This window comes from Grampus griseus (assembly GCF_964374135.1).
Source record: "Grampus griseus genome assembly, chromosome: 19".
Taxonomy (NCBI): Eukaryota; Metazoa; Chordata; class Mammalia; order Artiodactyla; family Delphinidae; genus Grampus; species Grampus griseus.
In genome coordinates this window covers 46,410,981-46,642,534 of record NC_139013.1, presented here as the reverse complement: position 1 = coordinate 46,642,534, position 231,554 = coordinate 46,410,981, and the positions used below count along the sequence as shown (strand labels likewise).

The 231,554-nt window shown below is 43.4% G+C and overlaps 5 protein-coding genes and 1 pseudogene across 8 annotated transcripts; 5 read left to right on the top strand and 1 right to left on the bottom strand.

Annotated features, from left to right (window-relative positions):
• Positions 1 to 6,184: 6,184 nt before the first annotated feature.
• Positions 6,185 to 26,477, top strand: TMEM231 (transmembrane protein 231; the record flags this gene model as incomplete). Its single annotated transcript, XM_082676661.1, is given in 7 exon segments — positions 6,185 to 6,323; positions 6,424 to 6,593; positions 20,502 to 20,630; positions 20,951 to 21,094; positions 24,033 to 24,114; positions 25,831 to 25,946; positions 26,310 to 26,477. Coding segments are annotated over 7 exon segments (948 nt in total).
• On the top strand, positions 9,324 to 12,241 carry LOC309836612 (putative coiled-coil-helix-coiled-coil-helix domain-containing protein CHCHD2P9, mitochondrial; annotated as a pseudogene). The gene is made up of 2 exons: positions 9,324 to 9,345; positions 11,756 to 12,241. The product of its transcript is annotated as a putative coiled-coil-helix-coiled-coil-helix domain-containing protein CHCHD2P9, mitochondrial (transcript).
• Positions 26,478 to 43,800: 17,323 nt separating the features above from the next.
• On the top strand, positions 43,801 to 45,894 carry CHST6 (carbohydrate sulfotransferase 6; the record flags this gene model as incomplete). Its single annotated transcript, XM_082677067.1, has 2 exons — positions 43,801 to 43,868; positions 44,691 to 45,894. The coding sequence occupies exon 2, from the start codon at positions 44,707 to 44,709 to the stop codon at positions 45,892 to 45,894; it is 1,188 nt and encodes a 395-aa protein (XP_082533193.1). The 5' UTR covers positions 43,801 to 43,868; positions 44,691 to 44,706.
• Positions 45,895 to 55,268: 9,374 nt separating this feature from the next.
• TMEM170A (transmembrane protein 170A) lies at positions 55,269 to 72,486 on the top strand. 2 transcript variants are annotated; one of them, XM_082676958.1, is made up of 3 exons: positions 55,269 to 55,513; positions 66,628 to 66,798; positions 69,220 to 72,486. In XM_082676958.1, exons 1-3 carry the CDS (start codon positions 55,381 to 55,383, stop codon positions 69,348 to 69,350), a joined length of 435 nt encoding a protein of 144 aa, XP_082533084.1. In that variant the 5' UTR covers positions 55,269 to 55,380; the 3' UTR covers positions 69,351 to 72,486. The 2 variants fall into 2 exon arrangements, with proteins under 2 accessions (XP_082533084.1, XP_082533085.1); XM_082676959.1 differs by having other exon boundaries at positions 66,628 to 66,729; positions 69,220 to 72,485.
• Positions 72,487 to 76,729: 4,243 nt separating this feature from the next.
• LOC309837371 (tigger transposable element-derived protein 1) lies at positions 76,730 to 78,403 on the bottom strand (the record flags this gene model as incomplete). Its single annotated transcript, XM_082677832.1, has 1 exon — positions 76,730 to 78,403. One exon carries the CDS (start codon positions 78,401 to 78,403, stop codon positions 76,730 to 76,732), a length of 1,674 nt encoding a protein of 557 aa, XP_082533958.1.
• A 598-nt stretch (positions 78,404 to 79,001) lies between these two features.
• Positions 79,002 to 215,738, top strand: CFDP1 (craniofacial development protein 1). 2 transcript variants are annotated; one of them, XM_082676183.1, is made up of 7 exons: positions 79,002 to 79,188; positions 87,039 to 87,156; positions 88,882 to 89,101; positions 89,420 to 89,547; positions 106,614 to 106,733; positions 203,117 to 203,275; positions 214,754 to 215,738. In XM_082676183.1, the coding sequence occupies exons 1-7, from the start codon at positions 79,125 to 79,127 to the stop codon at positions 214,842 to 214,844; spliced, it is 900 nt and encodes a 299-aa protein (XP_082532309.1). In that variant the 5' UTR covers positions 79,002 to 79,124; the 3' UTR covers positions 214,845 to 215,738. The 2 variants fall into 2 exon arrangements, with proteins under 2 accessions (XP_082532309.1, XP_082532310.1); XM_082676184.1 differs by lacking the exon at positions 203,117 to 203,275.
• The last annotated feature ends 15,816 nt before the right edge of the window (positions 215,739 to 231,554 follow it).

Sequence of the window (231,554 nt, the reverse complement as noted above, 5' to 3'; positions counted from 1 at the left end):
GACTATTCATTAGGGAAACCTGCCTGGGGCGTTGGTGACAACAGGGGGATTTTGTAGGTATGGATGACAGAAGAGGGTTCTCTGGTGGTTGGTGATGGCAGGGGGTCTATTTAGGGCATTGGCACTTTGGGGAGTATTGTTTGGAGTGGTTACAGATTCGGGGCTCAATCTGGAGGCTGTGACTAGTTTGAGGGGACTGTGTGGGGTGGGGTACTGATGACAACCCGGTGGTTCAGTATTGGGGACAGCCATAATAGGTTGCATTGGACCTAGAAATTGAATTTAAACAAATCCCATTTCCTTCCCTTATTCACGAATAAATGTTTGAATAAGCATTTAAGAAAAGCTATCATAACTGCGCATTTGAGGAGTGTAACATCACCCTTATCACAAAGAGTCCCCTTCGCCTTAACTGGCAGAAGAGTTAGAGGTGACTGCCTGGCTCAGAGAATTCCCCTGATAGCTGGTCATGAGACGGGTTTCTTTGCCATTCAGCATGGGGTTCAGCAATCACAGCCTAGGCTGTGTGTGTGTGTGTGTGCCATCTGCCTGAGCACAGGCCTTCAGGGTCTCCAGTGATGTCATTCCTTTCTTCCTCCAAGAGTCATCAGGGCAGTCTGCTCTGGTTCATCATCTGTTTATGAGCTGGTGAATACAGAACAAGATACTCACTTAATTGGGACACATGATCCTTGCCACGTGCTTGTGATTCTGATGCATCTGACAGGCCTGTTTGTTTGAACATTGTCATTCATCATTTCCTCAGTTGAAACTCCTGATGGATGTTGTGGAATCTAGCTTTATTCTGAAATTATTTTTGATATTTTAAGACTGTGTGTCTGAGCAGCTAAAATCCGTGTTTGTTTCTTGCCTGTTTTAAATGAAATGAAAAATCCTTTGAATTTCATACCTAGAAATTATTGTTGTTGCATATAGGAGCACTGTTCTAAGTGTTGGGGGTAAGCAGTGAACAGAGCAGACAACACTTGCACTCTTACGGAGTTTGCATTCTAGTGGGACAAAACAAAAAAAAATATGTTGGGTAATGATAGGTGCTGTTTAGAAAAATAAAGCATGGTGCTTGACTAGAGAGTGATGTGTGGGATCAAATGCATATTAGATAAAGTGGTTTGGCATATTCTAGGAACAGGAAGGAACCCCTTGTGGCTGGAGCTGAATAAATAAGAGGGTGTGTGTTAGGAGGTGAGATCAAAGGGATCTAGAACAAAAGTGAGTTGAGCTTTGAATTCCATTTGAAGAACTTTGGATTTTATTTAGAATGAAATGAGAAGTCAGTGGAGGGTTTTTGTTTTTGTTTTTGTTTGTTAGTATTTATTTATTTGGCTGCGCCGGGTCTTAGTTGCAGCATGTAGGATCTTTAGTTGTGGCATGTGGGATCTAGTTCCCGGACCAGGGATTGAACCCAGGCCCCCTGCATTGGGAGCGTGGAGTTTTAGCCACTGGACCACCAGGGAAGTCCCAGTGGAGGGTTTTAAGAAGTGTGACAGGCGTGAAGAACCTAGGGGCAAGACGGGAATAAAGACGCAGACCTACTAGAGAATGGACTTGAGGACATGCGGAGGGGGACGGGTAAGCTAGGACAAAGTGAGAGAGTGGTAGTGTATATATGGACATATATACACTACCAAATGTAAAATAGAGAGCTAGTGGGAAGCAGTCACATAGCACAGGGAGATCAGCTCGGTGCTTTGTGACCACCTAGAAGGGTGGGATAGGGAGGGTGGGAGGGAGGGAGACGCAAGAGGGAAGAGATATGGGAATATATGTATATATATAACTGATTCACTCTGTTATAAAGCAGAAACTAACACACCACTGTAAAGCAATTATACTCCAATAAAAATGTTAAAAAAACAAAGTGTTATGATATGACTTTCCTTTTTAAGTGATCAGGCTAGCTTCTGTGTAGACAATAGACTATAGGGGGTTGAGGATGGAAGCAAGGGAAGAGTTAAGAGGCTATTGTGATAATCCAGGTATATGATTTTGTTGGTTTAGACCAAGAAGTTATCTGTGGAGGTGGTGGGAAGCAGCTGTGTTCTAGATATATTTTGAAGGTAGATCCAACAAAATTTGCTGGTCAATTGAATGTGAGATGAGAGATGAGTCTAAGTCACGGTTTTGGAAGAATGGAGTTGCCATGTACTGATGTACTGGAATAGGGTGGAGCCAGCGGGGCGGGGGGCAAAGCAAGGCTTTGGTTTTGGTTATATTAAGATGCCCAAGAGACACATCCAAGTAAAGATGTAGAGTAGGTAGATGGATCTATGAGTCTCAAATTCAGAAGAGAAGTATTTAAACTATCGAACTAGAGATCCGCTAGAGAGTGAGTATAAAAATGAAAATACCTATTTTGCGAATAGAGCTAAACACTGAGGAATGAAGATGGTTATTCACCATCTGATAATGAATCAGTGAAGGAGATAGAAATTGGACCGAAGACCCCCTGCTTCTCTTTACAGAGCTGGCCATTGAGTCCTAGTTCAAAGCATGTGTACACCAGCTTGCACCCGGAAGAACTCAGTACACTTCTCAGGGGAGAGATCCGCTGCTCACCAGCTTACAGGCATGTATGTCATCTGATGGTCTCAATGATGTGCAGTGTCTGTCTTCTATCTTTACCTACCTTCTTGATGTCCTTTTCCAGTTCACCATTCTAACTGGTGTCTCTGATCTGCCTTGATGATATGCATCACCTTCTTTACCTATTGGGTCATTATATTTAGCTTACTGAATGTTCTAAGGACACTGGATCTCTTCCTTGAGAGGGTTGTCAGTTGATGAGGTGAGTCAGAAGGAGAAATAGGATAATACATATATGCAATTACACGTTCACCAACTTGTGAAACATGGAGAGTAAATTTCAAAGGTATGTGAACATGGATACTGAGGGATGGCTAGGACAATGGGGGCTGACACAAAGCCAAGTGTGGCTTATCAAGAAGGACTTCACAGAGGGACTTCCCTGGTGGTCCAGTGGATAAGACTCCACGTTGCCAATGTAGGGGGCCTGGGTTCAATCCTCAGTCGGGGAACTAGATCCACATGCATGCTGCAACTAAGGAGTCTGCATGCCGCAACTATGAGCCCACATGCTGCAGCTAAAGATCCCACGTGCTGCAACTAAGACCCAATGCAGCCTAAATAAATAAATAAAAATTTTAAAAAAGACTTCACAGAGAATGTGAATTTTATGTTTCAGAAAGAAGGGTGCATTTTCCAAACTGTAAACTTTCCTTAACAGATAGAAACAAAGCCTGGAGTTGGAAGAGGGAACTGGGAAGTCAAAGGTTTGGTGATATAAATGCCAAGGTGAAAGAAATGTTGGAAAATGTTGAAGCAAACATTCAGGAGTTCTAACCTGATTCAAGAGACCCTGAATGGGCGCTTATAGAAAGGAGTAGAATACGATTTTTTTAAATTTAATTTTATTTATTTATTTTTGGTTGCATTGGGTCTTCGTTGCTGTGCGCGGGCTTTCTCTAGTTGCAGCGAGCGGGGGCTACTCTTGGTTGCTGTGCGCGGGCTTGTCATTGCCGTGGCTTCTCTTGCAGAGTACAGGCTCTAGAGTACAGGCTCAGTAGTTGTGGCGCAGGGGCTTTTTTTCTCTGTGGCGTGTGGGATCTTCCCGGACCAGGACTCGAACCGGTATCCCCTGCATTGGCAGACAGATTCTTAACCACTGCGCCACCAGGGAAGCCGTAAAATATGATTAAAATGCATAGTTTTCAGAGAACGACTTTCTTTGTCCTTGGAGGTAAATTGCATAAAACACAAGAAAATTATGGAAATGGAAACTGAGACGTCAGTTCTTAGTCAAGAATGTGTGAAAATGACACAATATAGACAAATCTTTAGCATTTAAAAAAAATTTAATATTCTGTCAAGAATTGAAATAAAACCACAAAAAGTAGTTGCCTCAAATCAGGGGAACAAAGAGTAAATATTAGTATCTGTTATTATTAAACACTTTTGCAAAGCTCATGGCATCTCAGAGGAGGCTGAAGCACTTCATACACCCAAATTCTTAGTAGTTACCTCCGTTTCAGCAGTGACTAAGCTGACACCAGCTACAGCATGTGTTTCCTTCTGAAAGAAGGAGCTTTGGAGGCAAACACCTCCTTCCTCACAGCAGAGCCACCCTCAGGAAGCAACATCAGAACCATCTATTCTAAATTTTATTTTAATGAGTTTTTTTTAATATTTATTTTTTTATCTTGGCTGCACTGGGTCTTAGTTGCGGCACTCGGGAGCTTCCTTGTAGCATCTTTAGTTGCGGCATGCAGGATCATTAGTTGCGGCATGTGGACTTCTTGGTTGCGGTGTGTGGGCTTCTTAGTTGCGGCATGTGAACTCTTAGTTGCAGCATGCACACGGGATCTAGTCCCCCGACCAAGGATTGAACCCCAGCCACCGATCTAGTTCCCCGACCAGGGATTGAACCCCAGTCACCAGCATTGGGAGTGCAGTCTTAACCTCTGGACTACTAGGGAAGTCTCCTGGTTATTTAAATAAATGAAAGACATTCACTTAAAGCATAAGTACAGTATAATGGCAGAATCATAACATAGATTTAAGCCTAACAGTTGTTGTATTTAAGAGCTGTGTTGCCACCCCAGAAAAGCTTTAAAGCAAAAATGAGTGGTAATGGACCAGATATGTCAAAAAAATGACATGGCTGATTACATTGTCACCTTGGACTGTGGTAAGGGCCCTGGATAGTTTCCCCTTATGGGACATCTTGACCTCTTTCTGTGTTGTTAGGATCTCGGCTGTTCTCTTCATCTGAAACCCACTTCTAGGTTATGGTGACTAAACTTATCATGGTGATCATTTTGAAATGTATAGAAATATTGAAACACTACGTTGTGTAACAGGAACTTACATAGTGTTGTAGGTCAATTATACTTCAAAAACAAACTCATAAAAAAGAGATCAGATTTGTGGTTATCAGAGGCAAGGTGGAGGGAGGGGGGAATTGGATGAAGGAAGTCAAAAGGTACAAACTTACAGTTATAAGATAAATAAGTACTAGGGATGTAATGTACAACATGATAAATATAATTAGCACTGCTCTATGTTATATATGAAAGAGTAAATCCTAGGAGTTCTTATCAGAAGGAAAAAATTTTTTTCTATTTAATTTTTAATCTATATGAGATAAGCAATATTCACTAAGCTTATTGTGGTAACCATTTCATGATGTAACTCAAATCATTATGCTGTACACCATAAACTTATACAGTGCTGTATGTCAATTAAACCTCAATAAAACTAGAAGGAAAAAAATCCTTCTAGGTTGCCTTCAAAATAGGAGCATCTACTACTGGACTCCATTCTGAGCACAAACCTCACATTATCTCTTGGAACTGCAATGTGATCCTTTTGATGAAGAACTTGGCTATTGACCATGTTAAAAAAAATTCCTTCTGCCATGTTCGAAATACTAGGGGGCGGGTGGAGTGGGGGGAAAGCATTCAATTAAGTGATACTCCAACATTATCTTTGGAGAGGAGCATAGCTTCCCCTAAAACAGGTAGCCAAGCTTGTGCCCAATTAAGGTAACAAAGTATAGCAGAGCTATATAGTAATTATCCTTTCTCTCTCTCGAAGAGCAGGGAGATTTGTGTCCTGTTTCTGTCCGGCTATGGAGTATAATGAAAGCGATAGAAAGTTTGGAGACAAAGAGACATGGTTTGGTCTTGGCGCAGGATCAGGTCCAGGACCACGGCCACATTTATGTTCTCTGTGTTTTCCTCCAATGTAGGGTGTGCTGTGACTGGTTGGACTTAAGTACACAATGAACCATATTGGGGATTAACAAATGACACATATGCAAGTATTTACTTTAAGTCAACATTTATGAAAATCTTATTTTACAAAAATGTTAACACAGGCGATGGCTACGACTTTGGTACACAGAAACAGTCCGCCTTTGGGAAAGCGCAAGTAATGCGTAAAGCGACGACTACACTTCAGTTGCGGACGCCGCCCCGTTAGCCCCACCCCTACCGAAGCCCGTCTCCTTGCTATTGGTTCCTTTCCCTGCCCCGTCGGTTGCCGTGGAGACCAAGGCTATGGCAACCAGGAGAAGCCAAAGTTTGTCGAATCTCTGGAACCGCCGAGGAATCCCGAGCTCTTGGCCCGACTCACCGCTGCCCTCATGGCGCTCTACGAGCTCTTCTCTCACCCAGTGGAGCGGGGCTACCGCGCGGGGCTCTGCTCTAAGGCCGCGCTGTTCCTGATGCTGTCCGCCGCGCTCACGTACATCCCGCCGCTGCTGGTGGCCTTCCGGAGCCACGGTGAGCCTGCCCCCCGGCCGGTGCGCGACGCGGCTCTCCGCGGCGACCGCGCCGGCTTCCCTGACCTCGGCCCCTCCGCCTCCCGCCCTTTTTACCTCAGGGTTTTGGCTGAAACGGAGCAGCTATGAGGAGCAGCCGACCGTGCGCTTCCAGCACCAGGTGCTGCTCGTGGCCTTGCTAGGACCCGAGCACGGTGGTTTCCTAGCCTGGAGCACGTTTCCCGCCTTCAACCGGCTGCAGGGGGATCACCTGCGCGTCCCGCTCGTTTCGGTGCGTGGTTCCCGCCTGGGCCCAGCCGCCCGCCGGTACTGGGCTGCGGTGGGGATGGGGGAAGGGATGGGAGGGCGCGCCGCGGCCGGAGCCCCGGCCCCTGTGTCCGGGGGAGCCCGGCTTGGGTCTGAGGGAGTCACGAACCCACGGGAAGTTCTGTGCACAAGTTCACTGACCCGAGCTTATGTTTAATTTCCTGGGGAGCAAATTTGTTGTTTCATTCGACTTCTCCAAGCCGTCCACCACCCCAATAAAGTTAGCTACAGCTGTCAGCGTCTGTGACCTATACAGAGGCTAGAAACCTGGGGGGCAACCTGTGTCCGACCCCGTCATTTCCGTGGGCCTGCCCCTTCCTAATGGAAGGGTGGTCGCGAAAGTTGCCTTATAAGTCGTGAAGGCCGAGTGGTGGTCTAGTTAATTACCCCGTCGTGCAGCTGCAGTAGTGCATCAGCACTCGGTAGGAACGGAAAGGTCAGGCATTTTTAGGCAGACTGACAGGCGGAAGCCAACGTGCTGGTTGGTTAAGCAACCTCCGCAGAATGTGCTGCTGGCCCAGGCCCGCCTCCCTGGGCTCGCCTCCTTAGATGCCGCTCCATCCTGCCGCTGTCTGGGATGAAAATGAAGCATTTTACTGTCTGTAATCTTGTATCTGGCTCAAGATAAGTGAGGGCTTCCTATACAATCACCCCCTTTACACTCATTTTCTGAAAACATTTTCCTTTAGAAGTAGGAAAAATCTGGATTTCCTTCTTCCAAAGTTGAATCTCTTTAGACATCTCTGAGATGATTGGTCTACAGTCAAATTTGTGCAGCGGAAAAAAAAAATTGACTTTTTGCCCAGCAACTAAACAAAATGACAAAAATTTTAAAATCTGATTGGTCGTATGAATAACCGCAAACAAAATATGATTCCGATTATTTTTATGATTACTTTAAATTTCCCTTTTTTTCCTGACTATAAAAATGCATGCTCATTGTAAAATATTAAAGAGTTACAGGTACGTATAATGACATAAAATTAAAGGCTCAGTTTGGTACATGTGTCAATACTTGTTAATTAACCTTCGTTTTAAGGTCTGCAAAGTATTTCATGATATGGAAAACTGCAGTGGATTTAACAGTTGCCTGTTGGTGGATTTTTGATTTGCTTTTACTTTTTCACTAGTAGAATACTGCAGTGAACAAGATTTTGAATAAGTCATACACCTTTAGACATCAAATTGTGAGGAATTGGAATAGAAGCTGTTTGTTGAAATTGTATAAATACATAGAAAACTAAGCAAGCAAATAAAATAATTATTAACTCCAGAAAAATAAAAGTAAGGAAAAGCAATCAGAGTTATGAATAGGATTTACATATCATAATTTGGTGAACACTGAATGTTAACTAACCAGAATAAGACTTTAACGCTACTGGGGGGATGGGAAGGCGGCAGTGCTGGCTGGAAGGGAGGGGGAAAGAAAACTAAATCATCCCTCCTTGTGGGAAGACAATAGAGGATGCCTGAAATGGAAGTTGAGAAGTGCCAACAATGCCAAGGTTGTGTAAAGACATGGAGATACATTTCTAAATAATAAGGTAAATGAGGCAAAATTAGTTGCTCTGTGGGTGGAAGCCTGCAGGTTTTTGTAACAAACATTGTTGAACACTGATTCTCTAAATGATCAGGTCTTTTAAATTTATTTAAAAATAGAAGTGGAGTAGAGACAAATTTATTTTCTCAGCTCCTCCCTAATCGTGACATATTGCCCATTTTTATTATCTCAAATCTCATTTGCGATTATAATGCCTCTGGGGAAGGGTGACTGTGGGTGAGAGTCCAGCATCGAGGTACGTTTCCTTTTCCCTGTAAACCCACTGTACTTCTGTTCCACCTGTGTTTCCTTTCCAAAAGTGGAAACAAAGGTTGTTGTTCTTGTTTGTATTACAAACACACAAAAAATTAACTTGTTAGTTGTACTTTAGGTTAGCATTCCTTATCTTTTAAATTTTTGGTAGAAATTTTTTCTTTACCTTTGTTTATTCCTATCTGTCATACTTTCTGGTTACTTGAGTCTAAGAAATAATCATGAAAACTTAAAATAATCATGAAAACAAGGATACAGCATTAGGTTTCATTCATGTGTTCTTTTCACTTGTTCATCCACCATGACCTGGGTTGGCTTCCCAGTTGGATTGCTAGTTAGCCTCTTATCTCTGTAACCAGAAACTACTCCCTTGAGAGCACTGCCCACCAACCCCCTACTTCTGGTGTGTGTGTGTTGCGATTTTGTGAAGCCAAGACTACCTCTTGTTTTTATGGTGTCCAGAGCTATGAATCCTCTTTAATACTGGGCAGTTTTACACTGTAAAACATAAAGCCAAAGCTCCTTTTTCTTTTTTTTTTTTTCTCTCCATTCTAAGCCTCTATAAGTAATTTATGACCTTGTCTACAGTCTTTCTCAGTAAATTATTTGCTTCCTTGCTGGCTGAGCTCTTGGTTTGAGAATAGTTTGAAATCATGAGATACAAATAAATAGTTAGAAGATATAAAGGAAATACAGAAAAAAAGTAAGCAAAAATTCTAGGAGAAAAAGGATAATATCAATACAAGGGAAAGAGGTCTACCAGATATTAAACTATACCTTAAAGCTCTAATAAGTAAAGTAGTGTGGTTTGGGGAATTATATAAAAAGTATGGAAATGGACCCTAATATGACAAAGGTGGCATTTCAAATCAGTGCGTAAAGATGGAGCTAGTCCTCAGAGACTGTACAGCAGAATTAAAGTCCAGATAGATCAAAATTAAATTTAAAAATCATAAAAGTACTGAAACAAATGAGTGAAAGCTTTTTTGTTTGTTTGTTTGTTTTGCGGTACGCGGGCCTCTCACTGTTGTGGCCTCTCCCGTTGCGGAGCACAGGCTCCAGACGCGCAGGCTCAGCGGCCATGGCTCACGGGCCCAGCCGCTCTGCGGCATGTGGAATCTTCCCGGACCGGGGCACAAACCCGTGTCCCCTGCATCGGTAGGCGGACTCTCAACCACTGCCCCACCAGGGAAGCCCCCAAGAGTGAAAGCTTTTAAATCTCTAAGTATGACGTAAAATTTAGAAGGCATAAAAGAAACTTTTTTGATAAATACAAGTATATAATTTAAAAAATCATCGGCCTGGTGAAAACCATAAGCAAAGCCAAAACACAAATGACAACAAGGAAAAAAGTTTTACTATTTGTATCACTTGTAAAGGGCTAATTTTCCTAACATAAAGTGCCTACAGATCTATAATTAAAAGACCAACTACCTAGTAAAAAAATGGACAAAATATGAACAGTTTATAGAAGACAAAACACACTGTGAACTAAAAAAACATATGCACAGCCTAAAAGTTGAGAGTTATGTTTTATTAGGCAGACATACTGAGGACTTCAAGCCTAGGAGGCAGCATCTCTAGTAACCCCGAGAAAACTGCTCCAAGGAGGTGAGGTAGGATATACAGGAGTTTTGCAACAAAGGGCAGGTAGTAGGAACAAAAGATTACTGTTAGTAAAAGAAAACTAGATCTCAAGTTAAGGAATTTAGCGCTTTGCTATGTATGGGAAGATGCTAGAGTTTGGGCTCACTGAAATCATTCCTTTGATATGCACCTCAGCTGTCTGGGGCCAGTATCCTGTGTTTTCACATCCTGAATTTCCTCAGGGTGCACCATGGGGAGTGGCTGCAGTCTGATGGCTGCTAGATGGCAGGTATTTTTGTTTCTGTCCTGAGTTCCCTCAGGGCTCGCCAGCTCACCATCAGCGTGGGTGTAATCGCTAATGACCGTGACATCCTTTGTTTACTGATGTGGCAGGCAGTATTGTATTTCTCAACACATAACTCTTAAACATATGAAATCGTGCTCGTAATTAGATGCAAATTAAGAATAATTGAGATATCATTTTTATCTATCAAATAGGCAAAAATTGAAGTTTCGTAGCACGGTGAGCAAGATGTAGGGAATTGTGCATACACTCCTGTATATCTCTGGTGGGAGTATAGATTGATAAAACCCTTTTAAGGACCATATTTGTTTGTCCATATATGTCAAAATTACCAATTCATGTGCCTGCTTCTACTTCTAGTAAGGTATCCTAAGGTTTGTGGACACATGTGAAATGACATATGTAAAAAGTTGCTCATTGCAGCATTGTCTGTAGCATCAAAAGATGGTAAACAGGGCTCCCCTGGTGGTGCAGTGGTTAAGCATCTGCCTGCCAATGAAGGGGACACGGGTTCAAGCCCTGGTCTGGGAAGATCCCACATGCCGCGGAGCAACTAAGCCCGTGCGCCACAACTACTGAGCCTGCTCTCTAGAGCCTGCGAGCCACAACTACTGAGCCCGAGTGCCACAGCTACGGAAGCCCACACGCCCAGAGCCTGTGCTCTGCAACAAGAGAAGCCACTGCAATAAGAAGCCCAAGCACCACAGCAAAGAGTAACCCCCGCTCGCCACACCTAGAGAAACACCCACGCGCAGCAACGAAGACCCAGCGCAGCGAAAAATAAATAAATAAAATAAATAAATTTTAAAAAATGGTAAACAACCTATGTAGCAATAGAAGACTCATTTAAAAAGTTGTTACATCTACCTAGTGGAATGTTACATAGCTTTTTTTTTAATGAAGTTGGATTTATATCTATTGATGTGGAATTACCTCCAAGAGAAATTGATGTGTAAAAAACAAAAATTGTATATACTATGCTTCCATTTGTATAAAAATAGAAAAAAACCCCAAAATATACGAATGTGTGTATTTCCATACACACACATGCATGCTTCAGCTATCTCTGGAAGAATTCAAAAGAAACTGACAACATTGATTGCTCTGGGGAAGGAACTAGGTGGCTGAGGTTAAGGTGGGAGAGAAATTTTTCACTACATAGCCTTTTGTACCATTATAATTTTGTAACATGGGAATGTAATACATATTCAAAATTTTAAAATTACAATGACAACAATTTTTAAAGGAAAAATTTAGAAAGCGCCGTGTAAAACAAAAGCAAACCAAAAAACCAGTAACATTTTAAAAGCAGGTAAGTATATAAAATGCCACAGTTACTTTGGAAAATAGTTGGCAGTCCCTCAAAAAGTTAAGCATAGAGTTATCCTCGCTCTTCTAGTCCCCGCTTCGCCGCGCATTTAAGATTCCTCTGGAAGCCGAAGCCGCGCTTTCGGCGTGGCCCCTCCAGCCAGCCGGGCCCCTCAGATGAGAACCGTGCCCAGGCCAGCGCCCGCAGCTCAGCCACCAGCAGCGGCTCCACCGTCTGCTGTTGGCTCCCCTGCTGCTGCTCCCCGGCAGCCAGGTCTGATGGCCCAGATGGCAACCACTGCAGCCAGCGTCCGCCACACTCTGGGTCATGCCCTCCCTGGTGGCTTCAGTAGAGGAAGTAATACTGAGCCCTCAAGGCCTGACGTCACTTACCGGGAGCCTCAGGGAACCCAGCCGGCACAGCAGCAGCAGAATGGCCCATGCTTTTTTCAGGTGAAATAGTTTTTGGAGTGTGCACTGAACCAGGGTGACCTTAAGCTTTGTGAAGGTTTCAGTGAGGTGCTGAAAGAGTGCAAATTGGCGAACAGGTTAGCTTCATCAAGAAGTTCCAACTGAAGACATGAAAAATCATCTCTCATGACCATGTTGATTTAGCATTAAAAATATAATTGATAGTGAAGATATAAAGTGTGAAGCCACCAGTTAAGCCTCTCCTCGATCATTAATAGCTTTTGTGCTTCACAATTGCAGTGGAAGAGGGTATTCTCACCATGTAGAAGCTCATGAGATGGTATTGAGTTTGGGGCTGGGTGGATGTTTGGCCTCTTAAACAAGCTTTTGTTTGTGAATTAATTAGAATAAAGTGATTTTCTTTCCAAAATAAAGAAAAAAACGTAGAGTTATCCTGTGTCCCAGCATCCCTACTCCTAGGCATATGTGTACCCCCCAAAATTGAGGACACATGTGTACACAGAAACTTGTGCACAAATGTTCATAGCAGCCTCATTCATAAGAGCAATAACAATTCAAAAAAAAAAGTCCAAACAACCCAAACGTCCATCAGTGAGTGAATGGATAACAAAATATGTTATATCCGTACAATAGAATATTACTCAACCACAAAAAGGAATGGAGTCATGATGTGTGCTACAACATGGATGAACCTTTTTGCTAAGTAAAAGAATTCAACCACAAAACAGCACATGTTGTATGATTCCATTTAGATGACATGTCCAGAATAGACAAATCTGTAGAGACAGAAGGTAGATTAGGGATTCCAGGAACTTGGGGAATTAATTGGTGGAGAGGAGAGATGGGTAGTGACTGCTAGTGAGGATGGGTATGTGGTTTCTTTGGGGGCTGATGAAAATGTTTTGAAATTGGAATCAGTGGTGATAGAACTTTGTGAATATACTAAAATCTACTGAATTGTAGCAAAAGGGTGAATTTTATGGTATGTGAATTATGTCTAAATTTTTTTAAAAGCAGGTTGGTGATATCCTGGTGATATGCTTACAAGCCATAGTAATAAAAATTGCTATTGGGAATTTCCAGGTTAGGACTTCGCGCTTTCATTGACTAGATCCCTGGTCTGGGAACTAAGATTCCACAAGCCCCACAGCACGGCCAAATAAATGAATAAAATTGAAATTGCTATTGATTTACCGTGCCTCTGGCATATGCTAAGCATTTCATCATTAGATAATACATTTAAATTCCTGTATGTGATACTTGGCCTTTAACAATCACTTAGTAAAGTGTTAGCCATTGATATTTTACATATATTATCTCTTTAAGCCTCACAGTAACCTTGTGAGGTAGAGGTTACACCCCCATTTTACAGATGAAGAGAACGAGACTCAGAGCTAAGTGACAGTTTCTAGCTCTCAGCTGAGCAGTCAGGACTACAGCTCAAGGGTTTCTTGGGGTTTTTTTAAGATTTATTTTTATTTATTTAGGCTGCTCTGGGTCTTAGTTGTGACACACAGGATCTTTTTTTTTTAGTTGAGGCATTTGTGCAGGATCAAGTTCTCCCACCAGGGATCAAACCCTGGCCCCCTGCATTGGGAGCGCAGAGTCTTACCCACTGGACCACCAGGGAAGTCCCCAAGGTTTCTTCTTTTGTGTCTTATACTCTTAACCCTAGTGCAGCAAAATACTCTTCTAACTCTGAACATAAAGCTAGACTGACTACGACCTGTCCAAGAAACTGCCCAGAGAGCCAAGGAAGCAGTGGTTTTAGGTCAAAGTTTGACCAAATGAGGGCCTCGCTGGTGGCACAGTGGTTGGGAGTCTGCCTGCCGATGCAGGGGACACGGGTTCGTGCTCTGGTCCGGGAGGATCCCACATGCCGCGGAGCGGCTGGGCCCGTGAGCCATGGCCGCTGAGCCTGCGCGTCCGGAGCCTGTGCTCCGCAACGGGAGAGGCCACAACAGTGAGAGGCCTGCGTACCGCAAAAAAAAAAACAAAAAAAGTTTGACCAAATGCTTGGAGGTGGCTTTGCGGGTGCTAATTTGGGAAAATGCCTTAGAAGTCAGAAACGGCCTTGTTTCTGCTTTAGTCAGCTCACTTTGGCCAGCGTCTCTAAAGTCCCTATGCTTCTAATGCTTTAAAAGTCAAGTTTCTTGTTTCTAATGAAAGAAGAAAAAAAGCACAGAGTGACCTTTTTCCTCAATGAGCCTGACTTGGTTCTTTAAGCATGTGTGACCCGGAGAATATGGGGGCTGAAGACTACAAGAGGATGCAAGAAGATGAGTGGAGAGTATTGTGTGTCTGAGACATGTTTTTTCTCCTCTCCGAAATCAGAATGTGTCTGCCTGTCAGTGGTATCTTTTTTGTTTTGTTTTGTTTTGTTTTGTTTTGTTTTACGCGGGCCTCTCACTGCTGTGGCCTCTCCCGCTGCGGAGCACAGGCTCCGGACACACAGGCTCAGCGGCCATGGCTCACGGGCCCAGCCGCTCAGCGGCACGTGGGATCCTCCCGGACCGGGGCACAAACCCATGTCCCCTGCACTGGCAGGCGGACTCCCAACCACTGCACCACTAGGGAAGCCCTGTCAGTGGTATCTTACAATAGCTGTTGTCCAGAAGACAGGCTTGGCTAGTCCTCATTGACTACATATGAAAACTCAAAAGTACCAGCACCAAAACTTGCAGAAGGGACATCAGCAACTTGAAAGAAAACCCCAGAGACAATAATAAAACATTTTAACCCTAAGAACCAAGTGATAAGCAGGTAAGGGAAGGTTCAAGAGGCACTTAATAGTAGGATAACTCCACAGAATTTTAAAGCCTGCTTATGAACCCAGACCAGTGAGTTTTAGTTCCCTTAGTGAATGTTTTTTTTTTTTTTTTTTTTTTTGCACTACGTGGGCCTCTCACTGTTGTGGCCTCTCCCATTGCAGAGCATAGGCTCAGCGAGCCGGCTCCGCGGCATGTGGGATCTTCCCGGACCGGGGCACGAACCCGTGTCCCCTGCATCGGCAGGCAGACTCTCAACCACTGCGCCACCAGGGAAGCCCGTGAATGTTTTTTAAATGCTGTAAAAAAGCACCAGTGTGCTTCATGGCACAAAGGACAAACTTGCATAGAAAAGTATGGATAATACTGAGTCAAAAAATGATTCAAAGAATCATGATGTAAAGAAGTTTTAAGAATCCCTGGATCAATTTATTTTGCATATATTTTTCTATGTGCATAAATAGGATATCTGATATTAATATGCCTAACTCTAAAAGCTCTTTCAATAAGTATAACATAAATACCCTTAGTGATTAGAAAGCATTGTGTCATAGTTTAATTGGAAATATTTTTGCTTTCTTACTGGTATATAAAATATTGGTACATTTTATAATTAATGGTATCTTAGGTTAATTGAAATACAGGTAGCAAGGATTTTATGTGTCTAGGAGACATGGAGTAGTAGTTCCTACTTTGCTGGAGACCCAAAGACTGGTGTCAAAGAGTACTATCAGCTTAAAAAGAAAAAATGGAAAACCCCAATGATGACAAGTATATGGTAAAGTGGACACTGGTATAAACTAGGAAATTAACCTTCAGTAAAAGAATATGACTCTAGGGAATTCCCTGGTGGTCCAGTGGTTAGGACTCTGTGCTTTCACTGCCAGGAGCTGGGTTTGATTCCTGGTCAGGGAACTAATACCCTGCAAGCCACGTGGCACAGCAAAAAAAAAAAAAAGAGTATGACTCTAGAGAATAAAAGATATGAATACAAACAGGAACCAAATAAAATTCCAGCAAACTATCAAATACTGTAGAATCCCTGATGAGAAAAATGTTGCAAGTCAAGGCACTGTGGAAACAATGGCACTAGTTAAATATACAGCTACTCTTAGTGTCAGATGCTGTGCTGGTTATTAGGTCTTGTCTCAGCTCCAAACCTACCCTCCTATACTCTCCTTTGTGATGCTCATGCTGAGATACTGAAAACCACATTTTCCTCTGCCTACTGGCTCCCTGTTAGATTCTGCCAGTAGGAGGCATGGTGAGCCTTGTTCTGGGAGTGGCAGAAAACCAGAAATTGCAACCAGGGTGAAGAACCATTGCTGGGGTGATGCAAACAGCAAGGAGTACATCTTTCCTCCTGCCTTATTGACTCCCTCATGGGTTCTTCATCCTAGCTCCAAAGGTACCAGTACCAGCTGACAGCACTCCCTTTTTGAGGTCTGAGTCCTAGCTCCTTGAGGTAACGCCAGCCTCTTCCTTTTCTTCTCCGGCCCTAGGTAGTTATCCTGCAAAAAGTGTTCCCTGTTTGCTTTTTTAGTCCACTAATGCCTGTGTTATTAGTTATCCCCTATACTACATTCCCCTGTTAAAATAACTGTTTATTTTCATTTCTTCCTTCCTGATTGGACCCTGATTGATACAGGTGGACTGATGGGCATTGACTAAATCCAACGATGCCTGTATTTATCCTATCTAGTATGTTAGTATTGATTTCACACATATCTGTAAAGGATTACCTGTTTTAACTCCAGAAATCTTTGAAATTAGGGTTCTTATGGGCTATTATAGAATCAGGAGTCAGTAAACTTAAGTTCTAACCCCAGTTCTGTCATTGGGTTCCATACCCTCTCTTGGCCTCAAAGTAATTATATAAAGAGGATGACAGTACCTACCTCTCTAACTATTGCTAATTATTACTAGTAATAATACTTCTCTCCTGGGGTATGCAGAGGGATGAGACAGGATGAACCGTGGATATAAAAATTGCTCCAAATTGCACATATACCTTATAGAAATAAGGTGATGGTGTGATTTATGAATTCTCTTAGCCAGACACACCCATTGGATTTTAGTCACTAATCCTAAACTTGTGTTAAAGAAGTATTAGCTCATTGAGGGGACTTCCCTGGTGGCGCAGTGGTTAAGAATCCACCTGCCAATGCAGGGGAAATGGGTTCAAGCATGGGTCCGGGAACATCCCACAGGCCTCGGAGCAACTAAGCCTGTGCGCCACAACTACTGAAGCCTGCACGCCTAGAGCCCGTATTCCGCAATGAGAAGCCCACAGACCACAACAAAGAGTAGCCCCTGCTCGCCGCAACTATGTGCAGCAACAAAGACCCAACACAGCCAAAAATAAATAAATAAATATTTAAAAAATGTTAAAAAAAAATTAGCTCATTGAACACCTGCCTTTGTAGCTGTTGCATTTTGTGTTAAGCTTGGTTTGAAGTAAATGGAATTAGCTAATTGATTCCATCAGTGGTCCAAGTGATAGCACAGTGCTGTAACTCACCTTGCCAGCCCCAAGGGAGCGAGAGTCTTACTTGGTGACAGGTCCTCTGTGGGAGATGCACCATTTGCACCATCACTCATCCCCATGAGCCTGTCTGGGCCCTCATCTTCCACTGTCTCCAGCTCATGCACTCTGCTCAGCTGCACTGGCCTCATCTCACTCCGTTAAACACTGACCCGCTTTCACCCAGAGTATGTGTGCTTTATTAGCTTGGATCACTCTTCCCCAAGACATTTATATGTCTTATCACCTCACTTCACCTGACTTCTCGGACAGTCAGGTATTCCTGAATACTTTGTATAAAAATTTTTGTTCTGTCCTGGTCATTCTCTAATTTTAGTTTGCTTCATTTTTCTTTGTGACACTTAGCACTACCTGTTAGCACATATCTGTTTGTTGATTTACTTTCTGCCTCCCTGGCTGGGAATGTAAGCTCCATTAGGGTGGGGACTTTGTCCATTTTGTTTGCCATTATATTTCCAGAACCTGAAGCAATGCCTGGCACATAGTAGGCCCTCAGAAAATATTTGACAGGTTGGGACTTCCCTGGTGGTCCAGTGGTTAAGACTCCACGTTCCCAGTGCAGGGGGCCTGGGTTCGATCCCTGGACAGTGAACTAGATCCCGTGTGCCGCAAGTAAAAAAAGATCTCACATGCCATAACTAAGACCCAGCACAGCCAAATAAATAAATGTTAAAAAAAAAAAAAAGGAAAAGAAAATATTTGACAGGTTAATGAATGGATTTAACAAGTAGACACCAATTATGGTGCTGTGCTGGATCTCTGTCCTCTGTGAACATGGTGTAAAAGTGTGCTGGCTTCTTGCAAAAAGATCTTTCTTAACCAACATCTTCTCCTTGAGTTTAAGTCTGGACATTTTAGTCCTGGAAAGAGGATCAGATTTGAAGTCAAAGATGTGGTTTCATATCCTGTCTTTACCAATAGTAGCCATACTCCATAAATCCCTTAATCTCTCTGAGCCTTGGTTTTCTCATATATACAATGGGGATAGTACTTGCTCTGCTTACCTTCGCCTTATTGTAAAGGTCAAATGAAACGTGTTTCTCTCTCTCTCAGACTGTGTTAGAGTCTGGATTCTTCTGGCATTTCCCTCCTGGTCACTCTCCTCTCTTGCAAGTTGTTGATCTTTGTCTTCCTATCCAACCCTAAAGATCCAGAAAAGCCATGGATCCACTACAGAGAGTTAACCTGATTTGTTTTCCAAATCTTCCCAGATACCAACTGAAAAAAATTCACAGGAAGACAAGCCTGTGAATTCACAGACTCTTTTCCATCCTACTCATAATTGCTAATACATAATTGCCTCGGTAACCTGATCGTCAGCCATGGTAACAGATATCCCTCGCCTACACCGGCAAAGCTGATGTAACAGGACAGAGAAAATAGTATCCAACAGAACAGAGAGGGTAGGTTTCTCTATAACAAGGCCTAGGATAAGGACATTATTGTCTAGAAGGAAAGAAATGATTGAAAGGTTCTGAAAACTGAGATATCTCCATCTCAAACGACCTTACTAGCCTGGAAAAGAACAAAGAATCTCTTCCCCCACATAAAGATGTGGTGGAAAACCAAATGAATCAGTACATGGGGAATTCAGATGGGAATGCTGATACCCCATAGCAGAATCCTTCTGGGAACCTACAGTGGAAAAGGATCAGTTGTAGTAACAAGATCCCGAGTTGTGGCAAGGAATCATGTCACCAGTGATCACATTTCAGTGAGTCTTTCCTGCTAGTCATTTTAGGGTCATTTTAGGGTCACTATGAGGTGAGACTGGATTCTGATGTTTTTTAAGGATCTGTGATTTGTGTTTTTCCCTCCTTGGATCTCTGTTTTCCCTACTTTTTTTTTTTTAGTATTTATTTATTTATTTTTGGCTGCGTCGGGTCCTAGTTGCGGCACTGGGGCTTCTCTCTAGTTGTGGTGTGCGGGCTCAGGAGTTGCGGCCCGAGGACTTAGTTGCCCCGTGGCATGTGGGATCTTAGATTCCCAACCAGGGATCAAACCCACGTCCCCTGCATTGGAAGGCGGATTCTTAACCACTGGACCACCAGGGAGGTCCCTTCCCTACTTTCATGGCCATAATTTATAAAGTACCTGTGTAATTTTAATGCCTCACTGATTTTACTTAGCTTTCTTTTTCATTGTATTCATTGGTACTAAAAGATGCACTAGGCTATAAAGCCCTGACATCAGTCCAACACTGAGAATCTGAATCAAAGCACTGTGGTTAAAGAATATATAAATAGAGCTTGGTGTTTTTCTGCTGAGTCTGTTTGGGGAATGCATAATGATTAGGATTCTTTCTTTTCTGTTTTAAAAAGTTGACTTCTAGAGAAGTAGAAGTCTGTTTTGATATGCTATTTAAATGTTCCATACAAACTCAGGCATGTTTCTAAAAAGGAAAGAAAACACCAGCAATAAAACCAAAAAAGCAAATGAGGCAACTGAAAAAGAACAATGCATCCAGATGTTTACACTGTCGTTACTGCCACTTCCAGGTCTTCTTCAGTTTGGCCCTAGAACATTTGAGAAGCCCAAGTATGCAGTTTAGGGGCCATGCATATGTGTCTCTTTCACCACGATTGATCCACTTATACCTATGTATTTTTCTCTTTTCTTTCTTTTTTTTAAAAAAATAAATTTATTTATTTATTGGCTGCGTTGGGTCTTCATTGCTGTGTGCGGGCTTTCTCTAGTTGCGGCGAGCGGGGGCTACTCTTTGTTGTGGTGTGCGGGCTTCTCATTGCGGTGGCTCCTCTTTGTTGCGGAGCACAGGCTCTAGGCACGCGGGCTGCAGTAGTTGCGGCACACGGGCTCAGTAGTTGTGGCTCACGAGCTCAAGAACGCAGTCTCAGTAGTTGCGGTGCACGGGCTTAGTTGCTCTGCGGCATGTGGGATCTTCCCGGTCCAGGGCTCAAACCCATGTCCCCTGCATTGACAGGTGGATTTTTAACCACTGTGCCACCAGGGAAGTCCCTTTTTCTCTTTTCTTCCGGTGAGGAAGATAATGCCTCTGTGTGGCAGAACTATGAGTCACTGTGTACGTCCAACAGTGAGATGCATTCCTCCCAGACTTATTAAGGAGCGAGGTCACTGGCCTCTTTTGGCTTTCCTAGATTAGAGAAGAAGACAGGAACCAGGATGGGAAAATGGACATGTTACATTTTAAACTGGAGCTTCCCCTGCAGTCCACGGAGCACGTTCTTGGTGTGCAGCTCATCTTGACTTTCTCCTACCAACTGCACGTGAGTCCTCTCCCTTTTGTCTTTCAATAGAACAGAGCCCCCTTTCTGATTTCTGGGAAAACCCACACTGCAGAAGACTTTTCAGAGGTGTCGTTTGGGATTTCACTGCAGAAGTTAAATTTGAATGCTTTTCATTGAGGTCACATTAATTTACATGAGCTATTAATAGGTCAGAGGGTTCTGGGCAGAGTGCTTCCTGCATGGCTGAGTGAGGCATAGGAGGGATGGCTAGGCTTCAACTACAGACAGGTGACACTTAGAACCCAGAGCCCCTTGGATCTGGCCGAAATTGATACTGTCTCTCCTTCTAATGACTTCAGAGGATGTCGACATTCGTGATGCAGAGCATGGCGTTCTTCCAATCCTCTTTCGCTGTTCCGGGGTCCCAGTTATATGTGAACGGAGACCTGAGGCTGCAGCAGAAGCAGCCCCTAAGCCATCGTGGCCTAGATGTTCGGTACAACGTAAGGATATTGCTTACTGTCCATGTCTTTTCTTTCTGTATGTTACTGTTGTGTGTGTGTGTGTGTGTGTGTGTGTGTTGGGGTTTTTTTTTTTGGCTGCACCACGCGACATGTGGGATTTTAGTTCCTGGACCAGGGATCGAGCCCGTGCCCCGTGCATTGGAAGCGTGGCGTCTTAACCACTGGACTGCCAGGGAAGTCCTTGTATGTTACTGTTTGTCAAGTTCTTTGAAGAGGGAGAAAGGAACGTTGGAAATAGCATGTCTTTGTGGGTAGCATAGAAAAGGATTTCTGAGGAATTCTTACCACGAGTTATTTTAAAATATGGAGACAGATACCCCTGTATTTACATGTAAAAAGAGAGGAAAAGAATATGTCTTTGTTTTTAAGAATTGAATTGCTTATAGTTTTTGGGTGCGCGCACACGTGGGCACACACACACGGTGTATTTATTTCAGTTGATCTTTTTCAGTTCATGTAAAATATTTGAAAAAGAATACTGGGACTTCCCTGGTGGGGCAGTGGTTGAGAGTCCGCCTGCCAATGCAGGGGACACGGGTTCGAGCCCTGGTCCAGGAAGATCCCACATGCCGCAAAGCAACTAAGCCCGTGCACCACAACTACTGAGCCTGTGCCCTAGAGCCCACGAGCCACAACTATTGAGCCTGAGTGCCACAGCTACTGAAGCCTGCGCTCCACAACAAGAGAAGCCAGCACAATGAGATGCCTGCACACAGCAACGAAGAGTAGCCCCTGCCCCTGGCAACTAGAGAAAGCCCGCGCGCAACAACAAAGACCCAATGCAGCCTAAATAAATAAATAAATAAATTTATTTTAAAAAAAGAAGAAGAAAAGAAAAAGAATACTAACCACGATTTGTTAAGCATATAACATGCCAGTCTGAATTAAGAGGTTTAAATGTGTTATCTCATTTAATCATTACAGCAACCTCATGAGATGCCTTCTCTTGCAACTTCCCTGCTCTCCAGCCGCTGGTCCTGTCATTGTCCCCCTATGCTCCTTTCTAGGTTGCTTATCCTATTGCCCCATTCTGGTCCCTGTTCAAAGCTCCTGAGCACAGTCCTTCCCTGGTACTCCTTCTAAAGAACATTTACCTGTCCCTCCATCATTCCTCACCCAGGTTTACTCCCCTTACCTCCACCCGAAATATGAAAGAGAGATTTTCAGTTTGTTCATTTGCCATCTCCCTCAGTGGTAAAAGCGCTGCCGTCTTCTGTCTTCTCTCACCCCAGCGCTTGAAACAGTGCCTGCTGCATTGTAAGCACTCAGAGTTGATGTGAGAATGAACTCTCATCTCACACATGAGGAAACTGGAGCTTACAGGGATTGATTAATTTTCCCAAAGTCCCACAGCTTGAAAGTAATGGAGCCATGAATTGTCTCTCTGAGGCCAAAACTCATGCATCTGATCACTTTTTACTAACCTTTACATTATCACAGGGAGGCCCGTATAAGTTGGGCTGGGCTACTTTTTTTTTTTTTTTTTTTTTAGTATTTATTTATTTGGCTGCACTGGGTCTTAGTTGCAGCACAAGGGATCTTTGTTGCCACATGTGGGATCTTTGGTGTGGTATGCGGGATCTTTTTTTTAGTTGCAGCATGCGGGATCTAGTTCCCTGACCTGAACCCAGGTCCCCTGTGTTGGGAGCACGGAGTCTTAACCACTGGACCACCAGGGAAGTCTCTGGCTGGGCTACTTTAGAAAATGAATATGAGATGTTATCATTTGTTATCGGCATAAGCCAGGACTGTTCCAGATAAACTGGGATTCGTGGTCACCTAGCTATAATCAACATACATTTTGTTTTGTTTTAATTAATTTATTTTTGGCTGCTTTGGGTCTTTGTTGCTGCACGCGGGCTTTCTCTAGTTGCGATGAGTGGGGGCTACTCTTCGTTGCGGTACGCAGGCTTCTCATTGCTGTGGCTTCTCTTGTTGTGGAGCACGGGCTCTAGGCACGCGGGCTTCAGTAGTTGTGGCTCGCGGGCTCTAGAGTGCAGGCTCAGTAGTTGTGGCACACAGGCTTAGTTGCTCCACGGTGTGTGGGATCTTCCTGAACCAGGGCTCGAACCTATGTCCCCTGCATTGGCAGGTGGATTCTTAACCACTGCGCCACCAAGGAAGTCCCAACATGCGTATTTTAAAAAGGAGGAGACTATCAGATATATACTTAATGTAGCACTTTTTATTTGAAGGTTTGTATATTACATTATGTCAACAGGAATATGATATTAGAGGGCAGATCTTTCTTTTCTTCAAAAGATTATGTGCTTACTGTTTGCGCTTTATCCTATTTCCATCTCTGTATTTCAAAGAGATCAATTAGAGGATCCAGGCAAGAGCAAGAAAAAGACAAAGGAGTTGAAAATGTGGTCTCTTAAAAAAAATTAATCATTTCTCCCATTGGAATAGAAAGGGGTATTTTATAAATAGCTTTTAACGTGTAGAAGGTGTAAAAGGTGGATATCGACCCCTTGTTTCCATCCCTGCAAAAAGAAAGACTGAGAGTAAATGACTTAAATTGTTGCAAAGGAGTTCATTCATCCTTGAAGAAAAGATTATCAATACTGGAATGGGCCACCAAGCAAAAGAGGGTTGTCTCTGAGGTCAGCCTGGGTGGGCAGGAGGGTAGAAAAACAAGAGGGGAGGGCTTCCCTGGTGGCGCAGTGGTTGAGAGTCCGCCTGCTGATGCAGGGGACACGGGTTCGTGCCCCTGTCCGGGAAGATCCCACATGCCGCGGAGCAGCTGGGCCCGTGAGCCATGGCCGCTGAGCCTGCGCGTCCGGAGCCTGTGCTCCGCAACGGGAGAGGCCACAACAGTGAGAGGCCCGCGTACTGAAAAAAAAAAAAAAAAACACCAGGAAAAACCAGAGGGGAAGCCGCTTGAGTGCTCACATCACATCCTCCTGTCTCCCAGGTATCTGTAATCAACGGGACCAGCCCTTTTGCCCGTGACTACGACCTCACACACATTGTTGCTGCCTATCAGGAGAGGAACGGTGAGTCATGGGGAGAGTTCATTCAGCTGCTTCTCAAGGACTTTGCAGGTTAATGGCGTTATTGGAGAGAAACAGAATTAGAGCCCACGTCATATGAAAGTATCAAAACCAGTGAATGCTTGGGACTTCCCTGGTGACGCAGTGGTTAAGGATCCTCCTGCAAATGCAGGGGACACGGGTTTGAGCCCTGATCCGGGAAGATCCCACATGAGGCGGAGCAACTAAGCCCGTGCACCACAACTACTGAGCCTGCACTCTAGAGCCTGCAAGCCACAACTACTGAGCCTGCGTGCCACAACTACTGAAGCTCTCGCACCTAGAGCCCATGCTCCGCAACAAGAGAAGCCACCACAATGAGAAGCCCACACACCACAACGGAGAATATCCCCTGCTCGCTGCAACTAGAGAGAGCCCTTGCACAGCAATGAAGACCCAATACAGCCATAAATAAATAAATACATTTATTTATTAAAAACAAAACAGTGAATCCTCAGTTATGGAAGGTGAACAGGTTGCTCAGGGTTTGTCCTTTTTCGCCTGATCTAAAGACCCACACGCTAACCATCCCCTCCACTGCTCCTATGGTCTGGCAGGTTAGTGCCAGTTAACTGCCATATGTATCCCACCGCTGACTTGATGGGTTTATATGTATAGATATGTGAGTTCCTCCCCACACTATACCTGTAAAAGAAGCCAAAGACAAGTTGCTGTCCATAGTTTTCAGATGGAAATAGGGACTGTGCATGACTCACCCCACGTCAGCAGCTGCAGTAGGAGAAAGCACCCAAGGTTCTAGCTGGAAGGCCGAGGGTATCCATCCCTTTCAAGAGGTGGGCTCTCAGGCTGTCCCTGAGTGTGTGCTTGACTCAGCACATCTGGCTGCTTGGTGGTCTGAGGTTTTCTCTAAAGGCATCTAAAGCATTACTTGGCAACCAGACATCATAGATACTATACAGAGACATTTAACAAGTGAGGGAACTGCAATTCCAGTATTTCTTTCTGATTTTATGTAATACCCTAGCAGCATTATTCCAAAAATAAAGAATTTTAGAACACAAAAACGTTTATCTACAAATCAACTTTTCTTTCTTAATTCCTTCCAGTCTTTGTACATGTGTAGATTTTTTTATACAGCTTCTATCATAGTTTATTATTTATTTATTTTGGCTGCACCGGGTCTTAGTTGCTGCATGCAGGATCTTTTTTTTTTTTTTTAGTTGCAGCATGCGGACTTCTTAGTTGCGGCATGCGTGTGGGATCTAGTTCCCCGACCAGGGATCTAACCCAGGCCCCCTGCATTGGGAGCACGGAGTCCTCCCCACTGGACCACACGGGAAGTCCCAGCTCCTATCATAGTTTAGAGACACTTTATGATCTGTCTTCTCTTTTGTACTTTGTAATATAAATATTTTCCCACACTGCTACAAAGTTCTAATTGGTTTTCTTTTCAGAGGTAGCATAGTATTCTTTTGCTTAGCCGTTCAACAATTGTAGAACACATAGACTGTTTCCAAGTTTTTAACTTATTTTAACAAGTATTTTAACAAATAATATGTGAGCAACTTTGAACATTCAGTTTCTCTTTCCTTTTGAATTATTTCTTTGCTATGAGTTCTGAAGTGCAGAATTTGCCTGAGAGGTCAGAGTATTTTTATAGCCCTCAATATTTTATTGCCGAAGAGAGTGTTCATGGATTAACTCCCCATTGTGTTGCAGTAACCACCATCCTGACTGACCCCAACCCCATCTGGCTGGTGGGAAGGGCTGCAGAAGCTCCATTTGTCATTAATGCTGTCATCCGATACCCCATGGAAGTCATCTCATATCCTTTCTGTTAAAGGGCCAACAGTAGCTGGGTTTCAAAAAAGGAAAGGATTCCTCAGTTGTCCCAGGAAGGAACAGATGTGGGAAGCCTCAGACTGGAAATTGCTGCATTTGTAGCCCCCACGCAAATGACTGTCTGTCTGCAGTTCATACAGGAAAAAATATTCATTTCCTGTTCATATTTCTTCTTGAGTAATTCTTCTAGATCAGAATCATCCATATTTATATCTTAATAATCTTTTATTATCTCTTTTATCTTAAGGGTATTTGAAACATTTTTGCCATTTTCTGTCTAAACTAACCCTTTGGTTTAACATTTCCTTAGAAATGTCATCTGTGATTCCTTAACTGTTTGTACTTATCTACCAGGATTCTGGGAAATGATAAAGTTTGCTTGGATCCAGTATGTCAGTATCCTACTTATCTTCCTCTGGGTATTTGAAAGAATCAAAAGATTTGTGTTTCAAAATCAGGTGGTGACCACAATCCCTGTAACAGCAGTGCCCCAGGGAGAACTGTATAAGGAGCATTTATCTTAAGAAGACCCTGTCTGAAAACTCTAAGCTACCTCACTGTTGTCTTCTGAGGACTGTCATCTTACGAAATTTCTGAAAAGAGCCTATGGACACTTGCCCAACTTGCCCACGTGTGTGCTTTTCCTATCAGAGACAAAGAACATTCCTTTCTAATTTCCCTCTACACAAATTCTATATTTTCCACGCGCCTACAAAAATAATCACGGACTAGTTTGTGGAAATGTTTCTGAGGGTTCCTGAAGGCTATAATTTGCTTTTGTTTTTTGTCTCTGACTTGAATTTCAGGAGAAAACTACAGTCAGTTCAGAGAGCTTGGAAAGAGTCCCATCTCTGGTCAAGCAAAGACTTTTCCTCTCTTGAACTGAGAAACATGCTATGTATTTCTTCCCCCTATTGTAAACCACGTTTTACTCTTTTCAGGGCTCTCTGGTGATAGATATGCAAATCATCAGCACTTTCCACTCCTGGGCATCTAAATTTCCCATTCAGAGCTGATTTCCAGCACTGAGAGGCCTTTAACTGGAGATCTGGAGAGTGAGAAAGGGAGCGCTCCAGAGCACATGTGTGCACGTGCGGGAGGGTGGGCGACTTGAGGACACTAGGACCATCCATCCACCTGCCCCGAGTCTAACAGACAGTCATCTGTCGGTGGCTCAGCTGAACAGCCCTTTATCCCTGCCCTGCTGTGGCTGGCTCTTTGCCCTCTGTCTGGGCCCCTGGAATAGCAGGCTGCAGTCAGAAGTGCTGTTCCTTTCACAAGCCCCTCAGCAACAGTGGGGGAAGTAAGGAGTGTAACAACAGGTTCTTTCTCTTTGGCCCTCACCCAACACCCTGGACGCTTGCCACTCCTTCTCCTTGACAGCCCTCCCCCTTCTTGAAAAGGACATGGGTGACAGAGGAGCTGTTGTTGGTATTGGCTCCCACTGCCTGACAACCACAGAGTTTACTTGGAGGGCTAGCGGGAAGCCCAGCTACTTGTGTTTCCCTCGACTAAGGAACAGGGTGCCCATCAGAGTGGGCCGCTTTGGAGAGGACACACAAGGAGCAGGGAGGGGATAAAGAGGATGCTAGCCCAGGCAGCCCAATCGGGGCCTGGCCTTTAGCAGAATGACACGCAGTCCAGCCAGATTACCCTCATGACTAAGTGAGTGTCTGCCGAAGAGACCGCTGGAATGGGCCTCTGTTGCAGAGAATTCTCCATTCTCGCCCTAAGGACACCTGGACCTGCTTTATGATACCGAGATATCACTGGCACTGGAAGGACATGCCCTCTGTGATCCACGCTTCACTCCCATCCACACACACACTCCTGAGTGCATGCCTCAGTTTACCCTGGAGACTCAGTTTTTATTTCCAAAGCACCTTTTCATTCAGGCTGACCAAAATAAGAGTTTTGGAAACAAACCTGTTTTGAAGTATCCAAGCACAAAAATATCCTAATATCGACCCCTCTGCTTTTTCTTTTAATATTTTGGGCTGTTTATATGCCTAAAGTTTTTTTCTTGAGATTTAAATTAAAAATGGTTTCTGGTTTGAATCACCAAAAGGTGATGAGTATGGAAAGATAGCTGAAGATGTGTATAAACATGGCTTTGCATTTTATTACATTATTTTCATGCAAAATGTGTATAGAGAACCATGATGTTTTGTAACTTTATAATTAAAATGTTCAAACTGGAAGGTTGCATGTGGCTCTTTAGAGGGAGAGTATTTGGAAAGGGGAGGATGGGGAGGGCAGAGGTTGTGCACACTTCTTGGGGTTACTCACCAGCAGCCTTGCTTTGCCAGGGCTCTGCCCAAAAACCTTGGAGCTTTTGTTAGCTCTTCGCAAAACTCTTGTGGCCCTGCCCCAAGTAAATGCGAATTTTTGGTGAACTCCACATGGCGTGTGGAAACCACAGGCTGGAAAATTACAACTGCGTCTGGTGAACATTAGATTATTTACAGATCAGATGTTGGTAGTTTCTGAACCTGAATCACACCTTATAGCTGAAAGAGGGGAAAAATGGAAATATACAGGATATTATTAATTGGACTGTAACCCATCACTACATCATGGTTTGAGACAATTAATATTTGGCAGGGGGGAATCCCTTATTTTGCCAAATGATTTTCCAGTTTCTGTTTGAATCAGGTGAGGTCCCATCATGTAAGATTGATAAAACAATTAATAAAGCTTTCTTCCTTTCTCTTCATGTTCATGCTTTGTAAAAGAAGTTTTGGTTCTTTGTGACCACATAAGTTCTAAATGCCTATTGGGGGAAATGTGTAATTACAGAAACCTAAAGAAAATAAGTTGTCTGTAAATTGCTCCCTAGAAGTTATCACTGTTGGCTTTCTGATACACATCTTTTTAATCTTTTGTTTCTAACATTTTTTGCTATCATAAACAACACGTCTATGAACCTTGCTTATAAATCCTTTTTGCTAGTTTATTTTCTTTAGATCCTAGAAAGAAATTATGAATTCAAAAGCTTATGATGTTCTCAAGGATTTTTTTTTAATATATTTACTTTATGTATTTATTTTTGGCTGCGTTAGGTCTTTGTTGCTATGCGGGTCTCCTTGTGGTGAGCGGGGGCTACTCTTCGTTGCAGTGCTCGGGCTTCTCATTGCGGTGGCTTCTCTTGTTGCGGAGCACGGGCTCTAGGTGCGCGGACTTCAGTAGTTGTGGCTTGCCGGCTCTAGAGTACAGGCTCAGTAGTTGTGGCCCAGGGGCTTAGTTGCTCCGCAGCATGTGGGCTCTTCCCTGACCAGGGCTCGAACTCATGTCCCCTGCATTGGCAGGCAGATTCTTAACCACTGCACCACCAGGGAAGCCCGTTCATAAGGATTTTAATTCATCTTGCCAAACCGCATCCTGGAAAGAATGCACTAATTTATACTTCCAGCGGCAGAGATTTCTTTTAGATCCCACAGCGGATTACAAGAGGTCAGAATTCTCTTTCTTTTTCAGGTGCTTGGACTCTGCTCCGTTATTTGTAGGAGGAAATAGCATCTTTATTTATTGAAACATACCCTGTATTTATCGGGACCTGCTATCAAGTTGAGGCTAGAGCAGGGAGGGGACAGAAAGAGGGGGCACAGCCAGCTGCAGGCCTAGCTCCTGAGGGCCACCTGGTGTCCCGGCCCCCAGCTCGGCTACTACCCGGGGAGGCCGCGCGGATCCGCCTGGCATCAAGGTGCCTGGGGCTTGGTTTAGGGCTGAGGCTGGGGGCTTGGGAAGCGGTTTGGATTCCAAGTCCTTTCGCTGTGAGGATGCCACCGAGAAGGAGGAGGGGCAAAATTAAGATTCGATTTCCTTCACAAGGGCCTTTTGTGTTCCCAGTAGCCTCCCTTCTCTGGGGATTGGAGGGGGAAGACAACTTTTTGGTCAATTAGTGGGATGAGAGCTGACTCTGCGAGCGCCCTCTGACATCCTTGGCCAAGCCGGGCGCCCCCGGCAGCCCCCCGGGCCCACCTGTGCCCTCCTTCCCCGGGGCTCGCCCGCCCCCGCCGCTGGACGGCCGCCCCTCCCCCGAGGCGTGGCCCCTCCGCCCGAGGTGGGCAGGGTAGCCGGAGCCGGGGGCCAACCGGCTTGTTCCTTCCTTCCCTCCCGCTCCGGCTCCCGCCCGCCGGCTCCGGGACCGCAGCCACGTCTGAAAGCGCCTCATTGTGCGCGCTCCGCTCGGGCCGGCAGCGCAGAGCAGCGCCGCGGGCCTCCGGCGGCCGCCCAGGTAGCGCGGGGCGCGGGGCCGGGCACCCAGGGGGCTCCGGGGCAGGAGGGCCCGAGTCTGTTTCTTGTCCTTGCCCCGGGTCTGCTCCGCCAACATCGCATTCTTACGACACCTCTCTTTTTTCAGGGGGAATCCTGCCCTGTTTGCTGGTTCCCGCCGCCTTGGGTCTCCAGGTGCCTCCAATATCTTAGTATCCGCTTCTCAAGTCCATGCCTCCTGGAGCCCTCTCCCCGGTGTCACTGGGTACCCCTTCATAGCCTTGGGACCCTGCGGAACAAATCAGCCGCAGCGGACTCCCCCGGCGAGGAGACAGAGCGGCTGTGGAGAGGAGCTTGGAAAAGACGTCCAGGAGCCTTTGCTGAGACTGGGGCCAGAGGCGTCTGCCTCCCGCCGCGCCAGTCGGGCTGGGACGCCTCGCTTGGGGTACGTTGGTTCGTCCTCTCTCCGCTCGGGATGCCCACACCCTGCGCGGCCTGGGCCTAAGCCAGTGTGGCACAACTGGGAAGGCCCTGATCTTGCGGCCGGGTCGGCTGTGCGAGTTGGAGCTGAGGGTGGTGGTTGTGGTTTTATCAGAACGTGAAAAGAGCATCCCCGCCCCGAGTGCGGGTTGGAAAGTGTCTTCCTGGGGCTTCAGCTGCCCAGGAGATCACTGCTTGGGGATCCCTTGTCTCTTGAAATTTGAGTTTCAAAGGGTATGGCTTTAATCTAGAAAATTCTCCGAGGGCTTTTTCCAGGGAACTCTGGAGGAAAAGCAGCTCGGTGAGTGAATTTGGAACCAGATCCAACTGAATGTGAGTCTGGCGGCCCCTGCTTCTCGCTGCTGGGTCTTGGGCAGCAATAGAGACCTCTCTCGGCCTCAGCGTAGGTGCCCAGCAAATGTTAACTCTCTTTCCTCTTCCCTCTTGTACTGGAGGCATGAGGATGGGAAAACTGAGGCCTCAAGAGCAGAAAGGACTTGGCTGAGGTGAAGCCATGAGCGAGTGAGCCAAGTACCAGAGCATAAGAGCTTGCTGCTCAGGGAGCGTTGGCTATGCTAAGGGTTGGATTGTTCCATTTACTCCTCCCGGACCCGTGTGGTAGGCGCTGTTAGAGCCTCGTTTACAACGGAGCCAACTGAAGCACAGAGAGGTTAGGAGTGACCTGCTCAAAGTCACACACCTCACTGGTGGTAGAGCGAGATTTTAACCCAATCTGGCTTCAGGAGCCAGGCTTTTAGCCATTATTCACTGTCTTCTGTTTTGTATGTAATGCCCCTGCCTAGGCTTGCCACTTTCTGCGGCTAGGGTGCTAGGGTCACTTGGACCTGGTTAGGCTATTGTCCTTGAGCTTTGCTTATGAAAAGGCTTTCCCTTGGATTCACAGAATATAGTTGTGACCCAGGATTTGGGAGATTCCTGAACAAATACTTATAAGTGTACTATGTGCCAGACATTGTTCTGAGTGCTTTATAAATATTAATTCATTTACTCTTCAAATCAAGCCCATGAGTTAGGTTATATTATTTCCCCTATTTATAGATTTTTCTTAAAAAGGCACAGAGAGGTTAAGTCACTTGCCCAAGATCACACAGTAAGTGATCAAGTGGAGTTCACACTCTTAGCACCTGTGCTGCTCCTACGCCCTCTAATGAGATAGGGTCCCACTTCTAGTCTAGTAAGGGGAGTTAGGTACAAAAATGCATGAACAAGAGTATTCTGGGTGGTGATAGTAGCATTAACAATGATTTCCCCATATCACCTAATACTCAGTCCACATTAAAATTTCTCTGATTACCTCACAGATATCTTCTTGCACTGGGTTTGTTCGAATCAGAATCCAAACAAGGTCCACATGTTGTCTTTGGCTGTTTTGTGTTTTGAGTTGTTTTCTTCTAAAACAGTCCCTTCCTTTTTTCATTTTATGTCATTGACTTGTAAGAATGATCTACTTTTTAAAAATAAATGAATCAAAATAAGAGATTAAAAAATAAACCAGAGGACACTCCAGACTATCCCTGTATATATAAGAGAGCTCAGTCCACACCTGGGGGAACACAAAGGAATGTGCAAAACATGCACCCTCTACACCCATTCCCTGTGTGTGTTACTGCAGAGAAGAGGTGGGTGCCCCAGACTTTAGGGTACTTCAGCCATCAGGTGCTGTGATTTAGACCAACTTAGGTGCTGTGTAAGGTGTGCTTTGAGAATCCCCAAAGCTCAGAGCCAGGGAAAAGGGATTTATGCGTTGATATCTGCTCATCTGCTCTGAAATGCCCCCGGGGTGGCTCTGAGCCAAGGAGGCTTGAGGCTCCCTTCCCAGACTAATTTGATTTCATTTCCCAATAGATTCTTGCAGGCAGATCTGTTTTCTCCAGCAGCATCCGGGTGTGCAACTGTAGCCTCCCTGCCTCTGGCTGATGCCACACAGCTGCTCCTCGGGGCAGGCGCAGAGACGGCAGATGTGGCCAGGGCTTAGGGCCAGGCACGTCTCCTGCCACAGCCTGGCCCAGCCCACAGCCCTGAGGCTGAGTGTGGGCTGGGGGCCCTTGACCAGCCCCTCAGGTAGTTCCTTCCCATGCCCCTCTCCTCTGGCCACCTGGGTACTCAGGTCTGGTGGGAGATGGTTTGCAGGCACCTCTCTCCCTGCAATGAAAGCTGAAGTAGGCAAACTCCACCCATGCCTCCTTGAACCAGTGAAATAGAACTGATAATTTATGATTGACAAAGTAATAAAAGTCTCTTGGAGACCACCTGGAAAATGCAGCAAAGCAATAACGAGAAAAAAAATTACCTGTAATCTGGCCATAAAAAGATAGCCACTGATATTCAGCATGCATCCTTCTGGATTTCTTTCTATACATAGTCATGACTTTTGTTTTTTAATGACAGCTTTATTGAGATATAATTCACATAATTTAAAGTTCACCCTTTTAAAGTTTCCAATTCACTGGTTTACAGTAGATTCAGTGTTGTGCGTTAATCACCTCAAGGTTCATCCATGTTGTAGCACGTATCAGTATTCATTTTATTGCCAGATAATATTCAATTATATGGGTACACCCCATTTTGTTTATCCATTCGTTGATTGATGGACACGTAGGATGTTTCCACTTTGGGGCTATTATGATTAATGCTGCTGTGAAAGTTCATGAAGAAGTTTTTGTGTGGATATATGTTTTCAGTTCTCTTGGATTTATGGGATTGTAGAGTGGAATCACTGGATCACATGGTAGCTCTATGATTATCTGAGGGACTACCTGTTTTCCACAGCAACTGCATCATTTTACATTCCCACCAGCAGCATATGAGGGCTCCAGTTCTACCATGTTCTCAGTAACACTTGCTATTATTCGTCTTTTCTCTTATAGTCAACCTAGTGGATGGGTATCTCATTGTAGTTTTTTTTTTTTTTTTTTTTGTGCGGAACGCGGGCCTCTCACTGTTGTGGCCTCTCCCGTTGCAGAGCACAGGCTCCGGACGCGCAGGCTCAGCGGTCATGGCTCACGGGCCCAGCCGCTCCATGGCATGTGGGATCTTCCCGGACCGGGGCACAAACCCATGTCCTCTGCGTAGGCAGGCGGACTCTCAAGCACTGCGCCACCAGGGAAGCCCATCCTTTCAGTTTCTTGATGGTGTTCTTTGATGTTCATGTATTTTTAACACAATTGGATGTTTTGTTGTGTTTTTTTCCACTTGATATTATATAGTGAAGTGCTCTAAAGTTAGACAGTTGGGGTTCATATTCTGACTTTGCTGCTGTGTGGGTCCTTTAGGCAAGTTCATAAATCTTTCTAAGCCTCAGTTTCCTCTTCTGTAAAATAGGGATGAGCATCAGATGCACTTCATAGGGTTGTTGTGGGGTAATCCTGATTTCATAATCAGAAGATGGGTGGGAAAGGCTTGGCATATAGGAAGCCCTCAACAGGTAGTATTAACTGGTGTTCCATGTTTCCCACTCCACTGTAGACACCCATCTTTCTCCTCCTCTCTCTCCCCTTTTCTCCCTTACTGCTTTTCCCTTGTCTCTTGTTTTTCTTTTCTCTTTCCCTCTTCGTCTCTCCTCCTCTTTCTTGCCCTCCTTGTCAGCCTTCTCCGTAACAGATGCCTTGGCCTCCACTAGAGCTGGTTTGCCTACAGGGATAGCCCTTGATGCCTAGAGTCCACGCATCCCTCATCCGGAATCTCTTTTCTTTAGCCTTTGGGATTCCTGAACAGGGATGGCCTCCAGCTGATGCCAAAATGAGATAGATCTGAGCCAGGGATTTGTACCTAGTATTACCTTTCACTCCCTTAGATTCTGTGCCAGGGCTGGGAGAGGCTGGTGACCAGAGGAGCTGCTGAGTCAAGGGCCGGCAGAGCAGAGCTACAAGTGAGTGCTGCCCGGAGAGCTGGATCCCTGGGCTCCCGCTCGGGCCCTGCTGTGGCAAAGCCTCCCCTGTCCTGTAGCTCAGTGTTCCCATCTGCACATCAGGTAGGACAATAGCACCTTCCTGTGTCTCTCAGGACAAGAATTAGTCAGGGATGGTTAGAAGCTATCAAAACTTTAAGATGCTCAGCAGAAAGAAATACGGGACAAGTGGGGAGTTACTCCCTTTGGATTTGGATAACAGAGGACCTGATATCAATTCAGCAAATATTTATTTTTATTTTGTTTATTTATTTATTTATTTTTGGCTGCGTTGGGTCTTCGTTGCTGCGCATGAGCTTTCTCTAGTTGCGGGGAGCGGGGGCTACTCTTCCGCTGTGGTGCGCGGGCTTCTCATTGTGGTGGCTTCTCTTGTGACGGAGCACAGGCTCTAGGTGTGCGGGCTCAGTAGTTGTGGCTTGTGGGCTGTAGAGTGCAGACTCAGCAGTTGTGACACACGGGCTTAGTTGCTCCAAGGCATGTGGGATCTTCCTGGACCAGGGCTCAAACCCATGTCCCCTGCGTTGGCAGGCGGATTCTTAACCATTGCGCCACCAGGGAAGCCCCAGCAAATACTTATTAATATCATCGACTCACTCACGCTTTGGGACAATCCCTGACATGACACTTAACTATCTTACCAGATTCTTTTTTTTTTGTTTTTTTTTTCCGGTACGCAGGCCTCTCACTGTTGTGGCCTCTCCCGTTGTGGAGCACAGGCTCCGAACGTGCAGGCTCAGTGGCCATGGCTCACGGGCCCAGCCGCTCCATGGCATGTGGGATCTTCCCGGACCGGGACACAAACCCGTGTCCCCTGCATCAGCAGGTGGACTCTCAACCACCGCTCCACCAGGGAAGCCCCGTCAGGCAGGATTCTTAACTTTTTTTGTAAAGCAATCCAGTGATTTTAGTGTTAGGTTGTTTTTTGTTTGGAAAAAATAAGAGGTTACTTCACAGTCTGCTTCCTGAAATGTGGCGTCAGGGTTAAATAGCTGGGTCATTTTTTTTTTAATTTTTTTTTTTATTTTTGTGGCTACGGTGGGTCTTCATTGCTGCACACAGGCTTTTCTCTAGTTGCGGTGAGCAGGGGCTACTCTTCGTTGCGGTGCGCGGGCTTCTCATTGTGGTGGCTTCTCTTGTTGCGGAGCACAGGCTCTAGGCACGTGGGCTTCAGTAGTTGTGGCGCATGGGTTCAGTTGCTCCGCGGCATGTGGAATCTTCCCGGACCAGGGCTCGAACCCATGTCCCCTGCATTGGCAGACAGATTCTTAACCACTGCGCCACCAGGGAAGCCCCTGGATCATTTTTTTTTTAATTGATCCCATTCTTTGAAAGCCTTATAGTTTGTAGGCACTGAATTTATGACTATACAGCTAGTGTTTCTGAAAGGACAGGAATTAAAAAGCTGCAGTGACCTCCCACCAGTGCAGGACCAGTTCCATATTCTCCCATGTGCCAATGGGCAACGTGTCTTAGTGGCCTGAATACACAGGATCCCAGCTCTCTACTATGGGAGACCTAATCTTGCTGGTCTTGGATACAAAACAAGGTCTCCAGGCCTTTTGATAAAATTAATTAGCATTTCTCTCTGCCTTATCTTGTTAATTGAGATTTTACAGGCTATCATATTGGCCATTATTATAGAAAGCAGGACAGAGCGCTTTTCCTTCCTCTCAGTCCCTTTTCCTTCCCTCCAAATTACTGTATTTATGGAAACAATATGCTTCAGTAAGTAGGACACTTTCCTCTTTTTTTTTTTTGGCTGCGTGACTTGTGGAATCTTAGTTCCATGACCAGGGGTTGAACCCGGAACCCGGGCCCTCGGTAATGAAAGCACCCAGTCCTAACCACTTCCCTAACCAGGGAAGTCCCGACACTTTCCTCTTCACATACTTCTTACTGAACCAAATCTGTTTCACATTCCTTGAGGCAGATATTGTTTCTCTAATTATAATTTTACATAAATGATGTTCTATGTATAGTGAGGGCAAGGGAATAAAAGAGGTTTGGGGAAATTCAAGGAGCAGTTCTGGGTAGATTGTATAGAATAGGGCAAGTACAAGTTGAAAATCCTCGGCTGTGGCCCTGTCATCAGTGTCTAGCTGTGTGAGATCCAGGAAAGCATGTATCACTAGGTTTTGCTTTCTTTAACAGAAAATCTGCAATGAATGGGACTGGGTTCAATGGGATGATTTCTTTCTTTTCTTTTTCTTGAGACACTGTACGTACAGCCCGTTCGGCCTTCCTTCAGATCCTTGAACATGAAATGCTTCTTCTCAGAGCCTTTAGAGATGCTGCTTCATCTGACTACTCCCAAACCCTTCTCTCTGCCCGTTCCTCACACAGCCCTTCCCATGGTTAATCCCTACTCATCCATCAGCAGGTGCTTCCTAAGGAGAGATTTCCCTACTCGCCCTTAGCTATGGGCTCCCATAGCACTGTCCTTCCCCTCCATTACACTTATTATGCTTGTGGTTAAATGATCACTTGTTTCATGGTGACCTTCTCAGCTAGAAATTAAGCTGAAGGCAGTGGCCACATGTCGATATTTAGTTTCATACTTTGCACATAATAGTCGTGTAATAAATGTTTACAGAATGAAGTAGTATATGTAAATACACTAAAGAATTTCATATAAAATTTCAGGACATTTACAGATTTTCCAGTATCTATATACTTTACTTTTTCTTTTAGGTCCTATATATATATTTTTTTCCTTTTTTTTTTAAATTTTGGCCATGCCGGGTCTTAGTTACAGCACGTGGGCTCTTAGTTGCAGCATGCAGACTCTTGGTCGCAGCATGCATGCAGGATCTAGTTCCCCAACCAGGGATCGAACCTGGGCCCCTTGCATTGGGAGCACAGAGTCTTACCTACTGGACCACCAGGGAAGTCCCGTAGGTCCCATGTACTTTAAATTTATTTATTTATTTATTTATTTATTTTTATTAAAGTACAGTTGATTTACAATGTTTCAGGTATACAGCAAAGTGATTCAAGTATATATATATTATATATATTCAGTTATATATATATATAGTAGGTTATTATAAGATATTCCCCGTGCTATACAGTAGGTCCTTGTTATTTATCTATTTTATATATAGTTGTGTATATCTGTTAATCCCAAATTCCTAATTTATCCCCCCCCTTCCCCCTGGTAACTGTAAGTTTATTTTCTATGTCTGTGAGTCTATTTCTGTTTTGTAAATAAGTTCATTTGTATCATTTTTTTAGATTCCACATATAAGTGATATCATATGGTATTTGTCTTTCTCTGTCTGACTTACTTAGTATGATAATCTCTAGGCCCATCCATGTTGCTGCAAATAGCATTATTTTATTCTTTTTTATAGCTGGGTAATAGTCCATTGCATATATGTACCACATCTTCTGTATCCATTCATCTGTTGATGAGCATTTAGGTTGCTTCCATGTCTTGGCTAATGTAAATTATGCTGCTGTGAACACTGGGGTGGATGTATCTTTTTGAATTAGAGTTGTTGTCTTTTCGGATATATGCTCAGGAGTGGGACTGCTGGATCATATGGTAGCTCTATATTTAGTTTTTTGAGAAACCTCCATACTGTTCTCCATAGTGGCTGTACCAATTTACATTCCCACCAACAGTGTAGAAGCTTCCGAAAAGGAGAAAACTCCACACCCTCTCCAGCATTTATTATTTGTAGACTTTTTGATGATGGCCATTTTGACTGGTGTAAGGTGATACCTCACTGTAGTTTTGAGCTGCATTTCTCTAATAATTAGTAACGTTGAGCATCTTTTCACGGGCCTGTTGGCAATCTGTATGTCTTCTTTGGAGAAATGTCTATTTTAGGTCTTCTGCCCATTTTTTGATTGGGTTGTTTTTTGTTTTGATATTGAGCTGTTTATACATTTTGGAAATTAATCCCTTGTCAATTGCATTGTTTGCAAATATTTTCTCCCATTCTGTAGGTTGTCTTTTCGTTTGTTTTTTTTTTAACATCTTTATTGGAGTGTAATTGCTTTACAATGGTGTGTTAGTTTCTGCTTTATAACAAAGTGAATAAGCTATACATATACATATATCCCCATATCTCCTCCCTCTTGCGTCTCCCTCCTGTCTTTTTGTTTTATGATTTCCTTTGCTGAGCAAAAGCTTTTAAATTCAATTAGGTCCCATTTGTTTATTTTTGCTTTTGCTTGCAATACTCTAGGAGACAGATAAAAAAAATTGCTGCAGTTTACATCAGAGTGTTCTGCATATGTTTTTTTCTAGGAGTTTTTTTTTTATAATTTATTTTTTGGCTGCATTGGGTCTTTGTTGCTGCGCACAGGCTTTCTCTAGTTGCAGCGGGCAGGGGCTACTCTCCGTTGTGGTGGGCAGGGTTCTCATTGCAATGGCTTTCTTGTGGTGGAGCACGGGCTCTGGGCACGCAGGCTTCAGTAGTTGTGGCTCGTGGCCTCCAGAGTGCAGGCTCAGTAGTTGTGGCGCACGGACTTAGTTGCTCCGCGGCATGTGGGATCTTCCCGAACCAGGTATCAAACCCGTGTCCCCTGCATTGGCAGGAGGATTCTTAACCACTGTGCCACCAGGGAAGTCCTTTTCTAGGAGTTTTATAGTATTCAGTGTGACATTTAGGTCTTTAAAACATTTTGAGTTGATTTTTGTATATGGTGTTAGAGGTTTCTTAACTTTTTATTGAAATATACATGCAGATAAGAGCACAGTTCACATAAAAGTGACTTTTCACAAGTTGAACATGCTCATGTACTTAGTACCTCCATCAAGAAACAGGGCATAACCAGCCCCTAGAAGCTCTCTCTGCCCATGCTCCCTTACAGTTCTACCCTCAACCCATCCCACCAAGGGGATCCACTATCTAATCAGAACTCTTGGTTGTAAGTGACAGAAACTCAACTCATGCTGGCTTAAGCAAAAATGGAGTATTTACCCCAACTGAAAAGTACATGGGTGAATCTTGGCACTGCTGGATCTGGTGCCGTCAGCTTGCTCATGGGCTCCCAGTCTTTCTTTTCTCTGCTCATTTCTCTCCTATATTGGCTTTATACCTAGGCAATTTCCCTCTTCCCTTCAGATCTGCAAAAATCCTGGGATTAGACTTGGGGCTGATGTCCGTTCCTAAGCCAGTCGCTGTGGCAGGGAGATAGTGTGTGGAATATACAGATGAACCAGGCTTGAGACACAGGACTCCCTAAGAACCAGGGGGTGGTGGGTCAGCCCTACCCAAACCACACATGCTTTATGTGGGTGAGGGGTGGTTCCTCAAAGAAAAATCTAGAGGCTGTTACCAAAAGAAAGGGAAATGGGTTCTGAATGAACACAGACAGCCCTGTCCAATGCACCTGTGCAGTACCAAGCCCACACTAGGTACCTGAGAACAGATGCTCCCTTGCAAAAACCCACCATCCCAACTCTCAAGGTGCTCACAGGCAAGAAGGAGAGGCAAAGTGTCACACAGGGCAGAACGGTGTGTGCCTGGAGAGAGGCAGGGATGAGGTGTCTTCAGAGATGCTGAGATGACTTCTGGTGGGACTCAGGGCTGGATACTCACAGTGGAGGGGTAGGAGAGCATGGAGCTTGCTGGAGGAACAGTAGTGATTCCAGATTATCTGAAATATAAGATGCTGGCTAGGAATAATGGGAAGTAAAGTTGGATAGCTGAAGGTTGCTGAGTAGGAGAATGGCATGATCAAATGTGGGGACTTCCCTGGCGGTCCAGTGGTTAAGACCCCACGCTTCCACTGCAAGGGGCATGGGTTCGATCCCGGGTTGGGGAACTAACTGCATGCCAAGCGGCTGGCTGAAAAAAAAAAAAAAAAGGGATTTATTGTGAAATATCTTTTCCCAGCTATTTCACTCCCCTCCCAGGGGAAGCTAATATGGTCACTGTCTTGTATAAACTTCCAGGGATACCTAATGCTTATTCAAGCTCTGTGTATTATTTTGACAAAAGTAAATTTTTAAAATGCTTTATGACAAAAAATCTTCAGTGACTTGAGAAAGGCAACTCTGTAAGGTGGTCCTGGTTATCAGGGTAGGAAGAGGAATTTTATATTCCTTCAGTGGCCTCTTGCACTTTACTCCTACCCGTCTCCCTTGAAATATATAATTAATTTAAACATCATCATCATCACCGTCAAAGACTTTGCGGAAATTGGAGACAGGGCTGCCTCTGAGGTGGGCTTGGGGGGAGGCAAAGGGGACAGAGAACATCACTTCCTGTTGACTGAATGGCCCTTTGCTCTCTGATGTGGGGCTGTGTCTGCCGGAGGATGGGGCCCCTTTTCTAATTTTGACAAATAAAACCTGAGCCCACGACTCCCTCGCCTGTACCTTTCAAATTTTATGCCACCTCTTTGTATCACCTTTTCCAAAAATTAGACATATAATTAATATAGACCCACAAAAAATTAAAAAGAAAAGAATTCATATCAGAGGCAGATGGCCCTTCCAGGATGGGGGACTTCATTGAGCAAAGGCTTAGGAGAGGGGCCACCCAGAGTCCCACGCCTGGGGGTCTGGCACTTGGATTTAAACCCCTGCCCTGCCCATTACCAGCTGTGTATTCATGTCTCTGAGCCCCACTACCTCAATTAAAACAGACAGGGATAGTTTCTACCTCCTAGGGATTTGGGGAGAAGAAAATTCAATCATGAAGATGAAGTACCCATCACAGTGCCTGCCTGACATGTTCTTTGTAACTTGAACCCTGGGGCAGTTGGTGGGTGCGCTGAATATAAGGCATGTTCTCAGAAAACTCCCAGCTGAGACCTGGACTTCTCTGGACACTCTGCGTGGGTAGGATGTTTCCATCCCTTTTCTAGTTCTTGAGTTCCAATCACAGGATCAGATAACAGTTCCCGTATTGTGTGAGTCACTTAAGAAGACCCCTGGCATCCCTGGAGTGCATGTAACAAGCACCTTGGCCTGGGATCAAGATCCTCCTTACCCAGGGGAGGGCAGGGCTGGCTTGGGCAGCTGTGTTTGGGCCCAGGAATCAGGGTCCTGTGTTCTGCAGGGATCTCCCAGGGATGGGAGAGGCCAGCAGTCTATGACAGAAAGTGCCAGGAACTTAGAAGTCCTGGGTTGGGGTCCCAGCTTCCCTGCTGTCTCTCCAAGCCTTGGGCCCTTCGTCTAAAAAACTGAGATCATGATGCCCACCTCAGGGGCCGTTGAGTTAAATCACCTAGCACTTGAGGTAATTTATATCAGCAAATATGTGTTCGAGTTTCCTCCCTCTCCTGCACCCTGTTCTCAGGAAGCACACCCTCGAGGAGAGGAGGTGACGTGTGCAGAGCAGGTGGGTGGCTGCTGTCCTCGTCTTCAATGTGATCCAGGAGTGGGCGAGGTATCCAGGAGGCAGTTCTGGACTCAGCAGGTGACAGAGCTGTTGGGCATCCTCCACCCGATCCTGCAGCCTCCTGATAAGGGGAAGAGGTAGATATGGGCTCTGCTCACGGTTTAGATGCCAGCTTCCCTCAGTGGTGAGGTGGACAGTGAAGGTGGCTTGGTGGGGAGCAAAAGGAAAGAGGAAAGAAACTTCCAGGTCCTTTCCTTCCAGATTGGCTCATCCTTGCGATCATTGCAGGAGCAGCAGTGCAAAGAAGAGAAAACTCTGGGGCCTCGGGGTGTGGGGGCTGGGCTCAGTGTTCCTTTCACTCTGTAGGACACTCTGAGGGACACTTTTTTTAATTATTATTTATTTTAACATCTTTATTAGAGTATAATTGCTTTATAATGGCGTGTCAGTTTCTGCTTTATAACAAAGTGAATCAGTTATACATATATCCCCGTATCTCTTCCCTCTTGTGTCTCCCTCACACCCTCCCTATCCCACCCCTCTAGGTGGTCACAAACCACCTAGCTGATTCCCTGTGCTATGCGGCTGCTTCCCACTAGCTATCTATTTTACGTTTGGTAGTGTATATATGTCCGTGCCACTCTCTCACTTCATCCCAGCTTACCTTCCCCCTCCCCGTGTCCTCAAGTCCATTCTCTCATCTGCGTCTTTATTCCTGTCATGCCCCTAGGTTCTTCTGACCATTTTCTTTTTTTTAGATTCCATATATATGTGTTAGCATATGGTATTTGTTTTTCTCTTTCTAACTTATTTCACTCTGTATGACAGTCTCTAGGTCCTTCCACCTCACTACAAATAACTCAGTTTCGTTCCACACTTTGTTTTTAAATTAATTTTTATTGGAGTATAGTTGGTTTACAATGTTGTGTTAGTTTCTGCTGTACAGCAAAGTGAATCAGTTATACGTATACATATATCCACTCTTTTTTAGATTCGATTTCCATATAGGTCACTACAGAATATTGAGTAGAGTTCCCTGTGCTATACAGTAGGTCCTTGTTAGTTATCTACTTTTTTTTTTTTTTTTTTGCGATACGCGGGCCTCTCACTGTCGTGGTCTCTCCCGTTGCAAAGCACAGGCTCCGGACTCGCAGGCTCAGCGGCCATGGCTCACGGGCCCAGCCGCTCCGTGGCATGTGGGATCTTCCCAGATCGGGGCACGAACCCACGTCCCCTGCATCGGCAGGCGGACTCTCAACCACTGCGCCACCAGGGAAGCCCTAGTTATCTACTTTATGTATAGTGTGTATACGTCAATCCCAATCTCCCAGTTTATCCCTCCCCCCCCTCAGGAGGGTGACATTCTTAAGATCCACTGAAGGACTCAGGGGTGGTTGGGGGCTACAGGGGGCCTGGGAGAAGCTGGGATTCCAAGCGTAGGTGACCTCAGGGGTCTTATCTGGGTGGGGACTTCCCATGGTTCCTCCTCTCCAGACACAGCTGAACGCTACAACAGTAACACGGGGCGTGCATGGCACTTTACCAAGCCCTTTCCTCGTATGTCTTTGTAGCAGCATCTCTCACAAGAACCCTAAGGTCAAATGTTATCATCCCCGTTTTACAGAGGAAGATATTGAGTCTTGGAGTAGTTAAGTCATTTGCCCCAGGGTTCACAGCTTCTGAGTGGCATCAGAGGAACTCAAACCCAGCAGGAAAGACAGTTATTTCACTCCCATCTGGAAAAATGTATCCAGCTGCCTGCTGGTCTGGGCCCAGCTCCAGCCAGAGGCAGGACAGCTACACTCCCACCCGTGGGGAACTTTCTGTCAGTCTGGGAAAGCAGAGCCCTCCCAGTGTGCAGGGCCATCTCCTCCTGTGGGACTCTGACCCAGCTTCCCTCCTGCTTTCCCAGGCCCTGAAAAACCTCCAGGCATCTCCCATGGATCTGTGACCGAGGTGGGCAGCTCTCCCAGCAGCCCTGGACAGCAGTGAGTAACCTCAGCATGGAAAGGGGTCTGACTCTGCCCTCATCTCTCCCTTTCTCTGTCTCCATCCTACCTCTCCCTTAACTCGTTTCTTCTGCAAAATTACACGAATCCAGAAGGATATCCTCCCTTGGGAATCCTGCAGCACTTCACTCTCCATGGGTGAGAGCAACAGTTGCCGTTCTTTGTCTATATGTTTATTTTTAATAACAAAAGTTGTATCTGCTTGTTTAAAAAGTCAATGCAGAAGCACACTACGTAGAAAGTGCAAGTTTTCAGTTATGAGAAATGCCCTGCCCCTCCATGCTCATCCCAATACTCCAGAACCAGAATTAATCCCCTTTTTACAGAGGGATAAACTGAGTCACAGAGAGATGAAGCGTTTGGTCCAAGATCATAGGCTAGGAAGTGGCGGAGCCAGGGAGGGTTCTGCCAAATCACCCATCAAGCTATTTAGCTAAACTACCTACAACTTTTCCCCTAAAAGGAATTTTAAGTGAAAAGCAGGAATTCTGTTTTAAATATATTTCCCCCTCTGGATAGAAAGAAAAGGGGGCGTGGGGAGAGAAAGAGAGAAAAGGGAAAAAACACTGCCCCATAGTATTGTGCAACTGGCCTTTAGCTCTGTAAAGGCTGGATCATGGCTCATGTCTTAAAGTCACATTCCCGGAAGGGCGCCCAACTGAGACGGCCGTGGCCTTGGGAGGCCTCCACAGGTGGGGTGGTCAAGTCCCGGGGCTGCTCCCTGGCAGCACCAGACAGGAGTTGGGGTGTGGGATGGGTGAGCGGGTCGCGGTCCCTGACGGCTGCACTCTCCCTCCGCAGGCCCCCGGCCGGCGGCATGTGGCTGCGGCGCATCTCCAGCACCGCGGTGACCGCGCTCCTGCTGGCGCAGACTGGCCTCCTGCTCTTCCTAGTCTCCCGGCCCAGGCCGCCGTCCCCGGTGGGTGGCGAGGAGAGGGTGCACGTGCTGGTGCTGTCCTCGTGGCGCTCGGGCTCGTCCTTCGTGGGCCAGCTCTTCAGCCAGCACCCCAATGTCTTCTATCTGATGGAGCCTGCGTGGCACGTGTGGGCCGCTTTGTCGCAGGGCAGCGCGGTGGCGCTACACATGGCGGTGCGCGATCTGGTGCGCTCTGTCTTCCTGTGCGACATGGATGTGTTCGACGCCTACCTGCCGTGGCGGCGCAACCTGTCGGACCTCTTCCAGTGGGCGGAGAGCCGCGCGCTGTGCTCGCCGCCCGCCTGCAGCGCCTTCCCGCGCGGCGCCATCAGCAGCGAGGCAGTGTGCAAGCCGCTGTGCGCGCGACGGCCCTTCGGCCTGGCCCAGGAGGCCTGCCGTACCTACAGCCACGTGGTGCTCAAGGAGGTGCGCTTCTTCAACCTGCAGGTGCTCTACCCGCTGCTTAGCGACCCGGCGCTCAACCTGCGCATCGTGCACCTGGTGCGCGACCCGCGGGCTGTGCTGCGCTCGCGCGAGCAGACGGCCAAGGCACTGGCCCGTGACAACGGCATCGTGTTGGGCACCAACGGCAAGTGGGTGGAGGCCGACCCGGACCTGCGTGTGGTGCGCGAGGTGTGCCGCAGCCACGTGCGCATCGCCGAGGCCGCCATGCGCAAGCCACCGCCCTCCCTGCGCGGCCGCTACCGCCTGGTGCGCTTCGAGGACCTGGCACGGGCGCCTCTGCCCGAGATCCGCGCGCTCTACGCCTTCGCAGGCCTGAGCCTCACGCCGCAGCTCGAGGCCTGGATCCACAACATCACCCACGGGGTCGGGCCAGGCGCCCGCCGTGAGGCCTTCAAGACTACGTCCAGGGATGCGCTCAACGTCTCGCAGGCCTGGCGCCACACGCTGCCCTTTGCCAAGATCCGCCGCGTGCAGGAGCTGTGTGCGGGTGCACTGCAGCTGCTGGGCTACCGGCCAGTGTTCTCTGAGGACGAGCAGCGCGACCTCGCCCTGGACCTCATGCTGCCGCGCGGCCCGAGCAGCTTTAGCTGGGCATCGTCCACTGCCGAGCACTCCGGGCCGTAGCAGAGGCCCCCAGCTGTGGCTGGCGGTTGCCAGGAGACTCACGCGTGGTGGGGAAGGAGCTGGGGCGCACGAGGCCGGGAGTTTGGGAGGTCCCCCACGTAGGAGGAAAGGACCGAGTCCGCAGACTATGTTTCTTTCTCCCCACTTCTTGTTTTTCCTTTGAATCCTCTTTAGGAGCTAGATTCCCGCCACACACACTCTTCATGGAAAGCAGACTCGTGCCCCCACTTCCTCTGGGCGCAGGGAATAAGTTCAGATGACTTGGCTCCTACTCCAGCACTATCTTTCCCCTTAAGTCTCTGTTGGGATGCCTCATCCTGCAGCTGAGAAGGCTGTCCCGGCCCTGCCTGGGAGTGGAGGGACACTGTGGTGAGCTGGTCCCTGAAGTCGGTACATCTCCCCCTACGCACACCCCGTGCCTCTGGCACCACACACCACCAAAGCCAGTGCTTTTATATTCACCTGTATCTTCAGTAAGAAATCAGCCAAGGTGCCTCTATCTTGTGGTCTCCCCTTAGTCTCTCTCTACCCCAATCTCCTGGGAGCCCCCATGCCCCCATCACAGAAATAAACATACCCACAGAAATAAACATAATTCACCTGTATGATACAGATTAGAGTTTACAGCCTGTAAAGTTTGACAAGCAAAACGCAAAAGCAAAGGGACTTGTCCAAGGCCACACGATGAGAAGGAGGACGAAGGGAGGAGGGGGGATTTGCTTCGGGCCCGCAGTGGGGAGGAGAGGGTGAGTCAGGCTTGCAGAGGCCTGTCTCCTGGACGAAGAAGGGTCAGGTGTTCCCATCTTATTTGCTCAAGGGATCAGCCAGCAGCCATGGCTAGGGCCGCAGCTGCGAGGTGAGATGTGGGAAGTGGTGAGCTCTGGGTCCAGGGTGCAGAATCTAGGGAGCCTCCTAGATAAGCCTGGAGGGAGGCAGTGAGGGGGAAAAGTGGAGAGAGAGAAGGCTGGGCAGGCCAGGGCAGCAAGCCAGGCAGAGTGTGTGGCAGAGCAAAAGGTTGGCAGCAAGATCAGTGCCTGGAGGGCAAGTCACGGGGTGAATGTAACTAGATAAAGCTTGCCAGGAGCTTGGAAGAAAAAAGGCTCTGGAGTGGTTGTCTTCCTGTGGTCCTTATGTGCCAGGCCCTGGAGAAGAGCAAAGTATGATTCCTAGCTGCGAGCCACAACACCTGGCTCTAGTGGCAAAGCGTCTTATTAAATGGATGCTGGATTTAAAAAAAGGAGGGGTGGGTAGGGGGATGCCGGATGTGTAGAGGGCTAGTCCTGAGCTCAGGAAATGAAAGCCAGCCATGCTTAAAAAATGTTTAAAAGAAAGGTGGAAGAAAGGTCACAGCACCTCTAGGAAGGACAGGGAAGCAGATTTGAGTCCACACAAATAGAATACCCCAAATCACACTGGGATACAGAGTTGGTCTGGGGACTGACAGTTGCCACCAGAACTCCTGTGCCCATTACCTCTGGAAGTGAGGGAGCTGCCCTCATCATTGCCATCAGTCACTGGAAGGGATCCTGGAGGTCTGGCTTCTGATTCTCAGCCTGGATGTGGCCTTGGATTGGTGAGACCTGGATCGTAGACCCACATCCTCGCTGCAAAGCAGCAGGTCGAGGGCAATCTGGCACTTTTCATTTCTTTTCTTGCAGGGAGCAGAGGTATACTGACCTTGAAGCTGAAGCTTCAGGATGCCTCAGTTGGGGATCCGTCAAGCTGTAGAAACTTCAGGCCCCATAAAGCCCCCATCTGCCCCTGCTCACAGTAGCATGGAGAAGGTATTTAAAACCCAGAATTTATTAATGGAGACTTTGGCTTAGAAAAACTAAGGTCACATAGCTTAATATATGGGCTGGAACTCAAACTCATATCTTTGACTTCAATACTTATGGTTCTAACAAGGAAACTGAACTGGGGATGCAGCGGAGGACTCCATCACAGGCTTGGAAAGCCAGATCATTACCCAGAGACGTGTGTCTCTGGGTCAGGGAGTGGTCCTGGCATTTTGTTTGTTTCCAGTTTTATTGAGAAAGAATTAACATACATCACTGTATAAGTTTAAGGTGTACAACGTGATGGTTTGATTTACATGTATTGTGAAATGATTACAACACTAGGTTTAGTTAACATCAGTCATCTCATTTAGATACAATAAAAAGAAAAGAAAAACAGAATTAAAAAATTTTTAGGGCTTCCCTGGTGGCACAGTGGTTGAGAGTCCGCCTGCCGATGCAGGGGACGCGGGTTCGTGCCCTGGTCCGGGAGGATCCCACGTGCTGCGGAGCGGCTGGGCCTGTAAGCCATGGCCACTGAGCCTACGCATCCGGAGCCTGTGCTCCGCAAACGGGAGAGGCCACAACAGTGAGAGGCCCGCATCTGGCAAAAAAAAAAAAAATTTAAGTTTATGACTGTTATAAGAGATGAAGATTTAATACCTCCATCTCACCTCACCTTCTCTCCAAACTTTTATTATACTTTTAATTATATAATTGACCTACAGTACTGCATTAGTTCCAGGTGCACAATATAGTTACTTGATGTTTCTATATGTTACAAAATGATCACCACCATCCTGGCATTTGTCTGCAGACATCTCAAGGACCAGAATGATGAATGGTGGGCAGTTGGCTGGGACAGTGGGGCCACTGGGGATAAAAGCAGCCTGCTGGCCCTGCCTGGAAGGAACGCATTGTTAAGTGGAGGAGTCGGCTAGGAAGTCTCCAGCAATGTGGTATGTTCAGGCAGAGAAGGTTGAGCAAGAGGTTCATGGAGCCAGAGGTTAAGAACAGGGAGACACTGATCCCTAGTGGGGTTCAGGAAGGCATTTGGGGTGGGGCTTAGAGGCCAGCCTGATAGTAGCATCCCACAAGTTTCATTTGCCCCTGCTTGGGTCACCGATGACACAATTAACGGCCTTTGTTATGTGACTCATCCGTTCTCACCTGTCTCCCAAGGTTCCATAATAGCGATGACTGGCTCTTGGATGTGGCTCCCTGCATATGGGGCCCTCTGGGCAAGCCTCTGCATGAGCTACAGGGCGCAGCAGGTTCCGAGCAAGCCTCTAGGTGAATCCACATCAGGTTTCAGGACAAAGATAGGCAGTGCCAGTCCAGTGTTTCAATGAGTCAGTCCAGGGCTAAGCCCTGGGGACATAGTCACAGCCCTTGCTCTTGTGGGGAGTGCAGATGTTAAATAAATAGTCCTACAGATAGATATGCATAAGTGTCGCTTGTGCTCTAAGAATAAATAAGAATGGGTAGAGGGTGACCTACTTTAGTATGGAGAGTCAGGAAAACATTTTCGAAAAGGAAACGTTTGGTTTGAATAGATAGGGACTTCCCTGGTGGTCCAGTGGGTAAGACTCCGTGCTCCCAATGCAGGGTGTCCGGGTTCAATCCCTGGTGGGGTAACTAGATCCCACGTGCATGCCGTAACTAAGAAGTCCGCATGCCACAATTAAAGATCCTGTGTGCCACAACTAAGACCCGGCACAGCCTAAATAAATAAATAAATATTTTAAAAAATAGGTAGGAGTTAATTGAGCATAGGATGAAGAGGCAGAGAGAGACTGAGGGATTGGTCTCTTTGGAATCAAGGTTCCTTGGCAAAATAAAAGAATCAGTCCTGGGAATCCAAGCTCATGGGATGGGAGAGGCCCCAGGACGTGACTGAGTTTGTGTGTCTATGGTAAAGAGGACTAGAAGTAGAACTGATGGATCAAAGAGCATCCACATTTTAAATATGGAATTGCCAAATGGAGTACTGACTTACGTTCTCTGGAATGGTGTCAGGAAGGCCCTTGTCACCCTTTTCTATTGACCCCCTCCCCATCATCTGTACAGGGTAAATCATTTTCATTTTTACCTACCTGATGGAATATTATGCAGCAGTAAAATGAAATGAACTATCAAACCATGAAAAGACATTCAGGAGGGAACCTGAGTGAAAGAAGCCAATCTGAAGAAGCTACATTTAGTATGATTCCAACTATATGACATTGTGGAAAAGGCAAAACTATTCAGACAGTAAAAAGATTAGTGGTTGTGAGAAATGGAATATTTCCTGCCATATCAGTAAACAAAGGATGTCACAGCCACCAGCGATTGCAACAGAGCTGGTGAGCCCTGAGGGAACTCAGGAAGGAAAGAATACCTGCCATCTAGCAGCCATCAGACTGCAGCCACTCCCCATGGTGCACCGTGAGGAAACCCAGGATGTGAAAATACAGGATACTGGCCCCAGATAGCTGAGGTGCATATCAAAGGAATGATTTCAGTGAGCCCAGGCTCTTGCATCTTCCCATACATAGAAAAGCTCTAAATTCCTTAACTTGACATATCTGGTTTCCCAATTAACAGTAATCTTTTGATGCTCCCGACTACCTGCCCCTTGTTGCAAAACTCCTATGTATTCTAGCTCCACTCACCTCCTCGGAGCAGTTTCTCAGAGCTATCTGAAATGCTGTCTCCTGGGTTGCAGTCCTCATTTTGCCCCAAATAAAACTTAACTTGCAGCTCTCACGTTGTGCTTTTTTTTTTTTTTTTTTTGAGGTACGCGGGCCCCTCACTGTTGTGGCCTCTCTCGTTGCGGAGCACAGGCTCCGGACGCGCAGGCCCAGCGGCCATGGCTCACGGGCCCAGCCACTCCGTGGCACATGGGAGCCTCCTGGACCGAGGCACGAACCCGCGTCCCCTGCATCGGCAGGCGGACTCTCAACCACTGAGCCACCAGGGAAGCCCTGTGCATTTTTTTTAAGTCAACAGTTGCCAGGGGTTGTGGGTGGAGGGGAGGGATAAATAGATGGAGCATAGAGGATTTTTAGGGCAGTGAAAATGCGCTGTATGGTGCTCTAATGATGGGTATATGCCGTGGATGACATGTACATAGAATGATGGATATACATTTGTCCAAACCCATGGAATGTGCAACACCAAAACTGAACTCTAAGGTAAACTATGGACTTTGGCCGATTATGATGTGTCATTGTAGGTTCATCCTTGGTAACAAATGTACCATTCTGGCGGGAGATGTTAATGGAGGACGCTGTGAACTGTGTGAGTGCAGAAGGTATATGAGAAATCTCTGTAGTTCCCTCTCGATTTTGTTGTAAACCCAAAGCTTCTCTAAAAAATAAAGTCTTTAAAAAACAAAACAAAACTAGAGCAAAAGCCTTAGTAGCCTCAGGAGGGTATAGGAATGCTGCTGAAATGGGAGGAGTTGGCCAAGAGCACAGAGCCCACCACAGCCCGGACTTTGAATTTTCCCAGGGTGGCAAGGCCTTAGAGCCAGCTGAGTATTTTCTCTCTTGGGGTTAAATCTGGAGAACCTGGTTGGCCATGCAAATCTGGTGCTGTCCTGATCCCAGTCTTCAGATCCTCCACATCTCCATTCATTCATTCAACACACATTATGGATTGAGCCCCAGCCAGTTTTTTTTTTTTTTTTTACTTTTTTTTTTTTTTGCGGTACGCGGGTCTCTCACTGTTGTGACCTCTCCTGTTGCAGAGCACAGGCTCCGGACGCGCAGGCCTAGCGGCCATGGCTCATGGGCCCAGCCGCTCCACGGCACGTGGGATCCTCCCGGACCGGGGCACGAACCTGTGTCCCCTGCATCGGCAGGCAGACTCTCAACCACTGCGCCACCAGGAAAGCCCCAACCAGTTTTAAAGGGAAGGATCATGGGGATTAGGAATGTCTGCGTGCAGGGGTGTGAGTTGCAATTTTTAATGGCGTGATCAGTGTAGGTCTCATTGTGAAAGTGACATTTGAGCAAAGTCTTGAAGGAGGTAAAGCAGTTAATTTAGGGATAACTATGGGTAAATTGTACTGTAGAAAGAAATAGGTAATACAAAAATCCTAAGGAGGGAACACATCTGGAATATTGGAAGAACAGCAAGGGGCTACTGAGTCTGGTGTGGTAGGCCAGAGGAAGAATTCTAGGAGATGGGGAGAGAGGGGGTCAGATTATGTACGACCTTGCAGGCCTTGTGAGGACTTTGGCCTTTATTTGGAGTGAGATGAAGGGTGTCCAAAGCCACTTTTGTTCTATGGCCCTCCTTAGTTGAATAAATAAATATAAATATAATGTTATATATATGTGACATAATACATAATATTTATAATGTCATAGATATTAAAAAAAATAGAACAAGTACCCAAAATATTTCATTATCATTTTACTGCCTTTGTTAATATCCTGAATTAGTATATTGTTAGTTTTGCAAGTTTTTGAACTGGATTTAAATTGAATCACAGTGTGGGCTTCTTTTTTCTGCAACTTAGATTTTCCCCTCAAGTTTACATTCCTGGGATTCATCATGTTGTTGCTTGCAGCTTTACGTCATTTCTTTCCACTACTCGATAGTATTTTATTGAAAATAATACAATTTTATTTATCCATCTCAATGAATGCTTGGCTTGTTTTTAGTTATGTACTGTTACAGTGCTACTAGGAACAATCTTGTCTGTATCTCCTCGTATGAATGCTATAGGATATTTACCTGGGAGTGAAATTGCCAGATCATGAACATCTTCATTCAACATTATTCCAGATGGTTATATCTGTTTACACCTCCAGAGTTCCAGCTGCCGTGCAACCTCAGTAACAATCGGATTCTCAGACTTTTAAATATTTGGCTGTTGCGTGGTTGACAAATGATACCTCATTGTGATTCATTTTGTGTTTCACTGATTAATGAGGTTAAGCATGTTTTCCTGGGTTTTTTTGGCCATTTGTATTTCTCTTTGATGAAGTACCTCTTCAGGTCTTTTGTCTCTTCATCATTTGCTTATTGATTTTTAGGAGTGCTAAATGTTATTCCTATGTCAGTTATACGTATTGCAAATATCTTCTTCCAGTTTGTGGCTTGTCTTTATACTTTCTTTGTGGTAACTCTTGAATAATACAAGGTCTTAATTTAAAGTAATTAAATTTATCCATCCTTTCCTTTATGGTCTTTGCTTTTTGTATCTAGTTTAAGAACTCTTTCACCATCATGAGACATAAGGATATTCAACATTGCCGTCTAAAAGTTTTATAGTTCTGCATCTCACTATAAGTGAAACAAGGAGGGTGTGGATGTCTAAAAAACAAACAAAAACACCTAGTTTTTGTTTGCTTTATATTTGCTTCATAATTTTCTTGCAGGTTTGTGTCTTTCCTGGAGTTTGTATTGTTTTTCAGTGTTTTCCCATTGAGAGAAGAAACAGGTACCTTCTTCACCGTGTCCCTAAAATTTTGATATTAATGATTTTGTCTATAGCTGAAATCAGTTCCATTATTTTTCCTGAGGATACTCTTTCTTCTGTTCTAATCTGGTTAGGTGGCTGCTAAGACTTGCACAGAAATCAATCTAACATTCCTGGTTAAATCCACCATTCCTTATACTGCCCATCTTTTTCTTTCTTAGTCATCACTCTTTTACTTCGCTGGAGTACATACTCAGCTTCCTTAGAAAGGGCACATGTGGGACTTCCCTGGTGGCGCAGTGGATAAGACTCCACGTTCCCAATGCAGGAGGCCCGGGTTTGATCCCTGGTCAGAGAACTAGATCCCACATGCACACCGCAACTAAGAGTTCACATGCCGCAACTAAGGAGCCAGCAAGCTGCAATTAAGGAGCCCACATGCTGCAACTAAGATTCAGCACAACCGAATAAATAAATAAATATATATTTAAAAAAAAAAAAGGGCACATGAAACATACATTCTCTGAGTCCTGCAAGTCTAAATGGCTTTTCAGAAATTTCTCAATTCACAATCGGACTGAGAATAGAATTCTAAATTAAAAATAATGTTTCCTAATGTGATACATTATTGATGGTTATATAAGCTTAAAATAATTGGTTTTTCCACTTCTTATACACTCTGCTAGTCTGGGAAATGTACCAAAAGACAGCATTGTTAAATATTTCATGACTTTTTGAAATACTTACTATTTTTGTTTTAGAAAAGTTTCTTGGTTGATGCAAAATCCCAATTGTAGGGTTAGAGAACTGGCATTAGAAAGCTTCCAAAACAAAGGCTTTCAAAAGGGAACTCTAATAAACAATGTTGTTAATGTTCTTGAATTAAAAGGAAATATTACATATTTTGTGCACGATGCTTTTTTTAAAAAAATAAATTTATTTATTTATTTATTTTTGGCCGTATTGGGTCTTCGTTGCTGCGTGGGGGGCTTTCTCTAGTTGCAGCGAGCGGGGGCTACTCCTGCGGTGCATGGACTTCTCATTAAGGTGGTTTCTCTTGTTGCAGAGCACGGGCTATAGGTGTGAGGGCTTCAGTAGTTGACACGCGGGCTTAGTAGTTGTGGCTTGCGGGCTCTAGAGTGCAGGCTCAGTAGTTGTGGCACACAGGCTTAGTTGCTCTGCGGCATGTGGGATCTTCCCGGACCAGGGCACGAACCTGTGTCCCCTGCACTGGCAGGCAGATTCTTAACCACTGCACCACCAGGGAAGTCCCAGGATGCTTTTTTTTTTTGCGGTACGCGGGCCTCTCACTGTTGTGGCGTCTCCCGTTGCGGAGCACAGGCTCCGGACACGCAGGCTCAGTGGCCATGGCTCACGGGCCCAGCCGCTCCGCGGCATGTGGGATCTTCCCGGACCGGGGCACGAACCCGCGTCCCCTGCATCGTCAGGCGGACTCGCAACCACTGCGCCACCAGGGAAGCCCCCACGATGCTTTTTAATTAATTATTTTTTAATTGAAACATAGTTGACCTACAATATTATGTCAGTTTCAGGTGTACTACATAGTTATTTGACATTTGCTTACGTTACAAAATGATCACCACTGTAAGTCTAGTAACCATCTGTCCCCAGTTATTACAATATTATTGACCATATTCCTTACGTCGTATACAATGTTTTTAAATTTAAAGTGAAGTTTTCCCCCAAAATCATTTCCTTCCAAATATTGAAGGTATTGCTGCATTGTCTTCCAGCTTCTTTCACCTGACTGCTGAACCATCTGATTCTCATTACCAGATGCATATGTATGTACGTATTTATCTTCCTACCTACTACCTACCTACCTGTCTACTTGCATACCTACCGCTGTCTACCTATTTACCCACCCACCCACTCACCCACCCGTCTATCTCTTCCTCCCTATCTATACCTAATTTCCTTTACTTTCCTATAGGTGGCGCTGCAGAGGAGGGCAGAGCAGAGCGCGCCGCACTGTAGCGGGAGAGACTTCCCCAGTAGGAGGCGTAGGCCATAGGCGCTGGATCTCGGAAAGCCGTACGCAACGTCAGGGGCGGGAACAACTCTCGCCCCGCCCCTGCCATCTGAGGCGCCCTATGATTGGAGGGAGGAGCCATCACTTGGCAGTGCCGTTGGGGTGGAGGAAGAGGGCTTCGGCCGAAGGTGACGCTGAGGCGACGGACGTGCGGAGAGCAGAGTGGGCCGTGAGTGAGAGTGAGCCACGGCAGCACTTCAGGCGCTCTCCCCCACCTCTCTGCGGTGAATGGCGGCGGGATGGAGCACGAGGGGAGCGGCGACAGCGGGGGGTCGGCTGGGCTCCTGCAGCAGATCCTCAGCCTGAAGCTCGTGCCGCGCGTGGGCAACGGGACCTTGTGCCCTAACTCCACTTCTCTCTGCTCCTTCCCAGGTACCGGCCCCGCCCTGCGCCTGCGCACTGCGTGCCACGCCGCGGCCCCCCGGCTGTGCGGCGGCGCCCCTTCCGTAGCGAGCCGACTGGCACCCCACCGTCCCGCCCGCTGGGGGCTGTTTTCCTCTTGGAAGAAGGTTCCCTCTCCCACGGCCGAGAGCTGGGGGCCTTAACCCCTCCCCCCGTCGCTTCCTTGCCGGCTCCTCGGGCCAGGCCACCCCGAGCCCGCGCTGGGGACCCGTCAGTGAAGGGAGCTCAGTCACCGCCCGAACTGATCTTGCTCTTAGGAGTTTCCAGACGCCCCAGGTTCAGACATGAACTCGGCGGCAGAGCCCTGTAGGCGGCCGTCCCTTGTTTGGGGCACTGGAGGCGGTCATCCCCGCCCAGCCCCTTTCGTCCGCGCGGGCCTCTCGGCTTTCCCAGCTCGGACAGCGCATGGTCCCGGCCGGGCTGAGGGCCGTCAGTCAGAACTCACACACCCTTTGTTTCTAGCGTAGCCCAACCCCTTTACGCGGGGAGGTGGTCTGCCGATCGCTACCGCCCAAGTTCAAATCCACCCCCTCCACCAGCGTCTCTTTCTAGGAATCATTTTCTGAGACCTGTTGCCGAGCCTCCCGCTCATGCGTTCGAGGTCTTTGATGCAGCTTCTTTCTGACTCTTACCCACACTGGCGATTCTGCTGGGCCTGAGAGCAGAGTTTTTAAAAATTAGAAATCGAGATAGAAAGCTGTCGTGCTCAGAAAACTGAGAGGAGGAGAAAGTACTTGGGAAGGCCGGAAATAAAGCCTTTGACGGGAGAGCACGGTTGTGTGTTGGCCCTTTAAAGGCAAGAAGGCTGAGATAGGGGTGATTGAAGGGTGAGGTTGGGCTCTCCCGCAAAGCTGGCAGATACTTTGACTCAGTAAACAATGAGAGAACCGGCCTGAGACCTGCAAAGGAAGGAGGGTTGGATTACTGACTGCAGTTGTAAACAAGGCACCTGTGATTTCTCTTTCGCTGGGCAGCGACTGCCAGGCGCCATTCAGCAGACACCAGGGACTTGATATGTATTACCTTCCTAGTATTTTCCTGGACAGGTTTGTGAAATAGTTAATAAGATAACCGTGTTGGGGCAGATGCAGATGTTAGCTTGAAATCATGCCTAAAACGATAATCTGGCAAAAGGTATCAAAAGTTACTAAGATCACATTTGACAGTGACAACAGAAATATATGGCATTCTGGAGACTGTCCAAAAAATGAAATGTTCATGCAGTCTGGAGGCAGTACTGAACTGGATCAGTCTGTTTTCATTGTTTCCTTACTTTTCCCACAATTCTTTATTAGGAAAATTTTCAAACCTACTGAAAAATTGAAATGATAGTATAACCAATATCTATATGCCCTTTACTTAGATTCATTATTAATATTTTGATTCTTTCGCTTCCTCTCTAAATATATATATGCATACACATAACATTTTTACTTTCTGCGAGCCTTTTGAAAGGAAGTTACAAAAGTGACGATGCTTGACGCCTAATATTTCAGCACGTATCATTTAAAATGAAGACATTTTCTGCCACAACAAAAAAAAACACATCACACCCAAGAAATTTAACATTGATAGAATATTATCTAATGTATTGGCCTTATTTAGATTTTCCCAGTTTTCCCAGTTGTTCAAATAATGCCATTTTTAGCTTTTTTCCTTTATTTATTTATTTATTTATTAATTTTGGTTGCGCCGGATCTTCATTGCAGTATGTGGGACTTCTTAGTTGCGGCATACAAACTCTTAGTTGCGGCATGCATGTGGGATCTAGTTCCCTGACCAGGGATCAAACCTGGGCCCTCTGCATTAAGAGCATGGAGTCTTACTCACTGGACCACCAGAGAAGTCCCTCCTTTGTTTTTTTAAAAATTCCAGGATCTAATCAAGGGTCCCACATTGCATTAAGTTGTCATGTCCCTTTAATCTTGTTGAATCTAGAACAGTTCCTCCATCCTTGTTTCAGTTTCTTGAGACAGACATTTTTTTTTAAGTCCAGGCTAATTGTTTCATAGAATGTTCCATAATCTAAATTATCTCATTTTTTCTTCATGATTAGATTCAGATCAAACATTTTTGTTCAGAACGCTGCCTACACAGGTGATGTTGCCCACTTCCCAGGGCACCTCATCAGGAGACATTTAGTGTCAGTTTGTACCTTTATTGATAACACTAGGTTTAATCATTTGGTGAAGATGGTGTTTATCAGATCTGTCCACTGTAAGGGTACCTTAATCCTTTTGTAATAAATCATGTGAGGTGATACTTTGAAACTGAGTATTCTGTTCAATATGTTTTGCTTTTAGTTGCCTTTTCCTTCTCTAAGAAAAGATTGAGATAAATGGATTTGGAACAATAGTTTTAACATGTCATAGTAGAGAATCTGTAGCTAAGTGAATTGTTTTGCTTTCAGCAATTGTTCTGAAATATTCAACTGCAGTATGTATTTGAGTTTATGGGAACTCTTTGAATATATAACTTGGGGGTGGTGATCACCGGGGATCATTCATTTAGCAGGTATACGTTGGCCAAGTGCAGGCTCTGGGCTGGGGGTATAAACATGCATGAGATAAAGCCCTTGACCGCAGCAAGCTGATCAGAATGGGATGGGTAAACACAGTGGGTAAACACACAACCTCCCTGCTGTATCTCTTCTTTAGCTGGAATGGACAGTAAGTACATGAACTGTAATCCCTTTGGAGGCACCAAAGCCTGCTGACAGTGAATGTCGTTCACTGTCCTGATTCTGGAATTGTTTCTATTTTGGCCCCACAGAAAAGGTTCCTTGCATTTTATGCCAACTCGATATGGCAGAATCATTGCTCTGAAATAGTCTGTGGTTTATCACTGTCAGGAAGCTTTGAATTGATTTTTTTTTAAACCTGCATTTGCAATTTAGCTATTTAGGTTTCTGCCTAACCCTCCTTATTGCAAGTTGTTCAGATTTCTTTTGTTGTTGTTGTCATTTTTAACAAATCTGAGTGCTATGAAAGGCAGAATTTTTTTTTTCCTGTATCAGGAATAACATTTACTTTCTGAAGGTATGAATTTCATTATACCTTCAGTGTCAAAGTGTATCTTCTGATAAACTAAAACCCACTAATGTTTTGGTTGTGCCGTTGCTGGAATCAAGAATAGGTCACACTTGGATCAGTCATTTACTCATTCAGTCAACAAGTATTTACTCAGTGTCTATTGTGTGTTTGTTGTTTTCTAGGCACCAAGTAAAGGTGTGTTAGTAAACAAAAGAACTTTCATTCTAAAGGGGAGAGAGAAAACAAAATTTAAAAGTATGGAAAAGACTAACATAACATTGTGAAGCAACTATACTCCAATAAATTTTTTTTTTTTAAAGTATGGAAAGGAACAGATGGTGGTGAGTGTAAGACAGGGTAGGGGGATACTAAGTGGCAGGTGTTGTGTGTCAAGTGGAATGCTGTTTTACTTAAGGTCACAAGGAAGCCCTCTATGATGGTGCCATTGGAGAAGAAATCTGAAGGGAATGAGGAACAAGCCATGCAGCTGTTGGGAGAAGAGCCTCGTGGGTGAGGGGCAGCAGGTTCAGAGGCCCTGGGACCAGAGCTTATTAAGCAACATGAAGGAGGCCAGTGCAGTGGGTGGAATGGGGTGGGCAAGGCAGGGAGAGGAAGTGAGGTCAGATCCCAGAAAGCCATATTAGAGGGTTTTGAGCAGAGGAAGGATGATCTGACTTACTTTTTTTTTTTTTTAAGTATACAATTTAATGAATTTTTGCAGTTTGCAACCATCACAAAAAGCAACTTTAGAATATTTTCATCACCCCAACAAGAAACCTTGTTCCCATTAGCACTGACTTTCTGGCTTTGTGTCGAGAATAGGTAGAAGGCCAGATCAGGACAGATAAGATCTAGCCAGGCTAGGCCCAAGAGACCATTGGGATTGAGACAGGCCAGAGGGGCACACAGAAACAAGGGATGAGTGGGCAGTTAGGCAGTGGCCTCAGGAGAGAGGTGGCAGCCCACTGCTGGTAGTCCTGGTGGGCAAGTTATCATTGTTAGGAGAGGAAGGGTGTCTAGGAAAAACTCGCTGTTTTCCTTTACTCTTACACTGCTGCTACACTCACAGCACTTCTGGCGCCAGATGTGTGGTTTTTCTGTGCATCAAGCAATTCTGGGACACCAGTTGGGTGTCCTACAATTCAACTCAGTTCTGACACTGTCTGCCTGGAGTTAGCATCCAATCCCACAGGTTAAAGGCTCAGTTCCACAAGCCTGCCCCAACCCCCAACTTCAGATGCCAGTCAGAAGTCCAGGTTGTCACATGTGCTTCTGACCAACTGAGCTTCCCGTGTCCTCCTCATTCAGTTATTTTGCTAGAGCAGCTCATAGAATTCAGGCTCCGGACACGCAGGCTCAGCAGCCACGGCTCACGGGCCCAGCCGCTACGTGCGGGCTTTCTCTAGTTGCTACGTGCGGGCTTTCTCTAGTTGCGGCAAGGGGGGACTTCTTTTCATTGCGGTGCGTGGGCTTCTCATCGCGGTGGCTTCTCTTGTGCGCTCTAGGTGCATGGGCTCAGTAGTTGTGGCACACGAGCTTAGTTGCTCCGTGGCATGTGTGATCTTCCCAGACCAGGGCTGGAACCTGTGTCCCCTGCATTGGCAGGCAGATTCTTTTTTTTTTTGCTGTATGCGGGCCTTTCACTGTTGTGGCCTCTGCCGTTGCGGAGCACAGGCTCCGGACGCGCAGGCTCAGCAGCCACGGCTCACGGGCCCAGCCGCTCCGCGGCATGTGGGATCTTCCCAGACCCAGGCACGAACCCGTGTCCCCTGCATCGGCAGGCGAACTCTCAACCACTGCGCCACTAGGGAAGTCGCTCTCCTTATAATCTTTTATTTCAGATTAATAACCTGATTTATTCTTCAGCATAGGGAAATGATGTGACTTTAGCTGCCAGAGTAAACAAAGCTGAAGATAATGCACTTTATTTGAAACAGTGAACAAGGAAATACTGTAAGATATGTAGACAAAGATTTTTGACCGTGTGTTGACCCAGGGGAATGAAAAGTACTATATGATAATCAATAAATAGCTATTAAATAGATGGCAAATTAAGGCCCAGTAGATTAAAGGGAAATCACTTAGTTTTTTTAAAATGTTTTATTAATTGAGGTTTGCCTTAGCTGTTACAGTCCTGTAATAATCCCATCCATCTGAAAAGTGTTTTATAAATTGTACTACTCATCTAATGTAATACAGCCTTTTTTTCCTACTTTGAGTGACTTAAGTGATGCGATATAACATATGTAGGCACCGCGCTAGCTGGTGGATGTAGCTCAGGGTTATAGGAAGGTGCATACTGCTTCTCCTTCTCAGAGACTCAGGGAGGCGCTGGCCTGCTCTGCCAGATCTTGTTTGCAAACAGATTCCTTTCAGCTTTCAGGAAAATCGAGATGTGAGTTGATAGCCCAGCAGGCCTCCTTGGGCAGGTGCTGTGCTCCAGAGAAGTGGGAACAAGTGAGCGTTGATATCTGCTAGGGCGGCTAGAACAAAATACCACAGACTGAGCAGCTTAAACAACAGAAGTGTATTTTCTCACAGTTCTGGAGACTGGAAGTCCAAGATGAGGGTGCCGGCATGGTCAGGTTGTGGTGAGGGCCCTCTTGGGCCACCTTCTTGACATGTCCTCACATGGTGGGGAGAGAAAGAGAACAAGAGAGAGAGAGACATCTTTCTTCCTCTTATAAGGCCACAGTCCTGTCGGATTAGGGCTGCCGCACATGAATTCAGTCCATAGCAGTTGAGTAGGACACCCGAGTGTCCAGACCTACATTTACTGAAGTTACCAACTTAGTGTGTCTCTGGCAGATCAAGGCCTCACCTGCCAGTTCACTGCCCCAATGGTTCTGTGGCAGCCAGTAAGAAGCCAAGCTCCAGCAGTGCCTTGAGTTGCTGTGGAAAGCAGTGCTTGTCTCTTAAATTTGGGGCGCTCCAGCAGAAGCTCCGTGACGGCAAGGCCCAGGAGTGGTCTCATGTCATTGGTGGCAGACAGCAGCCAGGACGGCAGCTGCTCTGGGGTCTTGGAGGCAGGTTTGTATCCCGTTTGTCCACCCCTGGGTAGTGGCATTCCTGGTGTTCTTATAGAGTTCTGTGCACAGTGGGTGGTGTAATGGAGTTCAGAGTCTCTTAAGTGATTTGGGGAGGAGCTGGGAAGGACTGTGGGATTGAAGATGGGGTTACTGCTTTAGCAGGGAACTGCATGACGCTGTCCTGTGGCTTGGGGATGAGCTGGCAGTGGGTGGTACACAAGGGGGCCTTGGGCGGGGGAGGCCAGGGTTCAACAGCAGTGGCCCAGGCAGGAGGGATTTATCAGGGAGGGGCAGTACCTGAACACCAGACTCTGCAACCTCTGGAGCTGCTGCCAAGAAGAGAGGGCAAGTCTCCTGGGCCATGGAAGCAAGAAGGGCTGGTGCCCGAGGCTGGAAAGGAGCCTGCAGTGGTATCTGGTAGAGTAAGTCCCTTACGTACGAACGAGTTCCATTCCGAGAGCACGTTCTTCTTAAGTCTAATTTGTTCATAAGTCCAACAAAGTTAGCCTAGGTACCCAACTAACACAATCGGCTATGTAGTACTGTAATGTAATAGGTTTATAATACTTTTCACACAAATAATACATAAACACAAAAAATAAAGACAACATTTTTAATCTTATAGTACAGTACCTTGAAAAGTACAGTGGTACAGTACAACAGCTGGCATACAGGGGCTGGCATCGAGGGAACAGGCAAGAAGAGTTACTGACTGGAGGAGGGAGAGGAGGTGGGAGATGGTAGAGCTGAAGGATCGCCAACAATAGGAGACAGAGGGCAAGCTGCAGTTTCACTCACGCCTGACGTTGATGGAATGCATGTTCGCATCTTTGAAAGTTCACAACTTGAAGGTTCTTGTGTAGGGGACTAACTGTACAGGTTTGTTCCTGAAGACGATGGGGACCCAAACCCTGAGGACTGAGAGCCCTGCCCACAATTTCCGATAGACGCTATTGACTGGGAAGGGTTTTTTTGTTTGTGTGTGTGATTTTTTTGGTGGAGGAAGAGCAGTAGTTAGTATACATACATTTTTTTACATATTATACATATATGTTTATGTTATATATATTTAAGCTTGGGACATTACTGTTTAATCACTTTATACTCCACATTGCATGATTTAGACTTGGTTTAACAATTTGCCAAACACCATCAAACAAAATAGACAAGTTTTGACAGGATTGTAAAATTATTCTGAAGGTGTATCTTGTTCAGCAGAAAGGAAAAGAAAACTTGTACCAGTGGTTTGAAACCTTTTGTAGCTATCTGATAATTTGTCACCAGAAGTACAAAAACACCCTCAGTCGTTTATTATTTTTAATAAGCATTGAGCCCTAGATGAGGTGTCGCTGATTTTTTTATTGAAAGCCGTCCATCCAAAACAAGAGCGAGGGACTTCCCTGGTGGCCTAGCAGTTAAGACTCTGCGCTCCCAATGCAGGGGGCCTGGGTTCGATCCCTGGTCAGGGAACTAGATCCCACATACTGCAACTAAGAGTTTGCATGCCGCAACTAAAGATCCCGCATGCCGCAACAAAAATCCCGCATGCTGCAACTAAGACCTGGAGCAGCCAAATAAATAAATATTAAAAAAAAAAAAAAGGACTTCCCTGGTGGCAGAGTGGTTGAGAATCCGCCTGCCAATGCAGGGGACACAGGTTCGAGCCCTGGTCCGGGAAGATCCCACATGCCGCGGAGCAACTAAGCCCATGCGCCACAACTACTGAGCCTGTGCTCTAGAGCCCAGGAGCCACAACTACTCTAGCCACATGCCTAGAGCCCTTGCTCCGCAACAAGAGAAGCCACTGCGATGAGAAGGCCGCACACCGCAACAAAGAGTAGCCCCACTCACCACAACTAAAGAAAGCCCGTGTGCAGCAACAAAGACCCAACGCAGCCAAAAAAATTAATTAATTAATTTAAAAAAAACCAACAACAACCAAGAGCGAGACATCCTAATCTTGGTATATGTATAATATGGTATTAACTGAAACTTTGACTTAATATGTGCAGAGAATTAGTGCAGTCATCAGTGAGAGTGTGGAGGGTGCCTGGTGGGGATTTGGCCCCACATCTAATCACCACTGGCTCCCTAACCCCTCCTCCCCCTGCTCCCAACAAGAGTAAAAATAAAAAGAAATTGATTTGGGAAAAACCACACACTACAGTGTGCTTACAACTCAAATGCAACTTCAAGAAAAGCCCCTGGCCCTCCGCTTTGCCACTCTCCCCTGTCCCCCAGCTCACTGATGCTCCTCACTGGTCGCTCTTCCCCCCCCACCCCGTTTTTTGGCTGTGCCCCATGGCATGTGGGATCTTAGTTCCCTGACCAGGGATTGAACGTGCACCCCCTGCATTGGGAACGTGGAGTCTTATTCACTGCACCACCAGAGAATTCCCAAGCTTTTTAAACATTTTTTTAAAATTTTATTATTTATTTTTGGCCGCATTGGGTCTTTGTTGCTGTGCGCGGGCTTTTTCCAGTCGCGGCAAACAGGGGCTACTCTTCATTGTGGTGTTCAGGCTTCTCTCTCACTGCGGTGGCTTCTCTTGTTGAGGAGCACGGGCTCTAGGCACGAGGGCTTCAGTAGTTGTGGCACACAGGCTCAGTAGTTGTGGCTCGCGGGCTTAGTTGCTCCGCGGATGTTGGATCTTCCCGGACCAGGGCTCGAACCCGTGTCCCCTGCATTGGCAGGCAGATTCTTAACCACTGCGCCACCAGGGAAGCCCCCACTTTGTTTGTTTTCTCAAAGTAGAAAGTGAATGGTCATAAACCCTATTCCCCAGAAATAACAGTTTTCTATATCTTAATATATATAAGAGGTGGCACAGAGGATGAGGGCATTGCTTCCAGCATGGGTCAACCCAGCCTATCCTATTCCCCAGAAATAACAATTTTCTATATCTTAATATATATAAGAGGTGCACAGAGGATGAGGGCATTGCTTCCAGCATGGGTCAACCTGGGCTGTGCCTCGTGCTGCAGTGTGGGCTCCAGCAAGTTTCCTCACCTCCCTCTGCTTCTGTTTCCTCATCCAAGAGTCAGAGATATTAATATGTGCTTCATAGAGCTACTTTGAGAATTACATGAGTTAATATTTGTCAAGCATTTAAAACAGTGCCTGTGCATGTTGTAAATATTTATTAAATAAACATATGTCCAGACTCTTCTGAGTAGACAGAAGCATTTACACACATTTGTTTCTTTTGTTTTTTGTTTTCACAAAAACAGGATCTTATTCTGCATATTATTCTGAAACTTAAGCTTTTTTACTTCGCACCGTGGGTTGGGCATCTTACCCCATCAGTATTTAAAGAGCTGCTCCTATTTTTATTGATTGTGTAACGTTTCATTATGCGGATGCACCATAACAGGTTTCACAAGTCCTCCATCAACAGACATGCAGTTGGTGTCTAGTTTTTGCCAGTACAGACAGGGCTGCCAGGAACCTCGTGACCTTGTCCTTGCCCTTGTGTATTCCTGGAAGTAAAATCACTGTGGCAAAGGGTATGCACAGTTGACTGTTTTGGAGACACACTTCCAGTTTACCCTCCAGAGATGGCTTTCTAGTTTGTGTTCCTACTGGGAGTGTAAGGTGCCACCTGTGAAGTACTGTGCTGACAACGCTTTACTGCTCAAAAAACCTTTGATGGTACCTTGTAGGGCTTACATGTTGAAGTCCTTAGTTTGGCCTTCAAAGCCCCCCATAATGTGACCCCATCTATCTTTGCATCCTAACTACTGTTACTCTTATAAACTCTTTGCTTCAGTCAGGTCAGCGGTTTTTAACCAGGGTAATTATGCCCACAGGGGACGTGTGACAATGTCAAGATATTGTGGTTGCCACAACGGGAGAGAGTGCTATCAGCATCCACAGGGTAGAGGCCAGGGGTGTTGCTCCACATCCTACAGTCGACAGCCTCCCACAACAAAGAGTTAAATGGTCCAGACGTCAATAGTGCTGTGGTGCAGAAACCCCAGTTGAGCTGTTGAGTGATCTTTAAAATTGCCTGGTATTTACCTGCCTCAAGTGCAGGGATGGACAACAGATTTCATCTAGTGTGACACCTTCATTACATCCATATATGGGTAAAGAGCTCTCTTGAGAATTCTGAAGCCACGCCTGGGCCCACTGGGGGAAAATGTTATGTCTGCTAAATCGTAAAGTCATGAGGGCAGGATGGTATCTCCTCCTGTTTTTGTATTTTCCAAGATATCTTATGCATAGGTTTGTATACATAGTTGTTGGACAAATATCTTAATGTTTCCTGAGTTACTGTCATCCTAAGAGGGATAGAGGTTCTCTGAAGGAACCAGCTCCTCTTCTAACCTGCCCTCTCACTTGCCATTTGTCTTTAAGCGAAACATTTACATATTCTGGTATTTATTTCATGTCTTAAAGAGCTTTGATACCCTAATAGGAGGTGAGGGGTTGATATTTACTGCATTGTCTTGAAAATGATTGTTGAATGAATGTAATTGTATATAGAGCTTTTCCATTTGAGATGACTGAATAATCAAGAAGGCAGGGACGGTCATCAGGCATTGACTGCATAGCACCCTGTCAGTGGTACTTACATTTGTCCTTATGGGAGGGAAATCATTTAAGTGAATTTTCAAATCTGGGTGAACCTTTTCTTCAGTGTTTGGGAGTACAGGTAGCTTGTCAGGGGTTGGCCAACCTTTTCTGTAAAGGGCCAGATTGTAAATATTTTAGGCTTTGCAGGTCATATGGTCTCTGTCACTGTTTCAGCCCTGCTCTTGTAGCTTGAAAACATCCATAGGCAAGACTTAAATGAATGGGCATGGCTGTGTTCCAGTAAGAGTTTATGTACACAAACAGGTGGTGGCCATAGTTTACTTATCCCTCGCAAACCATCAATGTTTGGATATTTGACTGATGAACCCCCATTGCAACTGAATGGTTTTGAAAATGAAATAACTGGGCATAGTGACTACCCCTTTGTAATGATTGCACTGGGAAAGGCAGTGATGTACGACCTTTCTTTGCTTTCCCTTGTAGAGATGTGGTATGGTGTGTTCCTGTGGGCACTGGTGTCCTCTCTCTTCTTTCATGTCCCTGCTGGATTACTGGCCCTCTTCACCCTCAGACATCACAAATATGGTAGGTTCATGTCTGTAAGCATCCTGTTGATGGGCATCGTGGGACCAATTACTGCTGGAATCTTGACAAGTATGTTAGACATTAAAATACAGTCAAAATGTTTCATTTGACTAGTTAGTTAATTTTAGGAACCATTTTAGAAACATGTCTCAATGAGATGAAGAAGAAAGAGTGATCTTTAACCACAGATCCTGTTTTTTTTCTCACCCCAGTCCCCCCTTATTTGGCTAACATCTTTGACTTACTGAGTCAGATTTTTGTCTCGCTGGCTTCAGGGAAGTCACGTTAAGCTTTGTGAGATAGATCTTGTGAAATAGGTCACTAGCAAAAGAAGATATTTGTCTTTTTGGAAGCTACTGCTCCTTTCTCTTCAGCTGTCACTTCACTGATTTGTGACCTTGCAAGCTGGTTAACAAATCACTTCCACTCATCCAGGTGTAGTTATTTTAAGGATGGAAGAAGAATTCTAATGACAAGAATTATTGTTTAGAAAAGTACCTGGTTGTTTTTTCCTCTCAGGACTTTCTGAATAAGAATTGGAGTAACATTCATAATTATAAATTATTTTTACCTGTCTGGTGTTTTTTTGGGGGGAAGGGTGGCTTTTGCTCATGTCAAAGGGATGAGAATAAGTTTAAATCATTTTTAAGCTCATAATGAAATATAAATAACATGTATATTCTATATAAATTAAAAATTATAAGAAAGCAAAATTAAAAATCCTCCATTACTGCATTCCTAAGTGGTATCACAGTTTGCATTTTGGTATATGCTTTCAGACTTTTTTCTAGGTATACATGTAAACATAACTTTTTTTCACTGTGAATTTAAACCTTGAGCTTCAAGCAGAAATCTCCCTCTCTCTTTGACTTGAGGGATTTTTTTGGGGACAGGGTGGCCTAGTTACTCTGTGTTCCACAGATGATGAAACCTTTGTGATAACACGGGGGAGGAGGCCAGTTTTCTCCTGTTTGCATTAAGGAGTTTCCATAACGGGCCTTAAAAAATATTTTTAACTGTATCACCTACTGCTATCTTTAGAGACCCTCTGCTCCAGTTTCCTTGCTGGATTACTGGCCCCCAGGACCTGTTTCAGATTTCTCTTCAGTAAAATAGGGATGCTGTGTGATGACTAAATGAAAAAATGTGAATATAAAATACTTAACCAGAATATCTACCATATAGTAATTGTGCAGTAAATGTCGTGTTCATGTCCTTCTTTGACTCTAGTGCATACAATCTGTTCCCTTCCCATTCTGCTGCTCCTTCTGGTTTGCTTTTTCCTGTCTTCCCTTAATCATCCAAATCCCACTTTGGGACCCAGTTCAACTTCTTTAAGCTTCTTCCGACTCAACCCACTTTTTTTGGAGACAAATTACAAAGAGGCCCAATGGAACATGTGCCTTTCAGATGTTAGTAGCACAGTGTTTGTGCATTGCCTCTGGCGGTGGGCATTTCAAAGTCACAAATGTTCCTGGCAACCAACACAGATATTGATTAGTATTGTTCTTTCTTCTCCTTAAAATATGTCAATATACCATCACATCACATTTGTAAAAGGTGTAGACACTTGATTGAAACACTATATTTCATCTTGCATTATTCAAAATCTACTTCATGTTTGTGTTTCTGTCTTGTGTCTCCAGCTAGCTTCTGTGACCAAGGAGAATTCTGTTTGGAGCATTTTGAGGTGGGGTGGGGGGCGGCAGGGCGGTCATCTGAGATGTTTGGATCTGTTATTTTCAAACTCTTGAAATCTTGACTTTCTTTGTACAATGCTGAGTCCCTGTGAGCAAATCAGGGTACCTGGGTAGAGAGAGATGTTTGTTTTGTTTTGTTTACTCAATTTCTAGGAAGTTACAGTGACTAACATAATAAAAAAGATTAATGATTTGGGTAACAGAAAGGACTCCCCAAGTATCCCTCGCCTCTTGCCCTTTGAATGAATAGCAACTTGATAGGCTTAGGGTCCCCCTCTTTTCCTTTTCCCACCCCTTTCTCCATCCATTTCTTGAGGGGAGCTCTGAGTATAGTACACAGTAGAGTGGGGTTTCCCTGTGGCTGCTCCTGAAATATTTCTTGCTCAGTCCCACAGGGAAGATTCTTTGTCATTTATTGCCAAGAGTTTGTTAGGTACCTGTTAAATGCATGCGGAATAAGAGATGTTTTTCAGTTTGTAATCAGGTTATGTGGAAATCACCGTCTTTGTGATTTCAGCTATGACTTCCAGGTGGTTTTATTCAATAAATCTAGGAGACTCAGTTTAAAGGAGTCACTTTTCAACACCTAAAAACACTTGTCAGTGATTTGCAAACCATATAAGGAATACTTAAAAGCTAGTCAGCAAAAAGAATAGACAGAACAAAACATCTCTAATGTCTAAATTTTAATGTAAAAAATTTAGAACATTCTACTGGTAGAATTTTAAGTGCTGTATTTTCCTGATTATATTAACCTTTTTTAAAAAAATATTCTTGAATTTTTGAACAGGTGCAGCAATTGCTGGAGTGTACCGAGCAGCAGGAAAGGAAATGATTCCATTTGAAGCCCTCACCTTGGGCACCGGACAGACATTTTGTGTAGTGGTGGTCTCCTTTTTACGGATTTTAGCTACTCTATAGCACATACCCTTGTGCTATGATGGTGAACCTAAGTTTCATAGAATCCTCAAAAAGAATACAGTATGGAATGTGTTTTCTTAGTTCTTCAAACGGGAAGCAACTTGGATGAAAAGGTATATGAAGAACAACATTTCAGTCCTTTCTTCAATTTGAAGCTCCAGGAATTAAAGATCTTTTTGGACTCATTGTTCTCAACCAAAACAAATCAACTTTCTTTTCTTTCTTTCTTTTTTTTACATATTTAATTCAGGCAGTTTTACGGGTGTACCTTTACGCAAGCCAGGTCAGCAGTGCTTCTGGGTTGGCATCCTTCACACTGAAATTTATAATGTTCTGTGAGAAAATGCAACGTTGCATATTTCAGAGAAATTATGGATCATATTAGTTTATTTCTGAGCAGAGTATACTGTACTAAAATCTAACGATCTAATCTTGAGTAAAATTTGGCAAACTCATCTCTTGCTACATCTTCATGACAGTAAGTGCCAAGTAGGTTTTGGTTGAATGTTGTGTTGAGAACAAATTTGGTGAAATCTGTTGCACACAAAAAAATCTGTAACTCAAGTAGTGGCTTCGATTCCTTTGTTTAAAGACAAAGGAGCTAACTACTGAATGATGTGACATTTTTATGGATAACTATCTTGACTTCTGATTATTTAATATATTTTAAGAGATGTGAATTTGTTTTTTGGTACATTTTATCAAAATAAGCTAGGTAATTGAGACTTTTTCCCCTAAAGCTCCTGTACCACCTCTTCCTATTACTTTTATTCTATTGTTTTTATTTAGTTTAATTGGAAACATACCCTATTAAAGAGTTGGGAGTTGAAAATTTTCACCCAGGTTGTTTAGGACACTCTTTGAACATTGAGGCACACGCACAAAAAGATACTTTAAACGTTCTGTTACTGTTTTTCTTAGTGACTTTGCTTTACTCATGGCTCTTGAAAAATTGTATAAGTGCAGCTTAAACTAGAGTTAGTGGTTATGGATTTCCTAGTCTTAATGTGGTTACCTAGTGGTGGGTCTTCAGCTCACTTTCACAGTATTGGGTATCACTCCCAGAAAGTGCCTAAAGTTTAATTTTCAGATATGCCTTCCACTGTGCCCTTTACATTTTCCTTCAAGAGAATTTATATCCTTAAAGAGAATTAAATATCAGAGTTTTTTAAAACCCAATTTTAGCTATTTTAATTTTTCTTCTAATGCCTAACTTACTTTTTCATTTAAAGGCCTGAAGACTTTTTCTTTCTTCAAAAGAAAAAGGATTGCAAAAATTATCTAACTTTATCCTTACCACCTAAACTGTTCTGTATGAAATACAATCGATGTTATCTGTTTTCAAAATAGTTTCTGGTAATTAAATCTGACATTTTTAAAGGAAAGTTTTCATTGTGAGTGTAAGGCTAACTGCCCATGAGGTCGTGTGCAATTCTATTTGATTTAAAGCAATATGCACTCTGGCTTCTGATTAAAAACAGCCAGGAGGACCAATTTACCAGGGATAGTCAAAGGGAAAAATTACAAAGGATCACAAAAAGTAACTGGACATTTTCTTTTAACTAATCGGCCATTAGACCACTTATCAAAATTATAGTGTTATATACACATAGACTAGGTGGAAAATTACAGGAGTTGGTAGGCAAATGTCTTTACAAATTCCCCAACAAGATTACTCTCCAATGCTCAAATCTTTCTTTCAAGCAAATTTTTAAGTCTTTAGTTGAAGACTCCATTTTTCAGTTCAGTGAGCTGGATTTGGAAAAGTAGCCCTTCAGTTTAAGAAATTTGTTGTAGGAAATGATTTTAATTATCTCTATTGAAGGATGCCTCTTAGCATTCTCACCTAAAACATTCCTTTGGATAGAATTTCACAAATTGAACACGGGCCAGTGGTCAGTGGGCTCCTCCCCCTAAATGCTAATTTTTGAACATACTGATCCATGATTTATTTGGTTTATTTTTCTTTTAGAGCCAAGACACAAAAATTAATGCATTTCGAAAGTTGTGTTTGTTTTCATCTGTTTCTTGTTTTATTATCCACTCTTTTTAAAAACTTCAAATATAAAATGTATCTTCAAATTATTGAATGTTTCATTCATCCCAGTATGTGAACATTCTCCTGTGAATAAGTGTATATAGACTTTACATAGCTTGAGCTTTGTGGCTTGAAATGTTTTCAGGGAGAAACTATTTGAATGATAAGGAATGTCTATTCCTCCTTAGAGTTTATTTTTCTTTTTAATTTCTCATCTCAAATACACAGTTAGTTGGGGGTGGTTGCCCAGATGAAAAAATATTGGCATTTGTGTTGAACATTTTATCTTATCACATACAGCTTCTGAGAAGTTTTGCCAACTACTGACTTTCCTAGAGACAGGTGCAACCACCCCTCCCTTAGCTGTGCATCCACTTTTCCTTTTTTTTATGAGTGGGAAGGAGGCAGCCCCAACCATAAAAAGCTGATTTCTGGATTCTTTAATATTGAGGTTTTAGGGTAACGGTGTTTCATGTAAACTTAAATCCATATACAAATGAGTAATGAATATTCCAAGATAAAGATGTCTCTTTGTGCTGTTAACTCATTTTTTTTTCAGCAAAACATTACCTAGGAAATGTCTAAACTAGGTGAGAAAAAGCTCATGCAAATAATTATCTTTAAGCCCTTATGTTTTCTAAGTCTTTAAATTGTATGTTAGCTTTTGATTCCAAAAGCTGCTCTGGTTTGAATTAAGTTCTTATTACAACTGCAGTGCATACCAACCTTCCCTAGGAGACCATTTCCTGGAATGTGAAGTCCTGGTGCCATTAGCTGTCCACATGCAGAAGGTTCTGTGTACGTGCATTTCTTTTTTGTGCACTCTGTCAGGCTGGTTGTGGCTAAAATCAGCTCAGCTTTTTGTATTAGATTATTTCACCAAATGCTACAGTCAAAATGATCTAATCTTTGTACCATAGAAAATTATTTAAATTTTATTTTTCTACTGACATTTCTAATTCTGGTATATATGTTTATCAATAAAGAGTTACTTTTAATTCTGTGAACTAGAACTGTTATTTCTTTTTCAGTGGCCAATGAGTTTAATCTTTTGTAATAAGGTTTTCCAACTTGATTTTTTTTAAGAACATAACATATATGCTTAACTGTATTTCTTTTATGTTCAACTCACTAGTTTATGGTAAAATTTTTGTCCAAAGATCTGATTAAACTGTACTTACATGTGAACTTGAGTCTTACTAACTCCACTTTGTGAGCTATATATTACCATCAAGAAGCTTTTGTATGATTACGCACTGGGATGGCTGAAAGCTGATATAGTTTGTGAAAAACATGTATTATTTCAGTAGTAAGTCCACATGAAGAGAGGCTCCGAGGTTGGTTTAGTATTCTGTGACATCATAAATCTTTTTCTGCTTTGCCATTTTCAGTAAATTGGATTGTCTGATTTGGGTAGCTTACCCCCTGTTCACAAGATAACTGCTGCAGTTCCAGGCATTGCAGACAGACATACAATGTCTGGTAGGAAACTACCCATCCATTCTCTCTCTAATTTTTTTTTAAATTGAGGTGTAACGTACAGTAAAGTGCACAAATCTTAAATGTATAGCTTGATGAATTTTATGTATTTATACACTTAATGCGAAGTGGTAGCACTTCGATCAAGATACAGAATGTTTCTAGCACCCCTGAAGGATACATGCAGAGTTCAGCCAGAAGCCCCCAAGATACGTATCCAGGACCAAACAGAGGAGGATCTTTTCAAAAAGGTGATAACCCAAGACAGTGGAAAGAGACTATGGTGGATGAGGGGCTAAAGATGCTGAGTTTGGCAGGAAGGACCCCATAAATTATTACCAAGACAACACGGTAATAGTGAACCAGGAAACTTGTAGGGAGTTGGGATTTGTACTGTGGCCAGCTGGAGAGATTTGTCTAAAGGAATTGCTCAGTTCCAGCCTATTTCTATTGATATTTTGTGGGATTATGTGCCCAGTGTTGCCAGATTCTCCAGTTTTTCAAAGGAAATTGGAAATTAGATTATTTGAAATCTCTTAATTTTTAAGTGCTGGTATATTGGGAGTTCCCCAAACCAACAAACAATTCTTGGACACCAGCAGTGTGTCCAACAATTCAACTCAATTCTGACACTACCCAGAGATAGCACCAGATTCTACAGGTTGAGGGCTCAATCCTACAAGACCGACTCCCACTGCACCCCCTGATTCGAGATGCCAGTTGCAAGTCCAGGCTGTTACCTGTGCTTCTCACCGACTGGCTATAAATTGGGTTCAATTAATTTGTTAAAGTGGCTTACAGAACTCAAACATTTTACATACTAGATCACTGGTTTATCATGAGGATGTAACTCAGGAACAGCCGGATGGAAGAGATGCACAGGGCAAGGTACGAGGAAGGTGAGTGGAGCTTCCATGCCCCCTCCAAGGGTGCCACTCTCCCCGAATTTCCACGTTTTCACTAACTGGGAAGCTCTCAACCCTGTCCTTTTGGGGTTTTATGGAGACTTCATCACATATGCATGATTCGTTAAATCACTGGCCATTGGGAACTGATTCAACTTGTTGCCCCTCCCCCCCTCTCCCCAGAGGTGGGGCAGGGGAGGGCTGTGTGGGGATGTGGGGACTGAAAGTTCCAATCCTCTAATCACACGGTAAGTTGTCCTGGCAACCAGCCCCATCCTTAGTTGCTTCTAAAAGTCATTCATACAACACAAGACACCTTTACCACTCTCAACACTTAGGAAATTCCAGGGGTTTTGGGAGCTGTGAGCCAGGAACTGTGGATGAAGGCCAAATATATATGAGAAACACATTTTGGTCACCTGAATGACCAAAATGTATATGAAATGTATATTTCTGCGAAATCATAATATCACAGCTGGCCGCTAATTTAACTTCATGTAAAATGCTTTTCAGATCGAACAATGCATGTCTTTATGCTGGATTTGGCCTGCTAACCAATTTTTTGACCTCTTTGCTAAACTATTTGACACAACAGAAAATAGTTCCCTGGTTACCCATAAAGTGGTCAGAAACTTTGTAAATTTGAACAAATATATGGAGTGCTAGTAATCTGTAAAGAGGAGAGTAGGAGAAGTAGGGTAATGGAGGAGAAAGTCTGCTGAAGAACTCTGGGGTATCCTTTTCCCCAGACTCAGACCCCAGGGATGGGGCAAAAGGCGACATCCCAGTTTGTCACTGTAGGGTTTATTTATGCTGTCCAAGGAAAACGAGGCTGAGAATGGTGAAGTCCCAAATACTGGGTCCTAATTTCACATCTATTTTTCTGTTATTCTCACATAAGAAAGATTTACTGAAATGGGTCATAGACCTAAATGTAAGAACTAAAACTATAAAACTCTTAGAAGAACACAGGAGTAAATTTTGTGATCTTGGGTTAGGCAAAGCCTTCTTAGATACAACCCCCAAAGCAAGAGGGACATTAGACTAAAACTAGATAAACTGGACTTCATCAAAATTAAAAATTTTTATGCTTCAAATGATGCCATCAAGAAAGTGAAAAGACACCCACAGGAGGAAATATTTTCAAATCATACACTTTATAAGAGACTTGCGTTTATAATATATAAAGAACTCTCTCTTACAACTCATTAATAGAAAGACAACCCAATTTAAAAATGGGCAGAGGGGGACTTCCTTGGTGAGCCAGTGGCTAAGATTCTGCACTTCCAATGCAGTGGGCGCGGGTTCAATCCCTGGTCGGGGAGCTAAGATCCCACATGCCTCGCTGCCAAAAAACCAAAACGTAAAACAGAAGCAATATTGTAACAAAGTCAATAAAGACTTTAAAAATGGTCCACATCAAAAAAGTCTTTTAAAAAATGGGCAAAGGATTTGAGTAGACATTTTTCCAAAACAACATATACCATGACCAATAAAGACATGAATAGATGCTTAACATCATTAGTCATCAGGGACGTGCAAATCAAAACTATAATGAAATGTCATTTCACACCCACTAGTATGGTTATAATCAAAAAGATAGAGTGTTGGCAAGGGTGTGGAGAAATTGGAGACTTCAGAAATTGCTGGTGAGGGTATAAAATGGTTGCTTGGGGAAACAGTTTGACAGTTTCTTGAAAGGTAAAGCACAGAGTTACTATGTGGTCCAGCAGTTCCACAGGTATATACCTAAGACGAATGAACTTTGGAAATGCGCTAAGTGAAAGAAGACAGTCACAAAAGACCACATCTTGTATAATTCCATTTATATGAAATTTCTGGAATAAGAAAATATAGAGAGAAAGATTAGCCTAAAGCTGGGGATTGGGGAGAAATGGGGAGTGACTGCTAATTGGTCAGAGGTTCCTTCTTGGGGTGATGAAAATCTTCCAAAATTGACTGTGGTGATGGTTGCGCACGTCTGTGAATATACTAAAATGATTGAACTATGCACTTTAAATGAGCAAATTTTGTGGTGTGGGAACTATGTTGCAATCAGGCTGTTTTAAAAAGCTTGTTGGCATAAAGCCACCATAATGTCCTTTTAATCACAGACATGTTTCATCTATTCCTTGATTTAGATAACACTAGACTGGGTGACACAGACCCTAGTCCAGAGTATCAACAGGGAGCAATTATCAGCTGAAAAAACCCAAACCTGAACAAATAGGATGTTAGTCAATGATATCTCGTTTGCATCTGATTACTGCCTCTCAGAGTTGGATTATAATAAAAATTTTTTAATCTGACCAAATGACAAGGATTATATATGGTTGTATTTCCATATGGATTAACTTGACTTGAAGGAAGGACTGGTGTGGATGATGTCTGAATTCTAGAATAGAGCTGATCCTTGTCGTTCGCAGTACTTATAACTGTAAGGTCACCGTGCACACTCCATTAGCAGAAATACAGGGTTGAGTTCCTGTGGGTCTCTGGTTGTACCATTTTCGTCAACTGATCAGTACATAACCTTGCTTTATGTGTGTTTCTGTTCAAAGACACTGAATTTAATATCTCTTTCTTACAAATAATGATATGCAGTGTTTATAATGAAACAATTATTTCAATGACAGCATGTTTGTGTAATGTACAAAACAGATTGTACTACTTTAACTTTCCCCCTCAGTCATACACACACACAGACACACACTACACATATAGTACTCATGTACAGTAAATGCATACAGTACTGTAAACACATACTATATAGTGTGCAGTAATGCAAATAAAGTCCTGAAAAAATGAAAGATGAAGCGTTCAAAGTTTTATAAAAACGTTAACTAAAATCTTACTGTTGATAGAGCTGCAGGCTGCGTGATGGCACAGTGCACAGTGTGGTTAAACCTCTCGACCTTGGCTTGCCCCATAAAAAGCAAGGGAGAGGTTGGTGGAACTCATTCTGCAGAAGAGGAAGAGGGTGGCAGGTTGACATCCATCAGTTCAACCTCAGAGGTCTGGCTCTCACCACTTGTTGATGGAGTCGGCAATTTTCCCTCCCAAACTGGCTCCAAAAATTGGGTCAACCCCGTCTGCCTGGCTTTTTGCCTCAAATCTTCAAGCATCTCGGCATAGGGGGCAAATGCACAGGAGGCTAAGCGCTTAAATTTGAGGCTGCGATCAAGCATAGGGTCACACTCTTCCATGTCACTGAAAATTGTTTCCAAGGCAGAGTTCCATTCTGATATTTTGGCCGCTGTAAGAGGAACAATTCCTGGACTCTTAGGCTGACTTTCATCACCATCTTCATCATCACTGACTCCAACGCCTTGTTTTGCCATCTCGTCCAAGTCTTCGTTGGTGGGTTCTACTGCCTTCTCTGCCAAAATTTCCTCCACGTCTTCTTCTCTCATGTCATCAAAGCCTTCTCCACTTATTTGCCATGCGATATGCATTATGTTTTTGACACTGTTCTTTATACTTTCTGTAACACCTTCAAAGCCTTCAAAATTTTCTACGCAGTCCGGCCAAACATTTTTCCAACAATTATTGATAGTAGCCTGCTTGATGTTGTCCCATGCTGTGCCAACATAATCAATAACGTTGCGTATAGTGACTGACTTCCAATAGTCCATCATGGTAGTTTCCTTGTTGGCTTTGAGAGCCTCAAAAGCCTTGCTATAAAGCTCCCTAGTATAGTGCGCCTTGAAGGCTTTTATTATGCCCTGATCCAGGGGTTGGATGAGAGACGTAGTATTTGGGGGCATGAAAAGAACTTCTACGTTGGGGTGGGCATTTTTGAGTTCTTCACAGCAATGGACTGGGGCATTATCCAAAATTAACAAAATCTTGAAGGCAAGGTTTCTGCCCTGGAGATAGTATTCAACTTCTGGTATGAAGCAGCTGTGGAACCAATCAGAAGTCATCCATGCTTTCTTGTTCCACCTCCAATGGACCGGCATATGATTCACGCTTTTCCCTTTAAGTGCTTGTGAACTTGGAGCTCTGTACACCATTAGGGGTTTGCACTTAAAGTCGCCCTTGGCATTGGCGCACAAAAGCAGGGTTGCATAATCCTGGAATGATTTAAAGCTAGGGGCTTTGGAGGCCATTTGCGTTATATAGGTTCTTTTGCCAACGTCTTTGTAAAATAGGCCAGTCTCATCAGCGTTGAAAACCTGCTCTTCCACGTACCCCTTTTCCTGAATAACACTTAGCAGGTATTTTTTAAATTCTTCCGCAGCCTCCTGATCTGCAGAACTTGCCTCACCTGCAAGCTTAACATTACTCACACCATATCGCCTTTTGAAACGTGCAAGCCAGCCAGCGCTAGCCGAGAAGGGTTTCACGTTTTTCTGACCCTGGGTAACGTGACCGTAAATTTCTTTGGCTTTCAGCCTCACAACAATGCTGTCCACCACACCTTTTTTATCGGTTGTCATCTCATGAATCCACAAATTGAGCCGCTTTTCCATCTTTTCCATAGCTTCCTCACGCACTATAGATGTCACTTTAGCACTTTCCGGAGCAGCCTCACGTACAGATCGGCGAATTTCCTTTTCCTTTTTCTTGATGTACCGGATTGTTGACTCATTAACGTTGAACTCACGGCCAACAGCACTACAACTCATGCCTGAACGAAGCTTATCTAACACACGTATTTTCTCCATAAGGCACATCACAGCCTTCTTGCGCTTAGGAACACTAGGCAGCATCGCAGCACTACGCTCAGGGGTCATTTTAAACAGCGAAATCACCAACAAAAAGCACAAAAAAATGCAAAAAAACGCGGCACTAAACAGATTGCGAAGAGGACACTTATTTAGAGTACGAGAGCCGAAGCAAGATAGCGGATCATCTGCCTCCAACGTCGGTACAAGCCACCACTGGTTGACTCAAAACTTTCACTCTCTGCGCATGTCCGCGAATAACCCCAGAAAGCATCGCGAATATTGATTTCTGGGGTGACAGTAAATTTTAACAAGTAAGCGAATACAAAAATACCAACCGGTGAATAACGAAGGTCACCTGTATTTCCGTGGACAAAACAAATTTCATTTAAGCATATTTACTAAATCAAAGCGTCTGGTAGCACTGGGGACTACAAGTTCCAGCATGCACCGCTTCAGCACGGAGCCCGTGTTCCGCCAACTGCCACAGCAGCGTCAAGCCCGGGGCTTTGGCCCGGAAGTGTCGCATTTGGATCACTTAGCATTCTTTGCGCCTGTGCACAAGCTGCGGGGGCCGCCCGAGCTACCGCCGCCCCTGCAGCAGCTCTATGTATGGTCTCTCCCTAGAGCTTTGCCGTTGGGGGTAGCTGCTGCGGCTGTGTTCGCCCCGCGCGGCAGCGACATGGAGGAATTCGACTCCGAAGACTTCTCCACCTCGGAGGAGGACGAAGACTACGTGCCATCTGGTGAGCGATTCCACCTGAGGCGAGGGGCGGTTTGACCCGCCCCGCGCCTCACGTGAGGCGCGCTTTGCCCGGCGTTCGTGGGCCCGGTGCCTCAGTGGCCGCGTGGAGCGGGTCTCAAGCGTCCCCGCCCCGCGCCCTCGCCCGCCTGCTTGCACCGTGAGGGCCCCGTGGCCCAGGAAGTGTGCACGGGGACGTCTCGCGCAGCTGCTCCTCACGGCCTGGCTTCGGCGGCCACCGCCGCCTCTCGGAGCGCGGGAACCGGCACGTGAACTCCGCTCTGCCTCTGGTGAAGCTGGCGGTGGTCGGTCATCGCGTACTCTTACCAGCCCTGAAATCTTCTGAAAGGCAGTCTTATCGCCAGGCCTTCCGTCCCCAGAGAATTGCTAGCTAGCATCACGTTCCAGATAGGTCTCTGCACTTGCTGTTCTCAAAAGGGATCTGGTTGTTAAAAAGTTCACATAATGATGCCCTTTGCCTCTTTGCAACGTCTATACCCATTGCTCTCTGATCAGACTTTGGATTTTTTGTTTTTGTATAGGCTTCTCAAACCGAACCGGGTCAAAGTAAATGTCACCCAAACCTACCCCTTCCGCCCTCCTGCACCTTCCGCAGGCTTCCCCATCTCATTAGAAGTATCTGCCCGTACAGTAGCTCAGGTTAAAAACAAAACAAAACCTTGGGAGTTGTCCTTATTCTTACTGTTTTGGTCTAACCAATCATTAAGTTCTGTTTGCGTCTGCGTAGGTTAATTTCTGATCAGTTCCTCACCAATCTCGCTCTTACTGAACTACCATTAACACTAAGACTCGCCATAGCTTCCCAGTTGGTTTCCTGGGTTCCATTCTTGTCCACCAACGTTGGTCTTCGGTATCGGCCAGTGTGATCATTTGAAAACTAGTTTTCATTTTAATCAGAGTTATGCATGCGCCTGTTTCAAAATAGTCAAATATTTTTGAAAGGCTTATTTTTGAAACAACCGTTTCCATCACCCCTCATACCTGTCAATCCTCCCCAGAAGAAACTGCTTTTTTTTTTTTTTTAATTTATTTATTATTTAGTTTTGGCTGTGTTCGGTCTTCGATTCTGTGCGAGGGCTTTCTCTGGTTGCGGCAAGCGGGGGCCACTCTTCATCGCGATGCGCGGGCCTCTCACTATCGCGGCCTCTCTTGTTGCGGAGCACAGGCTCCAGACGTGCAGGCTCAGTATTTGTGGCTGACAGGCCTAGTTGCTCCGCGGCACGTGGGATCTTCCCAAACCAGGGCTCGAACCCGTGTCCCCTGCATTGGCAGGCAGATTCTCAACCACTGCGCCACCAAGGAAGCCCATGACACTGCTTTCTACGTTTAAAATTTGGTACTTCCGTTGTCTGTTGACTTAACCCATCCATGTTAGGTGTTATTTTAACACCCTCTTTAGCCTCACCGTTTCACCTTCAGACCCTCCCCAACTCCCCAGCCTGCCAATGTTCCTATGTGAAATTTGGGTTAGACTGGTATTGTTTCCTTTTTTTGTAATTACTTTGTGGACATCTTGTTCAGGCCTGACCATGTGGTATATACAGTTAGTTATTGCTTTTCCTACACTAGTTTTCTCTGGAGTTAATAATTGCCATTTTGTTGTTGTTGCTTAGTCTATGTACTTACTACTGATTTGATCCGGAACTTTCAAAATTGTCTAAATCATCTCCCAAGATATTTAGATTCATTAGATAATTTTTCACTTTTTGAAGTCCATCTTTGCCGTCTGACCTGCTCCAATTTGTCTTGGTTTTACCACTTTGAAACCTAAGATTTTCCATCATCACCACCACTCTGGATGTTCCTTTTACCTCCATTTTCTCTTGGATTCCCTGTTCCTTGGGTCCCATGATGTCTTCTTTCTTGGTGTGTTTCACCAAAATGAGAATAAATCCTCAAGTAACTTCTTGAGGAAAGATGCATTTTTTTAGAAACATTTTTTTTTTTGAGACCTCGACTATCTAAAAATAGTGAAATATTGACCCTCAGGCATGATTACTAATTTGGTATAGAATTCTGTGTTCTGTAATAGTAATTCTGCATTCTATAATAATAATTTTCTATCTGGATTTTAAAGATATTCCTCCATTATTTTCTAAGTTTTCAGTGTTTTTATTAAAAAGTCTCTTGTCGGTAATTTTTCCTCATTTATATAAAATTTGTCTCTGGAAGTTGATAGAATCGTCTCTTTGTTTCTGATACTTTCTGATATTTCACAGTGATATACTGTACCTTGGTATGAGTCTGTTTTCATCCATTCTGCTGGGCCTTCTGGAACTTTTTTTTTTTTTTTTTTGGCTGCGTTGGGTCTTTGTTGCCTCGCGGGTGCTACTCTTTGTTGCGGAGCACAGGCCCTAGAGCACGCAGGCTTCAGTAGTTGCGGCATATGGGCTCAATAGTTGTGGCTTGAGGGCTCTAGAGCACAGGCTCAGTAGTTGTCGCACCCCGGCGTAGTTGCTCCGCGGCATGTGGGATCTTCCGAGGCCAGGGATCACACCTGTGTCCCCTGCGTTGGCAGGCGGATTCTCAACCACTGCGCCACCAGGGAAGTCACTTCTGGAACTTTTTAAATTTGGGGGGGACAGTTTTCTCCATTTTATTGTTTTGGACTCATCATTATTTATGTGTTGAATCTTATGTTAGACCTTATGGACTGGTTCTATTTTCCTGTACTTCTTTTTTTTTGATAAACTTTAAAAAATTTTTTATTTATTTATGTATGTATGAAGTATGTATGTAAGTATGTATTTATTTAGCTGCGCCGGGTCTTAGCTACAGCACATGGGATCTTCGTCTCCGGGTGCGGGATCTTTTAGTTGTGGCACGTGGAATCTTTCAGTTGCAGCATGCGGAGTCTTTAGTTGCGGCATGTGTGATTTAGTTCCCTGACCAGGGATTGAACCCAGGCCCCCTCCATTGGGAGTGGGGAGTCTTAGCCACTGGACCACCAGGGAAGTCCCTTCCTCTATTTTTATTCTCTATTTTCTAACCCTTTGATTTCTTTTTCACTTTATGGGAATATTTCAGTATTTTACCATCCAACTCTTCTGTTGAGTTTTTTTTGTCTTTACATATTTTTCCCAGAGTTTTATGGCTTTTATTAACACAAGTGCAGTGTGTACACGAGCTGTCTATTCATTTTCTTTGCTGTGCAGCCTGGCATTGGGATTGGTGACTCAGATGGCCAGGTGGGCGGCTCTTTCCACAGTGACTTTGGGGTTCTTGGAGGAGATATTGGGAGTAGTCTCAGCACAGTAGGATTTGTTGCCCATTAGCAGCACTTCAAGGTCTTTGACCTAGTGGACCAGGAACTTCCAGAAGTCACTGGGCAGCATGTGCTTTGTTTTCTTGTATCAGTGTTGAATCTGGCCCTTGGATGTTTTTAATTTTGAATAACTTCTTTGTTTTTTCACAAATTTTAAATAGCATCATGTTCTTGTTTCATGTGTGCAGTATCTTATTGCTCTGTGGATATTATTAATGCTTTAAGGCCTCTTCCCTTCTCAGCTGGCCCACACTCTGTGGAGCGTGTTTCTCCCATGACTGCTCTCACTTTCCAAGACGACGCCATGCCCTGGGACCGCTCTTGCCTTTAGAGACGGTCCACATTCTTCCTATGGAATGTGTATCTCTCTAAATAAATCCACTTCTTACCTATCAAATAATAATAATAATAATGCTTTAAATTTTTTTACTTTTAACTTATGCATGGTAAAATTCATTCTTCATTATACTGTTCTATGAATTTTTGACAAATGCTTAGAGTTATGTAACTGCCGCTAAAATTAACAGTTCCAAGGCCACCTTTACCCTCCCCCCCCAAATTAGATCATATTGTCTGTGTATAGAAACAGTTTTATTTCCTCTTTTCCAATAGGCATACCTTTTATTTCTTTTGCTTGCCTTATTGTACTTCGTATAGACTTCCAATGTAATATTGAATAGGACAGGTGAGAGTGGATATCCTTTCCTTGTTCCCAGTCTTAAGGAGAAGGCATCACTGTTTCACCATTTGGTATAATGTTAGCTATAGGTTTTTCATAGATGCCTTTTGTGTGTGTTTTAAGCACTTTACATTGTCTAACTCGTTACTAACTCAATCACATAACATTATCAAGTATGTGCTATTGTGCTCTCCATTTCACACATGAAGAAACTGAGGAACCCAAAGTCACTCAGCTAGATAGTAGCTGGGCTGGGATTTGAATCCTGGCAGTCTGCATATACTGCCCCTAATGTGTTTTATTAGGTTAAAGAAATTCCCTCTATTCTTAATCTGCTGAGAGGTGAATTTTGTCAAATGCTTTTTCTCCATCTGTTGATTGTGTGGTTTTTCTTCTTTTATCTGTTAATGTGATGAATTACAGTGATTGATTTAAAATTTTTGAACAGCCTTTTATTTCTGGAATAAAACCTACTTGGTCCTGATGTATTCTTCTTCTTCTACATTACTGAATTTTGTTGAGGAGTTTTGCATCTGTTTATGAGGGATGTTGGTCTGTAGTTTTCTTGTAATTTCCTTGCCTGGCTTTGGTATCAAATAATGCTAGCCTGATAGAATGAAGAAACAATCTCTTTCCGCTAAGGTGATTTTTATTCACCCTGTACATTTGTGTTGGGCATTATTATGTTAAACACTTTCTCAGATTTTTTTGGTGATTCTTAGTTGTCTGACTCATATTTAAATTAAGCATGGGGGACTGAAAAGGTGATGGAAGCTCTGAGTCTTTGGAGTTTCAATTTAAAAAAGATTTGTGCTTTTTTTGTCTATAGGGTTGTTACTCTGTTTCTTACTCTTAGAGTAACTGCATGATTTTTGTGGTTGTTTGTGTAATTTAAAATTTGCTTTTTTCTTATCGGTGAGATTGAGCATCTTTTTTCATGTTTAAGATCCAGAGCCATATGCATCTCTTTGTCTGAACTGTCTACAACATTCATCCATTTTTATGAAGAAAAATAGCTATATATTATTACAAAAGCAGTGCATGAACTTTGTAGAAAATTAGAAAATGCAGGCAATTAAACATAAAAAATCAGAATCATTCCATTCCTACCACCCAGAGATTATCAGTATTGGTCCCTTAGTGAAACCCACTCTGATCTTTTTTCTATACCCGAGTGTAGTTATTTGTATTTTTCCCCAACTAGAAATCATAGTTTTTTCATGTTACTTTGTAACCTGCTCTTTTCAGTGAACATTCTGTCCCTGTCCATTTCAGTAAACTTTCAGCTCATCTAATATACAAACCATATTCAAGTTTTCCTTGTTGACTCAAAAATGGCTTTAGCTTTTTTGTTTAAATCACCATTGAGTTCAGGACTACATGTATCATCCAGTTGTTCTGTCCCTTAAATCTGTTTAAATCTAGCACACTCCTGTTTCTGTGACTTAGATTGGCTTAGGAGATCAGGCTGTATGTCCTGCAGAATGTCTCACCTTCTGATTTTGTCTGGTTGCTCCCTAATGGTATTAGGTTGTTCCTTCGTCCCTTGAATTTTCATTAAATTGGAAGTTAGATCTAAATGCTTGGTGGATTCAAATGAAATAATTATAGCTAAAATAAATTATAGATGACTTGAGTGTTTCATAATGCATAACATCAGAAAACACAAAATACCTGGTTAATTCCCATGGTTGTGACTTCTGGATCAGAATGATGAGAGTTTGGTCCTTCTATTGTGTAATTATTTTTTCTCTTAGAATTGGAAAGTATTCTGTGAGGCAGTATACTTAATAGTTAAAACTTAAATTGTTTTTAACATTACTTGATAACCCTTGCCTAAATTACTACTATCGTTAGAGTGTGAGAGCGACGGTTTTCTACTTTTGTGGTTCTTCTACGTTTATTGGTTGATGTTCTTCTGAAAGTGTAGTTCTTCCTCACCAGTGGGGCAGGATAAATGTTCAATTCATTTCCCTTAATTTCCAATTTTCAAAATAGGGAGTATTCTTAATAGTAACCTAAAATGGTGCAAATAATTTTTTAAATTAATTAATTAATTTATTTTTGGCTGTGTTGGGTCTTCGTTGCTGCGCATGGGCTTTCTCTAGTTGCGTCCAGCGGGGGCTATTCTTCACTGACGTGTGCAGGCTTCTCATTGTGGTGGCTTCTCTTGTTGACGAGCACGGGCTCTAGGCGCACGGGCTTCAGTAGTTGTGGCACGTGGGCTCAGTAGTTGTGGCTCGCGGGCTGTAGAGCGCAGGCTCAGTAGTTGTGGTGCACGGGCTTAGTTGCTCCGCGGCATGTGGGATCTTCCTGGTCCAGGGCTCGAACCCGTGTTCCCTGCATTGGCAGGCGGATTCTTAACCACTGCGCCACCAGGGAAGCCCTGGTACAAGTAATTTTTTCTGTCTTTTAAAAAAATATATCATAAAGGTGTCACAGTTTTTTATTGATTCAGTGTGTTTCAGTCTAACAGTTACTCGTTTTAATGGTCAGGTCATCACTTTTGGCCACTAAAAGTTCTTTCAAGCTGGATCTTATATCCTTTTAACGTGACCCATTATTCTTAAATAACTACCTTGCTTTCTGGCACAGCAAAATGTCCCCATTTCACCTTGTGCTTTCCTTCCCTCAGACCTGAAGTTAGCTGGCCTTTTCAGGGAGCCATTTTTGTTTTGAGTTATATCAAAGAATACAATCTGAACTTTAAAGAAATGCTCGTTGCTACTAGAGTGGCATTGCTTCTATGCCATTTAAGTGAACAGAGCTAGAAAATATTTATCTTAAAAAGAGTTAAGAGTTCTGAATTTTAAGTTCAGTTTTAACATTTGTTTTCACTTAATTTCTTAATTTCTTTGGTTTTATAATTGTGTGTCATTTCTTACTCTGAAGTTCTGGATTCCTAACAAGATTAGTATAACTACTTAACTTTCTTTTACCTATAATAAAAAGAACAGTTTCAAAATACCAACACCAATGTTACTACTAGGAATAGAACTTTTTTGGTCTTTAGAATGCATCTTGCTAAGGATGAACAGTCAAAATACTCTTTCTAAAGTTCTTGGAGGCGCTTCCCTGGTGGCACAGTGGTTGAGAATCTGCCTGCCAATGCAGGGGACACGGGTTCGATCCCTGGTCTGGGAAGATCCCACATGCCACAGAGCAACTAAGCCCATGTGCCACAACTACTGAGCCTGCGCTCTAGAGCCTGTGAGCCACAACTACTGAGCCTGCAAGCTGCAACTACTGAAGCCTGCGTGGCTAGAGCCCGTGCTGTGCAACAAGAGAAGCCACCGCGATGAGAAGCGTGAGCACCGCAACGAAGCGTAGCCCCCGCTCACTGCAACTAGAGAAAGCCTGCACATAGCAACGAAGACCCAACACAGCGTAAAATAAATAAATAAAATAAATAAATTCATTAAAAATAAATAAATAAATAAAGTCCTTGGAGTAAATCCTTTCTTTGTGGCTTGTGTTATCAGTTTGGTTACGTTTGTTTATTTAAACTTTGCTCAGTTTAAGGGATTTTTAGAATTCTGCGGAGCAATAAACACTGAGAACTCTTGCTTCTGCTGCCCCTGCTTACCCCACTGTCTTCTGCCTTGACCCTTACAGATAGCGATTTTCATTAGTTTTCGTGGTGTGTGGAGCATAGCAGAAATTGCAAGCATTAAATATAAGTGGGGTGCGTTAAGGAGGGAAATATGCACTGCCCTGGAGGCTTAGAATAGGGGAACTTAGCCTGGTCTTCAGGAATAGGGAAGACGTCCCTCAGGAAATGATATTTTAGTCTGGAAAGTACTACATTTTTTTCTTAATGAAAATGTCTCATCTTGATGTGAAAACCTTTATTCCTGTCTGTCTGACCAACCCTGTTATGTGATTTCAGGTGGAGAGTATAGTGAAGATGATGTAAATGAATTAGTGAAGGAAGATGAAGTGGATGGTGAAGAGCAGACACAGAAAACCAAAGAGAGAAAAAGAAAGTCTCAGAGCATTCCGGCCAGGTGATGCTGCCCTCAAGGCCCTTAGAAGTCAGGGGCTGTTGTCATAACCTTCCAGATTGCTGGGATTGGTCTCATGATAGATTTCTTACTGCCATGGTTTCTAACCTTTTTCTCATTGAGGGAAATATTTGGTGACATTTTAGGATTAAATTCTTATTCTCTGGCAAGCTTTAAAATTTTTTGAGCTTTAATTTTAAAAAGTTAATAGGTAATATGTGCACCTGGTTTAAAATTGAAAACCCGGGAATTCCCTGGCAGTCCAGGGGTTAGAACTCTGCCTTTACAATGCCAGGGCCTGGGTTCAATCCCTGGTCAGGGAACTAAGATCCCACAAGCTGCGTGGTTCGGCCAAAAGAAAAGAAAAAAGCAATTGCTACAAAAAATATGTACCCCATCTCTAGCCCTTGTTGCTTTGTCTCAGAAGAATTATGTTACCAGAGATAATTCTGTGTATGTACAATCATGTATATGTGTATTTCCTACTTTTTCTTTTTTTGGCCATGAGGCTTGCGGGATCTTACTTCCCTGACCAGGGATCGAACCCACGCCCCCTGCAGTGGAAGCATGGGAAGTCCTAACAACTGGACTGCCAGGGAATTCCCTACTCTTAAAAAAAAAAAAAATGAATAGTAGCATACTCTGCATATCATTTCTCACTTTCCTTATTTCACATCTTGGAGATGATACTATGGCAGTATATTTAGCTATACCTTTTTCTTTTCAGCATAGTGTTACATTACTGGACAGACCTTAACTTTATTTAAACATTCCTTTATTGAGAGACCTTTAGATTGTCCTCATCTTTACTACATCAAATAAGACTGCAGTGAATATTCTTCTTATGTGTCTTTGTACACATGTATATTTGTAAATTAGATCTGTAGGAGTAGAATTGTTTTACCCAGTGTTATATGTAGTAAAAAAAAAAAAAATTTATAGGTATAGACAAATTACCTTCTATAAGCCTGGTACTGAATTGCACTACCACCAAAAATTATGAAAATTCTGACAAGTTATTTAACTCAAAAAGGGAGTCTTTCAATACAAGTCTTTTATTCTCTTTGATTGGTGTTTCTGTCTTCCTGGACATTGAAGCAAAAATCAGATTGTAGAAAGAGAATTTTGAGAATTAGGTGATTCACTTGAAGTCAGAATAGTCTTAAGAAGCAGTTTACTCTTTTAAGTCTTGGACCCAGTTCTTTTATCCTTGGCTTTTGTATATTCCAGCTTTCATATCTTCAGAAGGTGGGAAGAAACATGGATTCCCCACTCCCCACCCCCTCAGAACTCTGGGAAGAAACAGTGCAAATAAATCTGAGGCTCTCTTCAATCTCTGTTCCCCACATGGAGTGACTTTTAAAAAGTCAAAAATGCCAGGAATATGTATGTTATTAGAACCTTCTTTCTGAACAGATTGATTCTGTGAGGTGATTTTGGGTATTTTCTTGGTGAAAACAGCTGGTCCTAACTTAGAAGTAGAACACTGTATTTTGATTCTAAATGCTTTGGGAAAATCCTAACTGTAAGAGCTCAGTTCTTTTTTTCTTCCACAAAATCTCAGCTTACCTCTCCCACTTCCCCTATCAGGCGTGTTAACCAGTAGTCCCCAGATTTAAAAGTTTTCTGATATTTGCAACATTATGTTTGGAATTCAGGAAGGGATAACTGAAATTATTTTGCCTGTTTGTCTTGTCTTTCCTTTTCCTTGTGACTGTTGGTGATTAGGAAGAGAAAACAAGGTGGCCTCTCATTAGAAGAAGAGGACGAGGAGGATGCCAATGAGGAATCTGGAGGAAGTAGTAGTGAGGAGGAAGATGGAGCTGCAGAGCCAGAAAAAGGCATTGAGTCAGAGGATGCAAAGAAAAAGAAGGAAGATGAACTATGGGCCAGCTTCCTCAATGACGTAGGACCAAAATCAAAAGTGCCTCTGCGTACACAAGTTAAAGTAAGTTAATAGATGAATGGGATGAATGCTTTGCCAGAAATGCCGGAAGTTCCCCAGATAGATTTTTTAAATTTGGAAACTGAGATTTGAGGCTTACAACAGAAATCAGACTAGATGCCTTTTAATAGTAACTCTACTAAGTGAAAAGCAAAGCATTCCCTATGGTAGGAAACACAAGCCTTTCTAATTAAATAAAATTTCAATGAGCATTTAACTGTTTAGAGATGAAATATTTAAGGATAGCTGGAAACAACATGTTTGGATGGATCTTTTAGTTTTCATCCTTATATGAAACTGATTACACTTCTTTTTTCATAGAGAAGAGAGGAGGCTGAAGAGACAAGTTCAAGTAAATTGTTGGTCAAAGCAGAAGAGCTAGAGAAACCTAAAGAAACAGAAAAAGTTAAAATTACCAAGGTGTTTGATTTTGCTGGTGAAGAAGTCAGGTAAGATGACATTCACAAACTTCAAAACTAGTACTTTTAAAAAGGAGCATCTTTCTAAATGGTGTTAGACATCTGTCTTCATTCCACCCCATCTTTTTTTTTTTTTTTTTTTTTAAATTTATTTATTTATTTTTGACTGTGTTGGGTCCTCGCCTCTGTGCGAGGGCTCTCTCCAGTTGCAGCGAGCGGGGGCCACTCTTCATCGCGGTGCGCGGGCCTCTCACTGTCGCGGCCTCTCCCGTTGCGGGGCACAAGCTCCAGATGCGCAGTCTCAGTAGTCGTGGCTCACGGGCCTAGCCACTCCGCGGCATGTGGGATCCTCCCAGACCAGGGCTCGAACCCCGTGTTCCCTGCATTGGCAGGCAGACTCTCAACCACTGCGCCACCAGGGAAGCCCCCACCCCATCTTAATATTGTGGAAGATTTATATTTGAACTCAAGGAAAATAGTGGTTCCATTGATTATCAGGGAATATGAGAAAGGTCTTGTTACATATGGTAATGTAGTTGGGGGCACTATGAAGTGGTTGGCTGAACAGAAACAAGAAAATGTAAGAGTTAAGTATTTGGTTTCACTTACTCATGCCTTGCTTTGTGACTGGCTATTTCTCCCTTTATTACTTCCCTTAATTTTGATGTATAAGCCCCAGTGAAACCTTTGAAATCAGGTGAGAATTGAAAGTACCTGGAGAGAAATTTGATTCTGATATTATTTCCTCATCTTAATATTATTTTTTAAATTGATTCATAGGTTTGTTACTAGTTTAGAAAAACATTATAGGCTTAATACTCTTGGCCGTTCTAGATGAGAGCCACATGACCGGAATTTCTTTCTCCCCATTTATTTAAAATTTTAATATGAAAACAGCAGATCTGTAATTTAGAGCTGGACAAGAACAGATGAAGTGCCTGCCAATCAGTTTTATAGATGGCCACATTTATTTTCCTTGACAGTAATTAATTAGACTTGATTACTCTCTGTAAGTATAATTTCCCCTAAAATTGATACTCTTAAAAATAATTTCCAGTTTCCAACAATTATTTCATCTAGTGAAAATATATCTAAGAAAAAAGTTTGGCATTATTTGTTTGTTTTTAACATTTATTTATTTATTTATTTATTATTTTTTACATCTTTATTGGAGTATAATTGCTTTACAATGGTGTGTTAGTTTCTGCTTTATAACAAAGTGAATCAGTTATACATATGTTCCCATATCTCTTCCCTCTTGCGTCTCCCTCCCTCCCACCCTCCCTATCCCACCCCTCCAGGCGGTCACAAAGCACCAAGCTGATCTCCCTGTGCTATTTATTTATTTATTTGGCTGTGCTGGGTTTTAGTTGCGGCATGCGGGATCTTCATTGCAGCATGCGGGATCTTTGGTTGCAGTGTGTGGGAACTTCAGTTGCGGCATGTGGGATCTAGTTCCTTGTCCAGGGATCGAACCTGGGCCCCCTGCACTGGGAGCACGGAGTCTTAACTGCTGGATCACCAGGGAAGTCCCGGCATTATTAGTTTTATAAATGATGTGAAGCAGACTTTTTATTATTGTTATTATTTGTTGTTGGTGGTGGTGGTGGCTTTTTTTATTTTTATTTTTTTATTGGAGTAGAGTTGATTTACAGTGTTGTGTTACTTTCTGCTCTACAGCACAGTGAATCGGTTATAGATACACATATTTCCACTCTTTTAGTCTTTTAGTATTACTTTTTAATCTCCCCCAATTTTTTTTTTTCTGAAAAATTTTACACTTATAAAAATGTTGTGGGCTTCCCTGGTGGCGCAGTGGTTGAGAGTCTGCCTGCCGATGCAGGGGACACGGGTTCATGCCCCAGTCCGGGAGGATCCCACATGCCGCAGAGCGGCTGGGCCCGTGAGCCATGGCCGCTGTGCCTGCGCGTCTGGAGCCTGTGCTCCACAACAGGAGATGCCACAGCAGTGAGAGCCCCGCCTACCGCCAAAAAAAAAAAAAAAAAATGTTGCAAGAATAGTATTACACTGAACACCCATATACCTATCATACTGATTCACCACTTGTAAATGTTTTGCCCCTCTCTCCACCATCTGTTTCCATATTTCTCTCTTTTTGTTTTGGCTGAACCATTTGAGAATTGTAGACATCATGACACTTCACTCTTTTTTTTTTTTTTTTTTTTTTTTGGGTTCGCGGGCCTCTCACTGCTGTGGCCTCTCTCCCTGCGGAGCACAGGCTTCAGACGTGCAGGCCCAGCGGCCGTGGCCCACGGGCCCAGCCGCTCCGCAGCATGCGGGATCCTCCTGGACCGGGACACGAACCCGTGTCCACTGCTTCAGCAGGCGGACTCTTAACCACTGCGCCACCAGGGAAGCCCGACACTTCACTCTTAAATACTTCATAACTGTTTCCTAAGAACAAGGATCTTCTCCTTTGTGACACAATATAACTCTCATATTCGGTAGATTACGCATTAATGCAGATTGTTATCTAAATTCTCTGTAGTGAAGGACCCTGATTTTAAATTTTCAACCTGTTGCAGACCAATACTTTTGTAAAACACAATTAATAGGAATTATTAGAAAAGTAAATTAAGAAGAGATACAAAATACAAACGCAAACTTAAAAAAAATATTTATTTAGGCTGTGGCGGCTCATGGGATCTTTGTTGTGGCATGCTGGCTCTTAGTTGTGGCATGCGGACTTCTTAGTTGGCAGTATGCATGTGGGATCTAGTTCCCTGACCAGGGATTGAACCCAGGACTCCTGCATTGGGAGTGTGAAGTCTTACCCACTGGACCACCAGGGAAGTCCCCAAGCTCAAATTTTTAACAATAAGATTTAACAGACAGACGTAGAATTACATTTCAATAAATACAGTCAAAATGAGCACAAAATAAGAAAAGGAAAAGAATTACATAACTATCCTTTTTTGGGGAGGGGGCAGCAGGCACACCCTGCGACTTGCAGGATCTTAATTCCCTAACCAGGGATTGAACCTGAGCCCCGGCACTAAAAGTGCCGAGTCCTAACCATTGGACCGCCAGGGAATTCCCTATAACTATACATGTTGATCATTGAAAGTGTGAGTGTAAGTGATTAATAAAAGGAATCACCTTTTAATTCTATAATTGAAGCAAAAAAACTAGAAGTATCAATTCCCATTACTTAACATCTAGACACATAATTTGAATAAGTGCTGTTTATATTAATTTTTAAAGTTTTTAATGGGTCAAAATAGCTTATATCTTTCTTGTTAATTAATCTAAGTGGGATTGGTGACAGCCCTACTCCTGGAGGATGATGTATATGTAAATTATTTCTGTGTTGGTGCTCTTCCTCTTTTTAATTTTTTAAAAAATAATATCATAAACCCATCTCAAAGGGCTGTTTTTGTACCTCTTTTATTTATTTAAATTTATTTGTTTATTTATTTATTGGCTGCATTGGGTCTTCGTTGCTGTGTGTGGGCTTTCTCTAGTTGCAGCAAGTGGGGGCTACTCTTCGTTGCAGCACGCGGGCTTCTCATTGCGGTGGCTTCTCTTGTTGCGGAGCACGGGCTCTAGGCGTGCGGGCTTCAGTAGTTGTGGCATGTGGTCTCAATAGTGGGCTCATGGGCTCTAGAGCACAGGCTCAGTAGTTGTGGCACACGGGCTTAGCTGCTCTGTGGCATGTGGGATCTTCACAGACCTGGGCTCGAACCCGTGTCCCCTCCATTGGCAGGCAGATTCTTAACCACTGCACCACCAGGGAAGTCCTGTACCTCTTTTTAATTTATTTTTCTAATAAATTCTTTCTATTGTGTTTTACAAAAGTATTGGTCTGCACCAGGTTGAAGTTTTAAAATCATGGTCCTTCACTACAGATAATTTAGACACTGATCTGCAATAATGTGAAAGTAATGAGGATGGAAGTGTGGATTTTAAAGCAGTTTCATTAAGTTCAGGATTTTCATTTTTACTTTTTCCAAACAAAGCCAGTACTAACTACATTTTCTTTTTTTTTCCTTCCAGTTTTATTGAGAAATAATTGACATACAGCACTGTATAAGTTTAAGGTGTACAGCAAAATGATTTGACCTAGGTACCTCATGAAATGATTAGTAGTAACTGTATTTTCAGAGTTCATCTTCAGTGCTTCATAAGTAGTCAGTTCCAGTAATTTATCCTGTCAAGTTATAATTAAATTTAAGTTATATTGGGCTTCCCTGGTGGCGCAGTGGTTGAGAGTCTGCCTGCCGATGCAGGGGACACGGGTTCGTGCCCCAGTCTGGGAAGATCCCACATGCCGCGAAGCGGCTGGGCCCATGAGCCATGGCCGCTGAGCCTGTGCGTCCAGAGCCTGTGCTCTGCAATGGGAGAGGCCACAACAGTAAGAGGCCCGCGTACTGCAAAAAAAAAAAAAAATTTAAGTTATATTTCAGTGGGAAAAAGGAATTCTGGATGCATGAATTTCCTATGTGTGGATTTTTTTTTATGGAAAATATAATTCAAAACATTCTGTGAAACATGTTAACCTATAGGAACTGTTCTTCAGGCTTTTAACTTGCATTTTTACTCTTAGAGTTTATTTGTTTCTGAAAAATATGTTGAATTACTTCCTTGTGTGAAAGTACTAAGATTTTTAAAAACACCAAACTGGGAATTCCCTGGCAGTCCAGTGGTTAGGACTCCACAGTTTCACTGCTGGGCCTGGGTTCAATTCCTGGTTGGGGAATTAAGATCCCGCAAGCTGCTCAGCATGGACAAAAAAATACCAAACAAAGCAGGCAAATAAGCATGTCTTACTTGTCCAATTGAGATCTTTAAAATTGGGGACCATATGGTTATTGTTTTTCTTTTAGAAGTACTAAGTTTATTCTGTAGTTCATCATTCTCGAGGCACTTTCTTCTTCATAACCATTGTACTTCAGCATGCATTATAACATATGCATATTTATGATCAACTTTCAGTTTATCAAAAATAGTCATTTAAATTTAATGCATTAGCTTTACATAATGCACAGTTTTTACTACTGTACTAAGAACAGTGGGGGTTTTTTTATGTAGTAAGAGTTTTCTCAATGGAGGAAGCAGTGTATTAATTTATGTTCTAGCACAAACTCCTTAATGTAAACTGCTTCCCTGTTTTGCAGCTGTGCCATTGGAACATATTCTTCCAAACACGTAAACTTCAAATCTCATCTGTTGACATGTGATCCTACTTTTATTACACAGATCAGTGTCAGTTAATGTTTGTCAGCAAAAAACTGATAAAAAAGAATCTTTATATCGCCCTCGTGATTAAATCACATATACTAAAATAATTTTCATATTAGCAATAATCTGTCGTTCTTCAAATTGCATTGAAGAAACACTTGGCTAACTTTGTTAATAGTTTCTGCATCATAAGCCAGATCCTGAATACTTTAAGCCATGGTGTCATTGGAAAGTTGTACTTGAACTACCTTCTTTGTCAAGATTTCCAAGCAGACACCTTTGATATAGTCTTTTACTAATGTCCTGGGAGTGGTATATGTTTTTCTTAGTTAGCAACCAAAAGTACTCCTTTCTCAGAAGGCCACAGTGCTAACATAGGGAATTTTGTATCTGTTTTTATTGACTTTTTAGTTCAGTACTCTTTCTTTCAAATAATTCTTTTGATTTTGAACTTATTTCTTCATGTTTTATATGTAAATGCTGCAGAAGTTTTGGTGGATTTGTTGCTTTATTAGCTAAAACATCTCTGCAAAGAACTCACTGGTTTTAGCGCTGAGTGATCAAAACCCAAGCCCAGTGTATGAGGGCTCATAGAGTAAAAGCGGTTTGACCTTGGTTGTCCTTCATTTCTTCGGAGTCACTTCCATTATCATCATGTGGTTTACTACTACTGATGCATTCAGGAAACGTGGGTTTTTTTTGCAGAAGCATACAGTGTGGGTTGTTTTGCCATCAGTAAATGAGGATTAAAAAATAATACCAAATTTACTTTCGTAATTTAGTTATTAAACTATAAATTTTAAAAGTCACACTTGGTCAAAAATTAAAATGATTGTAAAAATTTATAAAAAGAAGTGCTTAAATTTTATCACATTTTGGGGTTTTAATTGATAAAATAACCCTGAACTTTCATACACAATGTAATGTGGTCTTACTGCACAAGACTAATATCACGTGTGACCACCTTGCAAGTTTGACAGTACCTGAATTGGTCTATGTTCTGTTTAATGCAATGAGTCCATCATTCATGTCTTGAATATTGTGACATTGTCAAATTGCTAAGCAAGTTTCTAAATACTTATTCAAAATTTTAGTACCTATCTTGTCTTAGACCAATAACAGGTAGTTTCGCAGGCCACATTTTTGGTAGCTACAGTTCTACGCAAATCTTTCCCTAGTTATTCTAAAATGTTCTTTTTTTTTTAATAAATTTTTTAATTTTAATTTTTATTTTTGGCTGCGTTGGGTCTTCGTTGGCTGTGCGTGGGCTTTCTCTGGTTGTAGCGAGTGGGGGCTACACTTCATTGAGGTGCGCGGGCTTCTCATTGCAGTGGCCTCTCCTGTTGCGGAACACGGGCTCTAGATGTGCAGGCCTCAGTAGTTGTGGCACGCAGGCTCAGCAGTTGTGGCATGCGAGCTCTAGAGCGCAGGCTTAGTAGTTGTGATGCACGGGCTTAGTTGCTCCGTGGCATGTGGGATCTTCCCAGACCAGCGCTCAAACCCATGTCCCCTGCATTGGCAGGCAGATTCTTAACTACTGTGCCACCAGGGAAGTCCCTGCATTTAGTCTTTTTTTAAAAATTTTTTTTTATGGCCTTTATTATGTTGAGGTAGTTTCCTCTATGCCCACTTTCTGGAGAGTGTTTATCATAAATGGGTGTTGAATTTTGTCAAAAGCTTTTTCTGCATCTCTTGAGATGACCATATGGTTTTATTCATCAATTTGATAATATGGTGTATCACATTGATTGATTTGCGTATATTGAAGAATCCTTGCATCCCTGGGATAAATCCCACTTGATCATGATGTATGATCCTTTCAATGTGTTGTTGGATTCTGTTTTGCTAGTATTTTGTTGAGGATTTTTGCATCCATATTCATCAGTGATATTGCTCTGTAATTTTCTGTTTTTGTAGTATCTTTGTCTGGTTTTGGTATCAGGGTGATGGCCTCATAGAATGAGTTTGGGAGTGTTCCTTCCTCTGCAGTTTTTTGGAAGAGTTTGAGAAGGATGGGTGTTAACTCTTCTCTAAATGTTTGATAGAATTCACCTGTGAAGCCATCTGGTCCTGGACTTTTGTTTGTTGGAAGAATTTTAATCACAGTTTCAATTTCATGACTTGTGATTGGTCTGTTCATATTTTCTATTTCTTCCTGGTTCAGTCTCGGAAGGTTATACCTTTCTAAGAATTTGGCCATTTTTTCCAGTTGTCCATTTTATTGGCATAGAGTTGCTTGTAGTAGTGTCTTAGGATGCTTTGTATTTCTGCGGTGTCTGTTGTAACTTCTCCTTTTTCATTTCTAATTTTATTGATTTGAGCCCTCTCCCTCTTTTTCTTGATGAGTCTGGCTAAGGGTCTATCAATTTTGTTTATCTTCTCAAAGAACCAGCTTTTAGTTTTATTGATCTTTGCTATGGTTTTCTTTGTTTCTATTTCATTTATTTCTGCTCTGATCTTTATGATTTCTTTCCTTCTGCTAACTTTGGGTTTTGTTTGTTCTTCTTTCTCTAGTTCCTTTAGGTGTAAGGTTAGATTGTTTATTTGAGGTTTTTCTTGTTTCTTGAGGTAGGCTTGTATAGCTATAAACTTCCCTCTTAGAACTGCTTTTGCTGTATCCCATAGGGTTTGGATCGTTGTGTTTTCATTGTCATTTGTCTCTAGGTATTTTTTTATTTCCTCTTTGATTTCTTCAGTGATCTCTTGTTTATTTAGTAACGTATTGTTTAGCCTCCATATGTTTGTGTTTTTTACGTTTTTTCCCCTGTAATTCATTTCTAATCTCATAGCATTGTGGTCAGAAAAGATGCTTGATACGATTTCAATTTTCTTAAATTTACTGAGGCTTGATTTGTGACCCAAGATGTGATCTGTCCTGGAGAATGTTCCATACGCACTTGAGAAGAAAGTGTAATCTGCTGTTTTTGGATGGAATGTCCTATAAATATCAATTAAATCTATCTGGTCTGTTGTGTCATTTAAAGCTTCTGTTTCCTTATTTATTTTCATTTTGGGTGATCTGTCCATTGGTGTAAGTGATGTTAAAGTCCCCCACTATTATTGTGTTACTGTCAATTTCCTCTTTTACAGCTGTTAGCAGTTGCCTTATGTATTGAGGTGCTCCTATGTTGGGTGCATATATATTTATAATTGTTATATCTTCTTCTTGTATTGATCCCTTGATCATTATGTAGTGTCCTTCCTTGTGCCTTGTAACATTCTTTATTTTAAAGTCTATTTTATCTGATATGAGTATTGCTACTCCAGCTTTCTTTTGATTTCCGTTTGCATGGAATATCTTTTTCCATCCCGTCACTTTCAGTCTGTATGTGCCCCTAGGTCTGAAGTGGGTCTCTTGTAGACAACATATAGATGGGCCTTGTTTTTGTATACATTCAGCAAGCCTGTGTCTTTTGGTTGGAGCATTTAATCTATTCACGTTTAAGGTAATTATCGATATGTATGTTCCTATGACCATTTTCTTAATTGTTTTGGGTTTGTTTTTTTTTTTTTTTTTTTTTTTGCGGTACGCGGGCCTCTCACTGTTGTGGCCTCTCCTGTTGCGGAGCACAGGCTCCGGACGCGCAGGCCCAGCGGCCATGGCTCACGGGCCCAGCTGTTCTGCGGCATGCGGGATCTTCCCGGACTGGGGCACGAACCCGTGTCCCCTGCAGCGGCAGGCGAACTCTCTACCACTGCACCACCAGGGAAGCCCTTTGGGTTTGTTTTTGTAGTTCCTTTTCTTCTCTTGTGTTTCCCAGTTAGAGAAGTTCCTTTAACATTTGTTGTAGAGCTGGTTTGGTGGTGCTGAATTCTCTTAGCTTTTGCTTGTCTCTAAAGCTTTTGATTTCTCCATCGAATCTGAATGAGATCCTTGCCGGGTAGATTAATCTTGGTTGTAGGTTTTTCTCTTTCATCACTTTAAGTATATCCTGCCACTCCCTTCTGGCTTGTAGAGTTTCTGCTGAGAAATCAGCTGTTAACCTTATGGGAGTTCCCTTATATGTTATTTGTTGTTTTTCCCTTGCTGCTTTCAATAATTTTTCTTTGTCTTTAATTTTTGCCAATTTGATTATTATGTGTCTTGGCATTTTTCTCCTTGGATTTATCCTGTATGGGACTCGATGCGCTTCCTGGACTTGGGTGACTATTTCCTTTCCCATGTTAGGGAAGTTTTTGACTATAATCTCTTCAAATATTTTCTTGGGTCCTTTCTCTCTTCTCCTTCTGGGACCCCTATAATGCGAATGTTGTTGCGTTTAATGTTGTCCCATAGGTCTCTTAGGCTGTCTTCATTTCTTTTCATTCTTTTTTCTTTATTCTGTTCCGCAGCAGTGAATTCCACCATTCTGTCTTCCAGGTCATTTATCCGTTCTTCTGCCTCAGTTATTCTGCTATTGATTCCTTCTAGTGTAGTTTTCATTTTAGTTATTGTATTGCTCATCTCTGTTTGTTCTCTCATTCTTCTAGGTCTTTGTTAAACATTTCTTGCATCTTCTCAATCTTTGCCTCCATTCTTTTTCCAAGGTCCTGGATCATCTTCACTATCAGTATTCTGAATTCTTTTTCTAGAAGGTTGCCTATCTCCACTTCATTTAGTTGTTTTTCTGGGATTTTGTCTTGTTCCTTCATCTGGTACATAGCCCTCTGCCTTTTCATCTTGTCTGTCTTTCTGTGAATGTGGTTTTTGTTCCGCAGGCTGCAGGACTGTAGTTCTGCTTGCTTCTGCTGTCTGCCCTCTGGTGGATGAGGCTATCTAAGAGGCTTGTGTAAGTGTCCTGATGGGAGGGACTGGTGGTGGGTAGAGCTGACTCTGCATTTAGTCATTTAGTCTTAAGAGTCCCTCTGTGTTGTAGAGTGTCTCTCAGTTTGGGTTGTTGCATTGTTTCCTCATGGTTAACTTCATATTAATCACTTTAGACAAAAATACTACATTGATGATGTTTTGTCCTCGTCCGTACATCACATCATTAACACTGATTATTGGTGGCAATAAGTTAGACTACTTAGGCAATATATGTCAGAATTCTCCATTGCAAAGACACCCTTTTCCCATATAATCATTTTAGGGATCCATTAAATAAATCTTGATGATGTGAATTAAGAATGTATTTTGCTGGGCTTCCCTGGTGGCGCAGTGGTTAAGAATCTGCCTGCCAATGCGGGGGACATGGGTTCGAGCCCTGGTCTGGGAAGATCCCACATGCTGCGGAGCATCTAAGCCCGTGCGCCACAACTACTGCGCCTCAGCTCTAGAGCCTTCGAGTCACAGCTACTGAAGCCCACGTGCCTAGAGCCTGTGCTCCGCAACAAGAGAAGCCACCGCAATGAGAAGCCCGCGCACAGCAAGGAAGACCCAACGCAGCCAGAAATTAATTAATTAATTAATTTTTAAAAGTAAAAGGGGGCTTCCCTGGTGGCGCAGTGGTTGAGAGTCCGTGTGCTGATGCAGGGGACTCGGGTTCGTGCCCTGGTTCGGGAAGATCCCACATGCTGCGGAGTGGCTGGGCCTGTGAGCCATGGCCGCTGAGCCTGTGCGTCTGGAGCCTGTGCTCCGCAACGGGAGAGGCCACAACAGTGAGAGGCCCGCGTACCGCAAGAAACAAACAAACAAACAAACAAAAATAAAAGGGAAATCTCTTTAAAAAAAGAAAGAATGTGTTTTGCTGCCAGAAATCATACTGGGAAGTATTGAGCTATCCAACAGAGGTTAGTAGAACACTGATAGTGAACTGAAGTCCTACAAAAATAATACAGAAAGTGTTTAATATACCGTTGGGAATATAGGTTTTAAATTTTTGGAAATTTTTCTTGGCTTGCATTATTTCCCATGTGTCATATAGGATATCTAAGAAAGATTTATTATAACTTTACCATTGACTTTACACAGAGAGTAATAAGAAAAGCTGGTGAATAACTGTTGTTATGATAAATCATTAAATTTCCTGATCAAATTAAATTTTGTGGATTTATTAATATTTATAAATATAGTTGACTGACAAATTTTCTATTTTTAAATTTTTTTCTCTTTCATTTTTTTAAAGCAAATGGGTGATTGTTTTAAATACTGGATGAGTATTCAGAGAACCTGCTGTTTCTATCATTTGTCAGAAGAGGGCAGCACCGTGTCTATCAAAAAACAGCAGTATGAATAAAGAAACTTTTTTTCCATAAATATACACACTCACGCACATATGTTTTATACTCAAAAGTAATATATGCTTATTACTTTAAACACATACGTGCAGAGATGTATAACGTGACAAGTGAAAGTTCTGTGTAACGCCTTCTCCCTAAAAAAAAACAAAAATTCTGTTAATAATTGTCATGTTGCCAGGAATTTTTTAAGAAGTTCAATTATTTATACTTAAATTTAAGTATTATAAGGAGCCCTCATGTAGGAACTTGAAGGGCCTGAATTTTGACAGTAAGATGCAAAGTTGGTAAATGGATTTTGAGCATATCTTTTAATCTCTTGATGTCATTATTCTGCTTTTCCTTTTTGTCTTTGTATCAAGTTAAGAAATGTGAGAAAGAGCTACTGATGACTGGGAGGAGTTTGTAAGTATAAGCATAAGGTAGTGTTAGCACAGTTAGTCTTTTGGGTTTTTTCTAATTATGTTTTAATTGTTAAATTTAGGATTTTTACCTTTTTGTTTCGGTTTTCTCCCACTTGAAAAATGTGTAGCTTATTAACCTTGGTGAATGAGGAAATACAGTATTTTTTATCCTTCCCTATCATATAACCAGCTGAGCCAGTTAGCTCAGAATTTCCTAAATGATTCACCTTTTGGAAGAGGTCAGTCATGGAAAGTTTCTGCATAAATAAAGACTTTTCAGGAAGTTCTGATTAAGTGAAAATGAAGTTAAGATGGAATTCCTTCTGCTAGCACTTGAATTAACTGTTGCTAATGATGGGCCTTTTCCTGTCAGGGTTCCCTCTTGTACATTAGGAGTGGTCTATAATTTAACTGTTCTCCTACTTGAAGATATTTTGATAGCGAATCCCGCCCCCCCCACCCCATCTGCATCTAGGTCAACGCCTGACTTGCAGGATCTTAGTTGCCTGAACAGGGATTGAACCCAGGCCCCGGCAGTGAAAGCACCGAGTCCTAACCACTGGACCGCCAGGGAATTCCTGCGAACTGTTTTTATTGCTTGTTAAAAGTGGAGTTCTTCTAGGCGTATTTTCAATATACAGTAATCTGCTTATTTTTACTTTGTGTCATTTATCAAAGTCCCTGAGAGAAATATTCCAGTTTAAAGAACTTGTTTCCTAGTGAATATGAATAAGACTTTTTAAAAAAAATTAATTAATTTTATTTTTGGCTGCATTGGGTCTTCGTTGCTGCACGTGGGCTTCCTCTGGTCGCAGCGAGCAGGGGCTACTCTTCATTGTGGCACGCAGGCTTCTCACTGCGGTGGCTTCTCTTGTTGCGGAGCAGGGCTCTAGGGGCGCGGGCTTCAGTAGTTGGGGCTCGTAGGCTCTAGAGCGCAGGCTCAGTAGTTGTGGCAGATGGGCTTAGTTGCTCCACGGCATGTGGGATCTTCTCGGACCAGGGCTTGAACCCGTGTCCCCTGCATTGGCAGGAGGATTCTTAACCGCTGCGCCACCAGGGAAGTCCATGAATAAGACTTTGGCAGTAAGAAATTAATAGAGATATTCCCACAATTTATACTTTTTTCCATGCTTCCTTTATGCCACTTACTATATATCATGTTTTGTTATGATTTGTTTTCATGGTTGGCTGTCCTGATGGACTGTGAGCCACTCAGGGCAGAGACAATGTCATATCTTTTTATATGTCTCGTGTTCAACACAGTGCCTGCATCTAGGTCGCTTTTCAGAAAATCTCCACTGAATTGTCTTAGGTTGCTGGTAGAAAAGTTTTGTTGGTACTGTGGTAAAACAAGTAAACAAAACATACTTTGCATAAAGTCTTCTTTTACTTTCCCTATGACTTGGGCTACTTGATCTTTATCTTCTCTCATCACCAGCATTCTAAAGTTTCATAATGATATGCCTTTTTGTAGATCTTTTTTTTTTTTTTTTTTTTTTTCCGGTATGTGGGCCTCTCACTGTTGTGGCTTCTTTCGTTAGCGGAGCACAGGCTCCGGACACGCAGATTCAGTGGCCATAGCTCATGGGTCCAGCCGCTCTGCGGCATGTAGGATCCTCCTGGACCGGGGCACGAACCCATGTCCCCTGCATCGGCAGGCGGACTCTCAACCACTGCGCCACCAGGGAAGCTCTGTAGATCTTTTTAAATTGCTGGGTCATGGGAGTTCCTCGGTGGCCTAGTGGTTAGGATTCAGGACTGTCACTGCTGTGGCCTGCATTCGATCCCTGGTCGGGGAACTGAGATCCTGCAAGCTGCGTGGTACGGCCAAAGTATTTTTAAAAATAAATAAATAAAATAAATTGCTGGGTCACATATCCTGTGGAACACTCATTTTGTGGAAACTTCTGGGAAACTTTTCTTTTTGTTCATAACTTCCCATATTTTCTTATTCTGAAATTCCTATTAGTTAAATTGATGTAATAGTAAGGCTCTGCTAGGCTATGCTGGGGTAACAAATAAACCCAGAAAGTCCGTAGCATAACACATATTTATTTCTTACTGGTACACAGTCCAACACAGGTTGGGTAGCCCTACATCTTACAACTCAGCCATCTGAAACACGTAGGAAACACATAGCCCTTGAGATTGCTGTGGCAAAGGAAGAGTGAATAGATACATCTTCATTTAATTTGTCCATTTTGAGAATGAGACTTCGGCCCTGCCATCTGAGTCTGGAACTTATGTGATTTTCATTTCTCCAACGAGTAATGGGTTCTGGGTTGGGTAGGGGTCAGTAGCCTGTGGTATAAGGTAGAGAAGGGGATCTGGGACCTAGACGCTCCTGATACAAACTTTCAACTAGTTTTAGCCCCCTCCTCTCCCCAACCTTCAAAGTTTCCTGGTATCTCCATTTACTGAGCCTTTCTAGGATACTGCTTGCTTGTTGGCCATTTCACATGGCTACCAGCTTGAGAGATTAGAGCAAACAAAGACTTAAGTCAACTTTTACTTGTGTGTTTGCTTTCTACCTTCAAAAAATTTGATTGACATCTTTCTCCTGTTATACCTGTTCTTATCCTTGTGTAGTTCTGCCTTTGTAAATTTGTTTACCACTGTTTGGCAGGGTTTTGGTAGGGAGTAGAGTTCAAACCACCATTTCCAAGTGGAAGTTTCCACTTGTTCTTCACAAGCCATCTCAGTTCTTCTCCAGATTCTACCCAGGGCAAGGAGATTTAAAGCAACTTTCTAGGCCAGTACTCTGGGACTCTGCATTAAGCCTCAGGTTTGGATGTAGGTTTATGTTGGTTGTGTCTATAGCAGTGTAAGGAATCACCCCCAAATTCAGCAGCTTAAAACAGTTGTTTTATTGTAATTTCTCCTAGTTCTGGGGTGGCTGGACTCAGCTAGATGGTTCTTGTGCAGAGCCTCTCATGCAGTTGTAGTTAGTGGCTGGGTCTGGGGCCATCTTTAAAGTTTATTTACTCCCATGTCTGGTGCCTGGGCCAGGAAGAAACACCTGGGGTCTGGAACGGGTTCCTTAGGTATCTCTCTCTCAGTGGTATTCCCATGTATTCTCTCCAGCATGGCGGCTTCGGGGCAGCCAGACTTCTTGTGTGGTAACTTGGGGTTTCAGAGGTACATTCTTGAGAGAGAGCCACCTGGAAGCTCTATCACCTTTTCTCAGTGAGCCTTATAAGTCATGTAGTGCCCCTTCCACTGAATCTTGTGAGTCGAGGCAGCCGCAAAGGCCCACGCAGTTTCAAGGGGGGTGACATATACTCTTCCTTTCATTGGGGTAGTGTCAGGTTCTGGAAGAGCATGGAGGCTGGGAAATTTGTGGCAACCATCTTTGGGAAATAGAATTTACTGAAGGGCTCTCTGTAACATTGCTACTTAACTTAACCCCTTAGATAACTTAACCCCTTAGATATCAGTGTTCTCACTCATGAAATGTAAATGTGTTAGCGGCTACTACAGAAATGCTACAGACCATCCCAAAACACAGTGGTGTACACCAATAAGAATTTATTTGTTGAACATGTGTTCCTGGATATCTGGGGTTCAGCTAATCTAGGCTGGTCTCCAAGCTGCTTGTTGGGTTCAGATCTGCAGCATGTGTCTTTCAGCCATCTTAGACCAGCAGCTCCCTGAGGCATACTGTTCTTATGGCTAAAGGGAAGAACTCAAGGGACAAGTGAAACAGCACAAATACATTTAAAGCTTCTTTTCCTGTCAAATCAGCTAACATCTCATTGACTGTTGAAGCAAGTCATGTATCCAAGCTCAGCATCGGTAGGGTAGGGGAGTATCTTCTTGGTCCACAGGGAAGGTGTGAATATTTGCCGAATGGTGGTCTAATCTATCATATAAATTCTTCCTCTTGTTTTTGACTCTTGACTCTTAGTACTGAGAGGTTTACTTAGGAGAATAGAGGGACACACAAATTAAGCCCAGTACAGAGTAGGACCAGATTTGGGGGGGACCTTGATTTAGGGGGTTCAGCAGTTTGTATTTGATCCTCTGAGTAATAGTGAGCCATCATAAGAACTTGAGTAGGGGAGTAACAGAGTGTTCGTTTGTTTGTTTGAAGTCATCCTTCAAGATTAAGGTAGTCTTTGCCAGTGAAGATTCTTAATGTAAAACCCTCAACCTCTTATTTTGTGCCACTTGTGTGGGTGACACAGTACTGAGTGCAGGAGTGAGATGGTTCTTAAAGAGAAATTTTGGTTTTGGTCCTAAGAAGCGTAGAAGGAAGAAGAGAAAAGATAGAGACTTCTTTTCCTGCAAATCTGGAATTTATAGGATTCATCTGTCATTATGCTGAATGACCTGTTTGAACACTCGTGATAACACAGTGACCATAATCTTGGACCCTCCGACAGACAGATTGGCATTTAAACAAAATTCCTCAAATGTTTTTATTGACTTGGCAAACCCAGGCCGGCATTAGGCATTTCCCTTCTTTATCTGAAATTTCAGGCACCATTAATACTTTTATTTGTTGCTTTAGGACTCAGTTTTGTTTTTTTTTTCCCGGAGAATTACGTTTTATTTGACGGACTTGATGAGGACTTAAGCCTGGAAGACAACCTCTCAGATGACTCTGAGGGACTGCTTTGAAGAGGTCAGGGAGGAGCCAGGATATATAGGAGTTTTTGCAAACCACGTAGTAGGAACATCAAAAGATTATTGTTAACTAAAGAAAAACAGGGACTTCCCTGGTGAGGACTTAGTTTTATTGAGGGCATTTTTTCCAGTTTTGAAACTGGACAGGATTCTCAGTCGTGTTGCTTTCTTCCACCCTTAAATCACTGCTTATTTGGCGGTTTTAAGGAATTTTGTTTCATGTTTGGGCAGTTAGGTATAGAGCAGGAGCCTTCTTTAGAGTATTCCCAATTGTTTATACTGTTGCTTTTCTCCTTGAAATAATGCCAGTGTTTTTCTCCCAAATATTCCATCTCCCCATTCCAACTTTTACTTAAGTGTGAGCGCTCATCTGCGTGTGAGGTGCAGTGGAAGAGCCCTTTTCAGCCTTCACATCGGTGACCCACATGGACTGTGATTCAGTGGTGACTGTCATGCTGACAGAAGTAACGGAGGGGACTTGAGAGACATCAGACTTACATATGCTGTTGTTTCATTTGTTAAATTAATAAGGGGAAAATGTCTTTATCTAGAACTGTTACAGTACACTTTAATCATAAAGCTCAGCAGCCAGAATTTATAGAAGCCCCGTGTGTTTTTCCTTGTTGTTATTTATGCCCTTTTCTTAGATTTTGTTTCTTTCTTTTTATTCCTCTTGTAAAGTTGGTGTCTCCTTCCTTGGTACAGGGTGACTAAGGAAGTGGATGCTACATCTAAAGAAGCCAAATCCTTCTTCAAGCAAAATGAGAAAGAAAAGCCCCAGGCTAATGTCCCTTCAGCTCTGCCATCACTTCCTGCCGGATCAGGGTGAGTAGTCTAGTCTCAGGTCCAGGTGTACCTGGCACGTTGGAGAAGCTGTTTTCAGTACAAGGACACCCTTTACCTGTAGCTCTCGTGACTCCTTTCCTGAGAGGAGGAATTCTGCTGCTGTTGTGCCTTTGCTGAAATATTTGCCAAAACGGGGGAGGCAGAGGAAAATGAGCCACAGGCTTCTTGTTTGATTCTGAAAAAAGTCCTGATATACAGTGTTGGCCACAGAGGTGAACACATAGTAGACTTTACATTTAAAAAATAATTTTTTTAAAAGCATGACATTTATTTATTTATTTTTGGTTGCGTTGGGTCTTTGTTGCTGCGCACAGGCTTTCTCTAGTTGTGGCGAGCGGGGGCTGCTCTTCGTTGCGGTGCTCGGGGCTTCTCATCGCTGTGGCTTCTCTTGTTGCGGAGCATGGGCTCTAGGCACCCGGGCTTCAGTAGTTATGGCACATGGGCTCTGTAGTTGTGGCTCGCGGGCTCTAGAGCTCAGGCTCAGTAGTTGTGGTGCATGGGCTTAGTTGCTCTGCAGCATGTGGGATCCTCCCAGACCAGGGCTTGAACCCGTGTCCCCTGCTTTGGCAGGCGGATTCTTAACCACTGTGCCACCAGGGAAGTCCCTAAAAAATAATTTTTGAACGAAAATATCAGCAGATCATCAGAACTTGTAATAAAGATTTGGGTTGAGTACTTGCTTCCACTCCCAAAGACCTCATAGGAACAGAAAAAGGTCAAAGCTGACTTGCAAATAATTTTGTTAACACATCATCAAGAACTTAATAGTTTTTCTCCCTTTATATTTTCCATACTACATGGGTTATTTTTAGCTGAAGACTAGAATTGTTTCTTTGGAGGAAATAAAAATTCCCTTCTTCTTAACCTGTATGTAAGATGGAAAGCATCACAGTTAGTATGAGGAACCAGGGCACTAGCCTACAGAGAAGTGAACATGGACCACACCCATTGTAACACTGATCACCTGCTGATTCCTGAGGGGGAGCTCTCTGTCCTTGAGGTGTTTGGGGTAGAACAAGTCATCTATAGGGGCTTCGCTGATCCTTAAGTCAGTTTGTTGCTTCATCCTTTCCTCCCAAAACAGTGAAGTTTTGTTTTGTGTTTTTACATTAAAAAAAAAAAAAAAGTCATTGGTTTTCCTGTCACGTTACGAGCTTTTATAGGACGGGCCTTTCTCATCTTTGCAGCCCTGGCTCCAAACGACACTGTGTTACACTGGTGTGCATTTACCCAAAAGCAAACCCTGAGACAAAGGTTTGAATGCAAGTCATTAGTGTGGGAGGTGATTCCAGGAAGCCTGAGCAGGGAAGTGAAAAGGTGTGGGAAGGTAGCCAGTGCAGGGTGTATTTTCCAGCCGCTGCTGGTGGTGGCTGCTAATCAGTCCTGCTGGTGGACTTGGCAAGGGCAAGGAGGCTGGGATATTTATCCTCCAACTCCCATCTGTGCTGGCTCAGCTGCTTCCACGGCGCTCAGGCCATGAGCTGCAGGTGTTTGCAGTGATGCTGCTCTCAGGGTGTCATGGCGGTGAGTGCAGGGACGTGTGGATGGCCTGTGTCCACATCTGCTCCATACTTTTTTTCTGCTTCTTAATCCATGCATTTCTCTCCCACTGGAGCAACTAGGTGGCAGAAGTCATGTAGTAGTTACACAGGAACCTGAGAAGGAAAAGGTTTTGAGTGCTTGCTACCACCGTGGAAATTAGGTAAACACCGAGGAAGGCATCTGTGAGAGGAACAGAGTAATGTGAACAGAGTTCTCCAGACTGACCCTCTTAATACTCTAGGCCAGTACGTTTCAAGCTGTGGTTTGCAATCATCATTTAAGAGAAATGAAATAGAATACATGTCATAGTACATCATGTGGTAAGAATAAATATTGTTTTCACAAAATTTTTATTTCAGTGTGGGTTTTGTTTGTTTGTTTTCGGTTGTGCCCGCGGCTTGCAACATCTTAGTTCCCTGACCAGGGATCGAACCCGGGCCCCCAGCAGTGAAAGCACCGAGTCCTAACCACTGGACTGCCAGGGAATTCCCTATTTCAGTTATAAAAGTGCTTGTACAGGGTGATGAAATAAACTATATTTTTTATGAGGTCTGAGATAAAAAATATGAGGCTCTTGGCTGAAGGAACATGCTTTTAGCCTTCTAATCATATTGTTTGAAAGGAATTTTCTTCATACCAATGACTTTCAAACTTTATTGACTGCAACTCACAATAAGGAATACATTTTACATCATGACTTAAAATATAGGTATGTTAAAAAGTGAAATAAAAATTTGGTGAAATTATGTTTACCTTTACTATGTATGGTGAACTCTTCTCTTTTATTTCCATTATTATGTAATTATTATGTGTAGTATGTGTCATTTAAAAAAATGTTATGACCCCTTGAATTGATTTCACAGTCTGTTACAACCTGAATTTGACAAATACTGCTCTAGATTACTTACAGAAGTAGCCTTCTGCAGGCTTGTCTTTGGGTTACCAGGCTTGTATCTGGTATTATTAAACAGTGTCTCTTGGCATTTATTGGAAGTGTTACTGTAAATTAAGTACTAGATTAAGTACTAGATAGAAATAAAGGCAGAGTTTCTTCTGCCTTAGGTTTCTAGCATAGTTAGTTTCAACTAGCATAATTTTTACTTCTAGCTTCCTTGGGTGTTTCTTTTTTTTCTTTTTCCTTTTTTTTTTTTTTGCAGTACGCGGGCCTCTCACTGTTGTGGCTTCTCCCGTTGCGGAGCACAGGCTCCGGACGCGCAGGCCCAGCTGCCATGGCTCACGGGCCCAGCCGGTCCGCGGCACGTGGGATCCTCCCGGACCGGGGCACGAACCCGCGTCCCCTGCATCGGCAGGCGGACTCTCAACCACTGCGCCACCAGGGAAGCCCCTTGGGTGTTTCTTAAAATAATCCCTATTAATGCTTAGAGATTCTACTTGGAAACAATGTGTTTCAGAAAACACTGTTACCGTAGTTATGAAGATAACCAGAGGAGGGAGAAGTGGTAGCTTGGCAAGGTCACCTTGTTTAAGTCACTAAGTCACTCATGGAAATCTCACTGTATTCTGTATTCATGCCTTCTTTTCTTAGAAAGAGCTAATAGCCTTTAGAAGATAAGAAATCTGCTATGATGATATCTGTATTAGGAGAAACCAGCAGGAAACAGATGGCATCCTCAAATTAGGATACCTTGAGGAGAGTTTAATATCTCACAAAATAATGAAAAACCACAGGGAGAGGGACAGTATGGTATCTCTGGGCCTAGTAATAATGCGGCTCCATCACCAACCCTAGACCTGAAGGGGCAAGACAGGGAGCAGTTTATGGCAGTGAAGATAGGGAGGGCCTCCTGTCAGGAGCTGAGAACTTCACTTGAGTGATGGGCCATCTAGGGGGAAGCCAGGGGAATAAATATCCAAATATTCCATTCCTCCTTCCATCCCATCTCTTGCTAGGGCACTCCATTGGCCATTGAGGCTTATGAAAGAAAAAAAATTATTCTGGTACTTGTTAAAATGGTAAGGAAGACTTATTCAGGATTATTGCAGTAGTTGTTAATGACTATCACAATAGGGGGGAAAGGTCAGACTTAACTTTGAATACAGCAAAGACAGCTGGGGATTTATAGCTAGGGAACAGAATTGAGGGTGAGAGGATGATCAGTGGATGGAACAGTGCTAAGGGGAGACATGAGAAGTAGGGAGATTCTTTTTTTTTTTTTTTTTAACAGTACGTGGGCCTCTCCCGTTGCGGAGCACAGGCTCTGGACTTGCAGGCTCAGCGACCATGGCTCACAGGCCCAGCCACTCCGCGGCATGTGGGATCCTCCCGGACCGGGGCACGAACCCGTGTCCCCTGCATCGGCAGGCAGACTCTCAACCACTGCGCCACCAGAGATTCTTGCTGAACTGACCTAACAGGGTTCTTGCTGAAGGCAGGCCAAGGACTTATACATCAGAGGTGGCAAATGAAGAACTTGATCATATGTCGAGAGTGATCAGATATGAGTGGGCAGTTCTGTTTAAACTGATTTAGCAGGATTCTTACTGAAACTGAGCTATGCAAGCCCATCAAGGATGGGGCCAAGATTGAGGCTTAGGCGAGAAGAGGTCTCAAAGGAGCCTGACTAAGGTTGGATAAAGAAGAGAGTCTTTTGTCCGTACAGGACAGCATCTGGGGCAGAGAGAGCAGCGTGGAGGACATAGAGGGAATCTAGAGGGGTCAACCAATGACATACCTTTTAGTAGATCAATGAACTACTGATTCCTTTATAAAGGGGTGAAGTGAAATTTGAGCAAAATCAGTTTCTTTGAAAGCTATAATGGAACATAACAGATTACAAGGATATGTCTGCCTCAGTAAAAAAGTCCTCACAGTTTGTACATGCAAATGGGGACACATTTAGTTGTGATACATGTACCTTGAATTTCTGAATAAATCCAGAAGATGACCTTCAAGGTTGGCATGATCGTTTTTCTGAAATTCATCTCAAAAAGCTTCCACAGTTGTAGTTGTGCTTGGGAAAAGACAGGCTCAAGAGGAATTCATTTGATCTGGGGTGTCTAAGTGCACACATTTTATCAGTGCAGACATTAGTATGTGCTGCAGGCTGCACATGCGTGGTATGCAAAGTTTTCAGGGGAAGAATCTACAGGAAATATCTAACTTATTAAAAGAAAATTATTTTAATGCAGTAAAATATTGTTTCCACAGACTTTTTTCATTTTCATTTTTGGAGTTGCTTCAGTTTATAGAAATTGCCCAGCAGAAACACTTTGTTTATTTTTCTTCTCTCTAAACAGATTTAAGCAATACAGGAAAACCAGAGCAGGAGAGTAAAACATCCTGTCCCATGTCCTTTGCTAGCAAATAAGAATCACAGGAGGGCTTCCCTGGTGGCGCAGTTGTTGAGAGTCCGCCTGCCGATGCAGGGGACACGGTTCGTGCCCCGGTCTGGGAAGACCCCACATGCCGCGGAGTGGCTAGGCCCATGATCCATGGCCACTGAGCCTGCGCGTCCGGAGCCTGTGCTCCACAACGGGAGAGGCCACAACAGTGAGAGGCCCGCGTACCACAAAAAAAAAAAAAAAAAAAGAATCACAGGAGCAAATGTTTGTAACTGACAGTGCATTTCCGCCACATGTTTAAAATAGCACACTGCTTTGGCTATAAAAAGCCAAAGTTTATGCTTTGGGGATGGAGTAAGCAAAACACCCAATTTCATTGGCAGCCGGAGTCAGAAATGCCAGGAAACTACGATTGGTAGAAAAAAGCACTGTGCTCAGCATAATGTGTCTGAATTCCTGTAGTTCTGTTAGTCTAAGCTCTCGATCCACTTCTCACCCTCCACTCCCCTCCAGCCCTTGCTACCAATACTGTTGGCCACTTGAATCCAGCTTCTACCAGTGTTTGTGGGGGTCTGGCTGGTACATTTACTGCTTGCCTTCAACCCAACATTTATTACTTACTTTATTCCAACAGTGGGTGGCTGTTAGTTCCATTCAAGTTTATAATCCTACCCATAAGCGTTAACTTGTTTAATGAAGGGCTTACTATTTAGTTGCCTCCTTATAGATTGAGAGTGACCTAAAGCAATAAAACCTAAGGGTGAAAAACATCATTTTCCCGTGTAATTTTGTGTTGTCTTCTCGGTCTATTGAGCAAAAAAAAAAGAGGCTTTATTGTTGAGTCTCAGACAACATCTTGGGTGGTGTCAGTTTAGCAATGTTTGCCCCAAAGATAGAAGAGATAGAATTCCTTACAGTGTCACACTGAAGGTAGAAGACCTGTTGGTACTCAGTGTATTTGAGCAGTCAGTCCCCAGGACCTTTAATTTGTACAACAGAGTCTTGCTGTCTGAGCAGTTGATCTGATGTCTCCCAAGCTCCTCGGACATGAGTTAATATGACTTTGTTGTCTTTTGAGTTTCAATATATAGTCTTTTTTATACAGAGATCATTGAGCATTTCACTTGAAGTAACAAAAACCAGGGCTTCCCTGGCAGCACAATGGTTAAGAATCTGCCTGCTAATGCAGGGGACGCGGGTTCGAGTCCTGGGCTGGGAAGATCCCACATGCTGCAGAGCAGCTAAGCCCGTGTGCCACAACTACTGAGCCTGTGCTCTAGAGCCCACGAGCCATAACTACTGAAGCCCACATGCCTAGGGCCCGTGCTCCGCAACAAGAGGAGCCACCGCAATGAGAAGCCCACGTACCGCAACGAAGAGTAGCCCTCGCTCACCGCAACTAGAGAAAGCCCACGCACAGCAATGAAGACCCAAGGCAGCCAAAAATAACTAAATAAATTGATTTAAAAAATAATAATAAAAACACTGACGAGTATTGCATACACAGCAGCCCTTTAAAAAAAAAAAGTAACAAAAACCGATATAGCCACAGTACTGGGTGGAAATGTTTCTTTTGTTTGTTTGTTTGTTTGTTGGGTTCGTGGGCCTCTCACTGTTGTGGCCTCTCCCATTGCGGAGCACAGGCTCTGGACGCGCAGGCTCAGCGGCCATAGCTCACGGACCCAGCCGTCATAATTAATGTTAGAAGTAAGGAGAGGGAGTTAAGCCTTTTGATTTGTTCCCACAGCCAGCTCTAAGTTTTCTACTTTAGTGAGATTTCCTGTTTGATGATAATTTGGGGTTTTAGTTTAGTTGACTCAGGGCTGGCCCTGTCCTTATTTTGTTACTGTTTGTAAGTAGATGTTCATGAGTCTCATTAACTTTTTTTTTTTAAGAGATACACTTATTTATTTATTTTTTGGCTGCATTGGGTTGGGTCTTCATTGCTGTGCATGGGCTTTTTCCCTAGTTGTGGTGAACGGGGGCTACTCTTCATTGCAGAGCACAGGCTCTAGGTGCACGGGCTCGGTAGTTGTGGCTCACGGGCTTTAGAGCGCTGGCTCAGTAGCTGTGGCGCATGGGCTTAGTTGCTCTGCGGCATGTGGGATCTTCCCGGACCAGGGCTCGAACCCGTGTCCCCTGCATTGGCAGGCGGATTCTTAACCACTGCGCCACCAGGGAAGTCCTCCTCCTTAACTTTTGAATTTAACTTTGTTACTCTTAGCGAATGTGGTGCTGCCAGTAGGAGGTGTTCAGAAACGTGTGGTGAGATATTTTGGTGTCACATGACTTGAGACCATTGGTACTTAGTGGGTGGGTTTCAGGGATACTAAATATCCTGCAGTGCTTAGGACAGTTTGTACAGAGAATTTGCTTTTCCAGAATGCTAGCTTTGTGACATGCTGTTTTAAGGGAGCTGGGGTCCTTCAGTTTCCAGTTTGAGACTCTGCTCCAGGTTAGACATTCACAAACTGGAAGTTGATGGATCAGATCTGTCCTTGGATGTTTTTATTCAGTCAGTATTTAAAAATCAGGAGAGTTGACATAAACTCTGGATTACTGGTTTTTCTTCAGAAATGAGAAGTTGTGCCACTGCCCTTCCTCTTTCCTTAGAGCATTAAGGAGCTGGAGCAGAGTAGATGGGTTGTGCCTGTTCCTGTCCCTGCTCCTCATTTATGCTACCCACTTGCTTCCTGTAGTCAGGTGTTTCTCACATGCTAGAATGCCATGTTTCCCTCTAATGACCAGGTTAATTTCCTTTTGGAACCAGTTTGTTCTCTAGATTAAGTATGACATACTATCTTCTCATGCTGTAGGTTAAATGTTTCTGTATCCGTTTTAAAAGAATAGTTTCTGTTTATTGACAGTTTGCCAAATTTAAGGCACAGCGCTAAGTGTTTTACATGTATTATTTCATTCATTCCACATAAACATTTCAAGAGGTAGGTGCTAACTTTGTGCCCATTTCACAGATCAGGAAACTGAGGCTCAGGGAGGGGCCCTTAATTTGTTAGAATTGTATAGCTGATGGATGGTGGAGCCTGGATTCCAGTCCAGTTCTCTTTGAGACCAAAGTCTGGGCTCTCAGCCCCTGCGCCTTACAACCACTCTTTCTTACCCTCCTAATTGGCCTTTTTTGTTAAAAGTATCTCTTCAGCTTTATAACCTATGAAGGACTGTTTGAAAGCTATTTTGTGTTTTGTTATTTTTGAAGGAAGTGAGATGACTATTTACTCCCATTTCCTTTGTAAGCCTTTTCCTCATTAACCATGGCTAGTCTGGGTTTCCTGTACTTTCTTTCTTTTTTCCTTTTTTTTTTTTTTTTTTTTGCGGTACGCGGGCCTCTCACTGCTGTGGCCTCTCTGGTTGCGGAGCACAGGCTCCGGACACGCAGGCTCAGTGGCCATGGCTCACGGGCCCAGCTGCTCCGCGGCATGTGGGATCTTCCCGGACTGGGGCACAAACCCGTGTTCCCTGCATCGGTAGGCGGACTCTCAACCACTGCGCCACCAGGGAAGCCCTCCTGTACTATATTTTAATCTCATCCTTATCTCATGAAATTGAAGGAGCTAGCACATTTAAAAAATTTTTTTTACTTTTTAAGAAATTAATTTATTCGAGTTGAGATAGTTTTGAAATATAAAAATTGGTTGTGTTTTGAAAAGGTATAATTCTTGTAGACATTCTGTGGTTAAAAATTTTTTAAATGCTTTTTAAAAATGGTCGTCTATGTTTTGCACTTGAGATTTGTGAAAAATAAAGTTTCTGTGGGAAGGTGACCTCTGGTTTCCTGATCATGGGAGGGAGGTGCTTGTCTGGCGCTTGGCAGCTCGGGACTAGGTTCCTGGGCCACCTGCCCGCCCCAGGTTGGGGAAAGGGGACCTCGTCTCCCACCTGTCCAGGTGCTGAGAGCGGACTCCCACCGAGCTGGGTGGCAACTGAATAGACGCGTCTCACTTGTCATTCTGATTGAAAGCACAGCAGAAGCACCAGGATGCTCCCTCCTCATTTGTGAAGGTCATAACTGAATCCTCCTTTGGCGCCCACCAGGGAACAGATAGCAACGGGCAGCTCTTCCAAGCTCAAACTTGGGTACTTCTGTCTGCCGCAGCAAGTCGGGGAAGCCCAGGGACTCTTAAGAGCAGAGTAAAATTACTGGCATCCTCCCTGTAGCCCTGCCCTCCACCAGTCTGGATAATTAAGGCTGAATGGCTAAATTGTATTTCATTTTTCCAGAATAACTGTATATGTAGCTGTGAGAAAATGAGGCTCAGATTTAAACTCCTTAATAACTTGTCCCAGAATGACTAACAGGGAGCCTTAAATAAATGTTGATTTGTGAAGAAGGTTAAAAAAGTAGCAAAGTCCAAAAATAGCACATTTTAAAAATGAGTTCGAGGTGTGTTTGTACTTTGATAATCTGCCAGCAGTCAACAGTGAAGCTGTGGACAACATGTGATACTGGGGAGTAATGGCTGTTACCATTTCTATCTGGTAATGGAGTCTTTTTTTTTTTAAGCCCTCTTTTTTTTTTTTTTTTAACATCTTTATTGGAGTATGGTAATGGACTCTTACTGAGGTCTGAATTCTACGTTGTAGAAAGCTTATGTGAGGGTGTTGCCAGGGGACTCAAATAGGAAATATCCTTGCCCAGCTTGTTTTAAGGTCATTTCTTCTAGCAGCCATTTGTTCCAGAATAGGACTAGCTAGAAATAGCTTTTAAGAGGAAATGATTGATTCTGGCAGCCTCAGTGGTACTGCTGTTACTTTACTTATCAACTCCAGAATGATGCTGTGTGTTGGGGCAAGAAAACCCTGTACTGACTTTCACCTTCATGTTCTTCAATGGATGCTTATACTCTGCCTCATTTGGTTTTAACTTATTCTTTTTATTTTTTTACTTTTGGCTGTGTTGGTCTTCGTTGCTGTGTGCGGGCTTTCTCTAGTTGCGGCCAGCGGGGGCTACTCTTTGTTGCGGTGCGCAGGCTTCTCATTGCAGTGGCTTCTCTTGTTGCAGAGCACAGGCTCTAGGCACGTGGGCTTCAGTAGTTGGGGCACATGGGCTCAGTAGTTCTGGCTCGTGGGCTCTAGAGCACAGGCTCTGTAGTTACGGTGCATGAGCTTAGTTGCTCCGCGGCATGTGGGGTCTTCCTGGACCAGGGCTCGAACCCATGTCCCCTGCATTGGCAGGCAGATTCTTAACCACTGCGCCACCAGGGAAGTCCCTTAAATTATTCTTCAATTGTTTTTTTTTTTTTTTCCTCGGTATGCAGGCCTCTCACTGTTGTGGCCTCTCCTGTTGTGGAGCACAGGCTCCGGACATGCAGGCTTAGCGGCCATGGCTTACGGGCCCAGCCGCCCCGCGGCATGTGGGATCTTCCCGGACCGGGGCACGAACCTGCGTCCCCTGCATCAGCAGGCGGACTCAACCACTGCGCCACCAGGGAAGCCCTCAATTGTTTTTTAAGTATACCTCTACAGGTGTTGCAGGTACAGAGTAAGTGGATTTGAAATTGAAATTAAATAATTCTTTAAAGATTTCCCCATGAATACTTGGAATATTTTGAATTTATTAAAGGTAATCTCATCTCATTTATTCTTTTTTAAAAAATTAATTATTTTTGGCTGTGTTGGGTCTTTGTTGCTGTACGGGGGCTTCCTCTAGTTGCAGCGAGTGGGGGCTACTCTTCGTTGCAGTGCACAGGCTTCTCACTGTGGTGGCTTCTCTTGTTGCGGAGCACGGGCTCTAGGTGCACAGGCTTCAGTAGTTGTGGCTGGCGGGCTCAATAGTTGCGGTGCACGGGCTTTGCTCCGCCGCATGTGGGCTCTTCCCGGACCAGGGCTTGAACCCGTGTCCCCTGCATTGTCAATCGGATTCTTTTTTTTTTTTTGCGGTACGTGGGCCTCTCACTGCTGTGGCCTCTACCGTTGCGGAACACAGGCTACGGACGCGCAGGCTCAGCGGCCATGGCTCACGGGCCTAGCCACTCGGCGGCACGTGGGATCTTCCCGGACTGGGGCATGAACCCGTGTCCCCTGCATTGGCAGGCAGACTCTCAACCACTGCACCACCAGGGAAGCCCCTCATTCACATTCTTGATTTGAAGAGATTGTTCCAGGCCGAGCTAGAAAGTGAAAGAAATATGAATGGAGAGATTAGTGATTATTCCCCGCCCCCGCCCCCCCCCCCGCTTTTTTTGGAGACTCTTTGACATTTGGATCAAGCAATGTAAGCGTCTAAATGAGATCCCAAACATAGAAGAGCTTTCAAAGTAAGAACATTTTTCATTTGTAGTCACCAGGATGGGATTGAATACCTACAGCAAATACTATGAATCTAGGAAATGTCCCTTTTGGTTTTCAGTGTTGCCCAGAGTTGAACAAATTCTAGTCTTTTTAGAAAATCCTATGAGGAGTTGAACTTTATTACACAGAGCAGCCTTCTTTTTTCCTTTGCCCTTACCCCTGAGTTAAAGTGCCAACAAGTTTCAACAATCTATGAGTTTAAGAGCCAGGTGCCTGTATGTGTTATAAAATTTTAAACTTTTATTTTGCTATATTCCTATACCCTTGGTTGTGCCAACTTTTTCTTGGTGTGAAATAGGTGTCAGGAAAGTACTTTGGGTGCTTCTTGGTAGTGTAGGGAAGAATGGAAAGAATAGGTAGCTGAAGCTATGACTTTCATAAAGTTTACTCAGTACGATAATAGGAAATTGATTTGGAAATAAGGATATGGAGACATTCATTTAAGGAGAAGATTGTGATGCTCTAGAAATGAAGTGGAAATATTTTGGTTATAACATGAATTTATTGATTTACTTTGAGTGCTTTAGCTTCTTTTAGTGTACACTAGAGGGCAGAGTCCCCCTGAAAAGATAGCTTGTCTTTGGCAAGATCCCAGGAACACGAAGCGTCCCTAAGATTTGGTATATAAGTGCTATACATTTTTCTCTAATTAGATTATTCTCTTGGTATGAGATTTCTATGTGTTATACAATTTCTACATCTTTCTTTTATTAGAATTTGTTTTGTTTTAAACTTTACCATTGTGCTTAGAAAGTGGAAGATGATTTTTCTTCTCTCATTTTTTTCCTTGAGAGCTAAAAGCTTTTACCATTGTTGTTTGAATTACAAATAAGAAAGTAAAAAATGACCTATAGTCCTACCACTTAAATTTTTTTCAGGAAGAAGGAAGTGAAATTTCCTTGTTACCTGCCTGTTCTTTCATTCCCAGCCCCAGAGGCTAATAATTTTAGCTGGTTATCAGTTATGTTCCAGTCCTTCCCTTACTATGCTAGTATATTGTAATCATATAACATTAAAACAAAAATGGACTCACTCTTCTCCATTAATCTGCAACGTGTATTTTTGCTTAAACAGTCTATCTTGGGCATCTTTCCAGGTCCAGTATAAACATCTACATTTTTTTATGCCTGCATGATATTCTGTTGTGTGAATATTCTATAATTTGAATAACCATTCCCTTATTGGTGAACATTTAGTTTTCCAAATTTTACAGTTATGAATAGTTCCATAATAATCCTTGCACATATATTTTTTTATGTTCTCATGCTGTTATTTCTGGAGGACAGATTCATAGAAGTGGGATTGCTGGCTCATCAAATGTGTGCACCTTAAATCATAATAAATGCTGCCAAATAGACAAGAAAAATTTGAAATCTCTCCAGTGTTACATGAGAGGGAGGGCCCATTTCCGCACGCCATTACTAGTATTCAGGGTTTCTCCACAATCATTATGTTAACTGAGTCTTCATAACCTGCTGGTTTGCATTGTGGCTTAAAATTTCCCCTCCTTTGAAAACCTTTACCAAAAACATTTTTTTTCAAGAATTAATCTAGTGCTACATTTTTGTGCATTTGGCAAATGTTAAAGAATTAATTAAGGTTTGGGTATCACCTATAGCTAGTCTCCATATTGTATCAAATCATGAAAGTTAATTAATTCTCAGTCATTTAAGAGTTCAGGTAAAAATCTGAGTTTTATAAACACACTGAGAGCAATCGTGAGCCAATTTAGAGACTGTATATTATAGATTCTTTAAAACGCTGTGTGTTATTTCTCTCTTTATGTCCATAGTGTTGGAAGTTACTATCCCCCAATTTTTAAATTAAATTAAATTTAATTTAATTTTTTTTTCGCGGTACGCGGGCCTCTCACTGCTGCGGCCTCTCCTGTCGCGGAGCACAGGCTCCGGACACGCAGGCCCAGCGGCCATGGCTCATGGGCCCAGCCGCTCCGCGGCATGTGGGATCCTCCCGGACCGGGGCACGAACCCACGTCCCCTGCATCGGCAGGCAGACTCCCAACCACTGTGCCACCAGGGAAGCCCTATTTTTTAAACATCTTGATTGGAGTATAACTGCTTTACAATTGTGTGTTAGTTTCTGCCTTATAACGAAGTGAATCAGCTATACATATACATATATCCCCATATCCGAAATGTTTTAATGTCAGTAAAGCATGTCATTTGTCCTAAGTATAGCAGTCAGTGATTCTTATGTTCTGATCACGTTTTTTTGTGTTATTTTTTTAACGTCTTTATTGGAGTATAATTGCTTTACAATGGTGTGTTAGTTTCTGCTTTATAAGAAAGTGAATCAGTTATACGTATACATGTTTTCCCATATCTCTTCCCTCTTGCGTCTCCCTCCCTCCCACCCCTCTAGGTGGTCACAAACCACCTAGCTGATCTCCCTGTGCTATGCGGCTACTTCCCACTAGCTATCTGTTTTACGTTTGGTAGTGTATATATGTCCATGACACTCTCTCACTCACTTTGTCACAGCTTCCCCCTCCCTATATCCTCAAGTCCATGCTCTAGTAGGTCTGTGTCTTTATTCCTGCCTTACCCCTAGGTTCTTCATGACTTTTTTTTCTTAGATTCCATATATATGTGTTAGCATACGGTATTTGTTTTTCTCTTTCTGATTCACTTCACTATGTATGACAGACTCTAGGTCCATCCACCTCACTACAAATAACTCAATTTCATTTCTTTTTATGGCTGAGTAATATTCCATTGTATATATGTGCCACATCTTCTTTATCCATTCATCTGTTGATGGACACTTAGGTTGCTTCCATGTCCTGGCTATTGTAAATAGAGCTGCAGTGAACATTTTGGTACATGACTCTTTTTGAATTATGGTTTTCTCAGGGTATATGCCCAGTAGTGGGATTGCTGGGTCGTATGGTAGTTCTATTTTTAGTTTATTAAGGAACCTCCATACTGTTCCCCATAGTGGCTGTATCAATTTACATTCTCACCAACAGTGCAGGAGGGTTCCCTTTTTGCCACACCCTCTCCAGCATTTATTGTTTCTAGATTTTTTGATGATGGCCATTCTGACTGGTGTGAGATGATACCTCATTGTAGTTTTTTTTTTTTCTCTGTTTTTTTTTTTTTTTTTGCGGTATGCGGGCCTCTCACTGTTGTGGTTTCTCCTGTTGTGTAGCACAGGCTCCAGACGCGCAGGCTCAGCGGCCATGGCTCACGGGCGCAGCTGCTCCGTGGCATGTGGGATCTTCCTGGACTGGGGCACAAACCCGTGTCCACTGCATCGGCAGGTGGACTCTCAACCACTGCGCCACCAGGGAAGCCCTCATTGTAGTTTTGATTTGCATTTCTCTAATGATTAATGATGTTGAGCATTCTTTCATGTGTTTGTTGGCAATCTGTATATCTTATTTGGAGAAATGTCTATTTAGGTCTTCTGCCCATCTTTGGATTGGGTTGTTTGTTTTTTTGTTATTGAGCTGCATGAGCTGCTTATAAATTTTGGAGATTAATCCTTTGTCAGTTGCTTCATTTGCAAATATTTTCTCCCATTCTGAGGGTTGTCTTTTGGTCTTGTTTATGGTTTCCTTTGCTGTGCAAAAGCTTTGAAGTTTCATTAGGTCCCATTTGTTTATTTTTGTTTTTATTTCCATTTCTCTAGGAGGTGGGTCAAAAAGGATCTTGCTGTGATTTATGTCATAGAGTGTTCTGCCTATGTTTTCCTCTAAGAGTTTGATAGTGTCTGGTCTTACATTTAGGTCTTTAATCCATTTTGAGTTTATTTTTGCATATGGTGTTAGGGAGTGTTCTAATTTCATACTTTTACATGTACCTGTCCAATTTTCCCAGCACCACTTATTGAAGAGGCTGTCTTTTCTCCACTGTATATTCTTGTCTCCTTTATCAAAGATAAGGTGACCATATGTTCGTGGGTTTATCTCTGAGCTTTCTATCCTGTTCCATTGATCTGTATTTCTGTTTTTGTGCCAGTACCATACTGTCTTGATTACTGTAGCTTTGTAGTATAGTCTGAAGTCAGGGAGCCTGACTCCTACAGCTCATTTTTCATTCTCAAGATTGCTTTGGCTGTGCGGGGTCTTTTGTGTTTCCATACAAATTGTGAATTTTTTTGTTCTAGTTCTGTGAAAAATGCCAGTGGTAGTTTGATAGGGATTGCATTGAATCTGTAGATTGCTTTGGGTAGTAGAGTCATTTTCACAATGTTGATTCTTCCAATGCAAGAACATGGTATATCTCTCCATCTATTTGTATCATCTTTAATTTCTTTCATCAGTGTCTTATAATTTTCTGCATACAGGTCTTTTGTCTCCTTAGGTAGGTTTATTCCTAGATATTTTATTCTTTTTGTTGCAATGGTAAATGGGAGTGTTTTCTTAATTTCACTTTCAGATTTTTCATCATTAGTGTATAAGAATGCCAGAGATTTCTGTGCCTTAATTTTGTATCCTGCTACTTTACCAAATTCATTGATTAGCTCTAGTAGTTTTCTGGTAGCATCTTTAGGGTTCTCTATGTATAGTATCATGTGATCTGCAAACAGTGACAGTTTTACTTCTTCTTTTCCGATTTGGATTCCTTTTGTTTCTTTTTCTTCTCTGATTGCTGTGGCTAAATCTTCCAAAACTATGTTGAATAAGAGTGGTGAGAGTGGGCAACCTTGTCTTGTTCCTAATCTTAGTGGAAATGGTTTCAGTTTTTCACCATTGAGGATGATGTTGGCTGTGGTTTTGTCATATATGGCCTTTATTATGTTGAGGAAAGTTCCCTCTATGGCTACTTTCTGCAGGGTTTTTATCATAAATGGATGTTGAATTTTGTCAAAAGCTTTCTCTGCATCTATTGAGTTGATAATATGGTTTTTCTCCTTCAATTTGTTAATATGGTGTATCACGTTGATTGATTTGCATATATTGGAGAATCCTTGCATTCCAGAATAAACCCCACTTGATCATGGTGTATGACCCTTTTAATGTGCTGTTGAATTCTGTTTGCTAGTATTTTGTTGAGGATTTTTACATCTACGTTCATCAGTGATATTGGCCTGTAGTTTTCTTCTTTTGTGACATCTTTGTCTGATTTTGGTATCAGGGTGATGGTGGCCTCGTAGAATGAGTTTGGAAGTGTTCCTCCCTCTGCTATATTTTGGAAGAGTTTGAGAAGGATAGGTGTTAGCTCTTCTCTAAATGTTTGATAGAATTCGCCGGTGAAGCCATCTGGTCCTGGGCTTTTGTTTGTTGGAAGATTTTTAATCACAGTTTCAATTTCAGTGCTTGTGATTGGTCTGTTCATATTTTCTATTTCTTCCTGGTCTGATCACGTTTTGATACAGGCATCTTGCTGCTGTTTGGTGGAAGGTTATGATTATATAGAAAGATACATATTTGATAAATAATTTAATTTGGATTGGGGGATTTTTCTTACGGGAGAGGCTGAGAAGCTGTGTTCTGATTATTTTGGTCAGGGATTGAAAATCAGGCTGATGTGAGGTGCAGCACTTACTATATTCAGTTACTAGCTCTGGATTCTTGCCAAAATCCTGTTATCCAAAGAAACCTGTGATAAATTTCAGCTGAAATAATTTAAAATTTGTAACCTAGGCTAATATTTCTGTATCATTAAGAAAATGGAAGATTCTGAAAATCATTAATCTTTAGATACAGTAATTCTGGATGCTTATGACCATAAAAAGCGGTCACAACCTTTTGAATGTTAGACTTTAGTTGAATTTACAATATTTACAATTAGTAGCTGCTTATTTAGAATGAGCAGGAAAAACCCACACTTAGCATTGGCTTTTGCTTTAAACCGGGATCATTTAGCCCCAGCTGCGTGCAGAATGGTGAACTATAGGGGGCAGGAACCAAAAGAGAAGAGTGTGACATAACTTATTTGGACCAAAAGTGAGAATTAGAAAGATCTAAGGGATCCCATGTACAAAACATTCTTGATCTTGGGCTCTTGTCTAGAGTAACTAGTTTCAAAGAAAAGATTTGAGGAAGTTCCCTTTAGAGCACAGTAACCACAAGCATCATGTCTGCTTCCCAGCCATGTTTCTGTATGTGCTGTGGGTTAACTAAATCCAAGTTTTTGATAGCCTTTCAGAAAGTTATTCTGATGTAGCTTACGTTGGACCTGTTTGGACCTCAATTTCTCGGTCTTGTTATGGTGAAGCCAACTTTCCTATTGGGCTAACTTGGTGGATTAGCTATGTGTTTTATAGTATCATACAAGAATGAGCCAGGCAGAATTTCAGCATGAAGCCTTAGATTATGAAGTATCTGTCTTTATAAAACTGGAGTTATATATACATTTTTTTGTTTTTGTTTTTGTGGTACTCGGACCTCTCACTGCTGTGGCCTCTCCTGTTGCCGGAGCACAGGCTCCGGACACGCAGGCCCAGCGGCCATGGCTCACGGGCCCAGCCGCTCCGCGGCATGTGGGATCTTCCCGGACCGGGGCACGAACCCATGTCCCCTGCATCAGCAGGCAGACTCTCAACCACTGTGTCACCAGGGAAGCCCCCGGAGTTATATATTTTTAAAACTCCTTTGAAATAGGACTTTGGTTAGCACCATAATGAAAGCAAAGGATCTGTGCTTCCCAGATAGTAGGGAAAGTTCATGATAAAGGCTTGTATTTTCCTTACATTTTATCAATCCTTGGGGAAATTGATTAGCAATGGAAAATGGCACACAACTTCATTCTCCCAGTATGGTATGTCATCTAATTATGATACACTATCTCAGGACACCCCTTCCTGATAAGACTCTAAGCTACCTTTTCTGCATTTGTGTGGAGTTTTCTCAAGATTCACAGGCCTCTTCTCTTTATGCATTTAAATAATGTCATTCATCTACTCCAGCAGCTTTAACCATCTCTTCTATGTTGGTGGTTCTCTGTCCTTTCAGAACTGCCTTTCTCCTGAGCTCCAGACCCTCACTGCATATTTCTCACTGCTTGCTGAAAGTTTATTCTGAATCCCCTTGACACCACAGTGGTCCAACATTTAATTCATTTTCTCTTAACTTGTTCCATTTTACAGTGCTGGAGAAATGGAGTCTGTGTAGTTAAGTAGCTTGTCAGAGAGAGTACCTAAACTAAAGCTTCTTTGTATTCCAGTGTTCTTTTCTGCTGGGTCACACTGCCTGTGTCTGGAGAAAAAATATACCACCACTATTTCCTGACTCACTCAGTCTCAACCTCAATGCTGTCTTCTTCCCTTTCTTTTTCCTGCACACCCCCCACCCCACCCCCACCCCTCTGCCCACTGCCCAGTCCTTGAAGTCCTTTTAATTCCACCTTCAAAATGTCTATAAATATTCATTTATATTCTTTCCCTCCCTCTCCTCCCCCTCTTCTCTCTATATTTCATCTTCATTCCCATTGCCTTTTTTCTGGGTCTTTCTGCGGATTCTGTCTGTGGTAATTGGAATATTTTCTAAAGTCTTTTGAAAAGCTTAGACTATTAGAATTGTTTCCTAAGTTTACTTAAAGGCAACAGTCCTTCTTCCTATATGCACCCGGAGTGCTGCTGCTGGGATAAGAGATTTGTGGCAGAAATTCAGTTTAGATCCTATCACTTGCTCAAAAATTTGATCCTTGTTACCTACTATTAAGTTCAAATGCTTTAGCCTAATATTACTTTAGTTCCAGCCAACCACACTTTTTTCTGTTACTCTGTTTGGCAGCCAGAAAGAAGTCCTTCCCTTTGCCCCATATTTTCCTCCCTCAGCTTATTCAGATAACCCACTCCCACCCCCAGGTGCCCTCATCTCTCCCCATCTATGGGAATCCTGCCCATTTTTCAAGCCCAGCTCTGCCCTCCCACACTCTTTCCTGATACAGGTCCTCTCTCTCTACTGCTGTTCCACTAATGGCCCTTTAAATATTGGACCATGAAGTATAGTTATTTTATTCTTTCTTATTCATGCCTTAAGAAGAATAAAGCTCTTTTAAGATCTTTTCTTTGACTTTGGATTTCTGCAGTTTCAATACAATGTAGATGGTATGGATTTAGTTTTGTTTCTTAAATCTGAGGCTTCATGCCTTTTGAAAGTTCTGAAAATTTCTTAGGCATTATCTCTTTGAATATTGTCAGTTTGCATTTTATTATCTCCTTTTAGAACTCCTATATGTCAAATCTTTTCATTTAGTCCTCAGTATCACTTCACTTTTCTTTGGTATTTTTCATCTCACTATTTTCTCTGAGTTGCCTTCTGGCTGTTTCCTGTGTTCTAGTTTTTTACTTTTTCTTCAGCTGTGTCTAATCTATTTTAACTTGTTCATTGAGTTTCATTTCAGTGACTACGTTTTTTATTTTTAGAATTTTTAGTTGATTTGTTTTCAAATCTGCCTGTTATTTTTTTCATGGTATCTCATTCATATGGTTTTGAGGTTTTCTTTTATATTCATAATCATTTTAAGTATACTTCCTTTATAGTGTCTGTCTGATGGTTCTTTTATCAGAAGTTCTTGGAGTTCTAAAGCTGTCTTTATTTCATTTGTTGTCTCTCTTATAGTGGATTATTTCCTTTTGTGTTTAGTATTCTTTACTCATCTTTAGTAAGGTTTTGTCTTGGAGTGATCTCATGGCCTAGTGAAGCTGTATTTCTCAAAAGTGGAGATGAATTCTCTACTAGACGCCCTGGCTTGGGCTAATATTTATGTTAATTTTTTTTTGCTTTGAAGTTTCTAGAACACTCAGCTATTATAATTAAAGTAACTGTGAACCCCAACTCCATGTGATTGCAGGCCCAGGGTTCCAGTTCTCAGGGGATACTTTTTTCCCCCTTTTCCCTACTGCCCAAGCAGAGAGACGTTTTCTTGTCTGCTCCATGGGCTGTTAGGTGAATTTTTCCTAGTGTGTCCTTTCCCTGAGGATAAAGTAGCTTCTACTTTATTTGAGGTTTTGGTTCTAGTGTTCCACCTTTTATAAGTCCAAGACCAGTCCTGTTATCATGTGGATAACAAAACCCAGGGCGGAAGTTATTGAAACTTCTTCCCCACCCCATTCACCCCCTTGTAGCCACTATATCAACTTACATGCTACCACTGTGGTTTTCAGTTCCTTCTTTGATCCAGGCACCCTGGGGGTTTCCCTTTCTTTCTTGTGGGTTCAGCTATACATTTAAAATAATTTTTGGTATATTTTAATCTAGCATTTCTAGGTCTTTATCTGGAAAATGTTTAGGTTATATTAAACATTCATCTTGCCTGAACTGAAGTGAGTTCTTTAAGGGCAGATACCCTGTATTGCTCTTTTAAAAGTATTTCCCTGCAACTAGTACCAAGTTGTTCATTACAAGTGGTGAATTTGAGTAACTCAAAGGAAATATTTCTGATCACTCTGAGCATAGGAAGAAATACCCAATACTCTTTAAAAATACATTTGATGACTTATCTTTCGTATCAGATATGAACTGATGCTTCTCCTAAAACCTGTTGATTTTCACCATTAAAATACTTTGTATCTTGGGGCTTCCCTGGTGGTGCAGTGGTTGAGAGTCCGCCTGCCGATGCAGGGGACACGGGTTTGTGCCCCGGTCCAGGATGATCCCACATGCCGCGGAGCGGCTAGGCCCGTGAGCCATGGCCGCTGAGCCTGCGCGTCCAGAGCCTGTGCTCCGCGACAGAAGAGGCCACAGCAGTGAGAGGCCCACGTACCTGAAAAAAAAAAAAACAAAAAAACCTTTGTATCTTAAATATCTGATGCTTTTCTTTTCTCTTTTGAGCTATTTACTACATTGTTCCCATTGTTGGTTTTCCCTGTTCTGTTCAGAAACAAAATATCTGGGAATATTTTTTTATATAATTTCTAAAACATCCATGAACTTTCTTATGTGAAATTCCCTCATATCTATATCAGTTTATTTGTAACTCCCTGTTTCAGCTCCGTCTCTTTTTTTTTTTTTTGGCTGCGTTGGGTCTTTGTTGCTGCACGTGGGCTTTCTCTAGTCGTGGCGAGTGGAGGCTACTCTTTGTTGCGGTGCGTGGGATTCCCATTGCGGTGGCTTCTCTTGCTGTGGAGCACGGGCTCTAGGTGCACGGGCTTCAGTAGTTGCAGCACGCGGGCTCAGTAGTTGTGGCTCACGGGCTCTAGAGTGCAGGCTCAGTAGTTGTGACGCACGGGCTTAGTTGCTCCGCGGCATGTGGGATCTTCCTGGACCAGGGCTCGAACCCGTGTCCCCTGCATTGGCAGGCAGATTCTTAACCATTGCACTGCCAGGGAAGACCCTGGACCTTCTTTTTGTCTGTCTGATCTGACCTCCTCAGAGATCTGCAAGAAATTTCATAAATACCACCCTTCATGGGAGGCAAGGAGCTGAATATTCAAAACCCTTGATTTCCCAGCACCCTTTGTAGCTAGTTTTCAGTCAGGAACCTTGGCTTCATGAATCAGCTATGTGCCCAGCATTTTGAGTCCAGGCCTAGTGAGGCAGAGGCAGGGAACTCCAAAAATCTTCTTGGGCCTACGTAGGGGTGCCAGCTGCAGTATGTGGATGGTGTCCATGACAGCAGCATCCTCATCAGTCTAGGTTTGCAGTGTGATTTGGGGGCATTGTTTCTGGCCCCTGAACTTTGTTCTTGAATCCTCCTGGATTTTGATGAGTAACCCAATACCTTTTTTTTTTTTTAATTAAACTTTGTAATTTGAGAGATTGTAGACTCACATGCAGTTGTGTAAAATAACACAGTTTTCTTGACTTTTTGACCCAGATTCCCCTTATGGTAACATCTTGCAGTATCATAAATAAAGTTTTACAAATATTTGTGTACAGGTTTTTGTGTGAATGTAAGTGTGTGAGCTTGTGTGGGGTTTTTTTTGGGGGGCGGGGGTGGGCCTTGTCACGCATCTTGCAGGATCTTAGTTCCCCAACCAGGGATTGAACCCTATCCACAGCAATGAAAGCACTGAGTCCTAACCACTGGACCACCAGGGAATTCCCATAAGTGTGTCATTTTTGTGTGAACAAGTTTTCTATTGCTACTGTAACAAATTACTACAAGTGTAGCTGCTTACATAGCACAAGTTTATTGTCTTACAGTTTTGCAGACTGGAAGTCCAACACTGTGGTCTCACCATGCTAAAATCAAAGCAGGTCTGTGTTCCTAGTGAGTTTAGGACTAAGGTCCTCATTTTCTTGCTTTCAGCTATGGACCTTCCCAGCTTCTAGAGATCATCCACATTCCTTGGCTCATGGCCCCCTACTGTTTTCAAAGCCAGCAGCAACTGGTTGATTCCCTCTCAAACTGTGAAGGTCTACTCCTTCCTTCATCTCATCTCTAACCCAGCTGAGAAGGGGTTTCCACTTTTAAGGACTCCTTTGATTAGATTGGGCCCAGATTGATAATCAAGGATAATCTCCCCTATCTCAAGGTCCATACCCTTAATCACATCTGCAAAGTCCTTTTTGCATGTAAGGTGAGATAACTAATTCATAGATTCCAGGAGGGTAGGAAGTAAGTATTTTTTTTGGGGGGTGGTAGTCATTATTCTGCTCACCACAATTAAAATTTCATTTCTCAGAGGTAAATGTTCTGAGAGGGGTCAGTTGCTGGGTCATGTGGTAATTGAATGTATAGTTTTTATAAGAAACTGCCGAACTTTTCCAAAGGGGCTGTACTATTTTACATTTCCAGCAGCAATGTGTAAGGGATTTTAGTTTCTCTGCATCCTTGTCAACATTTGGCATGGTCATTATTTTTTATTTTAGCCACTCCAGTAGGTGTGTAGTGATATATATTTCCCTAAGGTGTTAAATACCTTTTCATGTGCTCTTCTGCCATATATATATCCTCTTTGGTGAAATGACTGTTCATGTCTTTTGCCCATTTTCTAACCGGATTGTTTGGACTTTTGAGTTTTAAGAGTTGTCTGTAAATTCTAGATATTTGTCCTTTATCAGATATGTGGTTTGCAAATCCTTTCTTCCAGTGTGTAGCTTGTCTTATCCTTTTAAGAGGATCTTTCACAGGGCATATATTTTTAATTATGATGAAGTCCAATTTATCAGTTTCTCCTTTTATGGATTTTACTTCCAGTGTCAAGTCTAAGAATTTTTGTATAAGGCATGATTTTTAATTATTTTATTTTATTTATTTTATCCTATGCTGTCCTACTTCTAGCACCATTTGTTGAAAAGGCTGTCTTTGAATTGCTTTTGCCCTTTTGTTAAAAATCAGTTTGGCTTATGGTTCTGTTTCTGGGTTCTCTGTTCCATTGACATGTGTCTATCCCACAATCTTGATTACTGACCTATAAAATAAATCTTGAAATCTGGTAGACTGATTTCTCCCACTTTATTATTTCTTTTCAGAAGTATTTTTTTAAACAATTTTAGTTCCTTTGCCTTTTCTTGTGAATTTTAGAATAATTTTGTCTGTATCTACAAAAACTCTGGGATTTTGATAGGAATTGCATTAAACCTTATTATGGACTGAATTGTGTCCCCCTCCCCCCCAAAATTTATATTTTGAAGCCTTAACCCCCAATGTGACTGTATTTTGGGATAAGGTATTAAGGAGGTAGCTAAGGTTAAATGAGGTCATAAGGGTGGGTCCTAATCCAGTAGAACCCGTCTCCTTATAAGAAGAGGAAGAGGGACTTTCCTGGTGGTCCAGTGGTTAAGACTCCGGCTCCCAATGCAGGGGGCCTGGGTTCAATCCCTGGTCAGGGAGCTAGATCCCACATGATGCAACTAAGATCCTGTGTGCCATGCAACTAGGACCTGGTGCAGTCAAATAAATAAATAAATATTTAAAAAAAAAAAAAAGAGGAAGAGACACCAGAAACCTCTCTTTCCAAACATTCACAGAGAAGAGGCCACGTGAAGACACAGCAAGAAGGTACCTGTTTGCCAGCCAGGAAGAGAGGTCTTACCTTGATCTTGGATTTGCAGCCTCCAGAACTGTGAGGAAATGCCTTTCTGTTGTTTTAAATCACCTGTCTATGGTATTCTGTTATGGCAGCCCAAGCAGACTAATACAAACCTATACGTCAATCCAAGGGGAATCGATATCTTTACTATACTGAGTCTTCCAATCAGTGAACATCGTATGTATCTCCATTTATTTAGATCTTTGTTTTTTTATCAGCATTTTGCAGTTTTTAGCATTTAAGTTCTGTACGTGTTTTGTTAGATTTGTACCTAATTTTCATTTTCTTTTGATTGATTATAAATGGTATTGTATTTTTTAAATCAATCTTTATCTTCAGTAACATTTTTCTGTTCTACAGTCTATGTTGTCTGATAACAGTATAGCCACTCCAGCTCTCTCTTTTTAATTGACTTTATTTATTATTTTTAAAAATTTGGCTGTGCTGCGCGGCTTGCAGGATCTTAATCCCCCAACCAGGGATTGAACCTGTGCCCTCAGTAGTGCAAGTATGGAGTCTTAATCACTGGACTGCCCCAGGAATTCCCTGGTATTGTTTTTTTTTAATATTTATTTATTTTTTTATATCTGGCCGCATCGGGTCTTAGTTACGGCACACGCGATCTTCCATTGCGGCATGCAGGCTCTTCGTTGAGGCATGTGGGCTTCTCTCTAGTTGTGGCATGCAGGCTCAGTAGTTGTGGCGCAGGGGCTCTCTAGTTGTGGCACTCGGGTTCCAGAACGTGTGGGCTCTGTTGTTGTGGTGCACGGGCTCAGTAATTGTGGTGCGCAGGCTTAGGTGCTCCGTGGCATGTGGGATCCTAGTTCCCCTATCAGGGATCGAACCTGCGTCCCCTGCATTAGAAGGTGGATTCTTAACCACTGGACCACCAGGAAAGTCCACTGGTATTGTGTTTGTTTTTTTTTTTTTTTGCGGTACGCGGGCCTCTCACTGTTGTGGCTTCTCCCATTGCGGAGCACAAGCTCTGGACGTGCAGGCTCAGCGGCCATGGCTCACGGGCCCAGCCGTTCCACGGCATGTGGGATCCTCCCGGACCGGGGCATGAACTCGTGTCCCCTGCATCGACAGGCGGACTCTCAACCACTGCGCCACCAGGGAAGCCCGGTATTGTGTTTTTAATTTCAGTGTCCACATGTTCATTGCTAGTATATAGAAATATAATTGATTTTTGTGTGTTTATCTTATATCCTGCAACCTGTCTGAACTTAAAAATAGACTCCTTGGGGTTTTTAGGTAGTTAATCATTATTGCAAATAGGGACAGTTTTATCCTTTATTCTCTCTGTATGCTTTTTCCTTTTCTTGCCTTATTACTCTGGCTCAAACTTATAGCGCTGTGTTGAATAAGAGCAATGAGAGTAGACATCCTTGTTTTGTTCCCAGTCTTAGGGAGAAACATTCAGTCTTTCACTATAATGTATAAGTTAGCTGTAGGCTTTTTGTAGATGCTTTTAATCAAGTTGAGTAAGTGCCCCTCTGTTTCTGATTTTTTTCAGGGTTTTTATCGTGGGTGGGTGTTAAATTTTGTCAGTTGCTTTTTCTGTATATATTGATATAGTCAAGTGATTTGTTTTCCTTTAGCTTGTTAATACGGATAATGTTGATTTTTTTTAATTGAGCCTTATTGTCATGCAATTCATATACCATACACTTCACCCATTTAAAGTGTACACATCAGTGGTTTTTAGTAGAGTCACAGAGTTTTGCAAACATCACTGTGACCAATGTGAGATAACTTTCATCTCCTCAGAAAGAAATCCTGTACCCGTTAGCTGTCACTTCCTATTTCCTCCCCCCACCCCCCTATTCCTTCCACTTCCAGCTTAGGCAACCACCAGTCTGTTTCTTTCTCTATGGATTTGCCTATTCTGAACATTTCATGTAAGTGGAATGTATAATACATGGTCTTTTGTTTCTGGCTTTTTCACTTAGCATAATATTTTCAAGTTTCATTCATTTTGTAGCATATTTCAGTATTTCATTTCTTTTTATTGCTACATAATAGTCCATTGTATGGATATCCATTCATCAGTTGATAGACATTCAAGTCAGTTTCCACTTTTTGGCAATTGTGAATAATGCTATAAACATTTGTGTACAAGTTTTTCTGTGGACGTGTGTTTTCATTTCTCTTGGGTGGGAGTGAGTGGAATTATATGGTAACTGTGTTTAACTATTTGAGGAGCTTCCAGACTGTCTTCCAAAGCAATTGCATTGTTTTACATTTCCACAAAGGTTCTATTTTCTACATCCTCATCAGCACTGTCTTTTTGATCATAGCCATCTTTGGAGGTGTGAAGTGCTGTCTTATTGTAATTTTGATTTGCAATTCCCAGGTGGCTAGTAATGTTGATCATCTTCATGTGCTTATTAGCCATTTGTATATCTTTTTTTGAGAAGTTTATTCAAATCTGTTCCCCATTTAAAAAAAAATAAATTTATTTATTTATTAAATAAATTTATTTATTTTATTTTTGGCTGTGTTGGGTCTTCGTTGCTGCGCACGGGCTTTCTCTAGTTGCAGCGAGTGGGGGCTACTCTTGATTGTGGTGTGCAGGCTTCTCATGGCGGTGGCCTCTCTTGTTGCGGAGCATGGGCTCTAGGCGAGCGGGCTTCAGTAGTTGTGGCACATGGGCTCAGTAGTTGTGGCTCGTGGGCTCTACAGCACAGGCTCAGTAGTTGTGGCGCACGGGCTTAGTTGCTCTGCGGCATGTGGGATCTTCCTGGATGAGGGCTTGAACCCGTGTCCCCAGCATTGGCAGGCAGACTCCTAACCACTGCGCCACTAGAGCAGCCCCTAATAAATTTATTTTATTTATTTTATTTTGGGCTGCATTGGGTCTTCGTTGCTGCGCGTGAGCTTTCTCTAGTTGCAGTGAGCGGGGGCTACTCTTTGTTGCGGTGTGCTGGCTTCTCATTGCGTTGGCTTCTCTTTTTGCAGAGCATGGGCTCTAGGTGCACAGGCTTCAACAGTTGTGGCTCGTGGGTTCTAGAGCGCAGGCTCAGTAGTTGTGGTGCACGGGCTTAGTTGCTATGTGGCATGTGGGATCTTCCCGGACCAGGGCTCGAACCCACGTCCCCTGCATTGGCAGTCGGATTCTTAACCACTGTGCCACCAGGGAAGCCCCATTCCCCATTTTTAATTGTGTTGTCTTTTTATTATTGAGTTGTAAGAGTTCTTTATATATTCTAAATATAGGCTTCTTATCAGATATATTATTTATAAATACTTTCCCTCATTCTGTGGGTTATCTTTTCACTTTCATATCCTTCGCAACATAGTTGTGTGTGTGTGTTTTTTTTTTAATGAAATCCTTAATCTTTGTTATTTTTTTGTCACTTGTGCTTTTGGTGTCTTAGCTAAGAAACTGTTGCCTAACCCAAGATCACAAATATTAATGGTTATGTTTTCTTCCAAAAGTTTTATAGCTTTAGTGCTTACATTTAGGTTTTGCATAATTTTGAGTTAATTTTTGTGTATGGTATGATGTAGGAGTCCAGCTTCCTTCTTTTGCCTGTGAATATCTAGTTGTTTCAGTTGTTACCATTTTTGAAAAAAGGTATTTCCCCTTTGAATTGTATTGGTACTTTGGTCAAAAATTAATTGACCTTAATTAGGTTTATCTCTGGGTTCTGTTCTGTTGATGTATATATCTGTCCTTATGCTAGTATACATTGATTAATTTTCAAATGTTTGAGCTTTTATCCCTGGAATAAACCCCACTTGGTCATGGTGTATAATTCTTTATATATATATATATGTATGTATGTATGTGTGTATATATATATATAATATAATTGAATTCTATTGGCTAATATTTTGTTAAGGATTTATGAGGGAATGTTGGTGTTTGTTTTCTCTTCTTTACTCTCTTTATCTGGTTTTGGTATCATAAGGTGAATTTGAGAAGTGTTCCCTTCTTTTCTGTTTTCTGGAAGAGATTGTGTAAAACTGATGTTAATTCTTGTTTAAATGTTTGGTAGATTCTCCAGTGAAACCATCTGGGCCTAGAGATTTTCTTTTAAGTTCTATTTCCTTAATATTTACAGGGCTTGTCAAATTATCTCTTTCATAGTGGGTGAGTTGTGGTAGTTTGTGTTTTTAGAGGAATTGGCCCATTTTTGTCTAAGTTGTTAAATTTATGTGGGTAGGGTTCTTTGTGGCATTGTCTTATTATTCCTTTGATGTATGTGGGATTTGTAGTGATAACCGATTTCATTCCCAGTATTGTAATTTGTGTCTTCTATTTTTGTTAATCTTGCTAGAGGTTTGTTGATTTTACGGATCCTTTCAAAGAAGTAGCTCTTTTTTTGTTTCCTTGATTTTTTTTCTCTATTGTCTTTCTGTCTTCAATTTCATTGACTTCTGCTTGTTATTATTTCCTTACTTCTTCTTGCTTTGCATATATATTACTCTTTTTTTTTGGCCACGCTGCACCCCTTGTGGGATCTTAGTTCCGCGACCAGGGATTGAATCCAGGCCCTCAGCAGTGAGAGCGCAGAGTCCTAACCACTGGATCGCCAGGCAAGTCCCTATATTACTCTTCTTTTACTAGATTTTTGAGGTGAGAGCTTTAGATTGATGATTTAGACTTTCCCTCTTTATAATGTATGTATTTAGTACTACAAATTTCCCTCCTGCACTGCTTTAGCTGTACCCCATGAATTTTGTCATGCTGTATTCTGATTTTCATTCAGTTCGATATATTTTTAAATTTCCCTTGAGACCTCCTCTTTGACGCATGCATTATTTAGAAGTGTATTGTTTCGTTTCCATGTGTTTGGAGGTTTTCCTGTTGTCTTTCTGTTGTTGATTCTCATTTGATTGCATTGTTGTTAAGGAACACACTCCTTTTGATTTCACCTCTTTTATTTATTGATTGATTGATTGCTGTTCTAATCTATCTATGAATCTATCTATCTATGTATTTAAGCCACGTCATGTAGCACACGGGATCTTACCTCCCTGACCAGGGACCTAACCCATGCCCCCTGCAGTGGAAGCACAGAGTCTTAACCACTGGACCGCCAGAGAAGTCCGTCCCCCTCACCTCTTTTAAATTTGTTGACATTAGTTTTATGGCCCTGGATATGGCCTAGCTTGGTATGTGTCCTGTGGACACTTGCAAAGCCCGGTATCTTTTTTTTTTTTTTTTAATTTATTTATTTTTGGCTGCATTGGGTCTTTGTTGCTGTGTGTGGGCTTTCTCTAGTTGTGGCGAGCTGGGGCTACTCTTTTTTTTTTTTTTTTTTTTTTTTTTGCGGTACGCGGACCTCTCACCGTTGTGGCTTCTCCCGTTGTGGAGCACAGGCTCCGGACGTGCAGGCTCAGCGGCCATGGCTCACGGGCCCAGCCGCTCCGCGGCATGTGGGATCCTCCCGGACCGGGGCACGAACCCTTGTCCCCTGCATCGGCAGGCGGACTCTCAACCACTGCGCCACCAGGGAAGCCCTGGGGCTACTCTTTGATGTGGTACGCGGGCTTCTCATTGTGGTGTGTTCTTTTGTTGCGGAACACGGGCTCTAGGTGTGTGGGCTTCAGTAGTTGTGGCACGTGGGCTCAGTAGTTGTGGCACACAGGCTTAGTTGCTCCATGGCATGTGGGATCTTCCCAGACTGGGGCTTGAACCCGTGTCCCCTGCATTGGCAGGAGGATTCTTAACCACTGCGCCACCAGGGAAGCCCCTCTCCTCTCAGTCTTAATCTTAAAAGCAGAGTGTTTTTGGTTCCACAACCTTGTGTTCAGCAAGTAACTGACCCCGGAAACAGACTGTAATGTCTATTATGTGATTAGAATGACATTTCATTTCAGCTTAATCATGCCATACTTCAAGCATAGACATGTGGGAAGTTCCTTACTCATTACACAAAACTTATTTCACCACTCCAGCTATTTCCTTTATTTGAGGTTGACTTGTCCTCTTGTAGAAGTGTTGTTTCCACAGCAATACATTTCACAATGCACATCTTAAGGGAATATACTTTTTTTTTTTTTTTTGGCTGCATTGGGTCTTTGTTTCTGTATGTGGGCTTTCTCTAGATGTGGCAAGCAGGGGCTACTCTTCACTGAGGTGCGCGGGCTTCTCATTGTGGTGGATTCTTTTGTTGTGGAGCACGGGCTCTAGGCGTGCAGGCTTCAGTAGTTGTGGCACATGAGCTCATTAGTTGTGGCTCACGGGCTCTAGAGCACAGGCTCAGTAGTTGTGGCGCACAGGCTTAGTTGCTCCGCGGCATGTAGGATCTTCACAGACCAGGGATCAAACCCGTATCCCCTGCATTAGCAGGCGGATTCTTAACCACTGCTTCCCCAGGGAAGTCAGCACAATGCACATCTTTGCAGAGTGAGCAAAAGCTCTGATATGTGCCTGGAAGCCTTGTTTTCTAGTCAAGAAGTACATGGTATTCCCTCAGCCTTTCCTGCACTTAACTTTGTGTTTCCTTTTGGATAACTGTTTGGTGGTTTTCTCCATTTAGTATAGGTGCTGGGTTAAAATGTACCTAAGGGATTTTGCTGTATAATATGCACCATTATTAAAGTGTTCAGGCTGTGACTGGTGACTGCCAGCAAAGTTGCTGTGTGCTGCAGTAAATGGAGTAGATGTAGGAGATGTTATAGAGACATGAGCTAAACATTCTGTCACTTGGCACAATATCCAACTTATTGCTAAGACAATTTGGGGTGACTACCTCTTTGTTGCTTTCAGGGACTTTCTTACAGCTTTTACTGCAAGAAAAAAAAAAAAAAGAACTGAATGAACTGGGGATGGCCAGTGGGGAAAAGACTTTTTGAAAGATTTCCCTGACTTTCAATTATGAGCATATTTAATGGCTTCATGTTTTTCCTTCTTTCGAACTAAATTGACTAGATTGTACTTGAACACAGGAAGTCCTTTCTCTATCTTTTCTCATATTTAGTTTCTTCACTTCTTTGCCATCTTTTTTCTTTTCTTTTTTGTTATTTCAGCTAGATGCCTTATTATATGGATATACATTGAAAATATTCAAGAAAGGGGTGAGATATAAATAAGGCAAGATTGCAGAGAGATAGGATATCATTTTAGTTGTGGTTAGCATCCCTTCATCTCATTTATAAATAATAAAACTAGAAGAAAATACGTTGAAGAGATTCATGTGGACTCACATGAGGAATTGTAGAGAACATAATTCCCCGTATTCCAAGCTTCATTATTTCCTCAGTCTTCATCTATTCTGAAGATGTATTAAACAGCATCCATTGAGTGCTTTTTGGTTCCCCATAACATTTGACTTTTTTGACAGGGAATAGGTTAGTTATCACAGGAGCCTTAGTGTCAGTTCAGTGAGTTTTAATGATTGTATATATCCATGTAGCCACCACCTGAAATAAGGTGTAGTATGATTCCATCACCCCAGAAAGCTTCCTCATGCCTTTTTCTAGTTGGTTCTCTTCCCCAGCCCCCTCACACCCTCTGCCCCAGACAACCACTCATTTTTATTAATGATAGATTAGTTTTCCTACTCCAGAACTTCATATAAATCAAATATGTTGTGTAACTCTTTTGTGCTTGGCTTCTTTTACTCAGCATAATGTGTTTTAGACTCACCCAAGCTGCTGTGTCATATTCATTCCTTTTTATTTCCATTGTATGAGAATATACCAGGTTATCCAACCTGTTGATGGGTTGTTTCCAAATCTTTTTGAAGACATATGTTTTTATTTCTCTTGGGTAAATAAATACCTAGGAATAGGATTTCTAGGTCATAGGATAGATGTGTGTTTAATGTAAAAACAGACTGCCAAACAGATCTCCAAAATGATTGTATTATTTTATATTCCTGCCAGCAGTGTATGAGAGTTCCACTTGGTACATATCCTGGTACGTGTTTGGTTTTGTCAGTCTTTATTTTAGTGGGTGTGAAATGGTATTTCCTTCAGTTTTCATTTGCATTGCTCTGAAAACTGATAATACTGACGTCTTTCCATGTGCTTATTGGCCATTTGTATATATTCTTTTATGAAATGTCTCCTCCAGTCTCATTTTTTATTCGGTTGTTCGTCAGTTTGTTGTTGAATTGTAGGAGTTCGTTATATATTCTGGATATGTGTGCTTTGTCAGATATAAATGCTATTATTGAGTATTTCTTTTTATGGTGTGTTTTGATGAGCAGAAATTTTAAATTTTGTTCAAATTTATCTCTTATTTTTTCTTTTATGGTTAGTGCTTTTTGTGTCCTAAGAAGTCTACCTATCCTGAGGTTGAGGTAATTTCTCCTTTCCTTCTTTCCTTTTTTTTTTTTAAAGAACCCGTATCATTCTGGCTTGTATGTTTAGGTTTTTGATGTCTTGATTATTTTTATATTTAAACAGTTGCTTAAAAAATTCAAACAATGCAGGAAAATATAGAAAACAAAATGAAAGTTAATAGTTTGATGTTTCTCTTTCTAGGCCTCCTCTGTCCAGTACAGTCCTCACTAACCATATGTGGCTGCTGAGCATTAAAATGTGGCTAGTCTAAATTGAGATGTGTTTTAAGTGTAATGTATGCACTAATTTTTGAACAGTTAGTAAGAAAAAAATAAGCAAACTATCTCAATTTTTGTACCAATTTCATTATTGAAATGGTAACATTTTTAATTTATTGGGTTAAATAGAATAAATGATTAAAATTCACTTCACTTTTACATTTTTAATATGGATACTATAAAATTTTAAATTATACACGTGACTCTCATTTGTTGTTTCCATTATATTTCAATTGAATAGCTCTGTTCTAGACTTTTCCCTAAGCATTTAGTAATCTTTGTATCTGTGCTGGGAATTTTTTTTTCACATATAAAAGGTAGTTTTACTTACAAAAATGGAGTCATCCAAGCCTGTTTTCCTGAAATTTGTCATTTTTGCTTAAAAACATAAATACCCACTGACACATATCATGTTAGTGCCTGTATTGATAGATTTATCTGATATTCCTGTTAATGGCTGCATAGTGTTCTGTATTAGATGTTCTGTAATTTATACAACCATTTCGCTATAGGGACATTTAGTTTATTTACCGTTTTGCTTTTTTTTTTTTTTTTTTTTTTTTTGTGGTACGCGGGCCTCTCACTGTTGTGGCCTCTCCTGTTGCGGAGCACAGGCTCCGGACGGACGCACAGGCTTAGCGGCCATGGCTCACGGGCCCAGCCGCTCCGCGGCACATGGGATCTTCCCAGACTGGGACACGAACCCGTGTCCCCTGCATCGGCAGGTGGACTCTCAACCACTGCGCCACCAGGGAAGCCCTACCGTTTTGCTTTTTGGTAAATAGTGTGTTTGTAGACACTGCTTCATATTTAGAAAGGTGATAAAAACTCATTAGCGTTTTCTTCTCAAGTAGAAATGGTTATCGCAGCTAGGATGGGTGAATTGTGTAGAGGAAGTCAGGGTTCCCTTGTAAAGGACAAAATGGCTTCAGAGCTCTAATCAGAACAGTCTTAGGGGAGCAGACCCTTTAAATACAGTGTATTTCTCCTGCTGGAGTTCAAACTGCCTCTCTTTTGTTCATGATCAGTTAGTTACACAGCAAGTTTAGGCTGGATGGAGGGTCACAAAGAAAAAGAAGCCAGAATTCTGTGCCTTGGCTTAGGAGAGTTTTTAATGCCCACTGTGTAAAAGTTCTTTTGAAAAGCTCTTCTCTTCTGCAATTATTTTCCTTTTTTTCTGAGCAAAACAACGTTCCTAATATTTATAAAACTTAGTATATGGCCAGTCATTTTGTGGGAAGAAAGTCCCATAAGAGAACCAATTAGTAAGCGTTAGCAAGAACAAGTGAGATGAGATTATTTAAATATACTTTGGTCGGTTTAACATCTGTTTGTGAGTGTTGAAATGGGCCAGCATGTTATTTCCATAAATGTGACCTGGGAAATGTGCCTTCTTTTCAATTAGCACATGTAACTGATAAATCCAGACCTTGAAGTAGCTTTTAGAGGAAGGGAGGGAAGTGGACAGATGGGAGCAGCTGCTCCAGCAGAGGTGTGTCAAGCAATTCATCACCGTTTTATCTCCAGGCCAGAATTGTTTCAGTTCCTAAACTGGGAATTGAGTCTGTGATCTGACTCCATGCCTAGGAATTCCTTTAAAACAGCAAGGTCATGAACTTTATCTTAAGACTGGTAAAGTTAATTTCCCTTTTCAGTTAGCAGTTTGCCTTTAGAATTTTGGAACTAAAATGTTTCCTTGCTGAGGCTTTTATTTTCCCCTTCCCTGACAAATGTTCTGGCTTATTTAGGATTCAAAAAGCCTTTTGAAGGGTGTTTGAATGTGTGTGTTCTTTTAAATTTGTGGGGTACAGAGTGCCAGGAATAAAAGTTAGCACTCCTTGTGTTAAAATATGATGATTTTATTGTATTTTTCCATGAAACAAAACCTGGAAGGAAGTTTTTGTCTTGTTTTATTTTTTAAATTTCTTGGCTGCTCTGCACAGTGTGTGGGATCGTAGTTCCCTGACCAGGGTTCAGATCTGCACCCGCTGCAGTGGAAGCGTGGAGTCTTAACCACTGGACTGCCAGGGAAGTCCCTGGAAGGAAAAGTTGAATGAACTTTGCAAGCAGTTTAAAAAGTAGAATTATGTCCAGATCTTAAACCCTGGATTGAGGCACAACTAGAGTGCTGCTCTTAGATTTTCTGTTGATTCTTTCATGAAGTTATTTGATGCTCAGAGCCTGGTCTGAGTCTTTTTAAAATTTCTAGTTATGATTGGATTTTGGAACCATTTTGCAGGCAACTATATATTGCTTCCTTAGAGAACTGGAAAGTTCCACTGATCTGGGTCCTTTGGCAGTAAGTTGACACTTTGTTGAGGCTAGTCAGCACTCCTGGCTGGAGGCTTGAAATTGCCGGTGTGTGCCTCCTGCCAGTGTTGAGTTATTCGTGAACAAATATAAAAACCATATATATCTGAATTTTGTTACCACTAGATTGTGTTCACTTTTCTTTTTATTTATTTGAGGATTCTTAGCTCTTGGTCAGACTCTTCTTATAGCTTTTTTTTTGGCTGTGTTGCGCCTTCGTTGCTGCGTGTGGGCTCTCTCTAGTTGTGGTGAGCAGGGGCTACTCTTTGTGGCGGTGTGCAGGCTTCTCATTGTGGTGGCTTCTCTTGTTGCAGAGCATGGGCTCTAGGTACGCGGGCTTCAGTAGTTGTGGCACGTGGGCTCAGTAGTTGGGGCTCGCAGGCTCTAGAGCGCTGGTTCAGTAGTTGTGGTGCACGGGGCTTAGTTGCTCCACAGCTTGTGGGATCTTCCCGGACCAGGGCTCGAACCCGTGTCCCCTGCATTGGCAGGCGGATTCTTAACCACTGTGCCACCGGGGAAACCCTATAGCTATTATTTTGAGCATCTTGTGTTTATAATAGAGAGAAGAAAATACTGTCATGAATATTCCTGTTGCTGGTTCCTTCTTTGCAAGTAGGTAGAGTATAATCATGTGCTTTTGACTTGGGCAGTTCTGCCATGAAAATGCAGTTTTCCGCTTGAGTTGTAGCCACTCCATGCCACAGGGACTGGCGTGTGCCCACAGGCAAAGCAATATAACTGGGCTCTCTCAGCCGCCTCCCTTCTTCTGGCATTTGACTCCACTCCAATGTCTGCCTGGTTTTTGTTGCTCTTCAGTGCCTTTAAATACTTGTTTTTCATGTTTTGTCCAGAGTTTATCATTGTTACTTGACTGTGGGAGGGTTAGTCCAAAAAAGACACTCCACTATTACTGTGTTATTTCATTTAAAAATAGCTTCTCTCTTTACTCTCCTACCACAGGTATGTGTTTAACCTTGCCATTCAGCTTCATCTATGACAGGGACTTCCCAGGCGGTCCAGTGGTTAAGGCTGCATGCTTCCAATGCAGGGGGTGCGGGTTCGATCCCTGGTTGGGGAACTAAGATCCCACCTGCCAGATGGTATGGCCAAAAAAAACAAAAAAGCAAAAAAAAAACTTCAGCTATGACATATACATTATAATTACTTTCTGAAAATTCTTTATGGGCTTTGAGTAGTACTACATACTAATACATTAAATGTTTAAGGTGCTATAGAAAAACAACTAGCCAGTCACCGTGGTGAAATTTGTGTTGTGTTGATGGCCAAATAACCCACAGCACATTGTAGCCACAAGTAAGTAACTTGGTTTCCATCTCATTGCCAATATACTCAAAACACACTGTAAAACATTTACCAAAATGATAAAAAAAAAAAAAAAGATGGTATTGATGAACCTAGTGGCAGGGCAAGAATAAAGACGCAGACAGAGAATGGACTTGAGGACACGGGTGGTGGGGAAGGGGAAGCTGGGGCAAAGGGAGAGTGGCATGGACATATATACACTACGAAATGTAAAATAGCTAGTGGGAAGCAGCTGCATAGCACAGGGAGATCAGCTTGGTGCTTTGTGATCACCTAGAGGGGTGGGATAGGGAAGGTGGGAGGGAGACTCAAGAGAGAGGAGATATGGGGATATATATATATGTATAGCTGATTCACTTTGTAATAAAGCAGAAACTAACACACCATTGTAAAGCAATTATACTCCAATAAAGATGTATTTAAGAAAAATGATGCAGTAGATGACCAGGGTTTAGTAGGGTTAAAAGTGAACAATTGACGTACATTTATAAATGCCTAGATTAGTGGTTCTCAAACTATTTGGTCTTAGGACTTCTTTACATTCCTAAAAATTACTGAGAACCCAAAGAGCTTTTGATATCTGTTACTGTATTAGAAATTAAAACTAAGAAATTTAAAACATTTATTTTCAAGTAGTAATAAACTCATTACATGTTAGTAAAACTAACATTTTTATGGAAAATAAGTATATTTTCCAAAACAAAAAAAAAGAATTCAGAAGAATGGCCTTGTTTTACATTTAGTTTAGTATTATCTCTAGAAAGATACTTAGGCAACTAATAACAGTATTTGTCTCAGGGGAGACAGGATTTGGTAACTGGAAGACAGGAGAGAGAAGGGAGGGAGACATATTTTCAAATACTTTTTGAATGTTGTGCCTTGTACATTGATTACCATTTTTTAAAAAGTAAATTATTAAATAAAGCCCTTATCTTCTGGCAGAAAGGTGCTTAAAATAATAGATTTTTAAAAATTATTTTAGGTACATTTATTTAGAGGGGAGAAGAGCCTCAGGAGACACTTCTTCAATCTAAATTCGGTTCCCACTGTCTTTATCTCTCATAGCCCCTTTTCTAACAAAAGAATCTTACAAAACATTCTTTTCTTTTGTAGCACTTACCTCAATTTGTAATTACATGGATTTTCTTGTATATTTTATTTTTTCACCTCTCTGCTCCCTCACTAGACTGTTAGCTCCCTGAGGGCATGAATCAAATCTGTTCACTATTCTCAATCTAGTACTTGGTTTATAATGGTTTGTCAGTATATATTTATAAAATGAATGAATGAGGATCTGTGGGAAACTCACATCAGTTTCCCATTTGTCAATGCTGAGCAGTTCTGGACAGTTGCCAGAATATAGATATCCTGCCCAAATACCATTTTTGTGTGGGTAAAAAGCTTCCTGCATTTGTTCAGGCTCCTCATAGATTGTATACTAGATGAGCAGTAAGTATTTAGTAAGCATTTTAAAGGTGAGTGTCACAAGAGGGGGCCACAAAAAGTTTTTGTGCTCAGACTTTCATACGTGAAACCATTTTGCTATCTTAAAGATTTTCTTCTCCATCTCATTATTTGATTTGTTATGTTTTTCTCTAAATAAAATAAACATTAAAAAAAAGACCAAATCTGACTCTAATGCTGGAATAAAGAGCATTACACCAAACATTTCTTCAGGCCTAGATGAAGTTGGCCAAATGTTTCATCTGTTTCCTTGTGGTGGTTCTTATAGTATTCTTAGCTCATTCACCGCTGGGTTGTCAGAGGCAAGCAGCTGGATTTCAAAGCCAACAGTTTGTTCATACAGCTACAAGACCCTCCATTGCCGCAAGATCTCCCACTGCCATAGTAATAAGAGCTAGTGCTCTTGCTGTAGCCATTGAGGTCCACTCCTGCCCTTGCCTCAGGTTCCATGTAGTTTCATTATTTATAAAAAGAATTATCGCCTCTTCTGTGCAAAACAGTGGAGCAGAAGGTTTATAAGCATTACTAGGAAGATGCACAGTGAAGGGTAGTTTCATAGTAAAGTAATTTGTTTCCCTTTTATAAACAGATCTTTAGCTTAGGTTTGCTTAATAAGTATAGGAATGAAGAGCAGAGTGTACTCTTCTGGAAGGTACCTCAGCTCATAGCTTGTTTTATAGATTGTGCCAAACTTTTTTTTTGAGCTATGGTGAACATATTTTCCAAACCAAAAATCAGCATACCTACTCCGCCATTTTTTTTTAATTGTAGATTTACTTACCAGAAGAGTTGTACAGTGGTATAAAAAATAAGTCAACAACATGGATGAACCTGAAAGGCATTGTGCTACGTGAAATAAGCTTCATGGGTTTTTGTTTTCTTTTTTTTCCTAAATGAACACCTTTGCCCCCCCCCCCAAAGAAAAGTCAAATGTAGTTATATTTTAAGGAGTAAAGTAAAAGTTGGGATGGGATTGTTCAGGAAGATCCAGGACATAGGGATGCCTTTCCTAGAAGGAAGACGGGAGGTTGACTCTTCAAAAGAGTGGAAAGCTGTATTTTAATTTCCACTTTACTGATCTTTCAGCACAATGTTGGCATCAACACTCCTAGAGCTGCAGCCTGGCCCCACCTCTCTACCCAAAGTAGGATGCTACACCACAGACTAAGCAAAAACCATTGGTCCATATAGAGACTTCCTTTTGGTTATGAAGATCATTTTTGCATTGAAGCCTGTACGGCAGAGAAGTAAAAATAGAGTATAGTAGTGACCCAGGACTGTCCCACGACTGTCATCACCTAATTTGTAGAGATCATACACTCTAGGAAATAGCAAGTGTTTGATGGCGGCAAAAGCACCTCTGGGAAAGAAGAACTTCGTTGAATACTTGGGTTTTTCTGAGTTTCTTCATCTAATACAAATAACTTCCTGTAGGTATGGGAATTATTGGTCAAGACAGGCTCTTTTGCTTGTTTTTCTAGGCCTTGCTTCCAGTCCATGCCATAGTTGCACATTGCAGAATAGGAGAAGGAAGAGGGCAACGAAGTAACAAAAGTTCTGAAAACAAATACAAGGAAACTAGGGGAACCAAAGAGGAAACAGACATGAGAAATTCAGAAAGAACCCAGACTAGTAGAGAACATGCCCATGTGTTATTTTCCATGGTATATTTATGGAGGCTACAGGTGCCTTGGGAGTTCTATTGTGTATTGTAAATGTTTCATTCTCTGAGCTTTTCTAATCGTTATCCCTTTCTAAGTCTTTGTAATATCTGACCTAACATTCTGTTTGAGATGGGATTTTTAGTTCCTGCTGGACCTCTTCTTGTCCCAAAGTAGCAAAGTCTAACACTGATAGCAGTATCACTCTGGGAGCATTTATGGGGACCTGAATCTATGACTTAAACCCAGAATTTCACCTGTGAAAATTCTCATTACTGGGTAGTGGTTGGGTATTTTCATTGTGCAGAGGGCCATGTTTATATGATGAGGTCATAAGCCCCAAGACAGTGGGAACCCAGTCTGCTTGGTTGACTCACCTCTGTATCAGCAGCACCCAGAAGAATTTATGTTAGAAATAGGCACTCAATAAATATTTGTTGAATTAATGAATGATTTTAGGAAGGAGATTAGGGAATGGGTGGTAGGATATTTGAAAGGACAGCCAAAAATGAATCTTAACACTAAAGAATTTGGATTAATATTACTGGAGACCATGTGGACAATCAACTGCTATTTCTTACTTCTTAATAAAGAAGTCTTAGGACTTCCCTGGTGGTGCAGTGGTTAAGAATCCGCCTACCAATGCAGGGGACACAGGTTCGAGCCCTAGTCCGGGAAGATCCCACATGCTGCAGAACAACTAAGCCTGTGTGCCACAATTACTGAGCCTGTGCTCTAGAGCCCGTGAGCCACAACTACTGAAGCCCGCACGCCTAGAGCCTGTGCTCTGCAACAAGAGAAGCCACCGCATTGAGAAGCCCGCGTACCGCAACGAAGAGTAGCCCCCGCTCGACGCAACTAGAGAAAGCCTGTGCACCGCAACGAAGACCCAACACAGCCAAAAATAAATAAATAAATATACTATTTTTTTTAAAAAAAGACTGCCATCTCTAGATCCTCTTAAAAAAAAAAAAAGAAGTCTTATATGTGACATTTTAACTATTTTACCTGTAATATTTCTGTGGTTTCATAGTAAATTATTTAATTTCTCTATTGACAATGTTGTTTAAATATTAAACGTTAACTAAAATTTAATGTGGCTTGTTCTTTTAAACACTTTAAACAACTTAACATAAAATATATTATAAATGTGATTATTATAAACTTACTGGGACTTCCCTGGTGACCCAGTGGTAAAGAATCTGCCTTCCAATGCAGGGGACGTGAGTTTGATCCCTGGTTGGGGAACTAAGATTCCTTTTGCTGCAGGGCAGCTAAGCCCGCATGCCACAACTACTGAGCTTGACCACCTCAACTAGAGAGCCTGCGTGCCACAAACTACAGAGCCCATGCGCCCTGGAGCCCACATGCCACAAATAGAAGCCCGCGTGCTGCAGCTAAGACCCAACACAGCCAAATAAATAAATAAAAACACCGAGATTTTAAAAAAACAACAACAACTTATAACTGTCTGGTTTGGAGTAAACTGCTGGCTAATTTCCAGTTATCTTGATTTTTTGCACTTAATAGAAAACTAAGAAAGGGGGATTTTAATCAGCCACAGAGAAGTTATTGTCGTATCTGCTATTTTTGTCTTTACCTTACACTCCCTATGGGTGTTACTGAGAAGAAGGAAAGGGGTTACTACTATTCCTTTCCACGTACAGAAACCCATTTTAGACCCTCTGGACGTTCCATTTGTAATGCTAAATTATTTTTACAAAATTAGTTTGATTTATGCAGTGTCGCATTCTGGCTAACAACATAGTCTTTAAGCGGACTGTTTAATCCTTTCAGCACAACTCTGACAGACTTAAAAATATCCTTGCTTTCTGTCAATGCTAGAAAGTACCAGAACAGTATTGACTGTTTTCTTGCCCCAGGACATGGAGTCATCTCCCATTCGGTCCTGGTTCTTTTTAGTGGAGAGTAATAGTAGAGATCAAAACCTGGGCTTATGAATGGTGGTGACCAGCAAAAGTACTGCTGTTGCTGTTACACTAATTTTAGTGACAGAGCTTTGTTTTCTTATTCATTGTAAGATATTGCCTGCATACAAAAAACATACGTAATGTATACCTAAGAAATACAAACAAAACAAACATCCATACACTCATTACCCAGCTTAAGAAAGGAAGCATTATTATTATTATTTTTTTTTTTTTGTGGTACGCGGGCCTCTCACTGTTGTGGCCTCTCCTGTTGCGGAGCACAGGCTCCGGACGCGCAGGCACAGCGGCTATGGCTCACGGGCACAGCTGCTCGGTGGCACATGGGATCTTCCTGGACCGGGACACGAACCCGTGTCGCCTGCATTGGCAGGCGGACTCTCAACCACTGCGCCACCAGGGAAGCCCAGGAAGCATTATTAAACTTCAGAAATTCCCTGTGTATCCTTCTGTTTTGCATCCCCTTTCAACCCCAAAGAGGTAACTACCATCTTAACTTTTATTTTTGTCATTCTCTTACTTTAGTTTTTTTTTGTTACCATGTATGTACCCTGAAACATTTATTATTTAGTTTTACTCATTTCTGAACTTGAAATATGTTGTCTTACAGTATGTATTCTCCTTTGACTGATTTTTTTTCAGTCAACCTTACTTTGAGATCCACATTGATGTGGTAGCGTTAGTTCAGTCATATTCACTGCTTTATTATATTCCATAGTATGCCACAATTTTTGCATTTTCCTCTATTGTTTCCCATTTATTGCTCTTGGAAAAATATTGCTGTGAACATTCCCATACACGTTTCCTTATGCACGTGTGTAGGTGTTTCTCCAGGTCATTGTTTTGGGACATGTTTTTAACCATGACCCCATAGTAAGAAATATAATAAGGCAAAATGCACTATTTATGTGTAATGAGGTAAAAATATAACATTTTATTCCATTCACTTTCATTAAAATAAAATACTGGTTGTGACCCACTAAATTGATTCATGATCCATTGGGTTAAAACCAGCAGTTTGAGAACTGCCCTAAGAGTGAATTTGCTGGGTCTAGAATATGTTTAAATGTTAACCTAAGAAGATTATGTCTTTGTTTTTCTAAGTGGTTGAACCCGTCTAGCAGCAAGTGAGAGTTCCTATTGCTCCAATCCTTGGCATTGGCAAACTTTGGAATTGCCAGTTTCATGAGTGTGAAATGGTATGTCCTGTAGCTTTAATTTGCATTTCCCCATTACTGATTGAATTATCTAGTGGGGAGACAATTTTGTTTACTATTAGAGTGCACTTTGATGTTCATCTAAATATAAAGTACGTCTTCACCGTTCTTGGATCTTGAGGCTTTTGAAAATCTGATGAAAGTTAAGGACCTACCTCCTAGAAAAATTACACATATACAATTATCTGTAAATTTGACATACAATACCAGAGAGTTCTTGACCATTTTAGGACCTTTAGAGGAAGAGATAGCTGGTAAAAAGTTCCCAGGGACTCCCAGTAACACAGATGGCTGATTTCTCTGTTCCATCTGAGTCATTTACTGTGCTGGGTTGAGGCTTCCCTCCTCCACACCAACGCCCCCACCTCCATCCTGAGGCTTTCTGGAGAAGTGTGATATGGCCTGCAGCTTTGCATTGATGGCAAAATTTGTTGTTGTCCATCATGGGATACCAGCATGCGTAACACTGTGTGTATAGACAGTGTGTGCTAAAGATGAGTGACAGAGCAGAGGCTGTAAATTCAACACAACCCAAAAAATTGAAGCTGAAAGCAACTAATAATAGACTCTAAGAATATACAGAAGAGAGTGGGCGGGATACATGTTTTTTCTCTGTGAGATGATAGATTGAACCAATTTTATTTAAATCTTAGTAGGATAGTCCAGTAGCCTTGAGGCTTTGGTGACGCCTTGGTAACTGATAAGAGTTACATGGACCCCACTTATAGTTAAAATTATTTGTATTATGACACAGTTAATAAGTGGATATAATTCTACATGTATAGATTGATCTTCAGAGAAAAATGGTTTTACTTTCCTTATCTTCCAGTACCATAGATATTTTTCTGCTTGATTTTCCCTAGGGCTTTTCTTACTCATCTAATGCAGGATTTAGAATTTATCCCACTACTTTGGCTCCAAGGAACTTTATTCACTCACTACCCAGCCATGTGCCTCAACACCCAGTCAGTGGTTAAGACTAATTAGATGCATTATGCTCTTCAGAGACACCACCAGCTCTTCCCTGACTTCCGCTCCAAAGTCCTCAAGTCTGTGAAATAAAGCTGTCTTGTAGTATAAGGACACTTGTGTTTACTTTCAGAAGGGACCTCCTTCCAGAAGACATTTTTATTTGATTGGATAAGAGGTATGTGTGGGTAAGTCACAAAATGGCTATTCCAAGCTCTATTGGGAGACCAGCATCTGAAAAGGTAGAAAGTACACAAGATTCAGCCAAGTAGAAAACTAGTTCTCTCTCTGGCAGATCGTTTTCAGCTTTCTTTGGAGTGTATCCGTTAGCAATGCAAACGTGGGGTTTGATAGCACAATAAACAAAACATTGAAAATTTTAGATGGTACTTATGAAATTGACCCTAGTCAAGTAGACAGTGAAGCACATCCCTATTAGGCCAGAGGTAGTTATCCCTTTATTCTGAATTCAAAACCAGTTACTTTTAATGGTCCTGAATGTGTCTCCAAATTTGCTTAGGACTGTTATCCCCGGAGAAAAGATAGGAGAATCTGATAGAAGGCAAGCCAGTTGCCTTAGTACTAGGTGGAGGTGGTAATGGTCAGGGAAACTGCTAACAGGCTGCAAAGGCATGGAGTCTCAGGAAAGACTGGCTTCATGGTTTGGCAAATCCAGGGCATGAGATTTGGTGGTTCTGTTGTTTTGTCTTACTTTTTTGCTCTTTAAGAGTCTTTGGGCGGGGGCGGGGGGTGGAGGTTACTTCCCTGGTGGCGCAGTGGTTAAGAATCCATCTGCCAGTGCAGGGGACACGGGTTCGAGCCCTGGTCCGGGAAGATCCCACATGCTGCGGAGCAACTAAGCCCGGGTGCCACAACTACTGAGCCTGTGCTCTAGAGCCCACAAGCCACAGTTACGGAGCCCGAGTACCACAAGTACTGAAGCCCATGCGCGTAGAGCCTGTGCTCCACAACAAAGAGAAGCCACCACAATGAGAAGAACGCGCACCACAATGAAGAGCGCCTGCTCGCAGCAACTAGAGAAAGCCCATGCGCAGCAATGAAGACCCAACTCAGCCAAAAATAAAAATAAAGAAATAAAATTTTTAAAAAAGAGTCTTTGGGGGGAAAAATTAAATGCACGGACTAACTAAAACTTCAACACTTGATTCACTACACAGCATATCAGCCTCTGCAGAGCTTTGCTATTTTGGAGCCAGTGGTGTGAATGATTCCCTGTTAATAAGAATCTGGCTTTTTTTTTTTTTCCCTATTGGAGAAAAGGAGCTTGTATGCATGTTACCCTACCTCAGCAGTTCTCAAGCTTTATGTTCTCAGGACCTCTTAGCACTCTTCAAAATTATTGAGTGCTAGTGGGGGGCGGGGGTTGAATCGGGAGATTGGAATTGACATATAAACACTGATGATACTATGTGTAAAATAGATAACTAATGAGAACCTGCTGTATAACATAGGGAACTCTACTCAATGCTGTGTGATGACCTAAATGGGAAGGAAATCCAAAAAAGAGGGGATATATGTATACATATAGCTGATTCATTTTGCTGTGCAGTAGAAACTAACACAGCATTGTAAAGCAAAAAAAAAAAAAATTTACTGAGTTGGTTATAACTGCCATTTGTAGTATAAAAGGTTAAAACTGAGAACAATTTTAAATACTTATTAATTCATTTTCAAATAACAATAATGAACTCTGATACATGTTAACATAATATAAACAAGTAACTACATACTACTATTAAAAATTGTTTTTATTGTGGTAAAAGACATAATATATAACATACTATTTTAACCTTATTTAAGTGTACAGTTAAGTGTCACTAAGTACATTCACATTGTTAGGCAGCTCTCACCATCATCCATCTCCTGAATTTTTCACCTTCCTATACTGAAACTCTGTCCCTGTTAAACACTAACTCCCCGTTCCCCTCCCCAGGGGGCACCTACCAATATACTCTCTGACTCTGAATTTGACTATTCTAGGTACCTTGTATAAGTGGAATCAAACAGTATTTGTCTGCACCTAATGTATATGGGAATGCGTTTTTAAGGTTAACTTAATATATGTCTTGCAAACAGATTGTATCTTCTTTTTTTTCCCCCTGTGCTATACAGTAGGCCCTCACCAGCCATCTGCTTTGTACACAGTAGTGTACGTACATCAATCCCAATCTCCCAGTCCATCCCACCCACTCCCCTCCTTGGTGATCATACGTTTGTTCTCTACATCTGTGTCTCTATTTCTGCTTTGCAAATAGGTTTGTCTACCATTTTTTAAAATTACACATATGTGTTAATATACGATATTTCTTTTTCTCTTTCTAACTTATTTTGCTCTGTATGACAGTCTCTCAGTTCATCCACGTCTCTGCAAATGGCACAATTTCGTTCCTTTTTATGGCTTACTAATATTCCATTGTATATATGTACCACATCTTCTTTATCCATTCCTCTGTTGATGGGCGTTTAGGTTGCTTAATAAGTATATTTACCAACAGATTAGAGTCATGGTGTGATTTTCTCTCTTTAATGTCTGGTTTAATAGAAGATAGCTGGATTCTCAGGTCTGCTGCTCCGTTCAGTCTTTTTTTTTTTTGACTGTGTTTGGTCTTCATTGCTCTCTGCAGGCTTTCTCTAGTTGCAGCGAGTGGGGGCTACTCTTCGTTGCAGTGTGCTGGCTTCTCATTGCAGTGGCTTCTCTTGTTGCAGAGCACGGGCTCTAGGCACGCAGGCTTCAGTCGTTGTGGCACGTGGGCTCAGTAGTTGTGGCTCACGGGCTCTAGAGCGCAGGCTCAGTAGTTGTGACGCATGGGCTTCATTGCTCTGTGGCATGTGGGATCTTCCCGGACCAGGGCTCAAACCCATGTCCCCTGTATTGGCAGGCGGATTCTAAACCACTGTCCCACCAGGGAAGCCCTGTTCAGTCTGTTTTAATATGTTATTTTGGTTGAATGATATGAAGAAAAGCCAGCCTCATACAGATACGTAGTTGGCAAAGGAAGGCGTATTTTAATAGCTGTTTAGATAATTTTGGATATCATTTTGTGGTACTACAGCAAAATATGAATGATGGTAGTTTTTCTTTAAGAAAGTTTATTACAACTTTTTTTTTGTTATAGCAAAACTGAAGAGTCTAAATACCAATCAATATGTGACTAATGAAATATAGTATATCTACACAATAGAATATAATGCAGCTATTAAACACTGAGATCAGTATGTACTTATGGGGAAAGCCTCTGAAGTACATCATTTAAAAAAATACAGGAGACTAGAAGTAGCAGTTTAATGAGAGGTTAAGCCAGCAGGAGCCTAGCTTCTTGGCTTCAAAGTCCCAATCTGCTACTTCCTAATTATAGAATACTGAGAAGTGTCTTAATTTCTCTGTGCCTCTCCTACTATGCTTTGGATGAACTCTCTAGCTGAGCCTTATTTTTCTGAGATCTTTAACTCTAAATAATGGTCTCAATTCAGTCATTTAAAATGTCCAGAACTCCCACATTCCCAGTACCTACAACAAAAGGAAGAGGGAGAGAAGGTTCTTTTGCCTTCAGTAACTAGGACATCATTGGTGACCTCCACCAGGTGGTTTCATAGGAGGAGTAAGACAGCCCAAATGGCAGTGGGAGAAGGAAGGAGTGAGGGCTGTGGAAGGGGTAGAGCAAGTGAGGTCAGACTTTTGGAGCAGCTACAGAGGGAAAAGCTAAAATAGAGGAAAGAGGTGTATTTAAACAAGTGACGTTGCTGAGGAGGTGGGAAAAGATGGATGGAATTCTCAGCTCAGGGGCGTGCATTAGTTTTGGAATAGAAGCTACGAGAATACACACTTAGAGCCTCCACGTAGGGAAGTGACCTGGAAGTTAAAAGGGTTCCTGCTTGATAGCTCCTATTTACTCCCTACAGGAAAGAGGAGGTGATGTTAGGGACTCAAAGAGTGTGGTGGTGGTTGGGATGGTCTCTGGGAAATGGGAAAGGGGAGCTTCCTAGACAGTCACTCCCTAGGGTTTCTGAGCGCCTTTAAGAGCAAGCAGGTCTGAGTTTGGAAATGATAGGTTTGTGGGATCTGTGTAGCTCTGTGATTTTCCCTGGAAGCCTTAGAAGCAGGGTTGTAGGCATAGAGCATGCCTTCAGGGACATGCTGCAGGCTGTCTCAGAGGAACTCCAACACCAAAAGGGCCAAAGACAACATCAGCCCTTCCTCCTTATTTTGCTGCAGGCATGCTTCATTAGGCAGTGCAATCCATCAAATAAAGAGAATATTTTATATAACTCCCCTCTTGAAAAAGCAGCACCTTGATTTCCCTGTTTAAAAACGTAATACTAAACATCGACTAGCTTAACAAAACACAGCCACTGTGGGTGGCTTTATGCATTAGCACCTAATTCATCAGCACACCAAATTCAAACACTTGAGTGTCTTTATTTAATACATGAAGTTCTCCAGTGGTAGTTTCTTATTTTTTTCCTAAGGTTGATTTGTTTGTTTTGTTTTCTTAATTTATTTTTTTGGCTGCGCTCGGTCTTCATTGCTGAGCGCAGGCTTTCTCTAGTTGCAGCGAGCAGGGGCTACTCATCGTTGAGGTGCACAAGCATCTCATTGTGGTGACTTCTCTTGTGGAGCATGGGCTCTAGGCGCACGGGCTTCAGTAGTTGCAGCATGCGGGCTCTAGAGTGCGGGCTCAGTAGTTGTGGCGCACGGTCTTAGTTGCTCCGCAGCATGTGGGATCTTCCCAGACCAGGGCTCAAACCCATGTCCCCTGCATTGGCAGGTAGACTCTTTTTTTTTTTTTTAATTTATTTTCGACCGCGTTGGGTCTTCGTTGCTGTGTGCAGACTTTCTCTAGTTGCAGTGAGTGGGGGCTACTCTTCATTGCAGTGCACGGGATTCTCATTGCGGTGGCTTCTCTTGTTGCGGAGCACAGGCTCCAGGCACATGGGCTTCAGTAGTTGTGGCACGCAGGCTCAGTAGTTGTGGCACGCGGGCTCTAGAGCACAGGCTCAGTAGTTCTGGCGCACGGGTTTAGTTGCTCCATGACACGTGGGATCTTCCCAGACCAGGGCTCAAACCCATGTCCCCTGCATTGGCAGGCAGATTCTTAACCACTGTACCACCAGAGAAGTCCTGGCGGGCGGATTTTTAACCACTGGACCACCAGGGAAGTCCCTCCAATGGTAGTATCTTAAAGTTTAATTGCAATGTGGAATCTGAAAACTGATCAGATTTTGTACTGTTACATTAAAATCTTTGGTCTTGCATTTTGAATGAATTTTTTTTTTTTTACCGATATGCATGATTTGTAACACCATGCATTAGTTATTTGGAAAATACTAGTTCACTGGTTTATACAGTTCTAATGTTGACTGATTTCATTAACAAGTTATATGCATTAGTATCACCACCAATCTCATCAGAAAGCCTTTAAGTACCGGGAAGCTGTCCAGCTAACAGTGGTAGATACAAGTTTTCCAGAATTTTAAAGCTCAGAATTATCATTGGCAGCAAATACTGTCAGTTGTTCTCCTTCAAATGACAGACTTCTTTCATTTCTCAGAAATGAGAAGATGTCTGCCAAGTACCCAAGTATGAATAACCATAGTTTATCTGGGAAAGCAGATTTAGCTTGCAACTCAGTTGCACAAATGCTTTTCCTGGAGACCACCACTCTTGGCGGGAGAGCTTTATGCTTACTTCCCATTTCATAAAATAGAATATGAAAAGATATCTATTTAAGAATTAAGATTTAATAAATTAACCTCATTTTTAATACAATTATATTTCATTACAAATACAATTATAAATATGGTATATAGAATATTTACTTCACTTAATTTTTATTTATTTATTTATTTTTGGCTGCGTTGGGTCTTTGTTCCTACACATGGGCTTTCTCTAGTTGCAGCAAGCAGGGGCTACTCTTTGTTGCAGTGCGTGGGCTTCTCATTGCAGTGGCTTCTTGTTGCAGAACACGGGTTCTAGACACGTGAGCTTCAGTAGTTGCAGGACATGGGCTCTGTAGTTGTGGCACGTGGGCCCTAGAGCACACGGGCTTCAGTAGTTGTGGCGCAAGGGCTCTAGGGTGCATGGGCTTCAGTAGTTGTGGCTCGCAGGCTCTAGAGTTCAGGCTCAGTGTTGTGGCACACAGGCTTAGTTGCTCCGTGGATGTGGGATCTGGACCAGGGATCGAACCTGTGTCCCCTGCATTGGCAGGCGGATTCTTAACCACTGCGCCACCAGGGAAGTCCTCACTTAATTTTTTACTGCTTTGGGTTTTTTAATAAAAGCAAGGGTCTTATTTTAGAATAATTTTATAGTGAATAACCTGAATAATTTATTTCAGACAAGTTGCTAAAATGATAGAGTTCTCATGTATTTTTCATCCAGCTTCCCCTAATTTTAACATCTTACATGACCATGGAACGTTTGTCAAAATTAAGATATCAACAGTGGGACAGAACTCTTAACCAAACTCTAAACTTTATTCCAGTTTTCCCTTGAGTGTCCTTTTGCTATTCCAGGATCCAATCCAGACTATCCCATTGCATTTAGGCAGCAATTTTTTAAATAATACTTTCTCCTTTTCTCTGCCACATTTAAGGAAATAAATAAACGTAAGATTTATGGAAGAGTTGCAGAGATAGAACAGAGAATACCATGTACCCTCCACCCAGGTTCCCCTAATGTGAGCATCTTGCATAATGACAGTGCGTTTGTCCAAAACTAATAGACCAACAAGGCCGCCATGTTTTTATACCATCATGGAGACACCTCCCCTGTAGATATGTCTTAGATATGGGGGGACCTCCACATCTGTGAGCTTCTCACTCTCATGATTTCAAGCTTGGAGTCAGGCAGACCAGGGCTTTGCACCCCACCACAGCCATGTCCTGGAGTGTGACCGCCCTAATTTCAGCTTCCTCCTCCACAAATGGGCAAATGTAGTGCTCGTGGCAGACTCTCAGCAAACTGCTGCTTTGTTCTTAAGTGAAACTGCCTTTTTTTTTTCTTTTCCTTCCTTCCTTCCTTCCTTCCTTTCTTTTCTTCCTTTTCTTTCTTTTTGTTCTTCCTTCCTTGCTTTCTTTTTTTTGAATTTTATTTATTTTTTATACAGCAGGTTCTTATTAGTTATCTGTTTTATACATATTAGTGTATATATGTTGATCCCAATCTCCCAATTCATCCCACCACCACTACCCCCCTCCTGCCGTTTCCCCCCCTTGGTGTCTATACGATTGTTCTCTACATCAGTGTCTCAGTTTCTGCCCTGCAAACCGGTTTATCTGTACCATTTTTCTAGGTTCCACATATATACGTTAATATACGATATTTGTTTTTCTCTTTCTGACTTACTTCACTCTGTATGACAGTCTCTTCTTTATCCATTCATCTCTTGATGGGCATTTAGGTTGCTTCCATGACCTGGCTATTGTAAATAGTGCTGCAATGAACATTGTGGTACATGACTCTTTGAATTATGGTTTTCTCAAGGGTATATGCCCAGTAGTGGGATTGCTGGGTCATATGATAGTTCTATTTTTAGTTTTTTAAGGAAACTCCATACTGTTCTTCATAGTGGCTGTATCAATTTACATTCCCACCAACAGTGCAAGAGGGTTCCCTTTTCGCCACACCCTCTCCAGCATTTGTTGTTTGTAGATATTCTGATGATGCCCATTCTAACTGGTGTGAGGTGATATACCTCATTGTAGTTTTGATTAGCATTTCTCTAATAATTAGTGATGTTCAGCAGCTTTTCATGTGCTTCTTGGCCATCTGTATGTCTTTTTTGGAGAAATGTCTATTTAGGTCTTCTGCCCATTTTTGGATTGGGTTTTTTTTTTTTTTGCGGTATGCGGGCCTCTCACTGTTGTGGCCTCTCCCACTGCAGAGCACAGGCTCCGGACGTGGATACACATGCTCAGCGGCCATGCCTCATGGGCCCAGCCACTCTGCGGCATGTGGGATCTTCCCAGACCGGGCCACGAACCCGTGTCCCCTGTATCAGCAGGCGGACTCTCAACCACTGCGCCACCAGGGAAGCCCTGTTTGTTTTTTTAATATTGAGCTGCATGAGCTGTTTATATATTTTGGAGGTTAATCCTTTGTCCGTTGATTCATTTGCAAATATTTTTCCCATTCTGAGGGTTGTCTTTCTGTCTTGTTTATGGTTTCCTTTGCTGTGCAAAAGCTTTGAAGTTTCATTAGGTCCCATTTGTTTATTTTTGTTTTTATTTCCATTTCTCTAGGAGGTGGGTCAAAAAGATCTTGCAGTGATTTATGTCAAAGAGTGTTCTTCCTGTGTTTTTCTCTAAGAGTTTTACAGTGTCCGGTCTTACATTTAGGTCTCTAATCCATTTTGAGTTTATTTTTGTGTATGGTGTTAGGGCGTGTTCTAATTTCATTCTTTTACATGTAGCTGTCCAGTTTTCCCAGCACTACTTATTGAAGAGACTGTCTTTTCTCCATTGTATATCCTTGCCTCCTTTCTCATAGATTAGTTGACCATACATGTGTGGGTTTATCTCTCAGTTTTCTATCCTGTTCCATTGATCTATATTTCTGTTTTTATGCCAGTCCTATATTGTCTTGATTACTGTAGCTTTGTAGTATAGTCTGAAGTCTGGGAGGCTGATTCCAACAGCTCTGTTGTTTTCCTTCAATACTGCTTTGGCTATTCGGGGTCTTTTGTGTCTCCATACAAATTTTAAGATTTTTTGTTCTGGTTCTGTAAAAAATGCCACTGGTAATTTGATAGGGATTGCATTGAATCTGTAGATTTCTTTGGGTTATATAGTCATCTTTAGAATATTGATTCTTCCAATCCAAGAACATGTTATATCTCTCTATCTTTTTGTGTCAGCTTTGATTTCTTTCATCAGTGTCATATAGTTTTCTGAGTACACGTCTTTTACCTCCTTAGGTAGGTTTATTTCTGGGTATTTTATTCTTTTTGTTGCAATGGTGAATGGGATTGTGTCCTTAATTTCTCTTTCTTATCTTTTGCTGTTAGTGTATAGGAATGCAAGAGATTTCTGTGCATTAATTTTGTATCCTGCAACTTTACCAAATTCACTGATTAACTCTAGTAGTTTCCTGGTGGCATCTTTAGGATTCTCTATGTATAGTATCATGTCATCTGCAAACAGTGACAGTTTTACTTCTTTTCCAATTTGGATTCCTTTTATTTCTTTTTCTTCTCTGATTGCCATGGCTACGACTTACAAAACTATGTTGAATAATAATGGCAAGAGTAGACATCCTTGTTTTGTTCCTGATCTTAGAAGAAATGCTTTCAGTTTTTCACCATTGAGAATGATGTTTGCTGTGGGTTTGTCATATATGGCCTTTATTATGTTCAGGTAGGTTCCCTCTATTACCACTTTCTGGAGAATTTTTATCATAAATGGGTGTTGAATTTTGTCAGAAGCTTTTTCTGCATCTATTGAGATGATCCTGTGGTTTTCTTCTTCAATTTGTTAATATGGTGTATCACATTGATTGATTTGCATATATTGAAGAAACCTTGCCTCCTTGGGATAGATCCCACTTGATCATGGTGTATGATCCTTTTAATGTGTTGTTTGATTCTGTATGCTAGTGTTTTGTTGAGCATTTTTGTATCTATATTCATCAGTGATATTGGTCTGTAATTTTCTTTTTTTGTTGTATCTTTGTCTTGTTTTGGTATCAGGGTGATGGTGGCCTTGTAATATGAGTTTGGGAGTATTCCGTCCTCTGCAATTTTTTGGAAGAGTTTGAGAAGGATGGGTGTTAGCTCTTCGCTAAATGTTTGATAGAATTCACCTGTGAAGCCATCTGGTCCTGGACTTTGGTTTGTTGGAAGATTTTTTTTTTTTTTTGCACTAAGTGGGCCTCTCATTGTTGTGGCCTCTCCCGCTGTGGAGCACAGGCTCCGGATGCACAGCCTCAGTGGCCAGGGCTCATGGGCCCAGCCGCTCTGTGGCATGTGGGATCCTCCTGGACCGGAGCACAAACCCGTGTCCCCTGCATCGGCAGGCGGACTCTGAACCACTGCGCCACCAGGGAAGCCCTGTTGGAAGATTTTTAATCTCAGTTTCAATTTCATTACTTGTGATTGGTCTGTTTATATTTTCTATTTCTTCCTGGTTCAGTCTTGGAAGGTTATACCTGTCTAAGAATTTGTTTGTTTCTTCCAGGTTGTCCATTTTAGTGGCATAGAGTTGCTTGTAGTAATCTCTTAATGATGCTTTGTATTTCTGCGGTGTCTGTTGTAACTTCTCCTTTTTCATTTCTAATTTTATCGATTTGAGTCCTCTCACTCTTTTTCTTGGTGAGTCTGGATAAAGGTTTATCAATTTTGTTTATCTTCTCAAAGAACCAGCTTTTAGTTTTATTGATCTTTGCTGTTATTTCCTTTGTTCCTTTTTCATTTATTTCTGATCTGATCTTTATGATTTCTTTCCTTCTGCTAACTTTGGGTTTTGTTTGTTCTTCTTTCTCTAGTTCCTTTAGGTGTAAGGTTAGATTGTTTATTTGAGATTTTTCTTGTTTCTTGAGGTAGGCTTGTATAGCTATAAACTTCCCTCTTAGAACTGCTTTTGCACATCCCATAGGTTTGGGATCGTCATGTTTCCATTGTCATTTGTCTCTAGGTTTTTTTTATTTCCTCTTTGATTTCTTCAGTGATCTCTTGATTATTTAGTAATGTATTGTTTAGCCTCATGTGTTTGCGTTTTTTACGTTTTTTTCCCTGTAATTGATTTCTAATCTCATAGTGTTGTGGTTGGAAAAGATGCTTAATATGATTTCAGTTTTCTTAAATTTACTGATGCTTGATTTGTGACCCAAGATGTAATGTATCCTGGAGAATGTTCTGTGTGCAGCTGAGAAAGTGTAATTTGCTGTTTTTGGATGGAATGTCCTATAAATATCAATTAAATCTTATCTGGTCTATTGTGTCATTTAAGGCCTGTGTTTCCTTATTAATTTTCTGTCTGGATGATCTGTCCATTGGTGTAAGTGAGGTGTTAAAATCCCCCACTATTACTGTGTTACTGTCAATTTCCTGTTTTATAGTTGTTAGCAGTTGTTGTATGTATTACTGAGGTGCTCCCGTGTTGGGTGCATATAAATTTAAAATTGTTATATCTTCTTTTTGGATTGATTCTTTGATCATTATGTAGCGTCTTTCCTTGTCTCTTGTAACATTCTTTATTTTAAAGTCTATTTTATCTGATATGAGTATTGCTACTCCAGCTTTCTTTTGATTTCCGTTTGCATGGAATATCTTTTTCCATCCCGTCACTTTCAGTCTGTATGTGTCCCTAAGTCTGAAGTGGGTCTCTTGTAGACAGCATATAGATGGGTCTTGTTTTTGTATCCATTCAGGGAGCCTGTGTCTTTTGTTTGGAGCATTTAATCCATTCACATTGAAGGTAATTATCAATGTGTATGTTCCTATTGCCATTTTCTTAATTGTTATGGGTTTGTTTTTGTAGGCCCTTTTCTTCTCTTGTGTTTCCCACTTAGAGAAGTGCCTTTAGCATTTGTTGTAGAGTTGGTTTGGTGGTGCTGAATTCTCTTAGCTTTTGCTTGTCTATAAAGCTTTTGATTTCTCCATTGAATCTGAATGAGATCCTTGCCGGGTAGAGTAATCTTGGTTGTAGTTTCTTCCCTTTCATCATTTTAAGTATATCATGCCACTCCCTTCTGGCTTGTAGAGTTTCTGCTGAGAAATCAGCTGTTAACCTTATGGGAGTTCCCTTGTATGTTATTTGTCATTTTTCCCTTGTTGCTTTCAATAATTTTTCTTTGTCTTTAATTTTTGCCAGTTTGATTTCTTTGTGTCTCAGTGTGTTTCTCCTTGGGTTTATCCTGTATGGGCCTCTCTGTACTTCTTGTACTTGGGTGGCTATTTCCTTTCCCATGTTAGGGGAGTTTTTGCCTATAATCTTTTCAGATATTTTCTCAGGTCCTTTCTCTCTCTTTTCTCCTTCTGGGACCCCTATAATGTGAATGTTGTTGCATTTAATGTTGTCCCAGAGGTCTCTTAGGCTGTCTTCATTTCTTTTCATTCTTTTTTCTTTATGCTGTTCCGCAGCAGTGAATTCCACCATTCTGTCTTCCAGGTCACTTATCCATTCTTCTGCCTCAGTTATTCTGCTGTTGATTCCTTCTAGTGTAATTTTCATTTCAGGTATTGTATTGTTCATCTCTGTTTGTTTGTTCTTTAATTCTTGTAGATCTTTGTTAAACATTTCTTGCATCTTCTCGATCTTTGCCTCCATTCTTTTTCTGAGGTCCTGGATCATCTTCACTATCATTATTCTGAATTCTTTTTCTGGAAGGTTGCCTATCTCCACTTCATTTAGTTGTTTTTCTGGGGTTTTATCTTGTTCCTTCATCTGGTACATAGCCCTCTGCCTTTTCATCTTGTCTGTCTTTCTGTGAATGTGGTTTTTGTTCCACAGGCTGCAGGACTGTAGTTCTGCTTGCTTCTGCTGTCTGCCCTCTGGTGGATGAGGCTATCTAAGAGGCTTGTGCAAGCTTCCTGATGGGAGGGACTGGTGGTGGGTAGAGTTGGCTGTTGCTCTGGTGGGCAGAGCTCAGTAAAACTTTATCCACTTGTCTGCTGATGGGTGGGGCTGGGTTACCTCCCTGTTGGTTGTTTGGCCTGAGGCGACCCAACACTGGACCCAACCGGCTCTTTGGTGGAACCAATGCGGACTCTAGGAGGGCTCACGCCAAGGAGTACTTCCCAGAACTTCTGCTGCCAGCCAGTGTCCTTGTACCCACGGTGAGCTGCAGCCACCCCCTACCTCTGCAGGAGACCCTCCAGCACTAGCAGGTAGGTCTGATTCAGTCTCCTGTGGGGTCACTGCTCCTTTCCCTGGGTCCCGATCCCTCCAAGAGTGGAGTCTGTTTCCCCCAGTCCTCTCGAAGTCCTGCAATCAAATCCCGCTAGCCTTCAAAGTCTGATTCTCTAGGAATTCCTCCTCCCATTGCCTGAACCCCAGGCTGGGAAGCCTGACATGGGGCCCAGAACCTTCACTCCAGTGGGTGGACTTCTGTGGTAAAAGTGTTCTCCAGTTTGTGAGTCACCCACCCAGTGGTCATGGGATTTGATTTTATTGTGATTGCGCCCCCTGTACTGTCTCATTGCGGCTTCTCCTTTGTCTTTGGATGTGGGGTATCATTTTTGGTGAGTTCCATTGTCTTCCTGTTGATGATTGTTCAGGAGTTAGTTGTGATTCCGGTCCTCTTGCAACAGGGCGTGAGCACACATCCTTCTACTCCACCATCTTGAACCAGTCAGTGTCAATATTCCCTTTCCTTCCTTCCTTCCATCCATCCATCCTTCCTGCCTCCCTCCCTCCCTTCCTCCCTTTCTTTCTCACTCTCTCTCTCTTTCTCTCTTTCCCTTTTAACTGCCTGGCAGTGAAGAATATTTTTGGCAAAGTGTTGTGCTAGGGATACAGAGAAGGAAGAAAAGGGTATCTGTCCTCAAAGGACTGAAATCCTAGTGGGGAAAGAGAAGTGCCCCTACAACTAACTCTGTAACAAGTTTTTCTTAGTTGTTAATCTGGAGCAGTCATCTCTAGCCCAGTTAAAGAGTGACTTGGCTTGTGTACACCCCTATCGCTCTTTCATCACAGGTCACCACAGTTCACAGCAGAGCTTCCCCATATTACTCCTCCGTAGGACTGCCTCTTAAAGGCAATAGTTTACTGTTTCTTTGTGGGCCAGTATCCCTTTCCCCAGCTCTAGTAGACATTCTGCCACCCCTCAGGTAGTGGAAGCAGTAACGGCTTTATATCCTGTGTTCCTTCAGCAAGCCTCAGGAGAGGGTGGTAATGATAGTTATCGTTTGGTGAACCCCCACCATGGCTGCTTCATGTATATCGTCTCTAATCCTAGGGAATTGTTTTATTTTACAGATAAAGAAACAGGTTTAGATAGGTTTGTTCATTTGCCCAAAGTAATAAGAGGCAGAAACCAGATTCCCACCCAGGTTTATCTGAGTCCAAAGTCTGAGCTCCTTCCACTCTATCATGATGCTTTTCCAAGGAGATGGAAGTGAAGAAGGAAAGATAAACAAGGGTGGCAAATAGGTTTCCTGACACCTAATAATACTAATCTGGTTATCATATTGCCATGAAGCTCTGTGGAGATTCAGAAGGAAAGAAGGAAAGAAGTGATTGATTACTGATGTCTGCTGTGGTTGCGGGAGGAGGGACCATGGACATGTTGTGAGGTGCCTGTTGTTCCCACAATAGGCAGGAATTTTCCCTTTGTATATTTGCTCTGGCAGTTTTCTAAATGGAGGCTTTCGTTCTGTCTGGACTTTAAATATTCTTTGAGAAACAGGAATTACATGAAGGCTAAGATCCACATTTAACTCTTATACAGTTGGCTCTCCGTATCCACAGGTTCGAAAATATGCAGAAAAAAGATTCCAGAAAGTTCCAATAAACAAAACTTGAATTTGCTTAGGGCCAGCAACTATTTACATAGCATTTACATTGTATTAGGTATTAAGTAATCTAGAGATGATTTAAAGTATTCAGGAGGATGTGTATAGGTTATATACATATACTCTGCCATTTTATATAAAGGACTTGATCATCCACGGATTTTGGTATCCAAAGAAGGTCCTGGAACCATTCCCTTATACTGAAGGACAACTGTATATTTAAACAGTTAACGTTTTATATTACTTCATTGGAGACATGATTGGTATAATTAAGATTCTTTAGAGTGGGTTTTTATGGTAGTTTCTGTGGAAATTCTTCTTTTAGACATAAAAATTAGTTATAGTAGAGGGTATAAGCATTCTACTTCAATTAAAATAGTCTCTTCTGTTCCCAGAAAGAGGCATAGGACAGAGATTCAGTAAAATGATAAAAATCTTCAAAACTGAAAAAAGAAAGAAAGAAAGGTTTAAGAACTTTGTTGGTAAGGAATTTTTAAATTATTATCTCTCTAATAGCATGGTCCATTTTTTTTCTTTTTTTAGCCCAGCTTCAATAATTAACCATTAGTACCCAGTCTTACTTCGTCTGTACCCCTGTCTAGGCTCATCATATTATTTTGAAGCATATCTCAGATATGTGAGTTTACTCATAAATATTATTTTATATATATCTCTAAAATAAAAATATTTACCGATAAATATTTCAATATGTTTCTCTTCTTTTTAAACAGAATCATAATACCATGTCACACCTGAAAAAAGTAAGTGTTTTCATAATATTACCAAATATTCGATCATTGTTTAAATATCCAGTTTGTCTCATATGTTCTAGTTTGTTTGAATCAGGATTCAGTAAGGTTCAGGCATGATAATTGGTTGATATATCTCTTAGTCCCTTTTATTTTATTTTATTTTTAAAATAAATTTATTTATTTGTTTTTAATTTGTGGCTGCGTTGGGTCTTCATTGCTGTGTGTGGGCTTTCTCTAGTTGCGGCAAGCGGGGGCTGCTTTTTGTTACGGTGCACGGGCTTCTCATTGTGGTGGCTTCTCTTGTTGTGGAGCACAGGCTCTAGGCGTGTGGGCTTCAGTAGTTGTGGCACACGGGCTCAGTAGTTACAGCATGCGGGCTCTAGAGCGCAGACTCAGTAGTTATGGCGCACAGGCTTAGTGGCTCCACGGCATGTGGGATCTTCCCGGACCAGGGCTCAAACCCATGTCCCCTGCATTGGCAGGCAGATTCTTAACCACTGCTCTTCTTAGTCCCTTTTAATCTTTAGGTCTCCATTCCATCTATTTTTCTTATGTTTTTGTTGAAGAAACTAGTTTGTCCTGTAGAGTTTCCCACATCCTGTTTTATATTCAAAACTGTATCAGAGTGATGTTGTATTAGGAGACACATAATGTCTGGCTTTCTCTTTTTATGGTGTTATGACCCTAGATCCTAGATCCATCCACGATTGCAAACTGGAGACTGTTTTAGTCCATTCAGGCTGCTGTGACAGATTACTATACACTGGGTGGCTTATAAACATTTCTGGAGGCTGGGAATCCTAAGACGAAGACTCGGGCAGGTTCAATATCTGGTGAGAACCCGCTTCCTGGCTCATGGACAGATGTCTTCTCACTGTCCTCTCACAATGCAAGAGGTAAGGGAGTTCCCTAGGGCCTCCTTTTTTAAGTATACTAATAATCCCATTTGTGAGGGCTTCACCCTCATGACCTAATCATCTCCCAAAAGCCCCACCTCCAAATACCAACACACTGGGATTGTTTCAGTGTGCATTGGAGAGAGCAGGGAGACAAAGTCAACCTATAGCAGTGACGGTGTCATTCTCTCTTCATTTATTAGCTGTAATACTCATATACATATCAACTCTTCCTCATCTGTTTGGTCCCAATTCATATAGGAAAGACAGGATAAATGCTTGTTTCTTTTTTATGTACCCATTTTCAGTATGAGTTGATTCACTAACATCCTCCAGTTAAATACAAATTAGTATTTTTTATTGTGAACTCATGAATTTAAACATTTGATATTATTTCAAATCAATCAAGGGTATTACAGTCATTACCCTTATTGATTCCCACATTGTTTCATCTGGTCAGCGAGTACTTCTTCAAGTAAGGTCACAAGTCCTTTTGACAATAACCCTAATACTCTTTGATAGCTTCCGGGTTATCTGGTATGACAAAATATCCCAGGCTCATTTTGTACATTTGCCACAGACCTGGTGTAGGTTATCTAACCTAGGACCCCTGTTGCCTTTTAGTGGGAAGCATTATTTCAAGACACTAGGGATAAGGAATGTTAGTTGCTAGTGTTACAAAACAAAATTCAGCAGAGTAAATTTGAAGATCTTAATGACTTTATTAAGCAATTCATGAATCAAGCAGCATCCCATCTACCAAATATTGATAGAAAGGTGCTCCTTACAAAATGGAAAGTTTTTATAAGCAGAAAGAGGGTGGAACAAGGAAATTTAAAAACTGGATTTTTTCAGGTAAGGTATACCTTCCTTTAGGGGAAGGCAGGGCATTTTAGGTAGATTACCTCTCTAGTGCTGACTAAGAAATTTCAGACTGGTTGGTTTATAATTCCACTCCTGGGAGAGGTGAAACTGCAGTTACGTTAGTAGTTTTAAGTTTTTATGGGGCTTAGCATAAGTGACTCCATTTTGGGTCTGTTGTTTCTTTTTAGCACTATTGAGTTGGTCGTTGTCCCAAGGACTTTTCAGTACACAAAGAGTTTTGTTTTATTTTTATTTCCTTTCTGTAAAGGCAGTACTGCTCCGTCTGAAACAAATTTAGGACTCTCGGGTTATCTTAAATCTGAAACTTTTATCTTCTTAAACTGAGAACAAACAGCAGGATTGATAGAATATCACACAAATACCCATTTGCTTTATTTCACAATGTACACATAATAGTCTTAGTACCACCACCAAGTGGGATTAGTACAAATAGTGTAAGTTAGGTTTTTTGTTTTGTTTTTGCAGTTTTTTTTGTCCTTAGGGTATATTTCACTTGAAATGTATAGCTAAATTACTGTGATGTAAAGTCACCTGGAATAGTATTTCTTTTTGTGATGCTACCAAGTAGATACATATTAAGTTCATTTGTTTTATTTCATTTTTAGTTTTTAGAGATTGCTTTTGTTTCTACTTAAATTTTATTTTGTACTTAATGCAAAATCTATAAAAGCAAATTTTCAAATAAGTTCAATTTCTGTCTCTATTCCCTCTACCTATTCTCTCTTTATAGTATAAGTAATCTTTTTTTAATGATTTATCCTTCCATTGACAAAAAAAGATACATTTATTTCTCTTTACTTAGATTAACACACACATAGTATCCTATATACAGTTTTCTCTGCCTTGCATTTTTACTTAGTACATTCTGGAGATCACTTGATAGTAGTACTTAGAGAGTTTCCTCTTTCATTTTTTTCAGATGCAAGGTATTTCATCGTATGAATGTACCAGAGTTTATTCAGTTAATTTTGTTCATTAAACATTTGGGTTGTTTCTAGTCTTCTGGGTTTTTTGTTTGTTTGTTTTAATCTTTTTATTTAGCTTCATTGGGTCTCCATTGGGGCACGGAGGCTTCTCTGTAGTTGTGATGAGAAGGTTCTAGAACGTGCAGGCTTAGTTGCCCTGTGGCATGTGGGATCCTAGTTCCCCGACTAGGGATTGAACACACGTCCCCTGCACTGGAAGGCGGACTCTTAACCACTGGGCCACCAGGGAAGTCCCTCTAGTCTTCTGTTATTATAAAAGAGTCCCACAATGAATAGTTTTATGCATATGTGTTTTCGTGGTTTCTGGCAAGGATTTCTACATGATTTAAGGCTATCCTTGCTTAAGTTGCATCCAATTAAATGTCTGCAATAATTTTAAAATAACATTTAGTTAAAAACTTGCAGTGCATAATTATTCATTAGGGACATGGAAATCAAACCACAGTGAGATACCACTTCACACCTATTAGTATGGCTATAATCAAAAAGATGGAAATAAATGTTGGTGAGGGTGTGGAGAAATTGAAACCGTTGTATGTTACTGGTGGGATACAGCATGCTATAATTGCTTTGGAAAAGATTTTGACAGTTCCTCAAAAAGTTAAACATAAACTTACCATTTAAACCTACAGTTCTATTCCAAAATATATACTCAAGAAAGCTGAAAACAATATGTCCACACAAAAACGTACACAAATGTTCATAGCAGCATTATCATGGTACCCAAAAAGTGGAAACAACCCAATGTCCATCAACTGATGAACAGATAAACAAAACGTACATCCATTCTGGGGTGTTTTCCAACACCAACCAATACTGTGATTCTCCAGACACCACCTAAGTGTTCATCAGTTTAATTCAGTTCTGCCACTGCCCGGAGTTAATGTACACCTCACAGCATAAGGGCTCAGTCCCATAAGAATAGCCCCCCTTGAGATACCAAGTGCAAAACCCGGGCTATCCATGCTTCTGACTAAATAATTATAAATCAGGGACTTCCCTGGTGGCACAGTGGTTAAGAATCCGTCTGCCAGTGCAGGGGACACGAGTTCGAGCCCTGGTCCAGAAAGATCCCACATGCCACAGAGCAACTAAGCCCGTGCGCCACTACTACTGAGCTTGCGCTCTAGAGCCTGCGAGCCACAACTGCTGAAGCCCAAGTGCCTAGAACCCGTGCTCTGCAGCAAGAGAAGCCACCACAGTGAGAAGCCCGCGTACCGCAACAAAGAGTAGCCCTCACTCACCGCAACTAGAGAAAGTCCATGCGCAGCAACGAAGACCCAACTCAGCCAAAAATAAATAAATTTATTTTTTTAAAAAGATTTTTTAAAAAAATTATAAATCAGGGGTTACATGACCCCCTCCTAAAGTTTAGTAATTGGCTAGGATGGCTCACAGAACTCAGGAAAGCATTTTACTTATGTTGACCAGTTTAGTATTAAGAGTACAACTCAGAAACAGCCAAATGGAAGAGATGCATAGGGTAAGGTATTGGGAGCACTCGCCCAACACCTCAGTGTGTTTACTAACCCAGAAGCTCATCACATTTTGCTCTTTAGAGGTTTTTATAGAGCTTCATCTCTGTCCCTCCTCCCCTTCCCAGAGGTCGATGGCCTCTAACCATTTGGTCTTTCTTGTGACCAGCTCAGTCCTGAAGCTATCTGTGGGCACTATCCTAAGTCACCTCGTTTAGCATAAACTCCAGTGTGAACATAAGGAGCTCTTGCTATGAATAACAAAAGATGCTGTTAGCACTCAGGAAATCCCAAGGGGTTTGGGAGCTGTGTTCCAGGAAACTGGGGCCAAATACATTTCTTATTATACTGTATCCATACAGTGGAATATTAATCACTTGTGAAAAACAATAAAGGAGTGAAGTATACTCAACAAACTAAGAACAGAAGGGAACTTCCTCAACCCAATAAAAGGGCATCTATGAAAAACGAAACCACAGCTAACATCATACTTAATCATGAAAGACTGGCTGTTTTCCCCCTAAGATAGGAAGAAGTCAAGGATGTCCCCTCATGCTATTTCTATTTGGCATTGTGTTGGAGGTTCTAGCCAGGGCACTTAGACAAGAAAATGAAGTAAGAGGCAACCAAATTGGAAAGAAAGAAGTTAAATCTCTATTCACAAATGACATGATCTTTTATATAGAAAATCCTCATTAATCATCTAAAAACTATGAGAAGTAGTAGACAGATTCATCAAGGTTGCAGGATACAAATCAGTATACTACAAAAATCAATTGTATTTCAATAAATTAGCAATGGACAATCCAAAAACAAAATGAAGAAGACAATTCTACTTACAAAAGCATCTAAAAGAGTAAAATACTTAGGAGTAAATTTAACAAAAGATGTTTAAGACTTGTACACTGAAATCTATAAAATATTATTGAAAGAAATTAAAGATCTAAATAAATGGAAAGACATCCGTTTTCATTGATTGGGAGACTTCATATTGTTAAGGTGGCTGTACTCCCAAAATTGATCTACAGATTCAGTGCAACTCCTATCAGAATCTCAGCTGGCTTCTTTATAGAAATTGATAAGCTGATTCTAAAAATCATATGGAAACTTAAGGGACCCACAATAGCCAAAACAGTTTTGAAAAAGAACAGCAAAGTTGAAGGACTCGCATTTCCCAACTTCAAAACTTAGTACGGGGGCTTCCCTGGTGGCGCAGTGGTTGAGAATCTGCCTGCCAATGCAGGGGACACGGGTTTGAGCCCTGGTCTGGGAAGATCCCACATGCCGCGGAGCAACTAGGCCCGTGAGCCACAATTACTGAGCCTGCGCGTCTGGAGCCTGTGCTCCGCAACAAGAGAGGCCGCGATAGTGAGTGGCCCCCGCTTGCCGCAACTAGAGAAAGCCCTCGCACAGAAACGAAGACCCAACACAGCCATAAATAAATAAATAAAATTTTTAAAAAAATTTATAAAAAAAAAACACAACTTAGTACAGGGACTTCCCTCGTGGTCCAGTGGTTAAGAATCCTCCTTCCAATGCAGGGTACATGGGTTTGATCCCTGGTCAGGGAACTAGGATCCCGCATGCCATGGGGCAACTAAGCCTGTGTGCCACAGCTACTGAGCCCGCATGCTCTGGGGCGTGTGAGCCGCAGCTACTGAGCCTGTGCACACTGGAGCTCGTGCGCCACAACTACTGAGTCCTGCGCACCCTAGAGCCCGAGTGCCACAACTAGAGAGAAGCCCACATGCTGCAACAAAAGATTCCGCATGCTGCAGTGAACATCCTGTATGCTGCAACTAAGATCCAACACAGCCAAATAAATAAATACATAAATAAATAAATTTTTTTAAAAACTTACTACAAAGCTACAGTAGTCAAGACATTGTGGTACTGGCATAAGGAGAGATGTATAGATCAGTGGAATTGAATTGAGAGTTCAGAAATACACCCTCACATTTATAGTCAATTGATTTTTGGCCAGAATGCCAAGACAGCTACATGGGGAAGGTGTAATCACTTTGACAGATGGTACCGGGACAATTGGATATCTCTTGTCCATACAAGTACATATTCATAGCAGCCAAAGTGTGGAAACAATCCAAATGTCTATCAACTGATGAATGGATAAATAAAATTTGTAAAACCCATACAATGGAATATTATTCGGCCTTGAAAATGAGTACAGTACTGATTTGGGCTACAACGTAGATGAACATTGAAAACTTTGTGGTAAATGAAAGAAGCCAAATACAAAAGACCACATATTGTATGGTTCTACTTATATGAAATGTCCAGAATAAGCAGTTATAGAAACAAAGCAGGTTAAAGGTTGTCTGCGGCTGGACAGGATAAGGAAGGACGGGTGACTGCTAATGGCTACAGGGTTTCGTTTGGGTTTCTTTTTTGGCAGTGGGAGGGTCAATGGAAATGTTGTAGAATTAGATAGTGATGGTTATACAGCTTTGTGTCTTTACTAATAACCACGGAAAGGTACACTTTAAAAGAGTACATCTTTTGACATGCACATTATATCTCAATATCAAAAAAAGAGCTTGCAGTAAATTATTACCTCGGTAAAGGTTTTTTGTTTGTTTTTTTTGTTCGTTTGTTTGTTTTTGGCTGCGTTGGGTCTTCATTGCTGCGCACAGGCTTTTTCTCTAGTTGCAGTGAGCAGGAGCTGCTCTTTGTTGCGGTTTGCGGGCTTCTCACTGCAGTGGCTTCTCTTGTTGCAGAACACGAGCTCTAGGCTCACGGGCTTCAGTAGTTGCAGCACGCGGGCTCAGCAGTTATGGCTTGCGGGCTCTAGAGCACAAGTTCAGTAGTTGTGGCACATCGGCTTAGTTTGCTCCGCGGCACGTGGGATCTTCCCGGACCAGGGCTCAAACCCGTGTCCCCTGCATTGGCAGACAGATTCTTAACTACTGTGCCACCAGGGAAGTCCCCTCAGTAAAGCTTTTTTTAATATATAAATTTATTTATTTTATTTATGGCTGTATTGGGTCCTCATTGCTGCGTGCAGGCTCTCTCTAGTTGCAGCAAGCGAGGGCTATTCTTTGTTGTGGTGTGCAGGCTTCTCATTGTGGTGGCTTCTCTTGCTGCAGAGCATGGGCTCTAGGCATGTGGGCTTCAGTAGTTGCAGCACGTGGGCTCAGTAGCTGTGGCTTGTGGGCTCTAGAGGCTCAGTTGTTGTGCCGCACAGGCTTAGTTGCTCCGCGGCATGTGGGATCTTCCAGGATCAGGGCTCAAACTTGTGTGCTCTGCATTGGCAGGCGGATTCTTAACTGCTGTGCCACCAGGGAAGTCCCACACTCAGTAAAGTTTTAATGAAGGTAAGCCAAAAAGGAAAAAACAATGTACAGTTTACTCCAGTCTTCCACTTGTTCATGTTAGATGAGCATTTCTTTCCCACTTAAGACAAGACAGTGACCACCAAAGCAGAGTTGAAGAAATTTTAGGCTTTGGGCTTAAATTGTTGTTGTTATTTAATTTTTATTTTGAAATAATCTTAGATTTACAGAAGAGTTGTAAAGACAGTACAGAGTTTCCCTGAACCCTTCATCCAGCTTCCTGTAATATTAAAACATCTTACATAACCCTGATTCATTTATCAAAATTAAGAAATTAATCAAAAGTGAATGCTAATGAGTCAAAACATATCTGGAAGGATAAACAATAATAACAGATCATAAACTCAGTGTCATGTGAGTTTAGGGAAGTGGGAGAGTGAAGGAGAAAAGAATCATTTGTGTATGTCCATATGTATCTGTTCAAATATTACTTAGGAAAAAAATAGAAGGGTTTATAATACCAATTGAAAAATTTAGGAAATCACTGGTAGAATTTAAAACATAGGGACTTCTCTGGTGGTGCAGTGTTTAAGACTCCGCACTCCCAATGCAGGGGGCCTGGGTTCAATCCCTGGTTAGGGAGCTAGATATCACATGCGTGCTGCAACTAAGAGTTCGCATGCCACAACTAAGGAGCCCTCAGGCCACAACTGAGGTACCAGTGAGCTGCAACTAAGACCCGGCATAACCAAATAAATAAATAAATAAATTTAAAACACACACACACACACACACACACACACACACACACGTTAGAAATTGATTAACAAATACAAATAAGAGAAAGAAATATGAGGATTGCCCATGAATTAAAAAAAAAAGAAAGAAAGAAAACTTTAAGAAATTAACATTGGGGGCTTCCCTGGTGTCTCAGTGGTTGAGAATCCGCCTGCTAATGCAGGGGACACAGGTTGGAGCCCTGGTCCGGGAAGATCTCACATGCCACGGAGCAACCAAACCGATGTGCCACAACTACTGAGCCCGCATGCCACAACTACTGAAGCCTGCAGTCCTAGAGTCCATGCTCCACAACAAGAGAAACCACCTAAGTGAGAAGACCACACACCGCGACAAAGAGTAGCCCCCGCTCGCTGCAACTAGAGGAAGCCCGCAAACAGCAACAAAGACCCAATGCAGCCAATAAATAAATAAATAAATAAATTTATAGAGGAAAAAGGAAAGACGTTAACATTGGTATACGATTAACTAAGAAACAGACATTATTTGGATTTCACCAGTTTTCCCACTAATGTCCCTTCTTTGTTCCAGAATCCAAACCTTGATTCTACCTTGCAGTTAGTTGCCATCTCTACACAGTCTCCTCTAATCTGTGACAGCTTCTAAGTCTTTATTTTTCTTGAGCTTGACACTTCTGAAGAGTATTGATCAGGTATTTTGTAGAGTGTCCGTCCATTTGAGTTCTCTTCATGATGAGACTGGGATTATGGATGTTTGGAAAGACTGCCAGAGAGGAAACGTGCCCTTCTTATCACACGTGGTATCAACTTGTTGCTAGTGATGTTAACTTTGATCATTTGGTTAAAGGAGAGTCTGCCAGGTTTCTCTACTGTAAAGTTGCTATTTTTTTCTCTTTCTCCTTTTTTTTTTTTTGCGGTACACGGGCCTCTCACTGTTGTGGCCTCTCCCGTTGCGGAGCATAGGCTCCAGATGCACAGGCTCAGCGGCCATGGCTCATGGACCCAGCCGCTCCACGGCATGTGGGATCTTCCCGGACTGGGACACGAACCCGTGTCCCCTGCATCGGCAGGCGGACTCTCAACCGCTGCGCTACCAGGGAAGCCCTCTTTATCTTTTTTATTTTATTTTATTTTTATTGCTTTGTTCTTTTCAGTTTTTCCAAGTCACTTTGGATTTGTGTTCTATTGATTAACAAAGGAATACTGACACCTGTTACTGAACTTGAGCTCCCAAAATGCATTGTGGCACCAACTACTTGCTGTTTACTCAGGAAGGATAGATGAGACCATCCGCATTTTTCCAAGAAAAGCTCAGTCACTTTTTGGGGCTGGGTTGGGGAAGTCCTGATGACTGACTGGATTTTCAAGTCTTTATTAGGCAGCAAAATACTACCTCAGAAGAGAGGAATGGAGCAGGGTTATTTCCAGAGTTTGGATGGCATACCAATCTCTTTCATAGGGAGTGTTGACTCTTTTTTTTGAGTGGAAGTTTTTAGAGTTATCTTGGAACATCAAAGTATGCACCGTGTAGAATATCTAGAAATCTTGTAGTTTATTCTTACTTCCTTCATCCTATCTGTACATTTGCTACTATGTGCAGTAGGGCATGTACTCCAAGAGAACTTTGGCAAATTAAAATTCCTGGTCCTTGGGCTACTTAATTTACATTTCACCAGGAGCTTTCATGTCAGAATCCAGGGCATAATCTCACTACCATTCTGTTCTTAACACTAGACAGGTACTAGTAAGCACTGTGTACAGCGGAATTTAAGCAAGGCGAGTCCTCATGGGAGATGCATTGTGAACACTGAACCTTTACATTTGAGCTATCATTCAGTGTTGCTCACACTATCATCCATTTCTGTTATTTTTCTCTTAATGGACATTTCTGCTTTCTTCTTGGGTGGAAACCCGGAAGCCTCCAGACCTCATCGCAAGAAGGCCTTGATTATTCCCTGGTGCAGCTTCAGTGCAGTCACTGATTACTTGACCAGGTCTTGTGGCAGCTGGACACCAACTTAGGACCAAATAACGTGTGTCTTAAAGAGATCTAACAGTTCCCAAGATTTTAAAGTTCACTCTGTCACATTCCTTATATTCCTACTTCCACATTAGTCTACCTCAAACCAGTCACAAGAGGGACAAATGATTTTAATCTCCTATTACCAAACTCTCTCACAGCTTTTAGGGATATTCTTTGTAAATTATATTGCTCCTGGGCTCTTCTTAAAGATCATTATTTTCATTCAGAGATTTACTTTGAGTAGTCTTTCATTCAGCTTTCCTTCTTTTTTTGCTATTCTTCTCATGTGAATATATGTCTACTATAAAACATCATCTGTACATGAGCTATAATATGATTGTTTGGTTCTGAATTGTATCATTAATGTTATAGGTATTTTTCTAATAGGCATTCTCTCCATGATTTTGTTTTCTAAAGTAATTAAAGTGGTTTAAGTCCTGATTCCTCTGTTTACTTATTGAGGTGAAATTCATGTAACATAAAATGAGACATCTTAAAGCATACAATTCAGTGGTATTTAGTACATTCTCATTTTTGTGCAGTCATCACCCTGATTCCTTTTTATGTTTGTGTATAGCAATGAAAAACCTTATATAGGCCCCAAAAGCCTTGTATATACTGACAGGGCAAACTTTTCATTGGCTTCAGAATTTGTGCGCCCCTGCTGGAGGTTAGTTAGTTTCCTCCAACAGCGAAGCAGTGGTCCATTGGGTTTTGTTTGTTTTTTGCGGTACGCAGCCCTCTCACTATTGTGGCTTCTCCCGTTCCGGAGCACAGGCTCCGGACGCGCAGGCTCAGCGGCCATGGCTCACGGGCCTAGCCACTCCGCGGCATGTGGGATCTTCCTGGACCGGGGCACAAACCTGTGTCCCCTGCGTTGTCAGGCGGATTCTTAAGCACTGTGCCAGCAGGGAAGCCCCCTTACTGAGATTCTTGAAATGTCCTTATAATTAAACAAATGCTTTTTTAAAATTCTGCAGAAAATGTCGCACACTCATCTGCCCAGTCTACACAAATATCAAATCATCCACCGAATTATTCCCTTTTCTTTGCCTTCTTAGGAAATTAACCTTGCATGAGCTGATCTTTCATTGATTAACGATTTAAAGTGATATAGCAGGAAGTAGTAGGGTTAGTCAATATTAGGATATTGATGATTTTTAGCTCATCAGGCCACCTTTGAGAATTCTACTTAGCGTATGTACTAGCTAAGGCAGTTCCAAAGCTTATTGCTTAGTGTCTATTTGGAAGCTTTTTAAATAATTGAACTAGTGATGAAGTCATGAACTCCCTCCCAGGCTTTCCTCATGTGCTCTGGGGCCTCATTCTTCCTTCAAGACTGTGGGAATTGCCCCAGCTGTTTTGTCATATACATATATTTTCTCTAAAATTCCTTTCCTTCTTGGAACAGTTCCATTAGCATTTGCTTCCCATCTACATGATGCGGATCGGCGCCTTTTTTGCTGGAGAAAAATGGAGTCAACACATTAGTGTGAAGGAATTGTAGCCAGGCTGTACCCAGGCCACTTGAGGACTGCTCAAAGGTAGAATCCTCAACAAAGGAACTGTCATGAAACAAGAGAGAACATGTGCACACAGAGAAAACTGGCTATCTAGTGCCACCCTTGTTTTGTTCTCTAACCAGCTAAAATGTGAAAGGGTTTTGCTGAATGTTATTTAGAAATGTTTAGTATCATGCAGTAGATTCTAAATTCAGTCTAGAGACTTTTTTGTTCTCTCAAGCGAGTCTCCATCTTCCCAAGAACAACCAGAAGTTAGAGCTCATAGGGAATGTTCACTGATGGACCAGATGTTAAATCTTGTATGTTTCCAAGGAGCTCAGTGCGCTGTGTCAGGGAGACTGCTGTCGTCGTTGCAGCAGAGCTGCTTCCTGGGATGGAAGGAGTGCTGTTTCACCTCTGGCAGGGCTTCTCAGCCCCTGCTCCCCTCACACTTGGGCTGGATAGTCCTTTGTTGTGGAGAACTGTCCTGCACATTGCAGGCTGTTAAGCAGCATCCCCAGCCTCTGCCCCCTAGGTGTCAGTCATACCTCTTCCTCTCTCCCCAATTTATGACTACCCCGATGTCTCCACACATTGCTAAGTGTTCCCTGGGGGCAAAATTGCCCATGATTGAGAGTCACTGATCTTAGGTTTCTTCCAAAGGCAAGATGAGGTTCCTGACTCTTAACCAAACCACCTAACCGCAAAGTGTTTTTTCTTCTTCTCCCAAGTAAGAGCCTAGAGAAAGAATTCTTCTGCTTTCATGTGCAGATAGAGAAACAGGCACTCTGATACCATAGGAATCGGTCAGAACCTGAACTGCATTTGGCGTTGGCAGCCACTCGGGATGGCAACTGATGAACCAGCAGTGACCTCCTTACTACCTGCCCCTCTTGTTCTAATTAAACAAACTTTTACTGTCTTTCTGTTAATGAGTCAGCTGGTAAAGAAAACACTCTTCTTTTGCCAAAGCTTTTAGGAAGCAGAGACATAGCAGAGTTTTGTACACATAAGTTCCTGTTGTACTGACTTTTTCCTCCTGGGGAGTGGGGAAGGATATCAGTGAAAATAGAAGTGCCAGCATGGATGTGTAGCTATAGTGAGTAATGTTTTTCCAAAATCCAAGATTTTCTTCCCAAAAATAACAATTAGAAAGCACCACTATTCTCTACATTTTATAATAAAAAGTAAATTCTGATGTCAATAGAGGATTATAAAACCTCTAGTGCAGCTAACTCCACAAATTGGTCCTGGCAGTGGATTTTGTGGCAGCGTGCTAGCAACTGGGAACATCCTTGGCATGGCCTGTGATATTCAGGCACCTGAAGTGCGTATTTGAAGTGTTTAGCGTGGAATTTGTGTGCTGTACAAGTATTAGCAATTAAGAAAACGCCAGTAGAGTTTTAGAAATTAAAAAGACCGTGGGATAGGGAGTTCAGAGAGGCTAAGGACCAGAGCAAAGTCCGAAGACCTAGAGCTTTTGATGCCTCCAGCCCGGTCTTTTCAGTTGTACCATACTGCCTTCCAGACTAGCTGCTGGAGAAGAGCAGTAGAACGAACACAGACGGGGAGCCTTAGAAATGGTGGCAGATGCAAAACGCTAGAGGTGGAGAGAAAGCACAACAGCTTTAACTCCTCCAGAAATGCTGTGGCTGCCTTTTCTTGGAGCTGTGGAAGGTATGTCAGCATTGCTGCTTCAGGGCTATGAGGGGAGGGTGAGAAATCAGGTCTTTTTTTCTTCCCCCTCTTCCCTGCTGCAACCTGCAGTTTGCAGCAAGCCTTCCCAAAGCTTAATTGCCAGAGCAGTGCCAAGTGCACAGAAGCTCTACTTACAGTTCCCCCACTGAGAGATTTTAGTTTGGAGTTTTGCTTTAAGCTCTCTGCTAATCCAACCAGTCACGTATTTTGGAGAGAAACTACCAGTCTTCTTTTGAGAGCACAATGATTGCTCAGTTTTTCATAGTTTTCTTCCTCAAAGTAGATGCCAACCTCAACGTTACAGAAGAAAGCCTTTCTGAACATTATAGCAAAACTAGTTGGGTTTCCATAGGGTTATTAATAGCTTTGAATCCATTGTGGGCTATGAACAGTAGTTCACAGTCAAGAACAGTAGCCACGGAAGAGAACTGTAGCTGATGGTATATGTGGTTCAGGTGGATGGGCAGGCAGTTACTGCTACAGCTTGCCTAATTTACAGATATTAACACTTACATAAAAATTCATTTAAAAACTAGTGCCTCGTTGGTGAAACCCAGTGAGGTTATACATAGCATCATTACAACGTAATTAACTGGGAACAAAAAAGCATTAGAAAGTGCTGTGGGACTTTCCACGCTTGCCCATTGTGCCTTTGAGCCAAATGTAACACCAGCCTGAGAAAAGAATAGTCATCATGAAAATATTTTCTTTCCTTCCAAGTCAGGAAACAGACTCACAATGGAGTCTACTTCTCCATTCTGAATTTTGAGATGTGCAGGAAACAACCAGCCATTACCAGCTGAGGTTTTCCTGCTGATAAATGAACCCTGAGGCCACAGTGACCTGTCTTGTTAATGAGTTAATGAAGAATCTGGTCCTTGCATTGACCCTCTCCTTAAAAGCTTTCTTTGGAGCTGAAATAACATTCCTCTAATTTATGAGTTAACTCTTTCTTACTTAGCAAATGAGAAAGAGAAGGGGAGGAAAGAACCAAGTGGCAGAGAAGTGGAGAATCCACCAGGGGGCTTTGATTTCTGAAATTTTAAAATTTGAACATTAACTTCACTTGCAGATAGAAATATCATTTAAAGAAATATTTTCCTCTTATTGAAGAACCTTAATAGAAGTGGTCTTGTATTTTTTATGTTGCATTTTACCCCAAGGCAATGACATTTTATTGAAGGATTTCCCACCCATTACTCTGACAAGAAACTGCTTTGAATTGAGCAATGGAAGTATTTGATTTTTGTGTAAACATTTCAGTATAGGGAAAAGCAAAGGAATGTTTACTTCTGTAAGTAAATGTTATGAACCCAGCATTTATTAACGGAGGCAGATCCTGTCTTCAACTTATTGGAGAAAGAATAAATAGTCTCCTTTAAATTAGGTTATCTTTAAGAGCCAGACATTATTTCTTCCTCCAAATTATTTTTTCTTTTAGTGATTGATTGTGATGTTCTATGATTTGAAGGTTGTTGTAGATACCTCTGTTACAGGGTCATTTCTCAGCTTTGCAATTCTAGAAATGTGATTTTACTAGTTGATTAGATTCTGATGAACTGATTCATGACTCATTAGGCTAGTGTTACATTTGGTTTAGAAAACCAAAGTGCTTGTTGATTAACTTACAGTTATTATTTCATTAACCAGAAGAGTTTGTCCTATTGAGGCATCCCCAAACCAGTACCTGGAAAATCATAGAAAGTGATAGGAGGCTTTGTAAGGAGGTAAGCAAAGAAAAGAAAAGAGATCAATCGTCTTCTCCATATGCCACTTAGAGACTTCTAAGGAATCTCTCTTCTACTGTAAGGCATTTATCTGTCAGGTACTTGGTATTGGTGGTTCGTATTTAAACACTCTCTACCTGGTCAGTGCTAAATGGCCACTGCTAAGACGGCTCAGGATGGTAAATTGAACACATGCTGCCACACATTTGCCCCAAATTCCTAAATATATCAGAAAGATACATGTTTTTAACAATGTTGGAAAAAAAGAATGTTCTGGATAATCTGGAAGTTTGAGGAATTCCTGAAGGACAGAAGGCAGATGGAATCATATTAAAGGTAGAAACCGGAATCCAGAAGTCCTGAATGTCCCACCCCTCCCATGTAATTACTGGACACGGCTGTGGTGAATGGTTGCAGCATTTACACACTGGGGAGCTAGAACATCACTTGAACTAGCACAAATCAAGCCACAAAAAAACCAGAGTCATGAGAGAAGCTCCAGACTCAAGAAATTGAAAAGCTCACATTGGAGGCTCCAAATACTGTAAATAGAATGTAAAGGAGACTTAAAGGGAAGTATGTTTATACCCTGAAAGGAATAAAAAGAAAATATTTCGGGCTTCCCTGGTGGCTCAGTGGTTGAGAGTCCGCCTGCCGATGCAGTGGACGCGGGTTCGTGCCCCGGTCCGGGAGGATCCCACATGCTGCGGAGCGGCTGGGCCCGTGAGCCATGGCCGCTGAGCCTGCGCGTCCGGAGCCTGTGCTCCGTGATGGGAGAGGCCACATCAGTGAGAGGCCCGCGTACCGCAAAAAAAAAAAAAAAATTCATTCATGAAACGAGAACAGACTCTTATAGGAAAGAATGAATTTTATCTCCTAGATCTTGGAAATAAAACATGATTGTTTAGCTAGAACCTCATTAAAGGGACTCCATAGTCTAATAGATACAGCTAAAGAGAATTCGTAGTGAGCAGAGGAAAGAGCCAAAGAATTTTCCTAGGTTATAAAATCATAAAGAGATAGGCTGACAGAAAAGTAACCATAACAAAGGGAGTCATTTCAGAAGTTTTGGGGTTCATAGAATATGAGTTCTGGGGGTAAGAGAGAAGAAATGGAGGGGGGAACAAATACCCAAAGAAATAACAGAAGAAAATTTCCCAAACAGAAGAAAATAAGACCCTTAGAATGAAAGGGCCCACTGTGAATATATCAAGTTAAGAGGGCTTACTTATATGTTTTACACATATAATTGAAGTCTCAGAAGACTAGGATAAGGAAAAATCCTAAAAGCTTCCAGATAGAGAAAACAGTCCAGCCTATAAAGAAGCAAGAATCGTGTTGGTATCAGAGTCTTATTGGCAACTCTGGATGCAAGAGGATGATGAAACAACATATTCATAGTTCTGAGAGAAAATACTGTAGAACCTAAGAGCCCATACCCAGGGAAGCTATCCCTCAGGTATTAAGGGCCAGTGAAGGCATTTTTCACGTGTGCAAGAACTCAGTTTCCTGCTCATGATTCCTATTTTATAGAATTACCAGAGGGATGTTGTCCAGAAAAATTAAAGGGGGAAACAAAAGAAGCATTGATAAAGGGGGAGAAAACTCAGCAGAAAATGCCTTAGGTCAGTAATCCGGAACTTGAGCAGCTGTATGCTCCTGACAGCAGTGACATCTGTAGACACAGGCGAAAGCAGCCGCCCAGAGCCCTCAGTCACGGTCTACTCTGACATCCACTGTGGATGCCACCACAAGTCCAGGCCTCCAGATTGCGCTCATCTTTAAGATTCTTATCCCCACCACGTCCCTCCCTATCCTTTCATACCTGCATGTAGTTTGAGCTCAGTGACCTCCCTTCAGTTTTGTAGGAGTGGAAAAACTCTCCCTTCTTCCCTCCTAGATCCTTTGGCTAGTCTAATAATTAAATTGACATAAGACTGATTAACAGGAGAAAAACAAATCTAATTTTGTATGTACCAGTGCCCCACAAAAATATGAGACTCAAAGAAGTGACCAAAACAGGAAGCTTTTATACCTTTTAGATAAAGAAACAATAAATTTGTGAAGAACTGACAAGACAAAGGGGTTTGGGCTTGGGGTAGTAAATTGGTGAAGAAGTAACAAGGTTGGTTTATTCAGCATTCTTGGCCCTGGATTCCCTATATCTGGTGAGAAGGATGCCCTCTACCCCTCTGGTACCTTTCCCGTGGGAGGTTATCTCCTGCTGATTACCGGGACAAAGGAGGATCAGTGTCCTTCTTTTACTGGCTATTTCTCAAGTACCTTTAATTCAAAATATCAATAGGCCAAAGTGGCATATTTTGGGGTGATACATTCCGAGCCCCTGCTGATTCAACTTCCTTGATGAATAATCCCTTTACCTTATGCCTTCACTGAAACTGGGCCAAGTGGTCCCCTGGAAACACTGCTTCCCCTACAGCAACCTCAGGGGGCTGCTGTTTTTTCTCCTATACTTTTCATTTCCCAAAACCTGGAGTTGAAATAAATATCTTCCTTGTACCCCATCACTGCTTCCAAATTCTCTTTCCTCCTCCTTCCTGGATTTGCCATTGAAGTTAGTGGAAGTACTAAAGCATTTGAGCCAAGAACGGTAAGAGGAAATGATCAGAGAGTAGAACCTTTGAAGTAAAGGTTGTGGAGGTTTGTTGGATTGTCAGAGAAAGCCTATGCAAATAGGTGGCTGAGTTGGACTAAAGAGAAAGTTACCTGACTCTGAGAAATTTGAAAAATTGAGAGAACAAGTTTGGATCATCTGTGGATATTGAAATCATCTGATAGAGGCTAAGAACAAACAAGCTGTCAGTGACAAGGGAGTGACTGGAGAAGGCCGTAGCTGGTGACAATAAGGAGGGACAAGGGGCAGTAAAGCCTCAGGACCTGTGCTTCAAAGTAGGACAGTTTGCCCCCCCCACCCAAAAAAAAAGAGAAAGTTTAGAAGCAGCAGCTCCGCCATCTGTCCAGCGCCTGTACCTGTGGATCCTGCCCTTCCTAGTACCGTATTCGTCCCCCATCCACTGCGTGCCCTGCTCCTCTCAGTGACCTTGCCTGTTCCTGTGTTTATCCCCTTAATCCCGCACCGTCATCTTCTCACTTCAGCTGGATCATTCCCCTCTGCAAACAGACCATTCTGATGTCACCTGCCTTAGTAGGGAAGTCCATTTTAACTAAGACACAGCACAGTTGAAGTCTTTTTATTTTATTTTATTTTTATTGAGGTATAGTTGATTTACAATGTTGTGTTAGTTTCATGTGTAGAGCAAAGTGATTCAGTTATACATATATATGTATTCTTTTTCAGATTCTTTTCCCTTATAGGTTATTACAAAATATTGAGTATAGTTCCCTGTGCTTGTTGCTTATCTGTCTTATATATAGTAGTGTGTATCTGCTGATCCCAAACTCCTTATTTATCCCTCCCTCCCTTTCCCCTTTGGTAGCTGTAAGTTTGTTTTCTATGTCTGTGGGTCTGTTTCTGTTTTGTATATAAGTTCATTTGTGTCATATTTTAGATTCTGTATATAAGCCATACCATATGATAGTTGTCTTTCTCTGTCTGTCTTACTCCACTTAGTATGATAATCTCTAGGTCCATCCATGTTGCTGCAAATAGCATTATTTCATTCTTTTTTATGGCTGAGTAATATTCTACTATACACATATACACACACACCATATCTTTATCCATTCATCTGTCGATGGACATTTAGTTTGATTGAAGCCTTTTTAAAAGAATGCTGATACATTCCTAAAAAAAAAAAAGCCAAGAAAAACCCATGGCAAAGACCACCATAAACAAGGACAAAGAACAAACTAGGAGAAAGCCATTTGCAACTAAATCCAAACAAGGTACAAATTTCCCTAGTAAGAGCCTCTACAAATCAATAAGAAACATATCAACCACCCAGTTTTTAAAAGGGCAAAGAAAACTCACCAGAACGGAAATATAAATGGCTCTTACACATTAGAAAAGACGCTGAGTTTCCCTAATAAAAAGAGAAACAAATTTAAATGACAAGGAGATGCTATTTTTCACAAGATTGGCAGAGATCCCAAAGTTAGATAATAGTGCTTTGACAAGGATGTGGCTCTCCGTGTTTGTAATGGTAAAAGATTGTCATTGAAGTCCATAGTAGCGACTGCCTGATAAATTATGGTTCTTCCATACAATAGAACAACACGCAGCTTGGAAAAGAGAAAGTGCTCTATGTACTGATACACAGTGATCCCTGGAATACATAAATAAGTTAAAAAAGCCAGGAGCAGGATAGTGTAGAGGTATACAATCATTTATGTGCAGGATGGGGAGAGAATATATACAAATGTACACTGCTTGGATATGCATGAAATAGCTCTGGCAGGAAGAAGCAGATTTTAAAATTCTGACTTGCAGAGCTTTATTTCCAGACCCCAATAAAAACTAAATATATGGAGATTTAAGTGTTCAGATAGGAAATTAGGTCCTACCTACAGCTCTAGGAAATCAGCTTCTGGAGGAGATAGCCTGTGGACTGTCAGTGATTGCATATGCAGAGAACACTGCACAAGGACACCAGGAACTGGTAAACAGTTGTTGCTTCAGAGAAAAAGAATCGGTGGCTAGGGGATTATTTTGGTCATTTTGTATTTTGACCATATGCATAAACTAAATTAAGGTTTTTTCCCCCCAAACGGCAAAGAGTCACTGACAAGACTTATGGCAAATACATACTTCATGTTCTGATAGTCAACGTTTCATTGTAAATCAAGAGAGCTAGGAGTATTTGAAACCTGACTAGGGGGTAGGTTACAGCATTTATAAGATGTGAGGCCAACATGAAATAGATGGCTGGCTCCAGAAGGATCACTGAATTAGTTGAGTCCATGGAATGTATTCACAGGGAGACTGATTTTAGGGGCAGCTGCGCCATTTCTCATCCTCCATACGCATTCCCTTAGCCCATCAACTGACCTGCTGAATAGGAGGTCTTCTTTTCTCCAGACTTTTTTCAGTTTGGTGGGGTTTAGATTGTGCTGGGAGTGTTCCACCTTTTGTTTTTGTTTTTTAGCCTTATTTTTAACAGTTTAGTGAGAGTAATTAAAAAGTGGGTCAAGAAGCTTCTTACTGTGCTTTACCTGGCCTTTTCTCCCTCTCTCTCCTTCGTTCTGGTGGAAACCTCCTCCACCCACTGCACCACTTCCAGCCAATGGTTTCTCCTATACAACACCAGGCTAGGTCTGCTGGCCAGCAGGCAGCCTTTTCCTGGTATCTACATCCCAGGGAAATACAGATAGATGTTTTTCAGAGCATTTCAGGCTTGGCAAGATTGGCTGGACGGGTGGGATTGTTGCAACAGTTTGTCCTTATTATTACCCTCTTTCCTGTTTCTTTTCACATGTTTCTGTTGTTTTAAAGGGTTTTGTTTGGATTAATTAATTACAGGAGGAGAAAAAGCAAACCTTTCCACAGCTATGGTGGGCCAGGTGCTTTAAGAGGAGGCAAGTCATGGATGATTGTTGGCCTTTCCAGATGATCATGAGTAACTGATGCTGCAGTACCTCTCTCCACAGAGGCTCTTGCAGAGTATTAATGATTAACAATGTTCACGGCCTCTCACAGAGTTAAATTGGTCTACGTCTCAGTCACTGAAGTAAAAAATGTGACGGAGTGATTTATCCAGGGTGGGGCAAGCCCACACAGCAGGTGAATTAGGAGTGCAGCCCAGAAGTCAGACCATCTTATTAATGCCCTGCTCTAACCACCATAACTTCCTTTCTTATTTTTTTAATCAGCTTGTAGAGAGAGCGAAAGAAGGAATGGGCTGTATTAATAATGGCTATATTCTACCAGAATATAGAATGAAAGGCTTTAAAGACTTCCTTTCATCGCCTTTTTTACTTCCCTCCCCCTATTTAAAACAAACTTTCTGGCTTGATGACAATCTCAGTGACATTTCAGACTTCCCTTCCTAATTCTCATTTGACAGAGGCATGTCCCTTTTTAGCCATTTCCCCTGATTTTCTTTGACTCTGCAGCACAGCATATATCTGAAGGGGCAAGCATCTAAGATTTTTGTCTTTCTAAAATTTAACAGCGTACAAACCCTACTGAGAAATACATATGATCCTGCAAAACCTTTTCTATTAAGTGCGGGAAGAGTATTCTAGCTTTCATCTCTTTCATCATTTCAGCAGTGCACTCACTGGGGAACAGATCATTTCACCAGCTTTTCCAATGGAGAAATAGCCAGACTGATGACTCCTCAGAAAAATTCCTTTCTTTTCTTTTTCTGCTAAAAGGCACATTAAGATTTATTAACCCAGGTTGGTTATCAGTTCAAAGTCATACAGATGCATAGTGTGAAAAGTCAAAATATATTAGGGCTTCCCTGGTGGCCCAGTGGTTAAGAATCTGCCTGCCAATGCGGGGGAACACAGGTTCGAGCCCTGGTCCGGGAAGATCCCACATGCTGTGGAGCAACTAAGCCTGTGCACCACAACTACTGAGCCTGTGCTCTAGAGCCTGCGAGCCACAACTACTGAGCCCTTGCGCCTAGAGCCCGTGTTCTGCAACAAGAGAAGCCACCCCATTGAGAAGCCCGCGCACCGCAACAAAGAGTAGCCCCCGCTCGCTGCAACTAGAGAAAGCCCACGTGCAGCAACGAAGACCCAAGACAGCCAAAGATAAAATAAATAAAATAAAATTTTAAAAATCTATAAAAAAAAATGTATTATGCAGTCTCCTGACCCAGGCCTGGGTCCTGCTTTCCAGAGGCAACCACTTTAAACTCTTTTAGCTAGTTCTTCTGGTATTATTTTGTTTGTGATTTAAACTACTGTGTTTAGTATATGGTTATTTATTGTTTTTTCAATATTAGACATTTTTAAAAAGACATCATTTATTAACTTCCTGTTAATTCTAGTCTTTAAGAAGCACCAACTCCTGTTTTGGAAGAGGAGGAATTAACACTCTTGTACTGCCCCTCCCCTGAGCCCAGGTGTGGACTACCCTTGTATTTCCTTTTATGTATGTATGTTATTTGTTAGTTTGCTTCATTTTCTGTGTCCCTATCACATTTTCCCCAAACTCTCCAACAAGGCTGTGAAATCCATCTCAGTATTTTTCTCCACTATGTCAGATAATCTGTCATTTACATCCCATCCCCAGTCCCTTCTGGAGCCTTCCATCCTCCTGCTCAGGTCTGGGCTCCTTGTTCTCTCGGCTTCCTGTGCAGCTGTTGTTCTGGGCCTGCCTTTCATCCCTCTTTGTGTGGCTCCCCTGTTTCTTGGATCTTTTGTCTTACTCTTTCTAGGTTTATTCCCTCGTTTTGATAGAGCTCATCCTCCAGTTACATCCTGAAGAAATGATTTATGGGAGATAAATTTTTGAAACTTGGAGTGTCTGAAAATGACTTTGTTCTGTCTTCACATTTTACTAGTGGTTTTGCTGGGTATAACATCATAGGTGGAAAATGATTTTCCTTCAGAATTGTGAGGACATTGCTCCATGGTCAGAAGCCATTTGGAAGTCTTGAATCTTCGTATATGACCTCATCCTCCCCGCCCCCCTCTGCCCCCCTGCCTTGGAAGTTTTTAGGATCTTCTCACCAGGCAGCCAGACCCCCAGCAGTGAGAAGAACCCACTCCTTTTTGCATCTTTTTCTAGGTGCTCTTCACCATCTGATCCCTTCCACTGGGTACACCAACTCAGTTGCCCACTGAACAAGCGAGAAAGTCGTATCTGCATGATTCTCTTACCTTGACATAGTTGGTTGTGACAGCTGGAGGGAGTGGTCATCTTTGCTGCAGCTCAGTTTGCTGCCTGTAGCAAATCTGTACACCTGAATAATTCTTTCTGGCAGCTTCTGACAAGAAGTTGTTCAGTTGGCTGATTATTGAGTTAGCTAATTGCTCCAATTACATCCATCCAGTATTGGTTTTAGCTTCAAGGCTGGACTCAGGCATTGCTTCTGGCTCATAACGTAGTAGAGTGTATGACTTTAAAACTAGCCCCCAAGAGCAAACAGACAAAAGTAGCCTGGCTGTGAGGTAGCCAGTGACAAGAGAAAAAGACTCATTTGCCACCCTCAGCTAAGTCCATCCTTAGGTCTCTTGACCTGGTTGTTCCAGGGCTTCATTATCACAAAATATGAATGCAAATATCACTTTTTAAAATTTTTATTTTATTTATTTATTTTTGGCTGCGTTGGGTCTTCGTTGCTGCGTGCAGGGTTTCTCTAGTTGCTGCGAGCAGGGGGCTGTTCTTCGTTGCGGTGCGTGGACTTCTCATTGCATTGGCTTCTCTTGTTGTGGAGCATGGGCTCTAGGTGTGTGGGCTTCAGTAGTTGTGGCTTGAGGGCTCTAGAGAGCAGGCTCAGTAGTTGTGGCGCACGGACTTAGTTGCTCCGCGGCACGTGGGATCTTCCCGGACCAGGCTTGAACCTGTGCCCCCTGCCTTGGCAGGCGGATTCTTAACCACTTCACCACCAGGGAAGCCCCATTCTTTTTTTTCTTGCAAATTCTATTGTCATAGACCAAAAAAAAGCAAAGATTCATCCAGCATTCCCCTTAATTCTGTCCCTTATTTGCGTTTCAATTAGGACTTGCTTAGCCTGTGTACCCCAGATTACAGTTTACGGCAAGGATGTTGAGCATTCTGCAGGCTCTCATCCAGTGGTGCCGAGGCCAGCCTAAGACAAATTCCAGGCTCCTGACAGCCGTTCAAGGAGGGGTCTGCCATCTGTTGCAATGAACAAATGCTTTTCCTGTCCCTGCTCTGAAGTACTTACGTCTCCTGTAGAAGAAAACCCAGTGAAGGATGGACAGCAGCTATGAGATGAGCCAACATCGAGAGTTGTTATTTTAGTAGATATCATTATTGGAATCTATTTATAATATACGAAGTTGATACGTTTTCCCAATATTCATACATTCTTTTAACAAATGTTTACTGAGTACCTAACAAGTGCCAGGCACTGTGCCGGGTGTTTGAGTTATATCAGTGATCAAAACAGACGTTGGCTCAAGCCTTTGTGGAGTTTCCATTCCAGCAGGGAGATAGACGTTAAACGTAATAAATAAATTATGTGGTGTGTTAGAAAATGCTGCATGTTACGAAGAAAAGGAAATCCGAGGAGGGTAGGGAAATCAGGACTGTGGGGTGAGAGTTAAGTTTAGAGTATTGAATAGGTTGGTAAGCGTTAAGTGTCAGTGAGAAGTTTGAGATTTGAGCACAGACTTGAGGGAGGTAAGGAAGTTAACAAGATGTTATGTGGGAAGAGAGTATTTCAGGTGGAAGGAATGGCTTGCAAAGGTGTTGCACGCCTGAAGCGGAATGAGTCGGGCGGTTAGTTATGAGAGGAGATCGGAGAGGTAAGTACCTGGCGGGTGCTGTTGCCCTCTACTAAGGTGTGGAAAGCGGCTGCAGGCGAGGTCTACTGGGCATCCAAGTGGAGAGGCCCACTGGGCAGTTGAGTGAAATTCTGGAGTTAGGGAGAGAGGTCTGGGCTGAAAATAGGACATTTGGAGGTCAGAGGCAAATAAATGGTATTTAAGCTTTGGGACTGGGTGAAATCACTCAGGCAGTGAGTGTACATGGAGAAAAGCAGTCCAGGGATCGAGTGCCAGAAGACTCCCAGATACCCTCAAAGAAGCCAACATTAACAATCAGACAAGTCCAAATAGTGGGCCATTCTGTAGGCAAGGGGAGTGTTCTAGACAAGGGAGATCAACTTTTCTTGGTTTGAAACTTTTCAAAATTGGAAGTTTGTGGGGGGAAAATGTCAAAATTTCAAATATACTTTGCTGCCAGAGGTGAATTAGCCTCAGGAAAAGATAGAACAAGCAACTCCTAAAGTCTCAGATCAATCATTTTTCTGTAGCAGCAGCAAGATTTTAATTTCTTTCTGTATTCTAGAGAAGCATCTTTTCAAGGACGTGAGAGGGTAAGAGCAGGAACAACAGGAAGTGTTGACTTTCTGCTGTGTGCTAGGTATTATGCTGCTCAGTGCGCTCACATACGTTGAGCATGTAATTATCTCTTTCTGGACTTCCTATCCCACGTTGTCCCCTTGGCAAATTCTTTCTCATCCTTCACGTTTCAGACACCTCCCCCTCCCTTTCTACAGCCTTCGGCAATTCACACTCTTAGGCTCCTACTGCACTTGCTGTGTAGCGCTTTTCTCATCATCTACTTCTTGTTTGCATATCTGTCTCAAGCAAGTGAATTAAATGAGGATAAGAAATTTGTGTTTCTATCTTCAGTGGCCAGCAGAGTCTGGCACACTGAAGGCACTCAATGAATAAAGGCTGAGTTGATGAATATCTCATTTAATCATCATGCTTCAAGGTAGTTATTATTATCCTCATTTTATTAATTGGTTACTTGAGGCTCAGATAAATTTACTCACCCAGGGTTTTAAAAGAAAAAAAACCTTAAGTGGCAGGGGCAGGTTTCTGCACTGAATGCTAAGCCACTATGTCTCACTGCTTTAAAAACACAGTTCCAAAGTAGTACTGTTGATATGCGGGACTTAGCTGTATAAGCAGTGCTCAGATATTCCAGTATTCCTGTCTGAAGTCTAGATTTCTGATTTTCCTCACCCTTAGGAAACTTTCATATGACTATCAACATAGGGTACAAGTTGAAAGTTTAAATGTATTTCTCATAGGAAGCTACAACAGATACCAACTGTATAATCTTAAACTTAAGATTTAAAAATATTAGCTGTCTGGGACTTCCCTGGCAGTCCAGTGGTTAAGACTCTGCTTCCACTGAAGGGGTCACACGTTCGATCCCTGGTCTGGGAACTAAGATCGTGCATGCCACGCCGAGTGGCCAAAAAAATAAAAATAATAGTAAATTATTAATATTAGAATAGGCAGATCTGTAGAGACAGAAAATAGATTAGTGGTTGCCTGGAGCTAGAGGAATGGTGGTGACTGCTAATGGGTATGAGGGGGTTTTTTTTGAGAGGGTGATAAAATGTTCCAAAATTAGATTGTGGTAATGGCTGTACAACTGAATATGCTAAAAACCAGTGACTTGCATGCTTTAAATGAGTGAATAGTATATGAACTATATCTCAGTAAAGCTGTTTTTAAAAGTATTAACTGAGAATAAAAAATGATGTGTCATCAGATTTTCCAGCATTCTTTCAGTAGCTTATATATTTGGGTTATCGTCTCTATTATCTTCACTCTTAGAGAAAAGCTCTTCCTCATTACAACTAGGTAAATTTTCGTTTTGTGTGTTTTTGCGTGGGTGCCCTTTTAGTTTTAGTTATATCATTCACATGAGACCATCAGTGTCAACACCCCTAGCTCCGAACCTCCTTCCTTCATCTGGGCAGTGAGAATGATGAACATGCTCACTCAGTCTTTGCTGAATTACCAGCTGGGCCTCACAGTGATGGGAGCAGCATCGTGAAGCCACTTGCCCCCAAGGAGAGGGCCACAGACTCTCCCAGGCTGCTCCTGGCTTCTGGGCAAGGAGCCACAGGTCAGAGGCCTTGCTCTCACAGCAGGGAGAGAGTGATGCCAAGTTTCCCAGGACAAATGGTTAATATACAAGGATGAATCAGAGAACTGAACAGTCCACCCTTCACATCTTTAGTTGGTGGAATTTGCTTTGATTTGTTCTCATTTTCTTGAACCATCTGTGCGTGGCAACATTGGTCAGCTTTGTTTCACCACACCTTCATCTCCCAGCCAGTAGTCGCTAAAGCTCCTTTTTCAGACTTATTGATTGTGACCCATAGTCATACATTTACGTTGTGACCCGTTGTGGATCATGGTCATAAAGGCTCTGAGGGGATCCCAGCGTGCAAAGAAACTGGATTTGTTCAAGGTTCCTCCACCACTCAGCAGTAGGGTTGGATGACAGGAACCTCGTAGAACAGTCTACATTTCTGAATGAAAAAGCTACTTTAGCAACTCCTAGCTGGCAGATTAAGGAAAGGGACTCTACTTATCCTTATCATTTTTTTCTTGCCTTAGAGATGGAGGGTGGGAATTCTTTTTGGTAGTCAGTGATGCAGTGGGTAAAAATCTTCCACTTATTAAAGAGAAACTATGTTGTGGTTATACAGATTACCCAGCTGCGGTTAACATCTATGAAAACCATTTCCTGAGTGCAGTAAAAAGAAAGTTTTCTGCTTTCTGTACCAGACTCCGTGGGAACAGATATTTTTCTTTGTTGAAATCCATTGCATTGCTTTAGCAAAGTGACACCTAGGGCTCAGGCTTGAAACAGCCCCCTTCTTTTGATCATGCTTGTGCAGGTAATTGCTTCCCAAGGACTCTTTAAATCCTAGATTGTAAAGGGGTCCTGTGACAATGGGAAAACTGTGGATAATGGTGTGTCCTGGCTTTTTGAGGACAGATGGGAGCTGCCCTGGAGTGGGGCAGGTTGGGGTCTGGGCCTCGTTGAGTTGCCCACTGAGTTACCAGGATAGCGGCTTCTGGGAAGCCAGAGAAGATGCCCTGGCAAGCGAGCGAGCGACTGACAGTGCAGATGCCACCCTGAGAGGGATTTGGAGTCAGGGCCCCAGCAGGAGTGTCAAGTGCTGGAAATTACCTTTCTTACTATTCAGCCCCATCTAATGAAAGGACCATAAAGTGCACATGCACACACACACACACACACACGCACGCACGGCAGAACTGTGAGGTGTCGGGAATCACTGCATGCTTATTTAGTAGTGGTAAGAAGTTGAGGCATGGAGGGGAGTAATTTTGCAAAATGTGTGCTAGCTAACTCCTGTGTGTTCAAAGCCTTGTGGCTAATGTGCCTACCCATTTCTAGAAAGGAGCGCAGGCATGACTCATCTGGTCTGACTGAGGACACCCCCCACATCCTGAAACTTCGACCTGATCTCAGCCTGGGAGGTGGCCAAGAATTTAAAAATGCATTTTATGTTGACATCCTCAGACATTTTCATGAGGAGATGGAGACCTGCCTGAGAAAAAGCAAGCCGGGAGTCAAACAACAGAATGAGGTTTGAGAAAACATGCCAACTCCTGAATCAGCAATTAGCCAAAACAAGCCAGTCGGAGCACATGTATCTTCTGGGCTTTGCTTCTCATGTTGGCTGGTGTCTCTGACAGATGTGCTCTTTTCCTGATGGGATCGATCAGGGTGAGTGTGGCTCCTGCCCTCAGACCAGACAGGTCGTCCGCAGAGCCGCCCTGGCCTGGTGCAGTCACAGGACGAAACCAACAGAGCTCTCCTTCGGAAGGGCCTTGATGTGTTAGCCGCCAGATCCTGATTCTGCCTCATCTCTCCTTTGCCTCTATGGCTGTGATTGGTTGGAGCCCATATGGAAGCAGTATCAGGAAAAACAAGCTGTGCCTTCCTCAGTTGAGCTCCCAGGGTTCTGCATAAAGAAAAATGTCATTATGGGCTTTGTTAGAAGCTGTATTTAATAATTCCTTTAAAATTCGGTCTCAGAAATGTAAATGGCCTGTTTGTGTTGGTCAATACATTATTCTCCCCAACTCTGCCTGATCATACAAATGAAAGCAACAGCAGTTTGCACCTCAAGGGGAAAGTGTCCCTCCCCTCCCCAGGCATAACCCTCATTCCCAATAAACTAAACATTTCCTCCTTGGAGAGCCCTCAGGCCTCCTTCACTCCCCAACTGCTGTGAAATGGTGGAGGCCCTTCCCTGCTTTGCCCTGAGCCCCCATCATGGGAATGGTGTGAGGAAGGAAGTTGCTGGAGCAGAGGCAGGAAGGGATGTGGCATTATCTCTTCCCCAGGGAATGAGATACAACCACAGGGGAGTGGGACAAAGGAGAAGGGAAATTCAGTAGTATTTCCTACAGGTCTGGTGGGTAGGCCAGAGGGTTTTGCTTTGCCACTGACTTCATGTCACTTAACCCTATGCATACCAGGCCTCCAGCCCTTGAGAAGAGTATCCAGGTATCGAGGTGAATGCTTCCGTGTTGGCCAGAGACCTCTGTGCTCACCATTGGCAGATCTAGTCTAGGGCTCTGCTGATGATCTCATAACCATTGGCCTTTCTCCAGTTACTGCTTTTTCCCTTTTTAGAGACTTTCTTACAGCCAGAGCTTTATGATCCCTTTGGGATTTTCTGCATATTTATCCTTCAAATAGGGTCCTTCACTATTCATTCACCCCAGTCTGTCCTTAGACATGGCCAAGGCATTATAGGTGAGGTATGAAATAAGCAGTCAGAACTTCCTGAAGGTATTATTCTACATATTACACATTAATTACAAATTAATCACAGAGAAGAGAATGTACGTTTACAAATGAGAGCTCTTGCAGTCACCACATTACCCAAGGGGCCACACTTAGCATCATGAGTCCTGGGCTGACCTGACACTATGTGTCCATTACTATGTGATGGTGCAGTGAGAAGTACCCTACCTCATGTCCATGGCATATTTGGTATAGGAAAGAGACAAATCCTAAACGAGCAGTATTCTGTAAAACAACCAACCTAGACTCAAAAGACTGTCAAAGACCAAAAAACAAACAAAACAAAAGACAGAAGACTGTGCTAGATTAAAGGAGGCTAAGGAAACCCCAGATGTGGTGCCTGTTTAGAGGCAATGGGGAACAAATGTGAAGGCCGTTGGGGAGGCATTGAGGGAAATGTGAATATGAACTTTAAGTTAGATTACACCATTCTATCAATGTGAGATTTCTTGGGTATTAGGTGTTGTTTATGGAGAAGAATGTCCTTAGGAGACACACACGAAGTATTTAGAGGTGAAGGAGCATGAATCACCCCCCCAAAAAAGATAAGCAGATGTGGCAAAATGTTAATAATTGGTTAATCTAAGTGAAGAGTGTTTAGGTAATAGTCGTTCTCTGCTTTCAACTTTTCTGTCAGTTTGACATTTTTCAAACAGGAAAGTTGAGGGAAATTTCTCAGTAGACCACACTGCTGTTCTTGTGCCATCACATTCCATACCGCAGAAGCAGGAGTGCACTGGATGCTCGCATACCCTAAAGCTCACCCACCCACCTGGCAACCCAAGCCCTTTTGCATCTTCATACAGCATTTTTCTCTGCGTTAAGTGTGTGAACCAAGCATTGCAGAGGCCTCACGTGCACCAAGGAATGGTGTGGGAAAGGACCCATTCTTTCCTAATGCTTGTCTAAATTTGACCCTCTCTGAAAGGTCTGAACTAGGCAGATTAATAAAGACAAACAACAATAAAAACAAACAATTGCCTTCTGTGGCAAGGGGCGCAAGCCCACTGAGCTGGTTTCAGCAGAACAATAGACCAGTGGACGACTGTTCTTCACAAAGAGGGGCATTAACTTTCTCTTGGCATATGATACAAATAAACTACTGCCCAACAGATCAGTTAGTTTGTCCCAGAGAAAAAGTCCATTTCAGTCACTTGAGAGTCCCTAACCCCAAGTTACTTGTCTCAAAAATAAATGACCTTTATCGCAAGAGAGACCAGAAACTGTGCAGTTAGAGGATCCCTGCTGCTCTGGGGAGAACTGACTGTGAATGAATGTCTTCTATAGGAAGAGCTGTCCATTTAAACAGAACCAAGTCAGCTAGAATAGTCCTCCCAGCAGCAGCTCAAAGGCCAAAGCAGGCAAAATAGACCTCTGTGCTTAACAGGTAGGGAAGGAAGAGTTGAAAGGGGCTTTTTCTATAATATAGTGTTTTAGAAGCTTAGAATTCAGGGCTTTTGCAACCAGAATCATCAGGTATGTTTCATAGACATGCTATAAAGATGCAGAGCAGCGGAAATCAAATCAGACAAACTTACGTTCCCTTCACTCTTTTTTTTTAAATTTATTTACTTATTTATTTACATTTGGCTGCATTGGGTCTTTGTTGCTGCACGTGTGCTTTCTCTAGTTGCGGCGAGTGGGGGCTACTCTTCATTGTGGTACGCGGGCTTCTCATTGCGGTGGTTTCTCTTGTTGTGGAGCACGGGCTCTAGGCACACGGGCTTCAGTAGTTGTGGCACGCAGGCTCAGTAGTTGTGGCTCGCGGGCTCTAGAGCGCAGGCTCAGTATTTGTGGCGCACGGGCTTAGTTGCCGCGTGGCATGTGGGATCTTCGCAGACCAGGGTGCGAACCTGTGTCCCCTGCATTGGCAGGCGGATTCTTAACCACTGCGCCACCAGGGAAGTCCCTCCCTTTACTCTTGGATTGGCATAAGATCAATAACTGAGTAGCAGATCGTTTTCTATTTGTACAAAAACGGAAGCTGCTGCTGTTTGCCAGCTTTTATTTCACCTTTTGCTGATAGATGCCTTTTTTTTGGCTGGCAGTGTATCAATGTCAATATTTCTGGTTTTCCACTTTCCTGAGTCCCGATGTCCCATAGAATACTGTCAATACAATGTTGGGAAGTGAATGGGATTTAAACTCTTTTCCTAATTTACCACTGGCTTCCAGTCCATTTCCTTGAGTCATCTTGTCTTGGGCTTTGTGGAGATTATTTAGAGACTTACACAGGTGGGGAGTGAAATTGGCCCAGGGACTAGGGCCTTACATTTCATTCTTCGGGATTTCAGCTTAATCCAAAGAAGATCTGAAAGAGAATAGTGGTTTCAATCAGACAGCTCTCACTGAAGAATTTCATCATAAACTTTCTTCCCATTTCTCAGGAAGTACCATGCCAGTTCCAGACCCTTGTATGGCTCTGGAAAATAGTCCATGGGTAAGCTACAAATAAGTCCACTCCTTACGAATGACTGTAAACAAATGACAAATACTAAGGAAACTGCATATCTCTGCCAAAGAATCTTTGTTCCAAATAATTTGCATGTTAGTGGTTAAACAGGTTGTGAGAGAGAAGGCGTAGGCTTGAGCTGGGCTCTGTATGTTGAAGTTCTAAGTAAAGGTCAGTAGTGCTTCCGTGCACATGTGTTGACCCTATCCTTGCTTGTCCAATTTTGGCGTTTCCTTTTCTTTCCTGTTGGTCCAAGTGCAGTGTTAAATCTTTCTGTTATAAGAGAAGATTCACTTGGATAAGTCCATTATCGAATCATATTAAACATGTAGTGGTCACGTACCATGTCAAGGCTTTGTACTACGCTGGGTGAGCCAAGAATGAGTAAGACATGGGCCCTGTGTACAGTAAGCTCCAGGACAACAGGGAAAATAAGAATATCCTCCCCAACCCCAAAATCAGCAGTGAAATTGGTGTGTGGAAGGGATCTCCAAAGGTTATCTGTCCTCAGCTCTAGTATCAGCAAGGTGGAGAAGACAGGCCAGGTGTCAAAAGCACTGAGTACTAGACCCAAGTCTCCCACGGTGAACTTGGGCAGATCTCTTAACCTTCTTAGACTTTAGTTAACTCATCTCTAAAATAAAAGGTTGCATTAAATAGCCTCTCAGCCGCTCCCTGTTTTGTGTCCTGATAGTATTTGGTCACAGTTTTTTTGGATGATGATCTCCTCTACTAGATTTTCTCCTGGAAGCCAAAGATTATGCTTTATATATTTTTGTATCCCCAGTTCCAAGCACATTGTCTGGTGTACAGTAATTTCTGATTAATCTTTGTTGGATGAGTCCAATGAACGAATGACTCTAAGTTTATTCCCAAACCTCAAATTCTATTCTGTGAGACAGCTGGGTGCCTGAGGCTGATTTTAAAGATTATGGGAAAGATGTTCCCACCTTTTCTTCACAACCAGTTGTTGTGTCCTCTCATCCTTTCTGTTTCTGTTTAAGAAGTTATTTTCCCAGCTCCTTTCCAGTACCTCTCATAAATAAATAGCAGGATCCAGAGCATCACTGAGCATGGCCAGATAAAGCAGTGCTTTTGCTACGAAACAAATCATTTGAGTGACTCTGTGTCCATGCTCATGGGACTGGAGCAAAGAAAACATGTTACTTTAATATCTTTATAATAGACTCAACAGGATGGAGTTTATCATTTAGTTGCAGTGAATTTTGTTAAACTTCCATTCTGGGGGCTAAAAGGCAGCATAATTTCTAGCAAAATATCATTGTAAACTTTGAATTCAGCAAGGAAAAAGACAATGGTCATTTTGCCCTTTTTGTCCCTTTTACTCTTCTGAGATTCTGAATATTTTTTTGTGAGGTCTTGGTTGGTGTCTGGTGTTGGGACACGTCATCGGGCTTGGTACAGTGGGAAGGGAATTGGGATAATTGCTGATTGATGGAGAACAGGACAGAAAGCACAAGAAAAAAGGCTTAGTAAGAGGCTCTTTCACAAGTGTGTTGTGCACTCAGCCATACTCTCTGATGGCACGGAAGCCAGCTGCTTAGAGTGAAGGCCGTGCTCCTCAGACAGGATTAGTCCTCACATCGAACTTACGGTCGTAAGATCAGTAGAGTAGGAGGAGGCGGTTGAAATGTCACTGTTACATTGAAAACACCTCGGCAGCAGTAGTCTGGATATGTCTGAGTATAACCTTCTGGATGCAGTCTGTGAGGGAGCAAGTGCAGGGTGCCTTCCTGTGGACTTTGACCTCTAACAGGTGGGTGAAGTTTCTCTTGAATGTGGTTTCTGTGACACAGCTCATCCCACTTTAGAACCAAGACTGGAAAATCTGCAGCTGGGGGAGGGGTTGGGCTGTCAAAGCCGACTTTCTGGTAGTCCCTTGCCATTATGGCTTAGGATCCAGAACGAAGAGAAGTCAATGTTGCTGTTGCTCTGATGCCTGAAACTGCACTGGTTCCTGCTGACAGCAGAGAGGTCTCCAAGGGAATTCGGACCTTCCCCTTTCCCCTGTTTTCCAGTGTACACACCTGCTAAATGCCTGTGGGATGCCAGTGCTGAAGTTGCTCCCTCCTGGCCTAGCTGCAGTTCTGAGAGGAGCCGTAGGCCGAGGCGCTCTCTGCAGTTTCCTTCACAGCAGAATAGAGACAGCCAGCAGCCACTGCCCAGAATCTGGCTCTTTCCTGCCTGCCTCAGCTTTCCCGAAAGCCTGGTGGATGAACTTTAACAGCAGAGATGGGTCCAAGGTCAGGGTAAATCTGCCTTCCTGACAATTGCAATGGAATGATGCCAGGATTATGCCACTAAAGCCCCATTTCAAGGTGGAGAGCGAGTGTGAGACCCCACATTCCAGGTTCCAGGAACCAAGTGCTGGTCTCTCCATGATGATGAACCTCCGCATGTTTTGGCTGCTACTGTAAATGTGTCGTTCACTTTGATTTAGCCTCAGGTACAAGAGGGGTAATGTTGCTTTTGAGGCCATCAGATTAGGAAATCATACACCGTGTTAATGATCCAATGCAAGCAGACATAGAAGCTTTCTCCTAAAGCCTAATAGCACAGGTGAAATTTTGCTGATATTCCTTTAAAGGGGGATTACAACTTTTCCTTTTCTAGAACCTTTTTCACTGCTATGCGGCAAAAATCATTTTCCCATAGACTTCTCGAAGTGACTTGTTGAAAAGATGGTATATTCTGGTAATACTGTCAGAGCTGTAGGCTGTCGGGGAGAGATGGTGTACAGAGCCGTGGTGCTGCCCAGATAAAATGGGGAACCCTGAGTTGCTGAGAGCTGATTGGCAAATATAAGTGGAAATTCCTCCCCTTAGAATTCCCCAATTTAGAAGTGTTCTGAACACCTTTATTCTACAAAAATCTGATTCTCTCCCACTAATTGGTTCTGTGATCCAGGTGACATTGTTGAGTTTATCGAGTGTCCACTGTTTACAGAACTATATCCATGTGCTAGAGAGAGATTTGGAGACCCAGAACTTAAGTATCCACACGATATAGAGCCTGCAAAGGGAAAGTCATGTTTCTCCTCAACATCTTTGCTAGATTCCTCTCAAAGCAGAACCTTAGGTAAGGCTTTGAGTGCAGGTGGTTTAGTTGGGCAGGTGTGCCAAGAAGCAAGAGTTGAGGGGGTGGGAAAAGTGAGGCAGGGAAGGCCGAAAAGCCAATACAAGAGTGCCTGCATTTCCAAGGCCACGAGCCATCAGGACTTCTGAGAAGCATTCAGTGTACCTCCCAGGACTGCCTATGTGAGGACAAGAGGTTGGGCCATTTAGCCACCAGCTCCTGTCCGCCACAACCACTCCACCACAGTGCTTCTGGCATGTAGGCAGGGTCAAAGGACACCCTGCGGCCAGAAATGGAAAGCCTCCAGGTGTGTGGTTTTGGTGAGATGTTGTCCGCAGTGGTTCTGAGCTTCCTCAGAGCTGACCAGTGCAGCAGCAGCTGAACGTAGAGCCCTCAAGCACCTGTTACGGAGAGGAGCAGTGCCGTAATGGGAAAAGAACAGGGGTGCAGTAGAAACACCAGCAGGAGGTATCTAGTTCAGAGACTGGGGGAAGGGTCTGGGAAAACCTCCTGCAGGAAGCGGTTTCTAAGCTAAGGCAAGACCAGATGAATGGGAGGGGGACCAGGAGAGGTGAACTGCAGGTGTGGCTGGAGTGTAGGTTGCAAGGGGAGATGTGGCGAGAGAAGATCAGGAAGAACTCTGCGAGCGAAGGAGTTTAGACTTTATTGTAAGAGTAGTTAGGGGTCAAGGAGGAGACATTAACCAGAAAGACGTGATAAGCTTCATATTTTCAAAAATTCACGGTGAAGACAGCATGTAGGATAGATGCCAGGATGGAGCAGGTGAGTGATGGTGGGACAAGACAGAAGTCAGGGAGACAAGTGAAGAGCCTGCTTAATCATCCAGGTGAGAATATAAAAATGAGAACCAGGACAGTAGCAGTGAAGCAGGTGAGAAGGGGAAAGATTTGAGCCATATTAAGTTTCTGCCTCCCCACTTATGCTCTGTTCCTGGTAAAATATAGTCTGTGTGTGTTGATGGAGAGATTGTTGTAGGGACCGTTATCCGGAAAAGAATTAGAAGATATGAATCAAAAGCTCATAAAGAGCTCTTTGGAAAATCCTTAAGCAAATTGGGAATAAAATAGCCATCAGAAAATCTCTCAAGTAAATTCTCACGTTAGAAGTGAGACAGCACAGTGCACCACACTGAGGGTCAGAAAAGCCTTGTTTTGCCCTGGATCTGCATCTTCTGTTGGTCTGACCTTTGTTGTATCATTTAACCTCTCTGCACTTTATTTGTCCAACTCGAAATGAGGACAGTGATGCCTGTCCAGCCTCTTCTGAGTTGATCTTAAGCTGACAGCCTGTAGTAGGGTATGACCACAACAGGGAAGCTAATGAGAGTGTGGAGGGTAATGGTTCAGCCCCAGGAGTCTTGTGTTCAGTGTGGACACTGGCCTATCGGCTCGTTCCAGGGCAGAGGTAGTGAGCCACCCCTCACTGGCCCTGTGCTGCAGGAAGGTGGGATTTCAGAATGGTTGGTGAGACACAAGATCATCTTGAAGTTCCTCCTCCAACTCTGAGACTCAGTGGTCCTCTTTCACGGCACTAGGGAGAGTAAGATGAGAAATGGCTATGAAACACTTGGGTAATGAGCCTTCTAGGCAAGTGAGAGGTATTAGTATTGATGTTGTCAGTAGGCCTTGTGTTGTTAGCTCAGAGAGGTTTTAAATGTTTTAACCGTCTTGCATATCCCAGTAAAGCAGAAAATGGCTTCTAGTTTCCTGTGTGCTGGTATATAACTTGTTTTACTTTCTAAAGAGACCAAAAGCCATGTTCATTCCATACTTCCTTCCCCTAGTACCACCTTCATACTAGCTGCATTCTGTCTTGCTTATTTTATCTCATACATTTAACATTGACTAGAAACATTTGACCTGCCAGGACTTGAACTTGGACATATGGGGTTTCTCCCACCGTCCACGACAGCATAACCAGCAAGTAGAGCACAGGCTGTACATTCCCTGCTTTCAGGATGAGGAATGTTCTCCACCTCCTGGGAAAAACCAGGGTCCTGACTCACAGGAGTTGAAAGGAAACTGATCTTAGGGTCTTTTTAAGATCCTGTAACTCTTGCTCATCAGTGTTGGGATCTGGTTCTCTTTCTCTTGAAAGGATTCCCTGGGGCTTTAGTGCACAGATGATGACAGTGATTCAGGATGGATAACATTTATTGCCCCTTTGCTCTGTGCCAGCTGCTGTTTTAAGCACTTTATATAGAGGATACACTACAGCCCTCTGAGTAAGCATTCACTTTGTAGATTAGGAAACCAAGGCAGATGTAGTTAAATACCTAGCCTAAAGTCACATGGTTCACGCTGGAATATGAAGCAAGGCATGTGATTGTAAAACCATGTCTGAATCATGCTGCACTTCTCCCTCCTTGCAAGCAGAGACCTGTCTGTCATACAGAGCAGACAGAGGTCTTCAGGATTTCCTATCCCCAGGTCGTTAGAGTGGTCAGAGGTATTGAGCAGGAAGAGTGCATTAGGATTCTGGTCTCCTTACTGTGCTCTCCACAGCGACAGGAAGTACCCTGGATGCAAACATGGCTCCCATTAAGATAAATCGCTTGAATCTAGGGAGGCCCGTGCCAATCAGAAAAACCATTAATCAAGAGATTAGAGTTTTTACCTGCTACATGTTTCATGTTTTTGCTTTCCCTAGGTTAAAAAGATCAAGTGGCATGAGCAGCCTTCTGGGGAAAATAGGAGCCAAGAAGCAGAAGATGAGCACCCTAGAGAAGTCCAAGCTGGACTGGGAGAGCTTCAAGGAGGAGGAGGGCATTGGCGAAGAACTAGCCATCCACAATCGGGGGAAGGAGGGGTAAGAAGCAGTGCATTCTATTCTCTGAAAATCCTCCAAACCCTGGGCTAGTTCATTGCACACGCGCCACCCAATTTAAGTAGGCAGGAGCTTTTCACGGTAAAACAAAAAACATGAGCTCTCTGGTTTGTTGTTGAAGCTGTGTTCTAACGTGGGCAGGTCCTGTCGGTGAGGAAAACATTGGGGTGACAGGAAGGGGGTGGGGGGGCACGTGAGCAGCACTTCTCTCGGGGAGAGGCACGTCTGCCAAGCTGAATTTGCTGAATTGCAGCTCCCATGAACTGTAAGTCACCTCGTTTGTTCATGTGGTCAGATCTGGCTCACCGTATCAGCCTCAGTCTCATCTGAATTATTTGGCCTTCTGAGAAGCCAGACGAGCTCAGTGCATCAAACGCAGAGTCAACAGAGCGCCTGGATGTTGTCGGGTATTGTGGGATCTTTTTGTCCGTGTCATTGTGGCCCCGGGGTGGGGCTTCACCTTTGGCTTCAACCTATGTGACACACCAGCCCTCAGACAGCATCTGGGCCATCACATGCACCCTGTTCCTCTTCACTTTGGAATACAAAGAGGGTGTCCATAAACTGTGTACAGGAATGTCCTGAGAGAAACGGTGTTCACTGAGTACTTAGGAACCTCAGAAGGAGCCAAGAACAAAGTTACGACAGAGGTGGGTCCATGGCTCAAGGTCCACACTCCCCACCCCTAACAGTGAAAGGAAGTGTGCGTGGCCCATCAGACAGCCCTGGTACTCCACATGCCTGCCCCTCTCCAGCAGGGGCTCTCCCTGCAGTCGCTGTGCATCCCTGAGGCTCAGCTCCTTCACCAGTAAAACTGAGATAGTAATACCACCCTTAGGGTGGTTGTGAGGCTCTCATGAGACAAAACGTGATATATATATCATGCATATATGTATATAGCACAGGCAGACCTCAGAGATATTGCAGGTTCTGTTCCAGACCACTGCAATGAAGCAAATATCGCAATAAAGTGAGTCATGCAAATTTCTTGGTTTCCCAGTGCATATAAAAGTTATGTTTATACGATACTGTAGTCTATTAAGGATGCAAGCATTATATCTAAAACACAATGTACAAGCCTTAATTAAAAAATACTTTATTGCTAAAAAATGCTGACAATCATCTGACAACACAAGATTGCCACAGTCCTTCAATTTGTTAAAAAACTTAGTATCTGCAAAGTGCAATAAAGTGGAGTACGATAAGAAAGGCATAAAGCCCTGTCCACATAAAGCCCTTTGCAGAACTGCCCGTCACTGTCACTTAAAGGTGTGTATTAAGTGGTAGTCATTCAGGTTACTTATATGCTAAATTATAATAAAGATAGGTGAGGGATTTGTTTGGGGGGTCATTTTTCTAGATTAGGTTTCACGAGTATTTGAATGAACGTAGAAGCTGATCAGTAGATTAAAAAAAAAATGCCTTTAATGACTTCATGAGCTTGTTTAACTACCAGACTTCTAAGTCCATCTGTCAAAGATGGTTTGCCACAGGACAGAGGTAGAAGTACCATAGCCATCTGGGGAAGGGCCCACAAGAAAGCACAAGCAGGAGTCAGTGTTACCTGCAGAAGGCCTCTGATGCATGCCCTGAACCTCCCTACTCTGACTCAGCTCTAGTAACTCAGCCCCGCCACTTCTCCATGTTTGCCTGGTGATCTCAGGCAGCAGAGGAACTGCCAGTGCGTGCCACACTTTACTGCTTCTCTGAGGATTGATTATATGGGTTAGACAGTGTTCGTTCTGTTAATAGAGGTCTTATAAAAGTAAGGAGTGGTGCTGTTGAAGATAAGGGAGAGATAAGAAAATGTAGGCTGGAAGAGAAAACAAGATTAAAAAGGACATCTGCCCAATGAGGACTTTTCAGGCAATGGAAAATCACATAACTGGGTTAGGGAACAGCTAATAGCATACAACTTTTAAGCTCTTTGCTTTTCCCTCTGTCTCTGAGCCTTTTCCGCCTGGCCAGATGATTCCACGGATCTGATTGTATTTTTCCAGTGCAGATCTGATGACTTCTGTGCTCTGCCTTTGGCTCTTCTCACCTGCCCTCTCTAGTGCCCACCCCATACCTCCACTCACTGCCTTTCCTAGCTCCTGGCAGATTAAAGGGCCCAACCCCTAGTCCAGGGAGGGAACTATTACTCTGGTTCTTACCTTGGCTAAGCATGAGAACCTTCTGGGGGTTTTTCCAGAGTTACATGACAAGGGCATCCCTGTGCACCGCTGAATCAAGAGTCACAGATGTCTGTGTGGTGTGTGTATACACACACACACACACACACACACACACACACACACACACACACACACACGATGGAATATTACTCAGCCATAAAAAAGAATGAAATTTTGCCGTTTGCAACAACATGGATGGACTTGGAGAGTATATGCTTAGTGAAATAAGTCAGACAGAGAAAGACAAATGTGGAATCTAAAAAATACAACAAACGAGTGAATAAAACAAAAAAGAACTTACAAATACAGAGAACAAACTTAGTGGTTACCAATGGGGAGAAGGAAGGGAGAAGGGGCAAGACAGGGGTAGAGGATTAAGAGGTACAAACTACTACGTATAAAATAAATAAGCTATATGGGAATATAGCCAGTATTTTATAACTATATGGAGTATAACCTTTAACAATTGTGAATTACTTGGGAATTCTCTGGCAGTCCAGTGGTTAGGAACTCCACGCTTCCATTGCAGGGGGCACGGGTTCAATTCTTGGTCAGGGAACTAAGATCCCACAAGCTTTGCGGCTGCGCCAAAAAAAAAAAAAATTGCGAATTACTACGTTGTACACCTGAAACTGATATAATATTGTACAGCAACTATACCTCAATTTAAAAAAAAAGAGTCACAGATACCGGTATCTTTAAATCACTCCTCAGGTGCTTCTCATGCACAGCCTGGATTGAGACTCACTAGACCACAGCAACTAAATTCTAGAAATGAGAGCAAGACAGTCAGCTGCTGGGTGAGCCTATCCAGCACGTATGTAACTTAGAGAGCTGACTTCAAAACAGGGACTGTCGAGAAGGGCAAGAAGATTTCTACTGAGAAGTGTGCCCAGTGCCACAGTGTCAGAGGATGGGAAGCACAAGCCAAACCTGAAAGGTCTGTTTGGTCAGGCCCCCAAATTCTCTTACACAGATGCCAACGGGAGCAAAGGCCACCTGGGGAGAGTCTGCTCTGAGGGAATATGTGGAGAATCCCAAGAAGTATTACCATGGAACAAAAGTGATCTCTGCTGAAACTAAGGGGGAAAGGTCCTATTTGATAACATCTCAAAAAAGCTACTTATGAGTAATGATTGGCCTCTACCATATTTATTATGAGACTGTGACATTTTTACAGACACCATATTTAAATTGTTCTCCTATACAAGAATCCAAATCATGGATAGTGATAAAAAATATTCCTGTAATACAGACCTAAAATAAGATGGAACTGAGGTTAAAAGATGATGTTGTGCTTTTTGTGTTTTGATAGTAATTCTACTTCGGTAAGTGCTATCCCATCTTTCCCCTTGTAAAGCTTTAATAGAATTTGAAGCTACATTGGTCAATATTGGATTATTATTGTCCAATTTTTAAATTTTATTTAGTTTATTTATTTTTGGCTGCATTGGGTCTTCGTTGCTGCACGCAGGCTTTCTGTAGTTGTGACGAGCGGGGGCTACTCTTCATTGTGGTGCGCGGTCTTCTCATTGCGGTGGCTTCTCTTGTTGCGGAGCATGAGCTCTAGGCACATGGACTTCAGTAGTTGCACTACGTGGGCTCAGTAGTTGCAGCACGCGGGCCCTATAGCATGCGGGCTTCAGTAGTTGTGGCACACAGGCTCAGTAGTTGTGGCGCACGGGCTTAGTTGCTCCGCGGCATGTGGGATCTTCCTAGACCAGGGCTGCATTAGCAGGCGGATTCTTAACCACTGCGCCACCAGGGAAGCCCTACTGTCCAATTTTTTAAAAGCAGTTTTGCTGTGTGAAAATATTCACATAAAGAAGCAAAGCACCTTAAGAAACAGCAGGGGGCTTCCCTGGTGGCGCAGTGGTTGAGAGTCCGCCTGCCGATGCAGGGGACGCGGGTTCGTGCCCCAGTCCGGGAAGATCCCGCATGCCGCGGAGCAGCTGGGCCTGTGAGCCATGGCCGCTGAGCCTGCGTGTCCGGAGCCTGTGCTCCGCAACGGCAGAGGCCACAACAGTGAGAGGCCCATGTACCGCAAAAAAAAAAAAAGAAAGAAAGAAACAGCAGGCACAGGACCAGATCTGCAAAGAATTTAGACAATGGAAATATCAGAGACAGGTTTTAATACAATTACGCCTACTGTATTTAAAGAAGTAGACAAACTTGAAAATATTTGCAAGAAGAAGAAACTATAAAACGTGGCCTAAAAGACCCAAACAAAATTTCTAGAAATGAAAAATTTAATAACCATAATTAAAAATGAGAGGGATAGATTTAATAGTAGTTAGACGAGCAGAAAAGAGAAATACATGCACTGGAAAAGAGCCAGAAGAAATCATCCAGAATATTGTTCAGAGAGACAAAAAATAAGGAAGAGGGAAGTTAAGCCTCCTGGAGGACAGCGTGGGAAGAGATGAGAGACACCTCTTTACAGACTTTTCAAAACTCAAAGAATCCCAAGATAAATAAAATAGAAATCCACACTGCAGAGTGAAGTTGCAGGAAACCCGTGACAAAGAGAAAAATCTTAAGAGCAGCCAGAAAAAAGAGATTTCTTTGAAAGGAGGAGCAGTTAGACTGACAGGTAGCTTCTCAATTAACAGTACTTTTCATAACATCCCCAAATTGGAAACAACTCCGATGTTTATTTGTAATAGACAAATAAAGTGTGATGTGTTCACACACTGGGATACTCTTTACCAATTGGAATGAACATGGGTAAATATCAGTAACATAATAACACAAAGAAGTTCATGCAGTATGGTTCCATGTATTATATTTATTTGTTTTAATTCCATTTATATGAAGGTCAAAAATGGGCAAAAACAAAAATGGGCAAAAACAATGCGTCCATTAGGTCAATTTGTGAAGAAGCAAGCCACAAAAGAACGCACACAGTATATGTCTATTTATGTCGAGTTCTCAGGCCGTCACCAGGTCAAGGAGCCGAATGCTGCCAGCCTTCAGGAGGCACGTTCATAACTTTCACCCCACACCCACACCCAACACCCAAGCCCAGCCAGGTGTGAGCCTGCCCACATTTCCACTTCCCTTTCAAGTTTCTGTTCCTCTGACATTACAATCTAGTTGTGCCTAATTGCAAATCATTATAAAGCAAGCTCTCCCAGTACAGCTTGGACTTCTCTAGGGCGCTCATCTTCTGCTTCTTGGCTTGCTATATAGTGATTCATCTGCCTTGCCCATTTTATACTCTGTGTGTGTGCGTGTTTGTTATATTTTACAGTAAACTGAAGTGCAGTTGAATTCAAATCCTGGCTCTTCTACCAGGCTGCCATGTGCTCCAGCCCCAGTTTCTTCATCTGTGAAGTAGAAACTCTTCAGTGTACTCCCAAGTTTATAATGGGAATTAAATAAGTAGGGGAAATGTCTGGCATGTTTATAGGATTCCCCCCCACGCCAAGTCTCCGCCCCCTCTTCTTTCTTCTGTCTGCCATTACTGACCACGCCAAGCTTAGGGCCTTACTGGAAGGCTAGGTGCTCTATTCCTCTAAATCCCTTCCTGGTGTATTCCTGCCAAGCCTTCAGGAACACTTCCCACAACCGTGGCCAGTACAGCTTGGGGGCATCTCCTCTCTGTCTCCCAGGCTGGCCTCTCTTCCTTCTCTGGGCTTTTAAAGTAGGGAAGTCCCAGGGCTGAGTGATGGGCAGCCGTCGTTCCTCATATTCTCTCCCCCAGGAAAGCTAATTCCCTGGCTTAAGTACTATTTTCTGCTGACAACTCGCAAAAAAGCTCTCTCCTGCGGGACCATCCCACTGAGCTGCAGACTCCCGTAGCAGCTGTTTAGTTGACATCTCCATTTGCATGTCCAAGACATTACATCAAACTTAACATCCAAAACCAAATACAGATATCCCCCACTGTTCAAAAGCTTGCTTACACCACTTTGCTTTTGCGAAAGACCTCTACATTTTCTCCCTAACTGAAAGAAATCTGAAGAGGATTTTCGTTTTCACCAAAAGGCAATTGCTTCTTCACTTCACGCCATTTCAGCTAAGAGAGGTGTTATAGGGACGCTCTACTTTTGGATAGCTTGAGATACCTCTGCTTGCTTGCTTTCCATAAACAGACTCCTTCCTCAGACTTCTCAGAAAACGGCACCATCACCATCCACCCAACTGATGAAAGAAAGCCCTCGGAGCATCCTCTTTCCACTCAATCCTGAAAGTCCAATAGACAGTTCTGTCATGAAGTATTTTGGTCCATCCCAGCTGCCTGCAGTCCGGTACAAGCTCTGCTCCCTGCTTCTGTATCTGTACCTTCCCTCCATTCTTCTCTACATCACAGCCAAAATGATTTTTTGAAAGTACAAACCATTTTTCCTCTCTTCCCTGCTGATTTTAAGTAGCACTTAAACGAGTGTTCACCTCCTTACCCTGGCGTTTGCAGGCCCCCCGAGCCGTCCCCTGCCCACCTCTGACCCTCTCCCCTGCTCCAGGCGGCCCAGCCCCTGCACTGCTCCTCCGGGTCCTCCTCCACGGTGGGCTCTTGTTGTGTCACTCAGATGCCACTCTCACTCTCTGAGTAGCCCCACCTTAGGAACCCTCCATCAAATCACCCTCTTTGACCTTCCTCATCACATTTATTGTCAGTTGATACATGTTGTCGTGTTTTGTTTCATGTACGGTAAGCCCCGAAGGGCAGGGTCTGGTTCACCACCCTGCCACCAGCGGGGTGCTAGAAGAGCATCTGTCCCAGAGCAGGCGCTGAGCCATTGCACTGTCTAAATGCACATCCCACTAGCTGTCAGGCAGCCATGGCTTTGTTTTGGAACCTAGTAAGATGGGCATTAACCACCCAGAAAGGAAGGGCATGACAAGTCAGAATGACATCTCCACCTAGGCATCATTTTCAGACAGCAAAGTTGGTTAAAATGCCTGTTCCAAAGAGGTCAGCTGCACAGCAAAGAATCGCTGCCTTTCCTCTGAGCCGTGGACTCCAGGGCACAGTCCAGCATTTCAGGATCAGTGTCACCAGTCGGCACTCAAGGCCTTTAACATTGCTTCCCTCTATTCCTATAACTGATCGCACTAGGTTCCCTGGCAGTGTTCGCCATCAGCAGTGCGTCTCTCCAACACTGCTGAGGTAGAGGCCAGCAGGTTTGGGGGGAGGGAGCAACGCAGAGAAAATGAGAGGAATACGGGCTTGGTCTCAGCTGCTGCTGGCAATCAAATTGAAGGTCATGGAGCTCGATGATTGGAGACCAGGTGTGCTTGTGATTTGGAGAGGCGTGAAGGAGAGAGAAAATAATTTTCTTTCTCCAAAGAATCTATCTCCGTGACCCCCAAGAGTCACTCTTTCAGAACGAGCACAATCTTGAGGTGAGATGGGAGGAAAGCAGTGGACAAGAAAATTAAAATCACCACCCTTTCACTTGGGCCCTCGAGGTGTTTGCGAGTCATCCTCTTGCACAGGGCTTGTGTGATGTTGAGCAGATTGCTTCTTTCACTTGCACTTCTCAGGGCAAAGAAGTGCACCTCTTAGTACTTCCATCACAGAGCTTTACTCCAGCCTCAGACGGCCTGCGCTGTCTGTGGCTTTCTGGTGTTGGTCCACTTTCCTTCTCAGGTTTATGCTGCACAGAACGCCTGCTGGCTCTGCTGGGGGCATAGTGATAACGCAGCCCTGAAACGTCCTCTGTTATGTGCCTGCTTCGGATTTCCCTGCACCTCCCTGTGCTCTTTCTTTTCCTAACCAGTGGGCAGGACGCCTCTCGTGGGCGGTTGTGACTGTTTGGTGGAGCTTTTGGGGATCAGCTGCCCCACAGAAGTCTGCCTTCTTGTGGGGGTGGATGGGCGTCCTTTCACTTGCAGCCTGGTTTCCCAGAAGTAGGTACTAACATGTTCTCTGGAAGCATTTTCTACCCTTCTCGTCCTCTTCTTCTATTTTTCCTTCCCTCCACATTGGCCTAGATCTCAAGAAAATTGGTGGCAGAAAAGTAATTTGGGTTGCAGGATCAAAAAGATGACCGAGCCTATTGTGTCTAACCTGGTTCTGAAAGGGAAAGCTTAGAAAATCCCTTAGGTTTTGGTGCTATTAGCATATTTTATTAATGACAGTGAAGAGCTGCAGCCTCTTAAATGGGCCACATAAGGCAGGAGTGGTGGGAAGGGATGATCCCCTCTGCCCTTCCCAGTAGACTGGGCTGAATCAGTCTGGGTCCCCAGGAGTGCTGGGCACAGACCAGAAAAGAAGCCTTGCACTTGTCAGCTGGTGGTTCTCTTCTGGGACTGTAACCCGCTTAAGGTGCCTGAAAACTTTCTGAGGCTCAGTTTAAATAGGTCGTCCACTCGGGCCACCTTGGAGGAGGCAGCCTTCCCCACAAGCCCTTCCTCTTTCTGGGGCATTTGGTCTCTTGGTCCCTGTTCCAGCTGTCCCAGTTTCTGAGGCTTTATAGTGATACAGTCAGGTCAGAAATGGGAAGCAAGAACCGCACAACACTCATAGGCATTTTTGGTTTTATTGTTTACAAAGTACTTCTCACAGTTTCATTGTACTGTCAGAGGGGTGTTGTAATTTTTATTCCTGTTTTACAGAGAAGAAAAATAAAGTATCTTGCCCACAGTCACACACATAGTAAATGTCAGAGCCACCCTCATCCTTGGCACCTTTTCTGTCTTGAGGGTGGGAGGAGGATGTCGAGTAGAAGTGTTGTTCCTGATCAGCTCTTGGCCGCAAACCAAAGCCATCACAAGGATCCTGTTAGCAGCTGCAGATGCTGTGAACGGGGGAATGAAGTCGCCAAACCTGCCTTGATGGCCTTTGTCTGGGTTGCCCTTGAGAATTGCATTCTGCATATGTGCCCCTCTTTGCTGCCTGAGGCGTTCCCTAAACCTGAACTCTGCCTGCACCTGCTTGTTTAGCACCCAGCGTGGCTTCGCTCTTGATAGTCTCAAAGTCAGCTGGACCCGGCACCAGCACCGCTTCCGGGAACCTGGAAGGCATTATTCATGCTCAGTGAGCATCTTAATTTAAGTATCACTTCCTCTTCTTTAAAGGAAAGTCAAGAAGACAGACCACAAATGCTCAAAGCCACATACTTCCTCTTCTTTCCGCCCCCAGGCCCGCTCTCTCAGGTATCCCTGGGTAATGGCTCTCTTGAAACATGCCCTAAAGTTGTCTTGAACCATGGCTCCCGCATTTGTTCTTTGGGAACTTCCAGAGAGGCAGTTAAAGCGCAGGCTGTCAGAACACTGATCTCCGTCGTGGTCTTCACCAGGGCCTGTGGGCTGGGGTGGGGAGGGGTGACGGTTGTAGTGTGACAAAGCCCGTCAGTGATCTCGGTTAACAGTCCCCACTGGGGAATCATGGGTCCCTTGGTGGTAGACAGAAGATGAATTTGTTCTGTCATGTGTCTACTTACCGGCCACAGTCTCTCCTGCTTTCACACTTTATCAAAAGGGGTCCACAGTGTCTGTGGCTTCCCCATCTGTCGGGGAATCTGAAATTGAAATTTAACCAGGCATCCTGTATTTCATTTGCGAAATTTGATGACCTGACCTTGAGGGCTTATGTCAAGCCTACAAGCAGGCCCTGCCCTTGTGTTTCCAGCCATTCTGGCCCCTCCTTGGCAATTTTGACACAGCAGCTGAGTTCCTGATCCCAGACCAGGTGGTAGCTAGTAGTTGCTGATAACGTGCGTCAAGAGAGCTGACTGTTCCCCTTGGATTGATTGTCCTCAGAGCCCTGACAGAAGCTGGCTTCCCGAAATGATGGTGACAACTCTGCCATTTTATTGAGCACCTGCTCTGTGCTAGGCATAATATGTACACTATTGCATTTAATCCCCACAACAGCCCTTCAGAGTAGGAATGATTAAGGATGATTACCTTTTTTGGGGGGGCGGGCAAATTAGGAAACAGAATTAGCAAGGTTACGTGGCTTACCCAGAGACACAGCTAGCAAGCCGCAGGGTCGGGATTCAAGCTGAGAGCTGCCACCCTGTCCGTAGTGAGGTATAGGGTTAGTGGCCGCAGGCCTGGCTGGAGAGCGGATGGGCTGGACTGGGTTGCTCCTCACAGGGTGCTGTGGGCAGGCAAGCGAGGCTCTGAACTCAGCAAAGGAACACAGGGTCCTGAACCTGCTAACGTTCTCACCCTAAACGTAATGACCTTGTAATGACAGATGCATATTTTCCACAGTGCAACAAAGGAAAGATTAGTGCAGAGATTCAATTCTGCCTCCCGTTTTCAGTGGCAGTTTTGCTCTCTCAACAGATTAATTAGCAGCAGAGATCCCCTCCCCCCAGGCAAGCAGCAGCACAGTTCAGGCCAGAAGGTGCACGAAAATGCAGCTGTGTCTCATTCAGCGGCCAGCCTTCTCCTCGCAGTGCCTGCTGCTTCAGCCCTGTGCTTCCTTCTCACCCTGCCTGGGAGGCCGACGGAAGCCTTGTCTGCTGAGCCTGGCCAAGATGAGGGGCAAACCACCAGCTTTTAGGGGACCCTGTGTGTGAGCCGTGGATGGCAGAGGTGCTTGACCTCGTTCCCTTGGAGGAATTTAAGGAAAGGCCTCTTCTGTCGTCCTCGCAGAAGCACCCTGGCTGCATCTGGGTGGAGGACACAAGGAGAGGTGGTGGGAAGGGTGAGGGGAAGGAAGGAGCTGCAGGTAAATACCTTCGACGGTGAGCGCTCTGCGCACCTCAGCCCACTTCACCTTCCCTGCAGCCCCAGGAGGTAGTTCTTACTGATTTCTTCCATTTGTAGAGGCACCTTTTCCCACATTTTGATGCGTGTGTGCAGGGTACATAGCTTTCTCTCCCCACCAACTCAGCGCACCGCCAAGGCCAGGAAATGTGGTGTCACTATTTTGCTGCTGAGAAAAGCGACGCTCCTTGACCAGCATGGTCTGCTAATGTCTAACCAAGCCAGGCTCTGAACCTGGGCTGGAGGGAGCCCCCATTCTTTCCTTAAAACCTGGTTACAGAATTGCAACATTTTCTTGCCTTCAGCCTCTAATGTACTTCCCCTTGATAAGTTGTTGGTTTCTCTTTTTCATTCTATTTTCACTCACATCTGAACCAGAAACGTGCTTGTTTAGACTAAATGGGAGTGGTCTGGATGTTCCTGAAATAGTCGTGTTGTCCACTCTGGGCACCACCTGTGGTCATCCGTTTATGTTTGCTGTAACCCGATAATCCCACAGGCCAAGTGGACCCCTTTACACCGGGGTGAGGGATGCGGGGGACAGGACAGGACAGTGCAGGGGAGGCATTTTCTTTTACTGCATCTGCTGACAGATACCTTCATTTTCTTCCAGGTACATTGAACGGAAAGCTTTTCTAGACCGAGTGGATCACAGGCAGTTTGAAATCGAGCGAGATCTCAGGCTGAGCAAAATGAAACCCTGATGTGATGAGGAACCTACAGCAGCTTAATCCTGTTTACAACGTGAGCTTTTTGTGCGTCTTTGAAATGTTTCCCGTGTTTCCCATTGACTGTTTCCCAGCAAGGTCTTTTTTTCTACATTGAATTTCTGTCTTTGTATCTTGATCTCATGTGATTTCATTCATTTTACTTTTAATAGTTTGTCTTTTAAAAAATAAAAATTAAAAAGTACAGGTTGGTCCTGTGAGAGGCTGGTGAAGATGACAGCACTCACCTTTCCTTTGTTCTGCTACAAAGTCCACCAGGCCAAGCCAGCACCTCCCAGGCCTGTCCTGGCCACCATGGTGGAGAGAGTGACCAGCCTGCACACACGTGAACCCCCAGAGGCTGTAGGGCTCCCTGTGAAGAGGCTCGCCAGTGTTGGTGGAACACCAAGTCCCTGGGCAGCTCTGTTCTCAGTTCCACTCCTGCTCCTCTCCTGATCTCTTTCTCTCTCCTGAATGGGATTCCTATTTGCTGGTATAATGTGAGGCTGAAAATAAGGATACACTATTACTGCATTAGGGATTTTTCTTTTCCTTCAGCCATTTTCATGTTCTCAAAGTCAACTTCATGTGTGCTCTCACCTCAGTAATGCTTTAATTTTTGGTTTGTCAAAGAAGACTCCAAAGGACTTTTTTTTTTAACTCTTTAGGAAAATTTAAATTCCAAACTTCATATTAATAAAGCAGTAAACAGCACATCCTGCCCCTGTGGGCTGGTGGTGGGGATGTCCTGAGTAACACGGACAGGTTTGGGGGAGGTAGGGTTCCAAAGACTGGAATTCAGAATCCTGCCTGGACATCTACCAGCTCTGTGACCTTGAGCACAGTTCAGCTTTCTGAACCTTCATTTTCTGGTCTGTAAGTGGCCTGAGTAATACCAGAACCTCACAGGGTCGAGATGAGCCAGTGACATGTGCAGGGAACATGCACAGGTCTCCCCCTCCAGTCCTCTAATATGTGGGCAGAACCTCATGCAGCCAAGACCTGATTGTCAGCCCTGCATGGCCGTGAGGTTATGACCCTCATTACTCACTGAGGCCAGGCTGGGTGGTCGGGCTGATTGAGGTGTGTGCATCTTCAGTTGAGAATCATCTTTTCTGTCAGAGTCTTCTTTGAACCATAGCCCACAGTTTTTAAGAACAGGTGGATAATATTTTATCTAGCTCTTCACATCCACACTTAGTGAAAACTAATCTGCCTGACTCCCAAAGGAAGTGACATCTCTTTATCTAGGAGTCGGGAATTGCCAAGGAAAATGTTTGCAGGAAGTGGGGGCCTGAGTCAGCGCCGGGAGGCAGCTCGGTAGCCCTTTGCCGGGCACCGTGCGCCTCCCTTGTCCGTGGCATGGATGACTGAGGAGGGCAGCCAAGGATACTTCCTGCTGGTCTGTGGAGTCCAGAGAATCCCTGAGAGATGAGTTTCCTGGCCTTGCTCCTGCCATCAGTCTTTGTCTTCTTGTCCCAGATAAACGCATCACATTTCCAGAGCATCTGTTACCTTCCCATTACTGAAAAAAACTGCCCTAAAACGCATAAGGTCAAAGAATAAAAACAGCCTTCTCTATGTGTTCTGTTCACCTATTTCCCAAGGAACACAGTCCTCTAATTAGGAGCGCTGCATGAGGTCCCTAGGGGAGAAAGGCCGCATTAAGAGCTAAGTCTTGAGTGAGGCGTGCGCCACTGGGGCTGAGGAGGGGAACAGGACTAGGAGCCCAGGGCCCGATTTCATGAGAACTGACAGGTCCAGCAGGCCAGCTGGTAGCTGCTGCTGCAGGAGGGTGCAGAAAACCTCCCTAGAGAAGAGTGGCGTGATGGTGCTGCTGGTAGCCAGGCAGGGACCAGGAAGGCCAGGTGACAGGGCTCTCCAGGTGCTGTGCTGCCTCTTGGCCTCAGCAGGACAGAGGAGGTGTGTGCGGCGTGGCTCTCTGGAGTGCGTCTTCTTCTGGTATTTGGTATCAGTCTTTAGCCAGAACTGGAATTGCTCAGGCATGTTGGGTAAGAGTCCATGACTCTTTTTTTTTTTTTAATTACCAAAAAACCAGTAAACAGATAGGAATTGGTGTAAGATGGTGGACTCCTGGGGAAGGATTCAGAAGCTCTTAGCTTCATCAATAAATGATGCAGTGGTTCCATGTGCCTAGTGCTTCCTCACAAGTTATCTGACCAGAAGAGGAAACTTGCCTGAGGTCAGACTGCGAAACTGCCGGCGGTCACACCTATGTCTTATGCCTAGAGGACAGAAGGCAGGGGGCCCTGCCGGCGAGATGAAACAGCCTCTCATCACCTTCTGGATCCCAGCTCCTAGTTGAAGGATTCACGTTGGAAAGGAAAGATTTGAGTGCAAGGGGACAGAGCAGCCAAAGATGAAGAGATGCTTCCAGTTGAGAAGAATGGCAGCTGGCACACTCCGGTGCCAGAAGCTTGTGTCAGAAGTACACCAAAGGCTTGGGCACACTGGCTTCAGCTTCCAGTCCTTTGTGCCGTGGGGCGGCATCTGAACCTCTCTTTGGGGAAGAGTGTGCTGCCTCACCTAGACACACTCGGGCCTTGGGCAGACAAGCTGGTGGGGAGGCATAAGCCCTGCCCCAGAACCAAGTTTCTGTGCTACACGGTGTAGGCAGTGTTGCCCTCTCCTCTTTGGGATGCTGCCTGGTTTCAGCGAGTGAGGGGAGGAGGGGCTGGTGCCCAGGTGACAGTACCTCGGAGAGTCGAGGTATGTTAAATGCCATCCCACTGCACCTCCTTCCTTGGGCACACAGGTGTACCCAGGGTTCCTGCTTCAGGCTTTCCTGCAAAGTCTTTCCTTTTTTTCTGCAGCTTTTTTTTCATGCCCTCTTAAGGCAACTTAGATCCAACAGGACCACCAGATGCAATCTTTGTGCACACGAAGTTGACCACAGAGGGAGAGTGGGCTGTGGAAGTCTGGAAGATTCCACCCTGGTTCCCTGCAGCCTGGAATTGCCCAGTCCCCAGAGACTCTCCTTTCCAGAGCCCCTCTCCATGGTCTGCCGGTGAGCTTTCATTGTTGTACCCTCAGAAAGCTGATGGTGTAGACAGATCTCCGCTCAAGTAAGGGACAAGGTGGCTGTGTCAGGGAGGGAAGGGAGAAATGTAACATGAGGAGAACACTGGCAACATCTTACAGTGGGTTTGGCGTCCTGCCTCTAACCTTAGATTGTAGCCCTGCCATCCGGGTTGAGTCCCTCCCTCTGTGTCTCAGATTCCTTGTCTTCAAAAGGTTTCTGAGAATGCTTAATAATCCTGCTCTGCCTACCTCACAGTATTTTGTTAAATGAAATACATTATCCAAGTGTTAAGTTACTCTAATTAAATTGCACACTAAAGGCTCCCAGCTCCCCAAGACAGCCAGGCTTCTGTGAGTATAAATTAGCACCGCCTTGAAGAACACTTTGGCGATGTCTCATGAATCTGGAGCTGCACTCGGCCTGTGACACAGCAGCTCTGCTCTTGGCTTGACATCCTAGAGAAGCACCAGCATGTGCACAAGGAGGCAGGCTCATTGGTGATAGTAAAAACCTGGAAACCACCCAGTGCCCATCAGGAGAAGGGGCCAATTGTGAAATAGCCACACAGTGGAGTACAGTACAGCAGTGAAACGACTGGGCCAGGGCTACATGCCTCAACACAGATGAACCTCTTAAGCAGCATTGACGCAAAACAACTAACGTACAGTCCCAGTTATACAAGTTCAAAAGCATGCGAACGTAGAGGTGATGGTTGCCCAACATTGTGAATGCAGTAAATGCCACTGAATTGTACACTTTAAAATGGTTAATTTTATGTTATGTGAATTTCACCTCAATAAAATTTTTAAAACATGAGAAAGATACTGTCCTTTGACTCAGAATAATATATATACTATATAATTATATATTCATATATTCATTCAATATAAATATATATAAACAAGTGGGTGATAAACACTAAATTCAGCATAGTGGTTACCTCTCATGGGATTGGGAAGCTTATACAATAAAAGAAAGATAACAGAGGAGCTTCGTTTAATGATGTGGGTTTATATCTTCAGTTGGGAGTTGGGGACACAGATATTTCTTATGTTATTCATTATACCTTTCTACTCTATTTATCTGTAATATTTCAAGATAAATTGTTTTGAAAGAAAGACAAGCCCACATTTAAATTTGCATCACCTCAGTCAGTCTCCTTAGGGAGAGATAGCCAAGGGATGGGGCAGTTCAGGGATGGAGGTGAGCTTGCTGGGTGCCATGGTGATGAGCTTGCTGGGTGTCGAGGAGCTTTTTCTGCCTCCTCTTCTGGGCCAGCAGGCATTCCAGAATGATCCCTCCAAGCTGCTTTTGAGACATTCTCCAGGAGATGAGTGATTCACATAGGTGAACTACTACATGCCCAACCCCTCCAGCCCCAGCTCCCCTTTCTCTGAAAAGCAGGTTGGGTGGCTGGGGGAGCTGAGGGGTCTGTACCAGGACACGTGCCCTGTCCCAGCACAGCTGATGGTGTGATCCCTGCCGATCAGCCTTCCCCTCACCCACAAGGCTGCACAGGTGCACACAAACAGGCCATATGTTAGAAAGATGCTACCGTAGACCTTGACTTGTTAGATGCAAACAAATGGTTCCTGACCTGGATAAATGAGCTTGAAATTTAAAGACACCAAAATGAATTACAGTCAATGTCTTGAGTTTTCTAGTGGAAGTTATGGAGCTGCCTGTTTTCAAACTCTGCCCAGCATCTTGAGCTCACCCCTGGGGCCCTGGGCCACAGCTGTGACATGAGGTCGCTGTGGAGGTGTGGCCATCTCCTCAGGGTGTGGAGGAGTGTTGCTGGGCCTCTGCAGGGAGGGAGGGAACTATCCTCTGACTAACCCCACTAATCTCTGGTAGTGATGTAATGCCTTACTTCTTCCAGTTAACACCTCTACATTAATAACCGAAGCCTGCCCGAGTTTGAGGCACCCTGACTGACAAATAAGAGACTTCTTTTTAAAAATAAATTTATTTATTTGCTTATTTATTTTTGGCTGTGGTGGGTCTTCGTTGCTGCGCTTGGGCTTCCTCTACTTGCGGTCCGTGGGCTTCTCACTGCAGTGGCTTCTCTTGTTGCAGAGCACGGGCTCTAGGTGCGCAGGCTTCACTGGTTGTGGCACGCGGGCTCAGTAGTTGTGGCGTGCAGGCACTAGAATGCAGGTTCAGTAGTTGTGGCTCACAGACTTGGTTGCTCTACGGCATGTGGGATCTTCCCGGACCAGGGTTCGAATCCGTGTACCCTGCACTTGCAGGCGGGTTCTTAACCGCTGCACCACCAGGGAAGTCCCTGGGAGACATTTTTTAAGTCTGGAAGCTCTTTGGGTGCCTGAGGTTGCATCTGTGGCAGGGTGGACCCTCTCTGTCCCAGACACCTCATCAGATTGCCTCATCTTTGCTGTTGTCTCTAGCTGGACCTCACAGTTCTGTTACAGCCCTGCCACTGAGCTCCATTACAGGGCCTTTGAATTTGAGGTTGGTATCCTGAGACACAGGGAGGGGAGCCTGCCCATCCCCGAGTCACACACACACACCCAGCCCTCCTGCACCAACAGTGTCTGGTGTGACCTGTGTGTGCCCTTGAGACCACTATAGACAACTGGGGGTAGAAATGATGTGAATAAGCATCATTGTAGAGGCCTATTCTGTCTTTGCAGTACAACTGTATTTTTTAAAATATTGCAAATACCCCACGTGGTACAATAAATACATATTTTGTTTTTTGTGCAGTTCCTGGCACAAAACCCTTGGAATTTACTCTCTTTGTGTGCTAATGAGAGGACTCCTGGGGGAGCCCGAGCCCAAGTGTTGGGCTGGCCAAAAAGATCGTTCGGGTATTTCCATAAGATGTTATGGAATAGCTTCCAACTCAACAGCTTCAGGACGGGATCTGATCACCAGGAAAACCACACCTTTGACCCCTTAGAACTTCCAGCCCCACCCTCCACCACCACCCACCACCCGTCCCTCCCTCTGGAGAGGGAGGCCAGAGATCAATCAATCACCAATGGCTAAGGACTTCCCTGGTAGCGCAGTGGTAGGAATCCACCTGCCAATGCAGGGGACACGGGTTCGAGCCCTGGTCCGGGAAGATCCCACATGCCACGGAGCAGCTAAGCCTGTGCGCCACAACTACTGAGCCTGCACTCTAGAACCCACGTGCCACAACTACTGAAGCCCGCGCATCTAGAGCCCGTGCTCTGCAACAAGAGAAGCCACCGCAATGAGAAGCCCGCTCACCGCAACGAAGAGGAGCCCCTGCTCACCGCAATTAGAGAAAGCCCGTGCACAGCAACAAAGACCCAACGCAGCCAAAAATAAATAATTTAAAAAAAGAATCACCAATGGCTAATGATTTAATCAATCATGCCAACATAATGGAACCTAAGTAAAAACCCCGTAAGCAGAGTTTGGGGAGCTTCTAAATTGCTGACCACCTCCACTTGCTGGGCACAGAGGCTCCTGCTCAGGACCCCTCTGGACCATTTTCATTTGAGTGTTTGTAGCCTTTATAACATTTTTCGTAAGGAGAGCATCTTCCTGAGTCGGTGAGTTGTTCTAGCGAATTATCACACGTGATGGGTGGTTGTGAGCTGGGCGGCAGCATGGGCAGCAGCCTCGGCAGCCCGTTCTCAGCTGGCGTCTGAAGCGGGGCGGTCTTGTGTGGCTGAGCCCGTACTATGGGGTCTGCGCTAACTCTGGGTAGATAGTGAATGAACTGAACTGAGTTGTTGGACTTCTCGTTGGTGAGATTTGGTTGGACCCCACATTTGTCTAACTCTAACGTTAACGCCAAGCATCTGCCACAGGTGACTGAGACGCAGTGCGATATAGTCAAGACACCCTTGCTGGAGAATCAGGACACCCTAATCTCAGCTCTGCTGACCAGCTGGTGCCCTCAGGCATGTGGCTTGGCCTCCTCTGCCCCCATTTCTGCATCTGTAAAAGGAGGGGGGTTAATAACTGTGGGCATTTAACACTAGGAATCTGCGTTTTGTTTTGTTTTGTTTTGTTTTCTTGCGGTACACGGGCCTTTCACTGTTGTGGCCTCTCCCGCCGCGGAGCACAGGCTCTGGACGCGCAAGCTCAGCAGCCATGGCTCACGGGCCCAGCCGCTCCGCGGCATGCGGACTGGGGCACGAACCCGTGTCCCCTGCATCGGCAGGCGGACTCCCAACCACTGCGCCACCAGGGAAGCCCGGAATCTGAATTTTGAACAGGCAACCCCATGATTTTATGCACTCTGAAGTTTGAGAACCGCTGCTTATGGCCTCCCTACCTAGAAAAAATGTAAAAGCCTCCAGCTATGTATTTAGGAAAATTCCATTTCCTTTATTCTTACCACTTCAAATAATTCAGACTCCTGAATTCCTGACGCACCAGCAAACCATAATGAGTAAGCCCAGGTTTCCTCCCTGACATCTGCTGAGACCCACCTGCAGGAACTTTCTCCTACCTTCAGAGGCCTTTGCAGGGAAGCCCCTTAAAGTCATCAGTAACTTGGAGAAGCAGCTGAAGTAAGGCCTGGGAAACAAGCGAGAAATTCACACAACAAAATCCACCCAAGTCCCAGCAAACACGTCTGAAGAGGCAACACTCAGCTGCCAGGTTGGCAACAGATGGCAGGACCCATGTGCGCGCGCACACATGCTCACCCCGGCTAAGCCGAGCGTCTAGTGTGTCAGCGAGGTTGCCCGGCAGCTTGGAGAAGCCCCAAGTCACCAGAGGCAGACCACTTCTGTCAAATCAGCCCTGCACGAGGCAGATGGCCCCAGCTCCCAGGCCAACTCGGCCAGCGCGAGGCCTTCCTGCCAGTGGGAGCTTTGTCTGCATGGGGCTTGACCTCTCTCTTCCCCCTCCTGATGTACCTCTTTTTTCTTCTGATTATCGAAGGCAACCATTCATTGTTGGAAAATTTGGAAGCAGAAAAATTAAAACTTAAATCTCCCATAGTCTTACTAACAGAGAATACTGCTGTGTTCATTTTGGGATACTTTCAGTCTATTTCCCTATGTTTTTACATAGTTTTTCTTTCTTTTTTTTTTTTTTTTTTTTTGTTGTTGTACGCGGGCCTCTCACTGTTGTGGCCTCTCCCATTGTGGAGCACAGGCTCCGGACGCGCAGGCTCAGTGGCCATGGCTCACCGGCCCAGCCACTCCGCGGCATGTGGGATCTTCCTGGACTGGGGCACGAACCCGTGTCCCCTGCATCGGCAGGCGGACTCTCAACCACTGCGCCACCAGGGAAGCCCTACATAGCTTTTCTTAACACTACTGGAATTATACTCTACCCGTGAAGCTCAATACAGAAGCTAGTAACCACATGTGGATATTTTGATTTAAATTTTAAATTCATTAGAATTCATAATTGAGTTCTTTGGTCACACTAGCCAAAGATTTCAACTGCTCAGCAGTCACGTGACCAGGGACTACACTACTGGAAAGTGCAGGTATTGAACGTTTCCATCAGCACAGAATTCTGTTGGACCGCACTGGTGTATGTAGTTTTGTATTCTTTTTTTAACCTATGGTATGTACTATGAGCACATCCCCATTTATTCAAACATTCTTTGAGAAAACGATTTTTAACGGCTGCATAATGTACCATTACATGCTTGTACCACAACTTGTTTCATCAGTCCTCAACCATTGGCCACTAAGGTTACCGACTTTTTGTCATTATACATGATGCTGTGGTGAACTGCCTAGTCCTGAGATCTGGACCTGCATCCCTGATCATTTCCAGATCACTGCTACAAGTGGAATTGTCATGTCAGGGAAGGTGACATTTTCAAGGCCTTGAAATATAATGCCCAGTTACCTCCCAAAAGGGTCTTCCTCCGTCCAGCAGGGCGGTTGTGCCCCTCTCTTCCTATGTAAACCCTCTGAGAAGACAAGGTTCAGCAAGGAAGCCCTGTCTGCCTGTCTCTGAACACAGAGCCCAGTGCTTTGGGGGAGACATGTCTGGAAGTAGGAGGAGAACGCCAGCCATGGAGAAGACTGGACTAGGTCATCCCTGAGACCTACTAGCATCTTCTGCAGTACCAGCCCAGGGCTCTGTCTCTGGAAGAAGCATTTGGACGGGGCAGGTGTGATGGTTAATTTTTTGTGCAAACTTGACTGGGCTAAGGGATGCCCAGGTAGCTGGTAAAACATGTCTGTAAGGGGTTTTCTAGAAACAGCATTCGAATGGGTAGACTGAGAAGAAGATCATAGTCACCAATGTCGATAGGCATCATCCAACCCACTGAGGGCCTGAATAGAACAAAAGTTGGAGGAAGGGCGAATCTGCTCTCTCCTTAAGCTCAGACACCCATTTCCTCCTGTCCATCTGCACTCATGCCTGCAGGCTTGGACTGGGACTTACACTGTCAGCTCCCCAGGGTCTCCAGCCTGCAGACAGCAGAACCCTCAGCCTGTCTATGTCCTACTGGTTCTTCTTCTCTGGAGAACCCTAATGCAGCAGGAATATGCCCCAATGCCCCTTGATTCATCTAAACCTGGATTAATCTGTTTTGTATTTTTTTAACCTATGGTATTTAACCTATGTGATTAACATCACATTAATCTGTGAGTCCCTCTAAATGTTTTCTGAATCCATTTATCCTCTCCCTGCTCAGGGTAAGTGAGTTTTGTTCAGTTAGAGGTGGGGCTTCACTTCACTTCTCTCATGCTTCCCAAGTCGTTCTGAGGTTTGGTAACATTTTCGTTCTGAGGTTTGGTCTACATTCGTCTTAAATTATCATTCACAACCACCTAGCCTCCCATCTCATCCCCTCTCGGTCGGTCTTTATCTTTCCTAACAAGGGCTCCTCTTCTAAGCCTTTCCATGGCTTGCCCATCCCCTTTCTCATGTCAGTTGCCCCTTTGTGTGTCCTCCACGTCTCCCACGTCAGCCCTGACTTGGGCAGTCAGACCTGCTCACGGGATTCCAGACTTGTGGTTCAGACCTCAAGCGTCAATTCTGGCACCCCTCTCTCCTTTGCAATTTGGGCGGCTGCTTGCGGCCTCACTTTTGCTTTCTATAAGATGGGGGTCGACAGTTATGAAGCAGCACAGCCAGACTGGACTTGGTGGCATCCGCTCCATTCAGTGCATCCTTAGACAAAGGGGAGCCATCAAGGATGGAACCGTGTGAGAGCCAGAGCTGGCCTGGCTTCTGTGCTTGCAGATGAGAACTGGCCCCTGCTGTCAGTTACAGCAAGACCCCGGACCTCCTGGGATGAGCTGGGCTTAGATCACCATAGGCCTCAGGGTTGGTGAAGACTCCTACTGTGGAGATGGGTGAAGGGATTATCTACGAGGAAACCACTTAAGGCCAAAAGTTACATCCTTCTGGAGAGCCTGAGACGCTGGCCGCAAGAACAACACCCCACGATGTTCAAAGCCTCTGGGGCAGCTGCCCTGGCCTCTTTCCAAGCTGAGTCATGGCATTTAGTGTATTCAACACCCACCCTAAACCAAAAGGCCCAGAGGCCAGAGAATAAAGAAGTGAGCCTGCGTCCGTTCACAGAGGGAGCTTTCCCACCCTCACCCCTCTTTACAGTACATTCTGTCATGGGCTGTCTCAGAAGACTGAGGTCCTAGCTGCAACTCTGTGGTGCCTTCGTGAAGCCTCTTCCTCTCCCCTGGGGCGCCTTCCTGAACAGGGAAAGGTTTGGGCCTCCAGGGAGGAGCAGCGGCTCCTGCCTCAGGAGAGCCTGAGAAGTAGAAAGCTGGGGCCTAGCAAGGCAAGCTGGTAGGTGGAGGGTGGAGAGACTCGAGTCAGCGATTCTGACAGCAACAGCGTATAACTGCTGTAACTGGGAGTCACACCAGCCCTTCTAGCCCAGCCTGACATCCCAGTCCTTCCAGGACTTTTGAATCAAGGCCACGGCACTGCATGACTCTGGCGGGGGAGAGGGACTGGTCACTAGAATAAAATAGGGACGGGGCTCCGCTTTATTAATCCCCATTTGACAGACTGGGATGAAAACATGCTTAGAGAGTATAGATGCTGTGCTGAAGTTCACACAGCCAGCCTGGTACCCAGACCTGGCTGCCCCGCCCTGCCACTGGACGTCAGAGGTGATAGGGAGTCCAGTTCTGGCCAAAGTACAGACCTCCCTCCCTACAGTGAGTTCCTTTCGTTTCCATGAGAGTCAGCCTCGCTCCCTGGGAGCAGGGAGACTTTCTCAGTGCCCCTGGTGCAGACCCTTGGCCTCCGGACAGCACAGCAGTGATGGGCGTGGGGGCCTGGTGTGCCTGCCGCGCTGAGAACCGAGCTGCTGCTCTGGGGACTCGCACTGGTGACCCCAGTGTGGCAGCAGCTGTTTAATAATTTAGAGAATGTATACTATTCAGCCGGGCAGCTTCATCCCTGGGTTCAGAAACACAATGCCCTGGGGATTGTTTCCAGTGGAGAGTGAAATTCCACTTGTCACGGGCACTGAGAACACAGGCCTGTTCCTGGAAGGGGCTCTGGTCCCTGGGTGTTTACAAACATCCTAGGAGACCAGGAGGCCAGCAGCCAGGGCCCTGGGGCTGGGGTGGGGCTGCGGGTCTCCCAGCTCAGCTGTCTGCTGCTGGGGAACTGTGAGTCCCTTCCCCTCTGTCTCCTGCCTCCTCAGAGGCGATGGGACTGCATGGGAACCTGTTCAGGGTGGCTTTGTATTTCCTAGAACTCGGCGATTGCATTTTCCCCTCCCTGGTGGCGCAGTGGTTGAGGGTCCGCCTGCCGATGCAGGGGACATGAGTTCGTGCCCTGGTCTGGGAAGATCCCACATGCCTCGGAGCGGCTGGGCCCGTGAGCCATGGCCGCTGAGCCTGCGCGTCCAGAGCCTGTGCTCCGCAATGGGAGAGGCCACAACAGTGAGAGGCCCGCGTACCGCAAAAAAAAAAAAAAAAAAAAAAAAAAGGTGTTTTTATATTTAAAAAAAAACCAAACTTAACACTTGAAAACGTTTTGCTAAGTGCAATAAGCCAGACCCAGAAGGATCAATATTGTATGATTGCACTTATGTGAGGGACTAGAATAGGCAAATTCATAGAGACAGAAAGCATGGTGGTTGCTGTGGCTGGGAGGAAGGCAGGGGAGTTATTGTTTAATGGGTGCAGAGCTGCTTGAGATGAGAAAGTTCTGGAAATGGGTAGTGGTAATGGTTACAGGTCACTGCGAATGTACTTCTTGCCACTGAATTGTACACTTAAAAATAGTTAAAACAGTAAATTTAATGTTATGTATGTTTTACCACAATTTAAAAAAGTGTTTACTATAAAAAAAAAGGGTTGCACAAATAATGAATGTTCACTCAAGAAACATTAGAAAATAGAGGAAATAATTTTAGTTAACCAAAACCCCCTCTTTTTCTCCAAACAGCAAACAAACTAGTCTCCTGTGAAATTTTAATCTGTAAAGACAGAAAAAGCTCTACTTATTAATCCGTAGAGTACCAAGCACTGAATAGGCCTTCCCTAAATATGACACAATGGTGAAAAAAATCCTACCCCTTCCCCAAGATAACCACAGCTGATATTTGGTATCTATCCTTCCACACTTTTCCCAGTGCAAACATATGACATAAATATAAATATGTGATTTTTTATGAAAATAGGATCCATCTGTACCTATTATTTGGAAGCCTATTTTTCCTTGCTTTACAGTATATTGTAAACGTGTTTTCATGTCATTCCGTATCATTTGTGGTGGAGCCCAAGATTGAATTCTGTCCTGGGAATGTTGCGTGAATTGTTTCACTAGTGCCTATTACTGAACTTGTAAGTTGTTCCCATGTTTTCCTGATCATAAGGAAAGCTACAAGTCACATCCTTGCACGTGTATCTTTGGCTACTTGTGAGTGTATTTTTTTAGGATAAGTTCGTGGCATTGCTGAGTCAAAGGGTCCCTGCCTGTTAGGGGTTTTTGCCAGACTGTATGCTGGAGCCACACATCACCTATAGCTGTTCCCGTGAACAATGAGAGATGTCTCTTAAACTGAGTGAGAGGATTCCCGGGCTGGCCAAATGCAGCCATGGTGGAAGTTTAGGCTTTAGTGCCCAGTGGGGGAGTAGCTTTGGGGGGCCCAGGGTCCCCCCCATACACATCTGAATCCCCAGAATTTATGACTAGGTTACCTTACAAGGCAAAAGGTGCCTTGCAGGTGTGATTAAATTAATGATCTTGAGATGCAGAGATTTTCCTGGATTACTTGAGTGGGCCCAACGTAATCACAAGCTTCTTATAAGAGGGAGTCAGGAGAAGGAGATGTGATGTGATGATGGAAGCAGAGGTTGGAGTGATGCAGGGCCACAAGCCGAGGAATGCAGGTGAAACCGCAAGAAGGTGAAAAGGGCAAGGAAACGATTCTCCTCAGAGCCTCCAGAAGGAATGCAGCCCTGCCAACCCATTTTGGACTTCTGACCTCAAGAACTGTAGGGTAATAAATTCATGTTGTTTAGCCACTACGTTTGGGGTATTTTTTTTTTTTTTTTTTTTAATGGCTGTGTTGGGTCTTCGTTGCAGTGCGTGGGCTTTCTCTCTAGTTGTGGAGAGCAGGGGCTAGTCTTCGTTGTGGTGCACGTGCTTCTCATTGCAGTGGCTTCTCTTGTTGTGGAGTGCGGGCTCAGTAGTTGTGGCTCACAGGCTCTAGAGCGCAGGCTCAGTAGTTGTGGTGCACCAGCTTAGTCGCTCTGCAGCATGTGGGATCTTCCTGGACCAGGGCTCGAACCTGTGACCCCTGCATTGGCAGGAGGATTCTTAACCACTGCCCCACCAGGGAAGTCCTGGAGTAATTTGTTACAGCAGCAATAAGGAACTAATATATCTCCCTCCTGCTACCAGGCCTTGAAACCTCATTGTCTAAGGGATGAGGGTCTCCCTCTGTGCCTAGCAGCCTGATGACCTGAACATCACCCTCTCCCTTAACCAGAGGCCTTCCAGGCAAAGCATACCCAAGGTTCTGTGCATGGGGGACAGAAAAGGAGGTGCCCCAGCCCCCAGGGCCCACCCTTGACCAGACTGTGAAATTATCCTCAAGGATGTTGGAAACTGGACTTGCTTAAGGTCATAGGGTAAGTGTGAGGTGGTGCCAGGACTGAACCCCAGGGTCTTGCCTGGCAGGCCAGTGAGGTCCCCATCCACTCCACTAAGCTGAGCCTCTTTCTTTGCCAGTCTGACTTGCCCTCCTGGAGAGAGGTAGTCATTCACACTTTAGCATGAGTAAGATAGGACAGCTGCCTGTGCATACACCACCTGTCAGTATTGTATTACTACAGAGTAGCAGAGTTCGACTCTCATGTTGAAAACCAGGCTTGGGGTGGGTAGTTTCCCTTCTCATCCACTCCAGGGCTCACAGAGTCCTGCTGGCCACCTCCAACCCTGAAGTCTCCTTCTAGGCCTCCCCAAAACAAACTCAGTTCTTGCCCTCCACAGGGAGTTGCTCATGCCTGTGGTCATGGTGGTCCCTGCTGTTTAATAAGAATTCTGTGTCAGGTCCAGTGCCCTGAACTTTACCTGAGCCATTCAACAGAGTCCTCTCAACCACCCAGAGGATATTATCCTCCCATTTCACAGATAAGGAAACTGAGCCCCAGGCAGGTTAACTCACAGGAACAAGATCATTCAGCTGCAAGCAGAGGAGCAGGGTTCAAAGCAGGTGATCTGACCCCAGGGCCTAGAGCTGCCAGGGTTGGCCTGTAGAAGCACTGGCTTACACAGTCAATGTTTCAAAACCTAGAGATTTTATAAAAAATGTTGATTTCTAGATTCACTTGAAAAATCTGATTCGCCAACTGAAAGAACTCAAACAGCCGAAGCAGGAACTATTTGAGCAAGAAAATAAAGTAATATAATTCAAATTATAAAATAAATACCCATGAATTCATACTGATATAAATGATTGAATAAATAAATAAGTGAAGGAGAAGAGACAAATTTCCCATACAGAATAAATCCAAATAATTGATATAGATACTCTATCCTCAAGGAGGTGGAACATAACTCCTCACTTCTTCAAAAGGTACATTGTAGAAAGCTGGAGGAAAAAAGAGTCACTTTATAGCAGAGTAACCTGACAAGAAGACATGACGACTACATGTAATGTGGGATTCGGGATGGGATCCTGGAACAGGAAAAGGACAGAGGGAAAACTAAGGATATCTGAATAGAGTGTGGACAGTAGTTAATAAGGATGTATCAATGTTGGCTCATCAACAGTGACCGAAGCAACCTGCTAATGTAGGACTATTACACATTGCCTGCAGGCGCCTCCAAAGGCTCACTGCACTCTCCTCGGCCAGGGGCTCCTCTGGCAAAGCCCAGGGGATAGAGGCTGGGTTTGGGTGTCTGGAGAACTGGGTATGAAGCTTGTCTCCGCCCATATTTACTCTGTGGCCATGTCCAAATGCCCTTCCCTCCCAGTGCCAGGTGCAACAATAAACCCTGTCTCCCTGGGGCCCTGGTAGCCCTCAAGGACCCTCTCAGGGTGCTGGTGCCTGCTCAGGCAGCCCAGCTGTTACTTGTGGTGTAATTGCTAGTCCTGAGGTGCCCAGAGCCTGTTTTTTGCAGGACTGAGTGAGTCATCCTGGGATCATTTGCCTGCTGGGCAGTGGGGGATGTTTGGTGACGGTAAGGGAGGAGCATCCGCTGTTTTTTCACAGACACCTGGTCGTGCTGGGGAGGATGCTCAGTGCCCTGACGGGGCTCCTCTGGCTGCCCCCAACCCCACACCGAAGGCCCTGGGTCCCTGCCTCAGAGTGAGTGAGGGTCTGGCTGAGCCATCCCTCCTCCTGCGCTAAGGGATGAGTTAGAGATGGCCTTCCCGAGTAAGCAGTCGTTGGGGGTCAGTTGGAGGCAAGGACTGATGGTTTGGAGGTTGTGGCCCCAACCACACCCCTCTGTTGGGTTCCCATTTCCCTATATCCAGGAGTGTGGAAGGAGTCCTTCCCCACTGCTCACCCAGCTCTGGCCTGGGCACTGAGAGATGGGGCCGATGGGAGAGAAGACAGGAGCAGTGGGCGATAAGAATCCAGACGGGGCTTCCCTGGTGGCGCAGTGGTTGAGAATCTGCCTGCTAATGCAGGGGACACGGGTTTGAGCCCTGGTCTGGGAGGATCCCACGTGCCGCGGAGCAACTAGGCCCGTGCGCCACAACTACTGAGCCTGAGTGTCTGGAGCCTGTGCTCCACAACAAGAGAGGCCACGATAGTGAGAGGCCCGCGCACCGCGATGAAGAGTGGCCCCCGCTTGCCACAACTAGAGAAAGCCCTCGCACAGAAATGAAGACCCAACACAGCAAAAATAAATTAATTAATTAATAAACTCCTACCCACAACACCTTAAAAAAAAAAAAAAAAAAGAATCCAGACGAAGTAGGAGAGAAAGGAGGGTTGGAGCCTGGGCTCCAGGAGGAAGGCTCAGTGTGGTAGGGGGAGAGGGTGGCAGAGGAGGGGCGTCTGAGACAGCGGGCATGTGTGGCCTGGAGCCTGGGCACTAGGCTGAACTGCTGCTCCCAGCTCAGGAGACCCTGTGCCAGCTGGATGCAGGCAAGTGGGCACGGGCAGGGCTGCCTGCCAGACAAACACAGAGAGCCCTTTGAGTGGGTGGCAGCTGTCACCGCAGACTCCCCTCTGTTTGCTGTGGCCCTGCCTGCCCCCTCTAGCCCAGGAAAGGCCCCCAGGAAGCAGGGACAG

Bases quoted from the DNA above. Each gene is read 5' to 3' on its own strand.
- TMEM170A (XM_082676958.1), top strand. From the start codon at position 55,381: ATGGAGCACGAGGGGAGCGGCGACAGCGGGGGGTCGGCTGGGCTCCTG. The intron at 55,514-66,627 runs GTACCGGCCCCG...TTTCCCTTGTAG, and splicing joins TTCTCTCTGCTCCTTCCCAG to AGATGTGGTATGGTGTGTTC. The intron at 66,799-69,219 runs GTATGTTAGACA...ATTTTTGAACAG, and splicing joins TACTGCTGGAATCTTGACAA to GTGCAGCAATTGCTGGAGTG.
- CFDP1 (XM_082676183.1), top strand. From the start codon at position 79,125: ATGGAGGAATTCGACTCCGAAGACTTCTCCACCTCGGAGGAGGACGAA. The intron at 87,157-88,881 runs GTGATGCTGCCC...GTTGGTGATTAG, and splicing joins TCTCAGAGCATTCCGGCCAG to GAAGAGAAAACAAGGTGGCC. The intron at 106,734-203,116 runs GTGAGTAGTCTA...TGCTTTCCCTAG, and splicing joins TCACTTCCTGCCGGATCAGG to GTTAAAAAGATCAAGTGGCA.